The 288,358-nt window shown below is 43.2% G+C and overlaps 1 protein-coding gene across 2 annotated transcripts; it reads left to right on the top strand.

The window, feature by feature from the left end:
* The first annotated feature begins 97,642 nt into the window (after window positions 1–97,642).
* Window positions 97,643–284,777, top strand: C9H1orf21 (chromosome 9 C1orf21 homolog). Of its 2 annotated transcripts, XM_075002625.1 has the most exons (7): window positions 97,643–97,821; window positions 181,275–181,480; window positions 220,123–220,217; window positions 262,580–262,656; window positions 267,708–267,768; window positions 281,072–281,228; window positions 283,950–284,777. In XM_075002625.1, the coding sequence occupies exons 2-7, from the start codon at window positions 181,387–181,389 to the stop codon at window positions 283,955–283,957; spliced, it is 492 nt and encodes a 163-aa protein (XP_074858726.1). In that variant the 5' UTR covers window positions 97,643–97,821; window positions 181,275–181,386; the 3' UTR covers window positions 283,958–284,777. The 2 variants fall into 2 exon arrangements, with proteins under 2 accessions (XP_074858726.1, XP_074858727.1); XM_075002626.1 differs by lacking the exon at window positions 281,072–281,228 and having other exon boundaries at window positions 283,950–284,731.
* The last annotated feature ends 3,581 nt before the right edge of the window (window positions 284,778–288,358 follow it).

Here is a 288,358-nt window from a genome sequence, read left to right as displayed (position 1 = left end):
CTTTATGAAATGTTTATGAGTTGCTGCATGCATTAATCTCACTTACATATGTATCCCCACAAGATAATACTGAAGTGTTTGCTCTGTAACACAGAAGTGTTTGCTGTGGACTGGAACCATAGAATACTAGGAACTGGAAGGGACATTGACAGGTCATCAACTCTAGTCCCTTGCCTTACAGAAGGACCAAGCACCAGCTCCAGATCATCTCCAACCCAGTGTTCCTATCCACTAGAGTACAATGTCTCTCAAAACTCTTCCCCTCTCTTGTTTTTGATCCTTGACAGTTGTTTTGCAAGCTTAGACTTGGGACCCAACCCCAAAGACATTGCCGTTAATTGTTCTGTTGGCTTCACGTTTGGATTCAGGGCGACTACATACAGCAATACATATATGCAGCACAAAGATGTACAGTAAACCCTCGATTTACACGGGGGTTGCGTCCTGGGCAACCTCTGCATAAATTGAATTTTGCGTAAATTGTGGGGGAGGGGGAGTTGGGGAGATCCTCAGAATTCCCCTAGCTGGGGGAAGCAGACGGCTGGAGCTGAGGCTCCAACCGACAGCTCCAGCTCCCCCTGTGGGGGGGCAGGGTCTGGGTTGGAGTGGAGCAGGATGCCTCCTGTTCCAGCTGCCATCTATGCAGAGCAGCCATAGTGCCCCTGCCGCCCCCGCAGCCATGGTGCAGCTTGGCCCCAGGGCTGCCCAGGTGGCAGTAGCTCCAGCTGTGGCACTGGAGCCATGGGCTGCTCCAGCTGTGCCATGGCCTGGCCCTGGGCAGCTCCAGCCATGCCTGACCCTCTGCCCCACAGAGTTGCAGTGCTGGGCAGCCGCAAGGCAGGAGCTGCCTCCCCTGAGCCGGCCAGCAGCACGGGGTAAGTGGGGAGGTGGGACACAGGAAAGTAGGGTCCCCCTCCAGACGCAACCCGTGTGAATATGAAAATGCATAAGTTGAGTCTGTGCAAAGCAAGGGTCTATTGTATGTTTAGGAGAGTTTCTTTTCATTTACACCCTTGTCCACTTCAGATAGGAGAATTTATTTTATCACGACAGCAGCCCCTTTCACTGCCTCCCACTTCTCAGTCTTCATCTATCCTTTACAGGCTGCACTTATCACCTCCCCACCTCTCTTCTCAAAGAACAACATTCAGTGTTAGCCTGAGTCCAGACAGGATGAGTTTTAATGTCACTGTGCTGCTGAGTAACTTCCTCAGTTGTGTAACTGAATATATTGTGCTTTGGATCCTTCAATACCTGCTCTATATGGCTGTTCTGAGGGCACGTGGGAAGACAAAAAGTGGGAGCAACAGTAGGGAGAGGTAGTGATAAGAGAATGACCTAGGGGAGCTGGTGCCTCAGAGCAGCTTCCCCCTAGCTTGCTGGGATAGATACTGCATCAATACTTCATTGCAGATTACAGTCTCAATGTCCCATTGCCTTACACCATGAGTAAACACTTGCACCTGTACAGAGTGCTACCAAATCAGAAGGCAGTGTATGACTGCAAAGAAATTCACAGAGGATAGGTCCCTCAATGGCTATTAGCCAAGGTGGGCAGGGATGACGTTCCTAGCCTCTGGTTGCTAGAGGCTGGGACTGGGCAACAGGGTATGAATCACTTGATGATTATATGCTCTCTTCATGCTCACCTGGCATTGTCAGAAGACAGGATACTGGCCTAATTGCACCCAGCATGGCCATTTTTATGGTCTTAAAGCCTGATTTGGAAGTACTTTGCATAATACACAGAAAAGCTCCATCTCTTTAGCTCTCTTACAAATTGCTTAGGATTTCTAACCTGTCATTTTCTTACCACCACTATATAATTTCACTGTGATGATGAAGATCCAATTAAGAATCATTCTACTTAACATCTATTCAGAAAGAGAATTGCTACCTAGGGAGAAAAAGGGCTGCTGTCCTAATCTGTTTAAACAGCAATTCCAGCTAGGAGGAAGGAGGAGTATTATGGCTCTTTGTCTTGAGACTTCTGCTCTTTGATAAAAAATTAGAACCAGTTTTTATTTTCACTACTAAAAGATCCAATAACAGCTTTTCATATACTATCTTTCATCTGATGATGTCCATGTGCTCTAATTAAGTTAGACTCACAAGCCCCTATGAAATACGAAAGTATGATTCAGATGAGGAAATTGAGGAAGAAAGAAGTCCTAAAAACTTAAGCCTTAATTTGGTAAGAGGTGCCCAGAGGGAAGTACAAGGCCACATTTTCAGTAGCACTACACAACCAATGCTAACAGACTTAAGCCAATCGATATCTTAAGTAAGGCAACCACAAGCAGAGACCAAAATTAGTAGAATTGTTAATAAATTTTTAGACCTAAACTTGCCCAAAGTCACAAGTACACCCAGGAATGAAATTCAGGATCCTAACCATCACACTAAGCATGTTAGAAGAATGGATAATGCTAGTGAACTAAGGCACAATTTGTGCAGCATCAGAGAACCTTCCCTTAACAGAAGGAGATTCTCCTTTTATCATGTGTCCTGTTCTCACCATTTCACTGGGTCAAGAAGAATGTATTTTTACAAGTCACATTAAGGGTCATTGCCATAACTGAAAGACCAAAGCACATGCGTACAAGAATCCTATAGAACATGACTGTGAATTATAGACTTTCTGGAGTGGTGACACCAACTTATAGAATTCATACAATCATAGAAGATTAGGGTTGGAGGAGACTTCAGGAAGTCACCTACTGTAACTCCCTGCTCAAACCAGGACCAACCACAACTAAATCATTCCAGCCAGGGCTTTGTCAAACCTGGCATTGCGAATCAACAAGTACGAAGATTCCACCCTCTGTCTAGGCAACCCATTCCAGTGTATCACCACCCTCCTGGTGAAGTAGCTTAATATCTAACCCACACCTCCCCCAGTGCAACATGAGATTATTATTTCTTGTTCTGTCATCTGCCACCACTGAGAATAGCCTGGTTCCATCCACTTCAGGTAGTTGAAGGCTGCCATCAAATCCACCTGTCCCCCGGACATTCTTGTCTGATGCACACTAAATAAGCCTCTCCGCCTTTCCTCTTAAGTCCCCCATCCCCTAATACTTTTTACTGGAGCGAGTCCAGCAGAGTGCAATTAGTCATCCATAACAGGGTACCCAAAACTGGACACAATACTTCAGACATGGCTTCATCAGTGCTGAATAGAGGGGAAAAATCACTTCCACTCGATCTGCTGGGAACGCTCCTACTAATGCAGCGCAATATTCCATGAACCTTGGAAATAAGGGCACACTGTTGACTTATACCCAGCTTTATGCCTGCTGTGATTGCCTGGGCAACCATACCGCTGTGCTCCAAATATGGGATGGGGAGATATGGGAGAAGGGGCAGCTCCTCCCAGCTCCACCAAGCTCTGGGGAGCCTGGAAAGACACGGCAGCTGCCGGCCCTCCCTGAGCCCCGGGAAAGCGGCAGCCACCAGCGCTCCCTGAGCCCGAGGAAGTGGCAGCTGCTGGCCCACCCCGAGCCCTGGGGAAGCAGCAGCCTCCCACGCTCCCCCCACCCCTATTCCCCGAGGCTCAGGAGTAAACTAGTGCTTTCCAGCCAGCAGCTACATCTGTGCAGCTACTGTTGGAAAAGGTCAGCATCAGAGAGGGCCCGAATATGGGACAATTAATCTCTTTTGAAAAATAAGTAGGGATGGTCACCCTAGTAACCGCCAGGTTGTTTTCTGCAGAACTGTCGCTTAGCCAGTTGATTCCTGGAGTGTAGCAGTGCTTGGGATTCTTCTGTTCTAAGTGCAGGACTCTACACTCATCTTTGATGAATCTCATCATCTCTTGGACACATTCTCTGTCAGGTCACTCTGGAACCTATCCCTAGCCTCCAGCATATCTACCTCTCCCTGCAGCTTAGTGTTACCCGTGAACTTGCTGAGGGTGCAATCCATCTCCTCATTCAGATAATTAATGAAGATGTTCAACAAAACTGGCCCCAGAACTGACTCTTGAGTACTCCAGCAGATATGGGCTGCCAACCAGACATTGAGCCGTTGCTTGCTATCCATTGGTCCTGACGATCTAGCCAGCTTTCCATCCACCTTACAGCTCATTGATCAAAGCCGTACTTTAAACTTGCTGGCAAAAAAACTGTAGGAGACCATATCAAACACCTTGGTAATTTCAAGGTGTATCATGTCCATCACTTTCCCCATATTCACAGAGCCAGTTATCTCATTACAGAAGGAAATTAGGTTGGTCAGGCCCAATTTGTCCTTGGGAAATCCATGTCAACTATTCCTGATCACTTTCCCCTCTTCCAAGTTCTTCAAAATGGATTTCCTTGAGGATCCCCTCCACGACTTTTCTGGGGACTGAGGTAAGGCTGACCAGTCTATAGTTCCCAGATCGTCCTTCTTTTCTTTTTTAAAGATCGGCACTACATTTGCCTTTTTCCTCTTGTCCAGGACCTTTCCCAATTGCCACAAGCTTTCAAAGATGAGAGCCAATGGCTCTCAATCACATCAGCCAACTCTCTTAGCACTCTTGGATGCATTAGATCCCACCCCATGATTTATGCTTGTCTATTTTTTTCTAACTATTCCTTCACTAATGAGTGCTGCTTATACCCTTCCAATACTATGCTGCCAGCAGTCTGGAAGCTGACCTTGCCTGTGAAGACCAAGGCATAGAAAAAGTATTGAGTACTTCAGCTTTTTCCATGTCATCTGTCACTAAGTTGTTGTACCCATTCAATAAGGGTCCTGCACTTTCCCTTGTCTTCTTGTTGCTAACATACCTTTAGACATACTTCTTGTTATCCTTAACATCCCTAGCAAGATGCAACTCCAAGGCTACGTCTACACGTAAAGCCAACATCGAAATCGAAATAGGCTATTTCGATGAATGTCTACACGTCCTCCAGGGCTGGCAACGTCGATGTTCACTAAACAACACAAGATACACAGAGCCGACAACTGGTTGCAGACCCTGTGCCTGCAGCATGGATCCCCAGCTGCCGCAGCAGCAGCCAGAAGCCCTGGGCTAAGGGCTGCTGCCCACGGTGACCATAGAGCCCCACAGGGGCTGGAGAGAGAGCATCTCTCAACCCCCCAGCTGATGGCCGCCATGGAGGACCCGGCAATTTTGATGTTGCGGGACGCGGATCGTCTACACGGTCCCTACTTCGACGTTGAACGTCGAAGTAGGGTGCTATTCCGATCCCCTCATGAGGTTAGCGACTTCGACGTCTTGCCACCTAACATCGAAGTTAACTTCGAAATAGCGCCCGACGCGTGTAGCCGCGACGGGCGCTATTTCGAAGTTAGTGCCGCTACTTCGAAGTAGCGTGCATGTGTAGACACAGCTCAAGTGAGCTTTTCAAGGTAGTGATTAAATTCAGACCATCCCTAAAAATCCTATCAAGCTGCTGGGGTGTTCTGGACAAAATGTTCTTAGCTAAACAAGAATTTAAGAAAACAGCGAGTTTTCAGAAAATCAACTCAGCTCCTCCACACTTCCTAACAAAGAATAGAGGGAAAGCAGTGGGGAACCAACACCAAATAGCAAGATTTGGGTTTTCAAAAATGACCTAACCAAATTTTGTTCAAATTGAACATTAGCATTCCCCAAAAACAATCAAGGTGAATTCAGCATTTTCCAACTGGCTTCAAACAGCACTGTATTAACACCAGTTTTAAATTAAGCTATTTAGTTCCTCTGTAAACTGATCCCACCCATTCAGTTCTATAAGATTTTTCCATACAGAAAAGAAGGAATGTAGTAGGAATAGATTTTGGGGCTCTTTAGAGATCCTTAGAACTCAGTAATTGCTAGAATAATGGCAACCCTGAGTCTTAGAGCTGTAGAGAGTTCAGGGTAAGATTTGTGTTCTACTGTTCAGTAGTGTAAATACTACAGCTGGGAACATCTGGACACACTATTGGGATTCCACAATCCTGGGGAGCAAGAAATTAAAGCTTAAGAACCCACATATGGAACCCAGCCTCAAGAACTGAACAGTGATAACCTGAGTCCCAGATCAATTTTCAGTGGATTCTAAGGTATATTATCTGCTTCTGAAGGGTCTCTCATGAGCAAGCCAGTTTTATGGCCAACCAAAATTCCTGTCTGCAGATGGCCCCCACTGTGATTGTATAACCCGCATACCTAGCAACATGGGTCACTGTCCCATGTAGTGACACTTAGACCACATATACAGAGAAAGGATCAGTTTCCTCTACAGCCTGAGCTGAGTGCCAGAAGGCTTTTAGCTCAAACTGTAGGGGCTCACACACTAAAGTCCAAGTCCCAGCCCCATGGAACGGGAGAGGCCAGCTGAGGGACAACCTGCATTTCCTTTCTTTTCACAGCTGCATCTACACTAGCAAGCTTTTTCAGAAAATCTGGCCCTTTTCCAAAAGAACATGCAGAGCATTTACACACACAACATGCTCTTTCAATCTGAAATCGAAAGAGTGTGGCTCGTCTTCTGGAAGCCCCTTTCCGCTCCCAGACCAGGAAGAGTGTCTTCTTTGGAAAGCTTCTTTTGAAAAAAAAAGTTTGTGCAGATGGTCCACGGGTCCGTCTTTCGAAAAAGCAGGGGGCTGTGTGAACAATCGCTGTCAAACGAGCGGATCGATGTTTCAATCCGATTTTTTGTGTGGATGTGCTCTTTCGAATTAAGTTTTTTTGGATGAGATCGTCCAAAAGAATTTCTTTTTGAAGGATTGCTGTAGTGTAGACACAGCCTATATGATTTGGCAACATAAAGGAATTCAGTGTCTGCTGGCTTCAATCCTAAAGCAGGAGATGGTGTTTGCTAGCATTGAGGGATGTACCCCACTGTATAGTCCTCCTGCTAGTATCTCTTTTACTCTGAAAGTGATTTCAGAAAACACCATGCACCACTTCCTAAATATAAACATAGCAATCTCACAACACATTTTACAGTGTTCCCAGGTTTTGGCTACACTGCGTATTTGGGATTCTAGGGTTTTTGCATTGATATAGCTGAATGAATATCTATCAGCTGCATTGCTAATTGTGCTGTTCCAGTGTAAGAAGTGGTATCTTACTGTTTCATTGACAATAACATTGGCTTTAAATTTTCTGTATGCAAATTGAGTTAAAATAATAGGTGACATTGGGGCTACGTCTACACGTGCACCCAACTTCGAAATAGCTTATTTCGATGTTGCGACATCGAAATAGGCTATTTCGATGAATAACGTCTACACGTCCTCCAGGGCTGGCAACGTCGATGTTCAACTTCGACGTTGCTCAGCCCAACATCGAAATAGGCACAGCGAGGGAACGTCTACACGCCAAAGTAGCACACATCGAAATAAGGGAGCCAGGCACAGCTGCAGACAGGGTCACGGGGCGGACTCAACAGCAAGTCGCTCCCTTAAAGGGCCCCTCCCAGACACACTTTCATTAAACAGTGCAAGATACACAGAGCCAACAACTAGTTGCAGACCCTGTATATGCAGCACGGACCCCCAGCTGCAGCAGCAGCAGCCAGAAGCCCTGGGCTAAGGGCTGCTGCCCACGGTGACCACAGAGCCCCGCAAGGGCTGGAGAGAGAGTATCTCTCAACCCCCCAGCTGATGGCCGCCATGGAGGACCCCGCTATTTCGATGTTGCGGGACGCGGATCGTCTACACGTCCCTACTTCGATGTTGAACGTCGAAGTAGGGCGCTATTCCCATCCCCTCATGGGGTTAGCGATTTCGACGTCTCGCCGCCTAACGTCGATTTCAACTTCGAAATAGCACCCGACGCGTGTAGACGTGACGGGCGCTATTTCGAAGTTAGTGCCGCTACTTCGAAGTAGCGTGCACGTGTAGACGCAGCTTGGATGTATTACTGAGGTTTTCATCACATGACAATCTTTTCTTATTGTAGGGCTGACAACTCTAGGTAACAGTCTCTGTATAGGAGGTCAGGGTCTATCAGTAATGGGCCTTTCATCTTATATGTAGCAGTTTGCTTTGTTGAGACTCTTTATGGATTTCTTTTAATTTTGAACATTGACAAAAGACAATCACCAGAACCTAGCCACACTGAGACTGGTCAGAAGAGAAGAACAGCAGCAAGAGAATGGTTTGTGCCCTTCATGCTTGAAAAAAGGGTTTCTAAAGGCTAGAAATTAATGTGCTAATTCATGTTTTTTGCAGTGAATAAGTGAGAGAGGGAGAAAACGCAAACTTAAATCTTGAGTCAGCGGCTAACTAGACTTACACCTAAACTTAAACTAAACTTAAGCCTTGAGTCAATGGCTAATTAAATTTTAATATTGGGTGTGACTAGTCAAGGTGAGCAATAAGAGTGGCAGCGTGCCAGAGTTAGTCCCTGGGGGGGCGCGGCTGCTATATTTACCTGTGCGCCTGTGAGCACTGGATGGCCACCACTCTCATTGGCCGCGAATGGCGATCCTCAACCAACAAGAGTGCTTGGAAGTGGCATGGACCAGGACACTGCTTCCCACTGTTCCTAAAGGTCATGAATGGTGATCCATGACCCTTGAGAGCTGTGATCACACAATACTTGCAGAGGCACACATAAATATAGAGGGGGAGGCCCACCAGGGACTAATCCTGGCAGACAAGATCTGTCCACCCCTTGATCAAATAGATAGAAGAGTGTAATCCTCGATAATAAATTTGCAGTACATCTCTAGCTTTGAAGAAAATTTTGATATGCATATTGCCATCTTATCAATCAGTTTCAGATCTAGAATACAAACATGTTGCCTTTCAGTCACTTGTTCCCAGAGATTTTATTTTGGGACCAGAATTGTGTCAAAAAATGAACCAAAGGATTGTGAGGTTGATCAGTTCATAGCAGCTATAGATGGTAAAATGGAGCAGAAATATGTTACACTTCTGACCAATCCACAGGTTCACCCTAAGACTGCTGATAAAATCCATAAGCAGGACCTAGTGCCTTAATAGAGCAAGATCAAAGATTGTAGTAGAGACACGTTTATGCTATCTAGAGCCCCATAATACTAGAAATTACTCTTCTAATGATTGCTTTAGGCATTGGTATTCAGCTGGAGTTGTAATGTAAAGCTTCACCGTTTTGAATGACAATACAGGAATAATGAGTTGCTGCTCAGTAGCTGCAGGTATGAAGGCAACACAGAGGTCTTCAAATAGTCCTTTTCTGTTTTGGACCAATTAAAAGAAAAAAGCTTAATACTAGCAACCAACTTTGTCTTTGGAGACTTCTGGGAAATTTCCTATGTCCAGAAAAAGCAACCCCTACTCAACAGTATCTACCTGATGGCATGGCTAATAGAATCTGGTAGTTAAACTGATCAATAGTCCTTTAAAAATTGAATTGAGCAGGGTGTGTCATCACCCAGTCACTAGCTGGAGCTTGTTTGCCAAATATAGATGAAGCACTTTGTGGCCTGCAGATGGGAAAGTTGGTTGCAGACTCTTTAAGGAGCGCTTCCAGCACAGATGAGAGTACTCTTCACAGAAGTATGTGCAATGCACTTGTGGCCCATTCAGAGCAAGACCTGATAGCATCTTGCTTTACAACTTGCTCTGTAAACCTGCTCTTGCTAACCAGCTTTTTAAAAACAGATTTGCCAGCCAGCCCAAAACATGACATATCAGCATCAGCTGAACAGTGCTAAATGCAAAGACAGCATTTACCTTCTGTATAATTGGTCTCACTAACCAGGCACTCAGAACAGGAGAACAGGGGTGGCAGGTTTGCAAAAATGTTGATGGTGCCCAGAATTGCCCAGAGCGCACACCTCTCCCCAACCTAAACTCTCCCTCTGCCATGGCACTTTCCACCCCCGCCCCCTGCCCTGCCACCTGACAAAGGCTCTGAGACTGCGTCTACACTACAAGATACATTCAAATTTAAGGCAGTTAGGTTGATATTACCACATGACTGTCTTCCCTTTAAATACCATTAGCTTGATTTTGGGAGCACAAATATCAATATCACAATATTGCTGGTACCTGCTTGGTGTAGCATCAAGCTCGGATCCAAAAGTTCAACTGAAGGCCAGTGTGGAAGCGCCACATCTTAAAATCAAATTTATTAGCCTCCAGAAGCGTCCCGTATGTAGCCCACAATGCCCCACAGTGCTCCACTCTGGCCACAGCTCTCAGGTGTGCTGGAATTAAGTTACAGAAAGACCGTGAATATCAAATCGGGATCAGGAAACCCGTGGCTGTGGGCTTATGGTTGGATAAGAGACTGAGAATTGTCTTTCTTTTTTTTGCTATTAGCGCTGTGAGTGCTTCTACCCATTACAAATAGCCCCAGCATGGAGTTTGTGGTTCTGTCTCTACACTTGGTATTTTTTTCTGCTGCCTGGTGCCAGCTGCTGCCCTGCTGTACCACATGGCAGCAAGGCTGTTGTGGGGGTCATGCTTGCAACAGAGGCCAAGAAACTTCTCCTCAATGGTTTATGTTTGTGCGAGCCCCCTCTCCCTCCCCCACAGGTGCCACGGAGTCGGGGTCTTTCCCACGCTCAGCCATGTCACATGGGTAGCCCCTGACCCAATAAAAGGACGTGCCTGCCGTTCGGTGCTGACCATACTGCCAGGCAGCACCATGTCCTGGCTTGTGTGGTTAGGGCTCCAAGGGCGGGAAACTTTTTCAGAGGCTTACAGCTGTCTGGGGGGAAGTCTTCCCAGCGGCTAAAACGTTTGGGTGGGACTACTTCAATTGGCTCCCACCCAAAAACATTTTCGGGGCCTTTACCATGTGGAAGTCTCCCCTGGCGACAAACATACTTGTGGGGGGGGGACCACTTCAACATTTCAACCGGCTCTGCAGCTGCAGACCACAGGCCACCCCCTGCCGCCAAAAATATTTTCAGGGGCTTGCTGTCCATCATAGACACCTGCTGGTTTGATATTTCTGTTACAAAATCTTTTTCCTAACCTTTCCTATCTTTCTTCATGCTTTGACCCCTGACAAAAAAACAAACAAACCAATAAAACCAAAAAACCCAGAGGGTGGAAATCCAGTTGAGTTTCGTGTTTCCGTTATAAGTTCAGTGTATGGGATTTTGCTGCCATCCCGTGTTGGCAATATCTGTGTAGTTAAGAGGGAAGATGAAAATCTTTTTTTCCAAGACTTTTCTATCCTCTTTCTTCTAACTTTGCACCCCTCCACGCAGGGAAGAGTAGGTGGAGGGCCAGTTGAGAAGAGTCTGTCCCAGTGTTATTTTCAGGGATCAGATGCAATCATGGGAGTGGGAACAGCCAGTGAAAAGCCAGTTGAGAACATAGCCTGTGCACAGAAGCCTTATCGTGCACTGGAAAGCCCAAAACCCTCCCCTCAGCAACTCTCTTTTTTCACAAACTTTATTATCATCTCTTTCTTCAAGCTTTTCAGGGTCCCTATATTATTTTCAGGGATCGCATGCAATCAGGGAAGGGGGGAAAGCTGGAGGAGGGCCAGTTGAGAATTCAGTTACAGAGGAAAGATTTCTGTTAACTCTTTTGCCATCTGTGTGGATGCCCTACTTTTCCTTCCTTCCAATGGGAAAAATGGACACTTGCTCACCATGGGAGGGGAAAGAGGAAAATGCAATGTGGGAAGATGATGTCAAAGACCAGCAGCCATACCCAGAATGCTATGGGGATGAGGGAAGTGTAAGATAGGTTCCCACAATGCACTACTTCAACAGCTGATGTTGGCCAATTGAGTGTGGCAGCAATAAGTCGACTTTGTGAGGAGCACATGGGAAGGTTAAAATCAAATTTATAAAATCCGGCCTAACAAAATTGATAATAATAAATTTGATTTTATCTTGTAGTGTAGACACAGTGGCTACGTCTACACGTGAAGCCTACATCGAAGTAGCCTATTTCGATGTGGCAATATCGAAATGGGATATTTCAATGAATAACGTCTACACGTCCTCCAGGGCTGGCAACATCGATGTTCAACTTCGACGTTGCGCAGCCCAACATCAAAATAGGCGCAGCAAGGAAACGTCTACACGCCCAAGTAGCACACATCGAAATAGGGATGCCAGGCACAGCTGCAGACAGGGTCACCGGGCGGACTAGCGCTTCCGGGGCAACAGCTAGCCGCTCCCTTAAAGGGCCCCTCCCAGACACACTCAGCCTGCACAGCACGCGGTCTGAGGAGCCATAGGCACACAGACCCCGGGCGCCGCAGTCATGGACCCCCAGCAGCAGCAGCAGCAGCAGCAGCAGCAGCCAGAGGTCCACCCAGCCCTCCCGGCAGGAGCAGGGCTTGCCCTGCTCCGTGCCATGCGGGAGGCAGCTGAGCACCTCCTTGCCCCAGAGGAGGAGATGCCCCCAGGGCAGCAGGGCTCAACCCCTATACCTGCAGCACCCCGCCCCCCCCCGCCTCACACGCCGGCGGCTGTGGAGCTACCCCACCAGCACCGACTGGTGGGAGCGGCTGGTGCTTGGGGAGTGGGATGACGACCGCTGGCTCAGGAACTTCAGGATGAGCCGGCAGACATTTCTGGAGCTGTGCCAGTGGCTCACCCCCGCACTCAGGCACCAGGACACCACCATGCGGTGTGCCCTCACAGTGCAGAAACGGGTCGGCATCGCTGTCTGGAAGCTGGCCACTCCAGACAGCTACCGATCCGTGGGCCAGCAGTTTGGTGTCGGGGCTGTCTTCATGGAGGTAAGCGAACCCACGGGGGGGGAGGGCAGGGCAGAGGAGGGGAGGCCAGGGCAGGGCAGGACAGGGCAGGGGGGCCAGGGCAGGGCAGGGGGGCCAGGGCAGGGGAGGGCAGGGCAGGGCAGGGCAGGGCAGGGCCACGCACACCCTGCTCACCCCTCATTGGTGCTGTCCCATGTGCTTTCTCTGCAGGTTGTGCGTGCCATCAACGCCATGCTCCTGCACAGGCTCGTGAGGCTGGGGGACCCAGATGCCACCATTGCCGCCTTTGCCACCCTGGGCTTCCCCAACTGCTTCGGGGCTCTGGATGGGACTCACATCCCCATCCGCGCCCCGCATCACAGTGGAGGACGATACCTCAATCGAAAGGGCTACCATTCTGTCGTCCTCCAGGCCTTGGTGGACAGCCGGGGACGTTTCCAGGACATTTATGTGGGGTGGCCTGGCAGCACCCACGACGCCCGGGTTTTCCGGAACTCGGGCCTGTGCCGCCGGCTGGAGGCGGGGACCTACATCCCCTAGCGGGAGATCCCTCTGGGGGACACCACCATGCCCTTCTGTGTCATCGCAGATGCGGCATACCCCCTCCGGCCATGGCTCATGCACCCCTACACGAGCCATCTCTCCGCTAGCCAGGAGCGCTTCAACAAGCGCCTGAACCACGCGCGCCAGGTGGTGGAGCGTTCATTTGGCCGCCTGAAGGGACGCTGGCGATGTCTCCTGACCCGCCTGGATGCAGGCCCCAACAACATCCCCCAGATTGTGGGTGCCTGCTGCGCCCTGCACAATTTGGTCGAGAGCAAGGGGGAGACCTTTTTCCAGGGCTGGGCTGCGGAGGCTGGCAGGGCACACGTCCAGCCACCTGCTGCCCCCAGTTGGCAGGTGGACCCCGAGGGGACCCGGGACCGGGAGGCCCTGCGGGCCCACTTTGATGAACAGGCCGCGGGGTGAACTCTGCCCAGGCCCCCTACTGCCCGCCCCTTCCTCCCCCACACTCCTGCCCCAACGCCTACACCATGGAGCACCCCACCGCACCCCCCTCCCACTTGTCCTGGACAAATGAAAGCACGCACTTGTGGCTGAACGTAAACTTTTTTTTTTAATTTCCGAACCTTTTTTTTTTAACTGTAAATAAATATTTGAACCACAAACCAAAAACTATGTACAAACATGTTGAACAAAAGCAATATGTACAAAAATAAAACAATACAAAGAAACAACTGTCCGCAATAATAAAAAGAAAACCAGGGAGGATAAAGGGGAGAACTATTTACATGGGGGGGACGGGGCAAACTGGGGGCCGAAAAGAACAGGGTCCAACTATATACAAGGGGGGGGGCACGTCCCGGGCCCCTCGCCCCTATAGCCCGGCACCGGGCGTTGGCGGCCGGGAGCCCCGCCGCGGTCGCAGCCTGGTCCGTGGCTGGGTGGGAGCGGGCTGGACCGGAAGGTACGGTGGCCGGCGAGTGTCAGGTGGCTCCAGGGGTCCCTCAGCGCTCCAGCCCTCGCCAGTGGGTGGCGGGGCAATGGCAGACGGGCCGGCGACGGGCAGAGCAGCTGGTGGTGGGGCTGCAGGAGCAGGCAGGGTGGGCGATGTGGCGGCCGGCGCGGCATGGGGGGCCAGGTAGTCCACCAAGCGGTTAAATGTCTCCATGTAGGCCCCCCCATGCCTCCTGGCGCCAGGCCAGCACCCGCTCCTGCAGCTGGAGGTGCTGCTCCGCAACCTCCAGCTGCCGACGGTGGATGGCCAGCAGCTGGGGGTCCGTTGCCGTCGGCGGTTGGTGGCGCGGGGTCCACCGTCTAGCCCGCTGTGGGGCCGGTCAGTCCTCGGCCGAGGGGCTGCCCTGGAGCGATGGCCCCGGAGGGCTCTCCGGGACGACTGACGCGTCGCCGGCACTCTCTTCCGGTCCTTCTGATGGTGCAGGTGCAGGACACAGGAGAGGAGGGGGGGAAGAAGAATGGAGACAGGCGTTAGTGTGGGCCCCGAGCCGTGGCCTTTGTCCCCCCAGCCCTGTGCTGCAGGTTCCCCATCCCCGTCCCCGGGAGATGCTGCTGTGATGGATGGGGTTCAGGGGTCCCCCTGCCCTGCACCCCGTCCCCTGGTGGGAGCGACTCTCACTTCACCCAGCAGGGTCTGACAGCAGGAGAGGTTTCTTAGGCCACAGATGCCCAGTTTCTCCCAGGAGTGACAGCACCAGCTGTCGGAAGAGACAGTCCTTCCAACCCATCCTGGGGAGAAGACCCCAAGGGGTGCCCCTCTGGGATGCAGCTTTCCCCCTCCTCAGGCTGGCTGCCTTCCAGCTCTCCCTTCCCCTAGCCTCTACCTGTGGGCCCCGCCCTCGCCCCCCAATTCCAAGACAGCTCGGCTCCTCCCTCCTGTTTGTTCAGGGCAGAGGTGTCACCTGCCAGCTGTAGCCCCAGGATCCTCCTTTGCCCCTGGGAGCTATTCAGCTCTTGTTGCTCATATGTAGCCTGAGTCTCCCTTTGGCACTCCCCCCACTCCATCACATGCTGCTGCTGCGGGGTGTCCCACCCCCTCCTCCCGGGGGCCCCTCGAGGTTCCGCTCCCCCCTGGCCCGGGGATGGGGCATGGCACTGTCATGCGGGGTGGAGGGGGGGCAGGGGCTGATGCAGTGCTGTGAGAGCCATGGCCCTGGTGTCCTTGGGGCCATGGCCATGTGAGCATGTGGGGGGCCCTGGTCACATATCTCTTACCCCCGCCCCTCAAGCCCAGGGGTGTCCACCAGAGAGGGGTACCTACCTGTTGGTCCGCTCCCACGGTTCGGAGATCCCCGGGGGGCGGAGGCCCTGCTGCTGCTCCGGGATGGCAGGAGGAGGATCTGCAGGCTGGATTCTGCGGAGGAGGAGCCCCCCCCCCCCCTCCTCCTCCTCCTCTGGCCGCGATGTCCCAGGGCTTGCCTCCGGGGCGGACTCAGTCTGCAGGGCCTGCTGGGGCTCGTCGGCCGAGGTGTCAAGGGTGGCCGGAGGGGAGGAGGTGTGCCGGGGGCCCAGGATGTCCCTGAGCTCCCTGTAAAAGGGGCAAGTGACGGGGGCGGCCCCAGATCGGCTGGCCGCATACCGGGCCCGGGAGTAACCCTGCCGCAGCTCCTTGACCTTACTCCTGACGTGGTCAGGAGTGCGGGCAGGGTGACCCCGGGCAGCCAGGCCGTCGGCCAGCCGAGCGAACGCATCCGCGTTCCGCCTCTTGCTCCCCATTACCTGGAGCACCTCCTCCTCGCTCCAGAGCCCCAGCAGGTCCTGCAGCTCGGCCTCTGTCCAGGAGGGGCCCCGCTGCCGCTTGCCAGCCTGGCTGCCCTGGCTCCCCTTGGGGGGGGTCCCCTGGGGGCCCTGGGGGGGCTGCCGGCCAGCCATCGTAGCTGTGTGCGGGGCTGAGGGTGGTGCAGGCTGGCCGCGTGTGCAGGCTGCAGCCTGCACGTTCCCTCAGCTTCCTGCACAGGAAGGGAGGGGGAGGGGACCTTTAAGGGGCCGCTCCACGTGGCCCCCAGTGAGCTGAGGGGCTGGAGAGAGCGTCTCTCAACCCCCCAGCTGATGGCCGCCATGGAGGACCCGGCAATTTCAACGTTGCGGGACGCAGATCGTCTACACGGTCCCTACTTCGACGTTCAACGTCGAAGTAGGGCGCTATTCCGATCCCCTCATGAGGTTAGCGACTTCGTCGTCTCGCCGCCTAATGCCGAAGTTAACTTCTAAATAGCGCCCGACGCGTGTAGCCGCAACGGGTGCTATTTCGAAGTTAGTGCCGCTACTTCGAAGTAGCGTGCACGTGTAGACACAGCTAGTGTGAGAGAGAGTTTGGCTGAGGGAGGCGCACAGAGAATCAAGGATTTAGGGGTCAGAATAACTACATTGTATTTGCAGAAAAGTTAGTTACAAGAAGTGGGATGGGACAGGCAAAGAAATTAAGGGCATCAAACAAGTGAAGATCTGGCCAATCCCATGGCTACACACATTAGAAGCCCAAAACTAAATCAATGTAACGAGAGTCTCCCACACCCAGAATTATTTCTTGGGCCTTGTGTGGGTGATGGAGTTGGAGTGCAACTTGAAGGTGTGGTGTCCCTGGCTGAAAGCTAACAGAGTGAGTCCTTGGTGGCCTCAAGCCCTTGCCATCCACTGGCTTATGATGCAAGGAGGTCTACAGGGGGTGCTACTAGCAGGTAGTGCTCAAATGGACTCTTTTTCTGTTTGGCAGAGTAGCTCAGCAGTCATGTCCTCTATGATTGCTCTATCCTGACCACCAGCAGCCAGCTCTCTGGTCACAAGGTCCCTCCCATGTGAGTGCCAGCAGGTGAAGGCTTTCTGGGGTCTGCAGCTAATTGCCCTACTGTTCTATGGGGCTCCTGGTCCAGCTCACACAGTCTGTGCTCCCCCTCAGCCATAGGTGAAGCAGAAAGTCTTGGTTCCAATCTCGGTCTCTGTGGAAGCTGATGAAAGATGTTTCTCTATGGCCCCCACATTGCCAAGGAGACCATGAACATAATATCCACAAACAACAGTTTTGTCACTAAAACTTGCCAATCAGAGGTGTGCGGAGAAAAACTGAACACCAATGACTGACATGAAGTGCTGGCTATGGGCAGCACTATGTCAGCAGGAGATGATCTCCCACCACCACAGCTACCACCCAGAGCCATCCTGTCCACGCTTTTAGGGGCTCCAGGGCACCACCTGTCCTATGGATGGGAGAGGGGTGAATTACCTGAAGCAGAGCATGGTGGTGGTGATGGCAGCAGCAACAGCAGCAGCCAGTTGCTCCCCTCCCCCTGCACTTACCATCTGACAATAACGAATAACAGCACTGTCAAAATCCCCCTTCACCCACGCCCTTCTCTCTGGGCCTGGGAGAAGAGATGTGGGGAGTCCTGCAGCTACAAAATTGGAATCCACATCTGCAACTGCAAAAGTGACTTGCAGAAATCTCCAGCCACACTGGCAGATTCAGATACTTTCAGATAAACAGCAGATTACTGTAAATTTGCAGGGTTCTAGATACAAATTTTGTTTCTGCATCCCCGTCTGCACAAAGGAGCCGTGGGTATCTGCATCCATGGGCATGGATACCTGTGGATACAAAGCAGACATCTGCAGATTTGCAGGGCTCCAGAGCTGCACTTTCCCATGCTCTGAAGGTTAGTAGGTTAAGTTCAGGGTAATGAGGGCACATGAGTTCCAAAGACAATGCCCGACAACTAGACCTCTTTCTGATATCAGTGGTGTTGTAAGTACAGGCACTGCTGTTTTCTGCAGCTCTGGTAGGCTGGCATGGGGAAAAGGAAGGCTATGTGACAGACCCTAGAACAAAGGACAGGGTGGATTGATTTAAATCAAGGCAATTAAAATCATTGCTGCAAATCATGATTTAAACCACCAAAAAGAAAAAATTAAATCAAGTTACCAAGCAAGCTAACACTGACTCTGCTTATTACTCTTCTTAATTTTGGAGTAAGCCTCATTGAACTCACTGGCACTTCTTATTTTTGAGAAAACAGGTATAGAATGGGGTTCCCTTGGAAAAGCTGAGTTACACTGAAGTAAAATAGGGAATAGATTTATGACATCACCATTATGGTCTGTGGCCATGATATTGCATAATAAGGGGCACATACATAGGCAACACACAGGGGGGTTATATAGGGGGCACATGTATCCCCCTCCAGCATCCCTCCCAACTCACCGTCAGTGCCGCACTGCTTTCAGTGAGTGCAGGAGTGGTCCTTTCCTGCCCCTGAAGCAGCATGGCCCAAGAGTAGCACAAGCTTCCTTGGCCATGACATTCTAGGGGATGAGATGAATGCCCCTGCACTCATCAGAAGCAGTGCTGTGCTTCTGCAGGAAGAGGTGGCAGGGGGTCATAATACAGCAAGGAGTCAAGTAATTGCCACATGTAAACAGGTAGCAGAGAGTAAGCCGCGCTAGTCTATACACTGTCAAAACAAAAAGCAGTCAAGTCGCACTTTAAAGACTAGCAAAATAGTTTATTAGGTGAGCTTTCGTGGGACAGACCCACTTCTTCAGACCATAACCAGACCAGAACAGACTCAATATTTAAGACACAGAGAACCACTCTCTGATTTGCTCACCTTGATTATCTTTTTCTGATTTGTCCTTGCTTACTGTTTTTGGTTCTCTGTGCCTTAAATATTGAGTCTGTTCTGGTCTGGTTATGGTCTGAAGAAGTGGGTCTGTCCCACGAAAGCTCACCTAATAAACTATTTTGCTAGTCTTTAAAGCGCTACTTGACTGCTTTTTGTTTTGATAGTAAACAGGTAGCGTTTCAGGTCGTGGGTGGGGGAGGTGTCCTACCATCCATACGTAACAGAGAGGCAGCCGTGTTAGTCTGTATTCTAACAAAACAAACCAGCAGTCGTGTAGTGCACCATACAAAGTGTTATAAATGCCTGTTGGAAATGTGCTCTTAAAATGTGATCAGGAGACTGAGTCATATACAAAGGAATAGTAACAGAGAGGAAGCTGTGCTAGTCTATACACTATCAAAACAAAAAGCAGTCAAGTAGCACTTTAAAGACTAGCAAAATAGTTTATTAGGTGAGCTTTCGTGGGTCTGTCCCAGGAAAGCTCACCTAATAAACTATTTAGCTAGTCTTTAAAGTGCTACTTGACTGCTTTTTGTTTTGATACAAAGGAATGTGCTTATTTACCTGTCTGACTGGCTTGGTCACAGGCAGAGAGCATCAGATTTACATGTACACAAACAAAGCCATCAAGCTAGACAAGTAGGTTGAAGGCTTCTTAACAATCACTGAAGGCTTCTTAACTACCACACTGGCGAAAGAATCTGCCCTCCAGGATGCCTTCCTGGCTCTTGAAACAGACAGTCCATTTTAGATATTAAGATGGGAAAGAAACTTTTAAATAGTTCAGCACTGGTAAGGACAATACTGTACTGCACTCTTTGAACTTAGGACACTGGGAGACCAAATGCCAGCTCATGCCAAAGACCCAAGCCAAGTTACTTGTGAATTAAAATAGATTGTTAAGTGAATAAGACTATTTCATAAAAACTAATGGGATGTTAGTTGCAGCATTTTCAAGTATCTTTTTCCTGTTATAATAGTGGCAAACATTTATATTGTGTATTACTCTGTGAATAGCTCATAGGTGAAAGGAGCCTTGTCAAATGCAAATTAAGAGCTTTAACAGAAAATTGCTTTGCTAATTTCAAAGCAAGTGGTCATTGTGTGCATTGATCAGGAGTCAGACTCAAAATGCATTCCTCACGGGCCATCAGAAGAAGAGCTGATGGGGTAATGAGTCTGAAAGCTTGTTTTCTGTGAAAAGAAACGATAAGAATGGATTCAGGGAGAGACCTTTCTTCTGTGGACTGTTTGGATTCTAACAATGTGCAAAACTAAACAAAAAAAAACAAAAACAAACAGATCCTCAGAACCCTGAGAGACATTTGAGAAACTGACAGATTAGATTTGTTTTACCATTTGGAATTACAGACTGTCACTCACCTGTACAAATATTTTACTTACTGTAATCTCTCAACAACTGACTTCCTTGTCTTAGCTAATAAGCCTATCTTACAATGGCTATCTTTGGTGTCAGCTGTAGAGTACCAGCTGATCTGAGATATGTGATTGGTTCTTTTGGGAATGGGAGCAACCTGAATGTGGTGTGATTTTTGGTGTGACTTTTTACTCAAATGCTCCAGGTTGTGTGGGTGGCCAGTCAGGCTGGAGTGTCAAAGGGACTGTGTGATGTGATGGTAAGACTGAGACAGTGATCCAGGAGTTCAGAGTTGTTTCTAGCTTGGTGAAATCTAATTCTAGAACCCACTACCAGTATGGGGTATCTGCCCTGTTTTCTAAAACAAGCAATCCTGTGGCACCCTAGAGACTGACAAATTTATTAGGTGGGTGAAACCCAGAAGCTCGCATGCTCCTCTCCAAAATTTTGGGGATTAAAGGCACTTTGAAGTAGCACAGACACTTTGAAGTGCCCACAGCTACACGCAAGCTGGAACTTTGAAGTCTGACATTTCGAAGTTGCCGCGGGGGAGAATTAGACTAATCAAGTGCTGCATATTCACCACAGCATTTCACTAGGGTCTGTCCCACAAAAGCTCATCACCGAATAAATCATTTTGTTAGTCTTTAAAATGCTACATTTCTGCTGCTTTGTTTTGTTGGAGTACAGACTAACACAGCTAGCTCTGTTACTTACCATCACCCTGATTACCATGCCCCTTCAAAGTTGGGGGCAAGTGTAGACAAGCCCAGAGAGACACTTATGAAGCCTGAAGCTTCTTGGCCTGAAAGGTTGGATATTTTGGTAACCTGTGGGAGAACCACTTAGGCAAAGATTATAATTTACTAAAGTTAAGTTTGTCACTATAAAACTTGGTTGATTTGTAACCATGTTGGTCTTTTACTTTTCCTTGTATCCTTAAAATCTTTGTTTAAAACTTAGTATTGTAACAGAGGTTGAAACTCTCTAATTGGTCACCCTCGGGAAAGAATTTGCCAGACCACATAAGGTCAATATTGTCTAGCACATTACCAACACTTCCACTGCTTGCAGGGCTCTTAGAAGACATTTAGGGGTAAATTACACAAAAATAACAGCACAGAACTCTAACAAAACAAATCAGCAGTCATGTAGCACTTTAAAGACTAACAAAATAATTTATTAGGTGAAGAGCTTTCATGGGACAGACCCACTTCTTAAGATCAATAGCATTTCCACTACAGACTGACAGTTATATAGCACAAAGGTCCAAAAAAAAAGAAATAAAAGAAATAAAAACTGACAAATCAGATACACTCATCCCTCGCTCTATGAGCACAATTGGTTCCCCACTTTGTGCTCCTAGGCGAAAACTCATAAGACGGACACTAAATTACCATTAAAATCTATGTAAAAGTCTCTTATTGGTTCATAGAGCTGGGTGAAGGAGTGGCAGCAGGTGGCGCTGCTTTTGAAAGGTAAGTGAACCTTGGGTTGGGGGGCTGGAGAAGGTTAAAGGCTGGGGACAGTTTGAGGCCATGAGTAGGAGGGAGGGTTAAAACCTGGTGGCTGGTTGGGTCCATGGGACGGGACGGGGGGGCGGTTCAGGCTGCTGAAGGTTTGGTGTGTGGTCCAGTGGGGCAGGACGGGGGGTCAGGCTGGTGGGTTAGATCTATTGGGCTGGCGGGGAGTGGAGGTGGGGATCAGGCTGCCACAGAGCCTGCGTGTGGGGCTGGCGGCGGTGGGGGGATCAGGCTGCCATGAGGCAGCAGAGGGCATGGGAATTGTGCTGCCGCGGGGCTGGCGGGGATATGGGGGGATCTGGCTGCTGCAGAGAAGTGGGGGGGGTTGGGCTGCTGTGGGGCTGGCAGAAGTATGTGTGGGGGATGAGGCTGCCATGGAGGGTTGTCGGTCAGGCTGCTGCAGGGCTGGTGGCGGGGGGCCAGGCTGCTGAGGGTTGGAGCTGCGCGGCTGGCGGGGAGGGTCAGACTAGGGCAGGTTGGAGCTGGGAGAGGGGACTGGCCTCGTAATAGTGAGGGAGTTCACTCGTAGAGTGAACAAAGGTAAGTAAACGTGTCCCTTGTTTAAGCAAGTACTCGTTAGTAAAGTACTCGTTTAATGAGCGATGAGTGTACAAGGAACTGATGGGAGGCTGACGAGGTGAGATACAAGTGTCTTGCCTGAGATCATTATGAATACTAAAGGAAGGGAAAGAGTCTTTGTAATGAGTGAGATAATTACTATCTCTATTGAGACCAAGTGATAATGTATCAAATTTGAGTATGGACTCCAGTTCACACATCTCCCTTTGTAATCTGCTGCTGAAGTCTCTTTGTTGTAGGACACATATTCTCAGGTCTTTAGCAGAATGGCCCACACCACTGAAGGGTTCAAGGACAGGTTTATGTGTACTAAGATTCCTAATATCTGCTCTGTGACCGTTCATTCTTCGGAGAAGTGTTCTCAGAACACTGACAGCCAGGACTGGTGGCTGGAAACAAACTTTATAGAACCATGGGAAGCTTGGCCATCCCCATGACAAGTGGTCGTCCAGCTACTTAAAATCATGTTGGATTACAGATGTTGCTGGACAAGAGAGTTCCAGATAAGAGAGTTTCAACCTGTAAGAAAGAATCTCTCAGTTCTGTGCACGAATGAAGCTGCTCTTTGGGAAGATGAGGGCCCCAGCCATACTACACCCCTACTCTGCCCCAAACCCTACCCCCTTTCTGTCCAGTTCACAGCCCCACACTATTGTTTCCCTCTTCTCTTCACTCCCATTCCCTGCTCACTCTCTTCCAGCCAAATCCCTGAACCTAAATGTAGCAAATGATATTTCAAAAGACTACTTTTGTTCTTACAGGTTTTAGCTGCATGCTAGATCGTGAATACTGGACATGAAGAAGCTACCTAATTAAAGGCACTAAATTTGAGAATAAAAAAATATTGATCACAGGGTTGCTTCTTTCTTTCTTCCTTTCTTCCCCCCCCGCCCCATTCCCTAAAGTTTGTTAGAGACTGTTTTTCCAAACATTTTCTAGTAAGGGAAGCCAGCTGTCCTGCAGGAAGGATCAGAACAGTGTTAGGAAGAGGCAAGAAGTTGAGCTCTAAGACTCAGGGAATGGAATGCCTTCCTTGGCCTAATACAACCAACTCCCCTCGTGCTGCATATTAACAGTACAATGGGAGCCCTCAGCTAACCTAGCAGACCGGTGTTCACACTGTCTCTTTCGGAAACAGCTAACAACTTTTGAGTGCATCTAGTGGGAAGGACGACACTGCAGGGAAATATCTCTAAGGAACTCTCAAATCTGGGTTCGCTGGTTGTTATCTGCAAGCTAAGGTTTGAACTGGCAGAGTCCTGAAGAGATTGTTAGCAAAGCAGGCACACTGGTGTGTTGCCAACACACAAATAAGCAGCACAGTTCATTTCTGCTGAGGAAGTGCAGGAACAGTGACTTAAGTTTCTCATCCAGCACAAGATGAGACACCTAAAGAAACTGATTCAACCCTCTATACCTTCATTTCCTCTTCCATTTTGTCTTAACTACCTTGACTGTAAGATCTTTGGGGCAGGGACTGTATCTAATCACGTTCCTTAAAAATGGCTTGATCTTAGTTGGAGGTCACTGTAATTTAAATAAACATGTCAGCATTAAGAGAAGCTATATTTCTTGGACTATAAATGGTTGCTAATGGTTTTTCATTCAAGTAGCATAGAAATGATTTTCCTTCTCAGGTAACTAGCAATTAAATTCTTGAATGACCAATTCCCTGCCAAATTTTGTATACAGAGGCCCGTTTTCATTATTAAGTAATATTTTGATTAAACACTGAGACTCAGTGTTTAAGAGACACCAGGATTTGGGGGGTGGGGCGAAAGAAGGAGAGCAAGCCACTTGTTTGAGTTTTCCCAAATTTTAGTCCTATTGGAATTTTGCAATTATATGATTGACCCAGATGCAACCATTGCAGAATTTTAACAAGAGTACCCAGTACAACCGGTTATAGGAGTACACACCCTTGGCTAGTACCCCATTACAATGCAGTTACTTCAATTACAATTGCAAAGTCCCTACCAGTTGTGTACACAGTGCTAACTTATGAATCTTGTTGTACCATCCCAGCTCTCCTCTAATTTGTTGTCTTGCAGTATGAGTAAACTGAGTTAGAAAGAAAATAAATACGCAACCCTGAGAATCTGCCTCTGGGCTCTTAGCACTAAGAAAATTTTGGATCATTTCAACAAAATGTTAGGGGGAAGAGTGGGTCAGGAAATGCAGATGTGTTATTGAAACTTTGTGGAGGGCAGTGTCTACGCTACAGAAATAACTTAGAAGTTGAGCATCTACACACACTCTACATTCCTGAGAACTGAGTAAGAACTTCGAAGTTGGGCTCCCTACTTCAAAGTTAACTTTGAAGTTAGGGAAAACGTGTGTACACTCTCTGGTGGCTACTTTGAAGTAGTGCCTAACTTCAACGTTAACTTCAAGATTAGTTCCTAGTGTAGACACACCCAAAGCGTTAGAATTTCAAATACAGGCAAGGTTCTGATCTCATTAATGGCCAGCTTGCCTAGTGGGGTTCACACTCCCAGGTCTGCAACAGCCCCACCATGTGGATAGTCCACCACTGGTGTTAGGGCATGATGACTTTTTGCCACTGAGCCAGAACTGGGACTTCCAGAGTTCTAACCCAGGCTTCCTTCTGTATAGCAGCATGAGGACTACCTTTCCACCCTCAGCTCCCAGAGTTGGGGAAGCCAAATGCCTCATTTGGGAAAAAGGTACATGAAGAATATTTTGGTTGTTCTGAGTGAATTTTGGGAAATTTATAGCTTTGGTGCTGAACTGGAATAAAAAATCTTCCATGTCTCAGGATTTTCCCCTGAAATGACAGTTCTGAGTTTTAACCAGCTCTACTTAGGACTTGTCTACACAGGGCAATTTACCAGTGTAATTATAATAGTAAGTTTTACAGACTTGACAAGCTCCTACACATCTGCACCATAGTAAACTATTCCCAGAACACTGTCAAGCACCCTGAGGTTTCAAACACAATCCGAAGAAGCCACTCTGTTACACTCGCAATTCTTTTCCCTCCCCTCATGGCTCATTTTGTACTTGGAAACAATGCAATTAGTTTGCCATTTAAACAGCAATTTTCCTAAAGCTAATAACTGATATTTATGTAATGCCTTTACGCCAAGTGAGCCCAGACTGCTCAAGCTTTAGAAACCACACACTGCAGACATAACAAACCATTTTTCCCAGCTCTGCAGCAGAAGGTAACACCCAACAGCTGATTGGTAGTATCCAACAGAGACAACTGTTTGGGGCAGAATGAGAAGAATACCATACCCACTTGAAGCTACTGAGGGAATGAAAAGGTCAATTTGACAATAATTACACAATTGAAATTTGGGTAGCAGAACTTAAGCATCATATGTCAGCTTTGTCATTCAGGATTGACTTCACGAAAGCTTGGTTCTGGACAATGAAGAGTGGGGTGTCAGACCAGTTTCTCTCTTAAGCTCCCTTAATTTTTTCCAGAAAGTCTTCAGTAAAGAGCACAGAAAGCAAACTCTCCAGCTATTATGGTTCCAAAGAAATACTTGGTTTACATTTTTATGCTAACTGATTTGCAGCTGTCTGTCTGAGTCTGCAGAGTCAGACACTAGGAGGTGCTAACTCCATTTTCAAATGGGCACTAAATGCCAGTTATGCTTTGGATGTCAACATTGCTAAGCATTTCACTGCTCAAGGCATGTAAGAAGGATAAGGAAGAGTTATATTATGAAACTACACAATCTACTCCAGCAGACAGCTCGTTTGGATGTCAGAAATGCATGACCTCTCCATTTCTACTCCCCTCCCATCACCTCAAGACAGAGTGACTCAAATAGCTGGCAGGCCATTTGACCTTCACCAAGGGGAAAGCTAAAAAACTGCATCTGAATCTTTGGGTGGATTCAAACCAGTAAAGCGGGGGCCAAGCCGAGACCTAACAGCCTATGATCACATTTTTTGATCTGCAGAGTTTTAGTGCCTTGAGCGGCCAGACTATATTGTAAGTACCTCTTCCCCTGCTGTCCTCCCTCCACCTCCCTAATAAAATCACCATTCAGCCTTTGGTTTGAGATCCCATTGAAGAGACAATATGCAAGACAATACCATAGGTTGGCCCAGCAGTAATTAAGGACAACCTACTGTACCATTAACACAGCTTCCAATACCACATTTTTTCCCCATAGAAGTCTTGTTTATACACCAAGCCTATTCCTTCCTATTGTGTGATCTGGCAGACCTGGGGAACCCCCAGCCTGCGGTCTGGATCTGGCCCATGGCTTGCCTGGATCTGGACCACAAGGCTCAGGGCTCCCCTCTATAGAATCTGGCAAGCGGTAAAGTACGGGGTTTGGAGCCCCGAGCCTCATGGGCTGGATCAGGCAAACTGCAGGGTGTCATGATCTGCTAGGTGTCATGGGTGGGAAGTGGCAGGAAGTGGCATGGGCTCCACTGCCAGGGACTACTGTTCGCCCAGCTGAGAGATGGGAGGGGAAGCAGCAGTAGCTTCAGAAGCCTACCTGGAGGCTTCATACCACTGCTCTGATTGGCCAGAATTCTGGACAATTAGAACAGCAGAGAATGGGAGCCCGGGCGGGGGAGGGGGCACAGAGTCATTTCATCCAGGGGTGCTGCAATGGTAAGTTGCACTTCCGTCTCCCAGGCCCCTCGCCCCCAGACAGCTCCTGTGCCCCTCCCATCCAGACCCCAACTTCAGCCCCTTTCTGCACCCTTCCTCCCACCCCAACTCCCCACCCACCCCTGCTCCTGTCTCTTCCCTTTCATGTCCCTCACTCCCATCCTGATCCCTCCCATCCTGACCCCATGCCTCAAACCCTCCTGCACCCTTCCTCTCACCTAGACCAACATCCCCATGCTCTCCTACACCCGCCCTCCACAGTCCTCCCCTCCAAACCACTTCTGCACTGCACTCCAGCCCAGATCACCCACCACCAGCTCACTCCTCTACTCTCCCTCCCACCCAGACTCTCCTTTCCTAACTTGCTCCTGTACCCTCCCTCCACCCAGACACCATAGTCCATAGTCGGGAACCACATCAGTGAGGTTTTTGTTTGGATTTTGTTTTGCTTCTCACTTTTGTAGTCCCCAACCCAAAAAAAGTTTTCCACCCTCTTACAGGGTCATTGGCTGTTGGCATGGATGCATGCTCTCCTCTTTGTGTTAGCCACTTGGCTTACTTGATTATTCCTGAAGGTGCCAGGAATAGCATACCTGCTGCCCTGCTGAATTGACAAGAGGATACTTTGCACCTTATCATAGGAATTTCAGTGCAATGTACAGCCGTTGCTGACTAAACATAGAAGATCAGAGAGGGAAGTTTAAACTTCCTATCCTCTCTCACGCTTCTTCTTTGTATCTCCAGTTTGGCTAAACATTATCCAGCCACCTCTAAAACTGAACTTTAGTGGTGTCATATTCTAGGTGGCACTGGAACACACTCTCTGAACACTGACAAGGCGGTTGCTGTTCTGTACATTTAGGTTCCAGTTGGAACATTATGGGTACGACTACATCAGGAACTAACTTTGAAGTTAAATTCAAAGTTAGGCATGACTTCAAGGTAGCCAACAGAGAGTCTACACACATTTTCCCCTACTTTGAAGTTAACTTTGAAGAAGAAGTTAACTTTGAAGTAGGGAGTGCATATTCAAAGTCCTTACTCCATTCCTGGGAATGGAGTAGTGCCCTTCTTCGAAGTAGGGTGCGTGTAGCTACTCAGCTTTGAAGTTGCTTACTTCAAAGTAAGCAATTTCAAAGTTATTTTTGTTGTGCAGACACAGCCTATGGCTACAGCTACACTAGCCCAAATCTTCGTAATGGCTATGTAAATGGACATTTCGAAGATTACTAATGAGGAGCTGAAATGCTTATTCAGTGCCTCATTAGCATGCCAGTGGCCGCGGCTCTTCAAAATTGCCGCTTTTCGCTGCCGTGCAGCTCGTCCAGACAGGGCTCCTTTTCGAAAGGACCCCGGGAACTTCAAAATCCCCTTATTCCTATCAGCAGATTTGGGCTAGTGTAGACACGGCCTACATGATTAAGGTCCAACAGAGTGATAATTCAATGCCTTACTATAGGAATGTGCAAAGTGGGGAGTGGGCCTCCTTAGGGGGAGTGAAATTTCATAAATGGGGCACAGAACAATGAGCTTCTGGGTCTCAGACTCATCCATCTCATTAAAAATATTGGAACGTGTTCCTGTTTTTATGTACGTGAATTCACGTATGTATACCAATTCAGAAAGCTTTTACATTCTATATACTTTCTTACATGTGCTGAAATGGTCTCTTGTTATCATATGAACATAACTGAAATTTCCATCGGTTTGGATTGCATTAGACAGTTTGGGCAGGAACTGCTAATTACAGGGACAAAAGGTGGGACCTGATATAAAAAGTTTGCTCACCTCTGCCTTAATATAGCCACAGTAACTGGAGTTAATTAGCTGTACTTCTTCCTGACAAAGAGCTTGGTCTAGCAGTAGGGCAGTGCAGGAATTGATATTCAGTTCAGACTGATAAATAGTAACAGTTGCCAATGGAGGAGATTAGCTGTTTGGAAAAAAGGCTGCTGAGCTAAGCTGTGTAAAATATTTTTCAACGAAATCTGAAACCAAGCAAGTTTCACCTGGTGTTGAGTTTCACTGCAGACCAACAGGACATTGAGCCCAGGTTGGTTTAAAGGTTCCATGCCTTTCAAGGAAACACAGGCCCAGCTTTAAGAGATTGTTTCATTTCAAAACCGTTTGGACTTCAGTCAAGCCAGAGGCAAGTGAAACTTGTCTCATGTTCAAATGAAACTTGACTAGAAGATCTGACTCTAAGTGGAGCTAAACCGATGCTGAGATTTGGAGGAACACAACCCCATGCCAAGAGAGCCAGTTTGCTGACCTGCACAGACTTTTGCTACTGTGTAGGAATGCTGCAAGTCATCCATTTGTTCCTGTAAGATTGTTTTGAATTAACCATTTATAATTGTAAAAGGGTTCCTTTGCAGGGATTTCTCCCCTAGGATATTGTGAAAAACACTCAGTAGGGCATTGACTCCTGTGAGATTATGTTGACAGCGTTTACAATTTTCAGGCTTCCTTCTGCTTTCATGGTTGCTTTGCCCTGTGTCATTGGCACAGATGTGCTTGCTGACAGAGCAAAAGAACCAACTCATTCAGAACTTGCATCATCGGATCCATTGCTGCATTTGTTTCCACTTAACAATACAGCCTCACTCTGGGAGAAGTAACCAAGGAGCACTACTCATTTTTTAAAACATGAATACACATGCCTCACACCCTGAAGAAATTTCAAGATAATTTGCATTCTTGCTTTCACAGTGTTAGCTTGGGAGCAGCGCAGAACTGGGATTAGAATAGTCAGGAAGAAGGGAGCCCTGCCCACTAATCTAGAGCTCTATTATTAACAAGCCAGGCTGACCCTCCTGAAAGCCTGACTTGCTGGGAGTTAGATCTCTGTCTGGCTCCTATTAAAAAGAGCAGTATCATGCAGGGCACAGCTTCTTCCATCGTCCACCAGTTGGTGACTTTTGTCTGGCATTTAGTGTTTCCCTCAGCAGTAAGTGACAGTTGCATTTGGAAGCAGTAGACAAAGTTTTTTAAAATTGGGATAACCCAGCTAATTACCTCAAAGCCGACCTCTTCTGAATTAATTTCTTCACACTTAAAAGTGAGTGTTAAATTATGGGAGTATCTGGTGCTCATGATTTAATAGCAGGTACTGTGATTTGGTGATTTTTGTGAGAGACAAAGCTCCTATATGATCTCACTTTTCTTTTGAAAAAATTATGATTGTGAGAAAAATCTTGGAAATAAGAATCTTGAAAGTTCAGAGGCAGAAGGCAAAAAAACGAAACAAAAAACAAAACAAAAGCCAATTTGATTAAAACAACTCACAAATAGCTGCCTTTGGAGCATGACTCATGATGTTGAACATTTGGGAATGATAAACTGAGTAACTCAGTGGCCTCTTGAGACTTAAGGACTTGCATTAGGACTTAAGGACCTAAACTAAAACTTATTTCAAGTTTTAAACTTGAAATAAGTTTTATATTCTCAGACCCTCACTCCAGAAACTATATTATATTGAAGTCATAATTTTATTCAATAGTCTCCAGGAGAGTATTATCTGGATATTTATAAGGGTATCCTGAATAATACAGCTGGTAATTTTCCCACATGTTCTGTCTCCAAACAAAAACCATACGAATGTACTATGCCTGCCTAGACTTCTCTGGCACAAACCGTTCAGTTACATCAATGTAAATCAAAGTTCTGAGAGCAGAGTCTAGCCCTTTGTTCTAAAATGGAGGAGCACACATAAGGCCAGATTTTTGTTACAATTGTGAGATACTGTATTTAACCCAAAGGTCCAAAGTCTCTTAACGCTAATTTAGGAAAGAGTGAGCAACGAGTGGACAAGGGATTATAGAAAAACAAAAGGCAAACCCACCCAGCTCCCTTCCCCCCTTAACCCCATCTCTCTCTCTCCCCTGCTCTGGGGTCTCCCTATTCCTAGAAGGACAAATATCGACAAGATTATACTTGTTGGGAAGTGTTACTGAATGGGCCTGAGACTATGCACACCATGTATTTAGGATTTTATTTATCCAGTGATCATAATTTTAAGTAGAAAGGCAGTACAATGCATACTCCAAGACTAATTTGTACTCTAGACACTGTTAACTGGGGATCATGCACTCTCCAGTATCCATCTGAACCATGCAACTCATTACAGAATGGCCTGTTCGAAAGGTCTTCCCTCGTGGTCATCACCAGTTTTAGCAGGCCTGGGAGCTGGAATTTACTGATAGCATCTCCTGGGTGGGACACACTAACAATATGCCAAAGAAGACTTATGGAATCAAAAGAAGGTTTGACTTAATTCAGCAAAGATTTGGAATTAGTTAGGAATAACATATGTGGGGTACATTGAATTAAAATCAGCTATATGCATGCTTTTGTGGCATTTTGTGTACCTTCCCTAGTAGCAAGGGGAATGCTAACATAGTTCTGTTATCATCACTTGAAGCTACCCTACCTGATCTGAAGAGACACACATCGTTCAGCCTGGATTTTCCAGTGATCACCAGGCAAAGAAATGGGTTTGGGGAATATGGACTGATTTTAAAGTGGCTCACTCATGGTCTTCTTCTTGATCCAGCAAACAGATGAAATCCCTAGACCATGAAGGGCCCCACTCCTCAAGGGAAGGCCTGACAAGGCCATGGAAGACTGAATGCTTGTTCTGAGGTGAAGCTGTGATAAATGTGGAAGCACAAGAGCGACCCTTTGAGTTGGGCTTTGAAGCTGCTCTTACCTTATTTAACCCAAATGCCAATATGGATTCTGACAGCATTAGTGTTTAACTAGATTATTTTCCTATATTTTTGTAACAATTTGTACCTGAAGAATAGAGCACACTTGCATAGGAAGTGGTGTGTGGTACCTTGACTGTGCGATTACACCTGTTACCTGTCTCTGAAGAGAAGAGCATCTGTGCTGGGAAATAAACAGTGAAGGCAGGGAAGTAGGCAGCCTGGAGAGACCTCAGTCAGGAGAGAGAGAGATGCAGGCTTTCGCCCAAGAAAGGTGACAGCTGCAGGAGTTGGAAGCCTGAGAGAGGTGCCTTGACTAGACTACAAAAGGGAAACAGTGCAGATGATCGGAACTCTGAAGTTGGGATGGGTATAGGGAGAAATGGAGGAGCTATGAATGCATCAATCTCCCTTTCCTCCTCATCTCTGCTCTGCTGGAATCAATGAAACTTCTGCAGTTTGCCATCTTCTCTCGCTGTACCCACGCACTCCCTCCCCCACCATTGCTGAGTTCTCTGGAACATGGACCACTGAATGTGGGAGTTTGTGGGGTGCTTTATGATCCAATTGTAATTAGCACATCTCCTCCATAGGACTTGTAGGGGCAGTCTTCTGCAGTCAAGAACAAATTGCCAGATGCATAGTTCTGAGAATTCAGGGAAACCGAAGGATTTACCTTTGTGGTGAGTGAAGTTTTCATCAGGTGCCAGTCATTTAATGATATATTTGAGAAGAGTGGAGAAGATAAGAAGGAGCTAAACAGGAAACAGAGTGCCCTCCACTTGTGGAAGTAATAGGAATGATATACAGTCCTTTACCCTTCCCCCGTCCCCTATGGTGTTCATGTCTGGGTGATATATGCTGTATGTACTACTATAACTTAATACTTTGCAGCTACCTTGCAGTCTGTTTATTGCATTGTCTTTCAGCGGAAGATCCCAGGGTGCACTGCACACATTTAACATTCTGCTGAGTACTTTATGCCTACATCTCTTCTAGAGAAGGATAAACAGAGTCCTGAGAGGTTGTGGCTAATCCCTCATCACAAAGAGGGCAGCGAATGCAATTCAGGATTCCCGACTCTCACTCCGCAGCCATCCATGCAGAGTGATGATATTTTAGCGATTAGACACAAAACCAATTTTAGGACCAAATCTTGACTCATGTTTTCTGTGGCTTAGGAACCATACCGCTCTGCCAGTGTTCACAACACTCTCCTGAGTATTTAGATGCATATGCCTGATCGATGCAGCAATTACAGAGGCAGGGAATACAGGACTTGGGCCCTAGACTCTGAAGTGAAAGAAACTTTATATGGACCTCTGCAGGTAGTTCTCTCTCTCCAATGTGTGAGATGCATAGTATTATGTCTTGCATATTTCCAGCATTGACATCGAAGCTACTGATACATTTTTCAGCAGCACATTTGTTTTGGTGCTTCCCAAGCTGGTACATTCTGTGCTTTTGTGTCTTTAGCTTGTCTTTTGGCAAAAATTTCAAATCTGCTTGAACTTTTATAGCAGGCTCCTCATTTTAATAAGACCCATGTGATTTGTCTGCAGCTTCAAGATTAATTTGCATAGGCTGGGTATCAGGGAATAAAGAGAGCAGGGATGAGACGTTGTTCAGTGACTTTTAACTATTAGTACAAAACTTAACAATTTCTTTACTGGAAATTATTTAAATGATGAGTATTTTTGGAAATAGGGTAATACAGTGAGTCTGAAATGAAATAGAGACTGCCCAAAAGTGCCATGGAAATGGTTACCTACTGTCACTCAGATTGTGTAATTTGTTTAGTCTGAGCTGGCCCAGCTCCCCGGTAGGATTTTCCCCATACAGAGGAACAGAAATTGCATGATCTCCAAGTAAGGCTGGGACCATCCATGCAGATGCTGTCAGTTCCATCCACATCCCACTGGGCCACAGAGCAGCAAGGTTCTAGGAACAGCAACAATACAATAGGCTTCCTTGCTGGTTGTTCTGCCCCACTGAAGAAGATAGGGAGATTCACAATCATTATTTCACTTGGGATTTCTTGACACTGTGTGAGGGATGCGGAGGAGAGTGGAGAAATGAGTGCAGCCATCCCTGCTGCCAGAGGTGCTAGAACAATTTGTGTAGTGGTGGGTGCTGAGAGCTGTTGTACCAAACTGGAAACCCTGTATATAATGGATACCAGTTCAAGCCAGGGGGTGCTACAGCATCACCCCCACCCCTAGGTCCAGCACCTCTGTCTGCTGCTTCTGGCCCAGTCCCAGAACAACAGTCTCACAGAAGCATCTCTGGGGTAAACAAATAGGGACAATACAGTAAATACATTGATCGCTTGGGGCCAGGAGAGAGTGAAATAGGCAGCAGAGTCCACTCCCCTCAAAGTGACAGGGATGATACATGGCCCTTTTTAATTACCAGGTACTGCAGATAGTTACTAAAAATCACAGGTTTTAGTCATACAGGGAAAAGAGCTTTTCACTGGGCATTTGTACCTGGTAGTGAGTTCAAGCTCTGCCACTGTCCACTTCTACTTGGTGTTTGCTGATTTCAGTAGAGTTGATTATGTTTTCTGAGGGCAGAATTTGGTCCACAGGCATTTGGTTTCCTTCAACACTACGGAAAGCATGAGCAGACCCATTGAGTCTGTACTCCTTACTAGCGTTTCACCTTACAAAAGAGCTCTTTTGATAAGACATCAGTTCATGGACCATCTCACTCACTTACTTCTCCAGGATTATACATTCAACTGCTTAGGCTCTTTTTCTCTGATTAGCATGCCTCTTCCAATGCCTTTTACAAAAAATAAAGGTCGCACTATATGCTGTCATAATTCACCAAAGGTCCACTTATTTGAATGAAGCTACACTGATTTACCCAGCTAAGGTATTGCTTGAACCAAATATTCAATCTAGGAGTGCACTTCTGCTGCTCTTACCTAGTGTTTGATACTATGATATGACTAGCACCTCCATAAAGGTAGTAAGTGCACTTAACTTCTCTTATCTTCAAGGTCATGTGAGGTTGCAAAGCTGTTCACAGAGGACACATCAGGTGTCTACACTGTGACCCTATAGGTTTATAAGTATTTCAATTCCCGTAGTCAGATTTATGCTGGAATACTCTAGGAGAACTCTTTAACCTCCTGGACATCAAAAATGGATTTAAAAGTAGCCATTCTACAAACGAATTTTACTACAAGGTTACAGAGGGAGACATGTAAATTGGAATTCATTTACAAATTTGACACCTTTAACCTAGGCCTGAGCAGAAATCTTAATCTTGTGCATTACAAGGACAATTTCCCAACTTTGATATTAGCAGGAATGGGACACATCCTACTTAATTTGCATCATTAACTGATCCTACTAGTAACAGGTAACCAGTGTTCCCTCTAATTTTTTCCATACATGGACGGAATGCATTTTATTATGTGCCCCAAGGCACGTGCGAATGTGCACCACCATTAGAAATCCCTGCTGCTTGCTGTGGGCGCACTGCAAACCACCTAGGCGGCATCTGAATCTCTCATTGACGGCCACCCAAGAGAGATTCAGTTTACAGGGAACATTGCAGGAACGTTGCAGGTAATCCCTTTTTCCCCCTTTCTTTCCCTTCCCTTACTATATAGATCCTGGAGTCTTTTTTCCACTCCACGCACAGGAAAAAGAGGGATTTACTCACAAAAGCTAATAAATTTGTTAGTCTCTAACGTGCCACAGGATTGTTTGTTCTTTGTGAAACTACAGACTAACATGGCTTCCCTGCTCTGGGACATGTTCTCAGCTGAAAGGGAAAAGCGGCAGTCCTGGGTTTGTAGCCTCTCTTAAAGGACCAGTATGTTCAATCAGAACATGGAATTACGTAAATGTGGGCCACTTTCTGCTCACCTCCATGTAATCTGAGAGCAGCTTTACCTGACTCTGGGTTTATACCAACGTAAACAAGAGCAGATTTTGGCTCTGAGAATATGATCAGTTCAGAGGATTTGGCAGCACAAAAAGGCTTTGTTTTAACTCCTTGGCAAAAGAGTACAAGCTGGGACTCCGCAAGAACGTGAAGTTAAAGATTCTGGCTATTACAGCATAGTACAAAAACACTGGCATATGTATACTGCTGCAGGCAAGGCAGTTTGCAGAGCCACCCACAACACTGATCACCAGGAGTTACCAAAAGGGAAAGTCAGCAGTCATTAGTTTATAGCCAACCTTTTAGTTATAGGAATTAGAGGTAATAAAACACTAAAAAGCAAAACTGTAGTATAACTATGAGCCATATATGCTTCAATTCGTGTCTGTTTGAGAAAACAAGAACTAAAAATTGTAAGGTTGGTTCAGTAAAGATAAGCAGTAAGAAAGATTTCAAGTAACAGTGCATTTTGTGAAAACAAACTAACTCATACGTAAAGAGAGTCCCTGAGAATAAAGGACAGAAGGGTGGAGTTATTGCTATATTAGATTTTTTTAAAATCCAAATATTTGAGAGAGAAACTACTAGATTAATATGAAAGTTATTCCTGGGCAGAAGTGATGGGAAAATGTTGAAATTGATTCATTTAATATCATAAAAGAGAGCACAAATACAGATCTTCCAGATGCAGGATTGTTCTTTACAATACTTCTAGTCCCGTGTCCAGTCTAGTTGTAGGTGTCCAGTTACTTCCATCACTTCATGATCATTAAAAACTTCCTGCCAGTGAGCCTAGATTTATCCTAACTAGCAGTAAAAGGATGGAGTTGTCTCTCTCGGTCATCTGAGATCACTCTCCTTCCTAAGTATTAACACCCTTCTGATATGTGGTCCTGTTTATGACTTTTTTAGGTTGTAGCATATGCTTAATAGTATCCTCTTCAAGAGAGCACATGAAATGGATGTTTATCCTTAAGTACTCGCTTAATGTTTTCCTGAATAAACACTAAAGTTAGCACTCAGCCTAGCTATCCATATTTAACTTTTAATATAGTCCTCAGATCAGTTTTTCTTGATGATTTTTGGCCTACTCTTTTGCAAGATTAATGGCATAACATAAATAGTTCAAAGATGAAAGTCACAAAGATGGCTGAAAATTGAATATTGGACTAATATGAAAGCTATTTTGGAGTTATTACAAATGTCTCAATGTGACCACCACATATAGGCACAGAGCTTACACATCAATAATCTGTAGAGAATTTTAGCTGGAAAAAAAGTTGCTGCTTTCTTTTAATAAAACATTTATCCAAAATAATCCAAGACAACAATCTACAATAAGTACCAATGGCCTATGAGTCTAAAGTTTTTAAAGGCAGCTAGTCAGAAATTATTTTCAGTAGCTTCTATCCTTTTTCTTACAAATCCTACAGTACATTAAAGGGTGTTCTCTGTCTCTAAAGAAAGTCAGACTGAAGGGAATTTTAATGGATGAGTTGTGCACTTTCAAAGACATGAAACCCCCAGCCATTTTAACTACAGTATAAATACTGTTATCTAGGAGAAGACAGGGCTGCATTTGACAAAACAGAGTACAGTATCATGGAAGATGCTCTTGCAATGCAGGACTCTAAAATAAACAGAACTTGTTACATCAATGTTATAGACACGACAAGAGAAAAGGAGACAAGCCATCAGATCTTTCAGACTGGTATCTTTTCGTTTGTATGTTGCCATACAAGCTAGAGTTATTAACTCATTCTGTGCCCTCCCAAAATCATTACAATAGGAAGGTCTCATACTAAACACATTCCAGGGCACAAACCAAGTATCTATTCAGTACACACAAAGTGGTAGTTCTTCTCTTTCCCTATCAGCTCAATTCTATGTTACAGGGCAGCTGTCAGCACCAAATTTCACTTCACTTATACTGCATTCTCATTCTGAACATGATTTCTGTTACAGTAGCACCTACCCGTGCCCATCAGCGATCAGGACCCACAGTGTGCTAGAAACTGTACAACACTGTGAAAAGATAGACCTTCCTCAAAACAAGCTCAGTTTTCTTCCTGGATTAATAATTCTCAATGCAACTTTTAAACATAAATAAAATGCCCCAACAGGCTTCCAGATCAACCCTCCTTCTGCAGGTTGAATCTCTTAAAATTTACATTCAATATGCATTTAAAAGCCCCTAACACTTAAAATCCACTGATCTACCTGTGTGACTTTTAGTCTATCTTCTGCCTTAGTTCCTCCTCACATAGAGAGTGCTCTCAGTCTTCCAACTGAAATGATTCAGCCCTTCAACCTAGTCTACTCTTTCTAGATTGTTAGGAGAGAACCAAAAAAAAAAAATCACTCTCCCTTGGCTTCAGCACTAGCCTCTGCTGGGTGAGACTCAGTATCTCCATCTGCCCCTTATGTGCAAGGGTCAAGCACCTCACTAAGCCTATGTAGTATTATTTAGCCTCTTTTTATGTAGATTCCAGGAGTTCTGGAACAATTTGCATAGTTGGGGTACAGAGAACCATTAAATCAAACCATAAATCCCATTGCAGAAACCACTTCAAGCTAGAAGTTCTACCACCTATGATGGGTTCCCAGCCCTGACAACCCTAAACAATTAGCCTAGCCATGCCTCCAGAGCCTCAGCTGTCTCATATTTTCTTCCCAGGACCTCTTCCTAGATCCCACTTCTCCCAGTCTTAGGCTATGTCTACATTAGCAAGTTTTTTTGGAAAAGCCAGGCCTTTTTCCAAAACAACAATAACAACAACAAAAAGCCCTGTGGAGTGCCTACACACAAAACGCGCTCTTTTGATCTGAAACCAAAAGAACACAACTTTTCTTCTGGAGGCCCTCTTCCTCTCCCAGATGAGGAAGAGCAGCTTTTTCTGAAAGATTCTTTAAGGAAACAAATGTGTGTAGATGCCCCGGGGGCCCATTTTTCAAAAGAGCAGTCCTCATGGCACCAAATTTTTTGAAGGATCGCTGTAGTGTAGACGTAGCCTTAGAGGTGAATTGAGGTTTATTTATTTATTTTGGGTCAGATCCATTCAAGTATTTAGGCTTCTAACTTCCATTGATTTCAACAGAAATTAGGAGCCTCAATACCTTTGTGGATCTGGGCCTTTACCCTAACTATTAAGGGCCAGATTCTTAGCTGGTGCAAAGCATCATAGCTCCAATGAAGTAATTTACACCAGTTGAGAATCTGGTCCCTACTAGCCAGAGTAAAATTGTGAGCCAATTAAGGTAAAAAACAAAACTCCCATTGACTTCAGTGAGGATAAAATTTTATCCTTGATGTTTAATAAATGTCTATTCAAATCTAAATAAATACATTTATTTGGCAACCTTCATGCCTTACACTGAAGACTAATTATTTTTAATCTGCTGATCAAATTTTAAATTAAAAAAAATCTGCAATTCCTCTTAAAGGCAGTTGACACTGTACCTGTTAACCATATTTCCCCTTACATAACCGCAGACTAAGGGATGAGCTGATTCACAATGACAGAAATAGAACTGCTCCATTAATATTTTGGGTTTTAAACTTTAGTAGATTTTTATGGGAGTAGAAGGTTACTTTACCAACTAGATTTATCACTTTACAATTAACAGAAAGGAAAAAAATAAGGCCGTTTGACCTCAAACTAGAACAAAAGGTCAGAATCACAACTGGTGTTGGCAAGGGTAAGAGGAATCCAACAACATTTGTGGCTCCTCAGAGCACAAAAATAATCACCATTAGAATTTTGGCAGCAGTCACCCTCTGATATTCGGAGCAGAATGGACTAGCAAACAGTATTCTTCTCATGTCCTGAGCTGGCCCCTGATTGTAGACAGTGTTCCTAAAAATAAATAAATAAAATAACAAATTAAAAACAATGTGCTCAATCTTTCTCGTCACTTCCTGGCATATGAAAGTTAAAAAACATCAGGAGGAAAATATCATTTGTTTCTATGGTCCTTGGGGAACAGAGACACAAAAGTTGGACGTGACTCAGAGGCTCTTCTGGAAGACAACATTTGTCACACTTCCCAATATTAACTAATCGAAGATGCTAATATCTGTAGCAAATAATGTGAACTAAAATTTAAGATATTTCACTTGTCTGACCTCTGTCCGCAGCTTAACTCCTATTATTAGCAATGATTGGAGCTATATGCATATTGAAAGGAATTCACATTTAGGCTATTCTGGTATTGTGTCTCCAGCATACTCTTGTTTCGGTGCTGTCTATACTTAATCCTGCCAGTCTAATAATGGTTCTTTCTAACTTGTGGACACATTCTTGCAATGTTTTGAGGATTAACCTTTTCTTTAATCTCTTCCACTATCTCATCTAATTTCCCCAACCCCCCACCATTCCATACATTCCTTTTCTCCCAAGGAGGTAGGTCTGATGTGGAGTTGAGATTTCAGAAACTATCTTATCCCGCCTTCAATTATAACATAATCAGCTGGGCAGTGATGATACTATTCAAACACCATCAGATATTAATTCTGTGATGTTAGTGAAAATAATGCAATATAAGTAAAAGACAACATCAGAGTCTGAATGTTCATCTGGAACACGTTTTTGTAAGTCATGTGGGTGACTGCAACTGGTCTTGACTACAGCAACAACCCTGTGTTCTAACTTCTATTCATCTATGACTTTAGTGTCATCTGCTTTCACACAACCATGAACTGAGTCTTGCCTGAAATGCATATTCATTATTAGGCTTGAAAGTGCATATAGGCCCCTATCAAAAGACAGTGAAGTTAACCGCATATTAAATGCCCTGCTGCCCACACACCTACAGCTGGAAAGGGTTGGGGTGATAAGGCCATGTTCCACACTGAGGCCCAGCTACCCAAAGGTCCTAATATTGAGGATTTGGGCTTTACATCATAATCAAGATCTAATTGTTTAAATTAGGAAGCGCTATAGCTGATTAAAACATAGGCTACCTCTACACTACGAGATAAATTTAAATGTATTAATATCGATTTTGTAACGCTGGATTTTATAAATTCAAATCTGACTATCCTCACCTCCCCACGTGCTCCTCACAAAGTCGACTTATTGCTGCCACACTCAATCAACAAACATCGACTGTTGCAGTAGTGCCTTTGGGAACCTATCCCACAGTTTCCTCATCCCCCTAGCATTCTGGGTATTTTTGCTGGTATTTGACATCATCTTCCCATATTGCATTGCCCTCATTCCCCTCCAGCAGTAAGCAAATGTCCATTTTTCCAGGTGGAAGGAAGGGAAACTAGTGCATCTACAAAGATCACCAAATGCATAGAAATCTCTCTCTTCTATAACTGAATTGCTGTTTAAAACTGTAGCTATAACTGAATTATGAAAGATTTTATAGAAATCAGCAGGTGTGTGTCTTCTCAACTGGCCCTCCATTGTCCCCTCTCCCTTGATTATATCTGATCCCTGAAAATAATACAGGGACAGTGAAAGGATAGTAAAGGTTTTGAAAAAAGAGAGTTCCTAAGGGAGGGTTTTTGGCTTCCCAGTCCATTATACAGCTTCCGTGTATTCTCAGCTGGCCCTCCAGCCACTCTTCCCTGCGTGAAAGAGTCCAAAGTTAGAAGAAAGAGGATAGAAAAGGCTAGGAAAAAAGATTGTTGGCTTCCCTCTTCACTACACAGATATTTCAAACATGGGGGAAGGGGCTCACCAAAGTTCATTGTCATTGTGGGGTGGTTTGGTATTTGGGAAGTTGAATGGCCCATTGACATGGGCCCTGAAAATCTTTTTTGGCTGTGAGGTGCGGGGTCTGTGGCTCAAGGGCCACCTGAATTGTTCCCCCGCCAGGGGGGCAGCCAGGCTCTGCAATTCATAGCCGCCACGGGAGACTGCCCTCCAGCAACAGCTAGCCCCCCTGCCCTGGGTCCTTGTGGAGCAGGGAGGAGGGAGGGGTTTCAGTGGGGGGGCCAGTCAAAGTAGTCTCCCTGGGTGGCTGCAAGACCCTGAAAATCTTAGGTGCCAGTGGAGACTTCCCCCTAGTGGCTTCAAGCCCCCAGAAATCTTCCCACTCTTGGAGTCCTAAATGATTGCAAGCCAGGACATGGGGTTGCCTGGCAGCATGGCCAGCACTGAACAGCAGGCATGTCCTTTTACTGGGTCATGGTCTAGGAACGTGATGTGGTTGAGTGCAGGAAAGATCTCAACTGTGTAGCGCCTGTGAGGGAGTGAGTGTGCACAAATGTAAACTGCTGAGAAGTTTCTCGGCCTCCTAGGCAAGCACAACCCCCATAACAGCTTTGCTGCTATGTGCACCAGTGGGGCAGCGACTGATGCCAGGCAGTGCAGAAAAAAAAGCCAACTGTAGAGACAGAACCACAAACTCCGTGTTGGGGCTATTTGTAATGGGTAGATGTGCTTACAGCGCTAATAGCAAAGAAAGAGAGACGTTTCTCAGGATCTCATACAAACGTGACCCCACAGGCACTGGCTTCCTGATCCCGAATTGAAATTCATGGTCTTTCAGTTACCTAATTCCTGTGCACCGGAGAGCAGTGGCCAGAGCGAAGCACTGTGGGGCATTGTGGGTTACATATGAAACACTTCCGGAGGCTAATAAGTTTGATTTTAAGATGTGATGCTTCCACACTGGCCTTCCTTCGAACTTTTAAATTTGAACTTGACGCTACATCCAACCCACTTCCGACGATATTATGGTATTGATATTAGTGCTCCCTAAATCGAGTGAATGGTATTTAAAGTGAAGACAGTCACGTAGTAATATTGAGCTAACATCCTGAAAATTGAATCTATCTCGTAGTGTAGACGTAGCCATAGAGAGTATCATTGGCTTAGCTCAGATTCAATACAGAAGACAGTTTGTTATAGTCAGTTACAAAGGCTGGCTCTAATGTAGCCAAGAGGGCAGGTTTGGGGTAGGATTTTTTGGTTTCTTGACTCATTATTTTAAACATTTTTATCTAGAGCTTTGTGATACACCTTTGTCACTGTGAGCTTGATACCAGGACCTGTTCAACTCAGAAAACACAGCAATGGGGCTGGCCGGTGTATATTTAACATAGAGCATCTTCCTTCCAAAGTTTCCAGATATGACGACAAACTACCCAGAAGCCATCGCTGCGGCCCCATCCAACAGTTATCCTTCTTTAAACACCCACCATAAAGTATGCCCAAAGATTCCAGGGCAGCTTTGTCAGACACCTAGAAATCGCCATTCTAGGAATCTGATTTTGTTGACATCTTGAGTAATTTAAACCGATTCCATACACTGGGGTTACTACACCTGTCAGTGGAATGCATACACCTCTGATGTAGAAGGCGGCATATTTTAAACAGCATTCACTTGCATTACACACAGTGTAGGTCAATAGGTGAAATATGTAATTGTAAAAGCCGCTGTAGCAATGGTGGTTTCAGATTTGAACACAAATCACCAATGAGACATAAGCCAAGACTACTGCTTCGAAGTAAGGTTATTGTGTTCTACCTTCTTGATTTTTTGTCAAGTGCATCTAAAGCTACATTTACAGGTAAAACACCACCATGGCACACCTGCAGTGCAGGAACAATGCTGCTGTAGTGCTTCAGTGCAGACAATTACTACATCAAGTGGAACAGTTCTTTTGCTGATCTGCATAATCCGCTACCTCAGTAGCTAGGCCAGCAAAGGAATTCTTTCCTTGGTCTACCAGTGTCTACACTGGGGGTTAGGCCAGCTCAATTAAGTCTTTCAGAAGTGTGGATTTTTCACATCCCCAAGAGAAGTCACGATGCCAATGTAACTCTTCAGTGCACGCCAGCCATAAGCATCTCAGACATTGCAACAAATGCCAGTCAAATATTTTAGTAATCATTGCTCGTTCCTGTGTAGTCTTAATGTCCATTTAAATACATTATAAAGCAGAACTTCAGAGTTCTGAACACCTCAGGAATTAAGGTTGTCCGTAACTCTGAAATGGTCACAACTCTGAACAAAATGTTATGGTTGTTCTTTAAAAAGTTCACTACTGAGCTATGACTTAATACAACTCTGAAATTTCACCATATAGAAGAAAAATACTGCTTTTAACCATCTTAATTTAGACAACACAAGCATGGAAATATTCCCCTTCCCTGGTCAAATTTTCAAAAACTTTCCCTTCGTTATTTTAGTTGCTTACATTTAAGACAGTACTGTACTGTTTGGTTGGTCTCTGTTGCTGCCTGATTGTCTACTTTCAGTTCCAAATAAGGTATGTAGTTGACTGGTCAGTTCATAGCTCTGGTATTCATAACTCTGAGGTTCTACTGTGCTGGCTACAGATAAGAGGAATGCAAGTGATATTCCCAGTATACATGTGCGAATCAACACAATATTTATGCTCTGTGGGACACAGAGAATACTTCCAGACTATCCCAAAGAATAAAATGAGTCTGAAATTCCACACATAGATGTTGTTCGTTAATACCGATGCATATTGAAGTAGAGCGATATTGGGACTCCCTTGTGGACGATCATAGGAAAACTGAAGAACCTTCTCTGCAAATCATGTTGAACATGCTGAGGTTTGAGCTATGTTTAAAGTATTTATGTAGCCCATTTGGAAGATGGTTCATATTTCATATAAAGCATGTTAATTGTATGTTTAAAAACCCAAAAATTTAAATATACATCATGACTTGTTTCTTTACTAGACTGAGAACAGTCTTCATAGCTGAAAAATGTGGGGGTGATTTTCTAATCTGCAAATGGCAGATCAAGCACTTAACTTCCAGGAGTCACAGGTGCCTTTGAAAGTCTCCCCCTAAATGACCTATTTCATTAAACTTTCAAATAGAATAATGTTGAATTTCAAATTTCAAATCAAAACTCAAGGCTATGTCTACACTAGCACCTCCCTTTTGAAAGTGGGATGCTAATGAGACATGTTGGGATATGCTAATGAGGTGCTGCAATGAATATACAGCACCTCATTAGCATAATGGCAGCCGCAGCACTTCGAAAGTGCCTCTTTCGATTGTGTATGACTCATCTACATGGGGTGCTTTTCAAAAGGACTCCGCACACTTCAAGATCCCCTTATTCCTCTTCAGTAATAGGAATTTCAAAATGTCCAAATAAACATTCATTTTGGGAACAATTGGAGGGGTGTGTGCTTAAACCTAAAAACTTTGGAAAAATTAACACTAGTTTGCCAAATGTTTTGGTCAACGGGTAACTTCTTCGCCAAATTAAAGTTTCAGACAGCTCAAAAATATGGGGACAGTTTGACACAAGAAAAACAATACCTGTATTAAAACAAAAAGCAGTCAAGTAGCACTTTAAAGACTAGCAAAATAATTTATTAGGTGAGCTTTCGTGGGACAGACCCACTTCTTCAGACCATAGCCAGACCAGAACAGACTCAATATTTAAGGCACAGAGAACCAAAAACAGTAAGCAAGGAGGACAAATCAGAAAACAAATCAAGGTGAGCAAATCAGAGAGTAGAGGGGTGGGGGGAGGAAGGTCAAGAATTAGATTAAGCCAAGTATGCAGATGAGCCCCTGTAGTGACTCAGAAAGTTCACATCCTGATTCAAACCACATGTTAATGTCTGAATTTGAATATAAAAGCCAGCTCGGCTGCTTCTCTTTGAAGAGCGGTGCGAAAGTTTTTTTTCAGTAGCACACATACCTTTAGGTCATTAATAGAATGCCCCATTCCATTAAAATGTTGACTAACTGGTTTGTGGATCTGGAGTGTTTTGATGTCTGTTTTGTGCCCTTTAAGCCTTTGTCTAAGGGAGTTAGAAGTCTGTCCAATATTGTTCAAGTTATTGCTTCTAAAACTTTTGCAAGCCTGTCCCTCCTCCACAGCTGAGCAGAGATCTAGTTGCAATGGAACTGATGTTGTTTTGCTGTTTGAGAGTGGGAGAGAAGCTAGTGGAGCCATTCCTGAGGAGAACCAGTAACCACTAGAATAGGGGTGGAGCAGCCAGGGCTAGTTCATTTACTGGAGCTGTGCTGTGGAGGTTGTTGAGTGAATATGAAGCTGTAACCTACACATCAACGTCATCATCAACATCAATAACTGTGGGCTCACGCCCATTGGTGTCTGATGCCTCTCTCACTATTTCCTTCCATCTTTCCTTATCCAGCACAGAGTGGCTTAGTTTCTGTAGACTAGCTCTGCACCAATCTACTACATCATCTATCCATTCTCTGTGGGGTCTGCCTCTCCTATTCGAACCATCCATTATGCCAAATACTAGGGTCTTGATTTTTCATTCATCATTCATTCTGCATGGTTGTAGCTTCCATTTTATAACCTTCCGCAGCAGGTTCTCTTTCGGCTATATCTTCCTATATAATTCCTCATTGGTGACCTTCTGCATCCATCCTATTCTCAGAATCTTTCTATAGCAACTCCTTTTGAATGCCAATATTCTTCTTTTTGAATCTTTCGTTATCACCCATGTCTCACATCCGTACAACATGCTGCTGAATACACACGTTTTCAAGATGCCCAGCTTCTCTCTTAAGCTAATTGCTTTGCTTTTCCAGATCTTATCCATCGCCTTCAAACTCGTTCTTGCTTTCGCTATTCTAGTTGCTATTTCCTTCTTGCAGTCTAGATTATACATTGTGTTGCTCCCCAGATATGTGAACTTCTCTACATTTTCTAGTTCAATACCATTGACACTGATCTTCCTCCGTATTTCCTTATCTCCAAATACCATTGTTTTTGTTTTATCAATGTTCATAATCAGTCCGTACTGCTTCCCTTCTTCGTTTAACACCCGCACCGTTTTCGCTAGCTTCTCCTCATCTTCCTCAATGATAACTATATCATCCGCAAACCTCAAGTTGTTAATTCTTTTCCCGTGCACAGATATCCCTTCTACCTCTTCCTTGATCTTGTCCATCGCTCTCTCCAGATGTGCGATGAAGATACTTGGTGATATTGGATCTCCTTGTCTCGTACCTCTACTTGTTTTAAACCAACTTCCCAACTCCCCACATGTTCTCACCGCTGCCTCTGCATTATCACTGATATCTTTCAACAACCATATCAGTCTGCTGTCCACTCCGTATGACTCCAACACTGCCCAATTCACTTTCTGGTCTATACTGTCAAATGCCTTTTGAAAATCGATGAAGCAAGTGTATACGTTTTTGTTCTTTCGTCGAGCTTTCTCTGCTATCAGTCTTAGTGCCAATATCTGTTGTATAGTACTTCTATCTTTTCTGAACCCTGCTTGCTCATCTGCTATATTTTCTTCTATCTGCAATCTCAATCTCTCAGTCAGTATCATCATCAGAACCTTACCTAGATGACTCGTTAGGGCAGTCGTTCTGTAGTTCTTGCACTCCAATGTACTTCCTTTCTTGGGTATTGTCACTAACACAGATCTTGTCCACTCCTTAGGCGCCTTCCCTTCTTTCCATCCTATATTACATAGTCAATGTATTTCATGCTTTCTCCGCCGTATTTGATCATCTCTCCTGTGATCTTATTTTCTTGGCTCTTGTTGTTCTTTAGTCATTTCAATGATTTTTTTACTTCCTCCTTTGAAATATTGGTCTCGCTCTCAATGCTCGGGGGAGATATCTCTTCCAGTTCTTTAGTCAGTCTCTCTGAGACACTCAGGTCCAACTGTGCTTTGTACAGATCAGTGCAATATCTCGTCCATCACTGCACAATCTTCTCCCTGATCATGAGCACTTCTTTGTTTTCATCTTTGATTGCCATCTGCTTTGGTTGCCATTTCCTAATAATATTCCTAATTGTCCTATTCACCTCCCTGGTCTTACATGCGCCATAATACATCTCGATATCTTCACATTGCTCCTCTAACCATTTCTCCTTATCCTTTCTGGCTGCTTTCCTTACCTCATTGCATTTCATCCTATATTGTTATTCTGCCATCTCAGAAACATCTCTTCTGATCTTCGACACTCTTTTCTCTTGAACCAACTTCAATGTCTTCTGGGTAATCCACTTCTTATTGATCTTTTCTTCTTCTGTTACAGTCTGCTCAATTGCCTTTTCTATAGTGATGGCTATTCCTGCAACTCTCTTATCTAGGTCTTTCTCTGTGGCGATATTCTTAATCTTCTCTTCGAGTGCTGTTCTGTATGCATTCCCTGTTTCTTCCTCACATAGCCTTGCCACATCTCTTCTTTTCTTAAACTGTGTCTTACATTTTCTTTTGAGTTTTATCTTGATGTTTGCAATCACTAAACTGTGGTCTGAGTCTATATCCACTCCTTGGAAAGTTCGTCACTGCTGTACTGATGTTATCCATCTTCTTCGTATTAAAATCATATCTATCATACTTCCCGTCATTCAGTCGCCATGTCCACTTCCTACAGTCCTTTTGTAGGACTCTTGTGCTGCAAGAGTTTTGTCGACAAAACTGAGGTTTTGTAGACAAAACTCACGGAGCATCTAAACACAAAATAGCTGCGTCTACACGTGCACGCTACTTCGAAGTAGCGGCACTAACTTCGAAATAGTGCCCGTTGCGGCTACACGCGTCGGGCGCTATTTCGAAGTTAACTTCGACGTTAGGCGGCGAGACGTCGAAGTCGCTAACCCCATGAGGAGATAGGAATAGCGCCCTACTTCGACTTTCAACGTCGAAGTAGGGACAGTGTAGACGATCCACGTCCCGCAACGTCGAAATTGCCGGGTCCTCCATGGCGGCCATCAGCTGGGGGGTTGAGAGACGCTCTCTCCAGCCCCTCAGCTCACTGGTGGCCGCGTGGAGCGGCCCCTTAAAGGTCCCCTCCCCCGCCCTGACTGCAGGAAGCTGAGGCAACGTGCAGGCTGCAGCCTGCACACACGGGCAGCCTGCCGAGCCCTCAGCCCCTGAGAGCGGCGATGGCTGCCCAGCAGCGCCCCCAGCGCCCCCAGGGGACCCCCCCCAAGGGGAGCCAGGGCAGCCAGACCAGCCAGAAGACCTGCCAGTCTGGGAAGCGGCAGCGGGGCCCCTCCTGGACAGAGGCCGAGCTGCGGGACCTGCTGGGGCTCTGGAGCGAGGAGGAGGTGCTCCAGGTAATGGGGAGCAAGAGGCGGAACGCGGATGCGTTCGCTCGGCTGGCCGACGGCCTGGCTGCCCGGGGTCACCCTGCCTGCACTCCGGACCATGTCCGGAGTAAGGTGAAGGAGCTGCGGCAGGGTTATGCCCGGGCCCGGGATGCGGCCAGCCGATCTGGGGCCGCCCCCATCACTTGCCCCTTTTACAGGGAGCTCAGGGACATCCTGGGCTCCCGGCACACCTCCTCCCCTCCGGCCACCCTTGACACCTCGGCTGACAAGCCCCAGCAGGCCCTGCAGCCGGAGTTCGACCCGGAGGCAAGCCCCGCACCCCGGGGGCCCCCCCCAGAGGCCAGCCCTGGGACATCGCGGCCAGAGGAGGAGGAGGAGGAGGTGGGGGCTCCTCCTCCGCAGAATCCAGCCTGCAGATCCTCCTCCTGCCATCCCGGAGCAGCAGCAGGGCCTCCGACCCCCAGGGATCTCCGGACCGTGGGAGCGGACCCACAGGTAGGTACCCCTCTCTGGTGGACACCCCGGGGCTGGAGGGGCGGGGGTAACAGAGATGTGTCCAGGGCCCCCCACACGCTCACATGGCCATGGCCCCAAGGACACCAGGGCCATGGCCCTCACAGCACTGCAGCCATCAGCCCCTCCCCCCCCACCCTGCATGACAGTGCCATGCCCCATCCCTGGGCCAGGGGGGGAGCGAAACCTCGAGGGGCCCCCGGGCGGAGGGGGTGGGACACCCCGCAGCAGCAGCAGCATGTGATGGAGTGGGGGGAGTGCCAAAGGGAGACTCAGGCTACATATGAGCCACAAGAGCCGAGGAGCTCCCAGGGCCAAAGGAGGATCCTGGGGCTACAGCTGGCAGGTGACACCTCTGCCCTGAGCAAACAGGAGGGAGGAGCCGAGCTGGCTTGGAATTGGGGGGCGAGGGCGGGGGCCACAGGTAGAGGCTAGGGGAAGGGAGAGCTGGTAGGCAGCCAGCCAGAGGAGGGGGAAAGCTGCATCCCAGAGGGGCCCCCCTTGGGGTCTTCTCCCCACGACGGGTTGGAAGGACTGTCTCTTCCGACAGCTGGTGCTGTCACTCCTGCCAGAAACTGGCCATCTGTGGCCTAAGAAAGCTCTCCTGCTCTCAGACCCTGTGGGGTGAAGTGAGAGTCACTCCCACCAGGGGACAGGGTGCAGGGCAGGGGGACCCCTGAACCCCATCCATCACAGCAGCATCTCCCGGGGACGGGGATGGGGAACCTGCAGCACAGGGCGGGGGGCACAAAGGCCACGGCTCGGGGCCCACACTAACGCCTGTCTCCATTCTTCTTTCCCCCCTCCTCTCCTGTGTCCTGCACCTGCACCTGCACCATCCAAAGGACCGGAAGAGAGCGCCGGCAAGGCCTCGGTTGTCCCAGAGAGCCCTCCGGGACCCTCGCTCCAGGGCAGCCCCTCGGCGGAGGAACGACCGGCCCCGCGGAGGGCAAGACGGCAGACCCCGCGCCTACTACCGGCGGCAGCAACGGACCCCCAGCTGCTGGCCATCCTCCGCCGGCAGCTGGAGGTGTCGGAGCAGCACCTCCGGCTGCAGGAGCGGGCTCTGGCCTGGCGCCAGGAGGCATGGGGGGCCTATATGCAGACATTCAACCGGCTGGTTGACTACCTGGCCCCCCATGCCGCGCCGGCCGAGCCACCGCCCACCCTGCCCGCTCCTGCAGCCCCACCACCAGCTGCTCCAGCCGTCACCGGGCCGTCCGCCGTCGCCCCACCACCTCCCCGCGAGGGCCACAGCGCCGAGGGACCCCTGGAGCCACCCGAGACTCGCCGGCGCCGATACTTTCCGGTGCAGCCCGCTCCCACCCAGCCGCGGACCAGACTGCAGGCACAGCGGGGCTCCCGGCCGGGCACGCCCAGTGCTGGGCTGTAGGGGCGAGGGGCCCGGGACGTGGCCCCCCCCCTTGTTGTACATACTTGGGACTGGTTTATTTTGGTGCCCCCGTTTGCCCCGTTCCCCCCCCTGTAAATAGTTCTCCCCGTTCTCCTCCCTGCTTTTCTTTTTTGTTGATGGTGCACACTTTTATTTGCTTTGTGGTTGTATTGTTTTATTTGTGCCCATCTTGATTTGGTTGAACGTTTGTCCCTCCTTTTTGGTTTGTGTGTCACATATTTATTTATTTACAAAAAAAACAAAATTTCGTTAAGACAAAAAAAACGTTTACGTTCACCCACAAGTTCGTGCTGTCATTTCTCCAGGACAAGTGGGGGGGGGGGTGCTCCATGGTGTGGGCATTGGGGCAGGAGTGTGGGGGAGGAAGGGGCGGGCAGTAGGGGGCCTGGGCAGAGTTCACCCCGTGGCCTGTTGGTCGAAGTGGGCCCGCAGGGCCTCCCGGACCCGGGTCCTCTCTGGGTCCACCTGCTGACTGGGGGCAGCAGGTGGCTGCACGTGTGCCCTGCCGGCCTCCGCGGCCCAGCCCTGAAGAAAGGTCTCCCCCTTGCTCTCCACGAGGTTGTGCAGGGCGCAGCAGGCACCCACAATCTGGGGGATGTTGTTGGGGCTGGCATCCAGGCAGGTCAGGAGACATCGCCAGCGTCCCTTGAGGCGGCCAAATGAGCGCTCCACCACCTGGCGCGCACGGTTCAGGAGCTCGTTGAAGCGCTCCTGGCTAGCGGAGAGGTGGCCTGTGTAGGGGTGCATGAGCCACGGCCGGAGGGGGTATGCCGCATCTGCGATCACGCAGAAGGGCATGGTGGTGTCCCCCAGAGGGATCTCCCGCTGGGGGATGTAGGTCCCCGCCTCCAGCCGGCGGCACAGGCCCGAGTTCCGAAAAACCCAGGCGTCGTGGGTGCTGCCAGGCCAGCCCACGTAAATGTCCTGGAAACATCCCTGGCTGTCCACCAAGGCCTGCAGGACGTCTGAATGGTAGCCCTTCCGATTGAGGTATCGTCCTCCACTGTGGTGCGGGGCACGGATAGGGATGTGAGTCCCATCCAGAGCCCCGAAGCAGTTGGGGAAGCCCAGGGTGGCAAAGGCGGCGACAGTGGCATGTGGGTCCCCCAGCCTCACGAGCCTGTGCAGGAGCATGGCGTTGATGGCACGCACGACCTGCAGAGAAAGCACATGGGACAGCCCCAATGAGGGGTGAGCAGGGTGTGCGTGGCCCTGCCCTGCCCTGGCCCCCCTGCCCTGCCCTGGCCCCCCTGCCCTGGCCTGGCCTCCCCCTGTGGGTTCTCTTACCTCCATGAAGACAGCCCCAACGGTGGCCTTTCCGACACCAAACTGCTGCCCCACGGATCGGTAGCTGTCCGGAGTGGCCAGCTTCCAGACAGCGATGCCGACCCGTTTCTCCACAGGGAGGGCACGCCGCATGGCGGTGTCCCGGTGCCTGAGTGCGGGGGTGAGCCACTGGCACAGCTCCAGAAATGTCTGTCGGGTCATCCTGAAGTTCCTGAGCCAATGGTCGTCGTCCCACTCCCCAAGCACCAGCCGCTCCCACCAGTCGGTGCTGGTGGGGTAGCTCCACAGCTGCCGGCGTGTGAGGCGGGGGGTGGAGCGGGGTGCTTCAGGGGTAGGGGTTGAGCCCTGCTGCCCTGGGGGAATCTCCTCCCCTGGGGCAAGAAGGTAGTCAGCTGCCTCCCACATGGCATGAGCCAGGGCAAGCCCTGCTCCTGCCGGGAGGGCTGGGTGGACCTCTAGCTGCTGCTGCTGCTGCTGGGGGTCCATGACTGCGGCGCCCGGGATCTGTGTGCCTATGGCTCCTCAGACCGCGTGCTGTGCAGGCTGAGTGTATGTGGGAGGGGCCCTTTAAGGGAGCGGCTAGCTGTTGCCCCGGAAGCGCTAGTCCGCCCGTTGACCCTGTCTGCAGCTGTGCCTGGCATCCCTATTTCGATGTGTGCTACTTTGACGTGTAGACGTTCCCTCGCTGCGCCTATTTCGATGTTGGGCTGAGCAACGTCGAAGTTGAACATCGACGTTGCCGGCCCTGGAGGACGTGTAGACGTTATTCATCGAAATAGACTATTTCGATGTCGCAACATCGAAATAAGCTATTTCGATGTTGGCTGCACGTGTAGACGTAGCCAATGTGTTTTGTTGACAGGAACTGTCAACAAAAAGGCAATGTAGATGCTCTGGGGGCCCTTTTGTCCATAGAGTGGACCAAGATCGATCTGCTTTTATGTGTAAATGCAATCTGTCAACAGAAGTTTTGTCCAGACATATCTTTTGACAGTAACTTCTGTAGACAGATGCTTTTCTTGTAGACATAGCCTAGGGGTACAGGTCACTGGCCCATGTTGTGGCACTTAAACAACTTACAGAGAGAAAGAATGAGTCTCCTCTACGGCTGTGTCTACACGTGCCCCAAACTTCGAAATGGCCATGCAAATGGCCATTTCGAAGTTTACTAATGAAGCGCTGAAATGCATATTCAGCGCTTCATTAGCATGCGGGCGGCAGCCATGCTTCGAAATTGACGCTCCTTGCCGCCGCGCGGCGCGTCCAGATGGGGCTCGTTTTCGAAAGGACGCCGCCTACTTCGAAGTCCCCTTATTCCAATGAGCTCATGGGAATAAGGGGACTTCGAAGTAGGCGGCATCCTTTCGAAAAGGAGCCCCGTCTGGACGCGCCACGCGGCGGCAAGGAGCATCAATTTCGAAGCGCAGCTGCCGCCCGCATGCTAATGAAGCGCTGAATATGCATTTCAGCACTTCATTAGTAAACTTCGAAATGGCCATTTGCATGGCCATTTCGAAGTTTGGGCACGTGTAGACACAGCCTACAGCTCCTGCACTGAGCTACTAGGGTCATAGGTTTGAGTCTACCTGTGGGGGGAGTTATAAAGCTGCTGAGGGGAGAGCTGGGAAGAACAGAAGTCTGCTGGGGTTGCAGCAGCATGAAGATTTGATCCTGTGTGATGCTATAAAAACTAAGGCTATATCTTGACTAGAGGGTTTTGTCAACAGAAGTTTGTCTGAAGACTACATCCAATAAAACTTCTCTGGACAGATTATGTCTAGACCGCAAAGTGGATTACTCTTTTGATCTGTTCCATCAACAGAGAGCAGCTAGACTGTGCGGCTGCTCTATTAGCAAAATGGCCAACTGGAAGCCCCACAGACAGAGTTGCCTGGTGTCATGGAAACCCTTTCTGTAAACAGAAGCATTCTTCCTCATGGCGAGCAGGGTACAGTTGTCAACAAATGTGCTATATTCTGTTGACAGAACACCATAGGGAAACTGCATGCTCCATGGGGTTTGTTTTGCCGACAAAACCCTCTAATCTAGACATTGAATGACTGGGAGAAGTAAACTGACAACTGATCCAAAGGTTCCCAAAAGCAAGGGGGAAGGGATTTATTTCTCTGGTGCCTCTTGAAACAAATGGGCAGAATTATGAAACTTCACCATCTTGTCCTTTCCTCCCTTTGAACATTAATTGCTCCTGAAACTCCTAATTAGTCAAAAATAAAATTAACCTGTCTTCTATTGCATGCAGTTCTTCTGGCAACCATGTTCAGCTCAAAACTTCTGTGAAATCATGCTGTTTTTCTATAGTCTATTCTTTTCCCATTACTGCTGCTTATCAGGATATTTGTGGAAACTGTTCTGCTTTTCTGCCTAAGCCCTCTCATTGGAAATGTAACCATTTTTGACAGTTTGTCATCACAGAAGAGGCTTTCGTGTCATAAAAACTGGTGAATTGAGAAGGAAAAGGAAGTGGATTGTGAAGCGGTTTTGCATACACGTGACTAGATGACCAGCACTAATAGACATAAAACCACATATAAAATACTTGCTGGTGTGGGGAGATTTTAGGCAAGTATTTTGTCACAGATTTTGACAGGATATATGTGGCTGATGACTCCAAGAATCTAGACATGTCTGAGGAACTGTAATAAGCTCAGTGGATAAAACACAGGCCTAATCTACCAAGAATTTGATCTCACTCTAGATTAAATTGAAATGAGTTTTGTGGTTTCACTCTAGCCTGGATTCTAGCTGACACCTCTGAATAATTCAGCAGAATGTCTCTCTCCTGTCAGTAACTACTCAGGAAAACTCCCAGAGAAACTAACTGATCCAGTGTGCTCACCACCACTCAGCCTGTCAGGGGGTGGTTGTGTAGGCCAGAAATGATGTCATCCCAGTGATGGGTAGAATGTTAGAGGAGTTTTCAGTCTGTCTCCTGCACTATATGCCCTCAGATCTCAGCTTTCCATGTTACTCTAGCACTTTCATATGGTAAAAGGCATAGTTGGGAGGAATAGCCACTTCTACATATTTACATTTTAAAAGATAAACCACACTATTTGGTTTCATGCTAGCCTATAATGAATGAATTGCTGCAGCTATAAGTCTCTTACCGCTGTCTGATTTGCTAGAACTATATATATATATATATATATATATATATATACACACATGCAGAGAGATGCAGATGGACTCAAACCAGCAGAAGAGTAATACTCATCTGCTCAGATCCAGCTCTATACAGAACTTCACTCTAAGCAGAGGATTCCAATACTCACACACTGCAACACAGTGAAATAATTTGGGGCTATAATTTTATTTTTAACTCACAGTCAGACTATAGCTAAATTATCTGTGTTGTTTCTGTTGCAGCTCTAGGTTCAGAGAGTAAAATTTCAAAACCTCATTGAAGTTTTAAGGATTTGAAGGCCTTGATTTGAAGGCCTTGATTTGAAGGATTTGAAGGCCTGTTTGAAGGCCTTCTTTAAATACTATTTGGTTTTGTTTCTGCTCTGTCAGGCTATTGTTGAGAATTCACTGCCTGTGATAGGCATCATGGAAAAATTAGGGGAAGATTCCTGGACACGTGTTCATGCGTATAAATAGGCAAATGACTGGAGATATCAGTACAAACCAACAACAAAAGGCTGTGAGTTAGACTGTGTATAGTCCCCCCCAGTTCTTCACTTGCTTTGCATCTCTGCAGCCTGATTCTCCTCTGCATTACCACAGTTTTATGCCAGTATAACTACCAAAATAATTTCTGTGGTATCTAAGCACTGCATAGGTAAACTATACCTACATAGCGACAGCTGTAGTGAAATGCATGGACTCTTCTACTCACCAATCTTTCCTATGTATAGGGAACACTGGCTGGTGTCAAAACAAAAAAGCAGTCAAGTAGCACTTTAAAGACTAACAAAATAATTTTATTAGGTGAGCTTTCGTGGGACAGACCCACTTCTTCAGACCATAGCATACCAGAACAGACTCAATATTTAAGGCACAGAGAACCAAAAATAGTAATCAAGATGGAAAAATCAGAGAAAAAATGATCAAGGTGAGCAAATCAGAGAGCAGAGGGGCAGAAGTGGGGGGAGTCAAGAATTAGATTAAGCCAAGTATGCAAACGAGCCCCTCTAATGACCCAGAAAATTCCCATCCCAGTTCAAACCACATGTTAATGTGTCAAATTTGAATATAAAAGAGTTCAGCAGCCTCTCTTTCAAGAGTGTAATGAAAATTCCTCTTCAGTAAAACACAAACTCTTAAGTCATTAGGACTGTGACTGTGGCAGGGAGTCTACAGGGGATGAGGGGGACATCTAAGACTTGGTGGGCAAAGAGACTGGGACAAAAAGCTGGAGATGGGTACAGCAATAGGATTGGTCCTCCATAATAGACTTCTGTGATATTTTTGCATGTTTTTGTAAGTCAGTAATTTTTTAGTGAGGTGTAACTTGGTGATATGCAAAACAAATCTGATTCCTGAAAGAGGTAGAGTAATCTGGAAAGGTTGGATAGCAATTGTTTCAAGACCTCAGATTACTTTAGGGTGATGTTTCACAAATGGTGGCACATGTATCTTTTGGGGTGCATGGGAGAGGTCTGGCAGTACTTAAAGGGGTACTTTATTAAAAAAAAAGGTTGAGAAACACAGTGTTAGAAAAGGGCTTGACCCTGAATATCACTATGATCTCTTGCAATTACCAGATGTGGCCAGAAGGATTCATAGCACATGACAGTGGGTCAAACCACTGACATGCTGCCAATATTTTAAAATATGGTTGAACTATGAAAAGGCACCTTCTTAACAAACACCCTTCTTCCTACATGTGTCTTCATGGTTATATCGCCTGGTCTAAAGTGACAACAATGAAGGTTTTTACTGTTCACTCCTCCTCTCAGCCCCAGAGAGACAGAACAGCTACCAGGGAGTGAACTGGATTTTAGTCCAGTCTGCATGTCCTCTGCAGAGGTGAAGCCAATGATTTTGAATAGTTTTGGGTCATGACTAATTCTGCAAGCAGAACCTTTATTATATTGATGACACCTAAGGCTATATCTACTCAGCAGCGTTATTTCAAAAGAACCTATTCTGGAAGATATTTTCCAGAATACTTTATTTCCAAATAACACTGTGACACACAAAATGCATTTCAAAATAGCCCTCAGCTACTTTGAAACAGAGCATCTACACACAATAGAGCCTGTTGAGAAATAGAGCCATTGGACACACTATGGATTCTTTTGAAATAAGCTCTGTTCCTTATCCACACAACACTTATTTCAAAATAGCTATTTTGAAATAGGCGCTATTCCTTGTGGAATGAGGGTTACCTGTTTTGAAATAAGCCAACTGCTATTTTGAAACTATTTCAAAAGAACGGTTGCTTTGTGTACACACTAGCAAACCTATTTCAAAATAACATCAGTTATTTTGAAATAACTTTGTTGTGTAGACATACCCTAAGAAGAAAAGAACCTAGTTGGGTGTTCAGCTCTAGCAAACAGCTTGCAGGGCTGGCAGCTAGGAAAAAAAGTCTCTTCTTACGTGTAAAAAGAGCAGATTTGATACTGAAAATGGTTGCAAGACCATGAAACCTCATGATGACTTTTCAGAATCTAACTGATGATTAAGCCCTTGTGCCAGGGATGGATATGTTTGCCAAAAGGTGGGATAAGGAACTGAAGAAGGTCTTCATTTGTCTTCCTGTTTAAACATAAAAGCTCTTTCTCCTACTCAAAGACTTAGGCAACTCCACTTGGCAAACAAACACACATTATGCTGCATTTAGACAGAAAGGTCTATAACTTGCTTATGAAAGTGGTCCTCAGTATGTCAATGAACCAAATGGCAGGTATTTGGAGGAAAATGTTAAACTTCAGAGTTAATTACCCAATTTGTCTACCTATAAGTTAATTACCTGATCTGTCTACTTCAGTTGACCCAAATTGAACTATTTCTAGTGTTCTCTGGTCTATTCTAAAGGCCAAATTGATTGTCAAGATGAATTTTATAAGCCTCGGGGTCATGTCGACTCTGCCAAGCAGGATTTAAACAGAGAGGGGTTGAGCTTTAGAGGCAGGAAAATCATTCCTCCTTCCCTGCCTTCGTTTTGGTGAAAAAAGTTTAACCAGTATCTCCCCTCTATGGGACATCACTAGCCAGATTCAGTGGTGAGTCTAATTTGCTGTATTTAACCCTTTAACATGTACCACATAGGCTGACATTTTTAAAGGTACCACACACAACTAGGTACCCAAGTGCCAGTCAACTGCAATAAGGTTTGACTTGTGAAGCCAGCTCAGGCTCTTCCTTGTGAAAGAAATTCATGAGCAACTGGTGCCACACTTGACTAAAACCAATGATTCAGAGAAGGAATCATCTCTTCCTCTTTCAAACCTGCAATAGTCTGACCAAAAATGAAGAAGCCTTGGCTGTTTTAGTCCTATCATTCAGAAGCAAACCTCCCACTCCTATGTAAACACATGGAGAAGCTAACAAAGATCAAATATAAGCTCATCAAACTGAAGTTAACATTCTACATCCAGCCCAGCCTAGACTCACACCAAGACATGGAATCAAAACCACTTTAGTGGCACTTACAGGATGATCTCATCCAGCCAATGAGTGGAGAACAGCCATCCACTCCTATCCTGATGGACCACTGTGCAGTGTTTGATACTATTGCCTATGAAATTCTGCTGCATTGCCTGAAAGAATTAGAGAGGGTCCATAGTAGTGTGCTAAAACAGTTTGAGGCCTTCCTGACACCACACTCCCAAAGAGCAGTGATGGGGAAATTGCACCTCCACCACTAGATGCCTCACTTGTGGCATTCCACAAAGTTCAATTTTTTTCCTCTGGTCCGTTTTCAACATCTACATAGTATGTCACCATTAGATTAAGTGATCAGATGATTTGGACTCAAAGTGCCAGCAACATGCAGATGCTAAGCAGTTCTGTCTGTCCTTCCCAACATACAGCCACACCACTGTTGTCAAGATATGCTAGTGCTTGGATGAAATCAGCTCATGGATGAACAGCTGGCTGAAGATGAACCTGAGAAATACAGCAATGATGCTGGAGGACAGAGGAAAGTATTTTCTGGGGTTTACAGCCCATAATCTGGTTCAAAATACACATCCACAACTGGTCAACTCAGTCCATAGATTAGGAGTACTCTTGGATTCCTTACTGATGCTGAGCAGTCATGTCACAATGGCAGTGAGTAATGCTTTCTACACAGCTGATTGTCTAGAATACTCTGTCCCATCCTGACAGAGGAAGACCTGGCCTCAGTTATTCATGCCTCAATCACCCACTGGCTGAATTACAGTAATACAATATATCTGGGCATGAAGCCTTGAGCACCTAGAAAAATCGAACTAGTACAGAATACTGCAGTGCCTCTCCTCAGCAATACAATCTACCATGAACATTTCACACGTCTTCCATTCTCTACACGGGCTCTCCATAGAAGCTCTAATCAAGTTCAAGGTGTCAATCCTTATCTTCAAAGTGCTTCAGGGCCTGGGCACAGGATAAGTATAAGATCTTGTCAAGTTACAGGACAAAGGCCATGGTTAACAACTATGCTCCTCTGGAACGATCAAGTACTGTATAAGAGTAAAACTTGTCTATGTGGGAGACAAAACCATCTCGGGGTCAGAAGTACAAGACTGTAGAAAGAACTCTCTGTGGACCTAAAGACCTCACCACTTTCCATTCCAAGTGCAAGATGCATTTCTTTGACCATCTCTTCTCCAGTAAAAACACACAGCAATAGGTACACTGAAGTTATGTAAATAATTTTAAAAACAATCCAAAACACTTAAACAAGACACTCTTCTGCAGACACTGGAAGAGGATGAGACCAAACAACACATGACACATGGGTAGTCATATGGCTTAATGCACGACTGGAAAGTACTGAGTTACTATGGTAATAAGCATGGTATAAGAACCTATGTAGAACAGAATAAACAACCTAACTCTTTGAGGTGTCCTGTCTATTGCCCATGCTGAATATTACAGAGGAGGGGAGTGGTTCTGATAAACAGCCACACCAGATATATCCAGGAAGAGCTGGTCAAAAATAGAACACAATCCAAAAATGTGTTTTAGTAGTAGCATTATACTCAGCTTTGTACACACACATAACAAAAAGATGGTCCCCACCCCAGTGAGCTTACAATCTAGTAGACAGATAATGCAAACAGATGGAGGGAGCCCAAGGCAATGCTGAGGCAATACCAATTACTGAATAAGCTGTGAACACAGCACACCAACTCCCTAGCCTTTGTCCAGTGCTATGTAGGCATTGCAGCAGAGGGATGGAGAAACTTGTACATTTTTCAACAAAATGCCAAAATTTTGGAAATTCTCCAACCAACAACATTAGAAGCAACCCTTCAAACCCTTTGAGGTTTAACCATCCCTGACTCTTCCACTAGAAGAATGAAAGAATCCTATTAAGAGTAGAGATGGGCTAGAACCAAAACCTTTCAAACTCAAACCAAGCTGCATTTAAAAGGACAACTAATAAAACTTACATTAGAGCTACTTTGCAAGGTCCAACCTTTTTGCTTTGTCATCAAACACTGACATGCATTTTCTGAATCTTTAATCTATACCAGAGTTTCAAGATGGCACCTTTCTGTTTTTATTGTTAATTATGCTTTAAGAGGAATAGACTTCCTTTAGTGATTTCCTCTCCATTGCAATTGCTGCAGATAGTAGTGATTAGAATACTGAAAGTAATTAGGGCCTTGCATGTTGAATAGTAACAGAGAGGAAGCCGTGCTAGTCTATACATTATCAAAACAAAAAGCAGTCAAGTAGCACTTTAAAGACTAGCAAAATAGTGTATTAGGTGAGCTTTCGTGGGACAGACCCACTTCTTCAGACCATAGCCAGACCAGAACAGACTCAATATTTAAGGAACAGAGAACCAAAAACAGTAAGCAAGGAGGACAAATCAGAAAAAGATAATCAAGGTGAGCAAATCAGAGAGTGGAGGGGTAGGGGGGAAGGTCAAGAATTAGATTGAGCCAAGTATGTAGACAAGCCCCTATAGTGACTCAGAAAGTTCCCATCATGATTTAAACCATGTGTTAATGTGCCGAATTTGAATATAAAAGCCAGCTCGGCTGTTTCCCTTTCCAGAACGGTGCGATAATTCTTCTTCAGTAACACACATACCTTTAGGTCATTGATAGAATGCCCCATTCCATTAAAATGTTTGGCACATTAACACATGGTTTAAATCATGATGGGAACTTTCTGAGTCACTATAGGGGCTCATCTGCATACTTGGCTCAATCTAATTCTTGACCTTCCCCGCCACCCCTCCACTCTCTGATTTGCTCACCTTGATTATCTTTTTCTGATTTGTCCTCCTTGCTTACTGTTTTCCGTTCTCTGTGCCTTAAATATTGAGTCTGTTCTGGTCTGGCTATGGTCTGAAGAAGTGGGTCTGTCCCACGAAAGCTCACCTAATCAACTATTTTGCTAGCCTTTAAAGTGCTACTTGACTGCTTTTTGTTTTGAAAGTAATTAGTAGCAGTTCTTTAAAAGGAGGAAATACTCTACAGATAATTAGAAGATAAGGCCACTGTTAAGGTTGTTGGATGCCAAGCCCTTCTTCTGGCAACTTGATTTCATGTTCCTAGCCAAGATTTGGTTTATGCAAGGTGGGGGTATTGCAATCAGGTGAGGCTAAGCAGCTATTTCAGGCCACCATGGCTGTTGTTGTGATTGCTGTAGATTCAAGATTGCAGTTTAACGATACAATAATCATGAAATTTTATATATATTCACTTGTCTGTTCTCTTCTCCGGATGACACTGCTGTTACATGACAAAATCTTCTTATGTCATCTGTTTTCATTGGCGGTTTAATATTACAGAAGCTTATATTTTTTGCATAGTTTCCAATATTCAGGATTTCCAGACTGTAAAGTACAGGAGCTCTAGTTAATTTTAGTTCATTAGCTATGGTACCCTGGACACATAATTAAGCACTTTTCATTTTCTTCTTAGGATAGTATACAAGCATTGGACATTAGAATCAGAAAGATTTCCAAAACAGAGCAGTACTCTAGCTTGAAAACTTTCCCTTGGCAAAGTGCCATTGGCAAGGGTCATCAAAAGTTGTGTAACGTTGTGTGCTGTTTTTATTTCAGGGGGAGGAAGGAATCTGAAATGGCCTTGTCATGTGAAATCACTTTATAATTTTCACTCACATCTGAGCTGTCATGTCCACAGAAGCCAGTTTGATGTTATGCTGAATGAGAATTTGAACAAGTCATAAGCTGCTAAAGGTTTATGAAATGTATTAATTAGTGAGCTAAGATGGAGAGCCAACTAACTTCCAAACGGATAAACTAAGCTTAGGAATCTCAGGATTTTTCGCAAAACCAAAGACCTTTCTGAAAGTGCTTAACAGAGATCCCATAACTTGACTCTGCTAGTCCAAGTGTCATGATCAGATTCCAATCTGTGTAATTACATCATGCCTAGATAATTTTTTAAATCTCCCTACCCCCAAACCTAAGAGTTATGTAGCATTGCTGGATAGTGTTAAATTATTATCACATTCCAACCCCTGTGAGTGAAATCAGTCATGTATTGCAGATACACATACTTTGTGGTGCACTTGGGGATCCTTCTGTGTGAAGAATGCTATCTGTATATAACTCCTTATCATTAACATGCCTCATTTGCAAAACAAAACAGCACTCCTAGCACTTTAAAGACTAACAAAATAATTTATTAGGTGACGAGCTGGAAATTTCTGAATCTGAAGAAGTGGGTCTGCCCCATGAAAGCTCGTCACCTAATAAATTATTTTGTTAGCCTTTAAAGTCCTACATGACTACTCCTTTGTTTTCTAAAGATACAGACTAACACAGCTACCTCTCTGTAACTATACCTCATTTGCTTGTTATATATATACCAGTCCTGGAACCTTTCCCTGAAACAAAGCCCGCTGCCAGCTTTGTCCACATATCTTCTTTGGAAATACCATCACTGGACCTAACCAGGTTACTCACAGAATCACAGGCACTTTCTCATGCTCCTCTACTAACATCATGTGTGCCATCATATGCTAACAATGCCCAGATGCTTTGTATATTGGACAGACTTCTAACTCCTTTAGACAAAGGGTTAATGGGCACAAAACAGACATCAAAACACTCCAGATCCACAAACCAGTTAGTCAACATTTTAATGGAATGGGGCATTCTATCAATGACCTTAAGGTATGTGTGTTACTGAAAAAGAACTTTAGCACCGTTCTTCAAAGGGAAGCAGCCGAGCTGGCTTTTATATTCAAGTTCGGCACATTAACACATGGTTTAAACCGGGACGGGAACTTTCTCAGTCACTATAGGGGCTCGTCTGCATACTTGGCTCAGTCTAATTCTTGACCTTCCTCCCCCACCCCTCCACTCTCTGATTTGCTCACCTTGATTATCCTTTTCTGATTTGTCCTCCTAGCTTACTGTTTTTGGTTCTCTGTGCCTTAAATATTGAGTCTGTTCTGGTCTGGCTATGGTCTGAAGAAGTGGGTCTGTCCCACGAAAGCTCACCTAATAAACTATTTTGCTAGTCTTTAAAGTGCTACTTGACTGCTTTTTGTTTGGATAGTGTATAGACTAGCACAGCTTCTTCTCTGTTGCTTGTTATATGTGATAGTGTGACACCCCACCAAATAAAATGGCATCTAGTATATTTATATAGCATGGGTTACATTTTCTGAGTTCAGCTGGGGACTGAAATCTAAGCAGCTCTATCTCTAGTTACCAGACTTCAGGCTGGAAGTGGTGCCAAGAACTTGGACATGGGATTGAAGGTAACACTGTGTATCACACCGGAATACCAGTGTCTTCTCTTATTGTAAGGATTCTTTACAAGATAATTGGTTGGAATTGCTTCCTGAAATCTTTTCATCAGTAACATTAACAGGTTATGGCTGTGTCTACACGTGCACGCTACTTCGAAGTAGCAGCACTAACTTCGAAATAGCACCCGTCGCGGCTACACGCATCGGGCGCTATTTCGAAGTTAACTTCGACGTTAGGCGGCGAGATGTCGAAGTCACTAACCTCATGAGGGGATCGGAATAGCGCCCTACTTCGACGTTCAACATCGAAGTAGGGACCGTGTAGACAATCCACGTCCCGCAACGTCGAAATTGTGGGGTCCTCCATGGCAGCCATCAGCTGGGGGGTAGATGCTGTCTCTCCAGCCCGTGCGGGGCTCTATGGTCACCGTGGGCAGCAGCCTTTAGCCCAGGGCTTCTGGCTGCTGCTGCTGCAGTGGGGGATTCATGCTGCATGCACAGGGTCTGCAACTTGTTGTCGGCTCTGTGTATCTTGTGCTGTTTAGTGCAAGTGTGTCTGGGAGGGGCCCTTTAAGGGAGTGGCTGGCTGTTGAGTCCGCCCTGTGACCCTGTCTGCAGCTGTGCTTGGCACTCTTATTTCGATGTGTGCTACTGTGGCGTGTAGACGTTCCCTCGCAGCGCCTATTTCGATGTGGTGCTGCGCAACGTCGATGTTGAACATCGACGTTGCCAGCCCTGGAGGACGTGTAGACGTTATTCATCGAAATAGCCTATTTCGATGTCGCCACATCGAAATAGGCTACTTCGATGTAGGCTTCACGTGTAGACGTAGCCTATATGATTCATTTTTAAGTGAATCCACTGCTTTCAACTTTTCTTTTTTTTTGTAGTGCTTCTGTGGCAAACACATTCTTAAAAGAGACTAATGCAATTACACAACCCAACTCCCACTGATAGTCCATGGTTTTGGATTGCTAGCTCACTTAGAATGTCTGTGTGCTGCATGGCATAAATGGTCAATTTATAGATCCTCTAAAGTGCAGAAAGTGGCTTTAAAGTGGCTTTCAAGGGGACCTGGACTAGGCCTCTTATCCTGTGAGATGTGAAGACAAGTTGGCAGCCAAAAAGAGATAAATTATCTAGATGTAGCTTGTTCATGAGAATGCACAGACTTCTGTAATAATTTGCTGCTACCCACCCCTTCGCCATGAGTATTTTCCCAATACAGGTGTCAGGTGTGCTCACTGCACCAAGTAGAATTGCATCCCTCCTCACTTCAGCAGTTATTCCACCTACAGCCAAAGACTTGCCAAGGTTGTGTATTAATAATAATCATTTTAATTTATTGGTGCTGTTCATCAAAGACCTCTTGGTGATTTAATGAAGACATCAGTGTGAGGAGTTGGCCTTGAATCTGTAAAGATTCACCCTAAGATTACTTTTGGGGCCCAGCATTGTACTGTGACACAGTGTGAAGAAGGGGGCTATTACCAGTATTGTCAGCTTGCAGATCCCTTTAATCTCTCACCTTTTCCGTTGAACGCACTAGAGCAGACGGTATAGTTGACAATTGACACAGGAGCAACATCTTTTGGCTGCCTCACCAAATTTACTGTACCTTTATTTCATTCTGAAATGCTGCAATGCTGCCATACACTTCAGATGTCAGCAGAAAGACAGCCTGTCCCCAGAAGGAGATCCTTTTGGCTTGACAAGATGCGAATAATTTGACAAGATTGTAAGAATTAACAATCCTGAATGTGTTTCAGTGAGACTTCTGGCCTGTTCTTGATTGTCAGATTTATTCTACTAGCAGCTACTTGCTAGAGTATTATAAATGTACCATATTAATCAGCCGTCTTAGATGCTCCCAAATAACAAATTAACACAGTTGAGTTATAAGTGGCAGAGAGGTAGCCGTGTTAGTCTGTGTTTTTTCAAAACAAAAACGCAGTCATGTAGCACTTTAAAGACTAACAAAGTAATTTCTTAAGTGATGAGCTTTCATGAGACAGACCCACTTCTTCAGATCAATTCTTCAGTTGAGTTATACACAGGACATGCCCCAGATTTTCCTATTTTCATAGGTTAGATAGATAGGCAACTAAGCTAATTCCAAAAGTGCTGATAGATGTTGAACCTTCCTAGTCCAGCACCCTCGGGACCTGATCAGTGACAAATAAATTTCCAGACCACAGGAGGTCAATATTGTCTATCAGCATCTCCAACACTTCCACGACTTACGGAGCTCTCAGAAGACATTTAGGGGTAAATTACAGCTAGACAACAGCACAGAACACTGAGACCCTGGACTAGGGGCTATAAACAAACTTTATGAGACTGCAGGAAACTTGGTCACACCCATAAGTGGTTGCCCAGCTAACTAAAATCAAGCACATATGTTGCTGGATGACAGCGTACCAGACTAAAGAAGTTCAACCAGTACTGGGAATTTAAGGGCCATAATTGGATATGATATTTCGTTGCTCCTGTGATGGAGCAAAGGGAGGGTCTAGCAGTGCAGGGGCTAACCAAGGCCTGTTTGCCAAGTTAGCCCGACCCCATTTCAACTGCAGCCAGTGTCAGACCTGGAGCGGGGATAAAAGGAAGGAAGCTCGGCCAGTTCAGGGCTGACCAGCAAAGAGGCAGGACCTCGCTTGGCCACCTACAAGACCTGAGCAACAGCTGCCTGCTGGGTTGGCTGCAGGAGGATGCAGTCTCCAAATCCTTCCTCAGGCGCAAAGGGAGAGAACCCCAAAGAAAGCCCCACTGAAGGAGAGGGAGAACTGGACTCTTGGGGATACATTCCAAATGGAAGGTATGGACACTAGTAAGCAGACTGAAGTCCTACACCCTGGGCCTCTGGGTAACCTGGGGTCCTAATCACCCCACTGCCAAGGGTACCCAACTACAACCACCCATACTGAACTTTTGGTTAATATTACTCAATATAGTTAAAGAGCTGCTACATTTTAACCCAGAGGTAGCTGCATTCAGTGTATGTATAAGTTTGAAAATAAAAGGTTCAAATGAAAAAGTCTACATAATTATCATAGCTAAATAATGCCAATAATTTTTGCAAAGCTTTGTTATCAAAACATTTTTTAAAATTCCCATAAAAATGTATTGGGTTGTCACAAAACAAAACACACGTTGTTCATTGTTTGGGACACAGGGTGTGAGGGAGGGGCATAGTTGCTGGAACTAAGGATGCTGGGAGGTTAGGGTGCAGCAGCTCCCCCCTGGTTTGAAATGGCTTCTATCATATACAGGGTTAACAGTTTGGTTAAATGGCTCTCAGCACTCTCGCTATTGAAATTGTTCCAGCATGCGTGGGTGTGGGTTAGTAACATTTCAGTTTTTGAAAGCCAAATGTCAGGTTTGGTTTCTTATTTATCAGTGGAGGAAAAAAAAATCAGAAAATTTCAACCAAAGAAAAATTGGGAAACTGTAAAAAAATTCATTTGGTGAAAAAGGCACATTTCATATTAAAAAATTTAAAGAAAAAATGTTGATTCACTCTAATAAATATAAAGCACTGCTCCTTATACAATGATGCTGGTTGGGAGTGATTTTTTTTTAAAAAAAGCATAGTTACATAGTATAAGCTATGCCACGAGAGATGCTTCTACATGAATGGAACTGCATCCAGACTAGGAGGCCGGTGCAAGTATTCCCTGGAAGCTGAGCACTGGGGTGGCCACGCAGGACAGATTCAAATCCTGCTCAGCTGATAAGCAGAGCACCTACAGACAGCAGCATGTGTTTCTACTGGTGGTACGCATCTGCACATGACACATAACAAAAATTTATTCTGTGCATATATGGAAAAAATTAGAGGAAACACTGGTTGGTACTATACTGTTATGGTGAAAGCAGTACAACTTTTGTGTACAGAGGAGGCCTAATGTGTAACTCCTTTGACCATCACCCCACTTCCTGCCCAAATCTAATTTACTTGCATATTTACGGCTATGTCTATTTTTGCATGACTTCCTATAAGATTACCACTCTGTTGATATTTCCAGTTCCTTGCATGCACAGAACATACCTGCTGTTACACTAGAGCCAGTGTTAGCACTGCAGACGTCAAACTCAGAACCCACACCACCTCAAATATGCACATACATAATTCCTCTATGCTGTTAGTGCCAATGCCAAGATGGCTCTCTCCTTTACCTCTCCCCTGGACCAGTTACAGAAGAAAAGGGAACTTAGGATATGTCTTGATCACAATTACAATGTGTGACTTCAGTCTGAGCTGAGGTACCCGAGTAGTTTTTAATCTAGCTAGCCCGGGTCCCAGAACAGCAAAGCCACAGCAATGTGAGTTTCATTGTGTGTTATACAAACCCACAGGAGCCCTGGTTAATTACTTGCAGGGTTAGACTGTGCTGTAGCTTGCACTGCAATGGCTTTACTGTTCATGGCTTTACTGCTCAGGTATGTGAGCCTGAGCTGCAGTCATGACAAGAGAGACCTGCAGTTGTTTAAAAGCTACAGCAAATATCACCTGAATGCTTCTGTACACATGAACCTCTCCTGAAACCAAAACAGAACTCTGGGTCTAGCTCATGAAGATAAGGTAGTCACTACCTGTAGTTATCTTTCCAGCTCTCAGAAGCAGATTTTGGTATTGCATTACCCACTCTTGTTGCATCCAAACTTTTAACCCTTTCACCTGGCAGACTGATAACATGATTTTAAATATAAAAGTTGAATGCTAAATAAGAATCTGCAATCTTTACTTAGATGTCTGATGTTAATCCCTTTTTGTCAACACCTTCCCTACATCACCTCCTCCTTACCTTTTACAAGAAAGGGTTGAATTACAAGGTGCATTTTCTCCTGTGCATGTAATAAGATTCCAGTCCCATATTGTTATAGTAAAAAGCTATAGTAATTTTTTCCCTCCACCTACTTTTATCTCTCCCTGCTAATGAAATTGCCACTGTATTTGATAAGGGGAAAAATAGATAAGACTGGGGGTTTGTTTTCACTTCTGCAAAGATCGACCCAGTTAGGGTGGATCTTCTGGAGTTTGATTTCACACATCTGTTAAATGCTCCCATCAACCCTCCTGCGTGAAGACAGTCAAATAAGTCTATTTCTGATATGTCCAGTCTAGCTATGCAACTGCTGTAGCTAGAATTGCATATCTGATCAAGCCTAAAATGTGTGTACTTCATCTTGCTTTTAAATAAGCTTCACTGTAATGTGTATGAAATTCTGCTATCCAGCTTCCAACAGCAGCACTCCCACTTACATGGAATGAGGCTATGGAATTCTAAAAAACAATCTGACTCGGAGATCATAGGTGATTCAGAGTAGCCATCAGGAGGTGCACTGCCCCAATGCCCTACCAAAATTTAATTGCTAAATGAGGTGCCCCATCATGCCCGTCCCTGTTCTTCTGAATGGCCGTCCCTGCATTCTCTCCCCCACAGGCACCAGTCACCTATGTCAAAGTATGTCTACACTATGTTGGGAATCAGTTCTGTAGTGATCAATCCATCAGTTATTGATTTATCACGTCTGTTTAGACATGATAAATCAATCTTCCAGCACTCTCCTTTCGATGGTGGTTCTCCACCAAAATGAGAAGAATAGCCAGCATTGATGAGAGAGCATCCCCTGTCAACCACACCACATGGAAGATACTATCATAAATATGTCAACTTCAACTATGCAAATTGATGGCATAGTGTAGACCAGACCTCAGAGATGGCTAAGAACTGAGTCTAAAACAAAGAAAATTGACATATTTGCTTTAAAACTCAGTAATTTTGTGTTAAGTCCCATGAAGAAATCTATATATATATATTCACACACATACATTTTTAAAAAATAAAACACACTCTCCCTCAAGCATTTTTTCAAAATAACGATTTTACTGTGTAGACGCTTGCAAAGTTATTTCGGAATAGTGGCCATTATTCTGCAATAACTTTGCTGTGTAGACACACCGTTACAGAGTAACATTAAACCAGACTTTTTTCGGCATTCTGCTGTAGCAAAGCAATTAAAACATGTAATTTTAAGGAAAGATCCATTCTTTAGGTCTGAAATGATTGTGCCTCCCAGTCCATCTTTTCTTTGCAACTGAGATATTCTCTCTTTGCCGAGCATCAGTTTCTGCCACATCAGTCATGCTTTAAAGGGAGATGTTCAGTTATCTCAACTCTGTGAATAACTAATTTACTTGCAAGGTGTTTGCTATACATCACACCATTTTGGGGGATGGCTTTAATTTGAAATATTTCCCTTTTTTAGAAACACATTTTACAGCGCTACCTAAATAGAAGATATTTCTTTCCTAACCATTAGTTCATCTTCTGACAATTGCCTGAGTAAAATCTGTGGCAAAGGTGGGAGAGGAGGGAACTGAAGCTGAATACAAAAATACTTTTTTTGTTCATAAAAAACAAACTTATCAAAGATGTGCAGCTCAGAAAGGATAGCCATTTCACATCAAATAGAAACACTATATTTATTCAGATGGCTCATTTAGAGCCAAAGTTTTGGGTAAGTGTAACTGAGGGACCCCAAAAACCAACAAAAACTGATAGCCCTCAGGCACAGCAAGCTACTGGACTAACAGAGAAGAGAAACAAAATCCTTCAACAATACAGCATCTAGAAAAGGAGGAAGGTGTTGATATGGGATTTTCAAATGATGAAGACAGTCAAACAAATGGAGCATGCTAAGGAGAGTTCCAGAGACAAGGGATTAGAAGTTAGAACAAAACAAACACACACCAGCCTTTACAAATGGCAAAACAAGGACACAGTACACAGAAGAAAGGGTAAGACAAAGCTCTAACCAGGCATTTTAGTGCCCAGGCTGAGCGAGTATGTTTACGCTTCCTACCAGGTTTCTCATCATTTTTCCTTTGCATTCATTGGTGACACATAACAGTTGATAGTGGGAAGAATACAACTGAAAAGTTCAGAGAAGTGTGTGACTGCCCCATAGAGGTTATCAAATGGTGGGGCCAGCACCCTAAGTAGGTGAGGGGAAATTTGGGGAGGGAGCAACACCTTCACCCTCAACTCACCTCAGCAGCTCAACTACCCTCTCTGGGTTGGGGGTAGAAAAATCTGTGTTGTCTCTGGCCTCATTTTTCTGCCTCTGCAGTTTTTGCACCCTTAGTGGTTTTCTCACTTGTCCCAGTTGTGACCCTGTGCTAAGGAGGCAAATAAGCACATATAGGCACATAGCAGAGAACAGCAGAAAGGACTGTCTGAGTGATTGTAAGAGTAAAAATGTTGAGCCTAAGTCTGAAGTCTACCAAGGTCTCATTACACCCTTTTGGCTGTGCAAAGAACCCTAACCTTAAACCCCTGAGTATTCTCCATACATAGTGTTTCCCTGGCTATCAGCATTTGTGAGGTACTCAAATGCTATTGTCATAAGCAACACATAAAATTGTACAATAATAAAAATCATTGTCAAAACAAAAAGCAGTCAAGTAGCACTTTAACGACTAGCAAAAAAGTTTATTAGGTGAGCTTTCGTGGGACAGACCCACTTCTTCAGAAGTAGACCCACTTCTTCAGAAGTGGGTCTGTCCCACAAAAGCTCACCTAATAAACTTTTTTGCTAGTCTTTAAAGTGCTACTTGACTGCTTTTTGTTTTGATAGTGTATAGACTAACACGTCTTCCTCTCTGTTACTATTAAAAATCATTGTGTGCACTACAAAGATGAGCAATACATGAATGTTACAAAAAGAGTAAAATCTATTTAGTCTTGGATATTTTTGCACAGGCCATTCTTAAAACCTGGTTAATAAGGTAGGGAGTGTAGTCACACCATGATGAACAGAAACCACACAGTATTTGAGATATACTATGGTAGTCTAAAGTACACTGAGGAAAATGAAAATGTTAGCTCATTTTCCGACTGGTATTTGGACTATGTTAATATTAACCACATTGCTAGTGTCACAACACAGACCCACTCATGCAAAGTGCAAAGAAAAAATGGTAGGTCTGTTTCTAGAGAGACTTTGAGAATATGAATAATGGAAGATGTCCATAATTATTAATTTCTGCTTGCATTTGAAGTTGATATATTGTGTTCCATGCAGAGAGGATTTAATTTTCTGAAAACAAACGGTAGAAAAATGTCACGTGCAATGTACCACGCTTGCTGGCACATTCTGTTATATAGTCCCAAGCGAAAAAGGGAGGTAAAATTGAAGTAATCTATCACTCACTAGAGTTCAACCAAAAGTGTATGAGAGCACTATAGGTTCCTGAGAGTGGATATGTGTGTGGGAATGGCTCAGGAATACATGCAGCAAATCAATCTTGCAGTGATGCAGGAGAGTGAACTAAAAGACCCTTGAAATCCCTTCCAGCTAAGGTCCTTTAAAAATAAAATCAAAGAGACAAAAAGGTAGGTAAGATAAAGTGAACCTAAGCCTGCAGATCTATTATACTCCTTTTCCAAAGATGAAGAAGTGTTTAGCTTCAGAAGTCTATTCTCTCCCAACTGCAGATCTGCTTCTAAGACAGCTTTCAGGGAGGATTAGGAACAACTTTATGCAGCTAAGAGACAATCTGGAGATTATTGATAGACCATCTCTGAAGAGAATTTATAATTTAAATATTATATTTTGCCAAAGTACACTGTTGCAATGTCTGTTTCAATAAAGTAATGTTCCGCGTGTCTTTTATGAGGGTTTCTTTTCAATGTCTTTAAGGTTCATAGGATTTGCTCATTTGTCTTGTCTTGTCTTGTCTGGTCAATGTGACTATGGCCACACAGAAAACTTATTTTGAGATAACAGCTGTTGTTTTGAAATAACTTTGCAAGCATCTACACTACACACACACTATTTCAAATTAAATTTGAAACAGAGGGCACATTATTCCAAATTTTGTAAACCTCATTGCAGGAGGAATAATCCCTATATTGAAATAGCTATTTCAAAATAGGCGCTGTTAAGACACAGAATAGCCCTGTTTTGAAAAAGCCTTAATGGCCTTCAATGGCACTATTTTGAAATAGGCATGCTGGTGTAATGCTGAACGTAACTTGAGATCTCTAGAGCTTAGTGCTTGAACCTCTACCCCTTGAGCGAAAAACCAACTGGTTCTCAGCTAAGGCTGTAGAAGAAACTCACTTCTTCTCTCTGTAAGTTGTCTAAGCACCACTACATGGGACAGTGAACCACACCCAGTAGGTGGGTGGGTTGCACTGGATCTAGAACTCAGGTCCAGGATGCCATCCACCATAAGACCACACTGCTTCTGTAGGAACTAGGATGTGTCCAGTACTATATAGCATCAGATTGTCATATTTATTCTTACTAATTTTAATACATTATCAAGTTGAAAAGGAATCCATTTTATGTAATAAAAATGTAAACCTTGCTGAAGATTAAAAGAGTTGTAGGTATATGTAGTGATAATGAGAAATAAAATTTAAACTTATGTTTGAACTATAGTGGTGAGACTTAAAATGTTCTGCCATTCTGAAAGATTCAACAAGGATGAGAAATGCTCCATACCCTGAAATGGGGAATACCATTATTACAAAAAAATAGTTTTCAAAACAGAAGAACTTTTAAAAGTGTGACCATTAAGTAGTTGGGATGAAATGGAATCTACTGGAATGTCCTCATTAAGCAACTTGTCTCATCAAGTGTAAAAAACTCAGGTCTGAATCCTGCACTGATGACTTCAGGATCTTAGTAAAGGGACTGACAAATAACAGTCTCAGAGGTGTAGGCGTGTTAGTCTGTAGTCTCCCTGGACATTCAATAATGGATTTAAAAGTACTCATTCTTCTACAAATGAATTTTACCATGAGAATACAGAGGGAGATATATGAACTGGAATTCATTTTCAAATTTGACACAAATTAGCCCGAAACAGAGATCTCAACTATCTTATGCATTACAAGGGCAATTTCTGCATTTCTGATATTCTCAGGAATGGAACACATCCTACTTAACTTTATTTGCTTCATTTCCTGGTTCTACTACTGACGGGTAATGCTCCCCTTTTTTCCTTCCTTCCTCCTTCCCCTCCCACACTATATAAACCTTGGATTCTAAGGCTGTGTCTTGAGCGATCTGTCAACCCAAGTTTTTGTTGGGAGATATCTTCTGACAAAACTTCTGTCAACAGATCATGGCCAGACTGCCAAGTGGATTGCAAGAGCAATCTGCTCTGTTGAGGGAGAGTGGCTGGACTGCCCAGCCACTGTATCAGCAAAATGGCCAACCAAAAGCACAGCAGACAAGGTGTCCGGTGTCCTGGAAGCCCTTTGTATCAACAGAAGGTTCCCTGGAATGTCCAGACTGGCTTTTTGTCAACAGATCTCTGTCAAGAGAGGCGTTCTTCCTCGTGGGGAGCGAGATACAGCTGTCAACAAAAGTGCTCGTCGAAAGAACGCCCTTGGGAATTAGAATGTTCCACAGGTTTTCTCAGCAAAATGGCTGCCCTGCTGACAAAACCCTCTAGTCTAGATGTAGCCTACTAGTCTATTCCAACCATCTGAAAGTGGATCTTACCCATGAAAGCTCATGACCTAATAAATTTGTTAGTCTTTAAGGTGCTACAGGACTAATGATTATTGACAAATAACAGCTTACGAAAGGTTTGTTTTAGCTTCACATCTTACAAGTGTTATGCAGGCATCCATTCACATGGGGACTACCCCATTCAGGTTCCCAGCACATATCAATGACAGAGTGGATATTTTTTTGTTTTGTTTGTTTGAAACACAGTCTTGTGAAATTGACTGGGACTTGAGTAGCCCTGACATGGCTTATTCTCTCCTCCTTGTAAAGACAAGGACAATGAAAATCCTGATGTTTTATATGCCCGTTGAAAAATTAACTCTCTATGTGAGTGTATAATTTTGCTCTGCTTTTGCATCATGTATCTTCGCATCTGCCTAATTCCATTTTTGTACCTAGCTGCACCTGGACCTTTTTAATTCTGAATTGTAGTAAGCCTCACAGCCTGCAATCTGACCGAAATGTGAAGGACCAAGAAACCTGTCAACAGCTTTTGCTGTATACCAGGGTTCCCAAGTCAGAAAAAAATCACACTGATGCCATACAGGGGTAGGTTAATATTTAGTTTTGCTTATAGCTTCTTCAGATTCTCTCCCCAATGGAGAATCCTGCTTGATTTTTCAAACCATCCCAGTGGTTGGTGCCTCCACTTGGTTCACTGCCAGGTGTGCTTTTGGGCATCTCATCAGATGATCAGGCCCCAGCTGCTAGAACTGATGCAGAAAGGTCATCCGCTTTCCTTCTTTTCCCCTGCTGCTGTCAGCAAGGCTTTCATCCCTTCACCTCCTGCTGAGTAAAGTCTGCATTCCCTCTTTATTTGACTTGTTGATCCACCAGCTGGGTGTTTAATATGACACTCTTTATGCAATAATGTGTTCATCATCTACTGCTGTTATGGCTAACTGTCTCAAGAAAGAGACTAGCAACAGCGCTGGTTCATAGGGATGATGATGGCCAGGCCCTCTTGGAAGGCCAGAGAGGGCCAGGCCACTTCCAGCCTTTGAGGCCTTTATGCATGATAAAAATAAAACATGATGACACATGAAAACAAAATAAGGTACCAAAAAAAAAAAAGTGAGACAATCTGAGTGTTTTCTAACTTTCAACACATACTTAATTCAGCACTAGCCACTAATAGTGGTTGTTTATATGATCAGCTGATGAGAGGATATGTTCAGCACCATCTAATCATGTGCCATCAGAAGCAATCTATTTTTATTAATATTTATTAATATTTAACTCATTAATATGACAAAATCTATGTCAATTAACAAAAATAATTATGTCTTTTGCCAAATCATATCTATTTATTTGCTTAAATTTGCAGGTCTAAGCTGAGAGTGTTTCATACTTTGGTCTGATAGGGATGTGCATAAAAACGAGTTGAGAAACTAATCAAATACGAAATAATTACCAAGTGACCAAATGTGAGCCCCCTTTGAGCTTGAGGCCAAGGCCAAAAGGCCTTCCTGCCCCCTCCTCTGATTGGCCCTAAAGATGACCAGTTAGTCACCTGCTTAGACAGTTGCTGAAATGTTTCATTTGTTTTCTAGGTGAGATGCCTTTCTAGTCCATGCATGCCCAGTGATATACATTCATGTGTGCACAAGCCATCGTTTGCCTGGATTTTAGTTCATTGTGATGTGCAGCTACCTAGAGACAGAGCTGGATCCCTCCCCATCACAAGTGTTCAGCTCTTTCCCAAAGTTTGCTTAAGAGCATGGTAGATGGCACCAGCACACATCTGTCACCATGCATATGGGTTAGGGAGGCACACTGGTACTCACTGTGCTGCAGGAGCATTCTGTGCAAGCACGAAGGTATAAAGTACACCAAAAGGGACAGGAAAGTTTGGGGCCATAGTACAGTGTTTGCCACACCAGTCCATAGGACTGAGTAGGCAAGCCTGGGGAATTATCAGTACATTAGCCTGAGCCTTCCCCACCTTCTGCTACAAAGCGAAGGAAATGACTGTGCTCCTGGAGCTCGGCACCACCCCCAAAGTCAGCCAGATTGGAAAGTGAAATGCTTGATCCTTGGCATTACAGTTACTCCACTATTATTTAGTGCTCATGAATCAGAACATTGTAGTTACAATACTAACAACTGGGTGGTATCCGACCATTGCTGTTCAGTGCTGGCTTATTTACTTTCTGATAATATAGTGTTAATATTTGGAACAGGTTGAACCTCTCTAGTTCCTGCACCTCAGGGACCTGACTCATGCCAAACCAGAGAATTTGCCAAACCATGGAAGGTCAGAATTGTCTAGCATTATTACCAACACTTCTACTGCTTAAGGGGCACTTAGAAGACATTTAGGGATAAATTAGAGCTAAATAACAGCACACAACACTGATAGTCAGGACTAGTGGCTGCAAACAAACTTAATGGGATTGCAGTGAACTTGGCCACAACCACAATAAATGGACATCTGGCTAAAATCTTGCCAGAGCACAGACGTTGCCAGAACAAAGAAAGGTTCGACTTCTGCTTTCTTTTTCTAGTCACTGATTTTTAGCATGCTTTCAACATGGTGTTTAAAGAAGGATGAGCCAAATCCATGACATCTCACCAGAATGTTTTGACTTTGGAGGCTGATGGTTGAAACTGAACCTCCATCTCTAAACTTGAACTCACTGGTTGGAATTCAGTACAATACTACAGGGAGAAAATTTCCTGCTTATAATTGGCTGTGATATCACAGGGGTTACTCCTGTCATTCTGACACTGTCTCATTCAAACCTATCCCTGATTTGGCCTCAGATGCAAACTCTGATCAAACCTAATCTAAAGTTAAATTGTGCCACCTCCAACACTCTGAATTTTCAACTACCATACTTTTCTATCTTGGTATTACAGTACTTATAATGCATTATTGTAGATTACATCTACAATATGATTTTCATTCCTCTGTTTGATACAAGTAGTCACCTAGAACAGTGCTTTTAAGGACTATGAACAGAACATGTGAATGAATACAGTTACATGAAAAATGATATCTTTTATATAATTTCTCATCATAAAACTCACAGCAGCATAAATATCTTTACACATGATAAATACAATACAGTATTTCCACCAAGCTTAACCAAGGCAGGCTGTTCAGAGAAGTATATTAGTGACCAATTGCTTTTGTCTCCCAGGAATAAATTTTTAGGAAGACAAAGCATTTCTCCATCTCTTGTCTCCATTTCCTGCCTTGTTTGGACAAGATCTTATTCCTCTACCAGCTCATCTTCTCTTTTGCTGCAAGAGATGGACTTTCCACTTTCCAGGGAGCAAATGATAGGAAAAGAGGAGTCTAGAGATCCAGGGAATTGTCTAAAATTGCGTTTGATGTTAAGAACAGAAACTAGAAGACCTGGCTCATAGCTCCCTTTTTAACTACTAAAACTACTTCCTCTTGTTTGAATATTGAGTAACATTATCTAGCGATCAGAAGAATGGAATAAATAGTTTTGTCTATTGTCATTTGAGTTACCAGGCATGGAAATAAAAATATGCGCATCACTGACAAATACTGTGCGTTGACTTCACTGCGTAATATCTTAGGCCAGGTCTACACTAGACCTTAAAGTCAAATGTAGATAGGCAATTCTAGCTACCACAATTGCATAGTTGGAATTGAGTTGCCTACAAATGACTAACCTGGCTGTCCTCACTGAGGGAGGTCAACAGGGGAAACTCTCCCACTGACCTCCCTTACTACTTGCAAGATTGAGGAAAACGAAGGCTGACCCCTGATATTTTGATTTCATGCGTCCGCACTAGGCACGCACCTTGACCAAGTTGATCTTCCAGGTAGTAAAGATATACTTTACCATTCTTTTTTCCTTTCCTAACCAAGGAAATGGAAGAAATAAATAAAATCAATAAGCTCCCTATATCTACCACTACATCTTTGTTATAGCCAAGAGTTTAACTACATAAAAATTAAGGCAAAGTTACAGCTCCCATAGCAACTATAACTTGGACATATACTGAACATAGTGTGCTAATGTGGGAAGGTTATCACCCTGTACATTTTCATACATGTAATATTTTCTGTTAAAGGGTTGAATTACAGCTGTTCAGGGAACTATAACTTGGCATTTCTTGACTCGTGTATGTAAATTATCAGTCAAAATATTGCATGGATACATTATTAAAATAATTGATTTTTATATATCTGTTGTGATTCAGAACATTAGGGTAAAATTCTGTAATCTTGACTCAGGGAACACTTTTGTATGAAAGTCTTCCCTGAATAAAGACTAAAACACTTGCTCTTTTATCCTGCTCTCTTTTTCTTACTGTCCCTTCAGTCGTCTACAGATAGGGGACAGCCCTGCAAAAAGAACAGTAACTTTAATACTATTTGATGCAGAACTCTGAAATGTAACACTACAGTCTACTAATTAATTAGGGCTCAGCCTACAGAGCTATAAAATTGTGTTGTAGAAGTTCAGCCTTGGGCTGGATCCTAAGGTTTGGAATCCTCTTGCCTCACTGAGGTCACTAAATCCAGACAGGTACATTGACATTTTATAGCCCTGAAGCCAGAGCCCTGTGAGCACAAGTCAGCTGACCCAGGGCGGCCGGGAAATGTGTGTGTGCAGGTGTGTTTTATTGCAGTACGGGCATAATGGTACAATAATGTCATTAAGTGGCTTTTGGTAAGAAGCACTGAGGATGATATAGACGCCAGGGTTGATTTATTTATTTATTTATTTGTTTGTTTAAGAAACTTTGTTTGACTTTTTCCAATGCATTCTTCCTCACTACATTTTAAAAGAGCTTTCCCCCTTTTTTATTTCAAGTGCTAATTTTGATTTTAAGATCACTGGAGCTGTATTTGTTACAAAACCCATAATGATTGATTTACAATTCACAATTGACAAGTCTATCAAACTCAAGAGGTTGCCATACTCAACACCAGCAGTCAAGATCTTATCATGATCCAATAATAGGAGTTCAGCTATTATCACAGTCCTGCCAAGTAATTATGAAACAGTTTCTTTCTCCCACCTCATCAATCCAATCTTTTCCCAAATTACCAGGAAAAAATTGGGGCACTTTGCAGTTTTCTCAGATAGGCCATGATATTCAAAAGTGCCCAGAACACTCAGCGATTCCTAATTCTCATTAGATTTCAATAGAATTTAGGTGCCTAATTGCCTTAGGCTCCGTTTGGAAGTGCTAGCCAAAGTTAACAAATCCAAGCTCTGATGGACCACAGAAGTGTGAATTACAAAATGAAGGCCCTTCAGAGTGAATTCCCTGCCAGGAGCTCCTTCCCATTTAAACTAAGGGCTTTAGACCCTCTTGATCACAACTGCAACAATACCACAGGTAGAGAGATGTTGTTTTTCATCGTAATCCTGCAACCATTTCATACTGTTTGGTCGAAACTAAAGCCTTGAACTCACAGAAGTGTAGTGGGAGCTACTGAAGACCCCAAAGCACTTGTGTTAGCTGCAGTCGGTGTGACTGACCTACACAGTGTGTTATTAAAAGATGTTAATGAGAACATGAGAGGTTACATGTTTTAAAGCTAGTTTAGGCAAGGCGGCAGAGACTTCTAATGGGCTAACCTGCTCAAATTGAAATCTAGGTCAGTAGTTCTCAACCAGTGATCTGGAACTTCTTGAGGGGCTACAACCAGGTTTCAGGGGGACCCCAGGCAGGCAGAGTTACTGGGGCCCAGGGCAGAAAGCAGAAGCCCCACCACATGGCTAAAGCGCAGGACTAAATCTCAGGACTCTGAACCCTCCCACCTAAACCCAAGTAATGTAGCTTCTTGTGGGGCCCTATGGCATGGGATCCTGGGAAACTGCCCATCAGAGGTGACTGGTGTGGACATTCCAGGGAGGGCACCAGCCGTGTTCCCCTTCTCCAGCCTCTCCCTTGCCCCTCCCGCTCCTGCCCCCGCTCTTGCCGCACCTCTTCCTGCTGAAGCACGGCACTGCTTCCAGTGAGTGCAGGGCAGCTCCTCCCTCTCCTGGAGTGGTGCGGCCTGAGAGTAGCACAAGCTAGGAGTGGTGCTCTTGGGCCACTGGAGCGGCAGGACTGCCCCCTACTTTCACCAGAAACAGCCTTACACTAATGGTCTGTGCAGGGGGGCCTCAGAGCTGAGGGTCCATCTGGGCCCATGTGCACTCTCCCATGTGGCACCTGTGCTTGGCTCTTTTTTTTTTTTTGCAGAAAACCAGTTATTATGACACAAGTGGGCCATGGAGTTTTTACACCATGTTGGAATGGGGGGGCTCAGAAAGAAAAGGTTGAGAACCCCTGGCCTAGGCATCCCATAGATTTTGATTCAACTAGTTTAGCCTATGCTAAAGTCTGTCTTGACAAAGACTGTAAAATTTATATAATAAAACATGGAAGGAGGCTTAGACAAAGCCTGAAAGCAACAAAGGCATTCTGCTACCCAAGGGCTAATTGCAAAACTTGCTACCGCTCCTATATAGACCTCTAGGGTGACTACTTCTAGTGGGCCCTGGCCCTGAACCATAGATGTCAGTAGGTTTTGTTGTTGACTTCAGCAGTAACAGGATGAAGCTTCTAGTTTTTATTAGTTTCATATTTTTTCCCAAGTATACAACACCTTAGTATGAGGACAACAGCACTAGTAGGGATTTCAAACTATCAGTGCTAGTTAATGTTAATGTTCCAGTAAGACGAACCAGCAACCTCACACTTCTGTTTTTGTCTTGGTTGTCTAGCAGAAGAGTAGCCCCAAGCAGCAGTTCATTGATTTACACTATAAGAACCATTCTCACAAATATGCCATTTTTTTATACAACTTTAGATTTTGCAGTGTAGGAAAGATCTATGTGGGAGAAAAAAACAAATATACTGAGGTTTTATATTTCTGTTGCCTGTCTTCATTATTGTACAGTATCAGCTCTCTCACCCAAACAAGTCGAATCTGATTTTCCTGTTATCCTTGGGGATGGAAGGAGGGTTTAATCACCTAAACTGTCAAAATATTTTCATGACTTATTTTCCAACATGAGATTGTGTTTACAAAGACCTTTGAATATCAACTTATTTGTGAAAAGGGCCAAGACATTTTATAGTTTCTAATAGAAAAAGGTTTTTGAGCTTTACGTTAATATTTCTAAAGCATGTTTAAGATGCTCCCAATTGATTAATCAGGAATGTCAAACTCAAAGCCTGTTGATGGCCACACAAATGAAAACTGATAGCTTTCAGGGCCACCAGAGAAAATGTACTTCTACCAGAAAGTCGTAATTATTTATTATTATATGTTATAATTTAGGTATATTTTATAATATTTTTTCACGTCTTGTCTGAATATAATATAATATTTTAATGGAGAACTTAATACGTAATATGAATTTTATTGTTTTGTAATTTTATTAATAGTTCATAAAATTTGATGTATAAAATTGTTATTTGCTCTCATACAATAATTTTTAATTTAAATATAAATTTAAGGTACTCCGCGCCTGGCCAGTTCCCAGCCCCAGGACTGTTGGGTTCCCCTGGCCCCAGGGTTGGGTCCCTGGGGCTGGAGATTCCAGTGGAACTCTAAACCCCAGCCAGCTCCCAGCCCCAGGGCCGAAAAAAATCCAAGTGGTCCGCATGTTTGACATACTTAGAATACATTAATGGTTTTCAACCTGGGAGTCTACAGACTATGTGTAAAGGGTCCATCAAAGCCTGCCATTACCAGAGGACAGTAGTTCTCATCAGGCATATGCATGTACCTGAGGGTATGCAGAGGTCCTCCAGGGGACACATCAACTCACCTAGATATTTGCTAGTTTTACAACAGGCTATGTAAAATATACTAGGGAAGTCAGTACAAAACAAAATTTCATGCAAAGCCTTGTTTATATTGCTCTGTACACTGAAATGTAGATAACAATGTTTATATTCTACTTGATTTATTTTACAATTATATGGTACAAATCAGAAAGTAAGCAATTTTTCAGTACAACTGAGCTGTGACACATTTATGTTTTTATGTTGGATTTTGTGAGCAAGTAGTTTTTAAGGGAGATGAAACTGGGGAGTACACACAACAAATCAGCCTACTGAAAAGTTAAGTGCCACTGCCAGAGACCTGTGTTTTCAATCTGTGGTCTGGAGACCTACGGCAGTCCACACACTATGTCTAAGATTTCAAAAGGGGTCCAAACTTCAGTTTGAAAATATGAAGGGTTTGCTTATTTAAAAAAAAAAAAAAAGAGAGAAGTAATGGATTAGATCTTTAAACTGTGCTTGTCCGCACTCTGTGGGGTATTTTACTATTTCTGAGCTATAAGTAGTGCTTTGGGGAAAACGTTGAATCTATTATGCTGTTAATCAAAATAAATTGATCCACAACTTCCCGCATTCTTCTTGTTTCTGAAATGTGGTGATACGAGAAAACAAGGGAAATGACCAGTATCTTTCTCAGTACTTATACACCGTAAATTTCTAATGGGCATTTAGGCCTTATCTACATATGGTTTTTGTTCTAATACAACTATGTCGATTAGAGGACTAATTTTTTTAAATCAATAAAATTATAGTGATACAGATCCTAGTTTAAATGCAATTATACCGTTATAAAGATGCTGTATAGCCCTCACTGCCCTTCCTTGTAAGAATAAGTACTATCAGAATAAACACCTCTATACTGATTATTCACATTAAGGATTGTAACAGTATAGCTATATCTGTAAAATTCATACCTTTAATTAAGATAACTATAGTGATACACAAACTAGTCTAACAACTCAGAGCAAGATTCTATGGTCTGTAATGTACCAAGTCAGGAAAGCACCTGCATTTAAGCATGCGTTAAGTTCCCTGGAAGCTTAGCACATTCTTCAGCTGCTAAAATACCATCATGATAAAACAAATCAGAAGTTTGTTCTTAGAGATGAAACAAGATATTTTTAATTTACACTGCTCTTATATAATCCCTAATATAATGAAACAATCCATAGCTATGTATTGGTCATGTCTTATCTGTTACACTGCAGGTACAGAATACCACATGAAAGGGGACAGAGAGATAGCTGTGTTAGTCTGTATTCTATCAAAACAAAAAAAGCAGTCCAGTAGCACTTTAAAGACTAACAAAATAATTTATTAGGTGATGCGCTTTCATGGGACGGATGAATTTTGTTAGTCTTTAAAGTGCTACATGACTGCTTTTTTATTTCCATATGAAAAGGGTTAGTAATGTGCACAAGACAGTGTAATCATCACTTTTTTATATAATGGACACTCCCTGGCTTTAGATTTGTCACTGCAGAGCACAGAATGTTTGTTTTTAATAGCTAATAAACACAACTGTTACATAGTAACAGACAGAAAGCCTGCTAGTCTATATACTATCAAAACAAAAACGCAGTCCAATAGCACCTTAAACACTAACAAAATAATTTATTAGGTGATGAGCTTTTGTGGGACAGACCCACTTCTTCAGATCAGGTGATCAGATCAGGTGACTGCTTTTTTGTTTTAACTGTTACATACTTGGCATCACAGAGACTTGGTGGGATAATAGCATGATTAGAAGATTGGTACAGAAAGGTACAGCTTGCTCAGAAAAGACAGGCAGGGAAAAATGGAGGAGATATTGCTTTACATATTAAAAGTGGATATATCTGAATTGAGATTGAAATGGACATAGGAGACAGATGTGTTTGAAGTGTCTGACTAAGCATAAATGGGTGAAAACCTAAAGTGATGTCATGGTCGACTGCACACCATCTAACTATGAAGAAGAGGTAGATGAGGCTTTTTTTAAACAACCCAGAAAATCATCCAAAGCACAGGAGTTGGTGGCGATGCAGGAGGTGAGGGACTTCAGCTATTCAGACATCTGTTGGGAAAATAACACATCAGGGCACAGATTATTCAAGAAGTTCTTGAAATGCACTGGAGACAACTCTTTACTTAAGAACGTGGAGAAAGCTACTGGGGCCAGGGGACAGGCTGTTCTATATTTGGTTTTGACAACTAGGGAAGAACTGGTTGAGAATTTGAAAGCAGACGGCATCTTAGGTGGAAGTGATCATGAAATAATGGACAGCCCTGTGGCACCTTAGAGAGTAACAAATTTATAAGGTCATGAGATTTTGTTGGTAAAACCCACTTCTTCAGGTGAAAACTGAGTGGAAAAATAGAATCTAATGTTTATATAGCAGGGAGCTGAGGGGAAGGGAAAGCAAGTTACTTGTCACTAGTAGTACCTGTTAATGAGGCAAATTAAGCTGGTCACAATCCTGAGAATATCAAAGGTGGGGAAATTGCCCTTGTAATGCATAAGCTAGGTAAGATCTCTATTCAAGCCAAGGTTAACTTCTTAACAGGAATCAGAGAGGTAGCCCTGTTAGTCTGTATCTTCGAGAACAACAAGAAGTCCTGTGGCACCGTATAGACTGACAGATATTTTGGAGCATAAGATTTTGTGGGCAAAGACCTGCTTTGTGCATGCATCTGATGAAGTGGGTCTTTGCCCACGAAAGCTTATGCTCCAAAGTATCTGTTAGTCTATAAGGTGCCACAGGACTTCTTGTTGTTCTTAACAGGAAGACACAGCACTGCTTATTATTTGTGAAACTACAGACTAGCACGGCTACCCCTCTGAGAGAATTTTATGAAATTATAGCATTCATGATTCTAGGGAATGGTAGGAGGGAGAACAGCAAAATAAAGACAATGGATTTCAAAAGGCAGTCTTTAGCAAACTCAGGGAATTCGCAGGTAAGCTATGGCAAGTAAGAAGCAAGTCTAAGGTGAAAAGCAGTTCAAGAAAGTTGGCGGTTTTTCAAAGACACATTATTATGGGAATCAAAGCAAACTACCCCACTGCATAAGAAAGACAGAAAGAATGACAAAAGACCATCCTGGCTTAACCAGGACACCTTGAATGATCCATAAAATCAAATAAAAAGGTCCTATAAAAATGGAAACTAGGTGAAGTAATAAAGGATGAATATAAACAAATAACACAAGTGTGTAGGGACAATCGTAGAAAGCCAAGACACAAAACAAGATCGAACTGGCTAGACACATAAAGGGTAACAATAGAACATTCTATAAACCTATTAGATGCAAGAGGAAGACCAAGGTCAAGGCAGACCTATTACTTAATGGGGTCGGGGAGGTGGGAAATAATAAAAGAAAATGTGGAAATGGCAGAGGTGCTTAATGATGACAGTAAACCCTGGATTTAACAGACTATTGGGGGAGAGGCGTGTCCCTTAAGCGCGAAAGTTGGTTAAACCTGAGGGTTTACTTCCCACCCACCCCTGCTAGGCTTCCGCAGCCCCAGTCCTCTTCTCCCCCTGAAAATGCCGGCCACTCACCTCTGCTGGAGTTGGAACCACTGCTGCTGCTGGAGGAGCTGCAGGAGGCCACCGCTGTGGCTGGAGCCTCTGCCGCAGCTGGGGCCCCACTGTGGCTGAAGACTCCGCCACAGCTGCCAGAGCTGTGGGTGGAGCCCCACCGTGGCTGGGGCCACTGGACCTGCTACAGCAGCAGGAGCTGCTGTGGCTGAAGCCCCGCTGCAGCCACCAAAGCCAGCTGGAGACTCTGCTGTGGCTGGAGCCTCTATCACAGCCTGGAGGAGCTGCTGCCAGAGCCGCCATGTGCTCCTCCCACAAGGGATGGGGTGCATATGTGAGTGTGCCCCACCCCTCGTGGGAGGAGTATCTGGCAGCTCTGGCAGTGGCAGTCCTGGATGTGCCGCAGGGTCCAGCCACCACAGCTCCTCTAACTGTGGCGGCTGTAAGCAACGGCCTCTCCAGCCACAGTAGTGGTGGCGGCTCTGGCTCCGGCAGCTCTAGGTAAGTCCCTAACATACTATTTGAGGGCAGAGGAGATTTAGGATTTTACAGACCCTGATCAAGTGGATTTTGGGAACAACCGGGGAGTGGACATCTGTTGTTCTTGAAGTCCGCTAAATCAGGATCCCTAAAATCAAGGGTTTACTGTACTTTGTTTGAATTTTCACCATGAAGATTGATGGTGATTTGATGTCTGACTCATAGGCTGCGTGGACAGTGATAAGTTTTTTTCAGAAAAGACAGGCATTTATGGAAAAAAACAACCAAACGGCCACACACAAAATGTGCTCTTTTCATCTGAAATTGAAAGGATGCAGCCCATTTCTGGCAGCCCTCTTACTCACCCAGATGAGGAACAGCACCTTTTTTGAAAAAACGTGTAGCTGCTCTGTGAGCCCTTCTTTCAAAAGAGCAGGCCTTGTGACGCTGGATTTTCCGATCCCTGGCCTGTTCTTTTGAAACAGCAGGGGCTGTGTGGATGCGCTCTACTGAAAAAGTGGATTGATCTTTTGATCTCCTTTTACGTCTGTGGACATGATCTTTCGAAAGAATGTTTTTCAGAAGATCTCTTCTGGAAGAACTTCTTTTGAAAAATTGTGGTAGTATAGACGCAGCCATAGTGAATGCCCATGAAAATGGTGTAAGATCAGAAGCTAAAATAAGAAAAGAACAGTTAAAATTACTTAAACAAATTAGATGTCTTCAAGTCACCAGGGCCTGATGAAATTCGTCTTAGAATACTCCAGGAGCTGACTGCGGAGATATATGAGCCATTCATGATTATGTTTGTATAGCCATGTAATATAGGAGAGATTCCAGAACGCTGGAAATGGGCAAATACAGTGCCCAGCTATAAAAAGGAATCCATAAGGACAACCCCAGGAATTACAAACCAGTCAGCTTAACTTCTGTACATGGAAAGATGATGGAGCAAAATAACTCAGCAATCAGTTTGCAAACATCTAGAAGATAATAAGTAACAGGATGGATTTGTCCAAAAAAAATCATGTTAACAACCTGATAGCTTTCTTTGACAGAGTAACAAATCTTGTGGATAGGGGAGAAGTGGTAGGTATGGTATATCATGATTTTAATAAAGCTTTTGATGCTGTCCCACATAACCTTCTCATAGACAAACTAGGGAAATGCAACTTATATGGAACGACTATAAAATGGGTGCAAAACAGGTTAGAAAACCATTCCCAGAGCCTGTGTCTAGACTAGCCCCCACCTTCGCAGGGGGCATGGTAATTAAGGTGTTGGGTGATTACTAATGAAGTGGTGCAGTGCATATGCAGCACTTCATTAGGCTAAATCTCCCTCGTGGCAACTTTGAAGTGTGAAACTTCGAAGTGCTGGCTTGCGTGTAGCCGCAGGTCAGCTGCAGGTATTTTGAAGTGCCTGTGCTACTCCGAAGTCCCTTTACTCCTGACCCATGGCTTCACGCAAGCCGGCACTTTGAAGTTTCACACTTTGAAGTTGCCATAGGGTAGATTTAGTCTAATGAAGTGCTGCATGCACACCACAGCACTTCATTAGTAATTTCTCAACTCCCTAATTACCATGCCTCCTTCGAAGTTGGGGGCTAGTCTAGACACAGGCAGAGAGTAGTTATCAATGATTCCCATTCAGGCTGGAAGAATGTAAAAAGTGGGGTCCTGCAAGGATCACTTCTGGGTCTGATTCTGTTCAATATCTTCTTCTGTGATTTAGCTAATGGCATAGAGGGTACAGTTATAAAGTTTGTAGATCATAGCAAGCTGGGAGGGGTTGCAAGTGTTTTGGAGGACTGGATTAAAATGATCTGGACAAATTGGAGAAATGGTCCGAAATAAACAGAATGAAATTCAGTAAGGACACATGCAGAGTATTCCATTTAGGAAGAAACAATCTGTTGCACACATAGAAAATGGGAAATGATTGCCTTGGAAGCAGTATTGTGGAAAAGGATCTGGGGGTCATTGTGGCTCACAAGGTAATATAAGGTAAGACCAGCATCTGAAGAAGTGAGTTAACTCACGAAAGCTCATGCTCTAAACTTTTCTGTTAGTCTATAAGGTGCCACAGGACCCTTCGTTGCTGCTACAGATCCAGACTAACACGGCTACCCCTCTGATACAAGGTAATATAAGTCAACAGTATGACACTTTTACAAATCAAGTGAACATCATTCTGGGATGTATCAGCAGGAGTGTTGTAAGTAAGACAAGAGAAATAATTCTTCTGCATACTCTGAGCTGATTATGCCTCAGCTGCAATATTGTACCCAGTTCTAGGTGCCACATTTTAGAAAAGATGTGAACAAACTAGAAAAAATCCAAAGAAGAGCAACAAAAATGATTACAGGTCTAGAAACCATGATTTATGAGGTTAGATTGAAAAGAATGGGATTTGTTTGTTTAGTCTTGAAAAAAAAGGACTATAAGGGACATGTTAAAAGTTTTCAGGTACATAAAAAGTGGTTACAAGGAGGAGGGAGAAAATCTTTTCTTAACCTCTGAGCATAGGACAAGAAGCAATAGGCTTAAATTGCAACATGGGAAGTTTAGTTTAGACATGAGAAAAAATTTCCTGACTGCCACGGTGATAACACACTGAAATAAATTTTGAGGGAGGTTGCGACATATCCATCACTGGATATTTTTAAGCGCATGTTAGACAAATACCTGTCACGGATGTTCTAGAGCAGGGGTAAGCAAACTTTTTATGCTGGATACCCTTTTTGTCCCAGCAATTAGTAGGGCCCCCCAAACCTGTCTAATGTAATCCAAACTGAAGGAAATTTTGGTTATGTTCATATGAAAAAAAACCCCCAAAACTCTTCTCTCATGTGTAAGAAAATAAGTACGTAGAATGTAAAAACTTTAATTGGTATATAAACGTGAATACACATACATAAAAATAGTAACTTATTTCAATGTTTTTAATTAGATGATTCAGACTGACACCCAGCAGCTGATTGTGCTGCATTCCCTTATGAAATTTCACACCCCCAGAGGGGGCCTGCCCCCCCCTGCCCCTGTCTGTTCTAGAGGATACTTAATCCTGCCATGAGTGTAGTGGACTGGACGAGATGATCTCCCAAGATCCCTACCAAGACAATGATTTCCTGTTTTTTGTCTGTCTTTCTGAACAAAGGACTTGTCTACATTTCAAATGCTGCACTGCTGCACCTGTAACACTATGGCACTTCAGCAAAACCTACTAGGCTAAGGGCTTCTCCTGCTGTTATAGATAATTTATGCTCCTGAGAAGCTGTTGCTAGGTTAACCAGAAAATATTCCAGTCAACCTAATGGAGTTTACATTGGGCATTAGTTTGGTTAGCTGTGTAGTTCATGGGTGTGACTTTTTCAACCTGCTGAGCAACAGTTATAGTGACCTAATTTTCTACTGTAGATCAAGTCATACTTCCAGGGCAGAGAAAAATAATGATGTTGCCAGAAAAAAGAATGAAGAAATAACCTTTAATGGAATGGCATTAAGGAGTTGAGTCCTAAAATTTTACTGACCTAAAAAAAATGGTAGTTTCATAGGAAAAACTATGGGGTTAAAAGATGTGCTTGGGTTACTTAAAAATATTATAGCAGAGAAATAAGACAAGCTAGCTGCTTGGTTGGTCAACACTAGAAAGTTAGGTCAGCCCAGCTACATTGCTCAGAGGTGTGAAAAATTCATACTTCTGAGGCTGTTTCTACACTCTCACTCTCCTGTCAGAGGTGCCATGGTAATGAGGCAATTTGAAGCAGGCTAATGAGGCACCAACGTGCATATTCCGTGCCTCATTTGCATAATGGCAGCCATACGAATTTCAAAGTGCAGACTTCAAATTGCAGATTGACAATGAAGTTGGGGGCAGCTTTGAAATAATTACTCCACTTTGACATTCCCTTACTTCCACAGAACCAGATTGGAGTAAAGGAATGTCGAAGTGGGGCACTTATTTTGAAGCTGCCCCCATCTTCACTGTCAATCTGCAGTTCAAAGTCTGCACTTTGAAATTTGCATGGCTTCCATTATGCTAATGAGGCACTGAATATACACATTAGCACCTCATTAGTCTGCTTTGAATTGCCTCATTACCATGGCACATCCGACGGAAGAGTGAGAGTGTGGAAGCAGCCTAAGAGACAAAGTTAAGTCTACATAAGCCTCAGTGTAAATGGTGCTAGGTCAATGGAAGAATTCTTCCATTAATCTAGCTATCACCTTTTAGGGAGGTGGATTTACTATTGCAATGGAAGAATCTTGTCTGTTGCTGTAGTAAGTTTCTACACAATTGCTACGCCTACACTGACAAAAAACTTCGAAACGGCCATGCAAATGGCCATTTCGAAGATTACTAATGAGGCACTGAAATGAATATTCAGTGCCTCATTAGCATGCCGCCAGCTGCGGCTCTTCGAAATTGCTGCGTTTCACTCCCGCACAGCTCATCCAGACAGGGGTCCTTTTCGAAAGGACCCCACCAACTTTGAAATCCCCTTATTCCTATGAGCTCTTTGAAATTGCTGGGTTTCATTCCCACATTGCTCGTCCACATGGCAGCATGCTAATAAGGCACTGAATATGCATTTCAGCACCTCATTAGTAATCTTCAAAATAGCCATAATTTGTATGGCCATTGCGAAGTTCTTTTTGTCAGCGTAGACACGGCCAATGGCAGTGCAGCTGCAACTGTGCCATCATAGCATTTCTAGTGTAGACATACCCACTGTGTTTCTACAGCCTACGGTGGCACTGTGGCTTGTATTAATTTTCCTAGCTCTGCAATAGCAGTTCACTAAAATACTATAGCCACATTTTTGAAAGGAACCTCAACCCAGCCTCCAGTATGCTGTGCACAGTTATTTGCATATGCTACCTCTGTGCAAATACTAGCATTTGTACTTGAAGATAGCACCTAAGGACTTAGTGATGCTAAGGAGATTTGCCCTAGTGTGTGCTCTATGCACATTAAAATGTTTTTATACGCTGATTTGAAGCATGTCATCAGTTCTACTATCACCATAGCTCCCCTTCACATCACACCAGGGCATTGCAGGGGTCTTTGACTGTAATGCTCAGTTGATTATTTCTTTGGCTCTCAGTGGGCCTGTTTCTGATCACAACTTAGCCATCTGATGAAGAATGTCTAGTCCACCAAACTGACTTTCAGAGTAACAAAAGTCCAAACGTCCTAACAAGAGATCTTTTTCCTCTCTCCAAGGCTATTTTTCAACCTTTTTTTTAGACAACCCAGCTCCACCCTGGGTTCAACAGTCGTTGCTTTGGCCTTTATGCCTCTTCTGTGGTGCTAGAACAGGAACTCAGCCCTATCCTCTGCTCTGGATTCCAGCCCAGGGACCTTGTGTTAAGCTGCCAGAGGTGAAGGTAATTTAAATTTCTTACAGGTACTGTCATATTGCACCCGCCTGGGAGGTGGTCCTCCAGGCAGAGGGATGGGTGTGTGTGTAATACGACAGCTATGCACTTTTCCCTCACTCCCTGATAGTAGGGGAAGGGGAGAAGAGTAGCAGAGCCCCAGTGTTTGTGGTTGCCGCTCTCGGGCCCTCCCGAAATAGCACCCTGAGGAGGTAGGAGGTTTGGGGCTGGGGTATTCCCAGCGTGTTGGGTACATGTGTGCCCCCAACCAGCACATGCCAGGATGCCTGCTGCTTAGTGTGGCAGCCTGAAGGAGAGCCCCAGGAGCTATGCTGGGAGCAGCTGCACCTCTGCCTGCAGCTTAGCACCTCAACCAGCCAGCTTCTTCTTGCCGGAGTGACGCACCTCTGGGTAAACAGATAGGTCTCCTCCTTGAGGCATAGCGCTGTTTCCTTGTGTCACCTCCTATCTCCAAGCTCCTTCTGCTGTTTCTTGGTGTTCTATGATTAATACAACTTCTCCTTTGGCTCTCAGACTTTTCCCTCAGTTTTCCCAACTCTTTGTTCCTCCCCTGGAACACTCTCCCATTGGGCTGGCTGTCTCATCGAGCAGGACCTTGCACTTCCAGGGCTCATCACAGGGACTAACTCTTGCCATACAGCTAAGTCTCCTTCTTTGACTTAGCTCACTTCTCTTTATATGTAGTCCACCCTGAAACTTTCACAGGTGGGGTCCAATTGTAGTTAAATCACCAGATCAAGACCAGCAGGGGGATAGCTTCTATGTCACAGGCAAGTCTCAGCCTAACTCCCGTTAAAAAACAGATAGTTTAGGACACGGCCCTACTTCAGTAAAGCTTACAGAGAGCCTTATGGAGAGTTCCTTCCCTATGAACTCACTAACTTGGTCCTCCTTCTCCTCACATTGCCATCAGTTGCAAGGGGGTTTCCCACTCCTCTCCCCCACATAAAAGGCCTGAGGTCTGTCCCCCAATTTACCTGATCAAAATTCTATTCCATCCACTTTAAAGTTCTGTGCCTCTCTCCAGAGTCTGTCCCCTGGCAGAGGCTATCTCTGGGGGATTGCAGAGAAAAGATGATATAGCTTTGACTGTGTCTGCCATTTGTTCTGATTAAATTCCATATGGGTCATGTCTACACTAACCCCTCCGTTCGGAAGGGGCATGGTAATGAGGAATTTTGGCAGATGCTAATGAGGTGCTGCTATGAATATGCAGCACCTCATTAGCATAATGGCAGCTGTGTGCATTTTGAAAGTGCCTCTTTCGAAATGCACACCACCTGTGTAGATGGGGGCCTTTTCAAAGGACCCCTCTGGACATCGAAAGGTCCTTCTTCTCAAAACCAGAGTGGAAGAAGGGTCTTTTGAAATCAGGAGGTCTTTTCAAAAGGCCCCTGTCTACATGGGTGGTGTGCGTTTCAAAATTGGCACTTTTGAAACACACACGGTTGTCATAATGCTAATGAGGTGCTGCATATTCATGGCAGTGCCTCATTAGCATCTTCTGAACTCCCTCATTACCATGCCCCTTCTGAGAGGAGGGGGCTAGTGTAGATATGGCCCATGGGTCTGGAGAAGGAAGAAAGTGCATCTCCATTGGACCTATACAGGCCAGCCCATCTTTGATCCCAGCACAGCCAGTCTTCCCCCATTCATGCAGTCTGGACCCTGGACACAAACCCAACCCAGCATCCAGGACTCTGGGGATGACACTGTAGAAGTGGCTGAACTTCTTTTCTTTAGGGGGTGTGACAAGGTCAGGCCAAAGGACTAGCTTGAAAGGGAAGAAAAGCAGCTCTAAAAAACAAAAACATACCTGGCTATTCAAGCGTTATCATAGGCAGAGTGAGAGCAGGGGAAAAGAAGCTGCTATAAATCAGTTAGGGCCAGCTGGTCCCAACTGAGGCTGTAATGGGCCCTTTAAAAGCCTTCCCCCAGTAGGAAGTGGGGAAAGAGTGGAAGATGTTGGAAAGGATTGAGGAGATTAGAGCAGTTCAGGTAAGAATAGCAAAGGGGAACACCAACAACATCAGAGACAGCATGGGAGGTGAGGCACTCCTGCAGGGAGTGTTTCAGGCTCCCTGCACGAGGTAACCCCAGGGCTCAGCTGGAGACTGGGAGGGACTGGTTACTCAGCCCGTTTGGACCAGGGGGCTGCTATCTGTTGCCTTTGAGCCAAGGGGCTGAAGCCTGAATGCCAGCAAGGGCAAGTGGTCCCATACTGTGAAATGAGTAGGGGCCTGGGTCCCAGGAGTAGTTCTGATCCTGTCATAGGGAAGAGAGATTTATATGTGCAGAGGATCCCTGAAATCACAGATCTTGGGGGCTGTAATCTGGGCTTCTATCTTTTGTGCACAGAATTGCCCGTGTAAGTGTCCTAACCATGCACACAAATGCTGCTGCACCTAAAATTAGAGACTGCGTAATGACATTTTGGCCTGATGTGATCTCATTGCTGAGCAGCTCTCATCTCTGATGCACAAACTGTGGAAGATACAGTATGAATGAAGTAGTTAAAAAACAAACCGCCAATGTTAATTTTCCTTTAATTTTAAAAAGTTATGAGAAAATGACAAATCAATTAGTAGGAACATATTTTCTGGATTTGCAGAAGATGTTCTAAAATCTGCACACTTACGTTACACAATCCTTTTAAATTACTTTTGCATGCAATGACAAAGTAGGAAGGGCGTGTTTTTAGAAACAACTTTACTACTGCTTAATCAGTGGTTACTGAGGCTTTTCATTTTTAATTAAAGATCTACTCTTAATTAAATCATTTCTTTCAGCATTCTGTGATGTGAATATATCAAAATTTCAGTACCATATAAGCAGAATATTCTGTGTAGTCAGTCTGCAGTATTCAGATGTGTCTGGGTTACAGCACTTTCGGAAGTAAAAATATATTATGCCATCTTACTATTACCTATCACCAGTGATTTATTTGTGAAATTCCTAAAGGGAGGAAACCGCATAGAAACGTCTCAAAGCTGTGGACCGAGGTAAATAACGTGTCATAATATATTTAGCAAACAGAAATACAAATGACAAAATATCCATAGAAAGGAGTGGAAGAAACACAGTCCTCTTGGGGGCTAGAAAATTACTCAACATCTAGAGCCATGGGACAGATAGTTTAGAGGGGTGGAAGGTGGATATTTTTGACTTTTCCCCTCTTAGAACTAAAGCTCTTGCTATCTCTGTCAAGATGTCTCCTTTTCAACAGGATCTCCACTACACATAAATGCGGGGATGCATTTAGTCCTCAAATGGCAGCTCTGGGCCTCCTTTTGCCAGTCCTATCTCAGTCTTGCTCTCTCCCTTCTGGATGACTCATTCACTGTGCAGACAGTGCTGATGAAGAAGAGACAAGCTTGTTTGTAATGCCTGAACTAGGCAGTGGCCAGAGGCAGCTCCAGCAGCCCAGCCGTGCCTTTGCTATCTGTTATCCAGGTCAGGCTATGTATGCCAGTCAATCACTCAACCTGTCTTGTCTCTCCCATCACAAGCAGAGAAAGGCCCATGTCCTTCTCTCCCCAGACCTTTCTTAGGCTGTGAATGGTTGGGAAACCAGTCATTCTCTTTCCATGCCACCATGAGCATGCATCTGGGCAAAGTGATATCCCCTTCCTGTTCTCAGTTGTCTCTTCTTACGTTCCAGTGCTTCTCTGGTGGCTCCCAAGTTTTTGCAGAATTCGTTGTCATTTAAAAATCACTATATCTGTAGCGCACTCCAAATGTGAATTGATGCCACTCAGCCTTGTTGGGCCACTTTACATTAGGCAAGTGCACCACTACAGAGACAGTAATTAAATTAAATTGCTGATTGCACTGTTCCTATATTCAGCAACTTGGGTTTTGGAACACCCACATTGGGATGTCCACGATCAGTGCACTCCAGACACTATTATTATTATTCTTGCAGGGAGCCCCACACTATGGAAAGCACCTGGGAGGACTGGTTGTACAGGTGCAGCTACAATGCCTGTGACTTCCTGTCCAGACTGTGGGGTAAAACAATAAATTGTTGTAGCTGAATACAAGCTAATGATTTTTTCTGTGGTGCTGGGTTTCCTGGTGTCCAGAGCACACTGAGCATGGACATCAATACTTCTAACATATTTACAGCTCTGCATACACCTTAGGTATTTTGTAGGTTACAGCCTACATTTGATATCAATTATTTTTTTCCAGTTGTAGGTGGGCTTATATGTCTATAAATCTGTGAGTCATGAATTGTCCTCTTCACTCCAATAGAACCTTGATTTTGAAAAATAATTGTGCCATTTCCTCATCTAAGCTATTTATAAAGAACCAGTGAACGTAGTATGTAAGTGCTGATAAGTCAGATAAGAACAGATAAGAACTCTAATTTCCCTTAATTCACCACTTGGATTTTGTTTGATTTTGGGGGGTGAGCTGTCTGGCTTTTGCAAATGAAAGATATAATCTGAGTTAGGCTGTGAAAATGGTTAAATCAAAGTGCTATCACTGAAAGAGGATTCCACTGTGTAGGACCTCCTGACCACAAACGCCTTTCTTCCAGCTCCTGAGTCTCAAGCTATGTCTAGATAGCAGGCTTCTGTTGGGAGCCCAGAGGCCTCCCAACAGAAGTCTGCCTCTCCCAGAGCCTTGTGCTGACATCCTGGTCATCCTTGTTCCACGAGGAAGAAGGCAAGTGTTGGCAGAGCGGGTTTTCCCAACATTTGGCCTCATGTGGAAAGCCCCTCCTGACAGGAACCTTGGCAGGAGATATGCAAATGCTTTGCACAATTTGTGTACCTTCTGCCCCCAATTCTCAGCAACCTAGACATAGCCTCACAGTGGACAAATGGAGTATCTCTGTCTCTGAGCACAGTTGTTTCAGGAGAGGGTGTAAATGACAAGGCAGTCACTGATGCAACCTGGTTCAGTCCCACTATAAGAGCTTTAAAGACTATGGAAAGGACTGAATTGGTTGTGGTGTCAGAAGGAGCAGTTTGCACAGTGCACTCACATAACGTATTCCTTAATGCTTACGCTGCCCAGGAAGAAGACAACTGCAGGTAGAAATTTCATAGCTAGCTGAGTACTTTGTGATATAAGTTTTAAAATCACTGAGAATTACTAATAGTAATTCACTACTGATCATTTTAGTAGTAAGACAGGTGACATGTTCTTCCTCTATCACCTAGTTATAAAGGAAAGCTAAAACGCATCATTTGTCCATTATTGTAATGTTTACATTGTGCGATCACCCAGACACCTTCCAACAGAGATCAAGGCCTCAGTGTGCTATACCAGTGGTTCAAACAAGGTATGTGTACCCTGTAGGTATACAGAAGTCTTCTAGGTGGGTACATCAACACTTTTAGACATTCACCAAATTTTACAACCAGCTACATAAATTTCACTGGCCAAGTCAGTATAAACTAAAATTTCATATAGACAATGACTTTGTTTATACTGCTGTATGTAGTATACATGTAAGTTCAATATTTATATTTGAAATAATGTATTTATAATCATATGGTAAAAAGGAGAAAGCACAAATTTTTCAGTAGTGCGCTGTGACACTTTTGTATTTTTATATCTCATTTTGTAAGTGTCGTTTTTAAGTGAAGTGAAACTTGGGGGTTTCCAACACAAACCAGAGTCCTGAAAGAGGTGTAATCTGGAAGGGCTGAAGGCTGTTGCGCTTAGTGCTGTACATATATATAAAGAGGCCCTGCCTTGAAAAGTTTACAGCCAAAGCAGACTCAGTGGAGGCCAGCCTGTGGGTAGGGCCCAAGGTGACATGCTGAAGGGATGCTATAGTCAGTTGGAGCGCAGGGCACTGAAGGTGGAGGGCCCAAGGCAATCGCCTCGCCTGAAGGCTGGGCCTGTTTACAGTCACAGGAGACTGAACACAGGGCGGGAAGGAACCCCCGGCCCAGAGATAAGGGACTTGCCCGAGGTCACCCAGCAGAGCCAGGAAGAAATCCCCAGTCTCAGCAGCGGTGGATTCCAACAACTCCCAGAGAGGAGCCCCAGTCAGACCGCTCTACCTTCCAGCCATCCGCTCGCAGCAGAGTGCCGCCTAGTCCGAACGGCCCCAGCTCCGGGCGCTGCCGCCGGCCCTGGGGCCACAGCCCCGCGGCGTCAGGACGTTCTGCGGGCGCGCGCTGCCTTTGTTCGCAGCCTCGCCTCAGGCGCGGGGTATGAGGCGACACTGGGCGGGAAGGGAGGTAGAGGGGCCGCGAGCCCGGGGGGCACTGTGCCCCCCCCCGACACGTTTCCCTCAACCGCCCCTCACAGCCAGGCCTCTCCCTTCGCCGTGGTTCCTAATTCCCTCTCTCCCCGCCCCGCCTGGCCGGGCGGAGCGCGCCCCTCTCAGGCCCTCCCCTTCCCCGCTCGGCCCCTCCCCTTGCTGCCCGGAGAGGCCGCTCCGCTGCCGCTGCCGCCGCCCGGAGCGCCCCGCCGAACCGTCTCCCGGAGTTGGAGCCGCTTGTCTCCCGGCCCGGCTCTCCCGCCGCCCCGGGAGCGGGGGACGTGCCTCAGCCGAGCCGGCAGGAGGCGGAGGGGCTCGGTGGCCCCTGAGGTGAGTGTTGCTCGGTTCTGCCCCCGACCCCGGCTCCCTTGCGCGGGGAGCTGGTTGGGGCGCAGCTCTCCCGGGGGCCTGGAGGAGAGGCCTGCAGGATGGTGGGCCGGGGGGCGCTGGAGCGGCCGCCGGGGACAGAGATGCTGCCTCCGCCGCCGCCTGTAGCCCTGCGGAGGCCTGGCATTTGCCTCTGCCCTTTGCAAGCTGAAGCGGTGCAACCCGCCCCGCTCTCCAAGCCTGAGTGTCTAGGGCGATGCTGCAGCCGCCGGTGGGTGCCGGACCTGGGGGGATCCCCCTTTGCCTCATCGTCCCCCCAAACGCTGACCTATTCATGGGCTCGTTTCTGTGCCTCCGAGAGTCCTCCTGTCCCCATGCATTATTCATGTCCCTGCTAGGTAGGCTGCCTGGCTGTTGTACGTGGAACAGCTTTCATTGCGCCTCTGCAGTTTGCAAAGTGCCCCGGCTCCAGGGAGAGGATTTGGCGTTTTGGGTGTTCCCCGCCTCTGCATTTTGCTGGTTTTGTGTCGTTTTTAGTCGCGATTGCTCTCCAAGCCATTCTTCGAGGCAAGTGTAGCTGAAGTGGCCATTCATGTTCTGTGGAATTTTCTCCGATCACAGGAGCTAGACAGTATAAATAATTGGCTGAAGATTATTTATCTTCAGAAGAAATGGCTCTCCAGGGAGAGACCTTCTGTAATGTTTTTTTTTTTAAATAATTTTTAGTGTTTAACAGCAAATGCGTTGCAACATCCAACGGCTGTAAGGCAGCCACCACTTACACCATCACTGACTTAACTGTAGATGTCAGACTGTGCTTTCCCTGACGTGATGTCAGACTCTTAATATACATTTCAGTGGTGAGTTCAGCTCTGACCAAAGATTTTGGACACAAGTCTCTGTCCATTTGTAGAGTAGGATCAACATGGACAGAAGTATCAACTAATAAATTATATTGTTAGTCTTTAAGGTAGTACAGGACTGCTTTTTTGTCCTGGTAGAGCTGGTTCTGCTGTAGAGTCAGAAAGGGCAGTTCCCTTGGGGACAACAAAATATTAGGGACAACAAATCAGAAACTGTCTGTACGTGTGACTGTAGAGTGGTAGGAGTGGATGTTTACCTGGGGCAGGACTACAGAGGGCTACATTTGCTTTGGAGCCCCAACAGTACTTAAACGGGTCACCTATAGAAGTTAAAGCAGCGGTTCTTGACCCCTGGCTTCTGGTGGCCCAATCAAAACATGGCTGCAGGCTGTGTGACAACCTCAGGCCATACAGGTAATATGAGTGTGTGTGTATATAGATGTATATATAATGTGGCCCACATGGCACATAGTGCTGAACATGTAGCCCAGAAGGGTAAATATATTGAGAACCACTGGGTTAGAAGGTAGTTTGCCTGTCTGTCCAATCTCTCTGCTAAGTCTGCTAGCAAGGGTGTCAGTCAAGATGAAGGTTTTTGTTATATGCATTCAACTAGATTGAGGCTAACAGCTGGTTTTGTATAGGCCCCTGATGATGACTCTTGGCTTCTAGTGACCTGGATGTAGACTGGTGAACTAGAGGTAATTAGAGATAACTAGAAGCTCAGAGTGCTATAACCTTGCTATTGCACTTTCTATATTAGGGGATGCAATGCTGGTTTTGGTGTTTGTTTTAATTAATACTTCATTATGATACACCCCTCTTCCCTTTTTCACTCCTCTTCCCTTGATTGAACAGCATTTAAAAACAGTACATACTGGGAAGTATTTAATGTTTGATTTATTTCCAAAAGGCACAGATGTGGATGAAGAGTGTCAGAAATGGTAGTCATTCTCATTCTTGGGTGGGAAAGCTGGAGGAATTTTGCATTGGTGTGGTTAAAGCTGAAATTTACAGCTGTGATGTCAAACACATGAATGATACATTTTTAGCTGACATGATATGTAAATTATGGCTTTTGTTTTTACATGTGCAATCATTTATTTTGAAAATCCATGTTGTGTAGTTGACTTAATAGCCCATATTATAGTTGGAACAAGATACAACAGGATGTGCTTTTATTGTGCAATAATGTTCTCTGGTTGAAAACATTCTGCTTTATCTTGTGCCTTACAGCGTATGCTGGGTGTGAGGTTATTACACAGCATCTGCACATCGTGTCATGTTTTGTACAGTACGTAGTTATGAAAGCATTCACCTGGTGCTAAAATTTTGCTTTTGTTCTGCATAATAGGATTCTGTGTTGCATACTGAATTGAAAATAATGGTGTTACTAGAAGTAAGCAACTTCTCTCTGTCTTTCCTGGAGAGAGTTGTTTAAGTTGAATGTAGTTTGTTGTGCAATCAAACTAACAAAGGCTGAAGTGATTTTTCTTTTATCTTTAGGTAAAAAAATTCAGTACAACACAATAGGTTAGAATGAATAATAATACAGTTGAGGTGTGTGCAGTATGTTAGCGGGTTGTTGAAAGTACTTTACAAAACATGTTATAAGGGACATTTGTAGCATACTAAAGATAATATTTGGAACAAACTTCTATAGCTTTATCATGCTATGCCTTTATCATTACTCATTATATATATATGCCATAGCAATGTGTTGGGTACTGTCCATGCTCACCATTGGAGTCAGTGCCCACACCAAAGGCCACAGCCATGTAAACTAGCACGTAAGAGCAGATCCCTGAATTTGTGTGGTTGATTGACTTGAGTGGGGCTCCATGTAAGGATGTACTGCTCATAGTGCAGGATCAGGTCCTAAGAAGACATGCAACACACAATTAAAGGTGTGTTTTTGTTTAAAATTAATATGCATAAGCTGTACCTGGCAGTCACTGGATGTGAATTGGCCATTTTCTTGTAGTTGTCACAGAAACAGTGGGCTTGAAGGAGATATTTGATGATGTGCTATTATTGATCAATTCAGAGAGTAAGATCCATGCTCTGGAGCAGGATGAGAGATGTAAAGATGGTTGTGGGAGACGTGGACGTTATTGGTAGAGTAGAGATTAATAAGATTTATTATTAATACTTAATAAGGGAGAAGACCAGGTATGAAAGGAAGGCCAGCACTGAGCAAGGCCTGGAAGATGGGGCCAAGAAGCTTCAACTTAATGGAAAAGAAGGGAGTTGTAATTATTATTTAGTGTTACTTTACCAGCATTAAAGTAGTTTGGAGTAGGTTTTTTTTTCTGTTTCTGCAGCGTGTGTGTCCATGACTGTGGCTTCTAGTGCTAGGTGCTGTACAAATTTAAAGGTAAACCCAGTCCTTGTTCCAAAGAGCCTATAATTTAAGAATACAAGAAATTTTATTTACTGGTGCCAGTGCAAGTCATCGTTTCATTTTGATTTTCATCTTGGCATGCTCCCATTGAAGCTAATGGTAGGATTGCTAGGTGTGCAGTTTTTAACCAGAATATCTAGTCAAAGAGGGATCGTGGTCAGAATCATGACTGGCCATTGAAAGTATGGTCAGCCTCGCAGCATGGCTGAATCGGGCTCCCTACTTGCCATTGGTCCGTGTGGCTCCTGGAAGCAGCAGCATGTCCCTCCATCTTGTCTCTACTCTTAAAGGCAACCAGGGGCTTCTGCATGCTGCCCCCACCAAGAGTGCTGGCTCTGTAGCTCCTATTGTCTGGGAGCCATGCCGTACAGGAGCTGGAGGGGCTACATGGCTTTGATTCCAGGAGCAACTTGATGTAAGCACTACCTGGAACCTGCTCCCACCTCAGCTATGATCCACCTCCCACCCTGTGAACCACAGTGGATAAAAATCAATGAATTTTTAAAAGCCAATAAAATTGGATTTTTTATTTAAATTAGGGTTTTTTAAAAATAAATAAAATTTTAAATTTCTCATTTAAAAATAACAAGTAAAATGAAATCTCATTACACACATGCTACACATACACTTTCAGTCCCATTAAAATGCATTAATGGCACTAACTTGTCTTGTCTCTCTACTAGCTCTTACTTCTGTAAAGTTCTGTGCTGTCCATTTCTGTTTCTCAGCAGACTAAAAAGTAGCATGTGCAAAGAAAAACACAAACTGGGTAGGATTGTTTTTGTTCTGTGATTATGTGATTGTGGACTTTGGCCAACCACAGCAGAGGAGTTAGTTAAGACGCTATCTTAAGACTGAGAAATAATATATAGGAAAGGACGCAGAGAGCATAGAAAGGAACAGTGAAGTGGATTAGAAAGAAAAAGGGAGGACGTTATTCAGCACGCAGGCAAATTTCTATAGTTCCCCACACTTTTGCCACAGAAAAACTGTTATGGCTTCTGGGTGCAAGAGAGACCTTGGGAATTGAAGAAATTGGTTCTCAGAGTAAAAAAGGAAAACGTCATGTGTAAGCAGTGCATGAAGAAAATGCAGGACCTAGCTGCAAGAAAGAAACATCATAAGACAAACTTCTTATTGGGAGAAAATTATTTGGATGAAGATATGGATATAGCTGAGTGGATCAATTGGTTATTAACTTAAGTAATTCACTTTGTAATGCATCATTCTTTAAGAATCTGTGCCTTTAATTATGATTTGACTAGTAAATTCCCAAGCTATGTGCTGTGTTGGATGTTGCTGGGGAAAAAAAAGTTTAGCTTAGCTAATCCTTATGGCTTGTTTAATTAGTTAACTAGGTTTAGAATCTGTCACTCAAGTATACAATACAGAAAGAGGCAGTAAGAGAAAACTAAAGTAGCCAGTTGCCAGTGACTGTCAGTTTCTTATTTTATACTACATAATACATACTCCTTATTTTGAAGCATCATGACCACAAACCATAATGGTGATGCCATAAGCCTATTCTACTTCAGCATAACTCTGCTTTTCCAAGGGAACCCCATTCTATATGTGTTTTCTCAAAAACAAAAAACAAAACAAACAGCCCCCCCGCCCAAAAAAAATAGAACAGAAGTTCCAGTGAGTTCAATGGGCTTAGCAGAGCCAGTCTTAGCTTTTTTGGTAACATTATTTAAATCAATGAGTTATAGGGCCTTGATTTAAATCAGTCAACCCTCTTGAGAACCCCTCAAGCCCCAGTCCATAGCATCCTCCTGCACCCCAAATTCCTCAGCCCCAGTCTTATTCCATAGTCTACCCCTCCAGCCAGAGCCCTCTCATTCCCCCTGCCCCGCCCCCCCCCCCCACACTGCAACTCTCTAGTCCAGCCTGGAGCCCCCTACCACATCCTGAATGCCTCATTTCTAGCTCTACCTCAGTGCCCCTGCTCATACTCGAAACCTATGGCTGCACCTCCTCCCCATTCTGGAGCCCCTTCTTGCACCCCCCAGGCTGGACCCTCAGTACCTTTCACATCCCAATCTACTGCCTCAGCCCAGAGCTCCTCCTTCATCTTGAACTTCTCTTTTCTTGCCACACCCCACAGTCTGCACTCACAGCTGCATCCTACCACCTGAGCCAGCCCAGTGAAAATGAGTGAGAGAGGCAAGGTGGGTAGAGTGAGCAACAGAAGCATGGGGATGGAGTGAACAGGAGGCAGGGCCTCAGGGAAGGGTCAGGATAGGGGTGAGGTCTTGGAGGAGGGACAGGGCAAGGATGTTTCATTTTGTGCAAGTAGGAAGTTGGTGACCCTCATTAATGGGAGTTGGCTGTTGACTTCAGTGGAGGTAGAATGGAGCCTGTATTATCACTGTCTTCATGCCCCAGAATATCATTTATCATAAGTTATTGGAACACCATTAAGTTTTGGATATAATCCTGCCAAAGTAACTGTGCTCTCAAAGAAAGCTGACCCCTCATTCTTCCCTGGTTGTATCTCATCTGTGTAGTATGTGCAATCCCATGTAACTGAGTGTCACAATATTCATACAAATATATTACAGCCTTATAGGCTTAACTTGTGTGCAGTTAAGATTATGCAGTGTGCCGGGTGGCCTTTATAGGTAGATTGTGATATAGATGAGGACTGTCTGAGTTAGGTGATATTGTCCCACACTGTAGGGCCCTTCTGTGAGACAGTTATGTGTAGAGCAGTACCAAAAGCCTGTAATACAGTAGTAATTGTAAAAATAAATTTTCTTATATTCAAATTTGGCACATTAACACATGGTTTAAGTCGTGATGGGAATTTTCTGAGCCACTATAGGGGCTCGTCTGCATATTTGGCTCAATCTAATTCTTGACCTTCCCCCCCACCCCTCCACTCTCTTGATTTGCTCACCTTGATTATCTTTTTCTGATTTGTCCTCCTTGCTTACTGTTTTTGGTTCTCTGTGCCTTAAATATTGAGTCTGTTCTGGTCTGGCTATGGTCTGAAGAAGTGGGTCTGTCCCACGAAAGCTCACCTAATAAACTATTTTGCTAGTCTTTAAAGTGCTACTTGACTGCTTTTTGTTTTGATAGTGTATAGACTAGCATGGCTTCCTCTCTGTTAGTTGCATATGTAGGTGTGTGTCAACTATATTATGCTAAAATAATAGTAGTTTTCTTGTTTTATTGTCTTAAATTTATGTACTACAACCTCACCTGGTGTACAAAATTCCATCTTTCTAGTGTCAGTCACTGTGGTATCTGAGAGCTGGGAGAATACCTTCCGTCTTATCTGTATCCAGACCAGTAACATGATCAGTAATACAATAGTTAGTGATATAGCTTGAATCAAAAAATATATTTTTTTACATTTATGTGAAAAAGCTAACTTAGTCACTTTGATATCCTTGTGTTGCAGCATTTTTGTCTCCATACTTAAAGTCAAATACTAAAGATACATGTGGGTTGTTTTAGTCATGGGTGGTTTTACTTGGTGAAAAGGTAGAAATGCTAAAAAGAAACCAATGGGTTTTCTGTAGGAACATGTTTCCCGTGCACATAGATTTCAGTGGTTTTTTAATCTTAAACCATTCAGAGTTCACAAGTGCTGTATTCCAAAGTGTGACTGCAGAAGTTTTTGTTTGAAGTTTCTGCCAAGGCATATTTTAGTAAGGTATCTGCTTTAACATCTTGAGGGATGTTGCATGAGGAGGGTGAGGAATGGAACTGAAAAGTTGCATTAAGGAGCAACTTTTCTCCTGTGTTGAGAACCATAGAATCAAATGGAGCATCCTTTAATAAAACCAACAGCGTTATGCCAGATATTATGCTTTGACCTGGGTTTCAACTTAATGTCCAAATCATCATGATATGTGTCTTACCAAGTTTCATTTTACATTCCAAAATTCCTCTGAAAACAATTCCTTACAACTCTGGTTTAAAGAATTCCCATTGCAGAGGTTGCCCTGTTGATGATCCAGGAGTAGCATGGAAATCTTAGTGACCACTTGGGTATCATAGATTGTTTAAATTAGATTTCAGAATTGGAGGCAGTAGCTGAAGTTTTATAGGGTGACTTAAAATCAGTTTTTCCAGAACTTCTTGATGACTGTTCTTTGAAGTATTGCTGCTTCCCAAAAGTATTTGGCAATTGCTTAAAATTACATTTAAAACAAGATGCGTTTTCCAGGCTTACAGTTGGTCAGAAGGGGAATGAGGCTGGGCAGACATTTTATGCTTTGTTAGTAAAGCAGGGAAGCTTAATTAATGATGCTAGATGAAACAGTGATACATAAACATAATTAAAATCTAATGGATTCCAGTAGAACAGAATAATAATCCAACAACATCTGTTATCTCATGTGTGCCTAGTGTAGTTCCCCTTAAGGAAAAGTAATTTTGGAATAAAGGTAAGACTAGTAATAAGGAAATACGGGTTTTAAATCTGTTGGCTACTGATCTTCATGATCTTGGCCCAGTCACTGCACCCTTCTGGGCTTCTGTTTTCACTCCCATCCTTGTCTCCCTCCTGGTCTGTTCCAATTCCAAGCTCACTGCTGCAGTGATCATCAGTCACTATGGCTGCATCTACACTACCTCCCTACTTTGAAGGGAGCATGGTAAGTAGGATGTCGGGAGATTATTAATGAAGTGCTGTGCTGCATATGCAGCACTTCATTAAGTTAATTCTCCCTCCGTGGCAATTTCGAAGTGCCGGCTCACATGTAGCTGCAGCTAATTTGTTTTGTTAGAATACAGGCTAACATGGCTACCTCTCTACTATTATTATCTAGTATTTGTTAAGCTGTAACTCTCAAATATCTGGCACCAGCCCATAATAATAACATATGGAGATACACATCTCATAGATCTGAAAGGGACCTTGGGAGGTCATCGAGTCCAGTCCCCTGTCCTCTTGGCAGGACCAAACACCATCCCTTTTTTTTTTTTTTTTTTAATCTATTTGCCCCATATCCCTATATGGTCCCCTCAAGGATTGAACTCACAGCCCTGGGTTTAGCAGGCCAGTGCTCCCTGCTGGCTCTGCCCTGGGTTCTTCTGGCTGGGACTGCCCTCTCTCTTGCCCCTGGGCTGCCAGGGTTCCCTGCCTGGCCAAGGGTTCCCTGCGGGGGTTTCCTGCCCCTGGAGCTGCCAATGGGGCTCTATCCCCTGTTGGTTCCGGGGTTTCCCGGCCCCAGGGCTGCCAGGGTTAACTCATCCAGTCCTGGGGCTGGAGCTGCTGGCTCTCAGCGCTGGGATTGCCCAGGTTCTCCTGGACCCAGTGGAGTTCCCCTGCAGAGCCCGGGGCCACTGGCATTGCCCTGCACACCCACATTGCCCGGGGCTGCCGGCATTGGCTCATGCCCTCGCAGAACCCAGGGCCGCCTGCATTGCCCTACTCCCTAGCAGACACATCATGGAGTTCTCCCAGCCCTGGGGCTGCCAAAGTTCCTCCAAACCTGGCACCCCAGCTGGCTCCTCAGGGCTGGAGCGGCCAGCAGGGCTCCTCTCACAGCCAGCCCCTAGCTGCGGGGCTGGCAGGGTCCCCCACCCCGCTGCCAGGGATCCCACAGCTGCCTCTCTCTCAAGTGGCATATTTGAATATCCAAGGTCTCAAGGTTGCCAGATATGAAAGAGTTTATTGTATATATATTTAAAGTTGCAAGACCTATATAGACACGTAGGCACTTTCCCAAACAAGTGTGCAAAAAGCCAGAACCATTTTATTATTAACCAGAATTTTAGCTGTGTAACATGTCTGTAAATATGACATAAATGCCATAGCTTCATTTACTCAAATCCAGGAAATGAAGCATTACTATATTCCAGCTATGCATCAGAACATAAAAATATTCTCTAAACTTATGCATTTGTAAGTGCACACTTATTTACTGAAAATCAATGCAGAATATTGCTTTTAAAGTGAGGGAGAGGGACTTAACTTGTGGAGTTTCATTCTTGGGTTTCTTAACCAGCCTCCTCCCAAGTCCTTTATAATAAAATGAAAACAATTTTTGGGTGCCTGGTAGAGATGTATGTTTGGGAAACAATGCTCTCAGTTTTAGACTTGTTCACGAATGAGGATGCAAGGGAGTATGCATCCTGCTTTTCTGATGGCTGCAACAACCTTTGCTGTAACTACAGTGCCTCTAGATGTTATGTGAAAGTTGATGTGTAGCCAGTGGGGATTTGAGCATGGCATGGTTCACTGTTATATAAGGAGAATTAGTTTTAATTTCTGTGAACAGCTAGAAAAACTTCTAAATATCAGATATGGTCTTTTTTATGCCTCTACCAATAGAAGTAATGGAGAAAAGTATAGGTGGATTAAATGAGTGTAAAATAGGTCAAATATAAGTGTCCTGAAGGTTGAGTGAACAGCCACCCCATATTTGGTATCTTTTAGAGGAAAAGCTAGACTTCTCCCTTCTGATGGTACCCTGTAGGATCTGGTACTCATGGCCTGTTTGAGTAGATATTATAGGTGCTGTGCAACATTAATGTTCCAGCAAAATTTTCAGTGGGTCAGACTTTCGTTGCAAGTAGATTTGGGTGCATCTGCCTCATTTGATGGACATCTTTAATGCCATGGAGTCCTATGAAGTAGGAATTGACAGTGGCCATTTGTGATGGGGTTCAAGGTTCCCCCTGCACTGCACCCCGTCCTCTGGCAGGAGTGACTCTCACTCAGCAGGTACAACAGGAGGTTTATTAGGCAACAGATGCCCAGTTTCTCACAGAAGCGACAGTACAGCAGTCAGAGACAGTCCTTCCAACCCGTCCTGGGGAGAAGACCCCGAGGGGTGCCCCTCTGGGGTGTAGCTTTCCCCCTCCTCCGGCTGGCTGCCTTCCAGCTCCTCTTCCCCTAGCCTCTAACTGCAGCTCCTGATTCAAAAACCCAGCTCGGCTCCTCCCTCCTCTTTGTTCAGGGCAGAGGTGTTACCTGCCAGTTGTAGCCCCAGGGTCATCCTTAGCCACTGGGAGCTGATCTGCTTGCCTCTCACATCCAGCCTGACTCACACATGCACACCCCCCACTCCATCACACCATTAATTCATGTTGTGGTGTCAAGTACAAGTAAGTGCCTCAGGAGAGCCCTCAGTGCTATTCTTGAGGATGGTGTTCTTTCTACTTAAATTACATTGCTCCTAGTAGATAGGCACGACTCACTAGCTGAGAACTGCTAGATACTAGTTGTAGAAGTTTGTACTAGAAGTAGTAGTAGTAGTAGTAGAAGTTTGGCAAAGTCTAGCATCCATAATAGTAGCTGGGCCACCTTTTTCTTGCATGAGTCTTTATTTTTGTGTCAAATGGCAAATTAGAGCTCCTGAGAATTCCAAAAGAGATAATGTTGAAAAGATGAAGTGCAGAGCCTTTCTAGGCCTGCCATGAAGCTGCGGCATTCTCACCCCACTCAAATATTGTGAAAATACGTTAATGTATATTCTTTAGTCATAAGTTCAGGACTTGTCTTGATTTTAGTGGGATTTTGATTATCTGCATTATTTTTTTCCTTCAGGCTGTATCTGCTCTGGGATTTAACTGTGCATGTTGCCTGTTTCTTGCAACATATATTTTTAGTTTATTGCATAGCCTCTTGGTGTGGATACCTATAAATTAAAGTTGAGTGTCTAGTGCTACCGAAGCCCATCTGAAAAATCTACCAGTGAGCAAGCAGGTCAATACATTTTCTCTGATATTAAAAAGCAACAAAAAACCCCCAACAACCTAATTGCTCAAACTGCTCATTTGTCTTACTGATCTTGCAATAGACACCTCTTCAAAATAAAAAGCTCTTCATGATTTTTTAATGCTTCCCATCTTTCTTTTTGTATTTCAAACTTTTTAGGTGATAAATTAGGTAACCCTCAAATTGATTCACAAGGGTAGCCATGTTAGTTTGTATCTTCTCAAAAAATAGTGGTCCTGTAGCACCTTAAATACTAGCACATTTATTTATTAGGTAATGAGCTTTTGTGGGATTTTTGGGGAGTTTTCTTTAATTAAAGTGGCTCATTTGGAAATAGGTTAGTGGTAGTTCTTCCCCATTCCCCAGACTGTAGATTCCTGCCCCAAAGCATCATGCTTCGGTCTGCAGAAATATCTTCAGAAAGCTTTTACAAGCAAAACCCAGGCTGTGTGTTCTGGAATAGCTTGCTCCAACAGAGGATCATGGTGCAGCACCAGGTGAAGACCTCAGCAACAAGGAGTGAATCTGTCATAACAAACACAAACAGTCATATTTCTAACACTGTCACAGAGCAGTGAAGACTGATACACAACTGATGAGCAGGGTGTGACTTTTTTCTAAGTGACAGAAGCTGACTTTGTATACTTCCTGACATTTTACACCATTCAAAATGCTGTCACAAGAAAGTGCACTGCCCATAGAGGAAAGTGCACTGCCCATAGAGGGTAACATTCCTCAAGTTTATAAACAGCCAGAATTTTATTGTACAGTTAAGGTTAAGAATATGTTCTTCCCCTGTTATGTTAAATTCATGTGGACAAAATATCTGGGAATTTAGGCTGTTTTTTTCAATGATGTCTTTGGGAGTTAAGCATCCGATCTCAATCATCTTTCATTGCGGTTTGTCATCTAGTTTTCCTCAGCTCCTTTGAAATAGCAGCCTTCATCACTAAAATGTAAATGTAACCTGTCATGAAATAGGCTCTGTGCCTCAGCTGATCCTCAAGAAGTGTTCAGATACTCCAGGTTAATTGAATATCTAGATAGAACATATAGGCTACGTCTACACGTGCACGCTACATCAAAATAGCTTATTTCGATGTAGTGACATCGAATAGACGTCTACACGTCCTCCAGGGCTGGCAATGTCGACGTTCAACTTCGGCGTTGGGCAGCACCACATCGAAATAGGCGCTGCGAGGGAACGTCTACATGCCAAAGTAGCACACATCGAAATAAGGGTGCCAGGAACAGCTGCAGGCAGGGTCACAGGGTGGACTCAACAGCAAGCTGCTCCCTTAAAGGGCCCCTCCCAGACACAGTTGCACTAAACAGCACAAGATCCACAGAGCCAACAACTGGTTGCAGACCCTGTGCATGCAGCATGGATTCCCAGCTGCAGCAGCAGCCAGAAGCCCTGGGCTAAGGGCTGCTGCACACGGTGACCATAGAGCCCCGCAGGGGCTGGAGAGAGAGCGTCTCTCAACCCCTCAGCTGATGGCCGCCATGGCGGACCCCGCTATTTCGATGTTGCGGGACATGGATCGTCTACACGTGCCCTACTTCGACGTTCAACTTCGAAGTAGGGTGCTATTCCCATCCCCTCATGGGGTTAGCGACTTCGACGTCTCGCCGCCTAACGTCGACTTCAACTTCGAAATAGCGCCCAACACGTGTAGCCATGACGGTCGCTATTTCGAAGTTGGCGCCGCTGCTTCGAAGTAGCGTGCACGTGTAGACGCGGCCATAGGCTGTGAACTTGTGTGTGTAAGTGGATAGTGGGAAGAAGGGGAGTTGTAACTGTAAAGGGAGTTGGGAGGCTAGGAGCTTGTCACTAGGTGTGGGGAACAAGGGCAGTCAGGCTTAAATATTTGGTGGTGGTGTGCTGGGTGGTGATTGAAGGGCAGATGTCTGGGGAAGTGGGCTACACATCTTATTTTGTAGATGGTTTCACAAAACAGGAAACTGCCTATTCAGCTCATGGTTCAGGGTGAGGCTGACTTTTCAAGGTTTACATCTTGCGTACCCTTATTTTGAAGAATGTGGATAGTTATCAATATTATTTCACTTTGCTTATAGGTAACAGTTGGGGTATTGTGGACTCACTTCATGCAAGAAATGGGGAGGTTTGCAGTTTTTCAGGAGGTGGTTTGTGATGTTAAATTTCTGTTATTTGTAGGCCCCTACCAAATTCACAGCCATTCAAAATGCACCATGGACTGTAAAATTTGGTGTCCTATGAAATCTGCGTGCTTTTATCCTATACTTTACAGATTTCATTGGGGGATTCCAGTGTTTTTCATATTGGGTGCCCTGGTCCAAAAGAGAGTTGAAGCAGGATCATAAGGTTATTTTAGGAGGGTCATGATATTGCTATCCTTACTTCTGTGCTGCCTTCAGAGCTGGGTAACTGGAGAACAGTGGTTGTAATGTTGGCTATGTGCCCAGTTCTGAAGGCAGCACCCTGCCAGCAGCAGTGTAGAAATAAGGGAGGTAATATTATACACATCCTCCTTACTTTTGAACTGTTGCTTTCAGTGCTGGAGGGCTGGAGAATGGTGGCTGCTGAGGGCTTATCTCTGCAGACAGCTGTGCAGAAGTAAGAGTAACAATACCATACCATGCCATCCTTTCTTTTGTGCTCCTGCTGGAGAGCTGGGCTCCTGGTCAGCAGCTGCTGCTCTCTGGGTGCCTGGCTTTAAGGCAATGCTGCTGTGATCAGCTGAGCATAGGTAAGGGTAGTAGTATAGCCACCCCCATACATAAACATTGCAACCCTTCCACAACTCCTTTTTGGGTGAGGGCCCCTACACTTACAGTATTGTGAAATTTGAGATTTATATAGCAGAAATAATTAAATCTATCATTTTTATAATCTTTTGACCATAGAATTGACCAAAATGGATACATGAGTTTGGTGGGACCCTAATTATTTGTAAAGGGTCTGGAATGTAAGGTAACACAAATACCAATACAGTCAAATTATTAGACGTAATGGCTATGTCCATATAAGGGGAAAACTTTGAAATGACCATGCTAATGGCCAAATTGGAGAATACTAATGAGGCACTGAAATTTGTATTCAGTGCCTCATTAGCATGCTGCCGGCTGCAGCACTTCCAAAGTGCCACATTTCGCTTGTACGCGACTTGTCTACATAGAGGTCCTTTTCAAAAGGACCCTGCAAACATCGACATCTTGGATTGCTGCAGCCGGCAGCATGCTAATGAGGTGCTGAATATTCGTTTCAGCATCTCATTAGTATTCTCTGATATGGGCATTAGCATGGCCATTTCAAAGTTTTCCCCTAGTGTAGACGTAGCCAGTGTCTGTTGTGGACCATTAAGAGTAGGCATTGGTGCACAGTGATTCTACTAGATCAGTGGCTCTCAGACTTTTTGTCCCGAGGCCCGTCCTGGTCTTCAGGAGGGAGAGTGCACAAGGGTGTCTGGGAAGGTAAAGGTGGGGGTTCAGGGATCTGGCTGGGAAATTGCTGGGGGTATTGGTCTGGGCAAGAGGGAGCTGGGAGTACAGGGTCTGGATAGGAGAGTGCTAGTTTTTTGGGGTCTGGGCAGGGTGGGCCTGGGGGTGTTGGGGTCTGGTTGGGAGGGAGGATGCAGAAGGGGCTTGGAGTGGGGAGTCTATGCAAGAAGGGGCTGGGGGGATGTTGAGCTCTGCCTCGGAGGGAGGGTGCAGGAGTGAGGGTGGGGGTCTGGGCACGACAGGGTAGGGGTCTGGGCAAGAGGGGTGTGGCGGTGCAGTGATCTGAGCGAAAGGGGAGGTGCAGGAGTGGACCAGGGCTGGGAGAGCTGGGTGGGAGGGGGGTGCATGAGCAGGAGAGGGATGACGGTGCAGGGGCTGTTCAAGAGGGCTCCCTGCTGCTCCTATTGGTCAAAATCCAGCCAATGGCAGCAGCAGGGAAGCCCTCTTTCAAGTGGTTTTTGGTGCTGCATTCCCTCACTTGGCAGGAGGAGGAAAGGCAGCATGCAGAGCCGCATTTGTTTCCCGGCACAAACCAATTCAGCTGCTGGGCTTCCCTGCCTGCAGCAGTAAGCTGGTACTCACAGAACAACCTCTCCAGGGGTGGCAGGAGGCGAGTGAGGAGTTGCCAAGTGGCTGGAGCACCGGTATGGGCTCTCTGCGGCAGGCAGGCAGCCTGAGCCTCACAGTCCACCTGCAAGGTGGCCGTGGACCACAGTTTGAGAACCATTATACGACATGCAAATACTAGCTTCTGTAGAAGTCGGGAAAACATTGTATAGACTATAACTCCTTGTAGTTATAGACTCATCAGCTAATCAAATAATTCAAAGGACAGTTACACTCAGGAACATGCACAAGCTCTTGTTCAGAGTAAGTAAAATACTTCAGCCATGAATGCGACTGAAGGATTTGGCACAGATCGTGTTGTGGATCTTTGGCACAGCTCTTGGCAAATAATGGAACGTGTACTGTACTGCCCAGCAATCGCGTCAAGAGGCGTGATGATTCAGACACACTCCTCCAATTTCCTCTTTGCTTCTGGGAACTAGTAATTTATGCTGGCCTGTATCTACAGTAAATTATTACGTATGTCATGCTGTCTTGTCTGCTCTGACTGGAGTAGCTAGGGAGTAGAACCAAGGCTTTGCCCATTCTCTGCCTCTCCGAATGACTGCTTGTCCATTTGCTCAATGAAGGGAGTAGACAGGTGTGTAGCCTGGCTCACTTCTGGGTGCCTTGACCCAAAACCAGTGATCCCTGTAAGGCTATGAAGAGCATCTTCAGTCCTTTGTACAGGCCAAGGCACAATATAGTACTGCGGCAACCTTTTTTTTTTTTTTTTTGAGTCAGTGAGAGTTTTGCCTTTGCAAGGTTTGCTGGATTTGGCCTTCAGTGCCTAAAGTAGCATTGGGTCACTTTGGGAGCCAAGAATACCATGGGTTGATAGTCCAGAGAAATGACTGACTGCAGTCTGTTTGTTTACCTTGGAGGCTATGGGGAAGGAACTCTCACCTCACCATGATTATTGAATGGCTAATTGGAGAATGGCATATATTATGTGTACAACTGTGTTATAGCCTCTTCTTTTAGGTCTCTCGGCAAAAACAATGTATGTTCATTATAGATCATATGCTGGAGTTAGCAGAATGTCTTGGTCCTGCAAACTCGTGTATGTTTACAAAATTGGGGCCTTAGCAGGTGACATTTCCTTCCCCTGAAAATGGTGGTAGTCACTGAAGAGAAGAATCATTTCTTCCTTTCTTGCTGCAGAATTCCCATTATAGTCATATTATGAGAGTTACATGAATTGGTTACACTGGAGAATAATATTCCCCCAAGAGCTGCTAAGACTGGCCTAACATAGTTATTTGTGCACAAAATAATATATTTGTGTTCCCATATTTATTCCTTAATCTAAATAGAACAGAAATTGAGGGATTTTTGTTGGTAGGAGGAAAAGGCACTTCCCCTGGTGGTGTTTTGTCTAAGAGCCAAAGGAAGTTTTATTGGCAATGATCAGCCTGTATATTCCAGTTACTGTGAGAAGAGGAGTGGACACAATGTGGTCACTGAGAAGAAGAAGAAGAGGGAAAAAAAAGATTAGCTCCAGGGTAGTTCCTCTCCCATACACAAAAGATCAGGGCAGGAAAATATGGATTGCAGGCAAATTAAATTCACCAGGAGGAATACAGGACTTTCATAGTAGCTGTGTGGGAGACAGAAGGAAAGGATATTTTTAAATGAGGAGGGGCAGGCTAGTTATTACCGGGTGAGGGATTTCTGACAGTGTAAGACCAGTTTTGGTTTGGTTTCATTAGTGCACTGTGAACGCCCTGAGAACTAAAAAAGTCTTAGGAAAGACCATAGAAAGGTGTGGTTTTCTTTTGATGGTTCTAATTGGTCACTCTGCCCCGCTTATGTAGCAGTTAACTAATTAGAGCAGGTCTCTTAGGGCAGGTCTACACAACAGGGGAAGATTGAATTAAGGTATGCGATTCCAGCTATGTTAATTACATAGCTGGAGACAGCATACCTCAATTTGGGCTTCCATGCTGTCTTCAGTAAGGGAGGTGATGGACTCCCCTTACTCGTAACAGGGGGCAGGAGTACCACAGTTGATGGGGGTGCCCTGTAAGTTTGATATAGGTGTGCTAAATCAAACTGTGGAAGATTAACCATGGCAGGGTCGATTTTCCCTGTAGAAAAATATGCGCCTTTAGAATTGATTGCCAACCAGTTCACATTTTAGCCTGTGCAGTTGCTTATCCTTTCCTCCACTACTTCTATAATCTCTATTTCTCCTCTTTCTCTTCTCTATTACCAGCGACTCTCATGAAGTTGCCTAAAGAAAGTTTTGCATTGTTTGAAGTTCCTAAAGATAGATGGTGGAAGTGGGTGCGAGCATCCTGCTTGGTACTAACAGAGTCCAAGGCTACAAGTTACAATTGGTGTTGATAAACGATCTTAAAAGTTGCAAAAACACCTGGGATGAGGTTGGATGCTTCTTCCATTCTCTCTGGGGGACTATAATCTCAGAGTTGAGGACAAAAGTGCAGTAGTGATGTCAAGGCTTTCTAAAGCTCTTTGTCAGAGTGAACCCACACAGCCTGATTTTTACTGCAGTACTAGGAAATTTACTTTTATAGAAAATGTGCCCAAATTTGGGAAGAAAGTTCTGTAACTTCTCCCAACCCAAATCAATTTAATTGAATAATTTCTGTGTTTGGTTATAGAGTGCTAAGTCTAAATTCCTAAAATGAAGCCCCAGGGCTGAGCGTGTCTGGCAGAGCTTTCTAAGAATGTCACAGTTGCAGCCAGGTGAAGACTAAGATGATTGATTGCAGGTTTTTATTGTTAATAACTGCAAACAAGCAATTCCCAATAATTTGTCATGGATACTGTATTATGTGCACGTTAAACTAGTTGTATGTAAATTATGTAATTTTCAGTGCAAATTTGGTTCTGTCTTCTGTGTTCTCATGTTTGGATGGATATCTTTGGGCCAGATACTGGTGCTGCCGAAATCAGTAGGAGCTTTTTCATTGAGCTTAATATGCGTGCAATTTGACTGAATTTAAAGGCAGCTTGGAAAAGCAATCATTTTGAGTAGCATTAGAGCAACCATTTGCCCCTAACTGTATCTTAAAATGGGCTCAGGAGGGATTTTCCATAGCTTTAAAAGACTTCTAAAAACTGTTCTGTAAAAATATCTTAAGGGGGGAAAATGCTTATCAAAAATATTTCCTTTGCGTCCTGTGGGCATGCTGTTCAGCAGGTGTAAGTGTTCACATGCTAGCATGTGGATAGTGGCACTGATATAATGGCTCCAAATCTGCTATCCTCCCCTACCTCATTCCACAATATTGGCAGGATCCTATACCATCTTGATTAGAGATGGAGGGGTGTTTATATGTTTCTCTGCTGGTTCAGTATCTGGGGATGGTAAGCTAGCATGGTGAGCAACAGAATAAAATGTTGTGGACATTATCTCTTCTTAGTCATTTTCCTGGTGCCATCATGTGGGCCAGGACAGCTAACTGTTCCTCCACCCTTGAGCAATGATTGAGGATCAGCAGCCATGACCACTCTACCTGAGTAGCCACATTGGTTGGCACTTTGGAGGGTTTTGAGAGTCAGGCTGCAGTGTAGTAAGACAGAGTATGGGCATAGCTGGTTGTTACCTTCCCTGCTCATTTAAGAAGTTATCAGGTTAGCTGTTGGTCAGAAATAGGAAGTAAAGGGTTAAGCAGTTGGTAGGTAAGGGGTGCTATGAGGTCATGAACAAATAGGTGAGGTCTAAAGAGAAAATGTGCTGCTAAAAAACAAAACTAGAAAATACTGATAACAAGAACGAAAGGGTTATGTATATCAGAGCAGACAGGTGTGGCTTATCTGGGATCACAAAATTTACTCAAGAGTTAATTTAAAGGTGGGGGAAGAAAAGCAGAGATTGAAAATAATAACGATAGAATGCTTTCTTCTCTTCCTGCTGCTGTTTGGGTCAGGAACTTGTTTTGTTCTGTGTCTGTAAAGCACCTAGCATATTTGGTGCTGTATAAATACTACTAATAATGTTCGTTATATTAAGGATATCCACTGGCCTTTTCCTTCCCCCGCCCCCACCCTCCAAAACAGGGCATTAAAGTAGTGATTGCTCCAGGAAGTTATGAGGACAGATCTTGTACTCTGTTAATGTGCACTATGATTGACTTTGAACCAGGAAGCAGAGAACTAAAATAGAAAACTCAGTGTAGGAGAAGGGTTTTTCACAATCTCTGTACATTAAGAATCAAAATTAAAAAAGGTTTCAGTTTACAATTAGAAATATTTACTTTGTTTTTGTTCTACATGTTATCCTATTGATTGTTTCAAACGTCTGAAACATTGTTATTCCATTCATGATAGAGCCGTGTTTCCCCTCTTTCTTTTGTCTTCATTCATTGTTTATTCCCCAGTGTCTGTTTTCTCTCTTTTCTTCCCTTAGATACTCATACTATTGTGGCAGACACTTTCCAAATGCTCATGGAACAGGGTTTCCTGCTCCCAGGAGCTTACAATCTAAAGACAAGGCAAGTAGAGAGAGCTAAGGGGGAACGTAATAGCAACAGGAGGCAAAGTATATACAGTGCAAATGTGAGTTAACATTCTACACTAAAAGCAGTTTAGCAGAAATTAATCTGTAAGAGGAATTTATATGTGGAGACAATAGGGGATTTGTGGATGAAATCAGAAATGTTGAACTATGTGTAAGGAGCTGTGGGAAAGAAGGCCTGGAGGTGATGCAAGAGTGATGAATATGATACAAGAATTTGAGACCTGGTCATGTAAAACTACATGTGAATAACTTGACTTCAGTGGAGCTACATGGAAGTAAAGTTACTGATGTGCATGTGAACAGTATTGGAACCTGTAGTCTGTGACTCACCCCTTCTCCATGGCTTGCCTAGCATTATTCACAGTGGCCGTGTCTACACTAGCCCAAAACTTCGAAATGGCATTTCGAAGTTTACGAATGAAGTTTACAAATGAAATGCTGACATACATATTCAGCGCCTCATTAGAATGCTGCCAGCCGTGGCACTTTGAAATTGGTGCAGCTCGTCCAGAGGGGGCTCCTTTTCGAAAGGACTCTGGCAACTTCGAAATCCCCTTATTCCTTACAGCAGACACAGACTGTGTCTACACTTGCATTCCTCTTTCAAAAGAGGCGTACAAATGAGAAGACTTAAAATGCAGATGAAGTGCAGATTTACATATCTGGTGCCTCATTTGCATATTCTTTCAAAAGAAGAAAAGCAGTATAGACATGGCTCTTTTTTATGGGAAGAAGGGTTCTTTTGAAGATGGGTTTACTTTAGAAAGAGCTGTGTCTACACTGCTTTTCTTCTTTTGAAAGAAGAATATGCAAATGAGGTACCAGATATGTAAATCTGCACCTCATTTGCATTTTAAGTTCTCTCATTTGCATGCCTCTTTTGAAAGAGGAATGCAACTGTAGACACATCCTGTGTGCCTTCATGGAACAAATTAAAGGAATTAGGATGTTAGAGTACAGGCTCCTTGAGATGGGGACTTCTTTTCATTTATCCATTTGGCTGTCTATTGCCGTGTGTCTCTCATGCAGTAATAAATAATATGGGTAAAGGAAAATTAGAAAATACAGGCCAGTTAAAATTACTTCTTAAAAAACAAGTTTTTCTTCCAAGCACAGAAGAATGCAGAATAGGGAGTCAAGAGATCAAGGCACTATTCACAGCTCTACCACTGATATGCTGTGTCACTTAACTTCTTGGTACAGTAGGACCCCAAGATATGCACACTCAAGTTGTGCATATCTCAGTTTAACATGACTCAGGGTGGTGGGGACCTGATGCCTGACTCCAGGCTGCCCACCAGTCAGGAGAGCCAAGAGGCTGACCAGCACTGCAGTACTGGTCAGTTTCCCCACTCCTCTGGGGGGGTGGGGAAGAAGCTGGAACCTGGCTCCCAGTTCCCTGCAGGTCACAGGAGACAGGAAGCTGACCAGATCTGCTGCACTGGTAGTTTCCCCACTCCTGTGAGCAGTGGGGGGGTGGAGCCTGGCTCCCCCCAAGTAACTCAAGCTGGTCGGTTTCCTGGCTCCCCCGAGTAACTCAAAATTTAATTTACATGTGGTTGCGCAGGAATGCAACCTCTGTGTAAAGCAGGGGGTTGACTATATTTGATTTCCCAATCTGTAAAATGGTATTAGTAATGCATATGTCACCTCATAGACCTGCAGACTTCAAGTCCCCAAAAGAGACCATCTTGATCATCTAGTTTTACTTCCTGTGCATTGAAGGGCACAGAACATCACCTGCCATTCTTGTAGGCCCATAATCTCTGGCTGAGTTACTGCAGTCATTTGAGCACTTCAAATTACAGAGAGTCCATCCTTTACAAGTGATCAGCAGAGAAAGGCAGCCTCCTTCTGGTGCTCTTCCATTCTGACCTGAGAAAAATTCCTTTCCTATCCCAAGTACAGCAGTCAGACCCTGAGCATGAGGGTAAGACCCATCAGTCAGACAACTCAGAAAGAATTCTCGTATCATAATTCAGAGCCCTCACCATCTAGTATCCCATCTCTGACAGAGATATTTGCTAATAGTTATGGATCAGCCTTGTGCCATCATAGGCAATTTCATCATACTATCCCCTCCATAAATTTATGAAGCTCAGTCTTGAAACAAATTTTAAGTTAGGTTTTCCTCTTGTTGTTAATAGCCCTGTTTCTAATTTCAGGGCTTAACTTGTTGATGGCTAGTTTATTCTGTGCCAATATTGGCTCTTAATAACTTCTCTCCCTTCTTGGCGTTCATCCATCTGATTTATTTACAGAAAGCAATCGTATCTCTCCTAATTTTTTGTGTTGTTATATTAAACAAGCCAAACTCCGTAACTCTCCTTTCATAGAGTAGCTCCTCCATTCCCTTCATCATCCTAGTAGCTATTCTTGCCATCATCTTTCATAAATATGGGAGACCAGAATTGCATAATGTCTCCCTCAGAGGTCATGATTTTGAGGGGCTGGCTGTAGCTGGGGGTCTTGTAGCCACCCAGGGGACATATCCTGCAGCGGTCACAATTTTGGGGGTTGGGCTGTGGCCGGGGGTCTTGCCGTGCGCCGAGCCATACATGTCTCAATGAAGGCAATGTTTTAGCTATACAGTTACCATGGTTGTCGAAGTAAGGCTTGCAGCAGGAAATATTCGTGTCCTAAAGGTCTTCTTTTCCATGTGCAAACCTGGCTGTAGTCTGGGGTCTTTTAGCTTAATGAATCATTCAAGTTTCAGTTTAACAGCCATGTCAACTTAAACATACTTAACATGACAGGGGAAAGAGTGGAACGAAATGTGGGAAGATGGCCTCATATACTTGTAGGGCCAGAATGCAACAGGGCTCAGGAAACTGTGGGATAGGTTCCTACAATACACTGCATCAGCACTCAATTTAAGCTCAATTTAAGTTATTTGTATGTGGCAGCGGTAAGTTGATTTTGTGGGGAGCATGTGGGAAGGTGAAGGTGCTCGAAATCAAATGAATAAAACCCAGCATTAAGAACTTGGGGAGAGGGATAGCTCGGTGGTTTGAGCATTGGCCTGCTAAACCGAGGGTTGGGAATTCAATCCTTGAGGAGGCCATTTAGGGATTGGGGCAAATAGAGGTCAGGTATGGTGCTTGATCCTGCCAAGAGGGTAGGGGACTGGACTAGATGATCTCCTGAGGTCCCTTCCAGTTCTAGGAGATGTGTATCTCCAATTTATTTATTTATTTATAAAATCGATTTTATCTCGTAGTGTAGACGCAGCCTGTCTCCACTGGAAATACCTTGCCTGATGTGTTAAGGATTGCATTAGCCTTTTTCTCAGCTGCATCAAGTTGGCAGCTCATAATCATTCCGAAAATTTTTGGGAAGAAGGGGCCTCTGGAAGGAAGACTTCCTTCTGGAAGCCCCCCCAGGGCCGCACTTCTACACGGCATTTTGGAGTCCAGAAGAACGGTCTTCCGGACTCCAAATCATGTGACGTTATGCTAAGGAGGCACAGGGAATTTGCATCTGTGCCTCATTAGTATCTTTCGCTCTATGTATTAGCAGGAGCCTGTGTAGAAACGGCCTCTGAGATTGACCAGTGCACCTAGGTCTTGTGCCTTCTGTCACTTCTACTGATACATCGTCAGCTTAAAGCAAGAATTCTTGTAGTTAGTCCTTAAATGCGTTAGCTTGTATTATTAGATTTCATCCTGTTTCTCTTACTTCTGTGTTTAGGATCATCATTATCTTCTTGTGTGATATTCTGGTACTCCTTTGCATGGACCTCCCAGCTTTGCATCATCTACAGGTTTTATTAGCACCCTAACCACTTTCTGTACCTAGGTCATTAATGAAAAAAGATTAGTCTCAGGAACATGCTTTGAGATCTACAGGAGAACGAAGTATTATTTTGTCTGTTTGCTATAAAATATTCTAGAATGCTGCATAGGTTTTACCTCTTTTAAAACTCCTTGTGGTATATTTTTTTAGCGTGCCAATCTCATGAATGCAAAGTGTGTGTTTGTAAACTTGCAATCTCAAAAGGACAGGCAAATTTTGTCCCTCAAGATGTTCATTATATCCCTTTTAAAATGTATCCTGGGCTGTGTATGTGTTTGTCTGCTCTTTGGATGTTACCATTCAAATAATGTGGCACATGAATGATTGTTAGTGTGAAATGTCATCGTCATGTGTATATATTTAACACTTGGTTTGTTCTGTGTGGACTTTTTTTTATTTTAGAATGAGAAAAAGTTACTTACATGTCGAATGTTGCATAAAACAAATTCTTTTGTGCATTGTTTCTAAAGACTGTAAATAACCTTTTTCCCCTTCACTCTTTCCTCATAAAATGCAGACAGGTTCTTTGCCTCCAAAATTTTATTTTCATGCCCGAAAGAAACTTTATTCTTCCTTCTTTATTTTCCTCAGTACTGTACATTATAAATTTGAAGCCTTTTAACCAAAAAACAACTGGTGAACTGGGAAACCAGCTAAACCTGCTGAAGTGGACTGGAATGAGCATGTTTATCCTTGCTTTGTGCTGAATAGAACAAAGATACATCTTATTGTATGTTAATGTATCCTTTCATGGCTTTCATTAAGTTTTAGTATAGCCACATCCACAGCAGGTTCCCTTTCAGCTTATGAGACAGAAAGTACATTTACACTATCCGGTAGATTGACCTGGTCAGGGTCAATCTTCCATTTGTTTTTTGTTTTGTTTTGCTTTTTTTTTGTGCCGAGTAGGGAAGTGTAAAATCAAACTATTGCGGGTCAATAGTTGGCCCCTGGACTCCTCAATCTTGTGAGCAGTAAGGAAGGTTGATGCAAGAGTTTCTCCCTTTGACCTCCCTCAGTGATGATGGCCAGGTTAGCCAATTGTAGATACATCAATTCCAGCTACACAGTTGCCGAAGCTGGAATTGCGTATCTTCAGTTGTCTTTAGGTCTAGTGTATACGTGGCCAAAGGCATGTTTCTGAACCAAAGATTTTGGGTTCTGTCCCTTATGCTTATGTTTGTTTGAGCTGACATTATAGTGTTCGAATAGAATTTTAGACCAGTAACAAATCTACAGTTTTATATGCACTTTCTAGATGGTTTCATGTTGACTACATAGGCCATGTCAACACTAGCCAAAAAGTTCGAAATGCCTACTTCGAAGTTCCCTTATTCCTATGAGCAGATGGGAATAAGGGGACTTCGAAGTAGCCGGGGTCCTTTCGAAAAGGAGCCCCGTCTGGACGAGCTGCGCGGCGGCGAGCCGCGTCAATTTCAAAGTGCCGCGGCTGCCCTCATGCTAATAAGGCACTGAATATGTATTTTAGCGCTTCATTAGTAAACTTCGAAATGGCCATTTGCATGGCCATTTTGAAGTTTTTGGCTAGTGTAGATGTAGCCGACAATGAAGGAAACTGAGTTTGGGTATTTAAATTAAATCTTTCTATAGATTTTTATAATAATAAAAAGTACAAATATAAGATACGAAAGTATCTGCAAATGGGATGTACAAGACGTATTTGGGTGATCAAAATTTACACAGAGGAAAGCTGCATTTTAACAATTCAGGAAATTGTAAGGGAAATATACAGTACTTTTTATCCATAGTAAAAGGCAGTATCTCATGTATTCTCAGTATTGATACACAGTATGTAAACAAAGTAATACAATTGTATTAAAAAGATTGGATATACCACCATCTTTCAATTCCCCTGAATATCAGGCCTTTATTTAGGTGCCTACCTGTGGGTATACAAGTTTTTTGACCTGTATTTCTGTTGAGATATCAGAAAATATTTGTCACATACTCTGTCTGTTGCTGCTGTAGTTAATTTTGCAGGTATTACTTATAAAGCTGTGTCACTTTTACTCATGATGCAGTTGCACAAAGAGAAAACACCTTAGCTTTAAATAAAAATGAAACCGAAAGCATCTGCAAGATTTTTTTGGGACCAGTAACCCAGATTTTCTTTGCCCTTCCACATGCCTCTGGCTGTAAATTCTGTGTAGGTTTCAGTCAAAATAAAATGAAAAAAGGAAGAAAAATTAGTAGTACTGTATTTACCATCTTTTTACGTATCAGGAACTGAAGATTGAATGGCCTGCCTTAGATCACATGGTCAGAGCTAGCAATTGAAGGCTGGTCCACTGAGTTCCAGTGTAGTGTCTTAAACACAATACCCTCATTCTTTTCTAAAATTATCCTTTTCTTTCACAGAGGGGAGAACCTTTGTGTGGGTTGACCTCCAGAACCAGCAAGATCAGAAATCAACATGTTCTTTTCAAGAATTCAGCCTATGCACAAAAGTACTCCAGGTCTAAAGTAGACCTGACAGTCAATTTGTTACATCATTTCTAGCTGTGGCAGTTGCGTAACTAGAATCGACGTATTGGAAATCTAATAATGTGACTGTCTTCACTAGGAAGGTCGATGGGAGAAATGCTGCCATCAACCTCCCTTACTCATGATGCTTTCTGATTTTGTCATCTTGCATTAATAACAGGTTCATATGCAAATTAAATTGGATTGAAATGATTATTGGTACATTCTTCTATAAAAACACAAAAGCAAAAATGTGTGCCCACAAACTACTCCATTAGAATTTGAGAAACAGGTGGACAAAGTACATACCAGATCACTACCATCCTGGGCACCAGGCTTTGACTTGGCTTCATTATATTGGGAATGGGTACTAAACATCTGCCTCTTGCTCATGTGGAAAAAAAATGAGAAAGGTGGAGGCTCTAACTGTGCTCATTGGCTTTTCGTGAAATCAAAGCAACAGTAGAAAGACTGCTGCCAAGTATTTTAAAATTCAAAACCACCCTAAACTTAGCAACCTGTATATAGTCACAGAGCAGTTTATGTAGAATAGGGGGTGATCTGTGGAAATGAATAATCGTAACGTCAACATCTCCATCTGTGCACCCCGCCTTTCATATGTAATTTGAATTTCTGACAGTCTCTTTCAATGTGTTTTAGTGCCAGTAATTGTCTCGTTTTAGTGGTTATCCATTTCTGTCTCTCTTATCTGTCTGCATTGGTGCAGACTCAGAGGCAGACTTGAGACAGAATGAAAAGGCAACTGTGGTTAAACCATGAGTACTTTAACATTTTATGATTTATTTCCTTGTCTAAGAAAAAAGCTACTTAATTTATATGGGATTAAGACTTGCTGGGTCTAGCAAGATACCATAAAAAAGAACCAAATGTTAAACACTACATAGCATTTTATGAGAGTTTATTTTGTTGTTCCAACAGTGAGTCATCATCATCATGATGCATCCATCTGTCTCCTGCTCCTATGTATCCATATGTGGAAAAAAATTTTGATCAAATAGGCTAAGACTTCAAAGTCTCTTAGAAGATTTGCATGCCCAATTTCCATGAATTTTAATGAGAACTGGGCATATACATTCCTTAGGTATCTTAGAAACTCTCAATTGTAGCACTTGGAGATTTTTTTAAACTCTTCTATTGTTTTTGGCAAGTTGAAGTTTGTTCCTTGTTTGTTCCAGTTCCCCATTGTTCATCTTATTTAAAGAAGAAAAAGCTTGTTGATTTTTTTTCCTCCCTCTAGTGTCATTCTGTCATTCATTTCACCAAAAACTGACATTAATACATGAGGGCTGTGTCTATACTAGCCCAAAACTTTGAAATGGCCATTTGCATGGCCATTTCAAAGTTTACTAATGAACCGCTGAAATACATATTCAGCGCCTCATTAGAATGCCGGCAGCCACGGCACTTCGAAATTGATGCGGCTCGCCGCTGCACGGCTCGTCCAGACGGGGTCCTTTTCGAAAGGACGCCGGCAACTTTGAAATCCCCTTATTCCTAACAGCAGATAGGAATAAGGGGATTTTGAAATTGCTGGGGTCCTTTCAAAAAGCACCCCCGTCTGGACGAGCCAGGTGGCGGCAAGCTGCATCAATTTTGAAGTGCTGCGGCTGCCGGCATTCTAATGAGGTGCTGAATGTGTATTTCAGTGCTTCATTAGTCAACTTTGAAGTGGCCATTTGCATGGGTGAGGTAGTGTAGACACAGCCAATTTAGGAACACTTTGTTATTAAAACGTCATCTTTTGCTTTTCATTGTATCTAGGTTTGATGGCTCCTGAGGTGAAATTTAAAGGTTAAACAGTTAGTATGTCTGTTAAATATTTTGCTTCCTGAAGTAAACATTCTGAAGTGGCTCAATTTTTCTTTTCCTTTCACCCCAACCTTTATCTTCAGAAGATAGCGACAAGTACAAAATCATGGAACAGGAATAAGCAAAGCATGTTTGTAGTTTAGAAGAGATGCATGAATGATGACAGAAAAGAAACATTTATCTGATTGATGTATTGCTTTCTATAAAATTAGGCCAAGGTGAATGAGCCTGAAAGCAGTTCTGACTTACTTTTTCTTTCTTAAGAATTCTGTCTGTATCATCTGTCTAGAACCTGTTTTTGGAACCCATCATACATTTGATTAGAAAGAACACTGGGACTGGTGAGTTTTCAAATTGTATAGGCATGGTGAGATAATGAAATTATTAAATAGACTTCTTTAGGAAATGGATGGCAACTCCTTTGTGTTCTTAGTATTACAATAGACGGGATAAAAAGTGGCAAAAGTGTTCTGTGGAACAATTGTGCAATGCACAGTATAGACTAATGATCCTATAGCTTATAAAAATGTTTGAATTGTATAAAAAAGATAATCATAATCATAGGAACCTAAGAAGACCATAGAAATTGTGCTGTTGACCTCAGTTGGTATCTAGTTGTTTCTAGCCATGTTTACTGCAAGTTGTTATAAGCAGTTTTTCTCATGACTGGATGTCAAAATAGATAATAGTTTTTGCAGCATATTTTTGTGGTAGATCTTTATCTCTTCCTACACTGCCTTACTTATGAAAGGAATTGTGTGGCTGAAAGTGGCCTAGTGGCTGACCCATGGTCTTTATATGCTTTTCACAATAAGTTAAACTGTGCTAGTTTGAAACCACTGAGAGAGAAAATACAGTAGTACCTTAATTTACATGAGGGTTACGTTCCTACTCACCCTCACATAACTCAAATTTAACCTAAGTTGGGGGGATTCCTTTTTTCCCTGGCAGAATGCATGTTCTGCAGCTCAGGAAGCAGCAGGAGCACCTAGAGCTCCTTTTAAAGGTAAGTCCTGGGGTTGGGGGGGCAGTTGAAGAGGGTTAACCCTTGTGGTGGGTTGGAGCTGCACGGGGTGGGGCGCGGGGGGTGGAGTGAGCCGGGGCTGCACACAGGGGGTTTGAACCAGGGTGGGTGGGTTGAGCCAGACTGGGGGTGGTGGTGAGCCGGGGCTGCACCCAGGGGGGCTTGAGCCAGGGCAGGGGTTGAGCTGGAGCTGCCTGCAGGGGGTTTGAATGGGTGTGGGCGAGGTGAGCTGGATCCAGGCTGCAAAGGGTTTAAATGAGCAGGGTTGAACTAGGGTCCTGGGGGGCTTGAACCAGGCCTGCATAGGCTGGGAGGGTTGAGCCAGGACCAGAGGAGCAGGATTTTGAGTTGCACTTAACTCGCGTTAATGCGAGTTAAGCACAGCTAGAAATAGCTCATTTTGAGGGCTTACTGTATTTTTTAAAAATTGATTTGTTGTGTGGAATGTGTGTATTTCTGGGAAGAGTACAGTAATGCTTGATTTGAGTTTTTGTTTGTTTTTGGCTTCAGAAGCAGGGCTGCAAAATGCCTGCCAAATGTCATTATTTTACTGGAAAACTGAAAGTCTAATCATAATTGCCTGAAGGAAAAAACATGCCTAGAATACAGCTTCTTATTTTGAGTGATGATGATACCAAACATATATGAAGGCGAGCTGACTTGTTTTTCAATTAAACAAACAGATACAACTTAAGTCCTAAATTGTGAGCTGACTTCATGACTCCTGAACCTGTAGTTTTGATGTTAGTTAGGTTGTCTTGGTTTGTCAGTTTTGGCCCAGTATAACAAAGCATTTAAGCATATACTTTAAGCATTTAAGTCAGTTGGACTTCATGTTTAAGTGCTTTGCTAAATAAGGATGGGCTGCTGAATTGAAGCCTATGTGATTAAGAGACTGAAAATATTAATATTGTCTTAAAATATAATGGTCCTTAGTATGATTAAAACAGTCAAGTGATTAAAACTGTCACTAGCATTCAGGAGTTTTGCTATTAAAGAATCCTTTGAAGTGATTCTGGAATTTTGAGAATGATATTCTATCAATGTAGTTGTTATCAACAGAGAAAAGAAAGAGAGGGAGGGAATTAAAGAGTTTGGAGATGGAGAGATGGGGGCAAGTACAGTAAACCCCAAATCTGAACTTTTTCCACTTTCAAGTGCCTCAAATGGAAAAGTATTCAGGTTCTGTCCTGTTCCTAACAATGCTACTCATGATCAGAGCTCTAGACAGTTTGTTTTTAAAATGGGGGACATTTAATGTAATAAACTCAGTTTGTTTAGAGCTTAAATTATCTCTGTACCCGATGGGAATGGTCCTAGGAGAAGTGTCCTTTAATATTAGAATTTCAGTTCCACATAACTGTATTCAGTGCAAGTTGCATCAATTTTCAAGATAATTTTATCCAACAAAAGACTCAAACGCTGAATTTCAGACCCAGAAGTCTTAGGCACTTCTTCCATATACGTTCTACAGAATACAAGTTGTCTTGTTTGTTCAATACGTTATTACTCCCAAAGGCACGTACACAAATGGAATAGGTTTGAGGATATTGGTATTTTCCATGTACTATAGATAATAAGGATCAGAGTACGCTAGGTTGTAGACTTGCTATCAGGTGTGTTACATAGCAGAGGAGTGAAGGGCGGCAGTAGCAAATCATGTGTGTTCCTATTTAAGCAAAAATATTTTGAAACTGCCAAGGAGAGAAAGCAGTATTTTCATGTAGTTCCTGAGATGGTGAGTGTGGTGTTAACTACAGCACACTTGTGCATTTTGAAATTAAGATGTGTATGAAGATAATTTGTTGTGGGGGTCAAAATCTCTCCCCCCTCACGCACTTTTAGCTATTTGAAGGCAAAACATTTTGTCCTCTGGAAACTTATGAGCCACAGAGATAAGTCCTTTCCATTTGGAGTGCTTCAGCTGTGTCTATATGAATTGATACAATCAGAGGTAAGAAAATCATTCCAACTTATGCTTCAGTTCTTCAGTAGACTTTTTAATGCAAGCCTCCTGCAAATCCTTTGTAGAATATTTCACATCATTGTATGATTCACATTTCCCTACAGAAAGCTAGTCAAGAGTAGACTCTCTGTTACCAAATCTGTGTATAAGTAATATCATTCATTGTGCCTCTCTTCCTGTCAACACGTCTGGCATTACTTTGTATAGTCACTTCTTCTTCCCTTGCCTCCCTGAACTTTTTACCTTATGCACCTGTGCTTACCAGAGTTTAACTTGTGCTCTTGAAGCTACTCCTTTAATACACAAGATTGGTGAAGAAACTATGGTTGTATATTTGGCTTTACCACAGTTTAGCTTCCCTTTTAATTTTGGGTGCTTCAGTTGAGATGCCCTTGCGTACTTGTTTTCAGAGGTGCTGAATGCTCATACCATTTGTTCACTTCACAGAGCTGTTTTAATTCCATGCTTTGATGATAAAAAAAAACAGTCATGGAGCACTTTAAAGACTAACAAAATAATTCATTAGGTGATGAGCTTTTGTGGGGCAGATCTGCTAATTCCAGATCTGAAGAAGTGAGTCTGCCCCACAAAAGCTCATCACCTAATAAATTATTTTGTTAGTCTTTAAAGTGCTACATGCCTGCTTTTTTGTTTTGTGAAGATAACACTGCTACCTTTCTGTGACTGTACTTTTGATGATGTTTGTGATACTATTTGAGTTCTTCTGGGCAGTGCTATGGAAGTGCAAGTCATTATTAAATTGCATATAAATAACTTCTCCCGTTTCCTCCCTCACCCCCAACACACACTCTGGTCTACTCTTATGTCCTGCTTCTTGAGGCCTATTGAATTTTGAGCATTTTGCTAAGCTATTTGAGACTCTTATTACTGCGCATTTTTGTAACAGAGGTGCTATGTTTGCTTAACATATTTGTGAACCAAAACACTTCTGCTCATTAACAAAAACAGGAAGGCTGCACACACTGTCTAGAGATTCCAAAAACGCTTGAATGACAAATATTTCCCGTTTTCAAAATATTAAAGTACTTATTTCTAGTCTTTAATCCGCCAGAAGCATCCTTAGCAGAATGCACATGTGAGAAAAAGATATGAATACAAAGTGTTTAGCTAGTGATTAGCAAGTCAAATATGCATGTGTGAGGTGGATATATTTATATTCTGTGTTGGCAGCTGATTACAATAGATGCATCATTTGATTATTGTGTATCTGATTTATCCATACTTAGTATAAATATTCAGCATTTTTAATGAATGATTTTGCTTTAAAATTATCTGGCTTTAAATTCCCACCTTCTGTATTTCAAGCCTTGTATTTTTCTTTGCTGTATCATGTGCAACTATTTCTTTGAAGTAAAAGAGCTAAGAAAATGTTACAGATTTTGTTTCAGTACCAATCTGACATTGCAAGCGGTGTGCTTCTGAGTTAGACCAACAGAAGAAGCCTGTACAGTAATACTGACTCAGTTTTCCATCCTTGCTTGTAAATTCTTACCCTTTGATGAATGAGTGCTGGAAAGTGCAGCATGCTGCTGTGCACATCAGCATACAGATTCATGATGATGTTTATATAATTTCAGTTATTCCCTACCTGATTATCAGTGCTTTAGAATCAGAAGTATATAGTCTGCGCAAATAGTAACCTTCCATTGCCAATACATTTGAATCATGTCACATAGTGGTTTTCATGGTTAGCTGAACTTGATGAGGCTTGATACTGGGAATTAAATGTATGTTTTTCTTATTTGACGAGGAATATTATAGTCCCTTCCTACGTGTGGTTTTATTTGTTGGATGTGGCTGCCAGTCAAATCAATGACTGAGAACTGACTTGGATTATAATTCTATTTTCTGTTGATTGGTGTCCAAAACTCAGATTTTCCTTCTGAAATTTAATGTCTGTCTTTCTGCTCCCTCCAAGAACAATCCTCCCTGTAAATTGGACTTTTAAAATCTTTTTACCCCATCATTGGCTGTTCTTCCTCCCACTTTCATTGTCTTTCTCATAGTTTATCTCCATTCATTATCCGAACACTTGTCTACACTAATTGTTCCAGGTACACGTGTATGTTTGTTTGGTCAGTGTTAGCAGTTTTCTCTTTTTATTATGGAAACAACAACTTGGACATAGAACCATGGTACTAGATTTGAGAGTCAGAATAAAATTTGGGTTACCTAGCCTTGTCAGGATTCCCTGCATGGTTCTATAATTGTGGGTGTTAGTTCTGTTCATACTTGAAACATAAAAGCCAGTTGTTTTATTGAGGAGGCCCTAACTGTTCCAGACAGCCCTGCCTTGGTTCAAGTTCAGACAAGATTTAAATGCAACTCTGTTTTATGATCTACCTATTGCAAATGAAACTTCCCTGCAGCCAACACAGAACTGATAGATAAGGAATAATCAACCAAGGGGCGCTAGGGAACCTGAAGAGACTGGTATGGGAGTGCTCCAAAAAGGTAGATAGGAAAAGGAGACTAAAGATGTTACAACTGAGTTAACTGTCTCAGGATTAATCTGCACTAGGGAATAAAATCAAATTTATTAAAGTTGACTTTTAAACACTAGATTTTATAAAGTTGAATTTGAATGCCCTAAACTGCTCACAAAGTCGACTTAGTGTGTCCCTACAAGGTTGCCTAAGTCCAACAGTGGAAGCCCCGTTGCAGTTAGGGATTTTGTGCGATTGTCTTGGGGCGGGGGGGAATTGCCGAAAGTGGTTCTGCGTTTCTAATGCCATCTTCTCAGAATGAATTTCACTCACTTCCTGCTTCCCACTACAAACAAAGGGAATTTTCATTCCACTTTTATATTGACTGCCATCTGCCATTACAAACACTGACATGGATCCTGAGACACTTGAAAGTTTGGTGCAATGTTTTGTTATCACTGACCAAACTGCAATGCAGTACATTCTGAACATATAATGCTCATGAAGGATCAGCTCATTGATTAAGGGGACACTGACAAATGTGAAGAATAGCACCATGGAGTTGCTGGCAGCCCTGGAGTCACTGTACAGTGTGGAGTGCAGGTTCTACAGCTGTGAAATCAGCTCAGACTGGTGGGATCTCATGGTTTTGTAGTCATGGGATAATCAGCAGTGGCTGCAAGACTTCTGCGTGTGTAAGGCCATTTTCATGGAACTTTGTCTCCTGCCCTCAAGCACAGTGATACCAGGATGTGACCTACTTTGACAGCTGAGAAACATGTGGAAATTGCTCTGTGGAAGTTTGCAACGCCAGACTGCTACCAGTCAGTGGGAAATCAGTTTGGAGCGGGCACATTTACAGTGGGTGCTGTTGTCATCAAGGTAGCCAAGGTGATCAACCAGCTTCTCCTGTGAAAGACTGTGACTCTGGGGAGCATGCAGGAGATAGTGAATGGATTTGCTGCCATGGGCTTCCCTAACTGCGGTGGGGCCATAAATGGAACTCACATCCCATCCTGGCACTGGCGTAGTGGGCCTCAGAATATATTAACCACCAAGAGGTGCTTCACTATGGTGTTGCAGGTGTTTGTGGACAGTCTCCAAGTTGAAAAACAGCTCCTGGCTTGCAGGATCTGCTTCTACAATTGACTGGACCCCACTATTGTCCACATCTTCCAAATCAGACCGTGCTTCATGTTCCTGCCAAGGAACACTCTTTAACGAGGAGTCGAGGCATCTTCTGATGGGGAAGAGGTTGCATCTGTCCCCAGAATAGCATGAAGTTCATCATCATATCAGCATTTCTGGGGAGATACCCCAGACTGACTTTTAGCATGTTTGCACTACTGGTAGCTTTGTCTCAGCTCCTTGGTTTTTACTCAGCACTGCTGAGTGTCCCTGGTGTAACCTTTCAGAATTATGCCTTGTGATATTTTTGCATAGACACTGGCAATTCTTTTGCTGGCTTTGAGCTGAAGGAAGATAGAGCTCATCACAGTGCGGGGGAAAGAAGCTAAGATCATCTCATGGCTCCATAGTTAGTTAGGTAGTTAAAGCCTATTACGCCCACCGTCATGTAGGGCAGCAATGAAGGTCCTCCACTTCTGTCTGTCTTTGGCATTTTCTCCAGTGTGTCCCAGTTGTAGTTCATTCTCCTCATGTCTGCCACAACAGCATGGTCCCATGTTGTCTTGAGCTTCTGACATTTCCACCATCCTTCAGGCATCCCGTGAAGTGCTGTCTTTACAGTGTCGTCTACCTCCCTTCTCCTCACGTGCCCTATCCCTCTCCCCCATCTTCTCATGGTGATAGTGGTTATATCCTCCTGGTGGCATCACAGGAGCAGGTCGTGGTTGGAGATTGTCTTCGACCAAGAGGTGTGAAGTATCTTGTGAAGGCTAGTGGTGTGAAAGGATGAGAGCTTGGCAACGTAGCACTCTGTCATCTACGAGCACTCTGAACCGGATAGTAGTGTTGATATGACACAGTTCTGGTACAGCTTAAGCTTGGTGTGGACACTGTACTGTGTAGATCTCCAAACATTGTTCATACTTCTGAGGACATCTGTGGCCTTGCTTAGTCTGCTCTGGATGTCACTGTTGGTCCTTCCATCATGGCAGATGAAGCTGCCTAGGTACGTAAAGCTGTCTGTGCTGGGTAAGTTTGCATCATCTATCTTGATTGGTGCTGGTGAATCTATGTTGAGAGTCATAATCTCTGTGATTTTTTTTTCCAGTTAACTCTTAGTTTTACCTGGTTTCCAAAGGTGCATAGACATTGTGTGTTCCTGCATGTGTTGATGCATTTGGGAAAGCAACACGAGGTTGTCCGCTAAGTCAAGGACCTCCAATGTTGAAAAGGGTGTCCATCTGATACCTCTTGATGCATCTGCTGCTGTTCTCTGCATCACCCAGTTGATTGCCATGTTGAAGAGTAGTGCAGACATGATTCATCCCTGTCTGACCCCAGTCTTGACTTTGATAGACAGATCGCAGTATCCCACACTGCATGTGAAGTTGGTGTAAAAACTCTTGATGAGCTGAACCACTTGTAGGATTCTGTATGCTCTCAGAATGTGCCAAAGGCTTTCTCTGTGTATGCTGTCAAAAGCCTTCTTGAAGTCGACAAAGTTTATGTACAACTATGTTTGCCACTCTGTGCACTGTTCTATGATGTTTCTCAGGGTGAAAATCTCTACAGTCTATACATCCCCTTCCCTTGTGAAATCTGGTTTGTTCAGTCCTCAGAGACTTATCGACAGCATCTGAGATCCACTGGATGATGACCTTGGTTAGGATCTTGCTGGGTACGCATAAAAGGATGATCCCACACCAATTGTTGCAGTTGCTGAGTGCTCCTTTCTTGGGACTCTTGATGATGACTCCTTTGGTCCAGTCCTTGAGTGTCTATTGTCCCTCCCAAATTGCTGTAAACAATGGTTGGAGAATTATGGCTGCAGGTTCTGGGTCTGCTTTAAACAACTCAGTGTTCAGGTTGTCAAGTCACGGAGTTTTGCCATTTTTCAGAGATTTGATGGCTGCACTGATTTCTTCTTTCTCTGGTGGATCTATGTTAATATCAAGGTCCTCCTCAGCTTCCTGGATGTCTGTTGCTTCTTCAGGTGGTGATTTATTCAGAACTTCTCTGAAATGTTCTGTGCAGCATGCTTCTTGTGCTTTCTCTGTTGTCAATAACTGCCCTTGTTTGCCTTTGATGGGGGCACTTGTCCTACCACAAACAAGCTTGGTGTTTCTATACATGTTTCGTTGCTCCCCTCGATTAGCTGCATCTTTAGCTTTTTGTTGCAAGGTCCTCCATGAAAGCTCATTTGTCTGCCCTCACTAGCTTCTTCACTTTTCTGTTTGCCTCACTGTAATTCTGCTTGTATCTTAAATTCTGGCTGATTTAGTGTCTGTCAGTCTCTTCTTTATGTCCTGTTTCTCTTCAATGGCTTTCCCTGTATCAGGCTTGATCCACTCCTTCCTCTTTTTCCTATCCTTGAAACCTGGACAAGCCTCACTGTTCTTTGTGTAGACTGGTGCAGTCTGTTCCCATACCGCGTTGATTTTATCTGTGATACTGGTAGGTACATCATCCTTTAAATCTTGCAAAGCTTGGAATGTGTTCCTCAGTTGAATGGTGAAAGCAGTCTTTGTGGTGACATCTCGTAGGTTTTCAACATTGAACTGTCTTTGTATGGGTATCTTAATGCCTGTTCTTCACAGCTTCAGTTTCACAAGTGCCGTCGTTAGGTGGAAATCACTACGAATGTCGGCTCCTCTTCTCACTTACACATCCTGCAAGCAGCATCTCCATGTACTGTTGATAATCAGATGGTCAATCTGGTTCTTATCTCTGCCATTTGGTGAACACCAAATCAGCTTGTGAATGTCACGGTGTGGGAAGAGAGTCCAGATTGCTGATGGAACAAAACACTACAACTCCATAGCTCCATGCTAAAGCTTTTTTGCGATCCTGAAACCTCCTGGCTACAAGGTGTGCTGCAGAGATGTGATCCATGCATCTGCTTGCCACAATGGCCAGAGAGGAAAGAAAATTGAATCAAAGTTCTTGGGCTGATGACCTAGTTCCTGCTCACCTTGAGAGCACCTGAGGTGGAGTGATGACCAGAAAGGACACATCAGGGGGCATTGTGGGACAGTTTTGGATGCTAATAAAATCAATTTTAATAATGCTGCATCTGCACTTGTATAGTTCAACATTGTGAAATCGACTTTTAGGAGTTATTCCCAGGGAATTTGGCATTACAAAAGTCAACATTAGGAGCCCCTTAAAATCGACCCATTGAGTGCTGTGGTATAGACTGCTAGCTTATAAATTAGAACTTAGACCGTTAAATTTGACTTAATCTAGGCTATGTCTGCACTACTGCAATCTTTCGAAAGAAGTCTGTCCGAAGATCTCTTCTGAAAAAACTGAAAGAGCATGTCCATGCACAAAAAAGCAGATTGAAAGATCAATCTGCTATTTTGGTAGAGCATGTCCACACAGTTTTGAAAGAATGGGCCAGAGATTGTAAATAGGGTGCCATGAGAACTGCTATTTTGAAAAAAGGACCCACAGAGAATCTAAATATGCTTTTTTTTTCGAAAGACGGCGCTCTTCCTGCTCTGGGAGCAGAAGAAGGCTTCTGGAAGAAGAGCCACGTTCTTACGCATTTTGTGTGTAGAGGGTCTGCACGTTCTTTCGAAAAAGGGATGGATTTTCTGAAAGAACTTGCTAGTGTAGACACAGCCCTAGTGTAGACCAGGCCCCAGAAACTAATGATGCCCTGTGGGATAGAAGTGGAGTTGATATGTAACATTATTATGAATACTGAGATGTAACCATTTTTGTGAATGCTGTTTGTGACCTGGCAAATAACAAGCACTCCTGTGGTACCTTAGATGTATTAGGTCATGAGCTTTTGTGGGTAAAATGCAGTTCTTCAGATGAAAATGGAGGGAAAGTTATAGTGTACTAGGCCATTAAAATTTCCTGTATAACTGTTCAGTGAACTAGAGAAGCACAGACAGGAACATAACATAATAAAACTATATTATGTGGACAACACACAGAAGACAATGGGGCAACCTATTAACTTCAGGAGCATCACGTGTTCAGAGTCATACTGTGTCAGAGCTAGGAACCTAGAGATCCAAGCATCTAAAGCAAATTCAAATAGTCTGAACAAAAGATCAAAAGATTAGCGAGCTATGTAGTGCTTCTTAGGCATTGAAGTGGCGGGTCAGTTATTAGAAGCTGTCTAGGGAGACCAGCTGACACAGATGGAGAGACACTGCAGAGGGAGTCTAAGAAGCCAGGCCTTACCAGAGCCAGTGAATCAAAGTGTAGGGAGGAGCTATCTATGAGCATGGTATGTTTTCTGTGAAGTGCTTCTTTTCTTAATAAATCATCTGCTTTAAAGAGGCTGTTTGGTCATAGTGTATCCCTATAATGTCTGTGAAGGGAGTAGAATTCTAAGGTCTGGATGTAAGTCAGGCCTGTTGAGGTAAATCCCAGCTGATACACAGGGGCTTCAGGCCACAGCCCAGATGAGAGAGGGGAAGAATCACATGATGTCAGTTCATGAGACCGGTGCTGACTCAAGGCCTGAGACATAAAAGGGGTTCACTCAGAGACCAGAGGGGGTCTAAGATGCAGTTAGCCCAGTAACTGTGACATACTAGACTATGGCGTCAACAACCTTTCTGAGGCGGAGTTCAGAAGTTTGACCTTTTGACCTCTGAGTACGGTCAGAGTGCTGGTGATGATTTTTAAAGTCACTAATAGTCCTACTTAAAACAGCTTCATTAATAGAAAACTTAAGAAGTAGATCTTTACTGTGTAGGTGGTGGTGAATAGCAGCAGGTGGTCTTTTGTTAATTCACAAGCAGCACAGCTTTGAGCGAATTCCTGGCTGCATGGGGGAGAAGGGGTGGGGCTGACTCCCACATTGCATGCGGATGAAAATCAGCTACTTACCACTCTTGGCACCTGTGCTGGGGGTTGCTGACCCCTGCCCTACACAGCGTATGCTTGCCCAGACCGCCTGGCTGTTGGAATTTCAGGCCTGATGTATGATTTAAAGAAAAGTTTTTCCAAAGAGCAAAGGGTTTTTTGTTTTTTGTTTTTTTTTAAACTATGGAAAGTGACTGTGAGACTACTACTATAGTTCTTCCATGTTTGTTGCATTTCATTGTCTCCCAGGTCATTTATGACCTGTAACCCATCTTGAGGTCTGAAAGATTATTTTGTCTTTGTGCATCATCTCCAATAATGACAGGCAAATTCTGTCCCTGGCTACTGCTGAGCAAGCCTATTCACTTCACACATAGATTTGCCTGCGTGTAACTGAGGGCAGATTTGGGTCTGGCAAATGAAACACTCATAGCAGTTGTATGATCAAATAGAATGCAGCAGCCTCCCTTGGTTCTGGGGACTCGGAAAAGAAAGCAAGGGTGTGGTTTTTTCCATCTTGTTTCTTTTTTTAAATCCTAACTCAGTTAGTATCTGTCCTGTGGGGGTTTGTTGTTGTTTTGTTTTGTTTTGTTTTTAAAGACTTTATGGGTAATTGGAGGCCTACTTTGAATACGACATAACAAGTATCAAGGAATTAAAACCTGAAAAATTGGGAAAAGGAAATAACTTTTGGTCAGAATATTCTTTTTTGGTTTGTACATTTTTGTCAACTCCTCCGTATAGTGTGATTGAACATATTTGAAGACAACAGATGGAGTTTGAAGACATGATGCCTTCCTAAAAGGATTGAATACAGAACCCGTGACTCCAGGGACCTGCATTCTATTCTTAGCTCTGCCACTGAACAAGAGCAAGTCACCTATCCTCTTGTGCCTCAGTTCTTCAGACAGAAAATCAAGAATTGGATGAGGAGGTGTTGTCTTTCATTTGCGGTTTAGTTGATAAAAACATTTAAACTTTGTTTCAAAATGCTGCTTTCTCCATAGCAGCAAAATAATAATTTTACTGTATTAGAACATTGTCTCTACAAATATTAAATTATGCTCTGTGTTTGTAAAAGAAAGACAAGGTCATGTTAAACTATTGCAGGCAGGATTTTCTGCTCAGAATAGGTCATTTGACTATTTCCCTCTGGGAGTGCCATTTCATTGAGCTGATTGTGTGGCTTATAATAATGAAATACTTCATCTATTGAAACTCAAGTCCTAATCTCTAGGGGATAATGTTGGAGGATATCAGTGAAAATGTGTATGTACCTTAGGATTCTTCTATATATTATTATGCTATTCAGTAATGATGCACATGGCATAAAACCAAGATTATGTTATGATTAGCTGAATAGAAATATTTATTGATCGTATGAAGCTATTTGAGGGTTTTTTTAAGCTAAAGAGATTTTTTTCATTTTGTATTTCTCAGTGTTTCCTGTGTTGCAAAATACACATTTAATAGCCCAATAAATTGTAGTTGTACAAATTTCCAGATTTTTATCCTACTCTATTTCCCATAACCTTTGTCATTTCCAGGCAAATCTGGTATGTTTATGATTGTTATTAATATTGACATTTTGTTGTGAGCTCTTGGAAGAAGTGAAGTAGCAAACCAAGAGTGGGGAAGTAGTAGTAGTAGGCATCCCTCAGTCTGCATAGACTATGGATCGCGCCCTTTAAAGTTTCAGTTGAGGACTTCATTTACAGCGTCTGTTGTGACTGTGAAGACCCACACGAGAGTGACAGTCCTTGTTGCATCTCTTGCAGATGTAGTGGGTGTCTGGCAAGTCCTTACTGTGCTTTCTGTGCGCTCGCTTCTCCTCTGCTAGCTGTCTGATCTTCGTCTCGCCCTTCTGAAGGCCCTTGTGTAACCCCTGCCTCCACCTCCTGCAGTTGTCTGCTAGTTCTTCCCAGTTGTCCAGCTCGATGTCTACCTCTCTGAGGTCTCTCTTGCAGACATCTTTGTAGCACAACTGGGAGCATCTGGGAGGTCTTTTGCCAGAGGCTAGCTCACCGTACAGGATGTCTTTTGGAATCGTTCCATCATTCATCCTGTGGACGTGGCCAAGCCAGTGGAGCCGACGCTGCCTGAGGAGGGTGTGCATGGTTGGGATTCCAGCTTGCTCGAGGAGGGCAGTGTTGGTCACTCTGTCTTTCCATGATATTCCAAGGATGCACCTGAGGCAGCGCAAGTGGAAGACGTTCAGCCTCTTTTCCTGGCGGACGTACAGGGTCCAAGTCTCGCTGCCATAAAGGAGGGTGCTGAGGATGCAGGCTCTGTAGACTTGCATTTTGGTGTGAGTGTACAGCTTGTTGTTATTCCACACTCTTGCTGAGTCTGGACAGAGTTGTGGCTGCTTTTCCGATCCTCCTGTTTAGCTCAGTGTCCAATGACAGGGTGTCAGTGATGGTGGACCCGAGGTAAACGAACTTGTGGACGACCTCTAACGTATAGTTGTCAATGCTGATTGATGGGGATTCAGCAACATCCTGACAAAGTACGTTTGTCTTCTTTAGGCTGATGGTAAGCCCAAAGTCCTTGCACGATTTGGAGAACTGATCCAGCAGTTTTTGAAGCTGGTCTTCTGTGTGAGGGGAATTAGTACAAAGTTTGCAAATCAGTTTGGGTTTGCTGCTTTTCATCTGTTTTCCACCACACTGTACTGGTTCTTTTGGTAAGCAGCCTCTTACTTGTACTAGAATCCTAATTTGTCTCAGTGACTGAATACATTTGTGCTTTAGAATTTGAGGACACACCAGGAATTTGAGGAAGCTCTTGGTATTATTTTAGGCACTCACCCGTTTTGATTTACAAACAACACTGGTGCATAGGTTAGCAGCAGAAACTTAAGTGAAGCATACGTGATAACTGGTGACTGTATTCTGTCAAATTTTTGTCTCAAAAGATATAATGTATAGAGCACAAAGAAGTGCTGTATTAATGTGATGTTTATTATGAGATTAGACACCTTTTTAGCTGATTTTTAAAGGCTCTGTTTAGGACAGTTAACCACCATTTTTCTTCTGATTTAATGTTTTGATGACAGTAGAATCCAGGGTGCCCTCTTTGAGCCTTCTCAGTGCTAGGGATTTTATAAACACATTTGAAGACCTGATGCCTTCCTAAAAGAGTTTCTTCTCCATGGGAGTTATCACTAGTTGGAAGAAACTCCAGCTTTTGTTGGAAAAAAATTAAATATCTGTTTAAAAATGTTGATTGTGGTTTGTTTGTTTTTTTTGTTTGTTTTTTTATTCTTTGTATGGAAATACATAATGGATGGGTGTATTTTTATCATCTACATGAATTTTAGATATTAAACAACACAATGTGTTACAAATTTTAATAAAGAATGTAATATAAAATTTGAGGTGGCTTTTAAAACTATCAAAGGACAAAATCTAAGTATATTTGAAAGGGTCTGATTTGCCTAGGATATCATAAGAAATTCACTTAAAAGGTGGCCTCACCACCTAAACCTCTTAAGCCACTATGTGGTCTAAGGGATTAGTGGATATTTCAATTTTTGCATGCTTTATTTTTTGCCTGTTAGAGATGCCTAGAGAAATTATGTTCCTGCAGAAGTAGAGTTATACATAAGAACTATAAAATAGCTCCTAATCCTGCTCCAAACCCTTCTAGCACAAGAGACTCTGTATTGGTCTGTGTTGGAGGATTCTTGTACAGAATTATTACTTTAAACATCGGACCCATTTTATAAATTTAGAGAAGAGGTTCTGAGAACATCTTCATTATTTAATTCAGGGGCAGGGAACCTTTTTTTGGGTTGGGGACCACTGACCTACGGAAGAATCAGTTGGGGTTACATGAAACTTAAGAGGCCTGAATGAATCAACAGAAGAACACCTCACAGATGTGGCCCCCAACTGAGAAGCAGGAATAGGACATTCAGTTCACTACCCTCAAGCTCCACCTCAGTGCCTATGGGAAGTGGGTTAGTAGGTTTTGTGAGGTCTTCTACCACCTGTCCCCAGCTCTGGAGCGGGGCTGAAATGAAAAGTTCAGTGCATGGGAAGGGGCTGCCAGGGAGTGGGCAGGGTTTGGAGATGTGGGCTCTGGACAGGAGGTAGGATACAAGAGGGGTTGGGGGTGTGGGGTCTGGAGGGGATGGGGCAGGGGATGCGGGCTCCTACCTTGCACAGCTCTGAAGCATGGAGATGTACATTACATTGCATGGCTATATGTGCTTCAGGGAAGGCAGCTGCTGGCACTGCCCCCCGAACTCTCCCATTGGCCACAAATAAAAATGATTTTTGGGTCGGGCAAGGGGGTGAGCTTTGCTGGGCCAGATCCAGGCAAGTCACAGGCTGGGCCTGGCCCACAGAGCCATAGGTTCCCCACCTCTAATTTAATTGATTATGGAAGCCAGAAAAAGACACTCCCACCTTGTCTCTGTCTGATCATTCTTAGTCCATATAGCAGTTGTAACAAAACCTTTATTAATGCACATATCTGATAACACAGCCACATATTGGAGTCTGTGCTATTAAGATATACATTTGTGGGGATATGTCCTTGGTTTATATGAACAAAACAATCACATCTTGTAGGGTTTAGATTGCAAACTCTCTGATGCAAGGACTGTGCCCCTCCATCTTCTTTGAAGCACATAGGGCACTGTAGAACAATACAAATAGTCATAGAATCATATCATAGAATCACAGAATGCTAGGACTGGAAGGGACCTAGAGAGGCCATCAAGTCCAGTCCCCTGCCCTAATGGCAGGACCAAGTACTGTCTAAACCATCCCTGATGGACATCTATCTAACTGTTCTTAAATATCTCCAGCAATGGACATTCCACAACCTTCCTTGGCAATTTATTCCACTGTTTGACCACACTGGCAGTTAGGAACTTTTTCCTAATGTCTAACCTAAACCTCCCTTGCTGCAGTTTAAGTCCACTCCTCTTGTTCTATCCTCAGAGGCCAAAAAGAACAAGTCTTCTCCCTCCTCCTTATAACACCCTTTTAGATACCTGAAAACCACTATCATGTCTCCCCTCAATCTTCTCTTTTCCAACTAAACAAGCCCAGTTCTTTCAGCCTTTCTTCATAGTCATATTTTCTAGACCTTTAATCATTCTTGTCTCTCTTTTCTGGACCCTCTCTAATTTCTCCACATCTTTCTTGAACTGCGGTGCCCAGAACTGGACACAATACTCCAGCTGAGGCCTAACCAGTGCAGAGTAGAGCAGAAGAATGACTTCTCGTGTCTTGTTCACAACATACCTATTAATGCATCCCAGAATCATATTTACCTTTTTTGCAACAGCATCACACTGTTGACTCATATTTAGGTTGTGGTCCACTGTAACCCCTAGATCCGTTTCTGCTGTAGTCATTGCTAGACAGTCTCTCCCCATTCTGTATGTGTGAAACTGATTGTTCCTTCCCAAGTGGAGCACTTTGCATTTGTCCTTACTGCAGGACAAATAGTAGTAATAAATAAGCAGGCCTTGAATGTATCCTAAAGATCTTTGAACAAAGTGTAGTGTTCTCTCTGCCAAACTTAAGATGTGCAGCATGCTCTACTACTGTCCATTCCCTTGCTCCTATTACTGTATATACCTCTCCAAGGTGAGATTTAAAGCAGAGGCTCTCAAACTGTGAGGTGCATCCCAAAAGGGCTTGTAGGAATGTTTGGGGAGTGGGGCATCTAGGGGGACCTGGGCTAGCCTCTTCAGGAAGCAGCGAGGGAGTGTACCCTCCAGCTCCAGCCTGACCCTAGCAACAGCTCTGCCCTACCCTCCTTCCAACTCCGTCCCCAGACCCGCTCTGTCTCTAGCCTCCTTCCCTTTGGTAACCCTTTTTGCCTGTAGTAGGAAACTTTGTTAGTTTCTGATGGTGGGCTGTTCCATAACACTTGTTTCTCAAAATATTAATATAAAACATTCAGGTAAGGGATGATCTATAATGTAACAGTAAGAAGAGTACATTCTGTCATGTTAGAGGAGAGGAGGGAAATGTCTGACATGTTTGCAGGGGTGAAAGGTTGACATTTTAGGTCTGCATTTAAGCACAGGAGCTATGCATATCAGTTTAAATTAACAGTTTACATTCATATTAGCTAAGAAACATTTTGCTTTTAGTGTGGCTTCTGAAATAATCACAAGAAGCGCATAAATAAATAAATAAATAAATACAATCATGAATGAGATGTATGATGAATCCTTAGAGAGGATTCTACTTTCAAGCAGGAGCTTCTTTTAATTTAAAAGAAATAATATTTACAAAAGCAAATACAGGTTGAGTGTTAGCTGGATGCTTGCTTATTATAGGTATGCCAAGTTTACTATGGTTCCATAAAGTTTATTTACAGCCACTAGTCCTTACTCAGTGTTCAGTGGTGTTATTTAGCTCTAATTTATCCCTAAACGTCTTCTAAGAAACCAGTAAGAAGTGGAAGTGTTAGTAATGCTGCTAGACAATATTGACCTCACATGGTCCAGCAAATTCTCTCCTTCAGCACTGGTCAGGTTCCCAGGGTGCCGCACTACAAAGGTTTAACTGTTAGCTAAATAAAGGGAGAAGTTGGCAGAGCAGCATGGCATGACACAAATATCTCAGACTAATATCTAAGCATCTGTCAAGTTTTAGAGATGGGGATAGCATGGATGTAATCTGGAGCTAAAGAAGATACCCCTAAAACTACCCTAAAAAGTTACAGCATTTTAATTTGAAATAACGCAATGCAGTAAAATAAATATGATTTTTCCATATCATATGGATTTCTGAATGTACGATGAGTCATCATCATCATCAATAACTGTGGGCTCAGTGCCCGTTGCTGTTTCATGCCTATTTCCTTCCATCTTTTATTTTAGTTGTGCTTGCATCAGATTTCATACATATTGTTGGTTGACGGTCAGCACATTGACATACACCTGACCAAGCCTCCTCCTTCATCCAGGCTTGGGACTGGCATGGAGCTCAGAGAGGCTTCATGGTGGAGTTAAGAGTGATTTAGAATCAATGAATGTTGTGCACTGATAGTCAGACCAAGTTGTTCTGATGTTTATTACAGTTAAGACTTGCCCTTCTAACAACTCATCTTTGAGTTGTTGTTACCTAAGCTGACTGGCTGTAGTGTAATGCCTGTAAGTGAGGATCAAGGTGATCTTTGATCAGTTTGTGGAAAGATCATCACTGCTAGACAGAAGACATGATGGGTCAATAGAAAGGAGAGCAGTCCAGAATTGCAAAATACGTTTTAAAAAGCCAAGTATTATACAATACACAAGAACTTTTCCATTAAATTTTGATAGTCTTTTCAAGGTCTAAAACAGTGATACTCAGATCTCAATGGTTCAGGAGCCAAATTAGCAAATTAATAATGTGAATTCATTGTTTGATTTTTGTAGATGTACATTCACTCACAGTAAGGAGTCTGACCAAGTATTATTTTTTTCAACTATAATTGGTTAATAACACAGTAAATCATCCCAATTGGTTAATAACTTTGGTTGGGTAATAATTAAATCACACAGTGCTTGTGTGTTACAAAGAGTCATAGGAGATATATTAAAAAGTCCCAGTATCACTGGTCTAAAAAAACCTACCCATACATGGGAGTCAGTATGTAAAACAGATATGGGCAAACTTGAAGCAATATTTTAAAAATATTTTTTCTTTTTTACCAAGAATACTTTATGCATTATTTTCAAATATAGTTACTTTCACTGTTTTGCCACGTTTGATGTTTTGTTTTCTGTGGGGAGCAGGATGGATAATATTTGTGAAATAGTAGAGGGCTTTGTACTGATAAATCTCAAGCTTATTTTTTAATTTCTTTAATAAGTATAAATGTAAAAAAGTGATTCTTGCTTTAGGTTTCTTGGTATCTTTTCTTTCTACATCTGTCTCCTAGTTATAGGCTCTGTATGATGTGGAATGTGCATCAGCTTTTTTACAGTGCAAACATATTATTAGTGAATAACGAATAAAAATGCCTAACTTTTACTTACAGAAAATATTTCCAAGTAGTAATGTTTTAGAGATCAAAACAGCAATGTAACCAGCTCCAAGCAAGCAGCACACTTCTTAGCAGCTTTCAAGTTGAGGTGTCTCATAACCCTTATTTAACTAATTGGAATATGGGTGCTGGTTAGATTATTAGTTGCAACAGTGTCTTCTTGGTGATTCACAGGAACGACTGGTAGCTTGAATCCAATGTTGAATAAGATATTTGCAGTAGACTGGCAATTAACATTTTAACTGCTAACTGAAAATGGTGTGCAGAGCCCACTTCTGATGTGAAGATATGAAATTGCTTCTTGATTTAGGGTCCTGAATTTTGCTCTGAGTTATTTAGATTTTAATTTGGCGGATTTAACTCAGCTGAAGTCAGTGGGTTGATCTGGTCACGTAATCACTCTGCAAATCTCAGACATTTTTCATGATCTTCATTGGAAAGCAAATTGTACAGATTCACATAAATTCTTGGAGTCACCAAAGTTTCAGCTGCTTTTGAGTTTTGATTTGAAATTTTTGCACAGTTCTAACTGGGATCTCTTCATGCTGTTTCATGGAATTGCAAGCTTTTGTGTGCTCTTTTTTTTTTAAATGAAAAACTCCAGTGTAATAGAAGAGTCTAATTACTAACTTTGATTTCAAAACACAGTACGTTATCATTAAAAACCCAAAGACCCAGTCTACAGTGGCCCCTCCCTTTCAAAAGGTGCATGCAAACGCAGCAGAGCAAAATGTGAATGGGCACTAATTTGCATATTCAGCTCCTCTTTTGCATAATGGCAGCCACTCGCTGTTCTAGAAGAAAAAAATTAGGAAGAAGGGTGCTTTTGAATGAACCCCATCTACAGGGCTGTTTTGCATTTCAAAATCAGCTCTTCCAGAATGAGAAGTGGCTGCAATTATGCAAATGAGGAGCTGAATATATAAATTAGTGTCTCATTTGCATTTTCAGTCCACCGCGTTTGCATGCCCCTTTGAAATGGGAGGGGCCAGTGTAGAGGTAGCCAAGCAATCTTAATTTGGTCTTAAAAACAAGGTCTTGATTTAAAAAAAAAATCATCAAACTTAGTCATTACCTTAAGAATTGTACATGGATTTCTAGCTGTTTAAATGCATGCAGAATTCTTTTCAAAGTCCTTTTGTTTGCTTTTTTTTTTTGTTTGTTTTGTGTTGTTTTAAACAGCTTTTTTTGGTTAATTTTACAGTGATAAATTAACCAAAATGTTTTTGAAATAACTTGCCTTAGGGGAACTTGGAAAGTCAAGGACTTTGCTTCCAGTTAGTGAAATGCAGCTCTTCTATCTTAATTTGTCAGCAGAACTTCTTGTTTGGAGGATCATTAAAATCTGTTTGCACCAAGAGAGACTAGCACCATCCAGTTCCAGAATTAGTGAAGTTAGGTTAAGTGTTTTGAAAAGCTGTTTTGGAAATATTATGTTGCTGTACATTTGTATTTAGGAAACATTTTGATTAGCTGTCTGAGGCATTCATAGCTATTCACTGCAGTTTACCCTTATGTGAAAGAGCAAGTGTGTATAAGGAAGAACTGTTATATATTCTGAAATAAATAAAAATGCACTGTACTACCAACGATGTTACAACTACACTTTCAGAGCGCTACAGGGAGGGGTAATCTCTGTAGCATGGCTCCAGTAGTGATTCTTTAAAAATAAACTTGCCACAGTGCGTTCCGAAAGGGTACCAGCTACCACCTAGTTTAGAATACAGTACTTCTGCAGCTAGTAAGCTTTACTCCTGTGTTGACAGAGTGTAGCAGGTGTCCAGAGAAGGCCTGGGTCTGTTTCTGTTCCCACAACAGTACCACAACTAGTGGAAGCAGACTTGAGGGGGAGCCCTGGGGGCCCTCAGCAATGGCAGAAACAGCTACATGTTCATGGTGGCTATTCTTCAGGTAGAGCAGCAAGCGGTGGTACTGTGGATGCTAAGATATGTTCCAAAGTAGTGACTGGGTCACATTCGGAGATGCTTACTGATACTTTATTGGAGTTTATTTTAACTTTTAGGGTCACCTTTAAAGATAATGGGGGCAATTGATAGAATCTTATAGTGATGTTAATTGTGGTAAAATATTTGTAGGGTGGGTGTAGGACAGGGACAGGCAAAATATGGCCTGTGGGCCCTCAGGAGCTTCCATCAGACGTCATGCCTGCCCTCCCCCCACTTCGTGGTCAGTGGAGCTTTCTGAATTCTTCTGGTCCTGGGGAAGGATTGAAGAGGCTTCACATGCTTCCTGCTAATGGTAAGCATGCAAAGTTCCCCTCCCACTTCTGGGCTCACAGTATTAAGAGGCAACAACACATGGCCCCTGCAGCCAGCGCAGGGGCAAGGAACGCAGGCATCCTGGCTGAGGAACCAGCTGGGCTGCTGGCCAAGAGTGGCCCAAGTAAGTGTCCCCTGGGCAGAGCCTGCCTCTGACCTGCCAGGCCTTCCTTCCTCTCCAAACCTTCGCCCATCTCCTACATCCCTACCCCATGTAACCCAAACTCTCTGCTCCTGTACCAACAACAATCCCTCGCAGACCTTACACATCAGTCTCCTATGCTCAGTCACAACCCAGATCCCTGCACCCGCTCCTGCCCTAAGTCAGAACCCCCTCCGAGACCCTGCACTACCTCTTACACTACTCCTTCAGGTCACAACCACCTCTCCAGACCATGCACCCTTTCCTCCAACCCAGCCCCTGCTCTAGGTCTCCCAAATTCCCTCCCAGATCCCACACCCTCTCCTGTATTCCAGTCCGTTACTCCAAACTCCCTTTTGGACCCAGCCCGCATGCCAGACCTTACACATCCTCCATTGATATCCTAAATGAGTGCAGCTCTTGACTACTTACCAAATTTTGGAGTGGTCACCCATTAAAAATTATTGTCCACACCTGGTGTAGGAGAACCTGCATAGGCTCATGGGAAGGTCTGCACTTTAGTATTCTGCTCCCTGCACAGAGTAATTTTAATAAAACTCAATTTTCAAAAATCACTGCTGGATGTTTTGGAAGTACTAAAATTGGCACCTACCATTCCATGACTTATTGAAACTGTGTGGTGACACTAGGTTTCATGTCTGTGCTAATTTGAAAGGTACAGAGTTTGAAGAAAACAAATGATTACAGTGTGTGTTTCCAGAAAACTGAAAGATTTCCTTTTAGTATATGTTGCATGAAGAGTCTGGTATAGACTGTAAGAATGCTGAAGGTGAAAGGGATATCTTCCCATATCTCCATAGCTGCATACGTATTCCAAAATAGGGTGGATTGTTCTGGAACTGAAACCTGAGTTGAACCGATTAGTTTAAAGCTTTTAAACTTTTCTACTCTCCCTCCCTCCCACCCAGAATTCCTGGTGTTACTGATGAATTTACGTTTTGATGCTTTTCTGATTCCATAGAAATTATATTCTCTGATAGCTTGTCACATTCAGGATATTTTAAAGCAATCTTTTATTGGCTCTCTCTTAGCCAATTTCTGATCCATTGAAATACTTTATCTTTCAGACTGTGATTACAGAGGGCATAATCCACCTCCCAGTGTAGTCAAGGGAAGTTAGACAGGTCCATAGTTTTCTTAATAGGCTCTTTATGAGGGACTTTGTTCTTGGCTTAAATAAAGTCAGTGTCCTTAGCCTCTTTTTGACAGAAGCTGGGAATGAACAACAGGAGGTAGATCATTTGATGATGATCTTTTCTATTCATTCCCTCTGAAGCCAGCATCTGTCACTAAGCAATATCAGAAGATATAATACTGAGCAAGATGGAGTATTGGTCTGATATAGTGTGGCCATTCTTATCTACAATCAGTTTTATCCACTATTTTTGACACAGAGAATCCTGGCCGATTACAGGGGCACAACTTTTCACTTACTGAAGGCTACCCTGTAGGTTTGTCCCAGTTATATCATGTTCCTCTAGATATTGTGTAGCTTTGGTTTTAATTCTAGATTTAATCGACTTGTCTGGTACAGAAGGAAGCTCATGGCTCTGTAATTTTGATATCCAAAGCTGTGGGCTCCAGTCTTACTTCACTTCCTCAGCAAGAGGGAGCTTTGCTGGAGATGAGACTCTGTCCAGTCTCTCTTCCCCAGCTAACTTCTCAAGACTCTACTAAATTTTGCCTTGCAGGTAACAATCAGCCTCCAAAGTCCTCTGAGATGTGTGTGTGCAATGTTCAGCACTTATCAGTGTACATTCACAGACAATGCTAAGTTCAGTGCTCTTTTAATATTACAGCTTATTAACCCAACTGGAGTAAATACACCCTTCCCTCCAAACACAGCACTGAGATAATTTCTAGTAAAAATAAAATGTTAACAAAAAATGTTGAAAGACTAAGCAGAAAGAATAAAGATAGAAATGGTTGCAAACAAATGCAATAAAAATGTGCTTTCTAATGGTGAATATCTTAGATAGTACACTGCAGACTTTGTTTGAGTTAGTTTCCTTATCAATTTTCCTTTCTGATCAATAGCTAACTCTTAGCTAGGGCCTCATATAGTCCAAAGCACTGGTTTTCCTTGTCTCGTCAAGTGAAGGTTAAGTTAGTCTTTTTTTGTCTCTGTATCTCAAATCTAACTTTGTACCAAGGATCAAATTGATCACTCATGGTTCAGTTTTCTGTCTCCTTTGGAGTGACCCACTCCACTTGATTAAGTCTCCCATGGTATGTTCCATTGTCAAGCTTCCTGCTGCAGTTTTACAATGTAAAACTTCTCTCCTGAAACCTCCAGTACAAATGAAAAGCTCATTGAATTTGACTACCTCTGGTTTCAGGTGTTGGTCTCTTTCCTATGTCTGGAAGAAACCTGTTTATGAGCTTCTCCTGGTATGTCTGGTTGAAAAAACTTTTAGTTTTTTAGTATCTGCGGTGTCCAATGCACTTCCCATTCATATGTGGCAAACAGGGCAGCGAAGTGTGGCAAAATGCGGCTCAGTGGCTCAGGAGAGCCACACACGTGGAGCGCCCCTTTGACTGCTCTGCACACACTCCCCACCACGTGCATGTGGCGGCACAGGCAGCTTCTCCAGCTTCAGCAGGTTCCAGTTGTGGGATGGCCCAAGAGGCACAGCTTCAGCTCCGGGGTGGCTCATGTGGCTCCAGTGAGTAATCTTGCAAGGTGTGTGTGCGCACACCTGTCTGGGGCATAGTGGTGGTGGTGGCAGCACCTGGCTGGGGCCTGGGGTAATTGGATAAATTTCTCTTGGACCCCATTGTTCAGAGCATATCAATGAGCATTCCACATAGAGCATTGTCACGATACATTTCACAATGGTATTATTAACCAATTAGGTATTCGTTTTCAAATTTTGCTTTGTGTCATTGCATACAAAGATAATTACAGTAGTTTGTAAGGGGTGAATACAGTGGTGCCTGGGTCATGTTGTGTCATCTGATTTCATCTGTATTAGCTATGCTACTAGCAGCACATATTGAAAGCAGCAAGAAATGTGCAGACTCTGAAGTGCCAAGGATTCAGAGCTCTGCTGCAGTTAGCTCATCAGGCTGGACTTGTGTTTTCGTAGAGCTTCATCTAAAGCACTGAGAAGGCTAATGAGTTTCACTAGTTAAATCTAGTAAAAATGTCAACTTGCCAGTTTTGTGATTGAAACCCCATGATTATATAAGGTTATACATGTTTTTTGTGACCACTAAAACAAACATGAATGAACTTCTGTCTATGAAACTGTGCTGTGGGCAAGATAAAATTAGGCTGCTGTGTTCATAGTTGTGCACCTAAATAAAGTGGCATGATTTGGAAAAGTGCTGAGTATTCAGCTCCTCCTATTGGAAACAAAGGTAGCTGCAGGATGCTCAGCACTTTAGAAGATTATGCCACTTATGTTGGTATTTGGGAGACTGTAGGCTAGCCGTAGTATGTTTCATCAGTGCCATGCACTCTTTTCATAAACTTCTCTGTTCTACAGTAGTTTTCCCCGCTTGGTAGCCCAAACTCCTGCATATTTAATTAGTTACATACAAATGACAGTGACTTACAGACTAGAGAATTTTCATGTAAAAGTTGTGGAGACTAGACCACACAGAAGCTATTCAGTGTCAATGGAATGACATGCTTCTCTAGACCTACCTTTCCCAGCTAATTGTCGGATGAAGGTCTTAATACCAATTCTTCTGCAATTGTGCTAAAGAGCTTGGCTGGATCCTAACTATGAATTGGTTCTTAAATTCAAGCTCAATACCTCACTTAATGACAAGGCATATTAATCTGTGTGTTGCAATATTGTGTGTATATACAAGTCATTGGTCAGCTGTCTTGTTTTGCAATATTCTGACCAGGAACTTGCAGTTAATTCCAGATCTTGTCTGTTTCTTATAGGCTTGTGAGTTGTCTTTAGCCTTTGGGAGTGTCTCTCTGTGATGATGATGATAAAATACTTTTTTTATGCTTTATGTAATACAGTTCACCAAGGAATATTGAAACATGTTAAAAACATTCATTCAGTATGCTTCAGTGGTTCATGGTATAGCTGCTGTCTCTTTTAGATGGATAAAGAATGGCACATAGCTTTAAAGGGTACCACAGTGGGTCAGTGGAAAATACAGATTAGAGCCAACAGCCCTGACTTGTGTCCCCAGGGCTCTATACAGTAGACAGTTGTTCTTCCTGTTTGGTTTTGTTTTCATCTTAGCCACTGTCTCTTTAATTTGGAACTGCCTCCTCCTATGCCTTTAAAGATTTTTATTCTGTTTTAAAAAAGTATGTCCTTTATTGGATAATGTTTTTCATTAGAGTGAGTAAATTCACGTATAAAAAGTGAATTATTTTTGACTATATGTACATGGAGTTGAGGAGGAGTCCATGTCAGTTGTTGTTTTTTCTGTTGCCTAGAAATCTCTTAGAGCCAAGATGATACATTGCTGCAGCTCATGCTCTAGCTCGGGGTGAACAAACTTTTTATGTCAAGTCCCACTTTTCATCTTTGCAGTTAGCATTCTCCCACAACCTCAATAATGTAACCTAAACAGATGGAAATTACGGTTATGTTCATATAAAAAGAACATTTTGGCATGTGTAAGAAAATAAGTATGTAAAATGTGAAAACTATATTAATCGGTATATAAATGTGCATATACATATGTACAAACAGTAGCATGTTTCAACGTTTGTAATGTGATGGATGAGCCTGAGACCCAGAAGCTGATCGGGCTGCATCCCGTTATGAAATTTCATGCCCCCCACCCTGTGGGTCGGTCCCCCCTAGCTTGTGCGTCCCTAACTACCTGACACCTAAGAGTCAGAAGGGAGATGTTTTGGTAGTTAATGAAATACAAGGGTGATTTTTAACAGCAACAAAGGGTCCTGTGGCACCTTATAGACTAACAGAAAAGTTTTGAGCATGAGCACAGACTCACTTCATCAGAGGTGATTTTGTGGCTTTTGAATACACAGCAGCCTGAAAATTACCAGGACTGTTTATCCTCTTTTCTTCTTCTCTATCTAATCTGTCATTTTCTGTGGGTTTTAGTCCAGATGTTCAGGTGATATGGACTGACCTAGCTCCATCAAAGTCAATTGAGCTATACTGATTACATCAACTGAGTGTCTGGTTCTCTATCCTCTCTGTAGTGCTCATAAACAACATGATTTTTTCAGTTGAATTCCTCCTCCCCTTTAGTTTTATATCTTTTCTCCCCAACTCAGCTGTCAGAAACACATGGTTGCTAAGCAACTTCCTCCTCCTCCTCCTCCTCCTCCTCCTCCTCTTTTCCTTGCTGCTAGGGTGCTTCTCCTATTTCCATTTTCGGCACTTGTGGAAAGAACCTTCTCCTTACCAAGAACTCGTTAATAATTTATAGAACCTCACTATGTATGGTCACTGCTGTTTGAGATGTGACCATTTTAATTTGTTCTGAGTGCATGGAGATCTTTCTACCAAATACTTAACCAGACTTGCTGTTCATATTTCTTGATTTCTCTAATGGATGATGTGTAGATTGGTACTGGGAAACAAATAGTGGAATTTCCTTCATTGCTGCCCAGAGTTGACATATGATTAACATGTTTTGGCTTTTCAAATCTCCAAATAGATCTGTAATGAAAACTTCCTGGTGTCTTTCAATTATTTTGCTTAATAACTGCAAGGAATGTTGCACTTTGGATATCTAGATTTCTTGATAGAATTACATGGCTGATAAATATATATAATCTTCATGAATAAGTTTACATTGCAGAAAAATTCAAGGTAAAATCAAATCCCTTATGACATATCAAAGGGGAAATTACCTTGCAAATGACATGCACACAACTTTCACCTCTTAGTAGTTTGAGAGGTTTGATCTGACCTTCAGTATTTTCAGAATGCCCAGTTTGCATATATGGTCCTGCCAAGAACTTTGCATGGGCAAATCCATGAGTTTTCAGAGAGGTCTTTGGAGCATCATTGTGATTGAAGGCATTCAGTACTTTGGAAGATCTGTGAAAATCGTGCCTGCTCTTTATTGTATATAAAGATCATTTTCTACATATGGAAGGATAGAATAATGGCTATTTATCACAATAGCAGATACTACATTTTCAGGTACAAGTATAACTTTGTGGGGGAAAAAGTATGGTGTCCCTTCTGAAGCCTCAACCTCCATACTTGTTTGCTTTGTGACATACATAAAAGTTAGCTTACCATCTCAATAGTTAATTTTTTTTGTAACATGTTTTGAAATTTTGTCTCAGTACCCAAAAAGTTAAAATTAATTCATGGGATTCTATCAGGTTCCACTCTTGATGCCCCATTTTGTTAGACTATAGTACGAGGAGGGGGCAGTTGAAACGACTTATGGATTTAATTGCGTTCAATAATGAATTTCCCCCACATAGTTCCTCAGTGATACCTGACAGAGAAACTGAAAGATCATTTCCTTCCTTGCCCTCCTTTTATCTTAAAATTTAATATTCAAGGCCGTGTATTTATACTATAGATTTTCTAAAATCTGAGCTTTCCCATAATGAAGTATTTGATTTTTTGAGCAGAAGTGTTTATTGAGTTCCTGCATATGGTAAAACCATATTTGTGTATTTTGGATGTGTTCATATACATATAATATTCTAACATTGAAAAATGTGATTCAAGACATAAGTAGCAAGACTCATATCCATGCAGAAAATACCTTTGGTTAGTTTATCACCTGTGTGCTGGTGTATGGCTAGTTTCAGTCTGAGTACATTTTTATAGTGAAACATATATCCCTGTAAAACGATGATTAAAATATGAATTCTCTGCTGACATTCAGTTATTCAAATGCATAAAATGTACACATAGTACGTGGTTGAAAAATACAGAATATTTGCAATGATATTGACTCAAGAATTAATCGTTTTTTTCTTTAACTGGGTTCCATTAAGCTATAATTATCAGTTGGACTTGTGCAATTTAAAGCAATACGGTAGTGCCTTGATTTACATGAGGGTTGTGTTTCCACACACCCTTGCATAACTGGAATTTCGCATAAGTCAGGGTCGGCTTTTTTCCTCAGCAGAGCACATGCTTTGCAGCTGGGGAGCAGCAGGAGCTCCTGAAACTTCTTTTGAAAGGTAAGTCCTGGGGTTCAGAGGGAGCAGTTGGGAGGGCTAAGCCTGGCCGGGGGTGGGGGGGGGGGAGGGGGAGGCTAAGCCTGAGGTGTGCTAGGGGTGCATGAGGGTGGTGGGGTGGAGCTAGATCCACACATGTGGGTGGTGATCCAGGCCACAGGGGGTTTGCACTGTGTGTGAGGGTGAGTTGAGCCGGAGTCGTGTTTGGGGGTGGTGAGCTGGAGCCAGAGCCAGGCACAGGGGTCGGGGGAGAGCTGGAGCCATGCGCGTGTGGTGAGCGGGGCTGGGGAGGGGGAGTCGAACTCGGGCCAGGGGGTTGAGACAGGGCTGGGGGGAGCAGGATTTTGAGTTGCACTTAACTTGTGTTAATGCGAGCTAAGTGCAACTTGGAATCATGCATTTTGAGGCTTGATTTATATACATGATGCCATCAATTGCAGTTAGGTTGTTCTTCAGAAACTACCAGGAGTAAAGCACAGTTGCTGTACATTGGACTCATTTATGTGTTGCTGCTTTATAAATAAAACTGAATAAGAACCCAAGTTATGCCGTCCTTATTCCACTGGAAATATCATTTGGCTATTTGCAAAGAACACATAATCTTAGTAAGATATTGTACAGCACTAATTTATCTTTGGGGGAATGTAACTACAGTAAACTCTCTTTTATCCAGTATTCTTTCAACTGGAACACTCAAATAACTGGCACAAAGATGCCGCTTGTTCTGAGAGCAAAACTGACCAGAAGTCACTCCCAGCCATCACTGCCAGAGTTTCCTCGGTGGGGTCCCCAACCCTGGAGTTGCTGGTGCTCCCCAGGTGCTGCCAGCACTCCCCTGTACCCCGTGCAGCTTTCCAGCCCCAGCCAGCTTCCCAGCCCTGGTGCTGCCAGCACTCCCACGGTGGTGCTGGCACTCCCCCAGCCTCGGCCCTGGTGCTGCTGGTCCTCCCATGGTGCTGCCAGCGCTCCACTGCATCCAAGCCTGTTTTCCAACCTCGGTGCTGCCGGTGCTCCCATGGCCCCACTCCTGGCGGGGTCCCTGGCCCTGGAGCTGCCGGCATGGCCACATGCCCCGCTGTTGTCGTTGGCCCCAGAGCTGCCAGCGCTGCCCCATGCTACTTCAGGGTCCCCAGCCCTGGAGCTGCCAGCTTTCCCTTGATCCCAGCTGTGGATCCTGTGGCTTTGTCTCTCCCTGCTGCCTGTGCCTCTCCTGAGCCCTGCTTGGTGCCTTTCCAACTGCTTTCTGTTAACTGACGTATTTGAATATCCGGCAACCTCCTGGTACCAAGGTGAGCGGATATGAAAGAGTTTACTGTTTAGAAGCCATTTTGGGTGGTGCACTTTTGGAAAAAAAAGTGCTCTTCTTGGGTGTGTCTACACTTGGATTCCTCTTTCGAAAGAGGTATGCAAATGAGGTGTAAATTTGCATATTCAGTGCCTCGTTTGCCTATCCTAATTTCAAAAGAGCTTCTTTCGAAAGAAGAAAGCCAGTGTAGACGCTGCTCTTTCGAGAGTAAACCCATCTTTGAAAGAATCCTTCTTCCCATTAAATAAAGGGAAAAAGGATTCTTTCGAAGATGGTTACTTTCAAAAGAGCAGCATCTACACTGGCTTTCTTCTTTCGAAAGAAGCTCTTTTGAAATTAGGATAGGCAAATGAGTCACTGAATATGCAAATATACCTCATTGGCATTTTCGTTTACCTCATTTGCATGCCTCTTTCAAAAGAGGAATGCAATTGTAGACACACCTTTATGTAGATAGTCTGAGCAGTTTTATTCAGAAAAGCAGAGAGAAGCACTTTAGAAGGGCATAAGATTGTTGATTTAATTGCTTTGCTTCAGTTTTTAGTCAAAAACTATCAGATTATTTTTGTCTACAGGGAGGAATGCTGTAAGTCAGGGACAGGTGGGTTGTTTTGCTACGGCAGTTCTTCTCTTGAAAAGAAGCAGACAGGCAGCTGGGTGCTCTAACCTGGGGTGTGCAAAGTAGGGGCATTATATTTCTTAGGGGTGATGTGGGGTTGTGCACAGCACAATCAGCTGCTGGGTCTCAAATTCATCCGTCTCATTCAGAATGTTGAACTATGTTCCTGTTTGTGTATTCATATTTATATACCAATTAATAAAATTTTTACATTCTGCATTCTTATTTTCTTACATGTTCTGAAAGTATTTTATTTTTTTCTTCTCATATGAATAAAAATGAAATTTCCATTGGTTTGGATTAGACAAGTTGGAAGGGTCCTGCTAATTGCAGGACCGAAAAGTGGGGCCCATTGTAAAAAGTTTGCTTGCCCCTGCTCTAGCCTTTTTCTGAGCAGCCTAATGAAAAGATCCTAACTTCTGAGAAGCACAGCTAGGGTATGTCTACATAGCAGCCTTATTTTGAAATAAGGTGTTCCAGAAGAGCTATTCTGGAAGAGCTTATTTTGAAATAGAGTTGCAACACACAAAAATGCATTTTGAAATAGCACTTAGCTATTTTGCAATTCAGCATCTACACACACAGTGCCAATTTTGAAATACAGACATTGGACACACTATGGCTTATTTTGAAATAGGCTCTTCTCTCTCTTAACAGCACCTATTTTGAAATAGCTATTTTAAAATAAGTGCTCTTCCACATAGAATGAGGTTTACTAATTTCAAAATAAGCTAATCGCTGTCTAGAATTTATTTTGAAATAGAGGTTGCATTATGTAAATGCTAGAATAGTTATTTTGAAATAACAGCTGTTATTTTGAAATAACTTTGCTGTGTAGACATACTTCTATTGTCCCCTTGAAGAAAGAAGCTAGAAAAATGGGCTTGAGATCGAGGATTCATGTTGGTGAAATGGGCTGAATGTGAACTTCCAACTGCGAAATCCTGTGTGATTTTTCACAATAATTCTAAAAAGAAAGTTGGGCTTCAGGTAAAGTATAAACTGCTCTCCTCTTCTAGCTTGCAAGCGTCAGCCACATATCTTGCAAAAGAGAGATTCATTGTACATGGAGTTTTGTCATCCTGGAAATGGTTTGCTTCCCATGAAGTTTCTAAAGACTTGATGATAATATTTAGAAAGGTGCTGGGGTTAGCAGTTCTCTGACTTTCTTTAAACTCCCAGATTAGGGCAACCATATCCCCCTGTCCCAAATACAGGATAGGGAGATAAGACAGGGAGGGACAGTTCTTCCAAGTCCCAGGGAGCTGGGAAGGAGGCAGCAGCTGCTGGCCTTCCCCAGGCACCCTGGGGAAGCCATCCAGCACTCCCCAGGAGCCCTGGGGAAACGGCAGCTGCCGGCGATCCCCCAGAGCCCCAGAGAAGCCACAGCTGCCAGCATCTCTGGGAGCCCTGAGGAAGCAACAACTGCCCATGCTCCCCCTGCTTCCCAGAGGCCTGGGGGTGAGGGCTGGGGGAAATACAGGACTGTGAGTCCCTTTAAAAAAAATTAAATAGGAACAAATAAAGAAAAGAAAAGCATCCCAAATATGGGACAGATGGTCACTGCATCCCAGATCTGATTTATTCTAAATCAAGTCTTGCTATTGCTATACTTAATACAATAATATCTTATCTAATTCATAATTTGTGGAGTTTTTAAACTTACATCCTCCTCCTACTTGATGTTTAAAGTGGGAGGGAGGTTATAAATATATTGCTGGACTTGCTCTCATGAAAACAGCTGCTCTTTTTCACATGTGAAAAGCTAACTGCAGGAGGAAAGGGCCACTGTGTCTGACATTTTGCAGCTGTTCTCTGGCCATGTTTTGAGGTTGGATGCAGCTGCTTTGAGGTTTCACTGTTGCACAGAATCTCAGATTCATAAACCCTGATCGTCCAAGATGTTTCACATGGCCAAGATCCCTGAGCCAATCCAGAACTCCCTTAAAATCAGCAGGACTCCTAGCGGGCACAGGAAACTTACACATATCTGATAGAGCTGGAAGGGACCTTGACAGGTCATTGAGCCTAGTCTCCTGCCCTCTTGACAGGGCCAAGCACCATCCCTGACATTTTTTTTAACCTATTTGCCCCTAGCCAGCCTCCTCAGGGACTGAGCTTACAGCCCTGAGTTTACAAGGCCAGTGCTCAAACCACTGAGCTATCCCTCCCACCAGCTTGCAGGGTTGAGGCCATATACTGTATTCATTGGAAAAGCTTCTGTAAGTAATTCTTGTAGAACATACCCAGGGAGTTTTGTTCACTAGTGAACAAGCATGAAAGCTTTACACAAAAATCTACCATTTTTTGAATAACTAATCAACACTTCAGAAAATGTGTCTTTGGATGTAGACCCTTAAGGAACATATTGATGTGACATAGCACTCTGTAGAGCTTATGATACAATACACACCATTGCTGGAGTGAAATAAAACGTGGAGTATACAGGTAAATCCAGTCAATTGATAGTGAACAGTGGAGCATGTGAAATTTCTACATCTTCACTCTGTATACATCCCCAGAATTGTTGTGTTGCCTTTCCATTCTTGTTTATGAATGTTCTTTTCATAATATTCTGAGTCTGGCAAAGGCAGATGATTGCCACAGATGATGTATTCAGGTACAAGACAGCTTCTCAGTTGTCACTGAATGCCTGTGGGAGTTTTATGCCTTTCTTCCATTTGTGCATTTGAAAATCATCTCTTCCCTGGGTTTTAAGTTAGAAATAAGAATTCAGAGCTTGGACATGGATCGAACATGAAGGTTTTATCTTCAGCTGACCACAGTTTTCTGTTCTAATGAATAAAACCATGCCACATCAATTTTAAAGTTCATCATTTCTGCCTAGTTGGAGGAATAGTGTGCCTGGAGTGTTTAGTGTATAGAGTTGCCCTCCTTTTCCCAATATAAAATTTTGGACTACTAGCTAGCTGCAAAGATTATATCAGCCATTCAGTTTTCTTGCTGTCAGGATACTTGAGCAGCACTGTTAATTCTCTGGAAGTTCCCATCTCATTTCAACAGCTTCTTGCTCTATTATTATTTTGAAACTCTTTCAATTATTTAATACAAGTTTATTCACTTGGCTTGTTTCGGAGAAGTTTTTTTGTTTCAGTTGTCTTTCTCCCTGTGCATTGGCCTCATGAATCAGTAGGAGTTCTTCCTCGAGTGTCCCAGTGGGTGCTCCACGATAGGTATCGGGCTCTCCCTGGCGCTGCAGGTTGGATCTTTCCAGCAGTTTCTGCCGGACCGTGCATGCGCCGGCACGCGCCGCTCCCTTGCGTGCTCCCGGCCACGTGCGCGATCCGGTCCCCGCCAGTTCCTCTTTAACCGCCATCGGCTGCAGATGGAATCCGCTCAGGCTACGGCCAGAGTTAGTGTATTTAATGTTTTTAAAGTGTTTAGAGTTTCTTTTTCAGTCTTTTAGCTTAAGTTAGCTTGTTATTGTTTTCAAAAAAAAAAAAAGAAAAGAGAGTAAAAAGTAAAGTTTTACAGCCTTACTAGCAAGCGGAGCAGCGGAGGCCCGGGGACGTAAGGCCATTAGGCCTCCTGCTGCGGCAGGCTGAGTCCGAGAGGGAAACAGGCACAGAGAAGGTGCTAAGTACCCTATTAACAACTCAAAGACTCACCACAATGTCCTCTTCAGGATTCAAAAAGTGTGAGTCATGTCGCGAAGCGATGCCGGCCTCCGATGGGCACAGTCAGTGCATTAGGTGCCTCGGGGAATCTCATGTCACCCAGAAATGCTCCTTCTGTGCAAAGCTCACAGCCAGAGCAAGGAAGGACAGAGAGATGCGGCTGAAAATGCTGCTCTTTGACAAGGCCCTCCAGCCAGATGCACTGGAGCAGCCTCAGCAGGAGGGACCCGCAGGGGCCCATAAAACGAAAGCTGCTTCCCTAACCCCATCAGCGCAAAAACGGAGGAAGCTTTCACCAACCTGATCCCTGCCGGCAGCCACAGTGAGCGGGGCGGGTGGAGTTCATAGCCCCCAGCCGCAGTCACAGCTGAGCGGTGGCGGCGCGGAGACGCATGTGGCAGAGGCTGAGCCTCTGATAATCAAACCGCTGCCCCGCACCGTGGGCAGGGCGGCGGCCAGGCAAGCGCTGGAACCGGTGGCACCGCAGCTAGCGGCACCGACCCCCGGGGAACTGGCGGTGCAGAGCTCGCAGGCACGCGGCCTGCAGGTACCGGGGGAGACCACCTGCGTGGCACCGCAGCGGAGCGTGCCGAGCACGGCGCAGACAGCAGGGCCGAGATCCCCAACACGGAAAGGGGCGGAGCCAGCCCCACAGGGGAGGGGAAAGGCAGCACGGAAAACCCGTGCAAGTCACCACCTTCAGCCCTACAGTGCCGGTTCTGACGTGCTTACAGCTGCTGGGCCACATGGCAGCAGCAATGTTTGTGGTACAGAATGTCCAATTGCATATGCGCATCATGCAGCACTGGCTGGCAAGCGTCTACAAACCGGCAGCACGCACCGTCCACAGGGTGGTGTCGCCCACGACAGAGGTGCACAGATCCCTGCAATGGTGGGTGAACCCCAAGAACATGCTAACAGGGGTGCCCTTTCACCAACCACAAATATCTGTTTTTCTCACTACCGACGCCTCCCACATAGGGTGGGGAGCACACATGGACGAAAAGGTGATGCAAGGACTGTGGTCCTCCACGGAACAGTCACTGCACATAAATATACTGGAGCTCAGAGCAGTGTTCAATGCCTGCAAACACTTTCGAGACCATATACAAGGCAAAGTAGTCGGGATCAGTACAGACAATACCTCCCCCATGTTTTATATAAATCGGCAAGGAGGAGCTCGGTCCCGTGCCTTATGTGCGGAAGCAGTCCGATTGTGGAACTGGTGCATCGCCAACAATATAACCTTGAAAGCCTCGTATTTACCAGGCGCTCACAATGTGAAGGCAGACCAGCTGAGCAGGCGCTTCGCACTCACACACGAGTGGCAGATCCATTCCGATCTGCTACGACCGATTTTTCACGCATGGGGATTTCCCCAGATAGACCTGTTTGCCACTCAACACACAAGAAGTGCCCACAATACTGCTCCAGGGCAGGGCTGGGACAGGGGTCCCTGGGGGACGCATTCACGATCTTGTGGAGGGGCCCCTTGCTCTACGCATTTCCTCCCACAGTGCTTATCCACAAAGTCTTGCAGAAAGCCAGGAGAGAGAAAGCCCAAATGATCCTAGTAGTCCCAACGTGGGATCGACAGCAATGGTTCCCCTTACTCCTGTGCATGTCGGACCGTCCACCGATGCCCCTCCCGGTGGCGCCGGATCTGCTCACGCAAGCCCAGGGGTCCATAGTGCATCCACACCCCCGAGGCCTGCGACTGCAAGCATGGTTAATCCATGGCTCAGCTCCCTAGAGAGCACGTGTATGGAGGGAGTGCAACAAGTCCTAGAAAGTAGCAGGAGGACTTCCACCAGGAAGACCTATAAGCAAAAATGAACTCAATTCACTGCATGGTGTTCTACCAAGCAATGAGCCCCCCTTGCTGCGCCTATACCTGTAATACTAGAGTATTTACTGGACCTCAAGAGAGGCGGACTCTCCCTATCCTCGTTGAAGGTCCACCTTGCCGCTATATCGGCTTTCAGACATGAAGAAGAAGGGCACACCATGTTTACCCATCCCATGGTTACCAGGTTCCTCAAAGGGCTGGTAAACCTATGCCCCCCTCGGAAACCGCTTCCACCTTCGTGGAGCTTGGACCTGGTGCTTAATGCGCTAACGGGACCACTGTTTGAACCCTTAGCCACGGTTTCCCTCCGTCTCCTTACGATAAAGACGACCTTCCTTCTTGCAATCACGTCAGCTCGCAGGGTGAGCGAGCTTGCGGCAGTTATGGCAATGCCACCCTGCACAGTATTTTCCAAGGAGGCGGTAACCTTACGGCTGCATCCAGCCTTTGTTCCCAAAGTTTCTTCAGAGTTTCATATTAACGAACCTATAGTTTTACCCTCGTTTTATCCAAAGCCTCATAACTCCAACAAAGAGGCGCGCCTACACCTCCTGGATGTGAGGAGGGCGCTGGCTTTCTATATAGACAGGACTAAGTCCTTCCGGAAAACGGATAGACTCCTAGTCTCTCTCGCTCCCAAATCAAAAGGAGAAGGTCTTTCTTCGCAGAGAATCTCGAAGCACATCGTATCCTGCATAAAAATGTGCTACGAACTTAGAAAGACTCCTTTACTGGCCCCGCCTAGGGCTCACTCCACTAGGGCGGCAGCGGCATCAACAGCCTTTTTCAAGGGCATTGCGCTAAAAGACATTTGCAGAGCGGCGACCTGGTCATCCTATGACACGTTTGCCAAGCATTATGCCCTTCACAGGGTATTCCAAGAGGATACCCGTCTCTCGACAGCGGTCCTCTCGGGGACAAGCTGCACATAATCCAATTACCCACCTCCTATCTTGGGTTACTGCTGGGTAGTCACCTATCGTGGAGCACCCACGGGGACACTTGAGGAAGAAAGAGAAGTTACTCACCGTAGTAACGATGGTTCTTCGAGATGTGTCCCCGTGGGTGCTCCACCACCTGCCCATCCTCCCCGCTTCGGATCTCTGTTTAGTATATTTCAGGAGCATCCAAGGCGGTTGGTCAAGGAACTGGCGGAGACCGGATCGCGCACGTGGCCGGGAGTGCGCAAGGGAGTGGCGCGCGCCGGCGCATGCGTGGTCCGGCAGAAACTGCTGGAAAGATCCGACCTGCGGCGCCAGGGCGAGCCCGACACCTATCGTGGAGCACCCACGGGGACACATCTCGAAGAACCATCGTTACTATGGTGAGTAACATCTCTTTTTAGATCATCAGCAACCTCCACCATGGATGCCAAGAATGGCATGCTCGCTGATGTTCATTGGCACACAAGGTGGGAGCTCAGACCCACCTCTCCTCCCCCATGCAGACAGGAACTTGCTAAAAGCCATGCTGCCTGTGGATTAACAGAAGACCAGCTAACGCTACCAACCACTAACTGAGTGGTAAAACTCTGCATCTTTTATTTATTAATAAAAATAAAATAAAATAAAATAAAATAAAGCTGTTGCAAGTAGCACTCAGCCAGTATATAGAGGTCAAAAGGTCAAATTCCAGCACATCACTTCAGAAAGGTTCCTGAACCCTGGTCTGTACCTTCCATTAATGTTTTTCCTTGTGGCTTCTTGCAGGGAGTATGCTGATACAGAGGGCAAACAAAACATGTAAGATTTCATCTGGCTGCCCTATTAAACTCATGATTTCCTCACAACTGCGAGACCTAAAACTGACCACTGTTGTCTCTGATTTGTAATTCCTGCATAGAATCACAGAATCTCAGAATGCTAGAACTGGAAGGGACCTCAGGAGGTCATCGAGTCCAGTTCCCTGCTCTCTTGGCAGGACCAAACGCCATCTAGATCATCCCCAATAGGTGTCTGTCTAGCCTGGTCTTAAATATCTCCAGCAATGGAGATTTCACAACCTCCCTAGGTAACATATTCCAGTGTTTAATCACCTGACAATTAGGACTTTTTTCGTAATATCTAATCTAAACCTCTCTTGCTGCAGTTTAAGCCCATTGCTCCTTGCCCTATCCTCAGAGGCCAAGGAGAACAATTTTTATCTCTGCTCTTTGTAACCCTCTTTGAGGTACTTGAAAACCGCTATCATGTCCTTTCCAAGTCTTCTCTTTTTGAAATTAAACAAGCCCAGTTCTTTCAGTCTTCCCTCATAGCTCATGTTCTCTAGACCTTTAGTTGTTCTTGTTGCTCTTCTCTGAACCTTTTCCAATTTATTCATCTTGAAATGGGGTGTGCAGAACTGGACCCAGTACTCCAATTGAGGCCTAATGAGCGCTGAGTAGAACCAAAGAATGATTTCTTGTGTCTTGCTCACAACACTCCTGTTGATACATTTCACAATCACTTTTGCTTTTTTTGCAACAGCATCACACTGTTGACTCATATTTAGCTTTTTGTCCTCTATGACCCCTAAGTCCCTTTCCGCAGTACTCCTTCCTAGACAGTCACTTCCCATTCTCTACGTATGAACCTGATTGCTTCTTCCTAAGTAGAGTACTTTGCATTTGTCCTTATTAAACTTCTTTCTGTTTATACAGATCATTCTGACTTACAACCCTATCCTTCAAAGCAATTGCAACCCCTCCCAGCTTGGTATCATCTGCAAACTTAAGTGTACTCTCTGTGCCAATATCTAAATTGTTGATGAAGATATTGAATAGAACTAGTCCCAAAACAGATCCCTGCAGAAGCCTACTTGTTATGCCCTTCCAGCGTGAATGCGAACCATTAATAACTACACTCTGAGAATGGTTATCCAGCCAGTTATGCACCCACCTTATAGTGGCCCCATCTAAGTTGTATTTGCTTAGTTTATTGATAACCATGCTGACATTAGCTCTCCCAGTCCTCTTGTATTACTATACCTCTTCTTAGAGGAAATGCACTTGATATTCCTTGATGGCAACATAGGAGCATTATAACAGGAATTAAATATAATTCATTAAAAGTTTCTGAACTGTTCTTGGCCTTGATCTTTTCATTTTCAATAAAGAACAGCTCTAGTTAATAATTTAGCATTCTGAAGTTTGCAGAAAAGTATTTAGAAGATTCACTAAATGCCCTATGAGGGTGCATTTCATATTTTCTATATAATATATTCTTGTGACTATGAATATGCGTAACTGGGAAATGTTTTATGCAAAGGTATTGTTTGAAAAGTTATTTGCTGAATGTGTATATATATTATTCCTATATTTGAAGTTAGAAATATGAAGCATAAATCTGTTTTACTAATGGAGACATGTTAAGTGAGGGAAATAAGGGTATTTCAGAAATTCATGGATAAGAACATCATCAGCATTTGCATCATCAACAACCAGGGGCTCGGCATCTGTTGGTGTCCAGTGCCTCCCTCACTGTTTCCTTCCATCTTTCTCTGTCCAGTGCAGAGTGGCTTAGTTTCTGTAGACTAGCTCTGCACCCATCTAGTATATCATCTACTCATTTTTTTGTGGGTCTGCCTCTCTTATTCGACCTGTCCACTATGCCGAATATTAGGGTCTTGATTTTTTGCTTGTCATGCATTCTGCAGATATGCCTGAATACCTGTAATTTCTGTTGTATAACCTTGTGCAGTAGGTTCTCTTTGATCTGTATTTTCCTGTATAATTCCTCATTTGTGACCTTCTGCATTCATCCTGTTTTCAGGATCTTTCTATAACAACTCCTCTCGAATGCCAATATCTTTCTGTTTAAATCTTTCGTTGTCACCTCTATCTCACTTCTGTACAGTATGCTGCTGAATACACACATTTTCAGGACACTCAACTTCATTCCTAAGCTAATCGCTTTGCTTTTCCACATCTTATCCATTGCCTTCGAACTTGCTCTTGCTTTCGCTATTCTTGTTGCTATTTCCTCCTTACAGTCTAGATCATATGTTATGTTGCTTCCCAGGTATGTGAACACTGTCTACACTGATCTTCCTTCTTGTTTCCTTATCGCCAAATACCATTGGTTTTCTTTTACTGATGTTCATAATCAGCCCGTACCGCTTCCCTTCCTTGTTTAGCACCTGCACCATTCTTGCTAGCTTCTCTTCATCAATGATCCACAGACCTCAAGTTGTTGATTCTCATCCCATGCACATATATCCCTTTTATCTCTTCCTTGATCTTGTCCAACACTCTCTCTAGGTGTGTGGGCCAGATGAATACCCAGAAACTAACTGCTTCAGGATAGGCCCAAAAAGTCAATAACAGAACACCACTTGTCACTACCTATAGCCTCCAGCTCAAACCCCTGCAACGCATCATTGAAAACCTACAACCTATTCTAGATCATGATGCTACACCCTGAAAGGTCGTAGGTGGCAGGCCTGTTCTCTGCTATAGACAACCTCCTAACCTAATGAAGATTCTCACTAGCAATCACAGACTACACCACAATAAAACTAATCCTGGAACTTTTCCTTGCAACAAACCCCGTTGCCAACTTTGCCCACATATTTATTCTGGGGATACCATCATTGGACCTAACCACATTAACTACAAGATCAGTGGCTCATTCTCCTGTAGCTCAACCAATGTTATATATGCCACCATGTGCCAACAGTGTCCCTCTACTATGTACATTGGACAAACTGGGCAAAAACTTTGCCAAAGAATGAATGGACACAGAGCAGACATTAGGAATCTCAATATGGTACACATAAACCTGTCAGTGAGTATTTCAGTGGAGTGGGCCATTCTGTTAAAGACCTGAGAATGTGTCCTACAACAAAGAGGCTTTAAAAGCAAATTACATAGGGAGATTTGTGAACTGGGGTTCATACTCAGATTCGGCATGTTAACACTTGGTATGAACAGGGACAGTAATTATCTCACCCATTACAAAGACTGTCTCCCTTCCTTTGATGTTCAAAATTATCTCAAGTAAGACACTTAACACCTCCACCTGTCATAACCCTCCTTCAGTTCCATGTATTTGATTTGTCAGTTTTTACCTCAGTTTTTTTTTTTAACCTCTCTGCTATATAACTGAGTCTGGCCTGGAAACACTATCAATCTGAAGAAGTGGGTCTGTCCCATAAAAACTCATCACCTAATAAATTTTGTTAGTCTTTAAAGTGCTGCAAGACCTAAACATTTTAAGTGAATTAATGCTCTTTCAAAGACACGTTGAGGTAATTAGACTCTGAAATGTAAAAGGTTACTAAAAATATTTTCATGAAACATTGTGAATTGAATTGTTCCCACAATTTTTAAAAAAGCAATGCAAACTATTTTTCTGGGTTTGAATATGTGCCTGCAGTATTATGAATCAAAGTATGACGTTGCTGTGCTAATATGTGACAAGCTGAAAACGTATTTTACTTTGTTATGAATCAAAAGTGGATCTCGATGCTTCTTCTGTTAGAGGAAAATTAGACTGAAGTTCATAGACTATTATTCTGTTCAGTTCTACATAGGTTTTTTGAACTTTGCTTATCATGGTAGTGTATGAGTGACTTTCAGTATGCACCAAGCAACGTGATTACATATGTTATGATTGTTAGCTTTCTTCTCCTCTACTTAGAGTACTGTGGGTTGTGTTGTCTTGGTAAGTGTGTCATTTTAAATATATGTTCTCTCTCACATGTGCGCAAACACACACGGTGCATGCTCTCTTATGCACATGTTGCTATGTCTATGTTAGAAACAGCAAGGTAAAGGATATTCTTGCACTTGGAGTACAAAGTACTGAGGTTTCTGAGGGGTAGTAGTACCTGGGGGAATTTATTGCACAGTTCAGCATAGATTCTGTCTGCCACACAGATAAGCTCTTACTGTTGAGGGTTACACTTTGCCAGAGGAGCACAGTTACCAACTATACTGTTTGTCCTGGAGTTTAGATATCATGAGGTGAAGAAAAGGACTGAGGTGTTGCACTTATTTCAGAATTCTAAAGGGAGCCCGTTAAAGAGCAGAGGACAGATCTGAAATGTTTGCAGCAGCCTGTGTTGCTGACGAGACATGTTATAGTGCTCCATGCCCAGGTACATTGCATTGCTGTAATCCAGCTGAACAGTGACAGACATGCATAACAAGTCCATCAGGATGGAACAGAGTCACCTGTTGCAAAGTATTGCATGTGAATGTTGTGAAGTAAAAGCTCATCATCAATGAGGAATCCAAGAGTACTCCTAAGCTGTGAGTGCAAACTCCTCAAAATACTTTCCACTGACCATTAGCATTGCTTCTGTTTTGCTTAGGTTCAGCTTCAGCCTGCTGATCTCACCAAAGCACAAGGCCATCTTGCTGGAAGTGGGGAAGAACAAACTTCTCTATTGGCAGTGCTAGGGGAGGTTGTCAGTAGGTTTCTCTTAGCCTGTAATACAGTCTTAGCATAGGCTTGGAGAAAATTATTCTTCATCCTGTCTGAATCAGTCATTGTTTTCTGCTATCAGTGTTCAATTTTCCATCCCCCTCTGTTTATCCCACCTAGGATATCAGAAAACCAAGGAGATCTGTGTTGGCAGTGGGAAAGAAGGAGGTTGTTTAGGGGGGCAAAATATCAATGGGCTAGGCTGGTGTACAATACTTGTGATTTACCGGGTCCTCAATTCCTTATCTTTTTGGATGGACTACTAAATCATGGACAACGGCAGCATTTGGAACTCACTGAACTCCTCGAGGGAGCTGTAGTGAGAGTGGAGCTCGTAAACTAAGAGGAACCAATCGTTTAGTTCTGTCAGGCCAAAGAGAAGAGATTTCCTGTTCCCCAAATACTGCCCCAGGAAGCGGGCCCAATTAAATTGCTGTCTGTTTGTACACAGTAGAGCAGCATCAGAAGTGCATGTGGCAGGAAATTGTGGCCTCACTGAGACATGTACAGCAGGTCACCTTGTATTTTGCCCCACTCATCTTTCCCGACTGCTTATGCAAGGCTGAATTGTTTTGTTTTAGTTTCAACTTAAGTGAAGCATTATAGCAGGTCCACCTGCAGCTCTTATTATCACAGATGTATAAGAAGCAGCTTTGGGGCTACCTGCAATTTGATAATGCTGCTCAGTTTTGCTGTAGAGAGGTTCAAAAGTTCCATTCTTATTATTAGTCACCACCGCATTCCTGTGTTCTGACAGGTTGGTATCTTGGATTGTATTGTGACACTAATTAGGGAGCATACATGAAGCTGTACCCAGATGAGTCCTGAAAACAGTATATCTAAAGAACAGATGGATACGGTCACAGATTGCCAAGCAAATGAGAAAGACGGAAGGCCATTCCCAAGAGAAAGTGGAATGATCCTGAACAAAGGATAGTGGTGGAGATTGTGTGGAGAGGTTAGTTAATTTCTGTTTCTGTAGTCACTAGGTAATTTGAAAAAAGGGGTAACTGGCAAGTCTGTTTTGTATTCACTTCACAAGCTTTTTCGTGTGTCCAAACAGCAAGATGGGGTGGGGAAGTGACACTTTTATTATAGAGCAGTGGAAGTCCAAATGGGTAAGTGGAGTCAAAGGAAGAAGAGAAACCTGATCCTGGAAATCTGTAATAAAATACTTCCATATAAAAAATTGTGAAATTTACTATTAAATACCATTATTTGCTTGTAACAAGTCAATAGGAACTATTTTTACATGGGACAAGGGTGTTTGGAAACTGTTTTAAGCTTGCCATAATTTGTTAATGAAAAGGCTCATATTGTGATCACAAGGAGACCCTTCTGATGGTACTGCCATGTTGATTAATGCACATTGTCGGTGCCTTAGAGGCTCTATACGAGAGCCCATGCATCACTATGCACCTGTGGTATTCATTAATCAGTGCTACTGTCCAGCGCAGTGATTGATTAACATGTGGGATATGTTCAGACCTTTGCGGTGAGGGGATATTTTATTTCTCATGGCACCTGAAACCATAGATCAGCTGGTATATGTGAGCTATGCAAGTTTGTCTGGCAATTTTTATTACATTTTATTGATTTGATTTTGTTCTGTACATGTAGTATCTAGATGTGTCACATAGATTAGATGGAACTATCTGCAATAAGGCTGCATGAACAACCTTCTTCCTTATATTGCCTGCATCTTATCCTAAATAGCCCTCTTATGGTCTATAGTTAAGGAACGGCTGTCCAAAAATAAGTCTTGCACTGCTCTTTGAAGGTCAGTAAAGTCAGTCTTTGGCTGTCATCCAGAAAGAAAGTTCAGATATGGCAAAGCACTCTCCATAGGGCAACCTGACGCCCCCTCAGAATGTGTGTGTGAATCTAAGGAAAAGCAATTCATATGGTGATCTCAGTCATCCTTGTGGTGCATAGAAAAGAGGGTGACCAATTGCATTTCAAAGAAATAAAAGAACCTAACCTTGCATAGTTATCGGAGGGGTAGCCATGTTAGTCTGGATCTGTAACAGCAACGAAGGGTCCTGTGGCACCTTATAGACTAACAGAAAAGTTTTGAGCATGAGCTTTCGTGAGCACAGACTCATAGTAACAGAGAGGGAGCAGTGCTAGTCTATGTACTATCAAAACAAAAAGCAGTCAAGTAGCACTTTAAAGACTGGCAAAATAATTTATTAGGTGAGCTTTCGTGGGACAGACTCACTTCTTCAGACCATAGCCAGACCAGAACAGACATTTAAGGCACAGAGAACCAAAAACAGTAATCAAGGAGGACAAATCAGAAAAAAAATGATCAAGGTGAACAAATCAGAGAGTGGAGGGGTGGGCGGGGAAGGTCAAGAATTAGATTAAGCCAAGTATGCAGACGAGCCCCTATAGTGACTCAGAAAATTCCTATCCCAGTTCAAACCACGTGTTAATGTGCCGAATTTGAATATAAGAGACAGCTCAGCTGCTTCCCTTTGAATAGCGGTGCCTTAAATATTGCTAGTCTTTAAAGTGCTACTTGACTGCTTTTTGTTCTAACCCTGCATGTGGGACAAAATGCAGTACAACTATTTTAAAAGAACAGAACTCACACATGTAATGTAATGTAAAATCATACCCCATGTTGTGGAGTATACGGTGGTTTGCATTATTGTGGAAGAAATGTGGGAAATGTGCTCTGTTTTGATATAATAGGGATGTGGGATGGTTGGTTTATTCCTTTAGAGATTGTCTGTCTCTTTTCATTAACGTAATTAGGTCCAAGGCAAAGCAGTGCTTTAGCAGTTAGAACAAACACCTTGAATTGAGTCTGAAGCAGATGAAAAGCCAGTGTGCAATATTCAGAGCACAGTTATAATGGAGCCAGACAAGAGCAGAATTCTGTCACAACCTTAATGTTAAACTTCCCCCAAAATTTCTGTAATCAATGAAATTTTCTTGGTGACACTGGTGAGGCTACTGCACAGTTCAGTCTTTTTTTAGGGTTCAGTACACTTAATAATGATGTGGTTGGGCATAATAATTATTTTTTTCCTCAATATGCTAAACATTTAGTGTCAAAATAATAATCCACATTATGATTGTACTAACAAATCTGAAAGGCTCTGTTTAAGCATTGATCTGAATTTATACTTCTTCTTCGAGTGGTCCCCGTGGGTGCTCCACAATAGGTGTCGGGCTCGCCCGGCGCCGCAGATCGGAAATCTTCCAGCAGTTTCTCCTGGATCGTGCATGCACCGGCGTGCGCCGCCCCCCTGCGCGCCCCCAGCCGTGTGCACGATCCGGTCCCCGCCAATTCCTTCTTAACCGCCATCGGCTGCAGACGGAATCCACTCAGGCTAAGGCCAGAGTCAGATTACATAGTGGTTTTTTTTTCCCACGGGTAATTTGTTGTTTTCGGTTATTAAACAAAAAAAAAAAAAAAGAGGGAAAGCAAAGACAAAGAGAATATCAGCAAAAAAAAAAAAAAAAAGGAAAAAGAGAGGAGCGGAGAAGAGAAGAGCGGATGTGAAGGCCATTTAGGCTGCCCGCTGCCGCAGGCCAGTGATCACTATTTGGGGTGGAAAGGCACTAATTAAGTGCTAAGTACCCTATTAACAATAAAGGACTCACTGCAATGGCCTCTTCAGGTTTTACAAAGCGGGAGTCATGCCGTGAAGCTATGCCGGCTTTTGTGGGGCATAGCGAAGGCATCCGATGCCTGGGGGAATTACAGGCTACCCAGATGCGTTCTCACTGTGCTAAGCTCACAGCCAGGGCCAGGAAGGACAGAGCGATGAGGCGTAAAATGCTCTTGTTGATAAGGCTCTCCAGCCGGACTTGCCGGAGAAGCCTCATCCAGAAGGGCCCTCTGGGTTGCATAAGAGGAGGGTAGTTTTTCTCTGACCCCCTCAGTGCAGAAATGGAGGAAACTCTCCCTGGCTCAATCCTTGCCATGCGTTTGCAGCAAGCAGGACGAGCAGAGCACACAGCCACCAGCCGCATACTCAGGCAAGCGGCAGCATGGCAGCGCACGTGGCAGAGGCTGAGTCTCCGGTTATACAACAGCCGGCATGCGCGGTGCCTAGAGCGTCAGCCAGGCAAGCGCCGGAACTGGCGGCACAGACCCCCGCGGCACCAGCGGTGCAGGGGCGCCAGGCACGGAGCCTGCAGGCACCGGAGGGGGATACCCGCGCGGCATCGCAGCTGACGGTGCCGAGCGCGGCACTGACAGTGGGGCCGAGATCCCCGGCACGGGAGGGGGGCGATGCCGGCCCCGCAGCGGAGGGGCAAGGCAACATCAAAAACCCAGCACCGCAGTCCATCTCTGGACAGGGCTGCGCTGCTGTTAGCACCAAGCCCTCCCCCTGTGATACACACGCCGCACTGAAGGCCTGTCTCCCCACTGGCCCATCTGGGGAAAAAAAAAAAACCCGCCTTCTCCATTCCTCCAACCAATGTCACCATGGCTTGGGCCACCTTCACCATTTCTGGGATTGGATCCCCTGGAGTACTGTCACAAGCCAGTTTCACCTCTATCTGTGTCGTTGCGGAGGTCTCGCTCTCCCAGGCATCGGGGGTACACGCCCCATGAGTGGTCCAGGTCTCCATCCCCTGGCCCATGCTGCCATGGTCGTCCTTATCATGCTGGACACAGACAAACCACAGGCCTATACCCAGGGGCAAGTCCCCCCTGGCCGCTTAATACCCCCGTGGGCACTCCTGATCGGGGACGGAAACACAGTTGTCTCAAAGGGAGTTAATTTTAGAACCCCAAGACTTTCCTTCACAATCCTCCAGCAAGCAAGTGTATCATAGACCGCAGGAACCCGAGGGTTTGAGGGAGGTTTACCTTAGTGGTTCCTCCTCATCCTCCCCAGATGAGGCCATGGCCCCCGGGGATGTCCCTCCCCTGGCTGACCTTAAACAGTTTCAGGAGCTGTTTGAAAGGGTGGCTTTCACACAAGACATTCAAACGGCAGAGGTGAAGGAGAAACATCACAAACTCCTGAAAAATTTGAGACCCCCGTCTTCATCCAAAATTGCTATTCCGCTGGACGAAGCCATTCTGGAGTCAGCCACTACTATATGGCAGACTCCGGCCTCTGTTCCGCCTATGAACAAGAGAGCGGATAAGAAATAATTCGTCCCGGCAAAGGGCATGGAGTTCCTCTTCAGTCACCCACAACCAAATTCTTTGGTGGTCGGGTCGTCCCAGCAGAGGTCAAAGGCTTCTCAGTACAAATTGGGGGATCGGACAAAGATGCTAAGAAGCTAGAGATGTTTGGCAGGAAGGTATATTCCTCTCCTATCCTGCTATTGAGAATTGGCAAATTATGGGCACACCTAGCAAACCATAATTTTGATAATTACTCTGGGCTTACTCCCCTCATGGATCCACTTCCGGAAGATAAAAAGCCGGTGTTAAAGGCGATTGTTCAAGAGGGCTACGCAGCATCGCGGACGGGAGTCCAGATTGCCCTGGACATGGCAGACACGGCGGCACATTCAACGGCTACAGCAGTGGTCATGCATAGAGGATCCTGGCCCCAGACGTCGGGTATCTCAAGGGACCTACAGGCGAAGATCGTGGACCTTCCCTTTGATACACAAAAGCTGTTTGCAGACTCAACCGACTTGGTCCCTCACTCCAGTAAGGACTCGAGAGCTACACTTAGAACTTCGGGCATTTATATTCCCCCATACAGGAGGGAAAAATTTTATCCTCAGCAAAGATGCTATGCTTACAACCACAGTGTGCTCAATATCAACGGGGCTACGGCCAAGGGCGCTATCAATAGTGGCAACAGTACAGAACTCCTAGGTGACGTTCTCAACAAAGCCGGACGCCCTTGGGTCAGGCCCAAAGGCAACAAGTTTGATGGGTATGTCAGGGGCTGCACTATCAATACCCTCACTCAATGCCACTCTCATCTCATATTCTATCATTGCCTCAGACCGTTCCACTCCCAATGGCAAAAGATCACCACAGACATATGGGTGCTGGAGATCATAGCCACGGGTTACGTGATCCCCTCCCAGTCGCTTCCACCGACGAAGCCTCCCACCAGGCCTCACCTCAGGGACGCTGCCACGAGGCGAGGCTCAAGCAGAAGGTGACTCACCTTATGTTCATAAGGGTGGTGGAAAGAGTGCCGGAATAATTCTAGGGGAAGGTTTTTATTCACGCTACTTCCTACCAGGGAAGAAAACAGGACACTGGAGGCCCATCTTAGATCTTTGGGGCCTCAACCGTTACTTGCGCAAGCAACGGTTTCAGATGATCACAGTTGACTTGATACTCACGGCACTGGACGATGGAGACTGGGTTGCAGCACTCGACTTATGAGATGCTTACTTTCATATAACAATCCACCCGGCACACAGACGCTTCCTCCGCTTCACGGTCGGCCAGGAGCGCTTCCAGCACAGGGTTCTTCCGTTTGGCCTCTCCTCGGCCCCCAGAGTCTTTACCAAAACCCTGGCAGTGGTGTCAGTCTACCTGCACAGACAGGGGGTGTTTTATTTTTCCCATATCTGAGCGACTGCCTGCTAAAAGGGGCCTCGAAGGCAGAGGTCTCACGCATGATACGCGTCACAGCGGACACGTTTCTTCGCTGGGCCTAGTCATCAACCTCGCAAAGTCGAAGTCCGAACCCACACAACATATAGAGTTCATAGGGGCACACACAAACTCTATCACAGCAAGGGTGTACCTACCCGACGCCCGCTTCCGCGCAATCACTTCGCTGGTGCAAGTCATTACATACAGCCCCACGGTGCTGGTCTTAACGTGCCTATGGCTGCTGGGCCACATGGCGGCAGTGACGTTTGTGGTACAGAATGCCAGGTTGCACATGTCAAGCCTGTAGCATTGGCTGGCGAGCGTTTACAAACCCTCATCCCACACTGTCCACAGGGTGGTGTCGCCCACAACAGAGGTGCGCAGATCTCTGGTGTGGTGGGAAAACCCTGAGAATCTGCTAGTGGGGGTGCCTTTTCACCAACCACAAATTTCTATTTTCTTACTACCGACGCCTCCCACATGGGATGGGGAGCGCACATCAGCGACAAGGTAACGCAAGGGCTATGGTCCCCTGCGGAACAGACACTGCACATATCCATACTGGAGCTCAGAGCAGTGTTCAACGCCTGCAAACATTTTCGAGATTACCTATATGGCAACGTAGTCGGGATTCAATACCGACAATACCTCCACTATGTTTCTACATCAATCGACAAGGAGGAGCACGATCCTGTGCCCTATGTGCAGAAGCACTCCGATTGTGGAATCGGTGCATCGCCAACAACATAACGTTGAAAGCCTCGTACTTGCCGGGCGCTCACAACGTGATTGGAGATCAGCTGAGCAGGTGCTTCGCAATCACGCACGAATGGCAGATCCGCTCCGATCTGCTACAGCGCATTTTTCGTATATGGGGGTTTTCCCCAGATCGATCTGTTTGCCACCCAGTACAACAAAAAAAAAAGTGTCCCCAGTACTGCTCCAAGGCAGGAGTGGGGCGGGGGTCCCTGGGGGACGCATTCATGTTTTCATGGAAGGGCTCCCTACTTTACGCGTTTCCCCTGCAGCGCTTATCCGCAAGGTCTTGCACAAAGCCAGAAGGGAGAGAGCTCACATGATACTCATAGTCCCGCTTGGGATCGGCAGCAATGGTTTCCCTTGCTTCTGCGCATGTCGGACCGCCCACCGTTCCCTCTACCGGTGGCGCCAGACTTACTCACACGGGCTCAAGGGTCCATAGTGCACCCGCACCCTCAGGGTCTGCACCTACAAGCATGGCTAATCCATGGCTCAGCTCCTTAAAGAGCACATGTACGGAGGGAACACAACAAGTCCTGGAATGTAGCCGAAGGACCTCCACCAGGAGGACTTACAAGCAGAAATGGACTCGATTCACAGCCTGGTGTTCTGCCAAGCAGTTAGCTCCCCTTGACGTTCCTATACCTGTAATACTAGAATACTTATTGGACCTCAAGAGAGGCAGGCTTTCTCTATCCTCGCTAAAGGTCCACCTCGCCGGTATATCAGCCTTTTGGCATACAGAGGAAGGGCCCACGGTATTCGCCCATCCTATCGTTACCAGGTTCTTGAATGGGCTGGTAAACCTGTACCCCCCCTCGGAAACCGCTTCCACTATCGTGGAATTTGGACTTGGTGCTCAGCACGCTATCGGGTCCACCTTTTGAACCATTAGCCACAGTTCCCATACGTCTCCTTATGATAAAAACAACCTTCCTCCTTGCAACTACGTCAGCCCGCAGGGTGAGTGAGCTCGCAGCAGTGATGGCAATGCCGCACTGCACAGTATTCTCAAAGGAGGCAGTAACCTTAAGGCTGCGCCCAGCCTTTGTTCCAAAAGTCTCTTTGGAGTCCAATCTTAACGAGCCAATAGTTTTACCCTCGTTTTATCCGAAGCCTCAGAGCTCCGGCAAGGAGGCACGCCTGCATCTCCTAGATGTGAGGAGGGCGTTGGCCTTCTACTCAGACAGAACTAAGTCCTTCCGGAAAACGGACAGGCTTCCAGTCTCTCTTGCTCCCGGGTCAAAAGGAGAAGGTCTCTCTTCCCAGAGAATCTCAAAGCACATTGTGTCCTGTATAAAAATGTGCTTCGAACTTCGAAAGACTCCTTTGCTGGCCCCGCCCAGGGCTCACTCCACCAGGGCGGTGGTGGCGTCAACAGCCTTCTTCAAGGTCATCGCATTAACAGACATCTGTAGAGCGGCGACCTGGTCATCCTATGACACCTTCGCCAAGCATTATGCCCTGCCTTGGGTATTCTAAGAGGATACCCGTCTGTCGACAGCAGTCCTCTTGGGGGCAAGCTGCACATAAACCGATTACCCACCTCCTTACTTGGGTTACTGCTGGGTAGTCACCTATTGTGGAGCGCCCACGGGGACCACTCAAGGAAGAAAGAGAAGTTACTCACCTGTAGTAACGATGGTTCTTCGAGATGTGTCCCCGTGGGTGCTCCACCACCCGCCCATCCTCCCTGCTTCGGATCTCTGTCTGGTGTTTTTCAGGAGCATCCGAGGCGGTTGGTCAAGGAACTGGCAGGGACTGGATCGCGCACGCGGCCGGGGGCGCACAGGGGGGCGGTGCGCACCGGCGCATGCGCGATCCAGGAGAAACTGCTGGAAGATTTCCGATCTGTGGCGCTGGGCGAGCCCGACACCTATTGTGGAGCACCCACGGGGACACATCTCGAAGAACCATCGTTACTACAGGTGAGTAACTTCTCTTTTTTTTCTCTTGTATGGTAGCAAGTTTTTCTTGTAATGTTGAAATTATCTGAATGGACATCTGTGTAAACATGTGGTAAGTACCAAAAAGCAGTGTGTAAACTTCAGAAAATAAATTCCTTTGAATTTCTGGGCTTGGATAAAGATGAGTGACCTTTAGAAACATGTCTTAGGAAAACATTATCAGCTGTAAATGGCCCAAGCACTGTAATGATTAGTGCTAGCAAGAACTTGGGGTGAAATATGATATGTATGTGTTTTGCTCTCTCTTGCTGGTCTAAGCAGGTTACACAAGCTAGTAGCTACTGTAGATACTGTGTGCTTCTAAAAAATCTTTGAAATCAAGTAAGAAGGTGACTCTTCCTTTTTAACTTTGAGTTTTAGGGCCTGATCCAAGGACCACATAAGTCAACAGCAGATTTGCTGTTGACTTCAGTGGACTTTGTATCAGGTCCTTGTTCCTCAGGCCTTTTGTCCTTTGTATCATCAGTTCTGTGGCTGTTCTGGGATGTTGTGTAAAGTGACTTGGTAACCCATTACCTCTGACAGAGAGGTTCTTGAACAATTTTTTTTCATGGCACTTATCACATTTTATCCAAGTGGGAGTAGAGGTGTCCCCACTATTTTCACAATTTCATAACACCCTTATAATAGCTACAGCAACTGCTTATGTGGAAAAATTATAAGATTAATGTATTGTTTGCTTCTTTTCGTCCAATTTAGATGGTTAAAGATGTCAAATACCACTAATGAAAGAAGGGGGAAAAAGATAGGATAAATGTCCTAGCCTTTTGAAAGTCTGGATGCATATACACCTGTAACATGATATAGATGTACCACACCACATGCAGTGATAGTAAGGAGAAATGGGGAAATATGGGTGAAATACTACTGTCGTCATATTGTAGTTCCTCTGTAGGTACAACCAAAGCATTATATTTTCAGTTTGCAAATACCAAACTAAATTTACTATGTTCTCACCAGTTCATCTTCCTGTAAAATTTTCACTGCCTTTCAATTTCTTGATGAGAGAGAGAATATTCTATAAAAGCTATGTCACTCTTAAAAAAAATCTGTTCTGACCCTAGGTGAATGGATGGATTTCTTTTTGTTACACCTCAACACCATCCAGCACTTGGGATACTCTATAAAATAGTTTAATAAAAATAAAAACAAAAATAAAAAGGGGGAGGGATAGCTCAGTGGTTTGAGCATTGGCCTGCTAAACCCAGGGTTCTGAGTTCAATCCTTGACAAGGCTAGGGAACTGGGGCTAAAAGATTTGGAAAAAAAAAAAAAGGATGGTGCTTGGCCCTACCTAAAGGACAGGGGACTAGATTTAATGATCTGCTGAAGTCCCTTCCAGCTCTGTGAGATGTGTATCTCTGTGTACTTATTATTAATACTATCTTTTCCATGTTTTTGGAAGTACACAGAATAATTGGACTTATGATCTATTTTTTTGCTCATGAATTTTGAGGTTTGTGGCTCATGAGCCCTAATTTGCAAATAGGGAGATTCTCATGACATAAGTAGGAGAAAATCCTCCTCTTGGTCATATCTTACCTTGGACATAATGAAATCTCCATGTAAGGAATTGTTACATGTTGAACCTCTCTAGTGTGGCACCCTCAGGACCTGACTGGTGCCAAACCAGGAGAGGTCAATGTTATCCAGCAGCCTTGCCAACACTTCCAGTGCTTACTAGGCTCTTAGAAGACATTTTGGGGTTAATTAGAGCTAAACAACAACGCAGAACACAGAGAGCCAGGATTACTGTCTGTCTGTAAACAAACTTTATAGGACCATGGGAAACTTGGCCACACCCTGATAATTGGCAGTGCTTTTTTTCCGTAGGAAAAAAGGTACCATAACTCAGCTCCAAACCGTCACTCCACCTCCAGGCTTAAACCCCGTGCAGTCCCAAACTGCCCCCCTATTCTACTAGAGAATTCATTGGTCGCATGATAGTGCCTTTGGCTCTCATCCTGCCAATAGTGTTTGCTCAGAAGTTCCTGCAGGAGCAGTGAATGAAACTGATGATTATGTCAGTTTCACTCTGCTCCTTCCAGCATTTCTGGGATGAGCTGAGTGCTATGGTAAATTCTGGTATTAAGAAGAATCAAACAAATAAAGAGTGGACCAGAGGAGAAATTGACAAGAAGGGGAGGACAGTAGCAGAGGTACAGCATGGTCTAAAATATATACTGTTTTACACTCTCCTTCTCCTGGCCCAATAAGAACTTAGATTATATGGTAATAAGCACTCTAGAGAAACAAAGATCACTAGAAAAGTGATTTAGGAGTATTGTGAAAACAGTCTATCCCCCTCAGGAGAGAACGAATGCCTTGCATTACTCATCAGCAATTTCCTTTGACTAACTGAAGGAGCAGCATTGTGGGCAGGGTGGAGTGATTTAGACCACATTTTAAAAACCCCAAAAAATCATTGATTTGAATCAAGTTACGAGAAGAAGCTAAAACTGAGATTAGATTTACAGTTTCATTTTGCCCTTAAATCGATCCTACCTTCATAAATAAACTTTGTCACAATGTATTTGAAATAAACAGCCCTGCAACCATTAATGTAAATAGCTGAGAAATACTGGATTAAAAGACATAATTTGCTAAGTAACACTGACATGTATAACCTTAGAAATAAAAGCAAGAGTGCGTATGTCTACAACACCCTAGTTAAACACAACAACTAGCCTGAGTCCCAAATATCTACGCCACAACTTTACATCCATGCCTCTTGAGCTGTATGATTCAGCACATACAGGCCACCCAGCAGCGGTTAATTGCTGTGTAGGAATACCCAGAATGTCTGTGTTCTACATCTGGATACTCATATGAGCAGTTAAATACATACAACCATTTCTATATCTACTACCATTGTAACCTCCATGGAGAGTTGTATTGGTTTAATTAAAGATGGGATTTTTACATCTGTTTAGTTAAATCAATGCAGCTTTGTCTGTGGACGCTCTTGTATTGGTTTAAAACAGTTTTTTTATTGATTTATTTTGACGGGTACCAGCACAGAAATTTGTATTGTTTTTTAAACCAGTGTAAGTTTAAAGCAGTATAATTTCTGTGTATATAGAAATCCTAAACATTGGGTTTTTACAGTCTCTGAATGTGATTGCTTTTGAATGTGGACTCCCTATATTTACTCTCAACCAAACTTTTGTCTTTTGTCTGAGCATTAAAAGGTTTGATTATTAAAGCATTTTACTTTTAAATTTATGTATTGGCCTATAAAAGACTGTTGGAGTAAGCGTTATTTATTGTTTGTGGTCTTTGGTCCTGTTTGTATTGTTTTTTTTTTAATGTGTCTAATTTATCAAGCTCCTGGTCTGCTTGAATACTACTTTTATGAGTGCACTACTTTTGTATAGCTCATTTCGTACAATAAAGACTTTAACAGGGAAAGGATTAATGCCATTTACTTTCATTTTTTCCATACAGGGATATAAGATCTTGACTGACTTTTCTTTTTGTCTGATGCCAGTGTTTGATACTTGCAAATATCATTTACTCATTACTAATAAGCTTTCTGAGAAAATGGTTTGAGGGAGAAATTATAAAAAGTAGCAAGTAAAGCAAATGTCTCTGATTTCTCTTATGTGCTTCAGAGGGAAAGAGTGTGTCTGTATTCTTTTAGATGGTGTTTTTCCTTCTTTCCTTTCACCAAAATACCTTCAAGTTATTTTCCTTATCGCCAAAAAATACAATCTTCTTAATTATGTATTTCTGTCAATATGCTTAGAAATATTGTCTCCTCTTATTTCTGCAGGTAGAAGTGTCTTGACAACCAAGCAGGAAGGTGGATTATTTTTGAAACAATGTTTAGGCATCTGTAGAGATGATTTGTTGTTCAGTCCAGCTGGAGCTGACTGAATGAAGCTATGGGCTGTGCATCAGCCAAGCATGTTTCAACTGTTCAAAATGAAGAGGAAGCTCAGAAGGGGAAGAATTACCAGAACGGAGATGTGTTTGGCGGTGAGTGTTGTAGGATCTTATCTTGCTTATGTATCAGTAATATCCTTGAAATTCTAATAGCGAGTCTAACTCTTGTAATTAGCTAAGAAGAAATGAGCATTGAAATAAATCATGACAATACCAGCGGGTTAGGTGCGGCCACATGCAAGCTGGTGCTTCGAAGTTTGCTGCTTCGAAATTGCTTTGGGGCAGAATTAGCTTAATGGAGTGCTGCATATACACCGCAGCACTTCATTAGTAATCTCCCGACACCCTGCTTACCATGCTCCCTTCGAAGCTGGGAGCTTGTGTAGACACAGCCAAAGTGTAGGGAAATTTAAGGGCAACTATTCACTTAGAATTTCCAAATTACACATTAGATATTTCTGCTGTCAGTTGCCAAATGTAAAATTTGCTCTAAAACCCCTACTGTGTAAGCAAAATAAACCCGCCAATCCCCTCCATCCCTCTACAAAAGGAGATAAGTGTCAAACCCAAGGTCTTCCAGAACGCAGACTGTGGAAGTATTTTAGAACTAGAAGTGTGAATTTATCAATAATATCAAATAACCATCTGTAGAGATGGTAAAGGAAAATTTTGAATGTGGCGTGGTAACATAAAGTGAATCTTTTTAGTTAGAAAGGAGATTGTTCTGAAATCAGCTTTGCCATGGTATTTAATTTTTAAAGTATAGAAGTGCTAGGGTTAAATAATTTTTGTAAATATGAGTAGATTACAAAGTGTGTTAAGAATGATTGTAGAAACATGTACATTATGTAAAGTTTTCAGGACTGTCCAGATATTCTAAGGAAATTATTTCCGGTTAACAACATGATCTGGTACTGCTTATAAATGCCTTGGATTCAACATTCTTAAAATAGTTGCACTACTATTTAGAATGCCAAGCTTCTCTTCTATGGTTGTTATAGCAATTATTCGTGCAGAATTAAGAATGCCATGCTGCAGTAGGAAAGCTGTCACTGCTATTGAAGTAACGAAAGAGGAGGAACTTCACTTCAACCCGTCTGTTGAGGCTGTGTTTATTTGCAACAGCAGACACAAAATAAAACTACATCAGTTTATATCTGTAATCTGAACTGAGGGTCTTCAAAATCTTGAGTCTCTATGAGGAGGGTGTTTTGTGGTTTTTTGTTCATGTCTTGTACAATAGGATGATGGCTGTGTTGTACAATAGGGTGATGTCTTTGGAATTCTGATTTCAGTATTTGAATGTTTAAGTAATATAGGCTTTGTGGACATTTAAAAGTAAAATTTCCTCTTTTGTATGAAAAAACTATTAAGATGGATGTTAAGCAATAAGACTAGTCAGACAGCGCACATATGGGAATTCTTTTCATTTCATGCCACAGTAGCAAAAAGCCTTACCTTCAGCTGCGTGAGAACCTAAATTCTTACCAAAATGAAAAGGTAAGAGGAATTTGAGGACATAAGGGATTGTAGTGGGTATAGATCTTTTCCCCTTGATACAGCCACTTTACCATGGACATGGATACAGCCACTTTGGACATGGAGTGAGCATCAGCTGTTCAGGAGGCTATTTCAAATTAGTGGGGGGTTTTCCATCTTCATGTGAAGTATTTCCCATACCAGAATCACCACTACCACTTGTCACTGTTTGACATTCTTGTTGTTAGTCTTGCAAGGCAGTGTGTGGTTTGTGGCTCAAATTCAACAATCAGTTCTTTCTCACTAATGTGCTTGAAACATGTACTTAGGGTCTATTGAATTCAGTGGCACTTAATGCTTTGCTGGACTGGGGCTAGAATGCACCTAGAAACCAAGCTATACTGATGCTTTTAGACGTATGCCTTCCAGATTAGGTTTGAACCATTTGAGAATGGCAATATGAGGAGAGCCTGGCCTTTTCACTGTTCTTTGTGCATCAGTTGTGTAGATCAACAGAATACATTGGTCTTTAGGTCTGACAGTGTGCTGTTCTTCATGTAAAATAATTCCTGGAAAATTTAATATAAAACAGATTTTTAATCTAAAAAATTAACTATATGGGGTTTGTGCAAGATCGTCAACAACCAATCTGAATTCTCTAGATTTGTAAATCTCTGTCTAGATTACAGGATTTTGTCGACAAAACGGCCGTTTTGTCAACAAAACCCATGCATCATCCAGATTGCAAAGCGTGTTCTGTTGACAGTAAGTCGACAGAACACAGCAGTTTTGTCGACAACCATACCCCACTCAAAGAATGCCAAACACCTGTGTGGATCTTCCAGGGGGCCTTCGGTTGAGAGAACAGGCCTTTGGGGTGCCATGCAGGTGCCCCAGTGAACATATTGTCTACAGCAAGCAGAGCTCTAGGGTTTCTGCCTTCATCCATTCTTAAAGTCGCAGAGAGCCAGGGAAATGCCATGCCAGGAAGCTGAGAGCGTGCGAGCAGCAGAGTAGCACGCTGCTCCCTAGACGCCGCCACAGCCACATGTGCGCAGCAAGCCACGATGACAGAGTCCTCCTGAGACAAAACACTCCCACCCCCCTGAACCTCAAGGGACCAGTCATAAGGGGTCCCAGGACTCATCCCACCCCAGTGCTCCAAGAAGGGCCCCCTCCTGGACTGGGGGTGAGGTCCAGGCGCTTTTGGACCTGTGGAGGGAGGAAGAGACCCTACAAGACCCCAAGACCAAGCAGCGGTCCTACAAAAACACATAACCATGTCACCTAATGCAGGAACTGAATTTTGCACTTTTCCACAGAAGTGTAGGGGAATTGAATAAAGGGTTCGCACTAGGGAAATTCTATATTAGCAAGGGAAATAAACAGTGAGGGTCTTCATCTGGGCTTATAGACTGCCTCCCCACCCCATGAGAAAACATGAAAATACCTTGAAACAAAAGGACTGTAATGGGAGAGGTGGAGGAGAATTGCTGGACTTAGGTCAGAAAGGACATCTCTGGTTGGAAAAAGACATTACCTGTTATAAGAACTAGGGTGAGAAATTATGATTTATAACCAATGTTCTTAATGTATTAGGCTTAGCAGATGTTTTGTTTTATTTTGCTTAATAAATTTGATCTCTGCTATCCCTTGAACCATTTAAATCCTACTTTTCATAGTTAATAAAATCACTTTTGTTTACTAATAAACCCAGTGTAAATAATTGTTGTCTGGGGAGGGGACGCAACAGCTGTGAATATCTCTTTTTCATTGATTAAGGGGGCAAACAACGTAAAGAGCTTGTAGGCTCAGACGCTATGACTGTCTTTACAAAAAATTGTGATGTTGAGCGACCAAGGAGAGTCAGTGCAATCTTTCATTTGGCTGTAGCCTATTTAGCTTTACTCAACTCTGCCTGCGTGGCTTTGCCCTAGAGAATTTTTAGAGAGCTTCTGAGCCTTGTCTATACTGGAGCAATTTGGTAATGCAAACCCATCACACATCTGTAATGCAATGACTATCCACAAACAAAAGTGCTTCAACAGTGCAAATGTTTCCACCACAGTTATAGTTGCTCTTGCTCTGAGCTCAGTCTGCATTGAGAATTTTTAGCGGTTCTGGCACCATTGGTCTAACATTAGTACAGCCTCACCAATAGCAATCAATTAAACATTAGAATAAATGGGGCAGAGCTGTTACCCGAACTACGCCATCTATTCTAGCCCATATTGCTGTGGTTAAAAAGTGGTACCTGAACTATTGTTAACATTAAGCACTTTGAGATCTATACATGGAAAACACACTATCAGAGTGAAGGGTTCTTATTATTGTTACAGTCCTAAAACTGGTGTGACAAAGTCAGTCCTATTCCTGGGCCTCTGTCCTCTGTTCAGTCCATTAGGACAACTTCAGGGCCCTGTTGCCCTCGATGGGGTGAGGAGTGGTCTTGGGGGGAACCCAGCCCCTGCCCACTTATGCCAGGTTCTGGCCCAGGGACCCTATGCAGCTGCCAGTGGGAGGAGCTGACTCCCTTAGCCCTTGGCACAGCAGCTCTCCTCCCTGGGCCACTTCCCCAGACGATTCCCCTGGTACCTTCTCCAGGCAGTAACAATCATGGGTCCTCACTCTTGATCTTGTAGAAGCTCCCACTCTCCCTCTGTGATCTCTGGTGTTCCTGCTGCTCTCCTCTGCTCCTCTCAAACCTGTTCTCTCTCACTACTCCTGTCTCCTTGCATCTCTCTGCTCATCTCTCCCCCTGCCCTTCCCACTGTGAAAGGTTTTAAAGGCCTCTTATTGGCCCAGTCATTATGGAATCGTAGAAGAGTAGGACTGGAAGGGACCTTGAGAGGCCATCGAGTCCAGCCCCCTGCCCTCATGGCAGGACCAAGCATTTTCTAGACCATCCGTGAAAGCCATCTATCTAACCTCTTCTTAAATAGCTCCAGTGATGGAGATTCTACCACCTCCTTTGGCAATTCGTTCCAGTGTTTGATCACCCTGACAGTTAGGAACTTTTTCCTAATGTCCAACCTGAACCTCCCCTGCTGCAATTTCAGTCCATTGCCTCTTGTTCTATCCTCAGGGGCAAGGAAGAACAAGTTCCCTCCCTCTGCCTTATGACACCCTTTTAGATACCTGAAAACTGCTATCATGTCCCCCCTCAATCTTCTCTTTTCCAAACTAAACAAGCCCAATTCTTTCAGCCTTTCTTCATAGGTCATGTTCTCTAGACCTTTGATCATTCTCGTTGCTCTCCTCTGGACCCTCTCCAATTTCTCCACATCCTTCCTGAACTGTGGTGCCCAGAACTGGACACACACTCCAGCTGAGGCCTAACCAGCGCAGAGTAGAGCGGGAGAATGACTTCTCGTGTCTTGTTCACGACACACCTGTTAATGCATCCTAGAATCATGTTTCCCTTTTTCGCAACAGCATCACACTGTTGACTCATATTTAGCTTGTGGTCCACTATAACCCCCAAATCCCTTTCTGCTGTACTCATTCCTAGGCAGTCCTTTCCCATTCTGTATGTGTGACACTGATTGTTTCTTCCTAAGTGGAGCACTTTGCATTTGTCCTTATTAAACTTCATCCTGTTTACCTCAGCCCATTTCTCCAGTTTATCCAGATCCTTTTGAATTATGACCCTATCCTCCAAAGAAGTTGCAACCCCTCCCAGCTTGGTATCATCTGCAAACTTAATAAGTGTACTTTCTATGTCAATATCTAAATTGTTAATGAGGATATTGAACAGAACCGGTCCTAAAACAGACCCCTGCTGAACCCCAGTAGTTATACTTTTCCAGCCGGATTGAAAACCATTAATAACTACTCTCTGGGTATGGTTATCCAGCCAGTTATTCACCCACCTTATAGTAGCCCCATCTAAGTCGTATTTGCGTAGTTTATTGATAAGTATATTATGTGAGACCGTGTCAAATGCTTTACTGAAGTCTAGGTATACCACATCCACCGCTTCTCCCTTATCCACAAGGCTCGTTATTCTATCAAGGAAAGCTATTAGATTGGTTTGACATGATCTGTTTTTAACAAAGCCATGCTGGCTGTTCCCTAGCACCTTACTACCTTCCAAATGCTTGCAGATGATTTCTTTAATTACCTGCTCCATTATCTTTCCTGGCACAGAAGTTAAGCTGACTGGCCTGTAGTTTCCCGGGTTATTCTTGTTCCCCTTTTTATAAATGGGTACTATATTTGCCCTTTTCCAGTCTTCTGGAATCTCTCCCGTCTCCCACGATTTACCATAAATGATTGCTAAAGGCTCAGATACCTCTTCTGTCAGCTCCTTGAGGATTCTAGGATGCATTTCATCAGGCCCTGGTGATTTGCAGACATCTAATTTTTCTAAGTAAATTTTAATTTTTTCTTTTCTTATTTCAACTTCTAAACCTACCCCTTTTTCACTAGCATTCTCTATGTCAGGCATTCCTTCAGATTTCTCAGTGAAGACCGAAACAAAGAAATCATTAAACATTTCTGCCATTTCCAAATTCCCTGTTACTGTTCCTCCCTCCTCACTGACCAATGGCCCTACCCTCTCCTTAGTCTTCCTCTTGTTACCAATGTATTTGTAAAAAGCCTTCTTGTTTCCCTTTATGCTTGTAGCTAGTTTGAGCTCATTTTGTGCCTTAGCCTTTCTAATCTTGCTCCTGCACGCTCGTGTTGTTTGCCTATATTGGGGCCAGATGGTTTTAATTAGGCTGAGCCATCTCCCACCCAGCTGCCTGTGGTTGCCCTGCAGTTTCTTCTGCTTGTTTGTGCTTCCTTCACCCTTGCCCTGCCACTCTGGGTAGGTATCAATGGGTGGAGTGCTAATGGAAACAAGGTATCATTGGTTGCTAATGTGCTAGCCACAGGTTTTCTAGACTTGTTCGCAGCAGGTTTATGTAATAGTGGTGGTTTAAAACCACCTGGCTGCTCTTTACTAGCTCTGTTATCAATGGTGGGAATGCAGTGTTGTTGGCACAGTACAGAATAATATGGTTTCAGGCAGCAATCAATTAAAAAAAGGAGCTATAACTGGAATGAATTTAAAAAACACTCTGCGTGCCTGGGTACAATCAAAAATGGATGCTTGCAAATGAGGAAGCTTTCTCTGAATAAAGAAGAGGAGAGGAAGTGCATGCAGATTTCTAGGTGAGGGTGCAGGAGATATCCAAGTTTTGCTGGTTCCAGAACTGTGAATGGAGAACTGCCTCCAAGTGTTTGTTTTGTGATGAGCTTAAATGCATTGTACAAGGCTTAGCTAATGCATAAAGAGAAAGTACTCAAATAAATGAATTCAAACTGTTCCCACTCAGGCTTCAGGAAATTCTCTCTTCCTGTACCCTGTCCCATCAAGCTACTGGAATTTCCATGTTAACTCTTCTTGCTGACCTCTGTGCAGGCGGAGTCACCAGTTTCTTCTTACCACCCATGAGTGAGCAGCTGCTCTCTCAGGCTGAGATGCCTATTTGGTCTTTAGGCTAGACAAACAGGCCAAGAAGCCTTTCAGAAATGACGGTCTCTAGCCCTATGTTGTTCACCTGTGCATATATAGTGCTCCATGTACCCCTATCAGCAGATCACCTCTTCACGCTCTGCGGTGACTGTAGGTTGATCAACAGCAGAGGGAGAACTGACCTCTCTGAGGAAACAAGATGTCTCTCTTAGGCTTCCTTCTCACCCTCAGTAGGAAGAAGAGAAAGAGGGTCCAGGAGTAAGATGTCTGGATATTTTTGCTTTTCACACATTATAGCTGCAGCAGCACTTCTACAAGGGGCATTATATCTACAGGCTATTGCCTGGATCAACCAAAATTACCTGCTTTTTCTGTTTCACATTTCATCACAATTTTCCAGTAATCTGTCATGCTTACTTTATGGTAGGTAAATGATAATTTCTCAAACTAACGTGTTTAATAATGAAGCCCCATCACTTTTTTTGTAAAATTTTAAAATGTTCCAGACATCCTAAAGTGTATGTGAAGTTTGATGGACTTTTAACTCTTGGCAATAACCAAGCTGGCTTCTGGAAGCACCGCAGTCCCTAGAAGTGCCTTATTGCACCCTCCCCACCCGCACCTCTCCCGAAAAGCACGTGACAGAGTACTACCACTCACAACATATATAGAAAAAGGGTACCAACAGAACTTGGACAGCTCTTCCTTTGATCTACAATAGATTATGGTACACTGGTCCTCTGGTAAAAGGGTCAAAAACTTTCACAACATGCATGGACATAGCTGAACTTGTAGTTTATGATAGGAGTTTCCAGGTATATACAGGAAATGGAACAAGTACGTGGAGAAAATCCAGTGGTTTATCCCAGACCTTTGTGCTTGTATCTCCTGTGTTCAATCTGTGGTATACAGTCATGGTCTTTCACTGAATTAGAGAACATCTTGAATGCTGACCTGGCCACAATGGCGGCTTACTGTAGCAGATGATGTCTCCAACCAATTCTGACAAAGAATTTCAAGCTTCTTCCACCTCTACAATATGAGTGCTAAACATGATTTAAACTTGTTCTTCAGTGGCGAACAACTGAAACATGGGGTAACATATGTCTGCCTTGGTGTCACATTGGAACAGTCTTTGATTTTCCATGACAATCTCAAAAAGACTGCTGCCAAAGTTAGGACCAGGAATAATCTAATCAGCAAATTAGCTAGTTCAACATGGGGCAAAGATGCAAACTTTGTACGTTGGATCTGTTGCTGTGCTGCTCTGCAGTACAATACTGTGCCTTGATTAGTGTCGTTCACCTTATCCTAAACTGGTTTGATGTTAAATTGAACTTGATTGTGTATCATCACAGGCACTCTGCACTCCACTTCTATCCTGTGGCTACCTGTTCTGAGCATTGTAGCTTCTCCATGGTTTCATCACAGAGGGTCTGTGGCCAGATTGATGGAAAAGCTGTGTGCCAATCCAGGTGTCCTCTGTATGTGGACATTTCACCCCAGAGCACTACTCATATTGTGGTATCCATTATGATTTCAACTGCCAGATCCAAATCTGACAGTTGCGACCCTGTGGTGCAATGAATGGTCAGCCACAGATGTTTGGAATGGTTCCCTTGTCACTGATCAGACTGTTTGACATCCAGGCTTTTACCTGCCACATCATCTTTGGGTTCTACTGAACAAGTTCTCAGCTGGCCAACAAATATGTGTGCATGGATTCAATGTGACCTCCATCAGTCAATGGTGCATGGTGTCAACAAGTTTAAACTGAGTAGCCTGAGGGCCCTTCATTCTGCTGCTGCTTTTGGGTGGCTCAGGAAGCACTGCAAACATAAGAAGTGCCTTAGTGACCACAGGCTTCTCAACTTTTGAAGCTGTTTTAAATTAAGCTGAGAAACTGAACTTAATGGTTTACTGTGCACTTGCTTCACCAGTTTTCTAGCAGTTAGATGAAACCAAGAAAGCAAATCAAAACCTCTGTTTCAGAGAATCTTCAGTGCACAGGGTTAGGGAATCAATTTCCTTTAAGCTAAGCCTGTTTGTTAGGTCTCATTGATCTCTATAAATGAGGATTTAAGCAACGTTTTTTCTTCTCTTGGCTGTGTGCCTGTAAAGTTTCTGAAGGAACATCTATATAAAGTTTATGGTAGTACCCATTGCTGTATTACTTAAGTACTAATTTAGGGACATATAAGACAATCATACACAACTCAAACATCTGATGGATTTTCCTTAAAATATAAAAATGAATATATAAATGTGTCTCTCTAAGCAGAGAGCAAATATACAGAGTTCAGCCCATAGGAATTTTGCTTGAGAAAGCTATGATAAACTGAAGTAGAAATTTCATATGGAATTTAAATCTTATCCTTAACTACAGCAGTGCCTTCTGTTCCTACATAGATAATTGAAATAATTGAGTTGACAGGCTGATCAAACAAATATTCTAGAAATGACTGAGTGTAATATGATTATGCCCTGCTGGACTCTAAAGATGTTAAGATACCTCTATAAAGGAAAGTAACAATTAATCTATCTTTATTGAAAGTTTAATTGCAAAGCTTATTTTCAGTGCCATGCATAAGTGCTATGGGGATGGAAATACTAACAAAGAACAGAATGCTATACTGGAGGCTTGAACATTGTCATGTTCAGCATACTGTTTCATTGTGTAACATCTGTTATTTTTCATTAAAAAATGTTCTTTATGCTTGTGGTGGATATTGACCTACTACAGTTATCAAATCATTTAGTGTGTGTAATAAAACACCAGAAACATCATTATTGCAGAAAGAACAAAGTTAAGAAATGGTTTTAGTGTCTATTAATCTGTCAGTCTAATTTAGATGTGCATATTAAGCTCTTCTTTGCTACCCAAGAACCTAAAAATTCATATTTTCTAGAAAATATGACAAATAGTGCTACAATTTATGTGAAGCAAATTCTTTTTTAAAATAACAGCACTAGTCTTAGTAAAATCAAACACAAAGTTATTTCTAAACAAAGTTCTCTCATTTAGAACAGCTTGAATTTCTGTCAATCTTTTGTCTTCCTCATTAGCACAGTGTCCCAGTGCCTCTTGGTCTTTGGTATATTCACTTTTACAACCTTTTTCTGATACATAGTAAAGTTTGCATTAAGTCAATGTACAGTTACAAACTTTTGAAAGAGCTACTGTAATATTTTCTTCATTGTTGTGAGCAACCTTCATTCCCAAGGTGTTTTGTGATTCTGAGGTTCTTCTGTACTTAGCAGAGCGCTTAGGCTTATATTTAAGTCTCATTGAAAATGTTCTGTGCAGAGCAAGCATGTAGCTGGGCAAGACTAAAGTGTATTGAGGACAGTATGTGGAAGGAGATTGTATTGCACTTTCTAACATTAATGCCAGACTTGAAAAAGCTCTCACTTTTCATGAGTAATAAATAATAATTTATCACACAATAAAATGGAGAGAGGGAAACCACACGAATTAAAACAGGGAAAATCCAAAAGAAAGATATGGCACTGTGCTGTGATTAGAACAAAATGGGATTAATCAGCCAAACAATTTATTGCCCTTTCCTTTTTATGACTGGATTTTCCCTTATTTTCTCCAGAACAAACACAGTTTGGTACTGAGGACACATTGTTCAAGAAGAGGGGGAAAAACCATCAACATTGCAATAAAATTGCAGTTGTTATCTAAGTTTATGGTTTATTTGTTTATTCAACAGAACATCCATTATTAATCATTTATTTACTCTGATGATGTAACAAAGAAACTTCTGAACTTTAATTTAAAAAAAAAAATCAAATCTAATTTAGATATTTCCAGGCATCAGCTCTGGGATGGGGAGAGGCCTGAGGGAGGTGCTGACTGTGAGGCTGGTGAGAAATATTTGAAAGGCAAAACTACTAATAAATCAGTGTATAAAACCTACCCTTCATCAATCATAGCACTATGTTTTTATTATAGTTGAATGGCACATAATGCTTCTGTTGCACCTAAATAGCTACTTTAAATTTATATTTAAATATATTTCAAAACAATTTATAAACAATCAAGTCTTCACAGAATAACTGGGAGGGAGGTATTATTCTGTAGATGAATTAATGAAATATCGAGCAATTAAATGATGACACCAAGGTCACACAAAGAGTCTGTGGCAGGTGGAAAACCCAGGAAACCATGCTAATCACCAGACCGCAATGACTCTAAGAAACTATGTTGCCCAAGTGTTTACATAGTTTCCTAATGTGAGATATTTCATACCTAACCATCTAAGTTTTACTATAATCCTGATGAATAACTGTCTAATTATATTATACAAATTTAGTGAATGTATTCTGGTTACATTAAAACCCTCTCAGTTAAGTTGATAGGATTGAAAGAGCAAGGTGAAGCTCATATCCTAGCACTTACATGGGTGCTATCACTCACCTTTTCAGATTTCATTTGGAGAATTTTTTTTGGTACCAAACAGAAGGGTCCCAACCAAACAATCTAGATGGCACAGTCCAGCTAGAGCAGGAATGTTCTTGACGTTTGCATTTGGCTGCTGAACCTTCAGATTTTCCTTCAAGTAGTCTGGCCAACTAGATTAGACAGAGGGTGTGTATGTGTTTTAAATCCTCATGTCCAAAGAGCTCCAAGTCTCTGTTGGGTCTCTGCCATTTCCCATTCCACCTTCTCCCCCTCCACCCCAACACTAGCAAAGCCCCCTCTCCAGCATTACATTGCAGCATTTATCATTCCATGAGAGAGCAGGACAGGGACCCCTTCAGACACTAGTTGAAGGCCATTTCTTTGATCAAGGTTGCCACTACTGAGTAGCACAAGGGACACACATTAACTTTACTCATACAGTGACACAGAATATGGCCTCTGTAGCCCACCTGGACGAGGTGTCAAGACAGCAGGGTGCCATGGTAGTGGGGCTGTACCGCTAGCCCATGTGATCAAAAAATGTGCTCCCCTTCCCCCAAATTAACCTAACAAGCTGTTCTGAGTTGCTTTGTAAATAAATACCTGCTGCCTCTTATCTGACAAATAATGGGTGTATTCTTTGAGTCCACTATTAAAACAAGACTGTCATCCCACAAAATGTGAATTTAAAAATGTACTTTCTTATCTTTCTATTACAGAGCTTCATCCTATTAACTTACTATTAATCTATCAGGGCATATTGTTCATGCAACATGGATAAGAATACCCCTTCTCAACAGCTATTTAATTTTATTAATTGCAGTCTGTTCAATTTAATGGGTAGAATAATTAATCATTGAAGTCTCATGAGGAGTTGAAGCAGGTCCTTATTGCTAACATTCCTCTTCAGTAATTCAAAGCCAAAAAGAGTAATTGAAACTTATAACACACAGCACAAATCTTCCAGATATAAAAAATATACCAGTTAATAAAGTGTCTGTAGTTACAGATTATATGAATAGCTACGAAGTTAATTCACTTAAGCACAGAGCATAATATTTCCGTTCTGAAGGCATCAATGATTGGCAACAAACCTGGGAATTAATGCTTTCTTTGAGAGTCACCTATTCTCCACAGTGGCACCCATTTTACAAATATTTCAAAGATTCTATCAACACAGTTATGCCTCCTACAGGGCAGTTGTGCACTGAGCAGCAGGCACTCTCTTTAAACAGTCAAAGATACTAAGAAGTGTGTTAGGGTGCTTTCCACTGTGACTGGATAGACACATGTTAACCCTGAGCTGGTGTGCTAAAAATAGCAGTATGGCTGCAGAAGCACAGAAATCAGTTTGGGATTGCAATCTGAGTCTGTATCCAGGAGGCTGGGTGGGATGGTCCTCTGGGCAGTTAGCTTGAGCTGTGGCTCATGCTGCTGCTGCCACACTATTTTTAGCACACTACTTCAAGCAGAAAAAAAATTGTTTACCTGTGCTGGCAGCTACCCTCCCAACTACTGTACCCTCCCATCTACCCTGTGTAAGAGATTTATCTTTGTAAATCTAGGGTGAGCAATAATTTTCACAGTGGAACCACTCCAAGAATTTTGATACTGGTCACAGGCTGGCTCTGGACCTTCCAGAAGGGGAAGAACCTCGGGTAGAAGGGTGGGGTTGGGGGCTACAGAGACTGACAGAGTCTTAAGCGTGAAAGAGAAATGCTTTTTGTTGGAGAGACAGAGTTTGTGACACACAGCATATGTCCTGTGAGGAGAGGCTGAGGGATTTGGGCTTGTTTAGTTTACAGAAGAGAAAACTGAGGGGTGATTTAATAGCAGCCTTCATCTTCCTGAAGGGGAGCTGTAAAGAGGGCAGTGAGAAACTGTTCTCAGTGGTGTCAGATAGCAGAACAAGGAGCAATGGTCTGAAGTTACAGAAGGAGAGGAGTAGGTTGGATATTAGGAAAAACTACTTCACCAGGAGGGTGGTGAAACACTGGAATGCGTTGCCTAGAGAGGTGGTGGATTCTCCATCCCTAGAGGCTTTTAGGTCCCATCTTGACAGAGTCCTGGCTGGGATGACTTAGCTGGGGTTGATCCTGCTTGAAGCAGGGGGCTGGACTAGATGACCTCCTGAGGTCCCTTCCAGTCCTATGGTTCTATGATTTTGCCCACTGTTGGTGTAAGGTTAGCTCCTTGGTCTCTGCTTTTGCATCACTCAGAAAATGTAAAGTTCTTTTTGGTGTGAAGTCACTGTATTTGTACTTTTAAAGGGCCAGACCCACCTGTGATGCTGTGAGTGACTTGAAATGTGGTTCTGAATTAATGCCATTTTGTGGATCTATTGTAACACCACTATCCCGCCCCCCAGACAGCCCAGTACTGAAAAACATGCTATTATTAAACATATATAGTAGTGCTGCCATTGTGTCCCAATCCCCTCTCCCCCACTTACCTGGGTATTACATGTGACTGGAAGTATTTTTGAACCCAGACCACCCCTTCTTTTCTCTCTGTTCCCTTAGTATCTTTCTGTTTGCTTCCTTTCCTCTTTTAATTTCTTGATTTGATCTTTTTAGTGGGCTGTAGATAATCACATTTACTGAATATCCTTCCTGCACAGTACCACGTCAGTAATCTCTGCCACCTAAAGAATGGCTTCCTTTGAAAAATGTGGTAGCTGGTTCAAAGCTATTTGTTAATAGGGGGGGAAAAATACAGACATTAATGTTAATTTAAACCGTTAAAGCAATAAAAAAGTCAGAATATATGAAAAGCAATTATGAATTATCTGTGTTTCTTAGCTTCATCAGCATTCCTTAACCATCTTTGTGTGATCATGTGACTATTTCTGCAATAATGGAATAAAATGTAATGTATATTACAGGGTTTCCTTAAACACAGATATGTATCTAAGCACTTGTACTTCATGTACCAAGAAAGAAACATGTAGATCAGTGATTTAATGGTGATCCACAAAGGATTCATACATATTGTGATTGTGCCCTTTACTGATTCCGTATGGTGTGTTAGAAAAGCCTTTGGAATAATTTATTTTTATTTTCCTATGCCCTGTGTGCTCCTAAAACAGGAAAAGTGAAGTTCCATACAACCAGAAGAATTTTTCTCACACTCTTAAAATCCAGTTGTAGAGACCAAGCATGGAAAATTTTGCTCCAATGATGAATGTTTTGGTAAACTTTGTATGTGAAAATGGAGTTCTAATGGAACTACTTTGTAACATTAAAAATATCTGGTCCTATCAGATATTCTCTTCAGTTCATACCGGAAGAGTAGGAATTCCCAAGCTGGACAAGACCATGTTCTGTCTAATTCAGTAACTGTCCTCCATGCTGGCTAGCCAATCACACTGGCTGATCCTTTTTTTTTTTTTCTCCTAAAACCTGTAATATGATGATAATGAACCTCAGTGGTATTGTTAGTCAAGTGTGTAATACAAAGTTCTTATGAGAGCCCTATCTCAGCTGTGTAGAAATCAAAAGACTGTGTAATAGTCTTTCCAGAAACTTGTTTGTGGTTCAGAAGCCAGTATTTGTTTATAGTTTTCCAAGCCGCTTTACTGCTGATTACTTTTTAGCTTGTTTGCAATGTTTTTATTTGTGCAACTATACTCTCTTTAAATGTCTAGCACTGCTTACCATCTTCACTTCAGTAGTATCTTTGGCTTTTGGCCGTGGACCTATTTTAGATTCATTAAGTATCACACAGTACTAAAAATAATTAGAATGGACAATAATAATTGTGATGTAGAATTGATAAGGGACTAGATGGCTCAGAGGAATTGGTCTTCACATATGGATGAGGTTGGTCATCAGAAAGTTCATGATCCAGATAGTTTCTAGTAGATATTTGTTCACCTTGTGAAATCCACAAACTCAGTTATTAGCTTCCACAGTGAAATCAAGATTGAACAATTCATCTGCATTGAGTTATTCCAAAGATCAGAATTGAGGCTAATTGTCATGGTGTCCTGTCACACATTTGCTAAATAGATGAGAGGATCATTGTCAGGTTGGCATCATCGTACTTGAAGAACTTCGTACATGGGTCTTGGAAAGTGTTTAACTCTTCTGCTTCTGATCTTTACTAGCTTATACTGGTTTGGTGTCATTCCACTAACATCCATGTGTTAGGTGACCATATTTGGTTTTAGCAGTGAAGAGACTTACTTTACTGATATGTATGTTTCACGTAATGAAGACTTGCCAGAAGCTTTCTTGGTGTTTGTCATTTATTGTTAGAATGAACACCACAGTCATTTGTCAAAATAGGGCTCTAGCTTTCAAATGTTTTGTAGCTGAGAAATTGTGAATCTTTGATCCCTTGTGTGCATCTTGAACATAGCTGTAGGAATAATTACAGCATCCAGCAGGAATAATTACAGGATAGGGGAATTTGCCTGACAATGTGTTGGACAAGAGGTTTGTATTTTACAGAACAGTAATTTGTGTTTTAAGGGATGAGAGATAGAATTTACAATGTCCTCTGACATAAATGCAATAGACACTGAGGAAAATGTGTGGCACTGAAAAATAAGGGTGTGCTTCAGAAACTTCTTCTCAGCTCTGTGACTATAATACCACATGCTTTGTGTCTAACACGCAGTACATCACTAAAAATAAAGAACAAAGACTTCTTAACCCACGTCGGGATTTTTTAGGGTACAGGCAAATCTGCCATTCTGACATACCTACAATGAAAGCGCGTTGTTGAATGTGTGTCACATGCCGTGGTGTAGGTGGTGTTACTTAAAGGTTGGAACAGAAATGTAGCCTAGTTGTTAGAGTGGAATCAGAGGGTGGAACTGGAGTCGTGGACAGGAGACAAGCCAGTGGTCAGAATCAGAGACCAGAACTGGATTTATGGTCAGGGTCAAGCCAGTAGTTGGAGCCCTGAATCAGGAGCACTGAAGAAGGTGAAGGCTAGGTTGGAGAGGAAGCAGGTACTCATAGGAGCAAGGGCCAAACCAGGAACCAGGTCTGCTGGTGCAGCCTTATGTATGGAGTTCATTGAGCAGTCATCATGCTGTTCTTGCTACTAGGCTTAAAGGATGAGCTGTCAGCACTTGAACGTCATTAGGAAGCATAGTCAGTTCATGAGGGGTTATTGGGCTCAGCCAAGCTCATTGGGTTATAACTGCACCCAGAAGTATTTAAGCTTTTGACAACGTATAGAAGTTCTCTACGTTTTTATAGGGCTTAATAAGTAAGATACATTCCCAAAAGTCGTAGCATGTACAGGTGTGTTTGGGGGATAAGACATTCATTCCCTTTATTGACGAAGGCAGAACATAATATCATCACCACCACAGATACTCCTGTATCACTACAGTTCTGCTAACTGTCTCTCTTAGTCACCAATACAGGAATGTACAAGTCCTAAAGCAATTCTCCACACTGTTTTCTTATACTCTGTTTTGTTGTAATAGTATCAATATTATAAGTTGACGGGCTCATTTATCATCCCTATCATTATTAATGAGCATTGTTTTTCTTTATTATGTTGCCATGGTAACCGTGTGACGCATTTGAGCATAATTAGCTGTTTCCAGATGGAGAACGTCATTCAGAATATTTGCCTTTTAAGAATGCCTGTGGCATATTTTCTTTTAAAATGCTTTCTTTCCCACCCCCAAAATTGTTTTCTGTTTAGGGCTGTTTCTGCCTTCTTTCTTATATCATGATGGATTTCGTGGAATTTATTATACAAGTAATAGTGATTTGTCTGGCTTTTCTTTTCAGCATGTTTGCTTTTTGCCTCTTTGTAGCCAATTGCGTTGTGTTTCTTCAGTATGTTTGCAATAGTGGCAAAGTGCATCTCACAAATCCCTTCCTCTTCTTTTTTGCACCTTTCTCTTTACATAGACCATGGGTGTCCAACCTTTTGGCTTGCCTGGGCCACATTGAGTGAAGAGGAATTGTCTTGGGCCGCATATAAAATATATAATATAGTTAATGTATATAAATAACAAACTTCCTTTTTTTATATTTTTTATTATAACATTAAAACAAAAGAGGGCAATATAAACATAAAACTAGTGGGATATTTGAGCTTGTTTTTGTGAAACCAATGCATCAATGTCTGGTTCGATGGAAGTCGTTGCAATTCTTAGTGAGTTCTCAAGGTGCTCATCAGAAAATTTTGATCTAATTTTACTCTTTGTGTGCTTCATCCTTGAAAAAAGTTGTTCACAAATGTACGTACTGCCAAAAAGCGATGACATGAATAAGGTGTGATTGTGAAGTGAGAGATATTTTTCTCTGGGAAGATAGGACTTATAAACGTCTAGTAAAGAGACATGATCAAATTTTTCTTTGAGTTGAATGTCTGATTGCAACTCTATACATTCCATTTGAAAATTCGCAGGTAATGTATTTATGTTGACCAAAAATGGAGTCGCAAATATACCAAAACATTGATGATTTTTTCGAAAATCTTGAAACCTATTAATCAAATTCCTGTATCAAAACGGAAAGCAAGGCTGCATATTTTTCACTGTTCACAGGACTGTGTTTAGCCAGCATATCAAAATGCATAAAATTATTTGCCATAACTTGAGCTAGCCATAATTTAAGTTTCATTTTGAACGCTGTTATGGTTTGAAACATAGCACAGATAAGTTGATTTTCACCTTGAAGACGCATGTTTAACTCATTTAAATGAGCGGTCAAATGCACCAAAAATGCTAAATCTGTGAGCCATTTTTCATCTTCAGATTCTGGCACAAATTTTCCTTTTGATTCCATAAATGACGTGATTTCATTTCGCAAATTATAAAATCTTTTCAACATTTTACCCCGACTTAGCCATCTTACTTCAGAAAAGTAAATGATGTCCCCATAATCAGCATCCATACTTTTAAGGAACTCCTGGAATTGGCGATGATTCAATCCCCTGGATCTTATGAAATTCACAGCTTTGATGACAATTTGCATGACATCATCCATTTTTAAAGCTTTCGCGCATAAATTTTCTTGATGTACGATGCAGTGATATTTCATCAAACGTGAGTTGCCGGCGGCAATTGCACTGTCTTCTATTAGTTTTATAAGTCCCTCTTTTTTACCAACCAGAGCCGGGGCGCCATCAGTAGCTATACCAGATATGTTGGCAAAAGTTAAAGAAAATCGCTTTAGTGTAATTTTTACTGCTTCATACAAATCAAGAGATTTAGTTGTGTCTTTTAATGGCACCAAAGAAGCCATTTCTTCAGTGAGATTGTATTCGTTATCAATACCCGTAATAAAAATGGCAAGTTGAGCCGTATCTGTAGCATCAGTACTTTCATCTATCACCAAAGCATAAAATTTGAAATTAGCAGCTTTACTCTCCAAATCTCTTTCGACAGATTTTCCTATTTCTTCAATTCGCCTGGCTATAATCTGGTGAGACAAACTGATTTTAGAAAAATCCGTTTTTTTATCAGGACAAATTATATCTGCCACGCTTTCCATACATTGCTTAATAAACTCACCATCAGTAAATGGTTTTGATTTTTTTGCAATCAGATTTGCTACCACATAACTAGCTTTCACAATAGAGTCTGCTTGAGTTGTAATTTTTTTTTAAAAAAAATTGTTGAGATGACAGACTTTTTTTCAGTTCCACTATTTTGTCTTTACGAAACGTTCCTTGATATGCATCGAATTTGGCAGCATGTTTTTGCATATAATGTCTTCTCAAATTGTAATCTTTGAAAACTGACACGATTTCCCTACAAATTAAACATAGTGCCTTATTATCTGTCTTGACAATAAAGTATTCATCTGTCCATTTTTCGTTGAACACTCTTCCTTCATCCACGATTTTTCTTTTTTTGGTTCTATTTTCTTTTGACATGACGTTGAAGCCATGCTCGGATAAAGAAATTAATAAATAAGCAATCATTTATTTTTCTAGTATTAGCGATGTTGTATATGTAATTATATCAATATCATGAGCGAAAAACTATTTGATTCATTTTTGTACTTACTCCGCCACAGCTGCTAAAAAACTATTTTAACTTATTTTAACTTATTAAATTATTTTACGAAGTAATACAACAAGCCCAAGTGCAATAATTAAATAAGAAAACTTACATGTCTGCTTCCCAGCAAAAAAACTTAGCATTTGTTTGCTGGGTTAATAACAATAAATGCCTGTCTTCACAGGCACACACACGTCGTATTATCTCACACATATTATCGGTAATCGTTGCGTTTTACTCGCCAAGTCGCACAAACGCATATAACATCTGACACGCAGGTTTTGATTCGACTGACTGTGTGTGGTGGGCATGGGAGGCAAAGTTAGCACTGCGCTGTGCCCTCCCCCACACAGCGTTCCGTTGTCGCCTACGCAGTCTGCGCTCGAGTACCGCGCAATCGAGTCTTGAAAAATATCGCTAAAAATCCCATAATAATGTTAAAAGTTTACGATCTTGTGGGGCCGCATTACTAGCTGTCCAGGGCCGCATGCGGCCTCTGGGCCGCAGGTTGGACACGCCTGATATAGACTATTACACACAGTACATGACAATAGCCTACGTTAATGATTCTGCCCAACACTTGATTTTTTTACCAATTAAATACAAAAACTGCTTGGATATTTATTATTTTTATCTATTTTTGTCATAAGGGTGTGTGTAAAATATATATGTACTAGCAGCTTTAGCCAGCATTCCTCGGTTACTTAACTTGAGTCAGGATTTTTTTAAAATAAAAGGAAAATGCGTATGCATTGTTTAAATTATTATATTTTTCAAAAATACAGTGTTGTTTTTTATGATGATAAGGTTTATTTTTGATTTCTTTAAAAAGGGATTATTACATTTTTTCTGTTCATTTTTTTGTTGTAAATTATAGTCAGTTTGGTTGCCACTAACATTTTCTTCTCGTTTTCAGACTTTAAGAGCTGATGTGGCTGTGCCAAAACGTAGGGTTACTCCAGTTTATCCATTATATCTCTTTTCTGTAAGGTTTATTGAGATGCAATCCTGTTCCAGGTTCATCCTATTTTTCTGGCTCATCTTGGTTCAGTCTCTTTCAACATTCGCTCAGATATGTCAGTTTTGAGGATTGTTTTTGATTCGATGATTCTTTTTATGAGAATTAATCCAATTCTGGACACATCTTGTTTTTCTGGTGCAACCAAAACTTTCCGTTGCTTTAAGTTATGATAAGAGGAAGCTGTATACCGAATGTAGTGGTCCTAGCTCTTGCCATTTAGGAGTCCTTGATCAAACAGGCAAATTCTTTAAAGTACATAGTAGATATGTAAACTATGTATACAGTTTACCACTAGCACTTTAGCTATCACACGTCTTTGCCCTGAACACCTTATGGCAGAGATTCTCAAAAGGTAGTATGTGTACTTTTGGGGGTACGTAAGACATCTCTGAGGATACACTGGTTAATTTGTATAATGGTGAAGGGTATTTATGGTTTAACTTACTGCATTTTCATAATAGGCTACTCTATGGGAATTTGTTATATGAAATACCATAGTTAATTTATTTCCAGAGGTACCAGTGGGAACATAGATAAACAGAAATGGTGATGTATGGGGCTCTCACTTCCAATCACCATGTGGCATAGCTTCAGTTTCTCCAGAACTGTCCAGTCTAACTGAGCTCACAACTTTGGAGGGTTTTTTTTCCCCAGTTGTATGTATCACACTGTGACTATATCTATACATAATGATGAAATATGGACAGATGGGTCAAGAAAGATACCCTGTGTCTACACAAGCCCCTTCCTTTCAAAAGGGGCATGTTAATGAGCAGGTTCGAAAGATGCTAATGAGGTGCTGCAATGAATATGAAGCACCTCATTAGCATAATGGTGGCTGTGGCGATTCGAAAGTGCCCCTTTTCAAATTGTGCGCCGCACGTGAAGACGGGGCCTTCTTAAAGGACCCCCCAGTTTTCGAAAGCCCTTCTTCCTAACACCAGATAGGAAGAAGGGCTTTCAAAAACTGGGTTGTCCTTTTGGAAGGTCCCGTCTCCACGGGTGGCGCGCAATTCAAAAAGCCGCACTTTCGAATTGCTGCAACCACCATTATGCTAATGAGGCACTGCATATTCATTGCAGTGCCTCATTAGCATCTTTCAAACCCGCTCATTAACATGCACCTTTCCAAAGGAAGGGGCTCGTGTAGACCCAGCCATAGTGTTAAGAACACACCTGGTCGTCCTACCCAAAGTGGTGTCTCAGTTCCATTTGGGTCAAGACATTTTCCTCCTTGTTTTCTACTCAAAACCTCATACCAATTTGAGGCAGCAGCTTCTGCATTCTTTGTATGTGCATAGAGTGCTGGCATTTTATGGCCATACACAGCCCTTTGGAAGGTCATTGCAGCTCTTTGTAGCGGTCTCGGGCCACATGAAGAGCCTCCCATTCTATCCTCAGCATATCTCTTTGTGGACTACAGATTGTATCTGTAAGTTCTACAAATCAGCTTGCATTCCTGCACCAATTACAGCACATTCTACAAGGGCTCTGGCATCCTTTATGGCCTTCCTGATCCAGGTTTCCATTCAGGATATGTGAAGGACAGCTACTAGGTCCTCCATTCACAGCCCACTATGCCACTGATCAGTAAGCCCATAATGATATGGCTGTAGGCAAGGCAGTTCTATAATGCCTAGAGCATTGGGGGATGAGGGGAGGAAGCTTGGGATTCAGCTAAATTGGAATTGACTTAAACCAGGGATGTCCAATATGTTTGCCACTCACCACATGTAGTGCATAGGACACTGTGTTGCGCTAAATGGGGGGGAGGGGGTGCCATCCACCCCACTGCTTGGTGGGAGAAGTGTGTGGCAGCAGCTCCAGTGGTGGCTCTGGTGAGTCACCAGCACTGAATTAGAATGGGGGAGCTGGGGATGCCTGGGTCTGGGGGAGGGCTGTAGCATTTATTTAGAACGGGGAGGGTGGCTGGGAGTGTCTGGATCTATAAAGTTTTGTATAATATAGTGTGGTGAATATGGAAGGATAACAAGCACAAGTGTGGCAATCTTTGAATTCCTATTGGACACCACTGCCCTAAACAATAACTTGAAGAAGAAAGATGGCAACTAACCTCTCATAACTGTTGTTCTTTGAGATGCATTGTTCACCTCCATTCCAGTACCCACCTTCCTTTCCTCTGTCAGAGTAGCTGGCAAGAAGGAACTGAGTGAGGTGTGAGTCAGCAGAATCGTATATAGCACTGTATACTGGGGGCTCCCTGACTGACCCTACAATGGCTGCTAGGGAAATGTTTTCTGATGTCTGTGCACATGGTGCATGCACACCTAAATTGGAATGTGTGTGAACAATTCATCTTGAAGAACAACGGTTATGTGAGTAACCATCTTCTTGTTGTGTATGTCAAGGGTTTCAAAGTGGATATTTCCAGTATATTTAAAGCTATCCTGAAACTGACTATATTCTTCTGTGTAGATTGCAAGGCTCTTTACTGAGCACATATTTCCTTTTTTTACATCAGATTACATTCTAATTACCTAAAAAGCCACATTTATCTTTCATCATGGAATGATATTCATTTTTACCTGCCTCTAGCAAGTGATTCTTTAATATGTTGACATTGCATATGTTTTTTTTTACTGTACATTTGTTTGTTAGTCTAGGAAGATGTGCTGTATGTGTACCAGAAAACCAGATTACTTATGACAACATATCAGTGAAAGGCATTTGTCAACAATGGGTCCTCATCTATCCAATTATTATGTGTTAATCTGTGTATATTTGTCGTGTGTTGTGTTTTAATGATCTGCAACTTGACTGATAGGTTTATCTTCCTAAGTAGTCATTTTACATTAAAGACAGAATATCAGCGTTAACAAATTTATAGTTGTTTGTGAGAGAACCAGTATAGATATCTCATGCATGAGCAGATGCTCTATTATGGAGCTGTGACAGCAATGCAAAATTAGGGAGGTAAGACCGTTTCTATTATACGCTTTGTTTGTTTGCACTCTCAAATTGTGCAAATTCTGATCCTTTCAATATGAATATTTACATATGTAATCTTTTGCCAATGGAGAATATTGAATGATCTGACATAAGGATGCGTTTATCTCAAGCATTGATTTTAATCATGATTTAAATCAGCAAGTAGGAAACCATTTTTAAAATCATCTATCTAATCATGTTTTGCATTTATACTTTTAACATTATTTTCCTAACGAAACATAGATTCTCGTTGGCTGCTATTATACATTTTAGTTTACAATTACATAAATACAGATTTTACACTACATCTGGTACTACTTTTTTGCTAGCCAGGAGAATACTCTTTACCCTTCCTTCTTTCTTCCTTTCCTCCCTCCCTCCCTGCCTCTCAAAGGCATGGTGCATTGTGATTAATTTCACAGCAAGAGGTTTTTAAAATTGATCCATTTCATGTTTTCAGGTGTGTCCATCTAAAATTGTGGGGTGGTGTAACAGTGTGGGTCCCAATCTCAAAGGGTACTTTGGTCTGATCTCCCCTCCCCATCCTAGAGTAGCCATGCAGGTGAAGAGGAAGTCCTGTCCTTCCACATGCCAGCCAGGACTCACAGCTAGGAACCCCCAGTCTGGGACACTCCCAACAGCAGTGGACGATCAGATCCACTTCTACAAGCGTTGTCTGGGAGCAGCAACTAGCAGGACTGCTAGTCAGCTCCAGAGCTTTCTGAAGCAGAGGAAATCACTTGAAGGTGGGTCTCATCTCCCACTCCACTGCACAAGCATCTGTGAGGAGCAACAGCAGGTTCTGGCTATTTGGGAGTTGCAGATAGGACCCCACCATGACCACTGGAGTGTTTCCAGCAGCAGGAGGCATTTGAACCCACTTCTACAAGCCGTTTTTTGGCATACATCAGAGCCCTGATATTGCTGCAGCAAGCAGACACATCCATGGGTGGTCTTATCTTCTGCTGAGAGCAGTTGTGCTGGGGAAAGACAAATCCAGTCTCCCCCCAGCTGGGCCAAGATTCTGCTACAAGCCTTCCGAATTGGGTGCTCCTAGCAGCGTGTGAGAGATCAGATTTTATGGGGAACGTGTTAGCTCATGGTCCGTGATACACTTCAGTGCTGTGAAGTTGGCACTGCACTATATTTGTGTGTCTTTATTTAACCAATTACATTGCTGAATTTATATTTATTCCTATCTTAAGTTTATTATTTTAGGATGACGGTAAATGATTTATTTCTTATTTATTAGATAGAATCTTAGAATATTAGAACAGGAAGGGATCTCGAGAAGTTAAGTCCAGTCCCCTGCACCATCTAAACCAGGGACGTCCACCCTTTTTTTGTAAGAGGGCTCAGGTGGCAATTTTTGTGTGTTCCGTGATCCAAACACATAATAGCCCCAAACCACCACCATCTCCAACCCCAGGCTTAAACCCCTTGTAGCCTCAAACCACCTCTTTCCACTCTGAGTCTTAACCCCACCCCAGCAACCCCAAACCGTCCCCAGCCTTAGACCCAATCTCCCCACGCATCCCTCTAGCCCTACTTCTCCATATGTCCGTTTTGACTCTCCCACTGCCTCTCCGTCTCAGCTTGTCCATCTGTCCCAACAACTGTGCACTCCCCCTCCAGCCCAGCTTGTCTGTCTGTCCTCCCCATCCGTCATCCCCCCCCTCGCGCCCCAGGCTAGCCCAGCCCAGCCCCGCCATCCATCATCTACTCGTCCGGTCACCGCTACTTTGCGGATGCCGCTCATCTTGGCGAGTAGGGCACGGAACTTCTGAGGTACCGCCTTGGGGTAGGGTAGAGCTGGACCCACAGCAGCTCCTTGGTGATGCTTGCCTGCCCATAGTAGGCAGCCTGCGCAATGCTGTTCAGCAGCATGCTCAGTGGCTTGACGCCCTCGGTGGGGCTGCTCCTCCGGGATTGAGCGAAGGAGTGCACGTGGGGACTGCTCGTTACAGGGGCCATGCAGAGACAAACCCTCATGAGGGTCGGAGCCAGCATTCCCCACAGTGACCCCCTACCAGCTCTGCTCACATACATCATGGCAGGGCGCTGGGAGTTCCCCCTGCCGCACTGTACGGGAACTGGAGGAGGGAGTGGTGGCAGTGGCAGGAGCCACATGTGGCTTGGGGCCGGCCAGCTGCCTTTTAAAAATGGCACTGCTGCCAGGTCAGCAGTCTGAATAAAAAGGCTTCCTTGATGCAATTTAAGCCCATTCCCTTTTGTCCCATCATCAGAGGTCAAGCAGAATAATTTTTCTCCCTCCTTGTAACAACCTTTTAGAAACTTGAAAGCTGTTATGTCCCCTCTGTCTCCTGTTTTCCAAATTAAACAAACCTAATTATTTCAATTTTCCCTCAAAGGTTTCTAGCCCTTTAATCATTTTTGTTGCTTTTCTTTGGATCTTCTCCAATTTGTCTACATCTTTACTGAAATGTGGTACCCAGAACTGGACACAGTACTTCAGTTGAGGCACCATCAGCAGAGTATAGTGGAAGAATTACTTCTCATATCTTGTTTACAACACTCTTGCTAATACAGTAGGGTCGCGACATTCTTTCTGCAAGACAAGACCTCGTGCAGCTGGAATGCTGTCTGGCAGTATGCTGAGGGTTACATGCCAGTGGATAGGGACGCTTGAATTTGGGAATGTTCCAGACACAGTAAACCCTTGAGATGCACACATGCACATCTCTGTGTTAGAAGCTCCAGCTCCAGCCCCTGACAGGTGCAGCACCACCCTGGGGACAGAGGTGGCTGGACTGGGGGAGACTGTCTCAGCACTCAGGCTCCCTGCGCAGAGCAGCCCAAGATGTCTGAGGTGCCCCAGGTGGCTCTAGCATGTGCCGACCTCTCGCACATGTGTTGGGCTGGGGAAGCCGCTGCCCTCTGCCTGGCTCCTGAGCTTGCTTATTCACAGTCAGCATGTACACCTGACCCCTTGGGTGCTGCTGGAACTAAGCAATCCCCCTGTTGAGGGGGAAGGAAGGAGCCACTCAGCTCCAGCAGATGCTGCCATGGCGGGTCTAGGCAATCTGCCTCGTAAGGGGGAGGGAAGGAGCCACTCAGTTCCAGCCTCTGTGGCAGTCCAGGCAACCCCCCTGCTTGCAAATAATTTAATTTGCAAATGTTGAAGTCACAAATGTCGTAACCTTACTGTACCATGAAGTGAATTGAAAACCAGTTGCTTTCCATTAAAATTATCCTGTTTAAAAGTAAACTCTTTTGGGTCTGAATTTCTTTTTCTGACAAATAGTTACTAATATTATGAGTAGCTTCATTTCCAGACTTTGCTTTCTGTTGCAATAAAACCAGGAAGCCAAGTTGGTTTGTTTGATTAGTAATCCATAGCAAGAGAAATAGACTGGATGAAAATTCAGTAATAAAAAAGAAAGATTTACACTGTCTATTTTATCTGCCCTTTTTGTGTCTTTTGAGACCCCAGAGCATGTCCTGTTTCATTCTGTGTTAACAGTTTATCGATGCATGTGCTGTAAAATCCTGATCCCTGTCTGCAGCTTAGAATATGGCCGTTGTACTGGGTGCAGCATTCCAGGAGGAACTGAGGAAGGCTTTCTCTATAGATGGTCATAGAGGCTGTTTGCTGTATAGGGTAGATAAAAAAGGAAAATTAATAAAAACATTTTTTAATTTGAGTTGGATTTTTGATTTAGTTAAATACAGGGTTTTTTTAAAATCAAGATATTTAAAATTAAATTTGAAAATAGCAGTTTATGATGTAACACCTGTACTAGTATACCATACTACTGTACTGTAATCCAGGGGTGTGCGAGTAGGGGGTAGGCCCTCTCAGGGACATGTAAAATTTCATAAGGTGGGAGCAGCAAGATTGGCTGCTGGGTCTCAGGCTCGTCCATCTCATTAGAAATGTTAATGTATGTTACTGTGTTATATATGCATATGCACATATATACTGATTAATAAACTTTTTACATTCAACATTCTTATTTTCTTACACATGCTGAAAGGGCTTTTTTTCTTTTTTCTCCATATGAACGTAACCAAAATTTCCCTTGGTTTGAACCGTGTTAGACAGGTTGGGGCTCAGCATAAAATACTTGCTCACCCCTGCTGATATATGAAGAGCATGTACATACAAAAAATTAAGCAGTACATGTTTGCTTCAGAGTTTCAAAGAATGTGAAACAAATGAACTGGTGGAAGTCACTGGCTAAGCATCTGGAACCAATGTTTGTAGAAGTGCTGAACCAGTTTTTGACAGCAATAGCTGTATTTGCACATGTGAGAGAATATTTCATTTCAATTTGTTCACCTATTTCAGTTTGATGACTTGTTCATCCAGTGTTGAGAAACTGATTAGAAGGTGAAAAACTATGAAAACATGTTTTCTTCTGTCAATCTGTGAATAAAAACTAGGTTTGAGAAGAGAGATACTACAGGTTGAACCTCTCTAGTCCAGCACACTCTCATCTGGCAACATCCGTAATTCAGTATGATTTTAGTTAGCTGAACGACCACTTATCATGGGTGTGGCCAAGTTTCCTGTGGTCCCATAAAGTTTGTATAAATCCACCAGACCTGTCTCTCAGTGTTCTGTGCTGTTATTTAGCTGTAATTTGCCTCTAAACATCTTCTAAGAGCCCAGTAAGCAGCAAAAGTGTTAGTGGTGCTGCTTGACAATACTTACTTCCGGTGGTCCAGCAAATTCTGTTGTCGGACACCTTGTCAGGTCCTGAGGGTGCCAGATTAGAGAAGTTCAACCTGTAGTTCTAAAAACTTGAAGGACGTGCAGATGGGAAACAATCAGTTCAGTTCACTGACTACAAATAGCACTTCCTTTGTTTAACAAATGAATTAGTTTAAAATATAAAATATATTCCAATAAGCTTGTTTTTGTCCAACACGTTTAAAGTAGTTAATAAAAAATAATTTTCTGGTTTTGTGTACTTTTAACTTAATTTGAATATCCATGCATATGGAAATTGATACAAATCGCAACTAAAAAGTAATCATCTCAGAAGTTTATCATTAAATATTTTCTGACATTATTAAAAATAAAAAGTAAGGCTCTGAACAAATTTAAACTTTATAATTACTTAAATGAATATGCATAGATATGGTCTTCCTTGTTAGCCAAAAGGAACATTAAATTAAAGGCTACATTTAGTTGCACATTCACATGTTTATAAACCAATGAGAATCAATCTTTGCAAAAATAATTGAAAAGTTTGAATACAAAACAATTAAAATTATTTAAATGAAGGTTTTCTCCGTATTGATTTAAGTCAGTGATTTAAATCAGTTCACCCTGATGCTGTGGGTGGCAGATGATCTTCGCAGAACCCTGATTTAGAATCATAGGATCATAGGGTTGGAAGAGACCTCGGGAGGTCCTGAGTCCTGTTCCTTGCTGAAAGCAGGGCCAATCCTAATTTAATCATCCCAGCTGGGGCTTTGTCAAGCCAGGATTTAAAGACCTCTAGGGAAGGAGATTTTACCACCTCACTAGGTAGCCTATTCCAGAGCATCACCACTCTCCTATGAAATAGTTTTTCTTAATATCCAACCTAGACCACCCACACTGCAACTTGAGACCACTGCTCCTTGTTCTGTCATTTGCCGCCACTGAGAACAGTTTTTCTCCATCCTCTTTGGAACCCCCGTTTCAGGTATCTGAAGGCTGCTATGCAAATCTCATCTCATTCTTCTCTTCTGTAGACTAAATATGCCCAAATACCACAGCCTCTCTTCATAAGTCACGTGCTCCAGCATCCTAATCATTTTTGTCGCCCTCTGCTGAACTCGCTTTGGTGTATCCATATCCTTTTTCTAATGGGGGAGACCCAGACTTGGACCAGTACTCCAGATGTGGCCTTACCAGGGCCAAATAAAGGGGAATAATCACTTCCCTGGATCTATTGGCATCTTCCGTGGAACCAATGGCCACACACATTTCATGGCACAGGTTCATTATAGCAACTGTAGTGTGTGGGTGCATTTACATTGGAAAAAATAACACTGCAGCAAGTTTTAGAGCTTGGGTCTGCTGACTCAGTCTTACAGGACTTGCAAACAGAGTAAGAAATAGCGGTTTAGATATTCCCACTCTTGTTGGAGCTTGGGCTCTGAAACCAGCCAGAGGGTAAGTCTCAGAATCTGAGCTGCACTGCTATTTTTGCCCTATCGCATTAGCCACTGAGATGCACTTGCATTTTGTTTTTGTTTCTGTTTGTGAAATGTTAATGTACCCTGACTGTATGGGCACTTGAGGCACTGCCTCATAGCTGGGAGAAAAGGAAGACAATTACTACTTCTGACTCAGCGTTGTCTCCTGCATAAAATCCATTTACTCAGGCTGTAAAGAAAGCTGTTCACATTTCTCAGTGTATTATAGCACACACATGTAATAAAAAGTTGATAAGATGTGAGCTATGAGTTCTGGATAATTAACTAATGACACTAGACTAGGCAGCTATTATGTAAAAATCAATTTCTCTTGTAAATGTGCAATTGAAAAGTATTAAACAGAATATGAGGTTTCTTTTTTCTTTCTTTTAAGTCATGTAAGTGGGGTTTTAATTTTCATTTGCAAGAAAGAATATCCTTTGAAAGGGAAAGGCAGTATTTTTTTTTTTGGGAGTGGGGATTCCCTCAGAGTTCAGCACATAACTGCATTTTGCATTACCTTTTCTCCAGCTTGTTAACACATAAGGGCCACGTCTACACGTGCACGCTACTTCGAAGTAGCGGCGCCAACTTCGAAATAGCGCCCGTCACGGCTACACGTGTTGGGCGCTACTTTGAAGTTGAAATCGACGTTAGGCGGCGAGACGTCGAAGTCGCTAACCCCATGAGGGGATGGGAATAGCGCCCTACTTCGAAGTCGAACGTCAAAGTAGGGCACGTGTAGACGATCCGCATCCCGCAACATCGAAATAGCAGGGTCCGCCATGGCGGCCATCAGCTGAGGGGTTGAGAGACGCTCTCTCTCCAGCCCCTGCGGGGCTCTATGGGCACCGTGTGCAGCAGCCCTTAGCCCAGGGCTTCTGGCTGCTGCTGCTGCAGCTGGGGATCCATGCTGCATGCACAGGGTCTGCAACCAGTTGTCGGCTCTGTGGATCTTGTGGTGTTTAGTGCAAGTGTGTCTGGGAGGGGCCCTTTAAGGGAGCGGCTTGCTGTTGAGTCCGCCCTGTGACCCTGTCTGCAGCTGTTCCTGGCACCCTTATTTCGATGTGTGCTACTTTGGCATGTAGACGTTCCCTCGCAGCGCCTATTTCGATGTCGTGCTGCCCAACGTCGAAGTTGAACGTCGACGTTGCCAGCCCTGGAGGACGTGTAGACGTTATTCATCGAAATAGCCTATTTCGATGTAGCGTGCACGTGTAGACGTAGCCAAGGTGTGTCTACACTTGCAAGTACATTGAAAATTAGGATCAGAAGACCAAGTTCTTTCAAAGAAGCTGCGGAGCAACTCCCCCATTTTTTGAAGTCAGTCCTTTGTTCCCAGGATGGGAAAAGCACCCTCTTTCAAAGGATATTTTCAAAAGAGAGAAAGTGTAGATACTCCCCAGCCCACTCTTTTGAAAGAGCGGGTCCTCCATGGCTGGGATCAGCTGGCAGGTGGTAGCACCACTGAGAGCACAAGCAGAGCTCTATACTCCAGTGTCCGGCCTTGTTTCGGGATGCAGGCTCCCAGAAGGCCTCAGGCAGGAAGCTGAGAGCGTGCAGGCAGTAGGGAGCCATCCAGCAAGCGATGCTCCAGCCCACCTACCGACCTCCCTGGCACCATGGCCAGCGCCCCTGACCCTCCCCCCCACCCCAGAGACCCCCCAAGGGCACTGGGGAGCCCTCCCAGGAGGAGAGCCAGCCCCCCAGGCGCCGTGCCCCCTCCTGGATTGATGCTGAGCTGCAGGACCTCCTCACCCTCTGAGCAGATGAGGAGGTCCTGAAGCAGATGGGGGTCCGGCACCGAAACAGATGCGTTTGAGTGCCTCACCAAGGGCCTCACTGGCCAGGGTCACCCCACCCAGACCAGGTGAGGTCCAAAGTGAAGGAACTCCGGCAGGCCTACTGTCAGGCTTGGAACACGGCTGGGCAGTCGGGCAGCGCCCACCAGCTGCCCCTACTTTAAACATCTTGACAGGAGGCGGAACCCCCGGCTGTGTTTCTTGACATGGCGGACCCCCCTATGGAGCTGGAGGGGATGGGGACCGAGGGGAGGAATGCCCCAGACCTCCAGCCACCCGCAGGTGGCTGCCACAGATCCCAGACACCAGTAATGACGAGGGCTCGAGCGAGGGGGTCCTCATCATTGAAGTCCCCTCGGGCCCATCCAGCCTGGCCCCCTCAGATAGTGCGTCGCCTGAGCGCCTGGAGGGACCCACAGGTATGTACCATGTATGTGGGCGGCCATGGGGCCGGGGAGGGGGCACACAGTCCTGCCTGTGGTGGCTGCTGCCCACCCACAGGGACATCAGCCCCAGGGCATGGGTGGGCCAGAAGGCCCCACTGCCCTGGCCTCACAGGGCTGACGTGTGGCACTCAGCACCATGCAGCCCGGACAGTACCATGGGTCACCAGGCTGTGGAGGGACCGAGGGGGGCAGAGGAGAGCCAGTGCTCCCACAAACCAGACGGGGAACCACTGGGATGGAATGGCTGGGGTGGGGGGAGTTCAGGGGGTCCCTCACCAGGACTAATGGCCCATTCCTCTCCCCTTATGTCTCCACAGCTACAGTGGCTGGCAGCCAGACCAGCCCCATGACGGGCCCAGGGAGCCCTACCACGGAGGGTGAGGGGGAGCAGCCCAGGCTCCGGACGGGGACAGCACAGAGCCACCAGCGGTCCCTCCGCCAGTGCCACCAGGCCAGGGAGGAGGAGGCAGGGAACATGAGCCACATGGCCACCCTCAGGGAGTTGACGGGTATTGTGTGGGAGTGGCTTGCCATGGAGCGGCAGGCATGGGAGTGGGTGGCATCCAACCTGGACGCCCTCACCCAGGCTGTGGTCGGCCACGTGGCCCCTGCCGCTACTCCATCACGGGCCGCACCCACACCCTCCCTGTCACCCCTCCACCATCCGCCGTGCCCCCGTCACCTGTTCATCCCCTCCCCTGCCCCCCCCAGTGTTTCCCCCTCCCTGCCCCAATCCCCCATCCCCCTGTCTCCCCCTACAACAGCCCCCCTCCAAAGAAGCTGACCTTGAGGCCCTAGCTCCCTCCCCTCCTGCCCCCAGCCAGCCTTGTCGGCTTGGCCCACACCATGCTGGCCAGCTGGAGGTCGAGCTGCTGGCCCCCTCTCCCCCATGCTGAGCCCAGCACAGGTGGGGGGACCATCCCTGAGCCATGCCCCTACCTCGCCATGCTGCCAGCCCCAGCAGGTCCCCCGGAGACAGGGAGGAAGGGGCAGGCCACTGGCAATGGGGCTCCCAGCTATCGAGCCCCGTGGAGGGGTGACGCCCCCCCACCCCACCTCCCTGTTCACCCTCCCCCCACACAAGTAAATAGTTCTTCCCGTTCACCCTCCCTCCGCAAGTATATAGTTCCCCCTAGTAAATGAGGGACACAGTTTTGTTAAGCAAATAGTTTATTTTCTATGGCTTAACCTGTTTCCCCCATGCAAGTGTGCTTGTGTGGGGGAGTGTGTGTGCAGGGTGCAGGTGGTGGGGGGAGTGTGCAGGGTAGGGGGGGTTACCGTGGTCCCTGCTGAAAGACCTGGTACAGGGCCTCCCTTACATGCTCCCCATCCTGCTGGGCCTGGTGGCACGGGTTGGCAGGGGGCTGTTTGTACCCGTGCCCTGCCCTGGCGGCCCATCCCTGCATATGGGGCCCGTGTTTCGCCTCCACCAGGTTATGGAGGGTGCAGCAGGCCCTGACCATTGCCGGGACGTTGGGGAGGCCCACCTACAGCCTGGTGTAGAGGCATCTAAAACACCCCTTGAGGTGGCCGAACACCCGCTCCACGGTATTCCGGGTGCGGTTCAGCCACTCATTTAAAAAGGTCTTGGCTTGGCTGGGTGAGCCCCATGTATGACCGCATCAGCCTGGCCTGCAGCGGGTAGGCCGCATCCGCCAGGATGCAGAGCAGCATTGTCATGTCCCCAATGGGGAACTTCCACTGGGGGATGAAGGTCCCCTCAGCCATACAATGTTCCAGCCCTGAATTCTGGAAGACCCTCATGTTGTGTGCACAGCCAGACCAGCCCACGTAGATGTCGTGGAACTGGTCATTGGCATCAACCAAGGCCTGCAGGACCACCGAATGGTGGCCCTTGCGATTCACATAGGCCCCGCGGCTGTGCTCCGGGGCCCGGATGGCAATGGGGGTGCCATCCAGGGCCCTGAAGCAGTTGGGGAAGCCCAGCTCCTGGAATCCCTGGATGGCGTTGTCCAGGTCCCCGACATGAGCCAGCTGCCTCAGGAGCACCTTGTTGGTAGTCCGGACAACCTACAGGGCATAGGGGGTGTGCTCGTGAGCATGGGGTGGGATGCAGCTTGCCTGCCTATGCCCATCCCTGCCCCATCCCTGGGGTGCTCTCTCATGCCTGTCCCCATCCCTGCTCCTGTCCCCAGAGTGCCTGCTCTTCTCCTGACGGTGCCCGTTGCTAGGCTGACCCCCCGCCTCCCGTATGCAGTCTAGGTGTGAGCTGGGCATGGCTTACCTCAACGAGGATGGCCCCGACGGTGGCTTTGCCCACCCCGAACTGGTGGCCAACGGATTGGTAATTGTCCAGGGTGGCCAGCTTCCATAGGGCAATGGCCACCCTTTTGTGCAGGGGCAGCGCCGGCCTCAGATGTGTGTCCCGGTGTTCGAGGACTGGGGTCAGCCAGTGGCACAGCTCCAGGAACGTCCCCTTGGTCATCCTGAAGTTCTGTAGCCACCGGTCATCACCCCAGTCCTCCAGCACCAGCTGGTCCCACCAGTCACTGCTTGTGGGGAAGCTCCACAGACAGCAGATGACCCAGGGGACTGGCTGGGGACATTGCACCCTGAGGATGGCATCCAGGACAGTGGCTATTGTGCTGGCCACCTGGAGCCACTGCAGCACAGTGGCCAGGACCACAGCTGGGGCGCTGGCCGCAGCTGCAATTGGGGGTTGCTGCTTGGGGTCCCTGGGGGTCTGGAATGCCACCTCCGATGTCTCGTTCTCACTCTCTTGCTGTTGCTCTGCCTGGGGACAGGGTTGCTGGCCCTTGGCTTGTGCAGGCTCTGAAGTATGGAGCAGGGGGCCCTTTAAGGGGGCAGCGGGCGGCAGCCCTGGAAGGGCTCGTCCACTATGCAACCCTGACTCTGGCGTTTCCTGCCCCTGCTCTTTCGAAAGAGCACCCTGGCATATGTGGATGCTCTCTTTCGAAATTGTGCTGGAGGCCTGTCGAAAGAATGGACTGAATGTTCAGTCCCCACTGGTGTGTGTGGACGCTCCATTTCAGAAGACCATCTTTTGATGTTCTCTTTCGAAAGACTTTCTTTTGAAACAGAACTGTAGTGTAGATGCAGCCATTATGTCTAATCATTTTGTTCAGTCATGCCACAGAATTGAAAAGGCTTTCTTCTGGGCCAACGGAGGCATGCATCTCAATAGTCAGGAATATGAGGAAGGAAATGGAAAAAAATTATGAAAGTTCATTTGGATTTGGGTAAATCTGCCAGTTAAATTAAACAGTGAATCTGTAACACATACAGAGAGAGAGAGAGAGACTGGACAGTATACAGATAAACTCGGTGATTGTTTTGTGCTGGTACTTGGGACCAGCACCTAGGCAGCCTCAGCCGCAAGATTGGCTGGGAGCTTGGTGAGTACTGGCTCCTCATTTTTTTGTTCTGTTTTTTTTTTCTTCCCCTGAAAAAAAAAAGCATGGATAAACTCATATATAGTAGCTACCGTGTGTCAGATTTTTGCGTGCCGAAGATGACACAGACATTGCAAAGAACTTTTTCATCATGAGATATGTCACATAGAAAACAAAAGAGACTATGCAGTATGATTCTCGTTCCTCCGCGTATATTATGTCAATTCACAGTCCTGTGGTAACAATGTTGGGAAGGAGTAAGTATTGAACCTTTTATAAAAGCCAAATCATGTGGTCTTTACTTTAGTCTTAGTTGGACTAAACTTCCTTTAGACTTCAGTGGGATTTACACTCATTTAAAGTTAAGCCTGTCCTTGCATCTGCTTTGTTGAGGCAGGGTCCCAAAGGCTGTGCTTCGTTACTCGCCTTTTAACATAGATAGATAAGCACTGTGGGAAAAACATGATTGTACTGCAAAAGGCCAAGATCCACTGTGAGAGCGGATCAGCTGCATTCCAAGATATCAACTGCAAGCCTAGATTATTGTGTAATCAAAATTGCACTGTTTACATGTTTTGCTTAATAGAGATGATATTCCTTCTCTCTGGTACAGCAAGTTAATGGTGGGGTTTTTAGGTTTTCTAAAATCTATGTATGTATGTATGTATTTATTTATTTTGTAAATAAAGCTAACAAAAAACATTTTTATGATAGCTCTCATATGGGGGCACATTTACCTCCCTTCAAAATTGTTTGTTGGTGTTTATTTGGCTGATGTATTTTTCCAAGGAGATTTACAACATAAGGTTCCAACTTCAAGTATTGCTGCATATACTCATTTATTAACCCATTCATTTATAAGCCGACCTCCTAAGATAAATAAGCAAAAATGTCAACAACTGTGTGACTCTTTTGGAAGCTGACCCTATATTTCAGGGGTTGGCAAGCTTTGCTCACCTGTCAGGAGGGACCATTGGTTGGCCAGGAAGTTTTGTTTACCTGGAGGGTCTGCAGGCATGGAGTCCCTCAGCTCCCAGTGACCATAGCTTCCTATTTCTGTCCAGTGATAGTTTGGAGGAAGGATGTGCTGGCTGCTGTTTCCCACAGATCCCATGAGCCAGGAATGCAGATACTTCAGGTAAACAGAATGTCCTGGTCTGCCTGTGGCTTACTCTGATAGGATGGGAGCCAAGTTTGCCACCCCAGATCTACAATGACAACATATTCAATACTCAATTCAATAGAACTTAAAATGAGCAACCTTTGATTTTTGTTGGTAAGCAGATGCCTGCTCTTTGATGCTTCACTTTTTTACCAAAAATGTCAGCGTATGAATGAGTGTACACGGTATGCATTGTATATAATTGTGGATGATTTGACTGTAATGTTACAGAATTGAAGGTTGGAATTCAGTAATAATAAAGTTCAGTAATAATAGTTCAATATATTTAGTGAAATGATAAATGCAAGTGGAGTGCAGTGAATATGGCCATATCAAATTTATGGTTCATTTTGGTCAAGTTGATGCTTAGAGGAGTTTAAATAGTAAATTTTATGATTTCATGGAAATTTGTTTAAATTTGAAATTTGATGCTTTTGTAATTGTAGGGGTCCTGACTCAGAGGAGTTGGGGGGGGTTGTAAGGTGATTGTAGGAGGCTGTTGCAGTACTGAAACCCTTACTTCTGCACTGTTGCTGTCGGTGTCATTGCTTTCTGAGTGGGGCAGGTAGACAATGATGGCTGCTGGCTGAGATCCCAGCTCTGAAGGTAGAGCTGCTGACCACTGCAGCACAGAAGTAAGGATGACGTGGTAAAGTATTGCCACCTTTACTTCCGCCTTACTGCTGGTTGGGTGATGCCTTCAGACCTGGGTGCCCTGCCACCAGCAGCCACTCTCCAGCCGCCAGTGGCCACTCTGCTGCGACTGCTGAAGGCAGCACAGACGTAAGTGTGGCAATACTGTGGCCTGCCTAGAAGAACCTAACAACATTTCTACAGCTCCCTTTTTGGTCAGGACTCTCAATTTGGTGAACATTGGTATCTCCAGTGAAATCTGTATAATATAGAGTAAAAGCACTCAAAAGACCAGATGTGGCTTTGGGAACCAGAGTTCACAGTCCACGAAGCATTTTTTATGGTTGTGAATTACATAGTAGTGCCAAAATAAAATGCAGGCCTGACATTTAGAATTTAGCCAGGTAACTGGTGAGCATGAGGCTTACTGGCATGCACACTGGTTAACTAATCTCTGATTCACTCTCTTTCACTCCAGTGGCAGCCAGCCATGCCTAGCTGGAGCAGCCCTGACTGCGATGGGACCCTAGCCAGAGCAGAACCCCACTGCTGTACTGGGGCTGACAGCAGGACTCTGCAGCTGTAGCAGAGGACCTAGGTTAAAACAGTTAACTGGTTAAATGCTGTTGTTTAACCAGTTAACTATTTTAACATTCCTATTAGAATTAAACTTGTCTTTTTCATTTGCTCATATTATAATTATACATTACATATTATAATATTGCTTCCTTTTTGTATTCAGGTTATTAAGGTTACTGTTGTATTCTGTGGGATATTGATGCAGTATTTTAATTACACCACCACATTGACCTGGGCTACATTCTCTTCCCCCTTCTTCAAAGGTTCTGGTACCTATTGTCTCTATTTATGCACGGTTCTCAGGATTTGGTCTTAGATGAGGATATGCTAGCTTTGGACATGTCAGTGGCTCATACATGAATGAGTTCCTCCTCCTCTCAGTACAAGCATAGACTTTACTGCAGCAGAATACAATTCCTCAGTTTTTCATCCTGATCCCATAAAACACTACACTCAGGGCATCCCATAGACTTACCAGGCCTCTGGGCAAGGTGTGGGAGTAGGGTGGCGCTACATTCTCAGGAGGAGTGTGGCCTCAGGCAGAAGGGGCATGGCTAGTGGCTAGTCTTCTCTTGCCCGTCCCTCAGCCTTGCTCTTTTGCCCATTGCCCCCTTTGCCCCTCCTGTTGGTGGGGTTGACTACGCTGCTGTTGATTTTTTGTTAGTTCCAAATTCTCTTCAGTTCTGTAATCCTCATCTTATGCACTATTTTTATATTTTAAAATTGATTCATTTTTTCTTTCTGTAGTAGTAATAAGCATTTAAGTTACTCTGGACTCTCATTACATAGGTTAGAAATGTGTGAAACAATAGCTTCTCACAAATGGGAAGCTTACAGAGTTTCACAGCAGGAGACCCATTTTCCCAGGGAGACTCTGTGATGGCAGTAGTAGCTTGAAGGTTTGAATGATAGAAAACTTCAACACTTGAACTTAGTAGAAAACCTAAATAAAGGAGATGTGCTTTACACATCTAGATTTGGATCCCAGGTGCCTATGTATTTGGATCAAATTCCAGAGACAACAGAGTTCTTTGCTGGTGGCTCCCCATGAGACTTACTTTTTAGTCACTTTTGGAAGTGTTCTTTTCTAGAGTTTTTTTTCCAGAGTGGGTCTTAGGAGGAGAGTAGACTCTGAGTTAACTAGGGTCTATATCATTTAGGGCTTGACTGTTAATAGGCAGCATGTTTTTTTCCCCAGTCAGCTGCTTTTCCATTTATTGAAATGTACTGGTACAAAACTTTTTCTTGATTTCTTTCCGTTTTCTTGGTTCTCAGATGAGTACAGAATCAAACCAGTGGAAGAGGTCAAATACATGAAAAATGGGGGAGAAGATGATCAGAAAATAGCAGCCAGGAACCAGGAAAATTTGGTAAGGATTGAATGTATTGCTTACTTAATAAAATGAACATGAAATGAAATGAACATGGCTCTGATTTTGTAATGAAATATGCAGTGTATATTACATTTACGTGTATATTACATTTACATGCTGCCAATGTTTTTCCCAAAAATGCCATAACTATATATAGCTTGTAAGGGAAGTAAATGTATTACCTTTTCATGCTTGTCTTAGTTAATTAGTTTGTACTTGATCTTGTAAAGAGTGCTTCAATGGATGTAGTATTTGTATTCAACTTCTTTTCAAATACAAATCTATGCAGGTCATGATGGGTTTGTTGGTGTTCAAAGGAGTTCTTAGAAATACAGAAAGTCCTCAACACAATGGGTTATGTTCTGAACGTTCATTTGTAAGTCAGTTGCTTAGAGCTCAGAATACATTTTCCCATAGAAACAATGTTATAAATGGTAATTAGGTTCCCAGGCTAGCCCACCAAAGCTTATTTAACTCATAATGTAGCTGAAATACTGTATATTTGTACTGAAAAATATGTTAGTAGAAAATAATACTGTTACAATATTAGTAATAGTAATCAAACAAAACAGGAAAAACAATATGATTGGCTGAGAAATAGGGTTTTTTTATTAAGCTTGAATACTGGTGCTGGAGGAAAGTCTGGTTTAATTAGAATATGAGGAGGTTGGTGGAGATTCTGAAGGGCACATAAGGGCATCCCCCAACCACAGGGCCAGATTAACTCTTTTGAGTGCCCAGGGCTATAAGATTTTGGGGGGTGGTCCCTTGGATTCAAGATGGGACCAAAAGTGAAGGGTTCAGAGTAGGAGGTTTTTTTGGGGCTTAAACCACTATTTCTCCCCAGCTGCCAGCTGCAAGTTTGTCTCCTGCTCCTCCAGAGTCCTCCATCCTGTGCCCAAGCCTGTCACCACGTGCTGGAGAATGGGGTTGGGTACAACTCAAGGGAGTTTTGTGGGAGCAGGAGACTGTGGGCTGCCTGAGCTTACCGTAACTCATGGGTGGGGGCTTAGATCATGGATGGGGCTGGCTGCAGTCCTCCAGTGCACACGTTTCTGCCACCTGCACCAGCCTGCTTCCCTGAGGCTGCAGATGAGCATTCATATGTGCGAAGTTCATGACTAGGATATTCCTAACTCAGGGGTGGCTACTGCTGAAATTCACAGCTGATGAGAAGAACACTCTACTGCTTTAGGAACACATTTTATGATTTACTCTGTGCTTCCCTGCTGTGACTTTTAAAATTTGTAAAATCAGGTGCTCAAAATAAGTAATGTATCTCTAAGTAATTTGCCAAAATTCAGTGTGCTGAAATTTAATTGGAGATCAATTATTTTCTTGTTTATCATCAAATTAGTGTTGTCCTCCAGATTTATCCTCATATATAAAACCCAAGATTGCTTTTGTTTTTACTCATGGAGCATATCTGATATTTGTTTCCCCCGTCAGTTAAAAGTGAATTTTTCTATGTGAAATTACCATTACTGTTACTACTGTAAGGGCTTGTCTACCTGGTGAAAAAGTGAAGAGTATCTGGTGCAGAATAATTAGTGTGCATTAACTACTGTGCACTAGCTCCCTGCGTGGGCATTTACTTTATAGTGAGCATGCTTTTGTGTGTTCTAGTTGAATATATTTCTAAAGTGTATTAAACAAAATCGCACACGTGTGTCCATTCTCAGAGTTAGTGTGGAGTAGGCAATATGCTGTAATTTAAATTCACACCTTTGCTAACTCCATGCTAACTTTCCTATGTAGACAAGTTCTAATTATATTACTGTTTATTCTTAGGGGAAAAGAAACAGATTTAGTGAATCATGGCAGGCTTAACTTTCAGGGAAAGCATTTTCTTTCCTTTTTCATTTTAAATTTGAAATAAAGGGGGCTGTAGGAGTGATCCAATTACTACTTCCAAAGACATTTTAAAATGCTCTAGTTTGTCTATGTAACACTTCAGATTTCTAGGTCTGTTTTTTCAACTGACCTTTTTTTTCATACAGTTTTTTCCATTTCGGAATACTGAGGTAAGATTGGCCATTAATTTCAATGGAGCTATGACTATTAACACCAGTTGGGTGATCTCCCTGTCGGAGTAATTAGGTAGCTCTTGGAAATGGCACCATTTTAATATGTTTTCATCATTGATGGCCCAGGCAATCCCACTTACTGTTGATTTCTCTCCTAGTTGTGTATTTGGGAGTTTACGGTACCAAATAGCAGTACATTACTGTAGTAATCAGCTGTGTTTTACCTTCTTGTGTACAGGTCCAGCTTGATATTTTAGATTATGCTTGAAGACAACTGAACAGTACGAAATAGGTTTGCTCATCAGTCTCTACTCTAGATCTAAAATGTTCAGTTTGCAGTTCTGTATTGATGATGCTCCATTGGGCAGCACAAATTTAGCTTGAAGCTGGATGGTTTTTTAGTGTGCCTAAGAAACATTGCTGAGAACATCACCTTTTCTGTCAGTATCTAGTGCATTATAAATGTAAGCATGTTTATTTACTTTTGAGAAATGCTGTTGCAAACATTATCTCTAATTTTGGAGTCAGTGATGTTTTACTGGTAAGAGACATGGAGGAGGAACTGAGAGCTGCTACATGCTGGACCTCTATAATTCCCTGGTCCATCAACATCTATGTTCCTGCATCTGTGGTGCTCTGTGGCTGGAGCACTCACAGACAAAAACCAGGGGTCCCTACACTCAGCAATGCCTCCCCTCTCCTCCCAGAGTTTCTGATGCCCTGTTTGCATCAGAAGGGAGGGGGTGGAGTGGTGATGGGAGGGCACTCAGGGTGATGACAACATAGCTGTGGAGCCCCATGGCTGGCAGCAGAGCTGAGGGATCAGAAGTGGAACCTCACAGGTGTGTGGCTCTGCCCCCCAGGCCGTGGGGCTCCTGCCTCTTCCCCTGATAGCCAACCTGGCAGCCCTTGGCAGCAGATGAGCCAGCATTAACCTCCCTTGGTCTGGCAAATTCCCAGGTCAGATTAGTCAGGTACAGGGGGTACTGGGGAGGTTCAACCTGTATTAGTTTTTCTGGACAGTGGGAAGATTCTAGATTGGCTTCCAGCCATAAGAGGTACAACGTAATTTAGAGAAGAGTAGGATTCTATCTGAGTGACAATCAGGGAGAATTTAGAGAGGCTCGAGTAACTTTAAGATGTCTGGGTGACATCTTAGAAAGTAGCTAGATAATCTTTTGCTTTGTTGCTGCCTTCTTTTTATTATAATTTATAGTTCTTGTATTGGGTATATTTATTAAAAGAGACATTTCTGTAGAACAGTTAAATGTTGTGTTTATGATGTACTGAGAGGTTGATTTTGAGTGGGATTGCAGTTTTGTTGGGGAAAAAGTTTCAATAAGAGAACTGGGGAAAATCAGAACCATAGGACAGTTTGATACAACTGTCCCGTGCCATGTGCTTTTGGGGGGTCCTGCGGCAGCCACCTCAATGGTCTTGTTGATGGGACCTGTGGGAGGGGAGCCTAATGTGGTGTGGAAGCAGGGGTTAGTGTAGCCAGACAGAGTCTCCCCCTTACAAGCCAGCTTGCTCGTTGCCCCCCGCCACTGAGGAGCACACAGGGCACGGAAATGGCTGCTGACAGCACAGTCTTTGATGCCCTCATTGAGGCCCAGATATGCTAGCTTATCGTGACCCTGAGAAGCAGAAAGTACAGCTAGAAGGCTAACAGCCCAGACTGTCAACATGAGAGGAGGGGGGGGGACCCTAAGAAATCACCCCAGCTGGCACTGATCAATATGATGCACACACACAATCACCCAGAAGGGGACGTGCCCCGCCCGCACAAAAGAATGTCCTGTACTCCTAAATTGTTTATCTCTTGTCTTACAAGTGCAAACTAAGTAGAAATGCCCTTGTAACAAACTGGAGTCACAAAGACAGACCAGTATGATCTGGCACCATAGATAAGAAAGAGAATACATAACCCAAAAGGGGTATAAAAGATGGGTCCAGCAGAACTCTAACTTTGAGTGCATTCCACCAACTACCTGCTGGTCGGGTCAGGTGGTTGCCTCCCAAGGTCCACTACTGGGGACGCCCAACCTCGTATTCGTCTTTCCGTGGAATTGAGTGACCGATCCGGCTTGGCTACGCTGGTATCGAGAGACGCAGAGAGGGTAAGATACACCCATGCTAGGTCTCTGACTTTTTTTTGTGCACAGCTAAAGAATTAGAGCTCTGTAACTAGATGTCATTGTGCCAAGATATCATTGTGTTAGATGGTAACAGATATCTTTGTATTGGATTGTAACGTAACTTGTTAACACCTGTACTTTGCTAGCATATAAGAAGTAAACAATAGCCTTTTGTAACCGCACGCTTATAACTGTAGCTTTAATAAACTTGTAACTAGTTAAGATCCAAGCCTAACTATTTTGTTAACCCTTTTGTCACTGCAACACAGCCGGCATAGTGGAGCACAGTGAGCGGGGAGAGGGAAGTAGGGTGGAGTGGAGCAGGCTGCCGGGGCTGCTGCAGCAGTGCGTGGGTGTGCAACCTCTGCTGCCATGCTGTGCCTGGACCTCCAGTAATCCTCCCATTTGTGTTGCTTGTGGGAGGGGGCTTTGGGCAAGGGGAGGCAGGAAGGGCAGGATGGGTGGAGGCACAGCAGGAGTGGAGTTTGGAGGAAGTGGTGAGGGGGGTGAGGTGGGGTGGAGCGGAGGTGGGGCAAGACCTTTGGCTGGGGGGGTGGCCCTGAGCCCAGCACCCCCTGGGACAACTGTGGAAAATGATATCCCCTTAATCTATAGAAATCTACAAAGTGAGACCCTTCGCAGAGAGGATGTTTATACTTGATATGGATTTTTTAAAGGATAAAGAAAATGTCTAAGATATCAAGACAGTTTGTTTTTCACTTTTCTCTCATTCTAGGTCCATTATGAGAACACTCGCCCTTTTGCAAGAAATGTGTGCAGTTTGGTATTCTTAGGAATTGACAGCACATTGACATTTTAGATTTTTAAAGCTGAAACTTCCTTGTAATAAACTAATTAAGGTTACAACTTAAAAGATAGGTTAAGTCATGTGTCACTAAGGCTTTAGTTTTCCTAATGGTTGTGCAGTTGACAATCATCGTTCTTTTAATTTTCACTCTTCATGAAGCACTTACAGGCAATTGAAGTTTTAGGAACAAGAAAACTGGGAGAATCTTTAAAAACTGCAACCCAGTCCTTTTTTCAATCCCACATTTCTGCTTTGTCATTATGCTCCCTGAACTCAGTCTCCTGTGGCTCAGGAATTAAGATGGGCAGTGTAGCTTATATTTACTGTATTGTGCTTCAGTCAGTTTGTGTTACCTTTGCCTGAGGTAGTTCTGCTTGAATTTCCTGTTTGATCTTAATTACCCATGAAAGTGACTGGTACAGGTGAATTCTTACTGAAATTTATCCTGTCCTCTCCCCTCCACTCTTGTGCTTCAGCAAAACAAGAGATACAGCATAAGCTTTTCAATATTCAGGTGCAACTGCATCCATGTATTTGTGTGAGCATTATGTATACACACACAGAGTCATATAGGTACCTAAAACTGCTTAGTACGTACAAATACATGATTGGCACAGACACACAAATGAACTGTGCAAGGCTGTTTCACCAAATTTACAATATTTTAATATTTTAAAAGGCAAACATAGTCTTGGTTGAAGACATCATGCTGGTCTGATTGGAATAAATAACACAGCTTTAAAGACCCATTAGTCTTTCGTTTAGAAAGAATTGATTGTTTAGCTTGACAGCATTTATTAGGTGTACAAAAGTATCATCATAACAGACTAATTAACATTCATAATAGGACTAAGTTAATTGTCCTCATTTACATACTCATGGACTGCTGGAGGCATTTCATTGTGAAATTACACATGTGAATAAGGTAAAATACCTTAAAGGTAAAGTACCTTGTACTCATGCAGCTTCGCATTCTTTTTCCAAAATGTAATAAGCTCTATGAGGTTTAATTTGAAACATTTTGCTAAAAACACAGATTCCTCTTTCCATAATTATCTTACATTTTCATCCATTTAACTCCGTAATACTTGGGTGGGGCATTTCTTAGATATTTTTCCAATTTCTAGTTGTCAAAATCTGTACTTGAAATGTATCAACATACTAGAAGACTTTCCTGGCTGTGCCTGGGTCTGGGGCCAGCCCAGGGCATTGGGAACTACATGGCTCACCTGCTGGCTTCTCTCAGGGGCTGGCGTGGGAGGTGTGGAACGGTGGCCATGGAACGGTGGCCGTGGGGTGGCAAGGACTGTGCATCATCCAGTAGCTGATCTTTGGGCAGGCTGGGGTGGCAGGGGCCATGCTGCTATTCAGTGGGCATGCTAGTTATGACAAGGAGCTGCATACCAAATGTGGTGGTCCTAGCTCTTTCTGTTTAGGAGGAATTCTTAAACAAACAGTCTCAGGAAAGGACATACACACGCACAAACAGACTCTCAAATTCTCCAAATTATATAGTAGGTAGCTCGTAATGGCTATGTGCTGGGATTTGCACAGTTTGTCACCTAAACCTACAAGTTTGACACAAGCATCTATAATGGTTTGAGAGAAGTTAAGTACTAAGATAGCAGGGAAGTTACAGGTCATGGCTAAGACAAATTTACAGAGGAATTTGTAGAAAGTTAAATGAGAAAAGCCTATGTACCTGATTGTTGTCAATATCTCAGTCTCAGTTTCATGAGGGGGGAAAAAATCACTTGTTTTTCTTTGAAGATTTATTGGTTTCCACCGCAGTTACTAGAGAATGTAATTTGTGCCCTGCATAACCATGTTGTTAGTTTTAGGCTATGCTTTGAACTCGGACCAGATTCTAGTCTCAGTTGGACCCATGCAATCTACTTAAATGATAGTATTTCAGAATTGCAGTTGGCAGTCTTCTGTAGCTGATCAGTTGTCATCATAATCAGTGATAATGCTTTTTTAAAAAGTAATAGCTAGGAAATAAATTAATTGTATCAAGTTAAAACCCAGTAGAAAATGATGATACTTCAAAGATTTATTTAGCACCTTTAATAAATATCATATTAAATGTCTTAAGTATTAAAATTATATATATATGTAATATTTTGTATAAGAACAGCCATACTGGGTCTGACCACAGGTCCATATCAACCAGTATCCTGCTGTCTGACAGCGGCCAATTCCAGATGCAACCAGAGAGGGTGAACAGAACAGGCAATCACCGAGTGATCCCTCCCCCATCATCCGTTTTCAGCCTCTGACAAACAAAGACTAGTGATGCTATTCCTGTCCATCCTGGCTAATAAGTATTGATGGACCTAACTTCCCTGAAGTTATCTAGCTCTTTTTTGAATCCTGATAAAGTTCTGGTCTTCACAACATCCTCTGGCAAGGACTGTGTGCCATGTGAAGAAAAACTTCTTTTTGTTTCTTTTAAACCTGCTGCCTATTAATTTCATGTGGTGATTCCTAGTTCTTATTTTGTGGGAAAAAGTAAGCAACTTTTCCTTATTTATTTTCCCCATACCTTTCATGATTTTGTAGACCTCTATCTTATCCCCATTTAGTCTCGTCTTTTCTAAGCTGAAAAGTTCAAGTCTTTTTAATCTCTCTTCATATGGCACATGTTCCAAACCCCTAATTATTTCTGTTGCCCTTTTTTGTACTTTTCCAATGCCAATATATCTTTTTTTAGATGAAGGGACCACATCCGTAGGCAGCATTCAAGATGTTGGTGTACCAAGGATATAAATAGAGGCAGTAAGATATTCTTTGTCTTGTTCTCTATCCCTTTTAAAATTACTTTTATCATTCTGTTTGCTTTTTGACTGCTACTTCACATTGAGTAGGTGTTTTCAGAGAACTATCCATAATGACTCCAAGATCTCTCCCTTGAGTGATTACAGCTAAATTAGTCCTTATTTTGTATGTGTAGTTGGGATTAGTTTTTTCAATGTGCATTACTTTACATTTACCCACATTAAAATTGTTTTGCCATTTTGTAGCCTAATCACCTAATTTTGTGAGGTCCTTTTGACATTCTCTAAGCTCTGTTTTGTTCTTAATTGTCTTGAGCAGTTTAGTATCAACAGACTTTTCCATCTCACTCTTTACCCTGTCTCCAAATCATTTTTAAATATGTTGAATAGGATAAGTCCTGGTACAGACTCTTGTGGGGTGGAGGGGACCACCACCACTAGTTACCTCTCCATTCTAAAAACCTACCATTTATTCCTATCCTTTGTTTCCTGCCTTTTAACCAAGTATCAGTCCAGGAGAGGACCCTTCCTCTTAACCCAGGACTGCATACTTTACTTAAGAGCCTTTTGTGAGTTACCTTGTCAAAGGCTTTCTGGAAGTCTCAGTACACTGTATCCACTGGATCCTGCATATCCACGTGCTTGTTTACCTGCTCAAAGCACTCTAGCAGATTAGTAAAGCATGATTTCCCTTTAAATAAACCATCTTGATTTTTTCCCCCAACAAATTCTTCATGGGTGTGTCTGACAAGTCTATTGTTTGCTATAGTTTCAACTAATTTGCCCGATACAGACGCGAGACTTACCACTCTATGATTGCCAGGATCACATCTAGAGCTCTTTTTAAATATTGTCATCCCATTAGCTATATTCCAGTCTTTAAGTACAGAACATGATTTGAAGGATGGGTTACAAACCACGCTCAATAGTTCCACAATTTCACATTTGAGCTCTTTCAGAACTATTGGGTGAATGCCATCTGTTCCTTGTAACTTGTTACCGTTAAGTTTATCAGTTTGTTCCAAAACCTTCTCTAATGACAACTTCAGCTGAGACAGTTCTTCAGATTTGTCACCTAAAAAGAAAGGCTTAGGTTTGGGAATCTTCCTAACATCCTCAGGCTAGAAGAGTGAAGCAAAGAACTTATTTAGTTTCTCTGCAATTACCTTATCATTTTTAGTGCTCCTTTAGCATCTCAGTCATCCAGTGACCCCACTGGTTGTTTAGCAGGCTTCCTGCTTCTGATGTACTTAACAACATTTTGCTTTTACTTTTTGAATTATTAGCTAGCTGTTCTTCAAACTCCTTTTTGGTTGTTCTTCATAAGAGATAAGAGCCAGAAATAGGATAAAAAAGATAGAGCCAAAAATGTACGGATTCATTTGCTGCATTGTCTTCTCATCATTTGCAGGACAGCCATTCAAGATCTGCTTGTGGTAATGGACAGATTTCCCCAACCATCCTCTGAGTTTTTTTGGTTTAGGGGGTGTAGCCAACCAGGCTCGGGTTCCCCAGAAACGAGGCTGCACCCAGAAGGCGAGTGCTATATTTGGTTTATTGAAAGCGCGTGACACCCGCGACGGGAGCCCCGGAGACACCGCAGTCACTAGTGGGGAAAAACCTGACGGGTCGGAGCTTCGCTCGGAGAGAGGCTCTGTAACAGGTCTGCTAACACTAGCTGATAAAGCTGAACTCATTAACATAAGATTGCCTAAAATTGACTATGCATTTCTTATCACTATCTCTTGTGGCCTACTGCCAGTGTAGCCTTGAAGTCTTGGCAAGCGCGCCTTGTTCTGCAGTAGTTCCCCTGGCAGTTATTTTGCGGCTTTTCACCTTGCACAGACTGGTCTGTTTAGATTCTCCTGAGGATTCAAAGAGGGGTCGGACTGCACTCTCAACCGCTGCAATGTCTTCTCACACCCTACCAGGGGGCAGGAGGGGTTGTTTTTAAATCACCTGCTTTGGGGAAAAGAAAACAAATCAGAAGCACCTTCAATTAACTTTGTCATTGACTTGTATGGAATAAGGCCTTTTGGAAGGGCATATGAATATGAGTGGCCATACTGGGTCAGACGAGTGGTCTGTCTAGTCCATTATCCATTTTCCGACAGCGGCCAGAGGGAACAATTAAGTTATCCATTGTCTGTCGCCCATAGTACGGCAGAGATATTTTCCTGTAGTCTTTATTGATACACACTGGGCTGCTGTCCCTCATTTCCCCTGCCCCACAATTTTGTCTGTCTCTCTTCCCCATGTATGTTTGGCTTTTGATTTTTCCCAGGAGGTGAAAAACCACTTACCAGATTTTCAGCTCAGTTCCTCATTTTTGGGATTGAGCCTCCACTTACAGGTGTAGTTAGTACATCAGAGGCATAGATAATTAAAATTACTTAAGTAATAGTTAAAACTACTTAAGTACTTGAAAGTACTTAAAATACTTAATTTTAAGTAGAATTATAACATTTGATATTCTGTTTCACTTGCGTTTCTGAATGGAAAGAGATGTACTTGGAGTTGAACTAGAAATGCAGGGAAAAGGTGTAATGAACATATTTTAAACAATTCGTGCTATTTCTTATTTCCTTATTTAAATAATCTATTTTGAGAACTGCTGTGATGCTCTAAAGATGATTTCTCCTAATGAGCTTATGCCAGTTTAACTAATTTCAGTTATGGGTCATAGCCTATTACTTAAAGATCAAAGCAAATTATTACATTAAGTATTAATTTAAATTCTCATCGAAAGTTTAGGTGAGGAAGGATGAGTTCTCTTTAGTGACTGTCACTTGAAGCAAAATAAATTCATTCTATTACTGGATATTTCGACGGGGCAGAAAAGTATATACAGATATGGGAACAAATATCTTGATTTAAAATTAATATTTATTTAAATATTGACACATCATTATGAAAAACCTTGCATTGCTTAAGATACTGTTGATCTGTTCACAGATTGCTTTTTATAGTGGTATGGGTACACACTCATTTTTAAAGTACAGAATATTAAAAAAACCAAGTGATATTTCTTGTGGCCTTGAAAATGTAATTTTACAGGGAAATCCAGTATTCACATGCAGTTACACGTCTTTCAGTGTTTGTAAAACAGTTCTTTTATGCCATTTCCCATCAAATAGGCTTTGGTCAAACTCATGCCTTTACCTGTAGTTTTTTTATTTTGTACCCTTATTTTCTATTACTCATATACTATGTTTATCTTTGTATCTATTAAAATAATTTGAAATAAACAGGAACATTTTAATACTTATGCTCTGATCCCTTGCCTCATTTTAGATCATTCAGTTTGATTAATCTTTTGTGTAATAAAGGAAGGAATAATTTTCCAGTAAAACTTTTAAATACCTATTGTGTATTATACTTCACTGTTATGAAACATGGCAAATTTTTGTAAAGTGTTCAGTTGCTTTAAATGCAAATACATGTCCAAGCTGTCACTTCGATTAGACAGTTTCTCTACAGAAAGTTACTGCTGTCAGGGGAAATTTTAGAAAAGTAGCATTTTTAGGGACAGCTGTATGACAGAACAACAGTTTTTCCCTTTAGACCCCGAATAAAAAGACATCTAGTTTACTTTATGAAACTGACCACTTACACCTGGGACAGATATTAATTTTTTCTTTTTTTTGTTGGTGAAATGACCATTCTGTGACTGTATCTAGCTAGTTTTCACTGCTGGTACCTTGGAGAGAGAGAACAAAAATTCATTTGTGAAACAGGAAAATAAACCTCATTTATAGGGTCATGGTCAATAAAGGACAAGATACTATGTACCATTTTTAATGTGTTAAGTATCCTAATCCATGCCTGGCAGTGCCCTTGACTTTGTGGGTTTTTCATAGGATGTGGTTCTCAGATGGTGTAAACTGACATAGTTCCACTGAAGTCCACTTGAGCTTCTGGCCCAATAAGTCTTCTCTGTCAATCAGTGATTTAAATCCCAGAAAATCATTGCAGAGAAAATCTAATTTTAATATAAATCCTATCCTGAGATTAAGTTCATGAGTTTAAATATTGTTTGTCTGTGACAAAAATGAGTCGGCTCACTCCAGAATTCTTCATAAAGTACTGTAGAACCTAAGAACATTTGAAAGAATAACATTTTTGTTCAGAATTACTAAGATTTCAGAGTTCCAAACAACCTTCATTCCCACGGACTTTGTAATTCTTCACTCTTGCCGTTTAAGTACTGCATCATGTTCTTGCACCACTTACACTTGCAATGTTTTTCCTTTTTTTACCCAGGGAACGAATTTCTTCAAAATATTCCTAGATAGGGTCTCTTTTCTGTGGCAGAAGTACAGGGGAATATAAGAAGCTCTGTAATGTCTTCCATTTTTCTTTGTAGGTCACTCCTCTCACTGTGCTTTCTGTGCTGCCTCTGTCATTTCCAATATATTATTTCTATGTCTTAAGACAATATCTTAAATAACACCTACACTATGGTTGGCCAAGGTCCACTACCACATAAGCACAGAACAAGAATAATCCTGTCCAGCTTGTGTCTGTCTTTTTTCATGTTACTTTTTAGTCTGCTGAGAAACAGAAATTGAAAGCCCAGAACTTTCAAGACACAAGAGCTGGTAGTTAGGCTGGACAGACTGGAGCCATTAATTCCTTTTTATGAGAATGCAAGTGTATGTGTAGCATGATATGGTTTAAATGTAACTGTTATTTTTAAATGAGAAATTTAGTATTTTATTGATAATTTCAAACAAGTAAAAAAATCTAGTTTAAGAACATAAGAACATAAGAATGGCCATACTGGGTCAGACCAAAGGTCCATCAAGCCCAGCATCCCATCTGCCGACGGTGGCCAATGCCAGGTGCCCCAGAGAAGGAGAACAGAAGACAAGTGATTTATCTCCTGCCATCCATCTCCTGCCCTTGTTATGAAGGCTAGGGCACCATACTTTATCCCTGGCTAATAGCCATTTATGGACCTGACCTGCAAAAATTTATCAAGCTCTTTTTTAAACCCTAATAGAGTCCTGGCCTTCACAGCCTCCTCGGGCAAGGAGTTCCACAGGTTGACTGTGCGCTGTGTGAAGAAAAATTTCCTTTTATTAGTTTTGAACCTACTACCCATCAATTTCATTTGGTGTCCCCTAGTTCTTGTATTATGGGAAAAGGTAAATAATTTTTCTATATTCACTTTCTCCACACCATTCATGATTTTATATACCTCTATCATATCGCCCCTCAATCGCCTCTTTTCCAAACTGAAAAGTCCCAGTCTCTCTAGCCTCTCCCCATATGGGACCCTTTCCAAGCCCCTAATCATCTTAGTCGCCCTTTTCTGAACCTTTTCTAATGCCAATATATCTTTTTTGAGGTGAGGAGACCACATCTGCACGCAGTACTCGAGATGTGGGCGTACCATAGTTTTATATAGGGGAAGTATGATATCTTTTGTCTTATTATCGATCCCTTTTTTAATAATTCCTAACATCCTATTTGCCTTACTAACTGCCGCTGCACACTGCGTGGATGTCTTCAGAGAACTATCCACTATAACTCCAAGATCCCTTTCCTGATCTGTCGTAGCTAAATTTGACCCCATCATGTAGTACGTGTAATTTGGGTTATTTTTTCCAACATGCATTACCTTACACTTACCCACATTAAATTTCATTTGCCATTTTGCTGCCCAATCACTCAGTTTGCTGAGATCTTTTTGTAGTTCTTCACAATCCCTTTTGCTTTTGACTGTCCTGAACAACTTGGTGTCATCTGCAAACTTTGCCACCTCACTGCTTACCTCATTTTCTAGATCATTGATGAACAAGTTGAACAGGATCGGTCCCAGGACTGAGCCCTGGGGAACACCACTAGTTACCCCCCTCCATTGTGAAAATTTACCATTTATTCCAACCCTTTGTTTTCTGTCTTTTAACCAATTCCCGATCCATGAAAGGACCTTTCCTCCTATCCCATGACCACCTAATTTACATAAAAGCCTTTGGTGTGGGACCGTGTCAAAGGCTTTCTGGAAATCTAGGTATATTATGTCCACTGGGTGCCCCTTGTCCGCATGTTTATTAACCCCTTCAAAGAATTCTAATAGATTAGACAGACACGACTTCCCTCTGCAGAAACCATGCTGACTTTTGCCCAACAATTCGTGCTCTTCTATGTGCCTTGCAATTTTACTCTTTACTAGTGTTTCTACTAATTTACCTGGTACTGATTAAATAAAAATGTTTAAATAAAAATGCAATTTTTTGATTAAAAGCAATTTTTTCCCACCCAATGGAGCTGCATGTATGTATGTATCAATGGAGCTGCAAGGATTTTCTGTCTGTGCGCATGGATGTGCTTGCAATCTCATCTTCAATGTGTGCATTGCAGATTTGCACATATAGCTGGTTTGTATTAAATTTCAGAAGTATTTTTTGTGTGAAGCTGTTAGAAAACTCAGGTCATCCTTTTAGAGCTCAAAGACCAAAAAGTTTACTGGTCCCGGTAGCTGTTAGCCCAAATTATTTCAGGTCTTTATTCAATAAGGTACGTAAGCCAAGACTAGCTATTAGGACATAAGAGCTGTGTCTACACGTGCACGCTACTTTGAAGTAGTGGCACTAACTTCGAAATAGCCCCCGTCGCGGCTACACGCGTCAGGCGCTATTTCGAAGTTAACTTCGACGTTAGGCGGCGAGACGTCGAAGTCGCTAACCTCATGAGGGGATCGGAATAGCGCCCTACTTCGACGTTCAACGTCGAAGTAGGGACCGTGTAGACGATCCGTGTCCCGCAACGTCGAAATTGCCGGGTCCTCCATGGCGGCCATCAGCTGTGGGGTTGAGAGATGCTCTCTCTCCAGCCCCTGCGGGGCTCTATGGTCACCGTGTGCAGCAGCCCTTAGCCCAGGGCTTCTGGCTGCTGCTGCGGCAGCTGGGGATCCATGCTGCAGGCACAGGGTCTGCAACCAGTTGTCGGCTCTGTGTATCTTGTGTTGTTTAGTGCAAGTGTGTCTGGGAGGGGCCCTTTAAGGGAGCGGCTGGCTGTTGAGTCCGCCCTGTGACCCTGTCTGCAGCTGTGCCTGGCACCCTTATTTCGATGTGTGCTACTTTGGCGTGTAGACGTACCCTCGCAGCGCCTATTTCGATGTGGTGCCGCGCAACGTCGAAGTTGAACATCGACGTTGCCAGCCCTGGAGGACGTGTAGACGTTATTCATCAAAATAGCCTATTTCGATGTTGCTACATTGATGTTGCTACATCGAAATAAGCTATTTCGATGTTGGCTTCGCGTGTAGACGTAGCCAAGTAGTCTCCATTTACTTTAGTGGGATTAGCCATGTACAGTAAACCCTCGAGAAGCACAATTTTGATTTCTGAGAAATTGTGGCTCAAGCAGCTGTGTGTCTGTCAGGCTCCCCAACTGGGAAGTCCAGCCCACAGACAGCTGCTTGCAGCGATGGTGGAGCCTGGCACGCAGACAGAGACTTGCGGCATGGTTCCCCCCAGCTGGGAGAACCAGTGCCACAAGCAGCGGTTTGTCAGGGACTGCAACCTGACTTGTGGCTGCTGCCCCAACAGGAAACTACTGAAGAAGTAGGTCTGTGCCTCGAAAGCTCATCACCTTATAAATTATTTTGTTAGTCTTTAAAGTGCTACTGGACTGCTTTGTTGTTTTGGTAGTATACAGACTAGCATGGCTATCTCTGTTACTACTCTTATATGGTTTATATGGTACAGTGTAGATGTACATGCAAGCACTGTAAACTTCAAAAATGTCTTCCATTTTGAAATATCAGTGATTTTACACAGCGAATATAGCAAAACTGAAGAATTTTTAGCATGTGTCATTTAGTATATACAGATAGCTCTTGGAATGTTCAGTGATGTAAGGGAAAGAATTTTTTGTTGAGAGGAGTATTTGGATATAAAATGTTACATTTTGTATATTTTGCTATGTAAGGTGCCTAAACCTGTGTTTAAGCTCTTGAGATATAGGTAGATAAATTTAATTTTGGGGTTCTTCTGCAGTTAAAGATTTTGGTTTGAATATTTCAAATTTCTTTGCTTTTAAATTATTCCAAAGGGAACATCCACTGAGAAGTGGAAGAGGACTATGTGAATGTTTGGATGTCATGGGATTATACGCAGATACAGTACCACTGCCTATAGTTATGATTCCCAGATACTTCCTAATATAAGATCCTGTTTCTCAGTTGCACACAACAGTGTAATGCTTCAGATGTTAGGGTGAAATTTTCCATGTCATGTGTTTGCCTGAGGTTCAAACTATATATATAGTTTGTTTCCGCAAACATACTTCAGCCACTTCTGAGGACAAAATTGGAGAAAATACATTGTTTTGCTCAGGTTAAATGGAAATCATATGACTTTTGTTGATGAATTTAAGCACCTCCCATGAGCAGAGGTTTGCATTTTAATCTCGGAGGGGGCTGGGAGGGAGATTGGCTCTGGTGTCAGGGACGTGATTTTTGCTGTCCCTGTGAAAAAATGTCCAAATTTGACCAAGTTATAAGAAACTTCTCTATTCATACATCTTCAGTAAATTCATGCTTGAGTTTGGAAGCTTAATTGTCCCAAGCTTCCATCCGCAGTGAGCATGATACACTAGCTGCAGGCGCAGGACAAGGGACCTGAGAGACTCTCTCTCCTGTGCTCTTAATGCTCCTGCAGCATGAATGAATAAAAGAAAGCAGAATGACTGAAATGAAGTAGCATGAAGGACTGGCTCCAGAGGTTCTGAGGAAGAGCCAGGAAGAAAGACAGGGGCTGGCTAGACAAAGAGCTGGGAGTAAGTCCAAATAGGATGAGCAGATGGGTTGGGTTGGGACAAACAGGACAGTCAGAGCGACTGGGGTGGAGGTGGGGTATAGTATTTGGGACGAATAGACATACTCTCCTACAGAAGTTGGAATTGAACCCAGGATTACTAAATCGTATCATTTCCCTGCTATCAGCAAATGTATGGCAAAGTACAGGTCCTGCAAGTGGTGATTCAGGTAGAAGACAACAACCTACTGATACAGGCTGGACCTTCCTGGTCCAGCACCCTTGGGACCAGACCAGTCATGAATGAGGAAATCTGACCATGGGTTGTCAGCTGTTGAGACCTCTATTTCTGCCCCAACTGGCCAGCCTGCCACTGCCACATCCAGGCTGCCAGCCACCAGCCCCCCTGCAGCTGGCTGTTGGCTGCTCCATCCCCAGCGCCCTTGCCACAGCTGCCACAGCTCTGGCTCTCCTGCTGCAGCAGCTGAGACCCCAGCTACCCTGCAGGATCACAGATGTTGCTGAACCATAGAGTCCTGGTTTAGGGAGGTACAACCTGTACTATCAGTTACTCCATTAGCTCATGTGAGAGAGGGCTGTGTACAGAATCTGAAGGTTCCAACCATGTTGATTAACTATCTGGAAGTCAGTAGGCTTCCACTTGATGAAATATATTTGTTCAGATTTCTTTTAAAAAAAAAAAAAGAAAAAGAAAGAAAAGAAAGTGTGTACACACACACACACACACACACACACACACACACACACACACACACACACACACACACACACAGAGAGAGAGAGAGAGAGAGAGAGAGAGAGACTAGGAAAAAACAGTGTTGCAGTTGCAAAGTCCAGCAGTCAGTCATTAAGAAACACTAAAGTTGAAGTTGCCCACACAGTCTTAATTCAGCATGCTTTTGTACCCCACTTCAGCTGGGGAACATGTCATGCTTAACAGTGTTTCCTGAGCTTTATTTTTATGTTTCTTATTGTTTGTTATTAATGTGTTGCAATGGTGCTTAGAAACGACAGGCAGAGATCAGGATTCCTTCATGTTACGCATATGTAACAGAAAGCCATTCCATCTTGCTAAGAGTGTACAAATAAGGTCTTGTTGTTATGGGGAAATTGACTGGAGTAGCTACTGAAGAATCACTCCCTGTGTGTGGACTCTTTTAGCAGCGAGAATAAGCATGCCTTTTTCTGATTTAGCTTAATTCAGAGCAGCATTCTTATTCTGAAATAAGTGTGTGCACACAGCAAAGATATTCTAGATCAGTGTTTCCCAAAGTGTGGTCTCCAGCCCGGTACCGGTGCTTGGGAAAAAAAAATACTGGTCCTTAGAAAATATACAAATTATCATACACAGACCTATTAATTTGCTGCATTTAATATCTTCCTGCATAATTAAGGTAATAACAATAAGTTAGGCACTTAAGTATTTTATATCAAGATTTATATCATTATGTACTGTTATTATTGTGAATAAATAATAAACAGTGAAAATGTATTCATTTTTTCATTCATTGGTTTTTGTAATATGCATTTATATTTTTGGGCTACAAAAAAAGGTGCTGAAAAAAAAACAGGTTCCAACTATATAAAGTTTGGGAAATCCTGTTCTAGATTATTTTTTACAGTTTTCTCTTGTAGGTAAACCCAGAGTATATGGTGAGAGGCAAAAGGTGAACCCAACAAAACAGATTGCGTGCAGGGAACACAAGGTAACAGTGAGACAATTCTCCATCTGCCCAAACATGTGGACCCACATGTGGGTATTGGGATCCTTTGAGTAGTGGAAAGAACATGCTGCCAAGTTTCCTGATTCCCCTTTTACTGTAGATACATTCAGTTACCTTGAACAAATGAGAAACTACTGCATGAGAGTGATGAAGTTGGCAAGGTAATAGATTTTGATGTCGAACCTTGGAGATGTTTTTGTAATAACAAAAGATTAAAGGGAATGGGGGTATGATTTAAAAATGAGCCAGAAGAAACTAGCACATTGTGTGGCTTATGGTGAAATGGTAGCATATGTGCCAAGTCTTTATTTTCTGATTTAGACCACACAAGTAGTGTGTCTCCTGTGGGGTGCTGGAGTTCAGCTCTCTGTGTTTCAGATGACTTGCGGGACTCATGTAACTAACTTCAAAGCAGCTAAAGTTCTACATCCTAAAGATCATGATGCTGAAATTTGGTTGCAAAAATGGCTTGTGGATTTGTCGTTTTTATTCCTTGTCCTGATCCTCTGGTGTTTGATAGATTGATCCAGACTTTATATATTTTTTGGAAAATCTTTGTTGTTGGAGCGTTATTTATAGCTGGCTTCATTCAGAGAGTTAATCACCTGAACAGTATATCGCTGTTAATGTGTAGGTTCGTGACAGACATGGCGCTCATGGTTCCTGAGAAACTCAAGACTGCAGTAACGAGGGGTATAATATAGATCCCTCCAGGATAAAAGTAGTTCATGCTATTTTGTGTACTCAAGAGTACATTTACCACCTCCTTTTATGGGGGGTGGGGAAGAATGGAGTGGAGCTGGGTGGAACTTTTCTCTAGGTTTGCACTATAGAACAAACCTTTGCTGGCTTTGCTGTGACACAGAAGGGGGCTTTGCAGCTGAACTCCACCAGTGCTGACTTACTTCCAGTGCACTTACAAGCTGCATCCTACATAAGACAACTACTCTAAGAAGCAGACCATTTACTTATTCTTTTAGATGTGCCCCATCTCATCTACACAATGAATGGTGCTAGTAATAGGGCGGGCTTTTTGTTTGTTTCTAGTGTTTTTGTAGTAATGTGGTTTTCATTTATCTTCCTCTGAAACAAGCTATTGCTGTTTAATAACTGTTTAATACAGAAAGATAATTTGGTCATAAAATAAAAGGATATGTATTTACTCTTTGTGTCTAGTTTCAGCGAATCCAGAAACATGGACAATATTTCAATTAATGCTAATTAATCTGATTTGTATGTGAGCACAGATGCGCATGTGTATGCCTGCACATGCAAGAGAGAATGCCTAAGTCAGGATTGTTTTGAAAGTTTATTCAGACTTAAGGTTGAAACATTTCCTAACAGCTCACATTAACACTAGGGATGTTAAACATTGAAAGGGTAGGGATACTGGTATGCTTATTAGTTTGCCAGTGAATGCCAATGGCAGCCGGCCATGCTGTGCTGGAGCAGCTCCGGCCACAGAGGGGCCAGTGGATTGGGCAGTGGGCCCCTATGTCCGTGGCCAGGCCATGCCAGCAGGCAGTGCCTCAGGACCTAAATTAAGTTAAGGGGTTAAGCACCATTGTTTACCTGATTAACCATTTTAACACCCCAACTGACACTTCTTCATTTTAAGATTCACGTGAAAGAAGTCTACTTTTTCAATCACTAAATATTTCCTTATAAATTTAAAACTGCATTTGTGAATCCGTCAAAATAATCTAGGCTGTGAAATTGATAAAGATATGTGAATGTCCTTATACTTATGGTTCTCCACTGTTTGCCAGTGTGGGACACATTCAGTACTACTACATGGCCCTGAGGATGTTACATAAGCCTTAAACGTGCTGATTGGGTTGAGAATCACTCCCTTATACTTTGAACAAATTAAAATGCACTCATCAATTGCACTTGAATCTTACTCTAGGCTTATGTCTCCTTGTTTTAACAATTAATGTTGACTGTATTTATATCTGTAGAAGTAAAAATACTCCAGAAAATTCAAAGTGCCTTTGTTACTATGTTGATTTGGAAACCCATTTTCTTTTTATAAATAAATTGTTCTGTAAAGGGCCCACATTTGCTCCTCTTAATATCTACTCACACACATTCTCTTCCAGGAGGGCAGTGAGGTCTGCTAGAGGAATGTGCATGAGAGTATTCCTTTGTTCTACTCACACTGTGGCCACTAACTCCCTAACTGGCCTTGTGAAAGTCACTTCATTTCCATGCCTGCATCACCCTTTTCAAAATGAGGTCTGCAGCTGCTAAATATGAATATTATTACACTGTGGCAAATACTCTTTTTTGGAGGGAAGAGGGGAAATTGTTTAAGACAGTGCCCAGAGTTTTCAAACTTGGATACCTAATCAAAACAAAAAAGCAGGCATGTAGCACTTTAAAGACTAATAAAATAATGTATTAGGTGATGAGCTGTTGTGGGACAGACCAACCTCTTCAGGTCATAGCTTTACCAGAACAGATTCAGTATATAAAGCACAGAGGTCCAAAAATTATCAGGGTTGACAAATCAGAAAAATTGTTATCAAGGTTGGCAAATCAGAAGAGCAGACAGACAATAGGGGGAAGGGGAAGTTAAGAGTTATGTTAAACATCAAAGTATGTAAAAGAGTCCTTATAATGGGTCAGGTAATTGTTGTCCCTGGTCAAACCACTGTGTTTATGTGTTGAATTTGAATATGAATCAAAACAAAAAAGCAGTCAAGTAGCACTTTAAAGACTAACAAAATAATTTATTAGGTGAGCTTTCATGGGATAGACCCACTTCTTCAGACCTTAGCCATACCAGAACAGACTCAATATGTAAGGTAGAGAGAACCAAAAATAATAGTCAAGGTGGACAAATCAGAAAAAAAAATGATCAAGGTGAGCAAATCGGAGAGTAGAGGAGCAGAAGGGTGGGGGGAGGAGAGTCAATAATTAGATTAAGCCAAGTATGCAAGCGATCCCCTATAGTGATGCAGAAAATGCCCATCCTGGTTCAAACCACGTTAATGTGTCAAATTTGAATATAAAAGACAGTTCGGCAGTCTCTCTTTCAAGAGTGTTGTGAAAATTCTTCAGTAACATGCAAACTCTTAAGTCATTAACAGAATGGCCCACTCCATTAAAATGCCAGCTAACAGGTTTGTGGATCAGGAGTGTTTTTATGTCTGTTTTGTGCCCATTAACTCTTTGTCTAAGAGACTTTGAAGTCTGTCCAATATACAAAGCATCTGGACATTGTTGGCACATGATGGCATATATGATGTTAGTTGAGGAACATGAGAATGTGCCCATGATTCTGTGAATAACCTGGTTAGGTCCAGTGATGGTATCTCCAGAAAAAATATGTGGACAAAGCTGGCAGCAGGCTTTGTTGCAAGGAAAAGTTCCAGGACTGATGTTTCTTCGGTATAGACTGTGGCTGTTGGTGAGAATCCTCATAAGATTAGGAGGTTGTCTGTAGGAGAGAACAGGCCTGTCACCTAGGGCCTTCTGGAGTGTGGCATCCTGATTAAGGATAGGTTGTAGGTCTTTAATAAATCGTTGCAGTGGTTTGAGTTGGGGGGCTGTAGGTAATGCCCAGTGGTGTTCTGGTCTTGGCTTTTTTGGGTCTATTTTGTAGTAGCTGGTCTCAGGGTATTCGTCTGGCCCTGTCGATTTGCTTTTTTTATTTCTCCTGATGGGTAATTCAGGTTTATGAATATTTTGTAAAGATCTTGTAGTTTTTGGTCTCTGTCAGTAGGATCAGAGCAAATGCGATTGTACCTAAGGGCTTGACTGTAAATAATGGATCTAGTTATGTGTGCAGGATGGAACTAGAAGCGTGTAGGTAAGTATAGCAATCAGTGGGCACAAAACAGACATAAAAACACTCCTGATCCACAAACCTGTTAGCCGGCATTTTAATGGAGTGGGCCATTCTGTTAATGATTTAAGAGTTTGCATGTTACTGAAGAAGAATTTTCACAACACTCTTGAAAGAGAGACTGCCGAACTTTTATATTCAAATTTGACACATTAACATGTGGTTTGAACTGGGATGGGCATTTTCTGCGTCGCTATAGGGGATCGCTTGCATACTTGGCTTAATCTAATTCTTGACTTCCCCCTCACCTTCTGTCCCTCTACTCTCTGATTTGCTCACCTTGATCATTTTTTTTCTGATTTGTCCACCTTGATTACTGTTTTTGGTTCTCTGTGTCTTAAAATATTGAGTCTGTTCTGGTATGGCTATGGTCTGAAGAAGTGTGTCGGCCCCACGAAAGTTCACCTAATAAATTATTTTGTGAGTCTTTAAAGTGCTACTTGACTGCTTTTTTGTTTTGATAGTATATAGAGTAGCACAACTCCCTCTTTGTTACTATTGAATATGAATGTTAGTTCTGAGCATTCTCTATGCAGACGGTTGTTAGTCTCTTTTCAGTAGAACACAAACTCTGAGGTCATTAACAGAATGGCCCACTCCATTAAAGTGCTGGCTGACAGGTTTGTGTATTTGGAGATTTTTGGTGTCTGCTCTAAGTCCATTCGTTCTTTGTCGAAGAGTGTTTTCAGTTTGTCCTATATATGTCATGTGTGCACATTGTTGGCACATGATGGCACATATGATGTTAGTTGAGGAGCAGGAGAATGTGCTTGTGACTCTGTAATTAATGTGGTTTGAACACGGACATATATATTGAGTCTGTTCTGTTAAGGCTATGATCTGAAGAAGTGGGTCTGTCCCATGAAAGCTCATCACCGAATAAATTATTTTCTTAGTGTTTAAAGTGCGACATGACTGCTTTTTTTTTTGATAGAATACATATTAACATGGCTATCTCTCGGTCACTATTGGATACCTAATGCTGATCTTCTAAATCTGTTTTTGGGACACTTAATAGAAATTATATAATTCTCAAAGGTGGTCAGAATCTGCAGCTCACATGGCTTTTGGGGAGACTTGCAGATGCTCACCACCTTAAAACCCAGGCTGTTTCTGTGTAGCTGTCTAAATGTAAGTTTAAGAGCCTAACTTAAGGTACCAGGTTTAGAACATTTGGCTAAATTTTTACTTTGCTTTTTTTAGAACTCTTTTTCTTACAATGAACTGATACAATCACATTAAGTTCTCAAAATACACTTTCACAAATGTTTTAAAACAGATATAAATCCTGTACATAAGTCAATCAGCAATTTTTAAATTTATTTTTTATTGCAAACCTTGAGCATTTCTTTTAAATTATAACCTGTCTGTTTTCTTAGATTCATTCCTTTTTATAGAAAACTGTTGAGGCCTTTTTGCTTGTTACCTAAGGAAGGCACAATTACGTTTCATAGTCTTATAATACTTTTAACTAACTGTCTTTGTCAAAATTTTGGGGAGTGAAGGGACTTCAAAGTAAGGCTGAGGTGTTAGATGTAGCCCAATAGATTCATTTCAAGGAAAAAATATCTAATTTTGTAAAGTAGAATGCTGCCATGTTCCCAGCTGAGTACTGGAAATCACTGCCTTATGTTAATTACATAATGTGTCTTTCCTAACCAGAGTGTGACTCATAGCAACACTAAAACCTAAATGAAGTGTATTTGCCATGCTGCAGTCCTATAAAATTAACAGAAGTTGAATCAATTTGGTTTTATGTATTGCAACAATATTCAGTAACCAGTGCTTGCTGTTACTGTCCTTTGCACTTTTTCCCCTAACTCTGTAAACCTTGTATCCTGTTTTGTTTTGTTTTTTTTTTAAACTGTGCTGAGACACGACAAATATTTCTGGCCAATATTACTAGCTCTGGCAGGGTTGAAAAGTTTTTGGCAGCCTTTATAGGTAAGCATGGATGATAGCTTACATCAGGATTAACAGAAGGTATAATACAGTATGTAGAACTTTCCCACTTTTTTTTCTCTCTTAGAATTGGTAAGCATTCTGTTTGCTTTTTGTACTAAGAGATGAACTGGGAAGTCTTTCTAATTTTTTTTTGTAAATGTCTTGCAGTCCCTAATAAAGGGAAAATGGGAGTCAACCACAGGAATAGTGTAAGGGGTGGTGTGTGTATATTTAGAGAAAAGATGTAATAACCGTGGAAAAATAGGGTAGTGTTATGTTACTGCTAGTTTTTATTTGTAGCTTGACATTTAAGTTGATCTATAATTCTCTACATTTCACTAAAGAAAAACATGAAGAGGAGGCTTTCACTTAAGAACAACTATTATTGTTAGACTGAGTCATTCAGAGATGTTTGAGCAAAGCTTAAACATCGCAAGACCCGCCAAATATATTTTCACCTCTAGAATTTTTCTAGCATTTGCCCTGTGGAAGTTAATAAATTTTTATCTCCCTGTACGCAGTTCTGGCAGCTCATCCTGACGCTGCATTTTGTTTCTTTCCTGTAGCCACCTGTTCAACCACTTTTAATTGTTCAGGGCATACACATTTAGCTCATTTTAAACATTATTATTTAATGGTACAACAATAAACGTATAACAATACCGGATTACAGGTTCATATATTGTCACTTTTAGCATAGATTTACAATTAGTGACACTTACGACACTTGGTTAGCTGTAAAATCAATCCTCAACAACAGTATTGCCTTACTATGTAAAATGCATTATTGCTACAATCAGGAAAGCACTTAAATACGTGTTTAAATTTAATTCTGGGCTTAAACATGTGCTTAACATTAAGCAACTTATTTATCATGCCTACATGCTTTACTTTATCAGTGTTCCAGTTTATAGAGATCATTCATTTAAAGTTTAAGCTTTGTGTATTTGCATGTCTGTTAAAATGAGCAAAAATATACTCCAAGGTCTCAGTGCCTCTGCTGCTTGTTATATGATTAAATATTACATATTTTAAAGCAATTTTTAATTCTTACTTTATAATAGAAAATATTACAGATCTAAATCGTTACGTTTAAAAGTAGTGTAGATTTGAGCAGACGTGCTCGATAGTGCTAAGCTAATTAAATAATCCTGTGGAGTGAACTACCCACCACTCAGGTGCAGGGGGTAAAAGGATTCTGGAAGTATTTTCTTCTAAGAAGGACTTTTTGGAGGGAGGAGGAGGATGGTCTGCATCAGTGGTGGACAACCTGCGGTTTACTGTGAACAGCTGATTTGCAGCGTTCAAGCTCTGGGAGAGTGATGGAATGCAAATCAGTGGATTTGTGACACTCAAAGTGCTGGGAGGGCAGGGAAGGAGTAGGAAGTATTGGACTCCAGTGAGCAATGTACGCATGTGGGAGGGCACCAAAGAAGGGGTGCGTGGGCCGTAGGCGGGTTGCCCTGGAGGCTCACTGAGATGAAGGAGGGCTGCCTGAGTAATGTTAATGGGCCACTCAATAGTCATGGTTGTCCATTGCTACTCTGCATTCTGAATTGGGTTTTCAGGACGCATAGGCTACGTCTACACGTGCAGCCAACATCGAAATAGCTTATTTCGATGTTGCGACATCGAAATAGGCTATTTCGATGAATAACGTCTACACGTCCTCCAGGGCCGGCAACGTCGATGTTCAACTTCGACGTTGCTCAGCCCATCATCGAAATAGGCACAGCGAGGGAACGTCTACACTTCAGAGTAGCACACATCGAAATAGGGATGCCAGGCACAGCTGCAGACAGGGTCACAGGGCGGACTCAACAGCAAGCCGCTCCTTTAAAGGGCCCCTCCCAGACACAGTTGCACTAAACAACACAAGATACACAGAGCTGACAACTGGTTGCAGACCCTGTGCCTGCAGCATAGATCCCCAGCTGCCGCAGAAGCAGCCAGAAGCCCTGGGCTAAGGGCTGCTGCCCACAGTGACCATAGAGCCCCGCAGGGGCTGGAGAGAGAGCATCTCTCAACCCCCCAGCTGATGGCCGCCATGGAGGACCCAGCAATTTCGACGTTGCGGGACGCGGATCGTCTACACTGTCCCTACTTCGACGTTGAACGTCGAAGTAGGGCGCTATTCCTATCTCCTCATGAGGTTAGCGGCTTCGACGTCTTGCCGCCTAACGTCGAAGTTAACTTCAAAATAGCGCCCGACGCGTGTAGACGTGACGGGCGCTATTTCGAAGTTGGTGCCGCTACTTCGAAGTAGCGTGCACGTGTAGACGCAGCCATACAGATGAAAACAAGACATAGTAGTTTGAAAAAATACACTTGATGTGGTTATTCTATACCATGTGGTGATGGTCTTTATTTGTATCTCCCTTCTGCTGATAGGACTAAGGGGATTTTGAAGTTGGTGGGGTCCTTTCAAAAAGGACCCCTGTCTGGACGAGCCTGTGTGGAAGCGAAAAGCAACAATTTTGAAGAGTTGTGGCCGGTGGCATGTTAAAGAGGCTCTGAATATGCATTTCAGCGCCTCATTAGTAATCTTCGAAATGGCTATTTGCATGGCCATTTTGAAGTTTTCTGCAAGTGTAGACATGGCCTAGATCACAGAGACCTCCTGCAAAATCATGCTGTACACCAGAGGTTCTTAGACTTCTTAACGTTGTGAACTGTTGTTTAAGATAGAAATTTCCTGGCCATATCTCCTCCTACCTTCCCAATTCTCATTCTCTTTCCTGTATCTCTTTCCTGATGGATGGCTCTGTGGAAAAATAAAATGAGGACAGTGGAGAAACAAAATGAAAATAAACATGACTTCAGTTGTTTTGGCTGTGACCCCTCAATTTAGTCCGCATTGTTTATTTCCTTACTCTGTGAGTTATTTCTAAGTACTGCAGAAGCCTTGCAAACCAGAAAATGCTGATCCTGAAAACAATGTGAACCAATATTGTGAAACTAGAGAGGTTTCTGAGTCAGGATATTTCCAGTGCTCGGTAAGCGACTCTGATTTACTAAATTGGGACTCAGCTACAGAAAAGAATTTTGAGACGAAACCAACGGCAATAAGCCCGCTACCTTCCTGGCCCTGGTATCAAACCTGCTGCAGTAGAGAGAAAAACTAAAAATGTTCAAGAATCAAAGATGTGCTTGGGATTATGCAGGATCCTAAAGGGTAGGATTCGTATGTGCAAATAAAAGTTTCCACAGTGGTATGTTGTTGGTCCCCCTCTTCTTCCTAAGGCATTTATATCCTTGTTGTGTAAGTTCATCTAATCACATGGCTTCAGTTACCATCTTCATGTCAACTACTCATGTGCTTACCTCTCTGCTCCAGTCTTGCCCACATTGATTCAATATTGCATCTCAACCTGTTCCTCTAACATTTCTTGGGTGTCTCACCACCAAAACTTAATTCCAGGTCTTCTTGCTCTTCTCATATCAATCTGTTACAGCTGACAGTTTCTCCATCCCATCCTGTCCCAAAGACTTATCGTAGACTCATTCCTCTTTGTCTTGCTTCATATAACCAGCATGTCCAAATCATACAATTTCCTCTCCGTTACACTTCTGAAATCTAATTTGTTCTCTGCAGTCAGCTAAAACTATTGTCCAGACCCTTAATAGCTTAAAAATTAAGTAAGCATCCTATTAAATTAATTTTTGTGAGATATCCATTGGCTGATATTACTGCAAGTACTCCTCCTCAGTAGCTTGTCAGGTACCCTTCTTTAATCTGTACAAAATTCATCAAAATTCTTTCTTGCCCATTACTTTGACTTCACCTTTTTTTGCTATCCTTCGTCTTCTATATCCATCTTCCGCTATGTCAGGTCAGACTTCTTGTTATCCTCTTCATTGCTCTTCATAATGCTCTCTCTCCTTATTTCTTGTCTCTTACCTTCCTACATCGTGCTCCTCCTCCCCTCTGCAAGCGATGCCAGTCTCATCCACCCAATTATTTCACTCCTTCCACAGTATCTTTGCACTTTCTTCTGTACCGTTCCTTATGCTTGTAACCCTCCTTGATTTGAACTGTTAGCCTTTTCCTCCTCCACAGCATAGCAGATGGTGTGCTCTCTTCATGCCCATGCCCCACCACTTTCTGGGAAAAACACATGGCAGCAATGGCTGGTGCAACTAGTGCCACTCCAACCGCAGGCCCAAAGCAGTTTCCAGCTGTAGTGCCCAGCAGTTGAGGGCAGGGGTTGGCACATTTCCAGCTGTGAGGCCTGGCAGTTTGCGGGGGGGTGGCATGCGTCTCTTGCCACAGCAACTTTGGTGAGTCACCAGTAGTGGGACGGGGAGACAGCTGGTGCCTGATTTGGGGATGGTGATTGGGAAAATCCTATTGGACATCACTGCTTGTGGACTGACTATTATCTAAACCAGGGGTTGGCAACCATGCGGTTCTTTAAGGAGTCATTTGCAGCTCTGGATGCTGCCACCTCTTATTCCTCTGTGGCTCCCTCCCCTGCTGCTGCTGGAACAGTAGAACTCAATTTAGTTGGTTTAGTGGCCAGAAGGGCAGCAAGAGTGATCCAACTGTTAAACCAACTAATTTAGTTCCATTATTTCAGCGGCAGCAGGGCAGGGAGCCATAGAGATCTCCTCACTTACCTGCTACTCAAGTGGCCACACCTCTACAGTGGGCATGGCTCAGCTCACCTCCACAAGTGGAACACTTCCACACCAGTCTTCCTTCTGTAGGACACACATGGCCACCTGCCGTAGGCTCCTTAGCCAGCGCCATGGATGAGTTATACCCAAGGCTAGTTTGGGCCTCATGCGGGTTAATCCTGAGGGTGGGTGGGTGAGTTTGGGACTCAGAGGGCTTAAGCCTGGGGGCGAGGGGGGCTGGGTTTGTAGGATGGAAGGTAAGGCTTGCAAGTAGGAGGATAGATTTGGGGGCTGAGGTTCGTAAAGCCTGAAGATGAGGGGACAGGTTTGGGGACAGAGAGGGTAGAACCTGGGAAGGTGGGGGGAGGGGGAGATTTGATGCAAACATTGCTTCTCCCTGTTCACGAGCCTATTCCCAGATGCAGTGTTTTCCTTGTCCTCATTTGCTCTCCAATGCAGGGGTGAAGGTAACTTAAACTTTCTAACTGGTACAGATGATTGTGTGTGTACTGTTCATAAAATCAGGGTTACAAAAAGTATGGCTTGATGTATTAAGGACTGTCTCGTATTCACATGAATTGCGGCTTTTGAAGTATTGATTTTGTAACTGAATTTGAAAAAAATGACTCCTCTTGCTATTTTGGTTGCAGACCCCTGATCTAGACCATCCCAGACATATGTTTGTCTATCTTACTCTTAAAAACTTCCAGTGATCGAGATGCAACAACCTTCTGAAGTAATTTATTTCGGTACTTGATACTAACTTGATAGTTAGAAAATTTTTCCTCTTGACCAGCCTAAACCATCCTTGTTGCAATGTAATCCCACTGCTCCTTGTCCTATCATCAGAGTCCAAGAACATTTTTCTTCCTCCTTCTTGAAGCAACCTTCTGTGTACTTATAAATGGTTCTCGTGTCCTCTCTGTCTTTTCTGCTGCAGACTGAACACACCACATTTTTTCAGTCTTCCCTCCTAAATCATGCGTTCTAGAACTTTAACCATTTTTGTTGGTCTTCTCTGGACTTTGTCCAAATCTTTGCTGAAATGTGAGACCCAGAACTGGACACTGTACTCAGTCAAAACCAGAAGAGAACACAGAAAAGAGCCAAGAATTACTTCTCGTGTCTTGCTTATAACAATTCTACTAGTACATCTCAGAATGATGTTTGTTTGTTTCTTTGCAACAGTGAACTGATTGTTCCTTCTTAAGTGAAGTACTTTGCATTTGTCTTACTGAATTTCATCTTAATTACTTCCAACCATTTCTTCTGTTTGTCCAGATCATTTTTAATTTTAATCTTATCCTTCCACGTACTTGCAGCCTCTCCCATCTTGATATTATCTGCAAACTATAAGTGTAGTTACTATGCAATTATCTAAATCACTCATAATGATAATGAACAGAACTGGACCCAGAACTGATTCCTGTGGGACCCCACTCCTTGTGCCCTTCCAGAATGACTGTGAACCCTTGATGACTGCTCTCTGGGAACAGTTTTCCAACCAGTTTTGCACACACCTTATACTAATACCATTGAGGTTGTAATTCCCTAATACATTTACAAGAAGGTTATGCAAGACAGCCTTACTAAAGTCAAGATATGCTAAAATCTGTGCTTCCCCCGCATCCACACGGCTTGTTGCCCAGTCAAAGCAAGCAGTTAGGTTGTTCTTGACAAATCTTTGCTGTTACTTATTACGTTATTATCTTCCAAGTGTTTGCAAGTTGATTGCTTAATTATTTGCTGCATTATCTTTCCAGGTACTGAAGTTAAGATGACTGGTCTATAATGAGTTGTCCTTAGTTCCCTTTTTATACAGTGACACTATATTTGCCCTTTTCCAGTCCTCTGGAACATCTCCTGTCTTCCATGAGTTCCATGAATATAAAAAATTAAAAATGCATGCTTTATCAACTGGTCTCACTATCAATGGGCAACCTTTTTTATTTCCCTCCACTCGCCCCCCAGGTTCCCCCTCTGCTATATGAACTCTGAATTCTGTTTTTCTACTCCATTTTTCATCTGAATAAGTGGGTCTTACCCATGAAAGCTCATGACCTAATAAATTTGTTAGCCTGTAAGGCACTACAGGACTATTTGTTAAGCTACAGACTAACATGGCTATCCCTCTGAGGACTGTAAGTGTGGAAGATCACAAAAGAAGAATTGCAGAGAAAAACTGGGCAAAAAGAACAAAATTATCAAGTGAGAGGCAGGTGAAGATCATGGGAAGCTTGGGCCACATGGACCTCAGCAAAAACCAATGATAAAATAGCATCTACCTGGTTAGACCCTGGATAAATGTGTTATTCTCGGGCAATTGATCAAATATCAGTTGTACATTCTGTTGGTGCTTGTTTAATTAACTGTACACAACCATATATTTCAAAGTTAGAATTCAAACCATGGAAATAAATAGTGACTGTAGATCACGGTTTTTCCTTTTTCTAACATTTTAAGTTTTTGTGAGTATGTTGGAGAAGCATTAGTCCTAGCCTATGTTTCAGTTTGGAATGCTGTCTGAAAACAAAAGTCAGTGGTTTGAATACAATGTGTCTGGTTGTTTATGCACGGGCAAAGCAAACTTACAAACCAGACCTCTGACAAGGTCTTATTTGACCTTTTTAAACATATGGAGTTTGGCTCTTATAATCACGGTAATAACACTTGTTTCATCTGCAGGTTTGGCACCATACAGACTGCCACCCTGCCGTCCTCCATGTACTTATCTTCCACTGTCCTCTTCAGTGACATCTGATCCGAAGCTGTTTAGTTTCTGTTAAGATTACCACCTGGCTGGCTTTGCACTGGCTCAGCTGTTTGTTTTTTTCCTGAGAGCAGCAAGCTGAAGTTAAACAGAAGCTAGTTTTTATTTTTAATTTTTAAAAACTTCAGTCAAGAAAAATATAGGCCATTATTATTAGAAGAACTGAGTAGCTGCTGCTCTCACTAACTGGAATTGGAGCTGAGAGTCCTAGTGGTTAAAGCACAGGACTCTCCACTGAGAAATCCGGGTTCTGTTCCCAGCCTTTACACATACTTGCTTTATGATCTTGGGTGGCTGGGACCTGATTTCAAAAAAACAAACCCATAGTTCTACATGTATTTTTACCACGGCTTAGCAAGTAAACTACTTATTTGCTCAGAAGGCCAGTCTGTCAACATTTCTGCTTCTGTTTCCTCAGTGGTGGCGTGGAAATAATAAAATTTACCTCACAAGGGTTTAATTTCTTAACATTTGTAAAATGCTTTGAGCCAATCCAAATGTGCTGTAGCAGGTCAAAGAATTATTGGGGAAAATCCTGCATGCTTTGCTTAAGGAAAATTTCCATCTCTCCCTCCAGCCCCTCTCCTGTCCCCCATCCCCCATCCCTCCACACACACCTGCTCTCTCCATTTTCAGGACTGAATAAAGACTAGAGATTTGGATTCACATAATTTTTTTTACCGAAGTGGACCAGTAATTGTTAAGAAGCTTTTATTTCGAAGATGTTTGAATAAAGCTTGAAGTTACCAAATAATAGGTTGTAGGTTCCTATCCTTTTCAAGAGCAGTCTGCCTTATTAACTGTCTTCTTCAGTCTGATTTCCTGTCTCTTTAACAAAGAGATGTTTTGGGTTTTGTTTTTAATGTGTTCAGTGCATTCTTGTATTTCATCTGGATAAAAAGACACACAAGGCCATAGTCTAATAAACATTGTCAATATGTTTCCTGTTTGTTAAATGGCTCATTTAACCATTGGCTCATTCTTTACTTGTAGTACAAATTTCAGCCCAGTAGTGTGTGTGCGCATTTTTAATACACACTACCCTCATCCCTTGTTTAACGAGTACTCAGCTTACGAGTACTCGCTAAAACAAGGGACATAGATCCATACCTTTGTTCATTAAAAGAGTGAACTTCCCCCACTTATACAAGCCAGCCGCGGGGTCTGTGGCTGGGACATGGGAAAACCCGCAGCCCTGTGGCTGGAGTGGAGCCAGCCGCAGCATCCCTGGTCAGGGTAGGGGGAAACCCGCAGCCCCACCTGGCCTGCTCCCAACACCCCTGGCCCACACCTCCCCGCACATCCCCCCAGCCCCACCCACTCCCAGCACCCACCCAGGCCCCAGAACTCCCCAGCCCACTGCACCCCCACCACCCCTACAAGGTTCACTTACTTTACAAGCTGCATGCTGTCACTCCTTCCCCCAATTAGGAGCACTAGGGACCAATCAGAGACTTTTACATCTATTTTAATGGTAATTTAGTGTCCCTTTTACGAGTTTTCCCCTACGAGCAGAAAGTTGGGAACCAGTTGTGCTCGTATAGTGAGGGATGAGTGTACATGAATATAAACTGTGTTTTTAAAACTTTAGTTTAAAGGATGGAGGTGCTGCAGGCAGCAGTGTTAAATTAATAGGCCAGACAGCATTGTTGCTTCAAGTGCCTCAGTTATGATGTACTCTTTAAAATTTAGCTTCAGTGACAGGTTGCAAGCTGTATTTTCTATCAACCTAGGGCAACACATGAGTCAGTCATGGAACAGTGCCAGAGTCTATTGATTACATCATGGTTATGTGTACAAGAGTCTACGTGACTGAGTCCACATGGTCAAACTATCATAGTCTGATATATATAATAGGGAGGCTGTGGACTTTGTTGTGTTGCTGGCATTTTTCATTAGCTTTTGCTGATGGCAGAAGGATGTTGAAGGTCTTACTTAAAATTGAAATAGTGTAACCAGTAATCTGTGTATCCCCTGGGTGGTAACCTTGTTAGTCTGTACCTGCAAAAACAACGAGAAGTCCTGTGGCACCTTCTAGATTAACAGATATTCTGGAGTGTAAGCTTTTGTGGAGAATCCCAGGACTAGTCTAATTATACAGGTTCATGAAAGGGAAGGAGTCTCAATCAAGGGGAAGGCCAGAGTTGAAGAGGTCAATTGAGCCAGGGAGGATTTGACCCTTTTCCAGCAGCTTAATGTGGAGGTGTGAACACCCAGAGAGGAGAAACTGCTTAAATCGTTGGTTGATGGTATAAAATTTGCAAAGGAATTGCAGCTCTGCCATTTCTCTTCGGAGTCTGTTTTTTTGAAGGATGGGTGACCAGGGAGATTGAAGTGTGTTTTTTGTTACTGTGTGACCAGGGAGATTGAAGTTTGAAGTGTGTTTCTACAGGTTTTTGTATGTTACCATTCCTGATTTGTGTCCATTTATTCTCATTTAGAGATTGTCCAGTTTGGCCAATGTATATGGCAGAGAGGTGTTGCCTGGCACATGATGGCATATATTATATTAGTAAATGCACAGATGAATGAGCCCCTGATGGGTGTGATTAATGTGGTTAGGTCCAGTTTCTAACCAATAGGAGCTGAGAGATTTTGCTGGGGATGGGAGCAGGAAGCCCTTCCCCCCGAGTGCAGAGAGTCACATCGAACAGCCATTGTGCTGAGGCTTTTGGGCAGTCAGGGAAGACTGCCTGGGAGTGCTGCTGACCAGGAGCTGCTTAGGTCAGTGCCTTCAGGCCAGAGCCTGCTTCTGACACCACACCCCCACTCCCTCCCTGACCGTGCACCCCCTCTTATACCCTTCCCCCATGCCAGACTCTTCTCCTGGGCCCCGCACCCCAATACCCAGCCCCAGGTCACAACCCCCTCCATCATCCAAACTCACTCTCAGACCTCCCACTGTCTCCTGTACTCCACTCCCCCACCATGAATTGCCTTCTGCACCCAATCTCCATCCCAGACCCTGCCCCTGCTCTGTAAAAAGTGTGGCCCCTGACCACTCACCAAAATCATGGAATGCTCCTCACCCATCTAAAATTGTTGTCCACCCCTGCTGTAGGTCATATATGTTATATGTTACATATAACTCAAGCTTTCAACTCTGGAGTTTAGTCTCTGATGTTGGCCAAAATGGAAGCCATGAAATATGCACATTATAATCGTGTGTGTTTGTAAACAAACACATATGCCACATGTAGTGGTGATGTCATGTGATTTGTTCTGGTACATTATGGAAGCTGATACATGTTTTTATGGTATACCTCTGACCACCTGCTGAAGCTTTGAAGTGCACTGTCACATGTTCAAACCTTCACTGTAAAGTTATAGCCCGCTAGTGAGCTAATATGATTAAATGCTTTGTGTTGCCATAATTCTATGAAATGAAGAATGTGGCCTTATTTACCCTGTGCAGACTGGGAGCAAAGTGGTAACTTAATTAAAAGAACAAATAATTGTTCATGTATAAAACAAGGGAATTTAGGTGGAATCTAATAATAGGGTTGCCAGACATCTGGTTTTAGACCAGTAAAAAGAGGAACCCTAGCAGCCCTGGTCAGCACTGCTAAAACAAGCTCTCTGCCTGCCCTGGCTCTGCACAGTTTTTAGAAGTGGCCTGCATGTTTGGCTGTTTGGTGCAGGGGCAGCTATGGAGGCTCCATGCACTGCTCCTGCCCTGAGTGCTGGCTCCACAGCTCCCATTATCTGGGAACCATGGCCAATGGAAACAGTGGGTGGGGCCACCATGTAGAGCTCCCTGGCCCCTCTGCCTAGGAGTCAGATGTGCCAGCTGCTTCTGAGAGCCACCTGAGATAAGTGCTGCCAGCAGGAGCCAGTACCCCAAGCCTCTTCCTGCATCCCAACTCTCTGCCCCAGGTTGGAACCCCCTCTCACTCTAACTCCCTTCCAAAGCCTGCACCTCTCTCTCTCCTTGAACCTCAGCCCCGAGCCCCTTCTCACACTCTGAAGACTTTGGACCCAGCGTGATGCCCCCCAGCACCCCAAACACCTCATCCCCTGCCCCAGTCCAGAGCCCACACTCCAGACAGAACCAGCACCATAACCACCTGCCCCAGCTCAGCACTTCCCTTCACCCTCAACGTGGATGAAGTGCCAGCTCTGGCATGCTCTGCTGTTGGCAGGGGCAGAGGGGATCCCTGAACATCACAGGCTAGATCAAGACAAGACAGGCTGCCTCCAGGTCTGTCTGGCAAGGGGAGGAAGCACCTCTGTGTGCTGCCACTCCCCCTACCCATCTGCAGAGGATAGCAGAGCAGGGAAGCTTCATCCCTGTATTCACTTGCAGCCCTGTTGGTCCCACTGGCCGGTAATCACAGTCAATGGGAGTGACAGGGGGAAAGGGGCTGGTGGTGCCAAGCACAGGGTGGCATGGAGCCTGCTGCACTCCCCACCCTGGGAGGTGCACCAGATAGGGGCCATATTCCTGTGCCCCACTCCCACCTAGACATCATGTCCCCAGCCTGCTACACACCTGCCCAAACCCTTCCCACACACTGAACCCCTTGTTTTTGGATCCACCCCAGAACCTAAGGGGTCCCACAAAATCTATTAACTTGCATCTCCAGAAGTGTTAATCTAGCCCTGGGAGTAAGCCCTGAGCCTCAGATCCCATCTCTCTGTGGGGCTTGAGGGGAGTAAAGTGAGTATCTCTTTGTTTTCCTCTTTCTCTCTGGGGGGCCAAGTCAGTGAGGGGATTTTGATTGGTTGGTTGGTAGGTTTTGGGTCCCACTTGGTGTCTGGCCCCTAAATTTTTTTTTTTTTTGCAGGTCAGTAGTCCCCAACCCAAAAAAGGTTCTCCACCCCACGTTAAAAGATCGATATCATGCATGCGCTTAAATTTTGCAAGATGGGGATCTGCAGACATGCATCTGAGTCCCTTTACTCCAAGAAATAGTCTCATGGGGACAGCTCACATTACTAAGCATTAATTGTTCAGCAGTCTATACTAGCAGGATGGTCCCCTAGTTACTGTTTGAGTTTAAAACTCAGCTCTCTATTTTTCTTAATTATGTTCCCTAAAAAAAATAATGAACCAAAGGAACTTTTACAAAACTGTGGAAAATCGTGCGTGGAGGGAGAGGGGTTGGATGAGAGCCTGCTTCTGACTTGACTCTTTACACTCGAAAGTTCTGCAGAGAAGGAATATTTAAAATGGTTAATAAATGTCTTGGTTTGTAATGGAAACACTGACAGACATTTAATGAACATAGCACTAGTGGCTGCCCCAGTGCTAATAGCATCTGGCAGTGCAGTCTTTGCCATCTGTTAGTACCCAGAAACTGTGGTATAGCATATCCTTTTGGTGGAGCTAATGATAATTAAGAAATGTATCAAATGAAATCATTTTAATTTGATGACTGCTTTACCTTGATTGTGACAAATTGCGACATAATGAAGAGAGATATCCTGGAAGTAAAACAGAAAATATCTGAGGTGTTTTATTGTTGAATATTTAGTATAAATATTCAGGCATCTAAGTCTTTGCTTTAAAAAATACATATTGTAAGGGACAGTATGGGAGTAGCTACAATGTTGTAGATTTGCCACATCCTTACAGAGTGCATGACCTTGGAAGGAGGCAGTGAAGGAGTGGGAGCCAAGATCCCTATTAAAGTTTACTTTAAACTTGTTAAAAGTGTGTTCATTTCTTTTGCATTCAGATATGCCATATTCAACCTGTGACAGACCCAGACCAGCTGGCTGCCTCATGCTAATGGACGGCAGAGATGCTGGGCTCTGGGTAAACAAGTTTCCTTTTCCATGCATCATGAGGGCTGAGCCTAGTGTATTACAGTCAAGCGGGCACCTGGGACCAATAAAGAGCTTGCCAGAAGCATCAGGCTAATCAGAGAATCAGCAGTCCTTTAAGGCCTGCGGGGGGTTGTTTAAAGGTCTCCCTGCAGGCAGTGAATGAGTCTAAGGTCTGAATGTGAAGAGGTGCACTGGGTGAGAGCTGAGGACTGTGAGGGAGACAGAGTGCTGTGGAGGAGTAGGACAGACTTGTTCAGGCACCAGAGAAAAGAAACTGAGAGGAAGCATTTGTAGAAGTGGCCCAGGGAAGAAACTGCCAGACTGAAGCAGAGAGAACCCCATCTGTTACACTGCCTGAGGGCCCTGGGCTGGAACCTTGGAGGAGAGGGCAGACCAATATGTTTTTTTATGTGGGTGAGGGGTTTAGCAACAGGAATAACAATGAGAAGAAAGGGAGGAGAGGAGTACTGCGTAGATACATAGGCTCACCAAATACATAGCTTGATGGGTCCAAATCACTGGTAAGTTTTGGTTGGTTTTATTTGTTAGTAGAATGCAAATAACTTTTGTTTTTCTTCACTTAAATCATTGTTCTGTGGTGGGGCTGGGGATGAGGGATTCACAATGCAAGCTACCCTGGGACGAGAGGACAGGCTTAGTCCTCTCTCACCACAGAAGCTGGGGTAAGGTGAGAAGTGCCTGTCCATGGCTGCTGCAGCTGGGGGATGAATATATATACCCTGGCTGGGGACAAACAGACAAACTTTCTGAAATACGTACTAGATAGCTAGCTGTCCCATTGTCCACCTCAGACATGTGGAGTTACAGCTGTCCTAGTCCCCATCTCTGGCCCCTTGCTGCCCCATGTGGTCATTGTGTGGTACAGCTGTCCCTCCCACCAGACCCCTCCTTTCCATTTTATGAAAGATAATCAAATTCCAGGTACATCCCATTGTTCTGGCACATCCAAACCCTGACCTTGCTTTGAGTTAGGGTAAGTGTATCTGCATGCCAGATTTGGTGGTCCTATCTCTTGCTGTTTAGGAGGCGTTCTTGAACAAACCAGACTCAAAGATGGACAGACACACAACGTTTCTAAAATATATATATATAGTAGATTAAAATCTAGACAATTATTTAGTACTGAATTAATTTGTCATTGAAATGATGAGAAATATTTGATTTATGTTTATGCTTTGTAGAATATTTCTGAAAATCTATTTTTACAAAATCCTAAATTACAAAATATTACTGCTTGTAAATAATAGCTATAAACCTAGTGATGAGCCAGCTTAAGACAGAACCTTACAAGAATGAATTGGGCTCAATTTTTATTTGTTTTCTGTTTTTGTTTGTTTGTTTGTTTTTTTTTAAATTATTCCTTTTATTCTGCCCATTACTCTAGCTGAGCAACAGATGGAGAGTGGAGGCAAGAAGAAACATACTCATTCAATTAAAATAATGACATTTATTAATTGATGTCCATTTTGTAGTATATAAAAATATGTCCAGGACACTGGCAGCTACATTAATTACTGTATATACATACTCATTAGCCCATTCGTTTAAGCAAACCCCTCTATGAATAGTCAAAATGGATAATTGCTCTGACTCATAAGCCAATCCTATGTTTCAGTGCTTGGCAACTTGGTATTGCAGCCCATCAAGGTAAGCTGCTTGTGCACTGGGATGTTTTGTTTACCCGAAGCATCAGCAGTCACGGAGGCCTGCAGCTCCCACTGTCTGCAACTCACTGCTCCTGGCCAACTGCTGGCAGCCAGCATGTCCCTCAGCCTGCACTGCTTCCTAGTGTTCCCACTGGCCAGGAAAAGTGAATTACAGCAATGGGTTATTAAGGGGATCTTTGCATCCGACGCTCCAGGTAAACAAAACACCTTGTCACACCAGCGGCTTATCCTGACAGTCTGGAAGCCAATATGACCGACCCATTTGTAAGATGACCATCATTCTTTGGTTCGCTTTTTTAACAAAAACAACAACAAAAAAAGTGGTTTATGAATGAATATATACTGTATTTTTTGTATGCTGCTTTGAGATCTGTGAACAGAAGTCTACAGAAATGCAAATTATTTTAATCAGGTCTTTTATTTGCTCTTTGTGAACAAAAAGTTTCTCCATAGAAGGCAACTGAGGCCTTGTTAGTAGTGGGAATTGTCCCATTCCAGCCACATATGTAGCTAATCTAGGGCAAATCCTAAAGGTAAACAAGGAAAGTTGTAATTTACACTGAAGCAGTTCATCTCTGCATGAAATGAGAATAAGGCTGCATATCACAGCTCTCCTTTCTTTTACTAAAGTTTTGCATTGGTGATAGGAATGACATCTGGCAGAGACATAATGTGTATCCATGTGAAGAGTTTAAGAAGTAGCATAAAATGAGGTGTGATGTATGAGTGTTGAGAAAGTGGAGATTGCAGTATTCGACTTCTGTTTTCATTATGAGGTGTGCGTGATGGTACATTTCATTTTCTTTTTGGAAATACCTGTATGAATGTGAATGTGCATAATTGGAAGATGTTTGCAAAATATAAATTGTGAGATATAATTCAAAAAGTTATAGTCTGCTGAATGTGTATAGTCTATCTGTGGGCATGTATCAATCCTGTATTTGAAGTTAGAAATACGAAGTACTAATTTGCTGGACATTCAGGCATTTCATAAAGTTGATGGTCATTGATAAGTACAATGATCTGCACATTTTTTCCTATTAACCAGCCAGTAGGAAGGGCTCGGAGTCACCCCAAGCACATGTGTTTAGGTCATCTGATGCCAGGACCCATCTTGATCATATTTTGTCATACTTATAAGAAGTACACAGGATCTTTTTAAAGGGACAAGGCAAGAACTCCGCATTTATTGAGAATGCAGTACCATTATATTATATGCATATAATATATATAGTAACAGAGGGAGCTGTGCTAGTCTATAAACTATCAAAACAAAAAACAGTCAAGTAGCACTTTCTTCTGGTATGGCTATGGTCTGGAGAAGTGAGTCTGTCCCACGAAAGCTCACCTAATAAATTATTTTGCTAGTCTTTAAAGTGCTACTTGACTGTTTTTTGTTTTGATAATATATATAGTTCACTCAGAGGCGCGCGCGCGCACACACACACACACACACACACACGTACGTGCGTATGTACGTACGTACATATGTACGTACATCTTGTGGTTGCTTATAGTTACCAAAGGTTGCTCACTGTAATCAATTGACCAGATGGATTAGATGTGAGCATGGAGCCAGGTTCTGTTGTTGACAAGGCCAGAAGAGGAACTCAGCTCTGTAGTGGTGCACACATCTTTTACAGCTTTTAGTCCACAATTCTGGTTCTGTCCCACTGCCCCAGGCACGATGAGTCACCAGTCAATGGCAGATGGGTTTGATCCTTTCCCACTGCCAGGTTTCAGTGTGACTCATCACTTACAGATGGGACTTAATCTTCTGCTCTGGGTGGGTCACTTAGTAGTAGGCATCCTTCAGTCTGCATAGACTATGGATCATGCCCTTTAAAGTTTCAATTGAGGACTTCATTTACAGTGTCTGTGACTATAAAGACCCACACGAGAGTGACAGTCCTTGCTGCATCTCTTGCAGATGTAGTGGGTGTCTGGCAAGTCCTTATTGTGCTTTCTGTGCGCTCGCTTCTCCTCTGCTAGCTGTCTGATCTTCATCTCGCCCTTCTGAAGGCCCTTGTGTAACCCCTGCCTCCATCTGCTGTGGTCGTCTGCTAGATCTTCCCAGTTGTCCAGCTCGATGTCTACCTCTGTGAGGTCTCTCTTGCAGACATCTTTGTAACGCAAGTGGGGGCGTCCGGGAGGTCTTTTGCCAGAGGCTAGCTCACCGTACAAGATGTCTTTTGGAATCCTTCCATCGTTCATCCTGTGGACGTGGCCAAGCCAGCGGAGTCGACGCTGCCTGAGGAGGGTGTGCATGGTTGAGATTCCAGCTTGCTCGAGGATGGCAGTGTTGGTCACTCTGTCCTTCCGTGATATTCCAAGGATGCGCCTGAGGCAGCGCAAGTGGAAGACGTTCAGCCTCTTTTCCTGGCGGGCATACAGGGTCCAAGTCTCGCTGCCATAAAGGAGGGTGCTGAGGATGCAGGCTCTGTAGAATTGCATTTTGGTGTGAGTGTACAGCTTGTTGTTATTCCACACTCTCTTGCTGAGTCTGGACAGAGTTGTGGCTGCTTTTCCGATCCTCCTGTTTAGCTCAGTGTCCAACGACAGGGTGTCAGTGATGGTGGATCCTAGGTAAACAAACTCGTGGACAACCTCTAACGTATAGTTGTCAATGCTGATTGATGGGGATTCTGGGTGGGTCACTGCTGTAGAATCCATTTCTTATTGTTCTTCAGCCTCCACGTCTTTGTTGTCCAGACAGGCTGGCTCCAGAGAGTAACTCTTTAAGCATCCACATTCACACTTCTAGGTGGCTCTCACACACACCCATTCTCACAGACAGCACAAATGTTACAGGCTCACAAGAGTAAAATGGAGTTTTAGGTACAATATGGAATCCAGTACAAAGTGTCTTATGAATATAAAATAACCAATATAAAGGATAATACGAAGGTAGAAAGTAGCATATAAAATAACAAATCTAAAAAGTCTGTGGCCTGTTAAAAATATACAGGGTAGTACAGGGTGAGACCAAGATAAGTAGGAATACAAAGTTCTATTAAAATATACCGAGCCATTTAGCGTTGCTACAGTTTTTCCACTGAAAGTGTGAAAAAGCTTAAACTGAACACAAAGGATTCCCATCTTTGGCAAATTCTGTGTGAAGGTGAGAAGCCAAACCATTGGGCTGCTGACTGATATGAGGGCAACCCTGCTTACCACTGAAGGTGACTGAGTCTTCAGCTCCCTGTTTGCCATTTTTAGCACAGTAGCTGTGGGCAGGTAGCTGTACTATTACAGGAAAATTACAGATTTCCTTAAAGTTATTTTTTTTGTTTTAATATGGTTCCCTTATGTTTAATGTTTAGAAATACCTGAATTTTTACAAATCCATTTGGAGAGGCTGGCTTCTCTGTGCTAAAGATAACATTCTGATGTCAAATAAGGAGACAATTTGTTTGTTAAATGCTTACATGTGTTTCTGTGTGTTTCAGGAAAAAAGTGCCAGTTCAAATGTAAGACTTAAGTCTAACAAAGAGGTCCCAGGATTAGTACATCAACCGAGAGCAAAGTAAGTTACACTTCTTAATCTACTAGAAATGAACACTTACTATATTAAAACAATACCCCCAACATTCCCCCACTTTGCCCAACTAAAGACTGCATTGGGAGCTCCCTGAGAACCAAAGGGTCACACCTAGCTTAAATAAAACAGATGAGAATTCCAGCCACCCTCACGTTTTTTATATGGTTGGATGGCCTATTGAGAACTGCTCAAATCAAGATGAAGCATTGCATGCCAGGCTTTGTAGTCCCTGTGCATAGCTGTATTAATATTGGATTTACCGTTGAGAGATTTTTTACAATTCCAAAGGTAATCGATAGGTCAGAGACTGAACTTTAGCCATTTTTTACCTTGTTCTTGGCTTGATTTTTCAAAGATACAGAACTTTTATTCTCTTTTTGAATAGAATTACCCTAGCACACTTTACCAGGCTACCTCACTACATTATATTCCTCATATGATACATTTGTTTATACACATATGAATGAATGAATGAACATTACCCACACCCTAACCAGCTGTTATTTACAAAGATTCTCTGTAGTATTTGGGCTTAAGTTGATAGATAAACAGCATGACAAATTTGGGATTTAGATTAAATTGCTGTCATTTAAGATGATGATGATGATGTTTTTCATATGCTGACGGTGTTCTATGTGGCAGTCAGTTTATGCAACCCTTAGATTAAAACTTTATCATTATTTCCTTTTTAAATCAGCATTAAACTATGCCATGTTTATGTCTTCTCACAGGGTTAGTGCAATATTAATTATTTGTTTCATATCTAATCACCATTGCATTTGAATCACCAGCTGAATTAAAAGTAAGAGATTTCATGGTGTTATAGATTTGGTACTTAACAGTGAAATGATATAGTGAAATGTGTTATTCTAGTCTAAGCAATAAAGGAAGACACTATTCTTTTTTAGATATGAGAGCCCTAACGGCTCAGTATAAACTTGAAACAGAGATAAATGGAAAGAAGTATTCATTTGGGTGAGAGGGACAATTTATACCCTTTAACAAGGCAGTACTTCGGTATTTTACTTGACTCAAAGCAGATTCATGGATATCAAGACGTGCTTGGGTAGTATAGGAGCACAATGCAGCTCTTCCTCTCTGGCTGCCAGTGTTAGCTGTTTGACTATCAGATTGGTTCAAAGGGAAAGAATTACTTTAATCAGCCATCTGTTCAGCTGCATCCGATGCAGGAAGAGATTATAGGTTTATTTTCTGTGTAATTTGCTTGATCTGTTTTTGTTTTCAAGCAGGAGTTTAAAAAGTTTCTACAGTAACCATACTTACCAAAATAAATACATCTAAATAAGACAATGGTTTGACAAAGATAGATATGTTCTGTTGTCCTTATACAAAAATAAATATACTGCTGTCATATAGCATTAGTTAGCTGTGTAAAACCTGTACTATTTATCCAATGTGACCTGATCTTGCCAGCACTTACCCATTGACTAGCTTTACTTATGGAAGTAATTCCACTGAATTCATGCTGTTTGTTTGGGGCAGGGGAGGGGTGGGAAGCTTGGACTAAATGTTATAAATTGAAACAGATATTGAGCATTTTTTTTTAAATTGTTCAGTTATGTGTATAGGTACAATTATGGAGATTCTTGCTTCATTAAGCAGACCTTGGATTTACAAATCAAAGCTCAGATCTTGCAAAGACTTATTCAAACATTTATCTTCTATGTATATGATTAAGCCCCGTAAGTAACTGGAACTACTCACATTTATAAATCTCAGTATGAGGACCTGCAGAAGTATAAATGAAAGAAATAATCCTTGTTTTACAAAAAAATCTGGATTCCAAGGTTAAATACATTATTTTCCCCTCTGTCAACTCATTCTTAACTGGTGACACACTGTGAAAATTATAAACTTCATGAACATGAAGATAGTTTCAGATTTCACTTGCTGAAATATCGAGAAAAAAGTTTATCCAGACATTTGTTTGTCAAAAGAATTTTCTTGCAGAGAAATACTCAAGTACCATCTTAGCTCCTCGAATGCTTTTAATTCTTTCCCAAAGTTCATTCACTCTTTGCTATATTTATTCCTGGTGTTATTGTAATTTTACAGTTTCAGAGAGTATCCATTGTCAGCATTTTCTATATTGCACCTCCAACATGAAGGCAATTTTACTGCCAAGTTATAAACTTCTGTAGATAACTGTAACAGTGACAGTTTATACAGACTTTTAATGATAGAGGTATTCTGGTAATCTTCTAACCCACATAGCAGAAGATTTTTTCCCCCTGTAATTAAATAGTCGTCTTGAAAATTACATTTTTGTAGGCCTTGAAAGTCTTTTCTTATTGTCTTGGAAGCTGGCACTTTGAGAGCTATGGAGGCAGACATTAATTTCAAATGCTCTTTACTCCTAAGAAGATGTACTATGATAACTAGGATGTTGTGGGTGTTTGCTCATTCTGGCTGTCTCTGTCACACTTTACATGTCAATTGAGTTGTTTGCTGGGGCTAAATTGCTATATTATCTTTTAAATGATCTACCAGAGTTATGCATCTGTCCACACCAAAACTGTGTGTGTGTGCTATATCTCAAATACAGAAATTAGTTTTTGGCCTTGCCAAATACTGGTTGAGAATGTAATAAGTCTAATAGTTATTGAAAGCAAACTTTAAGTTTGAGTTACTGTAACTGAACTTGCAAAAAGAGAACACCCCTGAGAGGGAGTGAATCTGTATCAGTATCTACCAACTCACAGGGCATGTCTACACTAGGAACTAACTTTGACGTTAGGTGCTACATTGAAGTAGCCAGCAGAGAGTCTACACACATTTTCCCTGACTGTGAAGTAGGTAGCCCAACTGCAAAGTCCTTACTCCATTCCCAGAAGTGGAGTAGTGCCCTACTTTGAAGTTTAACGTCGAAGTAGGATGTGTGTAGATGCTCTACTTCGAAGTTGCTTACTTCAAAGTTGTACTTCGAAGTAAGCAACTTTGAAGTTATTTTTGAGTGTAGACACATCCATATTGTATTGATGTGTTATAACATATAAAGTACATTAATACAACAAAAAGAAGTCCTGTGGCACCTTACAGACTAACAGATTTTTAGAACATAAGCTTTCGTGGACAAAGATTCGCTTTGTCAGATGCGTGTATTCTGTAGTCATGCATCTGACAAAGTGGGTCTTGTCCACGAAAGCTTATGCTCCAAAAAATCTGTTAGTTTATCAGGTGCCACGGGACTTCTCATTGTTTTTGTGGCTACAGACTAACATGGCTACCCCTGTAATATTAACACAACATGAATTGGTAGATACTGCTACAGATACATTCCCTCTTTTCTGAAAGTTCAAATATGGTAACCCTATTGAAATAGTGATGTGAATAAGCTGTTTTCTTTGGTTCTAAAACATTGACATTATTCATTTTTAAGCAACTCGTTAAAATTCTTTCTTGCTTAATGAATTGACTTCGATTGCAAGTGAACTTCAATCTTCCAGCTAAGAACTTCTCTTTTAAAAATATTTTTCATTCAAGATCCCAGCATGAGGAGAGATTTGTTTATGCTCATCCTGATGATAGATTTCTTCTCAAGAATCTGATGAAGCGAGTTTTAACCACAAAGGCTCATTACCTAACAAGTAAAATTGTTAGTCCTCAAGGTGCTACAGGGCTGCTTTTTTGTGATAGCAGTTACAGCATACGCATATGGTTGTGTGATAACAAGTCATTAGGCATTTGAGTGGAGTATTAGCTTATTACAGCTCAAAGGATCATACTGAAAAAGTTCAACCTGGGGAAAATCAAAAAGTTGAATTTAACAAGCTGAATCAACTTTTCATGGATGTTAAATAATGGCACTATCAAATTGCAAGTTCTCTTTAACTGTCTGATGCCATCATTAAGATCTGCCCTTCTCTTCCATTTCTTGCTCTTCCTTTATGCTTTGTTCCTACCCTATCCTAATGTGCGAGACACTCCAACAGAGTCTCTTTTTCATTCAGATCCTACCTGAAAACTCACTTTCCAGTGAGCTCCACAAATAGGCCTACCTACATCAGTAAAAATACTCTCATCATCAGCCCATACTGTTTTTAAAGGTGTTTTGAAGCACCATCCTCTGAATGGCCATGTATTTCTCCCCGCCCCTGGCCAGCTACCCACCTCACCTGTCCGTATTTTCAGATTGTAAGATCTCCTTGGGGCAAGACTTGTCTGTTGTATGTTGTGTCTTGTTACATACAAGCATGCTGTCACCACTTCGCTGATAGTTAATAATAGTATTGTTCATTGTGGCACACTAATGCAAAGCACAGTTTGATTAAAACTGAAGCCTCTGGGTGCCATGAAGTTAGTGGGAAGTAAATGATCCGAGTGTCTTAGAGCAGTGAAACCTGCTGAAAAAGTGCTTTGCGGCAGATTCCTGCCTCTTTAATATGGAGTTTGTCTAGTAAGTCTGGGCTGTACAAAAGGACCTTTCAAGGTAATGATCTAAAATGGGCTTTAGTGTCACATTGTAGGCCTCTGATTGGTGTGATGGTGCACTCTGTAATCTTAGAAATCTTCAGTTTCAACACAGAAGGGCCTCTACTTGGCTAGCTCGGCCTCTGCCTCTGGAGTATGTAGATGAATATTAAGTCCCTGCAGCCTGTCTAACAAAAAGAAAATATGCTTAAGAAATTCAGATACCCACACAATTCCTAATAACATTAATGGGAGTAACATGCATGCATTGAGCTAAGTCTTCCGGTCCTTATATTGGCAAAACTCACAATCAGTTAATGGGAGTTTCAGCCTGCTGAGACTCTTACTGATTCAGTACCTTGCACCACTGAGTCCTGAGATAGCTTCTGACAGAATTAAATAGTACATCTGAGTTGGCAGGCTTCCATTGTTACATATGACATTTGATGTTCCTGTCATTGTTGGCATAAGTACAAAGTACATCCTTTTCCAAGTGGTAATCCAGAGTCTGAGATTGGATCTCTTAAATAATTTTGGAATACTGTATTAATTTGAAAATAGATAAGTCTGTGCCTGTATTGACACTCTCCCTTCATGTCTTTCAGCATGCACATCTCCGAAAGCCAACAGGAATTCTTCAGGATGCTAGACGAGAAAATTGAAAAGGTAAGGATGAAATACATAAATGTTTTTGTGTAATAACTAGAATACAAGAGATGACCCCATCCTAACCACATGGAAGGAGGAAATCAGCCACAGAATTTACTATACATTTTAGAAACTGTCCATCCATCTCTCTGTGAGTCTGTCTGTTCAAGAACTCCCCATAAATGGTCAGTGAGGACCACCAGATGTGGTATGCAGCTTCCTCTTAGCGTAATTTAAAGCAAGATAAGGCTTTGTTATTGCTAGGACAATGGGATGTGCCTGAAAATCAACTGTTCCTCCTACCAGACCCCTCCCTTTCCATTTAATGGGAAGCAATTATGTTGTAGAGTGGGGCTGCAAGAGGCCAGAGACTGGGATTAACACATCTATAATCCCATTGGGCCAGCAGGAGTAGAGAAAGGGACAGCTATATATTGTATATTTCATAGTGTTTGTTTAGCTGTGTGTCTCTGTCCCTCAGCCTGGGGGGACACTTTGGCCCAAAGCTGTTGTGGTGGAGTGGGCAGCAGCCATGGACACTTCTCATTTGACCCAAAGCTGTTGTGGTGGAGTGGGCTGCAGTTGTCCTCTCTCCTTGGGGCAGCCTGCATACAGAACCTCTTGTCCCCAGTCCCACCCCAGAACAAAGATTTAAGTGAAGAAAAACAAAACTTGTTTGAGTTAAGGACCAGAGCAATGCCAGGTAAACTTTCTAGTATATAACAGTCCATTCTTTACCAGTCCTAGATGGTACCTCAGTTTTGACTTAAAGCTGCTGCTTGTTAACACAAACCATTGTAGAGTTTAGTTGTCTCAATGATGCTTTTGTGCATAGGAGAGATGAGAAACAGAGAGGGGGAAGAGGTTACAGGATGAGAACAGTGTGGGAAGGAAACCTAATTTTAGAAAAGTTATTCAAGGCCATCATGAATGGCAAATTAAATTTACCACAGGCATTAAGGGAGGGCTCTGATCAATTAACAAACACAATAGCAAAGCAGGATTTTATACCTTCTATTATTTTTGTGTGATCTAGTACTGAAATTTTGTTTAAACTTTTTGGGAAAAATGTGAAATCTAATACTACTGTCAGAATTATGAACCAGTATTCAGAGCTTTCCTAAAATAATGCTGATGGTCTGTTTGTTCATTGATGAGCATTTCAAACTAACAAACCTCACAAAAAGCTATGAATACATGCTGCTGGTGTAAGTCTCTCTGCAGCAGACCAGCAGTTAGCAGAAATAACGGGAGATTTTTCAGAGCAGGGTAGGAGAGTTAGGCACATTAATCATCCTAACCTGTTTTGCAAATCTCAGAGAACATTTTAATAGCAATTTTCATTGTATTAATGAAGACTCATAGTATCCCTCTAAAGTAATATTATACATGGGAAACTGAGGCATGAGAAGCTAAGTGACTTAACCAGGTCACCCAGCAGGTCAGTGAGAAACTCATGTTCCGGGGCCAGAGGTTCTCACTCCTTTTCCCCTACTATAAATCACTACCTGATGAATACACTTGAATGCTCATGAATGCACTTTTTAGGCTTAATGATTTGGGATGAGGTACATCATATAATAGAATCTCTCTTCTTTCAGAATCCAGTTGAAACTGAGTTAAGTACACTTAAAAATTGCACTCGTGTTACAGTACAGGGGTGAGCAAACTTTTTATGTCGGGGTCCACTTTACGTCCCTGCAATAAGAAGGGCCCCACAGCCTTTCTAATATAATCCAAACCAATGGAAATTTTGGTTATGTTCATATGAAAAAGCATGTCTTTTGGCATGTGTAAGAACATAACTATGTAAAACATAAAATTTTATTAATCGGTATATAAATATGAATAAAACAGCCTAAAAAACAGCAATCTATTTCAACGCTTTTAATGAGATGAATGAGCCTGATACCTAGCAGCAGATTGTGCTGCACCCCTCATATGGAATTTCATGCCTCCCACGCCCACCTTACACACCTCTATGTTAGAGAATGGGAGTATATTGAATATTGCTCTACAGACACCAGTTGTTGCTCTTTCACAATCTGTTTTTCACATGTGAAAATTTTTTACAAGAACTATGTTGGTTGATTGTGAATTTCTGTCATTTCTGCCAGCGGTCACAGTACTTTTGAAAACTGGTGTCATTCCTCTCGAATCAAATCACATATTTGTGTCAGGCAATGTGTGTTAGCAATTCCCTTGAAAATCTTATTTTATTTTTGGTGATAGATGGGGTGACCATCCATCCCATATTAGGTGGGCAGTCCTGTATTTGGGACACCAGAAAGGTGTCCTTACGTATTTTTTTTTTTAAAAGGGACTAATTGTCCCATATTTGGGCCCTCCCCTGCTGACCTTTTACCCTGCTGGTGGGAGTCACTTCCCGGGCCTCAGGAAAGCAGGGGGAGTGTGGGCCGCTGCTGTGTCCCTGCCGCTTCCCCGGGGCTCCCAGGGCTGCTGCTTCCCTGGGCTCCCGGGGTGGGCCGGCAGCACCCGCTTTCCCTTGGCTACTGGGGCAGGTCAGTGGCTACCGCCTCCTTCCCAGCTCCCTGGGACTTGGTGGAGCCGGGAAGAGCAACCCTTCCCATCCCATAGCTCCCTGTCCCGTATTTGGGACAGGGAGGTATGGTCGCCCTAATGATAGAGAAAACTTAGAGGAACTGCAAATATTTCACTTCTTATGATAACAAATAGACATTACTGTTTATTAAAGGGTTTTTTTAAAATACTTAGTGTTAATTTTTTAATTTGGAAAGGGGAGAAATGTTTGGCTTTGAGAGAAGCAAAGTAAAGTACTTTCAGTTGAGTAGAATTCACTTGCTGCTCCCTTTACACCAAATGATTCCACAATAACAATTCTATATCCTTTTTATTATTTTGTTGGATTATTATTTCCATAAATGTAATAGTCCAGCCTGAAGTCTGTCTCTCTTTAATCTTCTGGTTTGGTATGATGACAGGTAAAGTATTACTCCAGAAGAAATGAGGTTTGTGACTAGACTATTTGACCAAAGATTTTTCTGAACAAAGAAATGTTTTAGGCGCATTAAAAGAGTTTTCTCATCTCAGTACTCTATTTCCTGTACATTTAATCAAGTAAGGAGTCTGGTTATATTTTAATCTGTAACATACCCCATCATGAATCGAAAAACTGTCCTATTCATGCACATTACAGCTGCTACTAGGTGAGATAAGCATGTTGACCTAATAAATAGTTAGACACTTATTGCTTGCATTTTATCATCATTCATAATATTAAAATTTGTCCATTAAGCAATAAGTACTGCAGTAAAGGATGTTTTGAAAGGTGTGTCTTCCTTAAAGAGTGAACTCAGTCCAGTGACTTTGTTTGTGGGTTCATGTTGTCCTTTATGTGCTGGATTTGTTTCAGGAGAGCAATAGACATAATTCACCAAAGAAATTAGAAAGGAGTTGACAACTTGTTCTCACTGATGGGGAAAGATCATTTTCTCCTACATTTATGGGTGTTTCCAATCTCCTGAAATGAATTTGTCTGAAGTCTCAGGAAACCATTTTATGGAAACAAAAGTTACAATTTTATCTAGTAAAGCTGAGTAAAGAAGATTCTCTCTTGCTCTTCAAACCAGTGACCAATCAAGAAGGCTGTCAGGGGTTACTGTGCAGCGGAATCTCATCTTTGTGTTGGTTGAAGAATTCAAGTGCCTGAAGAAATATGCTCTCACAGTTTTACTCTTCTTTAAAAGACTATTTTTAACAAATATTTGTCAGAAACATGCATTTCTGGGTTTGTCAGAAACATGAATTTCTGGGTATCTGCCAACAATGCAAATGGAAAAATAAGATATTTGATTTTTTATAGCATTTTCAGTCCATTTTAAAGGAAAATAGAGGACAACAATAAAATATGCAATTAACAGGAACTGAAAAAATTGTTACAAATCTACTTTGAACAGCAATTACTTGAGCTTGTTTAAAGTGGACCGGCGTGCTGCCAAAAAGACCTGGGAGGAGGCATTGAGACTGGGACTTGGACCATACCCAGACAACACCAGAAAAAGACTGGCTATGTCAGAGGTCCTCAGTGGCCAAGGCTTTAGTTTGATTACAAAAGCAGCAAAAGCTCCATGTTCACTACGAAACAGAACTGTGTTGTACTTCTGTCATCATGTAACTGCATCCCCAGACACCCTTATATTTGTAGTGGAGACAGAAGCAGAGATTGGTATTATCTAAGACTGGTCTATCAAAACTATATAAGTGAAGAATTTTAAATAAAATAATACTCCTGAACTTAGTATTAAACCCCCTGAGGCTGTTGGCCAGCTAGTCCAGTTGAATAAGTCACCCCAAAGTTATTATGTGAACACTATGAAGAATATCAGAGAGGTAGCTGTGTTAGTCTGTAGCTTTGAGAACAAAAGTCTTGTGGCACCAAAGAGACTAACATATATTGGAGCATAAGCTTTGCCCACGAAAGCTTATGCTCCAAAATATCTGTTAGTCTATAAGGTGCCACAAGACTTTTTGACTATGAAGAATGGAGAAAATTAAAAATGTGTTTTAAACTGATTTAAAAAAGAGATGATAACTGAATGGGCAAGAAGACTGGTTAAAATAGTAATGCTGTAATCCAAACAATAATACTGTGAAATGTGAAGTCACAGGAGCAAGGACTAGTGTTTTAGCAGCTGAAAATATTAAGTATTTATCAACCCCTGAGATTAAACAAATGGCAATTACATGACTTAGAGAACCAAAACAGTTTGCACCTCTCGAAACCAGGATTCTCTCATCTGGCAACATCTGTCGTCCAGCAGGACCATGGATGTTACTGGATCAGAGACCTCCACGTGGGAGGTTGCTAGAAAAGGGATGGCAGCTGGGAACCCTGCCTGGTGGTAGCCCAGTGATGGGACCTGGCAGCCCTGTGCAGGTGAATCCAGGGTCTTGTGCCCCTGTTGCCAGCTCCCCTTCTGGGGCTCAAACCGGCTCCCTGCTGGGGCTGGAGCCATCAGCCAGTTCCTCAGACAGGGCTTGTGCTGGCTTCCTGGCCAGGACTGGAGCCAGCCTCCAAGGGGCCAGTGGTTGGGGCTGCAGCCAGACAGAGTTAAGGCTGACATCAGGTGAAGGGGCTGCTAGGGCTGAATGTGGGGTGGGATCAAGCAGGGAACCACCATAGGGCAGATACACAAGATGAGTGGCTTCAGTTCCTGTTTGATGCAGATATTAGTAATATAAAATAGCTAGTGAGGAAGAACAGAAAGGGGAGTAGGGAATGGGAGCATCTCTCTCTCCCTGCAGCAAAGCAAGGCCTGGGGGAAGACTGGGTCAGCAATACACCTACTGCATGCTACCAGCTCCAGTGCCGGTCTCATGAAAGGTTTATGCTGTTGTGGAACTTCTGTAAACATAAGTCACATCTTTAAATTATGACACACACATGCAAGGAGTTCAAAAATAAGGGGAAGAAGCCAAAGAATGAGAAACAGATGGGTAACAATAAAATAATCCACTGACTTGTTAAAAGTGTTCACCAAAGCATGCCTGAAATCACATAAAAACTTCCAAGTGAAGAATTTATAATAGCATCAGTTAAGCCTGAGGAAAGAGCCTCTGGACTAAATTAGAGGAAATTGGGTCAGTGGGACAAGTAATTATTTTGACCTTAGCGATCAAGGCATAAATATTATCTTCAGAAACATTAGTTAAGGGAAGCAACAAAAGAGAAAAGAATAAAATGAAAAACAATTCACAGTCATCCTAGACAGATTGTCTGTGTCTACACTAGCCAAAAAGTCTGAAATGGCTATGCAAATGACCATTTCGAAGATTACTAATGAAGCCCTGAAATACATATTCACTGCCTCATTAGCATGCGGGTGGCCGCGGCACTTCAAAATTGATGTGGCTCGTCCAGACAGGATTCCTTTTCGAAAGGCCCCCGGCTACTTTGAAGTCCCCTTATTCTTATGAGCAGATGGGAATAAGGGGACTTCGAAGTAGGCGGGGTCCTTTCGAAAAGGAGCCCCGTCTGGACAAGCCGCACGGTGGTGAGCCGCGTCAATTTCGAAGTGCCGTGGCTGCCCACATTCTAATGAGGTGCTGAATATGTATTTCAGCACTTTGTTAGTAAACTTCAAAATGGCCATTTGCATGGCCATTGCAAAGTTTTTGGCTAGTGTAAAAGTATCCATTATGTTTTTCCAAAGCTGATTAATTTTGCGAGAGGGAGAATGCAGCAGAATCAACTAGAGCAATTTGAAATGTCTGCCTGAAAAGAGGAGTAGGAGGAAATTTAATCTCAGAATTGCCGCAGAAATCAGCATTAATGGCAACATTATGTTATTGCTGAGGATATTAAATGGCCATTTTTAAATGGTACCCACTGTAAAGTACTCGGAAAATAGAGAGTCTTGTAGGAGTCTGATATATATACACACAATTTTGGAGGAGAATATAAAGATCACCATCCTTCAGTAAAACAAAAAAGTCCTGTAAGAACCTTAAAGACTAACAATATTATTTATTAGTTGATGAGTTTTCATGGGACCGACCCACTCCATCAGATCTAGAGAATAACTGAAAGACGATCTGGTTTTTTTTTTTCCATTAGTTCTTTTCTTCTCTCAGTTATTTTCCAGATCTGATGAAGTGGGAAGTAAGGGATGTGTCAAAATAGTGCATTATTTCAACATTTGGCCCTGTTTAGACAGGGCCAAATGCCGAAATAGCCTATTGTGAAATAAACTCAAAATATGATAGGTCTTCAATGAAAAGTCAGATTTAGAACTTGTTTAAACCCTAAGGTTTCTGAATGAGAATAGCTACACTGACATGACAACAAGGTTGTGTGGGTATTTCACACTGGCGTAGGAAGTGAAGTTTGCACTAGGGTTTATACTGATGTAACTACAATTGATGAAAAAATTGTCAGCATGAGATATAATTGCATACCAACAGCATTGATGTTCTTTTTCTAGGGTTACATCTACACAGCACCCTAAACAAGATTCAAAATTTGTGCTATTGCAGATTGCCTAACATTCCACAGAAAAGCAGTAGAGGATTTTAAAGTTTTATGATATTTCTAAAACCTTTGTTTGTTCTTTATGGTGTATAAGTGATTAAATGACACATTTTCTGTTGCTGCACAACTTCTATGAACCCTGACTCTACAATGATTTAATATCCTGTTCTCGTCTCTTAATATCTTCTAAGCACGCATTTATTTCTGCACGTGAATCTTTTGTTGCCTTCCACTAAACAAATATTTTATAATTGACTGAGTGGTCCTTGAGGAATGCCAGATTGACAGCCTAAGACCTTGAAGACGCCTTTCCACAAAACACATTTACAAAGCAGACTTCTGCAGAATGCTATAACAATATGCTACACACAATCTAGAGAGATCACTTCTGGGATTTGAGGGAAGCTATGTCTCAGCCTGTGTCTACAGAACGAGATAAATTCGAATTTAAGGCAGTTAGCTTGATATTACCATGTGATTGTCTTCACTTTAAATATCATTAGCTCAATTTTGGGAGCACTAATATTGAGATTACAATATCACCGTTACCTGACGGGCATATCGTCAAGCTGAAATTCAAAAGTTCGATTAAAGGCTAGTGTGAAAGCGCCACCTCTTAAAATTGAACTTATTAGCCTCCAGAGGTGTCCCGTATGTACCCCACAGTGCCTCTCAGTTCTCCATTCTGGCCACTGTTCCCCAGGTGCGCTGGAATTAGGTAACAGGAAGACCGTGAATTTCAAAGGGGGAGTAGCAGGCTTGTGGCTATGGGCTCATGCTTGTATGAGAGCCTGAGAAATGTCTTTCTTTCTTTCTTTGCAATTAGTGCTACGAGCACATCTACCCATTACACATATCCCCTGCAGGAAGGTTTGTTTTTTTTTGGCGTTGCCTGGTGACAGTCACTGGCCCGCCACACCACACAGAAACAGGATTGTTGGGGGGTCGTGCTTGCATAAGATGCTGAGAAACTTGTTCTCAGTGGTTTACTATGTGCGCAAATGCCCCTCCCTCCCCCACAGGTGCCATGCAGTTGGGGTCTTTCCTGCACTCAGCCACATCACATGGTACCCCCTGACACAATAAAAGGATGTGCCTACCATTCAGTGGTGACCATGCTGCCAGGCAGCACCATATCCTAGTTTGTGCTTGTTTGGGACTCCAAGGACAGGAAAGATATTCAGGGGTTTGCAGCTGCCTGGGGTAAGTCTCCCCAGTGACTAAAGACGTGGGGGCTTGCAGCCTCCAGGGGAAATCTCCCCCAGTAGCTAAGATAATTGAGGGCTTGCTGCTGCCATGGGGAAGTCTGCCCCCGCAGCTAAGATACTCGTGGCGGGGGGACAACATAACTGCCCCTTCATTCCTCTAGCAATGGACCAGTGGTGCTTGCAGCTGCTGGGGGGAAGTCTCCCCCAGCAGCTAAGATAATTGTGGGCTTGCTGCCACTGGCGGGGGAGTCTCCCCCCCAGCAGCTAAGATAGTCAGGGGGATAAATTCAGCTATTTCAACATTCCAAGTGGCTTTACAGCCACAGAGCACAGCACCCCGCTTCCACTCCCTGCCAAAAATATTTTCAGGAGCTTGCTGTCCATTGCAAACACCTGCTGGTTTGATATTCCTGTTATAAAATCGTTTTGCTAACAGTTCCTATCTGTCTTCATGCTTTGACCCCCTCAAAAACACAGGGGTGGGGGGAGTCTAGTTGAGATTCCAGTTTCCATTATAAGTTCAGTGTATGATATTTCACTTCCATCACCCATGTTGGCAATGTCTCTGTAATGAAGAGGGAAGTCAAAAATCATTTTTCCTAGGATTTCCTATCCTCTTCCTTCTAACTTTGAGAATACAGTCCAGGTCCCTGTATTATTTTCAGGGATCGGCTGCTATGATGGGAGGGGGAACACTCAGTGGATGGCCAGTTGAAAACAGAACAGTCTGTGCACAGAAGCCTTATAGAGCACTGGAAAGCCAAAGACTCTCTTTCAAAAACTGGCCTATCGACTTTGTGAGGAGCACATGGAGAGGTAAGGATGGTCAAATTCAAACTTATAAATTCCAGAATTTCAAAATTGATATTAATACATTTGAATTTATGTTGTAATGTAGACACAGCCTAAGAATTCAATCTTTGGCTTTTCTGTTGAAGACTGCCCATAATGGAGCTGTTCACAACAGAGTATTTCTGATGTTTATACCTGTGCTCTGGGGGATGGATATAAGGCCATCTACATCCATTTGCATAGGCTACTGTATAGTCATCCTGTTGTGATGACTGAATAGATCTCATTAGTAAAACTATGCACAAGACCCGATCAGCAGACACAAAGCAGCCTCTTGTACTGAGTGTAAAGCATGCCATAGAAATAAGGAATTTGCTAACTGGAACATACACAAGTGCAGGATTTTTAGAAGAAAACTCATTATTATAGTGGATTGTTCTTAATGCATCCATTGATCTACCTTACAGAATAATAAATGAAAAAAATAACTCAGTGTATATGTGTTCTGTGACTTCTCTTAGCATTTTATTCCCACTGTTTCTGTGAAGACTGTAAACAAAAACAGATTGTTGAAAAAAGTTCCCACCATAAGAACCACTTTAATGTTTCCAAGCTTTGGGAATCTATTCTGAAAGAGACCACTGTGTGTGGAGAGGCAGCCCTTTTAGTGATAGCAGAAAAAAGGACTGTTTGGTGGAATTCATTAATCCCATCAAGCCACCAGTCCTCTTTCTCCTCCCCTTTTATTTGCTATGAGTTCCAGATAGAGGATTCTGGTGCCAAACTTTGACGTGATAGCGGAAGCAGTGTCTCCTTAGATACTATTTTTTCTTGTCAGATTCACAAAAAGCCATTTAACTAGGAAGGCTTTAGTATTCCTGCCATGTGGGTTTGTTTCAGTCTGTCATCTAGAATAACAGAACAAAGATTTTTGTGTGTAACAGATTTCATAAAACATACAGAATACTTCTGCAACAAAAAGTTGGGTAGGGAAAACCAACTACTAACTTAGTATTATTCCCTGTGTATACGATGTTGGAGGGCGTAGCATGTTATCATTTTCCCTCACTTACATCCACAGTCTTGTATTAAAGATTTTAGGTAGTACAGGTAATCCTACAAAAATAATAACTGTGCAACAAAAAATGGAAATTATGTAGGCTGTTTTCTTCTTAGATTTTTACTTTGACCTTTATAACTTTTAGTGGGAGCCTTTTAAAACTTCTGCTTATTATATTGACCCTGGCTATCATATTTATAGGAATGCTGTTACCCCTTTTGAGCCACAGCCAGTACACCTGTCCCTCAATTTACAAATGTAATTCATTTGATGAAAAGTGTTTGCAAGATGAAAATTCATAAATTGAAAATGGAGCTGCCAGTGGAGCACTGGCTGTACTGTGGATACTCAGACAAAGGTTGATTCTTCATTGTAGTGAAAGTAGTGTTCATAAATTGAGAAACAGGCATAAATTTACATGGTTTATTGTAACAAAAATTTGTAAATCAGAAGTTCGTAAATTGAGTGATAGGTGTGTTCAGGATCCTGTGGGTTATTCCCTTGTAGAAAGAGAGATCAGAAATCTCAGACTATTTCTACAAGCAAATGAAGGTGTTACTGCAGTGTGGGTACATATATGCTTTAATCTAACTAACATGGGTACCAGTGTTAATGGAGACATGACAGTGCAAGCTAGCCACCTGAGTACATGCTTGCTAGAGACCCTAGGAATATTGTTAGATGGTAAGAGTGCCTGCCCTTTAATCACCCTGGCTTTCTCCCAGGGTCACATTGGTGGTGCTGGCTCCTTTGGCTTTCTGTTGTCATCCCTGGCTGCTTCTGTGATCTTTCTGTCAGCTTCTCTTACTACCACCCTCACCTCCATCAAACAATGCCGTTTGTATTCAGGCACCAGTGAAATCTCATGTTTGTATAGCTCAAATACTGACCAGCCTTGCATATCGCCTGGTGCTCTGTGCGGCGGCTCCTAATGCATCCCCTTTTTTTTCTCTAAAAGTAGTCTAACAGCTTCCCACTTTTGTCATAAATGAAGGGTGGCTATCACACCCTCCCACCCCAATAGATCCATAGTCTTTCATTTTAAATGTAGCCGGTAACTTTCTGCCTGTGGACTTAATCTTTTCAAAATACTGAGCACAGTGGGTGCTTTCTAGATCCATCAAGGGCTGATTGCACATTTGCAAAAATATTTAAATACATGCTCAATTTTAACATGAGTAATACCATTGCATTAAGTGGAACTACTTGCTTAAAGTTAAGCATGTGCTTAAGCGTTTTGCTACGTGAGCCACAGATGGCTTTCTCAGTGCCTTGCAGGACTGAGCCCTATGTGGTTTGTTCAAGAAGAGTCACATTTGAATTCTCTCAGGTCACGTCTACCCTTAGAGCACTACAGTGGTGCAGGTATACTGGTATATGCTCTGTCACAAGGGTTGGGATCCTTTTTTGGGTCGGGGGCCACACAAAAATAAGAAGCAAAAGTGGAGCACCAGCATGGGCTCCCCATTGCTCAGGGGGCACTGAGACTCATAGGCCTGATCTGGCCCACAGGCCATAGGTTCGTCACCCCTGCTCTATCAGCAAAGCAGATACGTATCCGGAGTGCGGATCTGTCTTTATGCTGGCAACAACGGGATTTTGCTGGTATGTATTATTGCAGCACCCTCAAGCAAAACAAGCTGTACCAATAAAATGCAGCCTCTACACTGCTGCTGGCCCAGCTATATGGGTCAGGGCAAAAAAGGTGTGGTGTTAGCTCAAGTTGATGAACTTGAGGTAAAATGTTGGCACAGGCATGACAGTTTTCGATCTACTATTGCTATAACAGCTAGACTTTACCTGCTAACCTATGAAAAAACTACAAACTTGTTTGTTTTTAGATTGATGTTGCTTAGAGTTAGCTAACTCAGGTTAACAACACACCTTTTTCCCTAGTGAAAATAAAACCACTGTATTGGAAACCTTTAGTTCAAAGACTTAAATTTTATCCCACCCCAAAGATGTGGGGTGGGAAAGGAGCCTATTACAAATTTAAGTAAATGAAACTTAAGTTTGTCTTCAGACTGGACATCTTCCTGAAGTCTGCTGGGTCTGTTCAAGACCACTCTTCCTTACTGCTCCTTTGGACCACAACATGGAGATGGTCCATGCAAAGGGGGACAAAAATATCATAGCCGATGCCCTGTCACACAGGGAGGGCCCCAAACTTCCCCAGGTCAGTTCAGTCTGGAAGCGGGGAGAGATATGATGGAGTGGGGGGGATTGTGCAAAAGTCAGGCTGGATGTGTGTCTGAAAGGCAGAGCAGCTCACAGCGGTTAAGCTGGCAGGTAACACCTCTCTCCCTGAACAAAGAGCAGGGAGGAGCCAAGCTGGGTTTTGAATCGGAGGTGGCGGTTGGAAGCACGAGGGGAGGGAGGAAAAGCAGCCAGCCTGAGCTGAGGTGTGGCTAGACCCTAGATAGGGCGCCCCTTGGGCTCTTCTCTCCGAGATGGATTGGAATGACTGTCTTTGCCTGCTGTACTGACACCTTTGTGCCATGCTGTACCTCTTGTCAACTAATAACCTTCTCATTCTACCGGCTGAGTGAGAGTCACTCCTGCCTGCGAACAGAGTGCAGTGTTTGGGGACCCCAGAACCCCATGACAGCTGGTGTCAGTGCTGGGATTTGAACCCAAATCATCCTCCAATGAATCCATATTGCAGCTTAAAGCTTTTTGATGTGAAAGCACACTAGTATGAGGAGGCAGTGCAGTGCTGAGATGGCTGCTTCTGTTAATTCAAATAGGGCCTTTTTTTTTAGCTTCGTAATTCAATTAGTTTGTTCAGCTGAAGTGTCTCCTGCTACTTGCTTTGAGGTTTGCGTGTAAAAAGATCTGCATATCATACTTAAGGAAAATATGGGAAATATCCCTCCTATTTCAGCCAATGTTTTCACTCACTCTCTCTTTCAAGTGCTCTTGCTGCTTACACAAGCTAACTGGAATCAGAAAGCTGACGGAATGCTTAAAAAGTAGATCAGGTATCTGAGCTGACCGCCACACCAGGCAATAATTACTTTAAAATGGTCATCCGAAAGGAAGCAAACATGGAACTGCCCTATCTTTTAGGCACAGAAGTGAACACTCCTTTATGCACTGAAGCAGGTAAGTAAACAAAGTGGCTGATGACAAAACCCCAACTTCAATTTAAATTCAGGGATTGGGGTGAGGAGGACATATGCCCACAACTCTGCAAAGATTTATTCTGTGTGTCTTCAAAAACGTTTTTCCTTCCATCTTTCTGTGCAGCAACAAGCTGCACTTTCAAAAATACAGTGGAAAAGAAGAAAAATAGAAGGCAGAAGAGGGGAAATGCTAGTTAACATTAAATGTTTTTCTTCTACAAGAGCCTCAACAGTAATACTGATAATGGGAGCAGAACTTTTCCCACGGAATAAATGTCCAGGTAATGTTTGCACTTTGGGTTACTGAGTCCCCCAGCCCCTTAGCGGGAAATACCTTGGGCCTCAGTCATTATTCTTTGAATGATTTTCACAGCTATACAGTATGTTGGTACATGTTGACTAGTACTTTATCAGTGCTTAATCAGATAGTTGGGTAGCAAGTTGAGGAATTGTGTTAGAGTCTCTGAAACAAGGGAAATCATGTGAATTGAACTCTTGCAAAATTTTCTCCTGTCACTCAAAATCAAGTGTGTTGAAACCAAGTGAATTTTTTAATTTTTCTGATAGCCACAGTCCAAAGGTGGGACTAAATATGTGCATGTTGAGTGCTAATCCTCCTTTAATCTGCTAACAAAACCCTCAAATAGCCACCTACAGCCATTGACACTAAGACACTGCTGGCCCAAGGGTTTAGACTGGGAGCCCTGGTACAGTGAAATACCCACAAGATACAGTGAACATCACTATCCCATGACAGCTCAGCAAATTTGAGCAACAGACCCAAATCCACTTTATGGCTTCTATTTCTAGCCAAGCAATGGCTTTTTAGCTGCAGAAAATGAAATAAGATGGCTTTGAAAATGTCCTCTCCCCCAGAATTAATGCTCAGAAACACCTGTAGTCCGTATTTTGCAGTTGTTAAACAATTTACTCTTAAAAATTCCCTTGTTGAGCATAAAAATCTGGCAAGACTCTGGCCCCATTTCAGTTCTAAGGTGCGTGGGCACAAGTCTAGGCAAGCTAGTGATGTTTCTCCCATTTACACTAGGGTGAATTGGCCCTCTGTGCTTTCAGAATACTATCAGGCTTTTAGTTCTGCAGGGGCCCTTCTTACCCCAGACTTCTCTAGAGACATGAACTTCCTCTGTTTTTCCTTCTTTTCCTTGCCCATAGTGACTAGTTCTTTGACATGTGTCAGCCAAGAATTTTTACCTCTGTGTTTGTGCATGAGTTTGCTGAACAGCCTGTTTGGGGAGTAGCCTGGACACAGGAACAAAAGGAACTAGGCTTTTAATACTTGGACTGGGTTTAACGGATTAATCTTACCTATGGGTATTTGGGATTTGTTTAGAAGCAGCATGAAGGACCAAGGCCCCAGCACAAGGGTGGGCAATAATTTTTTATGGGTGGCCACTCCAAGGTTTTGGTAACTAGTTAGGGGAGTGCACTTTTCTGTGGAAGAGATGCTGGGTCTGGGATGGAGGTTGGGTGCGGAAGGATAAGGGACTGGGGTACAGAATAGAGTGTGAGGCCTGCGATGTAGTTTGGTTGAAGGAAAGGGTAGTGTCCTGGGGCAGTATATTGGGGTGTAGTATCTGGGAGATGGTATGTGTGCAGAAGAGGATTCTGACCTAGGGGTGGTATGTAGGAGTGCGGGCAGGGTATGAGAGGGAGTTGTGACCTAAGGCTGGGAGGAGGAGGAAGAGGAGGAGGAGGATGTAGATCAGGTACAGGCAAGATACGGCCCATGGGCCAGATCAGGTTCATTGAGCCTTTTAATCTAGCCTGCAGCTGACAAGAGAGCTTCAGGTGCTACCCCTGCCTCCAGCAAAATCTCTCAACTCTTATTGGCTGGTTTCACACGATGCACCTTCCACCAGCAAAATCTCTCAACTCCTACTGGCCAGACCAAGGGGATCTGAGAAACTGTGCTGCACTGCCCCACGACTAGCTCGCACTGGTTGGTTTTTATGTGCTGCCCTGGCCAGGAGGACCTGGGAGATTTCACTGGGGGCAGGGGCAGAACCTGAAGCTCTCACACTGCCCACAGGCCAGATTAAAAGCTTCATGGGCCAAATCCAGCACAAGGGCCATATCTTGCTTGCCCCTGCCCTAGTGGGAGCTTTGGGATTCACTATGTTTTGAACAGGAGTCTTTGTCCCTTCCTGTCCAGACCCATTGGAGAGGCTAGTGGTGCTGAACGTATTGGTCTTGCACACACCTTGCACTTAGGAGAGAGTACCTTGGGTCTAACCCCTTCATGGCATTATAGGATTGAGTGAGGTGCCTTGCATTCTCTATTCATCCACGCTGGGCCAGGCACAGTCTGGCCCTTGTAGTAGGGTGGTTTTGTGGCATTAAAATTGTTTTTTATAATGTTGATAATTCTTTCTGTATTTATAAGGGCAAGCGAGAATGACAGTCTCTGGTAGGCAGTGCAGTTTGGCCACTTAGCAAGTGTGTTGTTCAGCAAGTCTTTAGTTACATTGAAGAGCTGAGTATTAATGCTTGGACGGAATCCCCTTCCGTGTGCATGCTCTTGTAAACATTGATGAGCGTGGGAATTGTACTACTGGAAGTCTCATATTTCAGATGAGACATAAAACATAACTGACCTGGTCAATAACGATTCCCTGAAATTTTTACAAGCTTTCAGGTGTTAGCACCATTGTCCTGGTTTAGTTTCAGCATGAATATATTTTGCCCATGTATTGTTGCTTTTAATGGATAAAATATTTTTCATTTTCCTGTTTCCAACATGATTGTCTTATTTTGCTCACACCGTTATAATGGTTGCTGTGTTCTAGTCATGGAGCCACATCTCTACATCTATTCATATGGATCTGTGCATAAGTTATCTTGTAATTCAACATGTAGAATTTGTGGATGAGAAGTGTGTACTTCCCTGTGAACCTCAGTCATCTTATCCCATATTTGCAATTACTGATGTACTTTTCATTCTCTCTCTTGAGTTGTTCATTTGTGTGTTTTTCTCTTTCAAGGGTCGTGATTATTGTTCAGAAGAGGAGGACATCACATAGTGCCAATTCTGCCAATCAGAACAGGAATACGACTGTGTAAATAGATTACAACCCAGTCAGAATCTTTTGGAAGTCTTCTAGAGTGAGCAGCACTACATAACAAAAGAAGATAATTTCCTCATTGTACGCTCCAGTCAGTTACAACGTTTCTTAAAAAAACCCAGACATGAATATTGCTAAGAACTCATATGGAACTCTCTTTGTTGCTGCTAGTTTAAAACTTGTTGCAACTTTTTACTTTTCTGTGTGCAGATATGCAGGAAATCCTCAAATTTAATCTGAAAGACACTGTTGATTTTACTAAGGCTGCTTGGCCTATTTTCTATCGGATGGGGTAGTGTTATACAAAACTTCCATGACTGAACATCAGACTTCTAAGAAATCCTCAGTTTATTTGACAGTCCACTGATGGGCTGGAGTGCTTAGTATTACTGGTGATTTCAGCCTTTGGATATGGGATGTGTTTTGCTATGACTGGCCTTGTTTCTCTACTGGGAAGAAGTTGAGAAATTACTCTCCATTAAAAGCATGTTATCACACAAATACTGGAAATGATGCAGGAGCAGAAATTTGTATTTTAAAGAGAAAAAAGTTTCATTTAATAGGTATCTTAATCAAGGACTAAGCTTACAGTGTTGGCTTTTCTGAATGAAAATGTAAGTGTGATCACAATCATTTGAATCCCTTTTTTTCTAAGAAAATAAACATTTACTGTTTTTATGTCTTCTTGTCTTTTACCATTCATACAGTACAATGTTTTATGAGTCTGGGAGACTGGGAAGCAAAAGCTACCTCCAACAGTTACAGCTCTACGGTGCTAGCATTTTAAAGCACCTGTGTGCCAATTTGGAATGTTCTGTTGTGTGTTTGTAGAGTTTATTTTTCCATATTATGCAAAAGAGGATATTATCTTCTTACAGGCAGATGTAATATTTTTAACAAATATTGTCATGAGTAAAAATAATACTAAAGGGGGGAAATTACCTTTTGTATTTTTTCTTTTAAAGTTGTTAGGTAACTGTGCCTATCTTTATCTTTATATGACAATGTATAACTCCAAAAGGTAACCACATCTAGAAAAGATTCTGTTTTTGTCAACGTTATCAGGACACACAGGTTTCTCCATTAAGTCTATTCCAGTGCTGTTTTGTTGGATTATGTATGTGGAATGTGCTATGGGGTTTGAGCTGTATTCAGGTCAAGATTTTCCAGTGTCTGCTGATTTTAAGTGCTTCTGTTTTTGGGTGCCCAACTTGAAGCATTTTAAAGGGCCATTATTTGCAGCTGGTCACATTTGAAATTCTTGTCTAGAGTTATGAACCCTGGACACTGGGAATTGTGGAGGCGCAATAATTAGTGATTTCCAGCAATAGAATACAGTGAGGCCAACGGGAGTAGAGTTAATCTATGAAAAGGGGTTGTGCTGTTTTGAAATTATGTCTTAGTGGAGCAACTGATGCTGCTACACTATTGCTTGAATGTTGTATAAAGCCACCCTCAAACTTTTGCCTGCTCTTCCTTTTCTCCCTCCCGCTACTTACGTATTTTTTTCCACAGTCTTTTTTCTTTATTTTGACCAGAGAGCAGAGATAAAGAGCAGTGAGGTAGAAGCACCAGTTCTACCACATGCACACACTTGAATAGTGAATATAGGATATTAATACTTGTTGCATTTCATCTTCGCACAGGACTAGTTCTAGATGTCAATAGACAAAATAACGTCATGCGCCATTAGTAAAATTGTTGTATCAATCTTTTTTTTTTTTTAAATGTCCTATATGGTACAATCTGCTGAGGGCACCTTAACCTGCCCTAACCTTACTGAGAGTTGAGTGCTCAGTACATCACAGGAAAGAGCACAAAACTACCAATAAGCAGCTAATTTTTTCTGGGTAAGATTCCAGGAGCAGCTGTCCTAATAGAAGGGGATTCTACCAGATTGCACAGATTCTTACCCTGCTTCCAACTGAGAATGCCAGTGTCTCAGCTCTTCATTCAGTTTTACAAATCAGTTGTTAAAATCGTAACAATTTAATCTTATTTATTTTGCGGTATAGCATAGCTCAAACTGACCAGCAGCTACATTTTCTTACTTGGGATAAGGCATCACCTCATTTTTATCAGACTTGTCCTGGTTTGTTTTGAACTTGAACATGATTGAAACTGGTTTGTGTTCTCTTACGCTGTGCCCCTGTAGTACTGAATTTGTTTCGTGAGTTGGTGTCATAGCTCCATTAGGTAGCCATCCCTAGCAGGAGCATAAGGAACACTCACTTTAATTTCTCAAACAACTTGGGGCCTGGTTTTACAAGTCCTACTCATATGAGTAATCCTTACAAGATTAAACCTCAGTGGCTTTGAGAGAACTATGTGAAGAGTTGCAGGATTCCAGGACTGAGCCCTTTCTTTTCAAGTGAACAGTTTATATGTGACATATGTTTCTTGCCATACGAGTTTTATGTTGAAGAACACATATACAACAGCCCTTAAATATGTCATTCTCCTTCAGTATGGCGTTACTTTAAGCATGCTACTTTGATGTGTAAATAAAAATATACAGCTTATAATCTTAAGACAAAGTTGGTTGCTAATGTATATTGTTATAAGTCTTTGGAGGGAAGAAAAAAAACATACCCGATCCTTATCATGTGTCTAACATGACTGTACTATTAAGCAGCTAGTGTTTTAAGCCTTTGTGTAAAATATAAGCTAACTTGCCTATTGCTGCCTTCGGGTTACAAGTAGCAGCAAAAGCTTGGGTGGGCAGTTGTATTGGTGGGTGCAGTGGTGAGGGGAAGGAAGTTTTGGGAGGAGAATTTGGAGGGAAATTAATAGCTGCTCATTGTTCTTTATGGAATTCAAGGCTGCAGCAGACTGCCAATGGGTGTGGAGGGACTGTCAACAAGATACATAGTTACTGTACCCATTTGATTGCGTGGTAAGTGTGAATAGAATTGAGAAGTTTATTATTCATCTTGTTGAGATCCAGTCAGCAAATCCTGGACCATCACAGTATTTGTTATCACTGACAGCCAGCATGCAAAAAAAACAATTTTGTATTGTCAGTTTTTTGGTCTCTGACTTTGGCTAGTGCCTGGTCATTTAATTAGCAGTCTTTTTTTTTTTTTATACGTGAAAAAGCACAGTTCTGCGGTCATGATAAAAGTAACTCTATTTGCTAAAACATAACAAAAAAAAGTAGCAAAAGTCTTTCTTTAATCTCCACTGTCAGAGTTCTGTAAAATAAGCTGGTTTGTGAACGTTCCAGGCTCTTTTTTTCCTTCTCTCTATACCTGGATCACTGCAAGCTGTCTGCTTTGTTTGGCAAAGCAAGAGGACTCCATTGGCATATTTACTGAAGATTTACTCAGTGACAGAGAGAAAGGCGTGCTAGTCTATATACTATCAAAACAAAAAAGCAATAAAGTAGCACTTTAAAGACTAACAAAATAATTTATTAGCTGAGCTTTCATGGGACAGACCCACTTCTTCAGACCATAGACATACCAGAACAGACTCAATATTTAAGTCATAGAGACCCAAAAATAGTAATCAAGGCTGACAAATCAAAAAAATTTTATAATTCTTGACTCCCACCCCTCTAGTCTCTGATTTGCTCACCTTGATTTTTTTTTTTTCTGATTTGTCAACCTCGATTATTATTGTTGGTTCTCTATGCCTTAAATATTGAGTCTGTTCTGGTATGGCTATGGTCTGAAGAAGTGGGTCCGTCCCACGAAAGCTCACCACCTAATAAATTATTTCGTTAGTCTTTAAAGTGCTACTTTACTGCTTTTTTGTTTTACTCAGTGAGATACTGAAAAAACTTCAGCAGAACAAGTGGGGAGAGTACATACAGCTGGTTGGAAATAATAAGCTGGAAAGTGGGCAGTGAACAACAGAACCTCCTTTAAGTTGAAAATGCTGAAGAGTGAGACTTTAACTGAATGCCTGTGCTGTTTTGGTGAATAGTAGTTTATTCATTTAGTGTTAAGTTCATCAGATAGACTTGATTAAAAATATAATCTATTTTATTTCCTTTTCAAAGACCAAACAAATTGTACTAGAAATCTGAAAATATAATATTTAGTCCTTCTCTGCTAATGGCTTGTAACAATATAAGTAGATTACTGTAAATTTAAAATGTATCTCAAGTTGTACCTCAAAGTGGTCTTTTATACTGACCAAGTAGATTTAGAAGGAGGGGCAATTTAAGTGTACACATGTATATACTACTGATTATTTTTAATGAGTTTTTGAAGGAGTGTTATTCAAGAAGCATAGAGAAAGTGATTCTAGACCAAAGTGTACTGTTAGTAAGGTGACTTTACCCTGGAAGCTTAAGGTGAAATTCTGGTTCTCTGTACAGA

This window comes from Carettochelys insculpta, chromosome 9, assembly GCF_033958435.1.
Source record: "Carettochelys insculpta isolate YL-2023 chromosome 9, ASM3395843v1, whole genome shotgun sequence".
In the NCBI taxonomy this organism is placed as follows: Eukaryota; Metazoa; Chordata; order Testudines; family Carettochelyidae; genus Carettochelys; species Carettochelys insculpta.
Note: the sequence above shows the minus strand (reverse complement) of the source record. Positions and strands in the feature narration are given on the sequence as shown.

Bases quoted from the DNA above. Each gene is read 5' to 3' on its own strand.
- C9H1orf21 (XM_075002625.1), top strand. From the start codon at position 181,387: ATGGGCTGTGCATCAGCCAAGCATGTTTCAACTGTTCAAAATGAAGAG. The intron at 181,481-220,122 runs GTGAGTGTTGTA...CTTGGTTCTCAG, and splicing joins GAACGGAGATGTGTTTGGCG to ATGAGTACAGAATCAAACCA. The intron at 262,657-267,707 runs GTAAGTTACACT...CATGTCTTTCAG, and splicing joins GTACATCAACCGAGAGCAAA to CATGCACATCTCCGAAAGCC.